Source organism: Drosophila elegans, unplaced genomic scaffold (genome assembly GCF_018152505.1).
Source record: "Drosophila elegans isolate 14027-0461.03 unplaced genomic scaffold, ASM1815250v1 contig_476, whole genome shotgun sequence".
Taxonomy (NCBI): Eukaryota; Metazoa; Arthropoda; class Insecta; order Diptera; family Drosophilidae; genus Drosophila; species Drosophila elegans.
In genome coordinates, this window is record NW_024545863.1 from 1,193,517 (window position 1) to 1,429,287 (window position 235,771).

General features: G+C 37.4%; 22 protein-coding genes and 3 long non-coding RNA genes across 44 annotated transcripts; 12 read left to right on the forward strand and 13 right to left on the reverse strand.

The window, feature by feature from the left end:
- The first annotated feature begins 13,003 nt into the window (after window positions 1-13,003).
- On the forward strand, window positions 13,004-15,068 carry LOC108148981 (succinate-semialdehyde dehydrogenase [NADP(+)] GabD). The gene is made up of 3 exons (XM_017276323.2): window positions 13,004-13,182; window positions 13,274-13,575; window positions 13,706-15,068. The coding sequence occupies exons 2-3, from the start codon at window positions 13,282-13,284 to the stop codon at window positions 14,939-14,941; spliced, it is 1,530 nt and encodes a 509-aa protein (XP_017131812.1). The 5' UTR covers window positions 13,004-13,182; window positions 13,274-13,281; the 3' UTR covers window positions 14,942-15,068.
- Window positions 15,069-16,120: 1,052 nt separating this feature from the next.
- LOC108148798 (nuclear protein localization protein 4 homolog) lies at window positions 16,121-31,931 on the forward strand. 2 transcript variants are annotated; one of them, XM_017276020.1, is made up of 8 exons: window positions 16,121-16,138; window positions 17,202-17,435; window positions 17,496-17,656; window positions 17,950-18,478; window positions 18,543-18,741; window positions 18,806-18,966; window positions 30,437-30,852; window positions 31,486-31,931. In XM_017276020.1, the coding sequence occupies exons 1-8, from the start codon at window positions 16,136-16,138 to the stop codon at window positions 31,643-31,645; spliced, it is 1,863 nt and encodes a 620-aa protein (XP_017131509.1). In that variant the 5' UTR covers window positions 16,121-16,135; the 3' UTR covers window positions 31,646-31,931. The 2 variants fall into 2 exon arrangements, with proteins under 2 accessions (XP_017131509.1, XP_017131507.1); XM_017276018.2 differs by lacking the exon at window positions 16,121-16,138 and adding an exon at window positions 16,856-17,131.
- LOC108148797 lies at window positions 20,083-22,393 on the reverse strand. Its single transcript, XM_017276017.2, has one exon. It carries the CDS (start codon window positions 22,379-22,381, stop codon window positions 20,348-20,350), a length of 2,034 nt encoding a protein of 677 aa, XP_017131506.1. The 5' UTR covers window positions 22,382-22,393; the 3' UTR covers window positions 20,083-20,347.
- LOC108148800 (putative uncharacterized protein DDB_G0291608) lies at window positions 27,535-28,144 on the reverse strand. Its single transcript, XM_017276022.2, has one exon. The coding sequence runs from the start codon at window positions 27,954-27,956 to the stop codon at window positions 27,546-27,548; it is 411 nt and encodes a 136-aa protein (XP_017131511.1). The 5' UTR covers window positions 27,957-28,144; the 3' UTR covers window positions 27,535-27,545.
- A 443-nt stretch (window positions 31,932-32,374) lies between the features above and the next one.
- On the forward strand, window positions 32,375-51,175 carry LOC108148620. Of its 8 annotated transcripts, none has more exons than XM_041709510.1 (8): window positions 32,375-32,491; window positions 32,559-32,598; window positions 32,665-32,735; window positions 48,918-49,082; window positions 49,137-49,215; window positions 49,308-49,342; window positions 49,469-49,692; window positions 49,745-50,049. In XM_041709510.1, coding segments are annotated over exons 1-6 (420 nt in total). In that variant the 5' UTR covers window positions 32,375-32,428; the 3' UTR covers window positions 49,310-49,342; window positions 49,469-49,692; window positions 49,745-50,049. The 8 variants fall into 8 exon arrangements, with proteins under 8 accessions (XP_041565444.1, XP_041565442.1, XP_041565440.1 ...); XM_041709508.1 differs by having other exon boundaries at window positions 49,319-49,342; XM_041709506.1 differs by lacking the exon at window positions 49,745-50,049 and adding an exon at window positions 50,092-50,195 and having other exon boundaries at window positions 49,319-49,692.
- LOC108148619 (poly(U)-binding-splicing factor PUF60-B) lies at window positions 34,815-134,736 on the reverse strand. 7 transcript variants are annotated; one of them, XM_041709504.1, is made up of 7 exons: window positions 134,529-134,736; window positions 130,937-131,406; window positions 82,936-82,983; window positions 70,938-70,976; window positions 46,658-47,198; window positions 41,821-42,527; window positions 34,815-41,523 (listed from the first exon to the last, which is right to left on the reverse strand). In XM_041709504.1, exons 2-7 carry the CDS (start codon window positions 131,041-131,043, stop codon window positions 41,043-41,045), a joined length of 1,923 nt encoding a protein of 640 aa, XP_041565438.1. In that variant the 5' UTR covers window positions 131,044-131,406; window positions 134,529-134,736; the 3' UTR covers window positions 34,815-41,042. The 7 variants fall into 7 exon arrangements, with proteins under 7 accessions (XP_041565438.1, XP_017131203.1, XP_041565437.1 ...); XM_017275714.2 differs by having other exon boundaries at window positions 134,500-134,736; XM_041709503.1 differs by lacking the exon at window positions 134,529-134,736 and adding an exon at window positions 132,251-132,267.
- Window positions 60,733-63,686, forward strand: LOC108148621 (lipoprotein lipase). Its single transcript, XM_017275720.2, has 3 exons — window positions 60,733-60,790; window positions 61,168-61,882; window positions 62,457-63,686. Exons 1-3 carry the CDS (start codon window positions 60,751-60,753, stop codon window positions 63,271-63,273), a joined length of 1,572 nt encoding a protein of 523 aa, XP_017131209.1. The 5' UTR covers window positions 60,733-60,750; the 3' UTR covers window positions 63,274-63,686.
- A 10,795-nt stretch (window positions 134,737-145,531) lies between the features above and the next one.
- On the reverse strand, window positions 145,532-148,138 carry LOC108149006 (NEDD8 ultimate buster 1). Its single transcript, XM_017276350.2, has one exon. The coding sequence runs from the start codon at window positions 147,472-147,474 to the stop codon at window positions 145,627-145,629; it is 1,848 nt and encodes a 615-aa protein (XP_017131839.1). The 5' UTR covers window positions 147,475-148,138; the 3' UTR covers window positions 145,532-145,626.
- A 113-nt stretch (window positions 148,139-148,251) lies between these two features.
- LOC108149007 lies at window positions 148,252-149,008 on the reverse strand. The gene is made up of 2 exons (XM_017276351.2): window positions 148,927-149,008; window positions 148,252-148,870 (listed from the first exon to the last, which is right to left on the reverse strand). The coding sequence occupies exons 1-2, from the start codon at window positions 148,987-148,989 to the stop codon at window positions 148,295-148,297; spliced, it is 639 nt and encodes a 212-aa protein (XP_017131840.1). The 5' UTR covers window positions 148,990-149,008; the 3' UTR covers window positions 148,252-148,294.
- A 2,452-nt stretch (window positions 149,009-151,460) lies between these two features.
- On the forward strand, window positions 151,461-152,007 carry LOC108148595. The gene is made up of 2 exons (XM_017275672.1): window positions 151,461-151,719; window positions 151,774-152,007. Exons 1-2 carry the CDS (start codon window positions 151,522-151,524, stop codon window positions 151,969-151,971), a joined length of 396 nt encoding a protein of 131 aa, XP_017131161.1. The 5' UTR covers window positions 151,461-151,521; the 3' UTR covers window positions 151,972-152,007.
- A 221-nt stretch (window positions 152,008-152,228) lies between these two features.
- Window positions 152,229-152,790, forward strand: LOC108148585. The gene is made up of 2 exons (XM_017275633.2): window positions 152,229-152,449; window positions 152,519-152,790. The coding sequence occupies exons 1-2, from the start codon at window positions 152,258-152,260 to the stop codon at window positions 152,711-152,713; spliced, it is 387 nt and encodes a 128-aa protein (XP_017131122.1). The 5' UTR covers window positions 152,229-152,257; the 3' UTR covers window positions 152,714-152,790.
- Window positions 152,791-160,961: 8,171 nt separating this feature from the next.
- On the forward strand, window positions 160,962-161,814 carry LOC108148556. The gene is made up of 2 exons (XR_001774558.2): window positions 160,962-161,340; window positions 161,424-161,814. It is a non-coding gene; the product is annotated as an uncharacterized LOC108148556 (long non-coding RNA).
- Window positions 161,815-164,123: 2,309 nt separating this feature from the next.
- Window positions 164,124-165,893, reverse strand: LOC108148988 (fatty-acid amide hydrolase 2). Its single transcript, XM_017276329.2, has one exon. The coding sequence runs from the start codon at window positions 165,804-165,806 to the stop codon at window positions 164,235-164,237; it is 1,572 nt and encodes a 523-aa protein (XP_017131818.1). The 5' UTR covers window positions 165,807-165,893; the 3' UTR covers window positions 164,124-164,234.
- A 663-nt stretch (window positions 165,894-166,556) lies between these two features.
- LOC108148850 (dihydroxyacetone phosphate acyltransferase) lies at window positions 166,557-173,922 on the forward strand. The gene is made up of 4 exons (XM_017276137.2): window positions 166,557-166,776; window positions 168,669-169,228; window positions 170,321-171,606; window positions 172,084-173,922. The coding sequence occupies exons 2-4, from the start codon at window positions 168,688-168,690 to the stop codon at window positions 172,414-172,416; spliced, it is 2,160 nt and encodes a 719-aa protein (XP_017131626.1). The 5' UTR covers window positions 166,557-166,776; window positions 168,669-168,687; the 3' UTR covers window positions 172,417-173,922.
- On the reverse strand, window positions 173,743-175,860 carry LOC108148851 (putative GTP-binding protein 6). The gene is made up of 4 exons (XM_017276138.2): window positions 175,622-175,860; window positions 174,959-175,412; window positions 174,462-174,902; window positions 173,743-174,407 (listed from the first exon to the last, which is right to left on the reverse strand). Exons 1-4 carry the CDS (start codon window positions 175,858-175,860, stop codon window positions 173,955-173,957), a joined length of 1,587 nt encoding a protein of 528 aa, XP_017131627.1. The 3' UTR covers window positions 173,743-173,954.
- Window positions 175,861-175,893: 33 nt separating this feature from the next.
- On the reverse strand, window positions 175,894-176,361 carry LOC108148852 (transmembrane protein 141). The gene is made up of 2 exons (XM_017276139.2): window positions 176,149-176,361; window positions 175,894-176,090 (listed from the first exon to the last, which is right to left on the reverse strand). Exons 1-2 carry the CDS (start codon window positions 176,261-176,263, stop codon window positions 175,894-175,896), a joined length of 312 nt encoding a protein of 103 aa, XP_017131628.1. The 5' UTR covers window positions 176,264-176,361.
- A 383-nt stretch (window positions 176,362-176,744) lies between these two features.
- On the forward strand, window positions 176,745-182,138 carry LOC108148790 (transcriptional regulator ATRX homolog). Of its 2 annotated transcripts, none has more exons than XM_041709194.1 (4): window positions 176,745-176,871; window positions 177,133-179,228; window positions 179,303-180,190; window positions 180,599-182,138. In XM_041709194.1, exons 2-4 carry the CDS (start codon window positions 177,221-177,223, stop codon window positions 181,690-181,692), a joined length of 3,990 nt encoding a protein of 1,329 aa, XP_041565128.1. In that variant the 5' UTR covers window positions 176,745-176,871; window positions 177,133-177,220; the 3' UTR covers window positions 181,693-182,138. The 2 variants fall into 2 exon arrangements, with proteins under 2 accessions (XP_041565128.1, XP_017131498.1); XM_017276009.2 differs by having other exon boundaries at window positions 177,177-179,228.
- Window positions 182,139-182,191: 53 nt separating this feature from the next.
- LOC108148791 (mediator of RNA polymerase II transcription subunit 28) lies at window positions 182,192-182,991 on the reverse strand. The gene has a single exon (XM_017276010.2). The coding sequence runs from the start codon at window positions 182,879-182,881 to the stop codon at window positions 182,300-182,302; it is 582 nt and encodes a 193-aa protein (XP_017131499.1). The 5' UTR covers window positions 182,882-182,991; the 3' UTR covers window positions 182,192-182,299.
- A 237-nt stretch (window positions 182,992-183,228) lies between these two features.
- LOC108148495 lies at window positions 183,229-184,457 on the forward strand. The gene has a single exon (XM_017275530.2). The coding sequence runs from the start codon at window positions 183,297-183,299 to the stop codon at window positions 184,395-184,397; it is 1,101 nt and encodes a 366-aa protein (XP_017131019.1). The 5' UTR covers window positions 183,229-183,296; the 3' UTR covers window positions 184,398-184,457.
- Window positions 184,458-184,833: 376 nt separating this feature from the next.
- Window positions 184,834-187,429, reverse strand: LOC108149002 (vacuolar protein sorting-associated protein 33B-like). The gene is made up of 4 exons (XM_017276346.2): window positions 187,132-187,429; window positions 186,974-187,074; window positions 186,600-186,918; window positions 184,834-186,384 (listed from the first exon to the last, which is right to left on the reverse strand). Exons 1-4 carry the CDS (start codon window positions 187,174-187,176, stop codon window positions 184,933-184,935), a joined length of 1,917 nt encoding a protein of 638 aa, XP_017131835.1. The 5' UTR covers window positions 187,177-187,429; the 3' UTR covers window positions 184,834-184,932.
- Window positions 187,430-187,954: 525 nt separating this feature from the next.
- On the forward strand, window positions 187,955-208,257 carry LOC108148801 (serine/threonine-protein kinase Warts). Its single transcript, XM_017276023.2, has 8 exons — window positions 187,955-188,215; window positions 194,840-195,804; window positions 203,048-205,337; window positions 205,399-205,519; window positions 205,855-205,970; window positions 206,035-206,113; window positions 206,175-206,370; window positions 206,521-208,257. The coding sequence occupies exons 2-8, from the start codon at window positions 195,682-195,684 to the stop codon at window positions 206,920-206,922; spliced, it is 3,327 nt and encodes a 1,108-aa protein (XP_017131512.1). The 5' UTR covers window positions 187,955-188,215; window positions 194,840-195,681; the 3' UTR covers window positions 206,923-208,257.
- On the reverse strand, window positions 188,205-189,565 carry LOC121467548. Its single transcript, XR_005977603.1, has 3 exons — window positions 189,467-189,565; window positions 189,256-189,370; window positions 188,205-189,032 (listed from the first exon to the last, which is right to left on the reverse strand). It is a non-coding gene; the product is annotated as an uncharacterized LOC121467548 (long non-coding RNA).
- Window positions 208,258-208,941: 684 nt separating the features above from the next.
- Window positions 208,942-211,584, reverse strand: LOC108148733 (forkhead box protein B2-like). The gene has a single exon (XM_017275912.2). It carries the CDS (start codon window positions 211,582-211,584, stop codon window positions 211,201-211,203), a length of 384 nt encoding a protein of 127 aa, XP_017131401.1. The 3' UTR covers window positions 208,942-211,200.
- A 69-nt stretch (window positions 211,585-211,653) lies between these two features.
- On the reverse strand, window positions 211,654-233,923 carry LOC108148732 (zinc finger protein 1-like). Of its 2 annotated transcripts, XM_017275911.2 has the most exons (5): window positions 233,417-233,923; window positions 225,081-225,241; window positions 224,056-224,808; window positions 211,916-213,881; window positions 211,654-211,847 (listed from the first exon to the last, which is right to left on the reverse strand). In XM_017275911.2, exons 1-5 carry the CDS (start codon window positions 233,508-233,510, stop codon window positions 211,654-211,656), a joined length of 3,168 nt encoding a protein of 1,055 aa, XP_017131400.1. In that variant the 5' UTR covers window positions 233,511-233,923. The 2 variants fall into 2 exon arrangements, with proteins under 2 accessions (XP_017131400.1, XP_041565108.1); XM_041709174.1 differs by lacking the exons at window positions 224,056-224,808; window positions 225,081-225,241; window positions 233,417-233,923 and adding an exon at window positions 214,128-214,206.
- On the forward strand, window positions 214,168-224,049 carry LOC121467558. Of its 4 annotated transcripts, none has more exons than XR_005977607.1 (3): window positions 214,168-214,243; window positions 214,317-217,326; window positions 217,405-224,049. It is a non-coding gene; the product is annotated as an uncharacterized LOC121467558 (long non-coding RNA). The 4 variants fall into 4 exon arrangements; XR_005977608.1 differs by lacking the exon at window positions 214,168-214,243 and having other exon boundaries at window positions 214,272-216,718; window positions 217,152-217,326; XR_005977609.1 differs by lacking the exon at window positions 214,168-214,243 and having other exon boundaries at window positions 214,272-216,397; window positions 216,456-217,326.
- Window positions 233,924-235,771: the final 1,848 nt, after the last annotated feature.

Genomic DNA, 235,771 nt, shown 5'->3' on the forward strand with positions numbered 1-235,771 from the left:
AAAATTACTCATACTACGCCAACTGAATGAAAATAACGTACTTGATCAAAGGCAATGAGAAGGAAAACAAAACAGCCTAAATCAGACCAAAACGTTAATCCATTGATTATTTTTAAATGGAGCAATTATTATGAAGAAATTATATTCATAAAATCAATCCTATCCAATCTCAAGTTGAAAATATTTATATTTTTGTATGCTACATTGACTCTGCTGATCAAGTCCTTAATTATTTTAAGGGATAATCCTGTTACATAAAGACAATATACCCTTGTAATCAGAATTAATGGGCAACACAAAGCGACAGTAGCTACAAGGCGACAACTGTAAGCTACAAAGAGCAGCTCGATCTTAGTTTTTCTCTCTCTCTGCGACGAATCGCTTGATACTCTCTCAGGACAGGACGTAAAGGTTTCCCAATTCGGGGATCTGGAATGTTGTTGAATAGGGGGATGTTATGTCATTCAAAAAGGGGCTGTCTAAATAAGGTTGCGCCGATTGATTTTAAGGGATTTAAGGCCTGCCTATCAAGTCTTAATAAATTTTTTTTACAATTTTTACTTGTATATTTAAAATATAGGTTTTGAAAATATACACAGGTATTTTCAACTGAAATATAACATAATTTTTTAAAGGAAAGTTTTAGGTTACCTAAAAAAATTGTTTCTTTTGAGTACCCAAGACTTAAGATTTTGTAACCTTCCTAAATGACAAGCGAACCCACTAAATACTCGAAATAAAAACAAATTAAAATAAACCAAAAATGTGGTGGGGCGAATGAGGCCTCTGCCAAGTTAATGATCGCCCTGAGCAGGCTGGTAAAAGTTGCGAGCCTTGGGCCCGGGGACAACTCCATTAGGGCGGCCCACATTCGGTGGCCAGTTGGTTTTAGTTTTGGAAGGAGAGCAGGTGCATCGGCGGCAAGCCCTCGATCGAGAGTCGCGAGGAAAGTTGCGGCGCGTGGCTAGAGACCGATGAAAAAATAAACCAGAAGACCGGCTCTGCCCGCATATCGCATCAGGACAATCGGAGAGGCACGAGGCATGTCCGGACACATCTGGAATGGCACATAGTCACACCTTGAACAGAGCTGAGCGTTCGGCTATTACCAGGTATGATCTAGCTTGCTTCGTAAAGCAAGTAGCAATTTTCCCACGATTTATTTCCAAAATTGATTAAACAAAAAACAGCAAACATACATTTTTAATCTAAAGGTTATTTTTAGTTTAGGACAATCCAGAAAAAACATCTGCTTTATTTCAGATGTATATTGTATGTGGTAGAAACTAAAAATGACTGCCTGAAAGCTGGAGATTTCTTGTAACTTTAAACCAAGTAAGGATAATATTTAAATTCGGGGAGTGTAAACCAAATCATTGTTTTAATTATGACTATCCTGAAATGTTAATTTTTATTAGTTTTAAGGTTTCGTATTCTTTATATAGTAAATGGGGCTAATGTTTTGCTTTTGGCAGCACTACCCAAGATTGGAGGCCGCAATTTGGCATAAATGAAAACCGAACTGAGATCGCCGATGGCCAAGGCATCATTAAACACATTAACAGACGGCAGACGATGGCGATGGCAGGTGATGCCAAACAGAGACAGGTTGGCAAACTGACTAAGTGACTAAATGACTGACTGACCAACTGAAGGACTGACTGAACGAGTGACTGAACGATCCCAATGGCAACTGTACACACAGGCTCGAGTAGCTTTGGACTTTTAATGGGCTTAGCCCGTGCCTCGGGGTCCCTTCTCGGCCGACTCCAACTCCATCGCACTCCTTTGATAATTACAAAGGATGCGCCACAGGACAACATCTGCTGAATGCCAATTGATTCCCCCAACCCCAAACTTTTCAACCCTTTGTACTTTATACTAAGTCTAAGGACAAACTGTCGTAACTGTAGCAAATTAATATCATACAAAAATAATTATGTAGCATAAAAAATCAATTAAAAATGATTAAAATAAGGAATGAAAAATGAGTTATTATTTATTAAACATTTTTATGTAAGCAATCAAATTTAAGACTATCAATGTTGATATACTCATGATAGTCATATCTTATATTAGTTTTAAATATGTTTTTATATAGAATTTTATTATAAGTCCAAACTTTAGCGACAATGGAAACCCAGCAACCTTTGTTTAGTGTGTTAAGCTAAGACCTTTCTCGTCGCAGCTGTACCTTCGTGTTCAGATCTTTGTGATCCTTGAGCCTAACGTACTCCACATTTTTTTCCTTTTCTTGTAGTCCTGCTCCTGTTTGCCTGTATTTCTAATTTCCATTGTCATGCCGGCAGAGAAATCGCAGTTTTCAGAGGCAGCGGCAGAAGGCCAACTATCCAGCGGCGAAACTAGTTTACCACCATTTGCGTCTTTGAGAACCGGTAACGGTACAAAGGTGCTGTCCCGCCCCCTTCCCTCTCTCCTCTCCCCTCTCCCGTCTTTCTCCCTTTCTCCTAAGCGTTGGAAATTATGTTTTGATTTTTTCCGTTTTGGCCAAGCAAGCGCAAACCTCCTAACGAACCATACCAAATTGTCTAATCTCGCCGAGCGTCGTCTTCACACCCATTTTGACGAGTGCCTGCCCAAAAGGGGAAAATCGGATGTGTGTAGCATTTTCCTATCCATTACATTATCGTTTACATGCCACCACCACCACCCAGATTCGGTGATATATATTTATCTTTGCCTGCGATCCCAGCGATCCCCTCTTCGGTTTGCCCTCTGGCCCATTAAATCACCGTCGAACAGCTTTATTAATTTGCTGTAATTTGTTTATGTTTTCCTAGCAATTTATTTTCCACATGCGACTGCCGCAGTAGCACCCAAGGGGGAACAAGGGGTTAAGGTTAAGTGTGAGACACAAAAAAAAGGATCTTGGCAACTTATCAACTTTTAAGATATTTGCATATACAAGTATGTAGTTATTGTCCAATAAATGAATATCGATATATTTATACAAAAATAAAATATACATTTGTACAAAAATAGTAAAGTAAGATAGAAAGAATTAAGATTGAAATAGATTGATTATATATACCAAAGTGAACGTAGACACTAAGGCACAATTTATACTTAAAGTCTGAGACAGAAAGATTAATTGATGGAATAAGGAACAATTGCAGATCATTTTATTATTCCTTACTTAACGACAGATCAACCAACTATCTATTTTATAGGCACTTGTTGAACAGAAAAAATAGAATAAACATTTTTACTACAGAATAAGAATGAGTTGGATGGCTTTATGGTAATTTGCCGGGTAAAGGCATTTTCTTGATTAAACTAACATACAATAGAGAAAAGTATTTATGATTTTATTTGAAGCTTTTAAATTAGATTGTATGTCAGTGATCTATAAGACATTCAATACTTGTAAAAAACGGAAAACAACCTCGTTTTTTTTTGCCGTACTTCAACGTGTCAAAGAACATGCACATAAGTGTAGGTTCTCTTGTATGTTTTAATAAAGTTATAAATCTGAAATAAAAACATAAATGTGACATTGATCTACAACTGCTGAAAAGGGCTGTGAACCTTTTCTTATTTCTCACCGAAACTCAAACTGAAAGAAAACAATACCAACAGAAGGAGACTTTACAATATATTTATTTTTTGGCAATCGTTTTCCTTTTGGTTTCGTCCAGGAGGGCAGATAAACTTTACGACCGCAAAGGAGCATCTAAAATAAAAGAAAGCAAATAAAATCGGACAAGAACAGCATGTGAACGATTGCAAATTACAAGTCCAAGCTCGCGATTCTGCTGGGAAGCGTCTTCGTCTTCGTTTTCGTCTTTTGCAGACTGCAGATACAGATACATCGAAAAGTATCTCGGGATCAGGACCATAACCACTGCCACTTCGCTGCTGTTGTCTCTTTTGGCCATGTTTTTTGGACGGCAGCTGCTTCTTCGGCTCTGTCGTCATTACCAAAAGGAAGCTAAAGACAAACGGATATGCGCTGCACATCAAGCAACTGCTTTTTACTGGCCTGTTCCTTTTTTTTTTGTTTTATATTTTTTTCGGTGGTTATTGCATTGCTTTTTTTGCGCTTTTTTGCTTCTTGGGCGAAAAATAAATTGTGCGACAGGTGCGACAACGACAGCAGTCGAAGAAGAAGAACAGAGATGCATTGATGTTGCAGGGCGAAGCACTGAACAAATATATTAAAAAACTCTCAAATAGATGAGTTTCGAAATTATCCACCTCTTCGATATAGATTTTTTCTCCCAAGTCGATAAACCATAGTTCATCTTGGCTTAAATTGTAAGAGTTCCAGAAATATAAAAAAAAATTAAATTAACATAGCTTTAGTTTAAAAAATTAGCATGGATTCTAAGTAGATGATGTCAAAGTAAAGGCAAACAATACAAAATAAATTGAGCATAGAGCATACAACTAATTTTATTTTATTTAATTTAGTTTAATAACAAATATCCTAACGCTTGAAGTGCAGCATATATTTAATGAGTTATTCAAAAATAATACAATAAATTTCAATGGAATACTTAAATATTAACAATATAAAATATATAAAATATTACAAATAAGAAAACAAGTTAGTTTAGAAAGCCTTAGTTAATATAAGCTAGTGATATATAATTTCTGTTCTTTGAGAAAATTAGTCCAAACTTAACTTATTAGTCCAAACTTTTTTCCTGGCATTTACTTCTGCCTAAAAGTAGGAAATTCTTTCAAGTGCAGGGATACGAGTGAAACCGCAGGAAGCTTTTTGTGTGGGAGCGAAGCTTTCGACGTGATTTCGGCTTTATGAGTCTGTTGTTTTTGGGGATTTTACAGCTGCAGCACCGATAATTGCCAACCCGTCTTACAAGGGCCAAAAGGACCGAAAAGATGCAGATCAAGAGCCGGAGAAGCGGCAGCTGTTACTTCCGCCCGAGTGGATTGTTGGATTGGGACTGGAATTGAAGAAGCGAGCCTGTAAGGGCTTCCACTTCAACTGTCGATCGGCCAGATCCTTTGGCGATCCTCCATCGATCCTTTTTCTAACTCTAATCCGGCAGACGAGCCGCAGACAGAGGATTTTTACCTGTTTTGAGCCCGTTTTTGGACTGTTTTCGATATTTATTTTGATCCGCTGCGGTGATCTACATGCATGAGCGAACCCACGATCCTCCTTTTCGTGGCCTATTGAATTAATGTGCGGCATTAGGGGCACCAACAGGTTTGGCTGAAACCTTTTCGGTTTGCTATATGAAGGTATGTGTATGTGTATATGCTGTGGTCTTGAGAATTTCTGATCGAAGATCGCGAGCCGCACTCACGTAGCCTAAATAGTGTCCTAAATAACAGGTGTGGAGCGATTGGTTCCACTATGATCCTGGCTACGATTCCCGGTAGAGCACGTAGCAAATTGATGAGGAATGATCTCCAAAGGTACAGTCGAGTTCAGTGAGTGTGGTATGGAGTGGTCGAAAAAATATCAAGTAAACAGGGCCAAAGGCAGATGTTTGCATATCGCCAAAAGATCGGTCAGCATTTCGTGCCCTCCTCTTCTTGTTCATATTTTGCATTTCGAAATGCAAACAGTAGGGACACAAAATAAAAGCCGAAAGAAAAACAACATTTTGAGCACAAAGGCTGAACCGAAGACAAAAGGACACTAGTCCTGCGCATCCTGCCGTGATTTACGGTCCTAAAAGTGATCGATCTTGAGCGGAAAACAAATTTGCTTGCGGCTTAGGCGAAAAAAGGACAATAGAAAGAGCACCAAAAGAACCATCTTGAACCTTCTCTACCGTGTAATACCATTTTTGGGATTCTTGCGCAAGAGCCACGAATTTCACGATTCATTTGAGCCAAGGTGAAAGTATTTTTGATCGATCTGCAGCAATTTGCGATCATGTCGAATGAAGTTGTTAGCGCGAACAACACTCCTCGGGCTGCTTTTCCATCGATGGTGTGCAAATTTGGCATGATCGCTCATATATGGGTGTAAAACGGCGATCTAAGCACGTAATCTTCCAGTAGTGAGGCACTCAAGCATTAAATCTTGATGGATTTGCATTGTCAGCAGGGGGATAAGCAGGCAGATCAGCGGGAACTTGATCTTGAGTGTGCGGATTAAAAGCAGCAGAAGATCAGTGAGCGATTTGAGGTGTAATAAAACATAGCTATATAAAAATACATAATTTACAACTCGAATGTGGTAAATAATGTCCTAAACTTATGTTGCTGTTCTAGATAGATACTCGGCCTATTATTATCTATTTCAATTAAGATTAGGTTGAGTTAAATCTTTAAAGAGTCGTATTTTTGGCATAAGTAATAAAGTTATTGCATTGTATGAATATTTATGACCAACGTTCTTTCAAGCTTTTCTTTAGAAATAAAATCTTTAATTATATTCCGTAGTTAGTTAAATCAATTTATCTTTAACTTAAACACAAAAGACTATTTGGATTTTGTTTAACACATTTATGAGTAAGTTATTAATAAAGTTGAGAGTCGATGAACTTAACCCAGGCTCGGAGGTGAAATTTTGCAAGTTTAAAAAAAGTATATGCCAAAATTCTTCCTCTGAATTTTACTGATCACCATTGTTTTATGTGTGCTGATTTTGCTGTTTGCAGTGCGTTCGCCTCTGTTTGTTCAACAAAAACAAAGTCCAACTTAAAATTGACAAAAATGTAACAGAAATTGTATTTGCCGAGACTTGAAAACAAATCAAGCGATCGAAGTTCAAGATCGCCGCAGATGAGATTCTTTATTTCTGTTTTATTTTCACTCCACTCTTGCAGTGCATCTTCATTAAAAAAAATGTAAAAATTTATGAAGATTTGCTCTTGCAAATTAAAATAAACAGAAAATGCCGCCAATGATCTGGGGCTTTTGTCTTTTAGAGACAGAGATTTAAAAACTTCCGGTTTTTACAAAATTCGATCGTCGTAACTTGATATGTTTATGCATTTCGGGCGAGATTCGCATAAACTTGGCAAAAATAAGAGACAACAGCTGCCGGGAGCTTTTTGGGATGATCATCGCGATCATCTCGTCCTTCCCGCTTCCTTTTCATTATTTTTCTCTTTTTATTTTCCATTTAGCCTGTTACAATCGCAGACAATTAAGCGGAAATGCGATACGAGAAATGAGAAATGAGAAAAGTTGCACTGCACCGGATTTGAATGAGAATGCAATCGGTATTCGGTGGTTCCAGAACGGAGGCATAATTATGCCCACAAAGGCGCAACTGAGGCCTACCCAAATCAAAAACACAACAAGCTAGTAGGAAAAAAGGAAAGGAAAAAGGACCAGGGATCAGGGACATCAAGGACAAGGACAAGGATAAGGATATGAGTAAGGGCAGGGCCAAGGACAAGAACTGGGAAAATCCAGCGTGAGAATGCCTCAACGACGCAATTGAATCAGGGAGCAGAACTACGCACCAGATTTTTCTGGTATCCACCAGAAACAGCTTCAAACATACACTCAGAAAAATTAATAAACTAAGTTATAAATAATCAATGGATATATGATAATTCGATTCATCAGTAAATTGTTTTACTACTAACTATTTTTTCTTTTACTAAATTATTAAAATGATTTAAAGTTTTAAAACTAAAACTGTTATCCAATTTTGTTTTGTATAGTTATTAAATTAAACCTGACTTTAGGTAAATAATTTATTATTATAGTTTAAATTATTATGATGTAAGATTTTCTATTTTTACTTAAAACTGTGAAAATTAATAGTTATATTTTATTTTGTTGTGTGTACCATCCTGCCACCGAACTACCCCATAATTGGAGATGCTGGAAAAGGGGAGGAAGGCGCAATAGAGCCACCCCATTTCCGTCCTTTCGATGGCATTGTGCGTTGCATAAATTATACAAAACAATGCTTAGCTCATATATATGATTCTGGTAAGGATCAAATTGAAATGCGTAGTTCCTTTGATTGCTTTTCAAACTAAGTTTTACGCGCTTTTAAGCGATTTTGGGTACAGTTTTTGCAAACCTAACAGTTGGTGGAGTACTAAGGTCTTTATGTCTTCCAGTTGATGGTGCTTCGGTAATACACCTAAAAAAATATACTATGTATCTATCTCAATAAATTCAAAGTATAAGATTTATGTTAAACATTTAAGTTAAGTAACAATAATTAAAGTTTTTAATGTTTTGTCAATGTAACTTAACTTAAATTTAAAACTTTAATTATTTGTTGTAAGGATAATATATAAATTTATAAACAAAATCCAATAATTCCAACAAAATCTTATTTTTTGCAGTGTAAAGCACTGATGATTTTCTAGTTCAAAATCCACCCCAAAACTTGTGAATCCAAGAACCAGGTTACGAGATGACTAAGTCGCAATAAATGTACCAAATTTTCACTTTTGCGAGGTTTTGGAAGGAGTAGCGATGGTAGTGCGCCATTTAATATATTCTATCCAGAGACAACAGAAGGTCGTACCATAATCCTTTGGTGCGCAGTCAAGGGAAAATGATTTATATCTATAACAAAATACGCAATTATGATACCTTGATTCATATATGAGGAGTTATAAAATATACAGAGATTCGTAATTTAAGGATAAACCTAATTAATATTTCTTTAAACTGTGTGGTGTACCAAATCTAAACTGAGGTAACCACTTTTACTTTTTTAAGAATAACAAAAGGCCTTTTATTTATTTGCCTATCAAAACACTGCATTTGTTTTTGCTTTGCGGGATTCCTTGATCTTACCAAAAACTTTTTGACTTGTGAAATTCTTAAAAATTTCTTTCTCATAACAATTTGATTTGATTCGCTGGATTCCATCACAAATAAAGGTTGTGATCACAAAAGCACTCGTTAGGCAAGCACTTTTCACTTCATTTCGAAGGGTATTATACTCCTAGGTCTTGGAATATCTTCAATATTTCGGGTGTTCCCTTGTTTGAATTTTTTGGGGTTGGCCAGGCACAATTTCGTGTATCGAGGAACAACAAAGGATAGGGATAAGGGATCGTTTTTGCGGCTCAAGGACAACGGGATCGAGTTCCAGTGCATGCCAGGACATGCCGGGGAAAGTATACCATAGAGATGTATACACAATGGGCGGCGGAATTATGAAATAATAATCAAGTAGGGCATAATCATAATGCCGTAACCTTGATGCGAAGGTAAACAATAATTAAGCCAGGCTGCGGGAATCTTCTATTCCATCAAAAAAAAAATACAAAAAAAAATAGGCTCGTCAAGGGGGAACAGGGTATAGGTATCCTGGATGGGATCTCGATCACACGTGTTGCTTCCACCCGGACGGAGCTAATCTGCTGACGCATTCAGGTCGCTTCGTTCGCATCTGAATGGGACATTCGAAATTAAGAATTACCATCACCGGCAGCTGCCATCCTCGTCCTTATTCGATTTCCTTGCGACTTGACTTGCCAGCAGCTGCCATAGCGATCGGCAAGCACACGTGCCAAGGTGAGTCAGCCAAGGAGCAGGATCGCCAGCAGGATCTCCAGCAGGATCCGAATCTGAACAGGACCAGAGGGACCAAAAACAGGAGCAGCTATTATCCTGCAAGCCGCAGTCGTTTTAAAAGTTAACCCTCCAAAAGTTTTATGTAACATTAATCACCATCATTAATAAGCACTTACAGAACGATGAAATTGCCTTTAATTTTAGGGATCATAAAAAACATTTTATTGGATTTACATTTTGCTTAATGAAACAAAAAACTTTGAAATAATTGCACACTTGGTTTTTTATTTAATAATTTAACATTTTTTTCATTTTTTGTTCTTTTAATTACATTTTATTTTATTTAACTTATGTAATTTTTTTATAAGGAAGTACGCAGTGAAAAAAGAGCTCTAACATTCGGCGTTTTAAATGCAAAAAGAAAAACAAAAATTGTAGTACGAAGTGATTTTGCTTTTAAAAATTTTTCGACTTTTACTAGTTTACACATAATAGGCGTCTACTTTACTAACCGATTTTCCGAACATAGTAATAGTCCTACGTTTTCATTGTACTATTTTCGGTTTATTTTTTCTTTAATAACTGCTAAAAAATAACAAGAAAAAAGTTTATTTCGATTATATTTCATGATCCATCAGTCGATAAAAAATGTTTCCCAACATCAACTGATGAATAGATATTCCAAATAGATACGACAAATGTATAACCTATAAAAGTGTCTTAAGTAGAAATTGATCTTATTGTTGTTTTGAATCTTTGATAAAAAAAATCTCCTTAGCCTGCTCAGCCCTCAATGGGTTAATTTGTAACCCGGCCGGGGAAGGATGGTTAATGTGAATGCCGAGGAGCAGCTGCTGTTGTTGCGTGAGTTGATCACGACATTTATCTGCTCGGCGGCTGTTTTGTTTTCTTGCCACATTGCCAGGACAATTGGTAACCAGTTTGCGCCCTAAGCTTGCGAGTCCTTTGTCCTTTTTCCTTTGCAAGAAAGCTGCCACGCAAGCAGATCAGAGATCCCAAGCGAAAGAAACCCAACCAACAACAGATGTTTTATGTTCGCGTTAAGGAACGTGTTTCCAAACATGATTTATGGCTCGGGCAGCTCCGCGTTAGAGAGTTTGGTTTGTGGATTGGAATGGAATTCTACCGAAAGAGACGGCTATCTTTGGGATGAAAGAGAGGGAGTGCCTCAGCCCCATGTCATTGTTTCCTTTGACCAGCTGCCAGGGCGGCGTCTTGGTCTTGGGCTTCCAGAGGACCACCGCCTCAAAGAAATAGCACCGAACCGGTCCAACGACGATCCCAAAAACCATCCCATCTCTCCAGCTTTGTGTCGTTTTTATGGCGTGTTATGATTTCGTATTACAATTAGCCGGCACAAAAGGCACACGGCTGCCTATTTCTGGGTTGTCAATTGTTTGCATTCTATATTATAAAACGAGGGAAGGCCCCATAAATTCGCAAGACCATGGCAGCGCATTAAAACTGTCAAAATTGTGCAGTTAAGTAGACATTAGATTGGTTGGACTGTCACATGACTGACTACTTCATTAGATTGAAGTTTTTGATAGGCCCTGATAAAATAGCAACACTGGCAAAATGATCTGCGTAATAAAAAGATTTGTAACTAATTGATTTTTGATTGATTTAACTAAATCAAAATAAAGTCAAAAGAGGTATCGCATTTAATTTTTTGAATACAAATTTACTTTGTCTTGAAAACTAACAAAATTAAGTTATACATACACTCTAGTGGTTATGTTGAAATAAGATAAAGTTAAAGTTAAATGGTATCCCATTTAAAACATTATATTTTTCAATGTTGTCTTAAAGAAGAAGTTCGAAATGAGATCAAATTTACGTGTGTATTTCTAAGATATTTTAGTTTATTTATTTTTGTTTAAAGGATACAATTTGAGGAAATACCAATTATTTCCACCTCAATGGATATGAATGAAGAATAACAAACATTCAAAAACCGAAATATATTATAACACATTTAAAAGCAATTCTTTGAGTTAATTTTTTTTATGTGCTCTGCTTATATTTTTATTGTATTTATTAATTTTCTTCAAAGTTATCCTGGTTATCCTTCAGATTTCGCCCAGTGCAGCCTGATCTCGATCATTGTGGAATGGGGCAGGGGCACACACCTCCCGGCAGCACTTAAGACAAATAACTTAAACACCTATCGACAGGAGCCGGCAGCAGCCACGTTTGCTTCCGAGCTAGACGCATTTTCAATTAGTTTTAAATCACAACTAATTGAATTCATTTTGGAGCACGAGTCTTTGGATCGCGATTGCGATCGGCATCTCGGCATCTAGGCATCTAGGCAATCTTATCTTAACAGTTATGATGTCCGCATGGCGGCCGCCTTGTTTTGGCATTCTTAGCCAAAATTTATTGACAAAATTTGCAACACAGATTGCCGGGCTTCTTGACGAAGGGAGGCCAAAACCAGGTGACTGGCAGGAGGCGGAAGCTGTATGACCAGTAGCCCAGTAGGCAGAACCTGCCACTGTCTAATTCTGTTCAACACTCGCGAAAATAATCCAAACTTAAGGAAATTTGTATTTAATTTAAATCGTAATTTAATTAAAAAATACTGCATAGTTTTCTTGGTTTTTCAATCTTTTCTTAGATTAAGTTTTTACCTAAATAATTATTTAAAAAATTTCCGGGCTTATTCCGAAGTTAAAAACAAGGCAAGATTATTTAAAGTGTTTATGATGGGTTGGGAGAACCCACCTTTTGCCAGAACTGCTGCCGGCGTATGTGAAATCTATGGTCGTGATGCCTGGCTGGCTGGAAGGCTGACTGGCTGCAAAGTCATAATAAATGGAGCACACTACTTGCGCTCCACGTTGGCGGCGCATGCAAAAAGATCGGGCAGATCGGGCGAAAGGCACCGATTGTCCAGAGATTGCGGTTGCCAAGACAAGTGGCGCTGCCTTAAAAATCGTTGTAAGGCAACGGCTAAAAATGGGAATCAGAAATCAGGAAGCTTACATGGACTTTCTTTTTTTGCTGCTCCCTTTTCTTTTTGAAAGTCAAACGGTTGCCGCGTATTTCACTGGCAAAAGGTGGCCGCTGCAAAACTCTCTATCGATAGGAAGCTTGATTTCGATAGGTATGAAAGAAGCAATTCAAGAAAGGAAATGGTAAAAGTAATATTGATTTCTAAAATGCACAGGCTTAAGTAAACACTTTAAAAGTTAAATACGTTTTTTTTTGTACTCGAAATTGTGTATCTTCGTATGCCACATTTGAATAATAGATTTAATTTGTTCCGTTTTGTACCAGTTATTATGTGTCTGATACATAATTTATACTCATATTGCAAAAAAACGTCGAGTTTTATGTGAGATCATATTTTAAAAAAGTTTTTCTAAGCAATCTTTAAACGAACTACATTTATTTCATAAAATTATAAATAAATTATAAATTATATATTTGTCATCAACTGATTACATAATTTAAAACAATTATTTTTTCGCGGCTTAACAACAGCTGTATTTGATTAGTAAAAAACGAGTTGGCAGTGCCTGCAAGTTAATGTCTGCCTATCGTCTATCGCTCTGCTGGTTCGGAGCGTAACAAATTAAAATCAATTAAACTCAATCAAAAAGCACCCATAACTAAGCTAGAATATATATATGAGAGCAGCGAATCTTCCCGATAACGTCGCAGATAAGATAAGCCCATAAAACTCCCCTGACAAGTGAAAAATAGGTGAGAAAGTAAGCTCCCAAAGAGCGGCAGTGTCAACAAATCGATTAGTAGCCAATTGTTAATTGCGGTTTTTATTGTTTATTGTTTTTAGCCGGCATAATGTGGCGACAGCTCAGTGGCATCGCACGAACAGGCAGCAACGTCAACTGCTCCAGGATGCGAGGACTTTCGGCTTTGGTCCAGGACAAGGCTTTGGTGGATGGTGCTTGGGTGGAATCGAGCAACTCAAAGGCCACCTTTGAGGTCCGGAATCCTGCGAATGGAGCACTCATCGGTAAAGTTCCCAACATGACGGTGGCGGATGCCCAAAAGGCCATAGATGCCGCCAAGCAGGCCTACGAGTCCAAGGAGTGGCGATCCCTGACGGCCAAAGATCGGTCCAATCTACTTAAGGTAAGTGCCGACCCAATAGCTACCATAGATATACTCTACATAGTAAAGTTCGACTGTAGGTCATTGCCATAATTTCTCTAGTTAGTGGTTAGTCCCTGCTAATCTAATCTTATCTAATCTCGCTTTGCAGAAGTGGCACAAACTGATCGAACAGCACTCCCAGGAGATAGCCGAGATAATGACGGCGGAGTCGGGCAAGCCCATCAACGAGTCGAAGGGGGAAGTGGCCTATGGGAACGCCTTTGTCGAGTGGTTCGCCGAGGAGGCACGTCGCGTCTACGGCGAGATTGTGCCCAGTGCCCTGCCCAACCGGGAGATCATTGTGATGAAGCAGCCCATCGGAGTGGCGGCCCTCATCACGCCCTGGAACTTCCCGATGGCCATGATCACGCGGAAGGCGGGAGCCGCCCTGGCCGCCGGATGTACGGTGGTGGTGAAGCCCTCGGAGGACACTCCTCTGACCGCTCTGGCAGTGGCCAAACTGGCCGTGGATGCGGGCATCCCCAAGGGTGTGATAAATGTGGTCACCACCAACAAGGCAGCCCCCATCGGCGATCTCTTCTGCAAGAGTCCCGATGTGAGGGGCATATCCTTCACTGGCTCCACTGAAGTGGGTAAACTGCTGTTCCGAAATTCCGCTGATGGCATCAAGAGGATTTGCCTGGAACTCGGCGGCAATGCTCCGTTTATTGTTTTCGATTCGGCTAATGTTGAGAAAGCGGTCGATGGAGCCATGGCCTCCAAGTTTAGAAACTGCGGACAGACCTGCGTCTCGGCCAACAGATTCTTTGTCCAGAATGGCGTCTACGATAAGTTTGTGGAGCAGCTGAAAAAACGCGTGGAGGCCTTGAAGATCGGCGATGGCCAGGGATGCGATGTGCAAATCGGACCGTTGATCAACGAAATGCAGTTCAAGAAAGTCAGTGGCTTTGTGGAGGATGCGAGGTCCAAGAAGGCCAACATCATCTTGGGTGGCAAGCCGCTGAGTGACAAGGGTTCCCTGTTCTACGCACCCACAATAGTCACTGAGGTCCCGCCCTCTTGCCAACTGTACACGGAGGAGGTCTTCGGTCCGGTGGTCTCCATCATCCGTTTCGCGGACGAAGAGGAGGCCGTGAGCAAGGCCAACGATACGAGGAGAGGCCTGGCCGGCTACTTCTACAGCGAGAACCTGCAGCAGGTGTTCCGGGTGGCCAAGCGACTGGAGGTGGGCATGGTCGGCGTCAACGAGGGCATCATCTCCGCTGCAGAGGCGCCATTCGGCGGCGTCAAGGAGTCCGGCGTTGGACGCGAGGGTTCCAAGCACGGCATCGACGACTACGTCGACATCAAGTACATCTGCATGGGCAACCTTAAGTACGATTGAAACCATGAACTTCCACTGCTTTCATTTGCTGACTTCCACTAGAATGCGATTTGTTGACTGTTGTATAATTGTTGTATTAAAAAAACACGCCGCTATTTTAATAAATATGCACAATACTTTAATAGAATACTTTGGTAAACTACTATGGGCAAAAGTAAGGTGAATTTGTTGGTAACATTAAAAATCTTTTTTCTTCTAAATCAATTTTATCCCCTTCAAAACAACGTTTGTTCCAATCGTCGTTATCATCGTGATTTCTTTACCAAACGCGATTTGACTTTTCGTAAGCACAAATGGTTATCACAGATCCTTCTGATATTCCGATCTTATCCGTAAAGTCTCTGAAAGTCAGCCGATGATTTTTGTTTTGGACAATCAATCTTGGTTGTTTGGTAAACACAAGAGTAAATATATTACTGATAAGGAACAGTAACAGTCCTGCCAACTTAAAAAAAAGGACTAGCCCGAAATGTTAGGCCCGCTAAGTTTAAATTGAAAATTTACCTTACTTTTTGCCCACATAAGTATATTTAAGCAGATTTCTAGTTTGAAAAGTGAATCTAACAATTTCCAGTAGTTTAAATCTAAAGATTATTTATCAGAATATTGCTGTTCAAATAAATCTATAAAGTCTACAAATCTTTTACAACTTGGAAAAAATTAAATTTTAAATGTTTCAAAGCAATCCCTTAAATTAGCTTTTTCAAATGACCCGCTCAACATATATCGATAACTTATTACCATAAATTATCGCCAGGAACGGCTCGATGAGTCATTTTCCGTTAATCAGAAACGGTCACACCTCGCAATCCCCTCAGCTGTGCGAGAGAGACAGCGACAAAATTACAATAGCCGAAATGTCCGACAAAATTGTAAGTAAATTGTTGATAACAAAATGAAAAGCGCGTTTCAAGTGCTTATCGCATATATCAGGCGATTGTGCAGTGACTGTAGGGCAAATGCCAAGTGTTCGCTTACACGTAGCCCTTAAAAAAGCCGGCAAGCAAAGGCACTCTCCTCATTCGATGACATTTGTTGTTGTTGCTGATATATTGCAAAATATAATTAAAGAACGTTTTCCCATTGGAAAGTGCAGTTGAAAATGTGTGTGACATCTATTTAGAGGAACTCCCCGGAAGTGTAAATCCGTCACAAGTTCCGTAATGCGGCAAAAAGTGCAGGCGGTGAAATTAAATGGTACCATGACTTGTAGATTTTCAGCCAAATGATTGCAGTCTAGGCGAAAAAAGTAGACAGAGGGGATGTGCGGGGGTTTCAGACCCGACCTGAAATACAAATAAATAATTGAAAGTTATTGCAAACTTTATTTCGCCCAGGGAAATATAATTGAGTGTTGCACTGTCAATCAAACATTTTTAATTCAAAAGTGTGCACTCAAAATAAACATCACTATAGTTTTCTGTTTTCCAGCCATTATTTATTCAAACAATAATACTTAAAAATATTAATCTTTGTAAAAAGTATTGCAATGCAACTTAAATCCTTATAAGTTTTATAAAAAAAAGATTTCTTAGTAATGATTGACTTTAAGATTGTATTACTATTATCTTGAATGAAAATTATTATTTTTGAGTAAGTTATTAAAACTAAGTGCATAATTATTTTTTTTTATCAAAAAATGATCAAAATTAACGATTATAACAATTTGTACTATTAAATTAAATTTTATTATCAAAAAACCTTTTCGTACGCCATAATAACTTGTTAAATTACATAAATAGTTTACTTCCAAAGTTTTAAACCAATCTGCAGTGCATCTTATAATGTTTCTCGTAAAAAGGTATATGTATATTTAATTTTATCGGTGTTCGAATGCATCTCTTTTAAGTATGCACTCAATTTGGCAATGAGTTGCATTTGTTTTTATTGCGATGCCAACAAATTTTCACAGTCAAGTTCGCGCCTTCATGACGTACAGTCCGAAACAATAAAGAAAAAAGCCTTTCAGGCTTTGGTAGCTTCATAGCTACACTTGACAAACCCCCACCCACCAAGTCACCCACCACCCACTTAACCACCCGTCCAGTGAACCACCCACCCAGTGACCTATCCAAGAGAATCCAGAAAATGGCCTGTGCACCTTTGCTGCTCGAGCAATTCATCTACAAGAAGCGCAATTTCGCATTCGCCTTTGTGCGCCATCGTCTGTTTGTGTTATGCAAACAATCGGTTGGACCAGAAATTCAATTAATCAGTATCCAAATGCTAACTAATATTAATTTGTATTATTTAATTGCAGCTAATTCGCGTTCAGTCCGCGGAGGGCATCAAACGCATCGAGATCTCGCCCAAGTCGAATTTGAAGCATCTGTACGACAGCGTTCAGAATGCACTGAAGGTGGATGGATTCGGGCTCTTCAAGGAACGCAATTTCCTCACAGAGCTGCAGGCCAGTGGCTCCCAGCTGGTTGGCAATTCCTTGAAGCATGGCGACATGGTCTACTTAAAACAGATGGCTGGCACATCTTCGCGCGTAAGAAGGGCTTTCCTCAAGAATCGATCAGGGAGTAATCAGTATATTTTCCATTTTCAGCGCACTAGCACCACTGTCTTGGAAAGCCAGGCGTTCAAGACCAGCACCAGCACCAGCAACCCAAGCAGCGCACGTCCATCCATCAATGTGGTCGAGGATGACGTGGACCAGGCTCTGAGCAAGGCAGATGGTACCATCAAGCGCGAACGCGATAGCAAACTGTAAGCTTTTGGGGTTTCTTTTAGCGCCTTAAAAAAACCATGTCTTAAATGGAAACAATTTAAATTTTCCTTGAATTTTCAGTTTTCTGTACGTTTTAATTACGCTTTAAAAATAATTACACGCATATTTAATTAGATTTCTAAGTAATTCAGATAGATAATACAAGACATACTATGTTTTACCTGTGATATCAGACCACCTTTTTATAACGTCCACCGACTTTGTACTTACAAACCTGTTTACCATATCAGTTGCCCAATCAGATAACTAATCAAACTATATTGTCTTGCAGGTGCCATCACAATGCCAATGGCCGTTGCGTCCACTGCTCCGCACTGGAGCCATACGATGAGTCCTACCTGAAGGAGCAGAACATCAAACACTTGTCCTTCCACTCGTACATACGCAAGCAGACTTCTGGCATGGATCAGGGTAAGTACTTCGTCTTCGACGACATCAATTGCCGCATCAAGTCCGGATGCCGGGAGCATCCGCCATGGCCCAAGGGCATCTGCTCCAAGTGCCAGCCGTCGGCCATAACGCTAAACCGTCAGACATATCGCCATGTGGACAATGTGATGTTCGAAAACACCAAGATCGTGGAGCGATTCCTCAACTACTGGCGCACGACGGGCCACCAGCGCATGGGCTATCTGTACGGCACATACGAGCAGCACACCGATGTTCCACTGGGCATTCGGGCCAAGGTGGCGGCCATCTACGAGCCGCCACAGGAGTCGACCAGGGACTCGATAAACATCCAGCCGGATGAGGGAGCCGATGATGTGGATGCCGTGGCCAATGCGCTGGGACTGAAGAAGGTTAGCTATTACTCTTTGTTCTAGTTTCATTAACCGTCTGTTACAATTTATGTCAACTTTACAGATTGGTTGGATTTTTACTGATCTCATCACGGAGGATGCGAGCGTCGGCACTGTCAAACAGATCCGTGGCATCGAGTCGCACTTCATTACGGCCCAGGAGTGCATCACAGCCGGCGAGCTGCAGAATCGCCATCCAAATCCTTGTAAATATGCCTCCAACGGCGTCTTTGGCTCAAAGTTTGTGACCATTTGTGTGACGGGTAAGCAGCTCTTCAGGTTGATTCTCCTCAATTTATTTAATGTTATGCTGATTTCACATTTCAGGAGATAAAACCAAACAGGTGCACATGGAGGGCTATGCGGTGTCCGCTCAGTGCATGGCTCTGGTGCGTGATGATTGTCTGATACCCACTAAGGATGCGCCCGAGCTGGGTTACGTGCGCGAGTCCACGGACAAGCAGTATGTCCCAGATGTCTTCTACAAGGTAAGACTCTTCCCGTTCCCGTAAAATTAATTAGTTTTGATCCCCCTTGAAACAAAAAAAAAAACAATTGTTTTGGGCAATCTTTATTGAATTACGTTCACATTTACACAGACAACTTGCATATTTAGACATAAAAAAAAAAAACAATTGTTTTGGGCAATCTTTATTGAATTACGTTCACATTTACACAGACAACTTGCATATTTAGACATCAATTAAAATGGCGTTTTCTCGCTTGGTTACATGCAATGAAAATCTGGATGTTAATACCAATTTGAATTTAACTTGATACATGTAACATCAAAACGATTACATTAGTTTGTGTAATTTAATTTATTCAAGGTTCCTTTCTTCTCTGCGGTTTGTACTTCTCATCATTGCTCTGTGCTCCTCCAGAATTTCATTTTTATTTTATCGTATACCTAGGACACTCATACATATTGGATGTTTAAATGTTAAAGTAAAATATAGCCCTTCATTCTTTAACTTAATTTTTCATCATTTCAATGTTTATTCTATCTTACGCCTTCTTCCCATGCTGGTATCTAAATATTTCGATAAACTTTACAATTTCGTTTGATCTTTCTTAAACTTAAAAATACAATAACCTAATTTAATTTAAAATTTCAAGCAATTTATCGAATATAATTTAATTAAAATTTCGGATTTCGATTTATTAACTATCTGTGTGTTGCTACTTATATTTTACTAACCCGATTTGATTCCCATTATTTGGCTTTTCTTGGTATTCCTTTTCTACATAATCACAAACAGGGCATTAATTATGGTCACACAAAATGCATATGTATGTAGACATCGAAAAACTATTTCGCGCTTAGATACTTTTGGTTTTAAATAATTAAATTGAATATAAATCTTTTTTTTTTTTCTATTCTGATTTCACCTATTTCTTGGTTTGAATTTTGATCTGACTATGTTTGGTTTTCATTTTATTTTATTGTAGCTAATTTACTATGTCCAGGTAACGTCGTAGCGCTTAAACACCAATTAAGTGTGTCTTTCAATCCTTAGGATATATATCAAAAACGTATTAAGGTTTTAATACGATTTCCACCTTGTCTGTGATACTCCATTATTTAAATGTCACTGATAAAGTAGTTTTTTTCTTTTTTATATTTTTTTAAATAACCTCCAAAACGTTTGTTCGATTTGTAAATTGTTTATAAAAATTTCATTAGTCTGTGTGTTACAAAAACAATTGGCTTCCGTCACTGGCTCTCATTGTATGCTTTGTAAAAATAATTCCGAGGGGTGTTCGTTGTTACAAAAATTCGTAGCAAGAGTAGTGCAGGTGGTTAGTGTTTGTGGGCTTTCAAAGGGAATTGAATTTGGCCAGTGGATCAGTCAGTCCCCCTCGTTTTTAATTGTTTAAATGGTATTCGCCACAATCGCGGATGATGCTCCTCAGGGAAGGTCGACCCAAAGCATTGCCACTGGCTGCGATCCTGTCCACCAACTCGATGCCCTGCACAATGTAACCAAAGATGGCTGTGAAGGAACGCATCTCGTTGAGCACCAACCGGAATTGACTGCCCACCAATCCACTTCTGTCCTGTCGCCTCTGTCCCCTTCGCATGCCCACTGTGCCGCGCCGTGCCGGTAATCCTGTCTCATCCGGCATAAAGTATCTATTCTCAAAGGCCGAGTGTCCGCCGCGTCCATTGTGCGTCTCGAAGTCCCCAGTGATGATGCTCTCGCGTCCCCAGGCCTGGAAAACGGCGCATCCCCGGTAGCCATAGCCCCGTTCGTGCCGCACCAGCGCCCCAAAGTTTTCCGCCATCCGGGGAGCGACATCCCATCGCACCTCGATCAGTACGCGTCCGGCCAGTTCGCCTGCTATCTCCATGTCCAAAAAGTAGATGGGATAAAAGTGGGCGGAGGGCTGACCCACAATGCCCACCGGCGGGGATTGGACATGATTGTGGTTCTGGTTCTGGTTCTGGTTCTGCTGCCCGTTCAACCAGGCGTTGTCCGCTTGAAACTGAGGCTGCAACAGTGGTGGTGGTTGTTCCTGCACCTCATATGGCCCTTGCCACATTTGTTCCTGAAATTGTGGCACCATTCCATGCTGACCTGGAACTAAAACATAAGTGTATACTTGCGGTCCCGCGGACAAGCTGCTCTGACTGTCGCTATTGCTGCTGCTCTGCGAGTAGGAGGAGCCAGGTGAATCCTCCTCGGCGGCCGCATTAATTAAGCGATCCTGATCCTGTTCAATCTGCTGCATTTGCTGGCTAAGCTCTGCCTCCTGCAGGCTGTGATTGAAGTGCGGTGGCACCACGGCTCTGCCGGATTGCGGCAACAATTCAGGCTCCGGTGGCAGAGTCCTCACGCGCGGAGGAATCATCTGGCGTTGCACCGCGTTCCAGTAGGCAAACACACAGTAGTTGGTGAGGATCAAAGCCTGAGGTGGCTCCACATTGGCGGGAATGGGGCCGGGACGTGGCTGATTGCGCAGTCGCAGGATCCTGTCGTTTAGATGCTCGAAATCCAGGATCTGCATGCCGTTCTCCTGGACTGCGGCACGCATTCTGCATTGAAAGTGCACCTCCACCAGCTGCACCTCGAATTTGCTGCGTTGTTGGGTCAACTGAGCGAGTACTTGTAGCAAACTGGCTCCAGTGAGATTTCCAACGGATCTATTTAGCTCCTGTTCGGCGCGTCGCTGCCAACCGGTCATTGTGGCCGAAACCAAGCTGGGCTCGTGCTCCAGCATCATGCGCTTCACATGCAGTTGAACGTGAAAGCAGGCCTCGCACATTTGACGCAGCAGATCCATCTCGCGGTTGGCCAATTCGGTGGCCTGCAAAGCAGTTCCCTTGATCTTGGCCAGCTCCGAGTCGAGCAGTTGGCGCAGAAGCTCATGGTAGTCCAACTGGTGGGTCAGTCGATGCTCACGATGAGTGGGGGCATCCGAGCAGGCGCGGCACAGCAAACGCTGGCAATCGTGACACCAAGTGGAGTTGGGCATGGCATGGATGAAACAGTGCTCGGCACTGTTGGCCAAGAAGCTGTCCACACAGATCTCGTCCAGCCAGTTCTCCGACTGCGACTCTGGTTGCTCGCCAGTCACTTCGATGGATTGGCTATTGCCCTCCGAGAAATCCAACATGGCACGGCCCAAAACCAAAGCGGGCAGCTCACGGAGTAGGTACATGATGGCTACCGATTCCGGCAGCTTCTGGCCATATAACTCTGTGCGCATTCCGCACAGTGGACAGATGCACTGCGTCGGGTCGTAGAGGGTGCTTCTGGTCAGGCACTCCTCGCAGTAGCTGTGTCGGCAGATCAGCTCCCTGGGCAGCACGTTAGTGGCCAGATCATAGACACGATTGCACAGGCCGCAGGTCAGCAGCGACTCCAGCTCCTTGGGCACCTGGATGGACGTCTCCATATTTGCTCAACACTAAAAAATATAAAAATCTACCTAAGTTATTTTGTATTTTACAGTCAACTGTATCCTGAGTGTTCCTACTCCTATGAAGTACTGATAATTTTGGGCCTGGGGTTCAAATGACATTTGTGAATACTGTTTGCCTGGAGTACTGTGATTATAAGGTTGTTCCAAATTTGTATAAACACGTTATAGGAAGCTCTTTGCTTAAAATAATTTAAGAATTTTTGTTGGGATTTAGTGATTTTTGCTCATTGGATTTAATGAATATCACTCATACGTACTGTTGCCGTTTACTATAAAAATGTATTCTAACTGACATTACGTGTAGTATGAGTTATTTTTTTCGAAAACTTTAAGACCAAAGGGCAACCATTAAAACTTAAAAAAATGTTTTGGTTTTCGAATGCATTTATTTTATTCTGATATATTCAATAAGTTCTAAATTTAATTTTCTTCTGCAACTTAAAAACTTGAAATTAATAACGCATTGGAAGCAATACAAAAAGCTAAGAGCATCATTGTTTAATTGATATAATTTTCTGACGGTGTCTGAAGCAAAACCAAAATAGTCCGCCATAAACAATTTCAGTTTAATTTGCGGTTTCCCACAAATCATCAACAGATGCCTTCACCTTTGTTTGCACTCAGCTTGAGCCTCTTATAAGCAATAAATAAACAATCAAACTAAACGAAATTGAAAAGTTCTTGGCTTAACCAATTCATTTCCAAAACAAATACCTTACCGACCTTATATTTAAAGCTTTAAATTTCTTCATTTGACTTGGATGTCCTGACCCATTACTCTGTAATTTTCTTGGAATCCCTTTGCTTGTTTTGTGATTTTTAATCCACATCAACTTTGTAAATTTTAAAAATGTGTATGCTTTGTGTTGATTTTGATTTAACCTTTCACTCCCACATTTGAGGAAACTTTTCTCGGGTCTAATTATTTCGGTGTCCTGCGACCCCTTGGAAAAGTTTTCGCCGTGTGGCACTTATTACGACTTTGTTCTAAGCTGTGTTATCAAACTTTGTTTGGCGAGGGACACCCGAGAGTTGAAACCCCAATATAATGTGTAGCAAGTGGTTCCGATTCCGGGTGTCAAGTAAAAGCAGCCATGGCAACGTACAAAAGTCTGGACAAGGGAAATGGCATTGCTTTCGCATTCGGACCTAATGTCGACACGAAGCCAAAAACTTTGTGGGCCAGCATCATGCGTGTTCTATTTATGTTGCTTACTTTGGCTTACGTTTCACTCGCAACTAGCCTTGAACTGGGTTAAACAAATTAATTAATAATCAATCGAAGTAATTGCGAGCCCTTTTTGGCGGGTTTTTGTACGAATTGGTGGCCTGATTGGATCAGGCTGGGAACTTTATTTCAGTCTATTTATAAGTCTTTTGGAAATGGAATATATGTTTTATCGTGTGACTTTAATTTGCACAGAAATAACTTGCACAGACCATTTCTCATAATATAGCTATGAAAACCCTATAATATTTATTAAAATATACATTTTTTAGCTGGCAATTTGCTATTTACAGATTTCAGAAATAACAAGAATGGGCAAAGCATTCCTCTTAAAATAGTTATAAAATTAACCCCATAACAGAAAATCAATTGAACTCTAGTTTAAGTTGAAAATAATTAAAATAATTTCAAACAAACCACATTAAATTTTTTCATAAAGTCATACTTATCCACATCATTTTAACAGACAAAAATCACTAGTCAAAACAAACTCCCTTTTTTTGAGTAATTTTTTTGGCCCACAAAACAAATAAAATCCAGCTAGCAAACATTGTTGAAAATTGAGCTCTGAAGTGACCTTCTATACGTTTTTTCTTCTGCTTGTCATGGTTTTGCAATACACCTGAAGGCTTCAAACGTTTCGGTTATTTTCCACCTTGGATTCTATTTTCTTCCATGCCATTGGGCAGCGAGAAACACGTTTCAGGCATTCCTTACGCTTATTTTGTCTTCTTTATTATTCACATTTTTGTGTATGTTTGTCATTTACTTCCCTTACATTTGCTTTCCCTTTTCGTCTGCAATTATGCAAATTCCCTAAGCTGTCTGCAAATTCAGCTGTGTCCCTCCAGCAATTATAGAAGGGAGTTCCCCTTTTTTGCATATGGCATGCTAAAACATTGCCTACTTTTTACGGCAGTATTTATTTTTCACACTTTTCGCCATCGAAGCAAATGTGTAAATTGAAAATATAAATTCCTTTGCAGGCTGTCATTGTCGCCCTGGCATAAATTCATATTTATGGCAATTGTTTCTTGTCTACCAGGGAAGTTGTGTTTAAAATAAAAAACGCACAAAATGTGCGCGAATTCGTTTCGGTAATTGTTTACAAGTCCTGGAAATTCAGTTGACTATTCGTTGAAATTCATGAGAATTGTTGATGAGCCAGTTGTGTGTCTTTTAAAAGAGAAAAGCAGACAATGACAGATTTTTGTTGTTTACTTGTTCGCACCAATAAATTAACCGTCAGACGTCTGTCAGTGTTATACAGGCTTAACTCATTTAGCCACATTTTGCCACATTTAGCCACATTTACAGCAATAAACCGTCGACACCTACAATGCCATAATTAGTCTTACAAATGTTATCGCTTAATTATATTTGCTGAGGTAAATTTAGCAAACGCAGTAAATTTCCCTTTGTTATTTTTCAGTTGTTGTTGGCTTTCGGTAATTGGATAACTTTTGCAAAAACTTATTTGCTATTGAGTGTCAAATGTGGAATTTGTGAGCAAAGTGATAATTAAACATTATTATCAGGGGGATGGTTTTTGACGCTTAAATGTTATTTAAGAGCTATTTATAAACTAAACGTGGGCTTTATATACAGAAACTTTTCTTGCACTTTGTAATTAAAAAAATGATTTTTAGAATTACTTTGACAAAGCGACGAAAATACTTTTTATTTTTTTTATTTTGCTGTTGACTAGAATATTCAATAGATTTATTACAAAGCAAATTGTCCAATCCCATCATATTTTTAGTTGCTTTTGTAAATTGAGAAGCGCATCATCACAAGACATTATCATCTTTTCCCAGATTTATTTATTTAAATTGCCATTTTGTGTACCCATACATTTTTAAACGGCCTGTTGCACATTTGAATGTTTGTTGGTGTTTGCCCTGGGGATCGTCTCAAAATCACCTTTTTGCCTGAAATAAAATTAGTGTTCGTGCGTGCCTCCTAATTTATAACACACATGTCGAAGCCTTTCGCTTAACACATGCAATTCCCAAATGAAATTAAAAGTTTTCCTTGCCATGACAGGAACAGAAAAAGCAACTGGCTTATGTTTTAGGCAATCGTCTGAACTAATGAATTCGTTTTCATTTTAAATGCAACTGATGTTGAAATCATTATTTAAAGAGTTTCACGAAATTTTTAATAAATAACAAAAATACCGGGAATGCTTTTAAAAATTATATGCACTTCAAAATTCTTTTTTAAGGGAATTTTCCCAAAGTTTCCAATGGGTGCGTGCATTCCGGCATTGTCTGTTCAATCAATTTTCAGAACTGCGTCAGCAAATAGAGGCCAAGCATTTGCTTGCAATCATAAAAAGTGGCGAAGGCAAATCTGCAAATCGATAAGCAATTTGTGGCCTTGTTTGGCCCGGTTTGTGGCCCACTTCCTTCTGCTCCTTGATCTCATTGTCAGTGTCCTTAGGACATTTTCCTGGCTTTCCGTTTTTATGCCGGGCAATAAACATTTATTGCGCGTTTGTGTGTCACCTTCGATGGGCAGAACGACTGGAGGTCTCTACTTCTGGCCGCCCAGTTCCACACCGCAACTGCCCCTTTGCTAATTGCCATAAGCGGACTTCGTCCAGCACAATAATTGGTTCCCCCATTTTAATGGCAGTGCAAACGTGCTGAGAATTTCCCAGCCATATGGTCAAGTGTGCAAATTCATATTTGCAAGCAAAAGAGTCGAAGCATTTCTGGAATTTGTGGTTAGGGAGCTCTGCGGTTAATAGACTTGATTTGAATAACAGGATCAGCCTGGATTCAACACATTTTTACCTTGTTATTTATTTGAACGACACACTATGGCCTTTTGTAATTACATCTACAGTTTTATATAAAATAAAAGGGAATTTAAAGAGACAAAATAGACATTTAAAGAACCAAGGCAATTTCCAACGAATCAATTATGTTTACAAGAAAAGCTTTGCTAGAAGTACTTTATGTAAGTAAAAAACATAACGATGAACAAATCGATTTGATGAAAGTCGTTCAAAATAGATAAAACATTAACAAAAACTGACCTTAAATAAATACTCTTTTTCAAACCATGTATTTTTGTACGGTAAGAAAATAAAAAAAAGTACTTTTCCATCAGAAATTATTATGACAATTTAATAAACGTGTAGATTAGTAATTGGAGCTACACAGTTTTTGCACACTTAACTTGTGAGGGCTGCGATGCGAGTAGAGTTAACAAATAATTAGCATACTTTTGCGGGAAATCAACCTTTTTTGATTGATAGGCATCGTCCTTGGCACCGGCGGCCAAAAGCTTTCCTGCCTAACTTCAATCATGCAAATTAACCTTCACCATGTCAAATCATGTGCTAATCAAAGTAAAACTTTGATGGATGCCAAATGAAATGTGGCGAATCGCAGACAAATAAGTTTGGCTGAAGGTCTGCATCCGTTCAGATATGATAATGACCTTTATTGATTGAAAGTATGTAAGGAAGTAAAACAAGAATTTGTGGCTACAAAATAAATATGTTAATAACTTTACAAAAACTTTAGGTGACTTTCTTAAAAATAACGTATATAACAATTTACAAAATAGTCAGACAAAACAGTCAATTGTTAGTATAAAATTAAATGATTATTCATTTAAAAAACATTATGTTTTATTTATACATAAAAACACTCAAAGCTTACCAAAAAATGAGTGTATTATTCCTCAAAATTTGCAGCCATTAAAAGTATTTAATGTGATTTTGTCGCACTTTAAAATGCACAGGAACTTGATTGTTTTTACGTTTTATTGATGTACCATTAGTTTTTCTTTGTTGTTGTTTCATACTTTCTACCTTGAAAATGCATCAAAAAATATATCGTTTCGTATTATTATTGTTTTGTCATTTGTGCACTTGCACTCGATGATATTCCCCTACTTTTGGGTGCACTTGCAGGAGGTGAAAGCTTTGAATATTCTACTTTCACTCTTTGGACTGATTTTCTTTTTGATGTTCGCTGTCTGTAATTTAGTCTTTTGCCCATTATTTGTCTGCCTTGTCTGCACTTCCTGTTGCGATAAATCGTCGAATTGCTGTTGCGGTTGCTGCTGCTGCTGCTGCTCGTGTTGCTGCTGTATCTGTTGCTGGTGCTGCTGCAGTAGCTGTTGCTGTTGCAGTCGCGATTTGAATGCTGCATTGCTAAGCTGCCAGCTGCTGGAGGAGGCTCTCAGCGGCGATGGCTTCGTATGCTGCTGCTGGTAGCTGGGCGCCGCACTGGCCAATCCCGCCGAGCTCTCGGCGCTGTTCGACGAGAGCGTGGAGGAGGCTACCGCCGTCCAGAACATGATGGCTAACTAGCTGATGGCTATCGAATCTACGCATCGGATAGTGCTCCTCCTGCAGGCCAGGCATGTTAGCCAATAAAAAAACCGGATGGATGTATTCGGGACACACAACAAAAAAACCGAGGATTAAACACACGTGCCGTTTGATTTTCAGCGCGACTAAGTCCTGTCCCTCCTGCGATTCGTTGGCAAATGCAGCCTCGCCATCGTCAGGATGTGCCCTTTTATAGCCCAGCGATAGAGAGAGCTTGCAAAGCTCAGGACATTCGGGCGCTCTCTCATTTTGCCTCTCTCTTCCAATGTCAATGTCAAGCTGTTTTTTCACTCGCTTAACTGTGTTTTCTTGCTCCACGGGGCAAGCAAACATATTTGCCTATTAGAAATTAACCACAATATTCTGATGCAGTTTTAAAAGCTGCATGGTTTTTGAGTGTTTTAGTGAGACATATCTTTATTAAAATATGGCAACTGAAAGCCAGCCGAAAATGCACATTGGTAGCTTATACATTTTAATCTTGTAGTAAATATAATCATTCTTTTGTATGCAATTGCTATTATCTTTTTAAATCCTCAGTTTACTTCTAAATATATTTTGCATTTCTCAGAACTTTTGTGTTTGTTTTATGGGCAACCAGAACGTAGGTTTATACCATATCTATAAATATCATGTGCACTTTGTGTCTACTTGTCGATATTTGCTTGTCAGGCTATTCAAAATGTACTTTTAATTTTTTTCATGGCCCAAGGGATAATAATTCAAGCCTTTGGCCATTTTAATCTGGACAACTTTATGTTAAGAAATTTAAGTGCAAACGCCTTTGATGGTAGATTGATTATGTGCAGACAAAATCCTGATATAAAGGATTAATGTGCAATGTGCCGAAAGTAAATGAAGCTCAAAAATTGGCGAAGGTTAAATCTACCTGTTGAAGCAACCTGTGGATTATCCGCCCAACTTTCTGGTGTACTAATGAATTTCCCTGCAATTCAATTTAAGTTGCCAACTCGATTTTACTAAACTGACGTCAAAGGATGCGGTAAAATGTAATGGAACAAATTTGAAGGTGCTTTTAAATAACAACATGGTTACACAAGAGCTGAGAAGCATCCTGTTCTGCCCACCGCTTATTATGCGCGCTCATTGATTTTGTTTGACCAGTACCAGTTTCTGTTCGACCAGGTTGTTTGCCACCTGCCTTTGATGGCTAATTAACTTAGATGCATCGCCAACTCGCTCCGCTCTCAACCGAGTTGGATTTGTTGACTCGCTGCTGAAGCCTCCGTTCGTGAAACGCTTCCGTTTTTCCGTCTCTGCCTCCCGACACAGTGAGAACTTTATTGCGTTGGTCGCGAAAACTCCAATTAAAAAAGACAGCAGCGTTGGCGTGGTATGTCCTGTGCCTAATCCCTTTTTCCATGTTATTAACGAGATTTGAACCTACTGATGGAAAAAGCGTACGTGGTTTCTGCGAAATTTTACCTGCATCGACCCGTAAACACCGTGAATGCAGTGTGACAGTCGTTCTGAAGTTGGTTGAATTTAGCTCACGATTTGCAGTTAAGTGTCAAAAATATTTTACTGACTCATTTCATTTACTTTTGTATCTTCTGTAATACATTATTTTGTCAGCAATGCAACTTAGTGTTTTTCCTGTTTCTTTTTTGTTTTTACATCCAATCATTATAAAATGCATTATAAAACAATTTCCTTTTAGTCAACAAATAGTCTTGAATGTATGCTTTTAATTCTTTACACCGTATAAGCAAATAAATTTAAAGATAATGGTCAAAACTGTACATTGTTTGGCAGTATATTTAAAAAAGTAATAGTTTTTCGATAGTAATCAATTTACGCTAAAATGTAGAGATTTTATTATTATGAATTTAGACGTAAATTAACAAATTGGCATTAAGTAACTTAAACTAACAGTCTATTTGAAATAAATATATTAAGTAGGTAGGTTTATTTGCTTTTTTAACCTTTTTTATTAACCGCTTCGCCTTTAGTTTCTTAATTTATCATGCTGTCATCCTTAAAAAATATATATTCATATTTTTTGTGACCTTTGCTCAACCATTGCCAATGCGGGGATACCTAACTCTGTGAAAACTATGCTGGCTAGGCCGTCTGTCTCGATCAGCGGATCCGGTGACCCTGAGCGCCTTGCAGTGCCTTTTGGCCAGGTCCAAGACCAATACCAAACACGAGTGCCGTCGGCCTTGATAGATGTGGGCAAGGTCATTGCCGAGCTAACAGGTTGCTCGCCAGCAGCGAGCTTTTATAGACAGAGAGAGAGAGAGAGAGAGATTGAGAGTGAGAGCCAAATGGGGAAAAGTACTGAAGCAATCAGACGTCAGCAAACGGTTTTCCTATTGCTTTTAATGTAGGTCACTGGGCCAAGTCTAGTCTGGCTAATCTTAGTGCCAAGTCATCCATAAATAACCTAGTTTCCATCGTTCTTTCTTTTTTGCTCCCTCAGGAGAAGGACCAGTACGGCAACGAGGTGCAGCGACTGGCTCGTCCACTGCCCGTGGAGTATCTACTGGTGGACGTGCCCGCCTCGACTCCGCTGCAGCCGCAGTATACCTTCACCGAGTACGACAAGCGCCAGCCATTCCCCATCGAGAACCGATACATCGACGGCCACCTGCAGGACTTCAACGCACTCAGCTGTTATCTGGCCAACTGGGGCGACGAGGAGTTCCTCGAGGCCATCTCCGACTTCCACCTGCTGGTCTACCTGTACAAGATGGACATGCTCCCGCTGCGCCAGCACATGGGTCCGCTGCTGGAGGCGGTGCGCACCAAGAACCCCAACCAGGCCGCCCAGTTCAAGGTCGAGGATGTGTGGAAGCTGCTCGAGTCGCTGATCCAGGCCAGTTCCGGTGGCAGTGGGTGAGTTTGACATACCCATGAACCCCTTCTTCATTTACATAAATATTGTCCCATAAATTCAGGCAAAGATTTTTGGCTTTAATAGATATTTATATTTTTATTATTTATTTTTTTTTTATTTTAAAATAAATTAGAAATTAGAAATATTAGGTAAAACTAATATTTTGAAAATATATGTCTATCTTAAATAGTATGCGCGACGCATTGTAGTGAATTTATATATTTGAAATTTACAATTTAGTTCCCACCAGCTTTTGTTAGGCAAGAATATGTCTAACTCCAATCGTAGCTTTAAAGTACATATATTTATGTAGAGAGTTACAAACTCGTAAATCACCGCTGCTTTTGGCTTATTCAAAATTCTGAAAGTGATATTTGCAAATGAAAGATTATTATGTTGCCACATCCCAAAATGTTTGTATTGTTTTTTAACATGTGCATTTACAAATATCAAATATCGATAAAAATAACTGTTTCAAGTGTAAGTTCAACTTTAAAGATATCAGGCTTTTAGTTCGTATATACAATTTTTAATGTCGAGCAAAAATTACTAGTCGAAATTATCTAATTATCTAACTTAATTTAAATAGAAAGAACTTTAAACTTATTACTAATTCGCTCTTTTTGTTGCAGTGGCACCACCAGCTATCCCAGCGGAGGGGCATCGGCTAGTGCCGGAGCTTCGGGATCGGAGGCGATGGACTTGGACGCCAACACCTGGACGTGCAGCCACTGCACCTTCATCAACCGCGGCGAACTCAACTCCTGCGAGATCTGCTCGTTACCCAGATAAGGTTCCATCCCCCCCTCGACACGAAAATTCCACGATTTGCAGCCTAGATGAACCATTCGAAATTCCGGTGTAAAACAAACTAAAGATTCAATCATACTTACTTATAGCAGCGGCTGGAAGACACGGGTGTCCCCCACACACACATACACATGCACACTTAGAGGCGCATTCGTGCGAATGTCGCGCATTATCTCTATGTAATCCTTGTGTAAGAATTTTATAAAATAAAACAAAAAGAAGGAAGGAAAATTTAATTTATTTTTAAATAAATTTCAATTGTTGTGCACATTTTTATGTGGTTTTCTTTTTAAAAATATATTTTTCTTTTCTATCCTTTCTATTTTGTTAAATTGATTTTGTTGGGGTGTTTGTTTGCCAAAAGAAATGACTTCCTGTTATGAACAGTTGCGAATTTACATTTTTCAGCACTTATTTTGTTCTGTTACTTGGTCAAAATAAGACACAGCTAAAGGATAGACTGTTTAATTCAGCTGGCGACCAATAAGTCAAAAAACAAAATAATAGAAGATACATTTATTAGGAAAAAAATACTTTGTGTTTATAATTCAATGACTAAGGTTAAGCTAACTATATGATAATATAGTATTCATTTAACTTTAGGCAACACGAAAGAAAACTACGTCAAAAATATCCAAGTGAAAAATATTAGTCTTCAACAAAATTTCATGTGTATTGGAACTCAGATCCCAATTCGGCAAAGCTGTTCAAAAATTTGTAAACTAAATTCCAAAGTTAATATATTGGGTTTGCGGACTTTATAAAATGGCGCTTCGCCTTACGACTGTTGCCTTCCGCAAACGTGCTCCTCTACTACTCGTGTCAAAGGTAAACTATATTTAAGAAAGAAGAGCCTGTTCAAGTCCATATTAATACATTCTACCCCTATTTGTAGTTACAGCCACCACCGCCAAAGCGAACTTTACTGCTTCGAAGTATGTAGCGAAATTAAGAGCATCCAATTAAGGACGCGGCGATCTAAAATTCCATTTCCTTTGCAGAAAACCTCGTACCGTTTTTAGATGATGATCCTTGTGTGTTCTCCAAAAAAGCCATAATGCACCATTGGGGGGTAAGTGTCTAAAGTACCTGAAATTATACCTGAAAGCCACTAGCCAATACTTACCACATATAAGCAATAACAAAAGAGTTTATTGTTTGTTATTTATCTAAACTATTTTAAAATTGTGGAAAGAGGTGTTAATATACTATCTAGGTCTATAGAAGATTCCGTTATTAGTTAATAAGTGCCAAATTTAAAATGAATTAATATTTGTGTATTTGTTACAAATAAGAGAAAACGAACGAAAGGACAATTTTACCAGACTAGCTACGCGCAAGATTCATTAATACAAAATCATAATGTCTGTGTAGTAGGTTGTGGTAAAATGCAGAGAAATTAAGTTTGTTGAAACTACAGAGCAAATTATTTTATGTGAAACATTTATTGTGGTATATATGTTTATATTATATATATAATTAATTATATTAATACGCTGCAACATTTAAGATGAGTTTGGTTTGAGTTTCGTGTGGGTCAAACAGCAAATTTTTACGCAAATTCAAGATTACACAATACCAACTGATGTCTGTCTTTCTGTGTGAATGAGTGTGCATGTATGTACTACGCTCTAATCAAATCTATAAGTTATCTATAAATACTTTGTATAATATATAAGTTTCAATAATATAGTATTTATACTGCATAAGAAGCTAAGAGCAACCAACTTTGGAAAAAGCATTTCGAGAACTTCTCGAAATCTGACAATTTTTGTCGCTGATTTTGGTATATAATTTTGTATTGCACAAACGCAACGTAAAACATTTAATTTTGCTTGAGATATTAACCGTATATATGTTTTTTAATCTTATAACGGCCAACACAACAACACAGTGTGTTTCAGAGTATCAATAAATTGGTTCATATTTCAATTCGGCGCTTAGGGTCTAATGTTAGCTTCTTGGGTCGTCATTTTAATGCTCAAGATCGTGCATCCGGTAGCACTTCTTTATAATACAAATATATATTTATATGTATCTATTACTTGAGTTTTCCTCAACATTAACACATCGGTATCAAAGTTATATATGCATGTATATATATTGCTTATAAGTTTTCCGTCTAAATTACCTATCATATCTGACTGTTAATTGTTGAATCATATTATTTAATCTCTAATAAACTTTAAGTTCACACAAAAAGGGTATTGTCGCATATGTATTTACTTAAATACAGCTTAGCTTTCTTTGCTTTTTGCTTGCTGATCATTTCTCTTAGTTAAGATATTTCTTGTATATCATAAACCATGCATTGCCTTCTGTGTGTTTAAGCTTAAGATAAAGCAATAAAAATATATATTGAAAAGTAGAATTGGATACCACCCATTAATTTATGTACAAATCAGAATAATGGATATAAAAATGCTGCAATTACTGCACTAAAAGCATGAGTATCATACACTAGAACCAAATAAAAAAAGGTTGTGATCTTTGTATGTCAAATCGTTACAAAAACAAAATCTCTAGTCGGAAAGACCGACAAATTACTGTCCGGCACTCAAATGTTTCAATGGAAAAGTCTAAACTAAATTAAATTTTAGTTAAGCAGTTTCAAAATTGAATAAGTAATCTTAATAAAATGTCTCAGGTATAATTGGAAGTATTTTGGTAAATTTTTTTAACAAATTAAATAATATTTATATATATCTTTATCCAAAAATATACACTGAGCACCGGCTATAAAATAAACAATTAAAAATAATAGTTCAGAGGCTACTGATAATAAAGTGAGTTTTTTATAACCAATATCAATATTACTAAATGAGTCAATTTACAATTACTTTTACGATTACGGTTACGTGGTATCAAGTTTGAAACGGCGAGTACGTTATACGAGTACATTTTACAAAGTCTAATATGACGGTGGTTTCTAATTCAACTATGAACTAAGTACGAGTATATATATTTTTGGTTACAGCTAATCTTACTCTAAACATTAATAATACAATATGTTATACAGACACTTCAGTTTTTTGTGCATTATACAGGAAAAAATTATTTCGTGCAAGCTACTTTCAAATTACAAACATACTTTTCCAGATGTTATTTTTTTACTCGTATTCCATTTATTTGAAATCAAATACAAAGGTTCTATTTGTAAAATTTTCTTTCACATTTCGTTTATTCATTTCAATTCAATTCAAAAAGGGTTTATTCCACGAAGATTTTCAATAGGAAAATTACATAAAGGGTTTACATTTTATTTTTGTCAGCAATTTCTTTAATTTTTCATGGTTTGGAATTTTGGGTTTTTGGGCTAAAAAGAGTAAATACCGTTTTACATGTCCTTTGTATATATCGAAAGAATTATATATTGTGTTTCAGTATATATATATACTGGGTGTCTAAACATCGCTACAAGTATAGAGCGAGAAATAGAGCGACAGCAATTACAAGTTACAGTTACAAGATACAGGGTGTTGTATATAATATATCTGTTTCTCGTTTTATAAGCTAATAAAATAATAACCATTTCGTAAACAAATGTATATAAGGTTGGCTGTTATAATAGAACTTGATACTTTCTGATCTATGGATACGATTCTCAGCCCAAGCCAAACTCAATTCAAAGGGGTTTTCTTACTGGTTTGCTTATGGCCTAAAAGTTATATAATTTTTTATTTATATTTATATATATATATGTATATATATATATGTGAAAACTTATGGCTAGCCTTCAAATTGTTTACCAAATCGTTCAATATAATGCACTTGCTTATCGATTATATAGTTTGTTTTTTATCTTTGCTTGACCCTCATCCCAATCGTTGGAGAAACAAATTTACAACAGGTAGTACGTCTGTGCTTACGTTTTTGTTAGTAACAGGCCAAAGCGATTTTTGTTATTATACCACAATCATAATATTAGCGGGAGAACCTGAAATCCAAATCCAAAACAAGGCTCGGTGCCGTTTACTCTTTAAAAGGTTGTTTTCGTTTAAAATTCCTCGTTGCAAAAATTGTACTGATTGATTACGATTACGTGTAACAAGTATAGCCAAAAGCTGAGCTCGGTATGCCCCATTGAATTTGTTTGTTTCGAAATCATCGGGGGTTTTCGATAAAATATAACTGAATTTTATTTTCCCTAAATTTCATTTCTCCCGTTGTCACTGTTGGTGTAAGACCTTTTTTCATGTCAATTAGTTGCTGGAAGACGAGTCTAAGTTATGTTTTTCGTTTAGGAAAGTCTTAGCAAGGGCTTTCTGCTAAAATTTTACTCACCTCGGTATTTATTCATGATTTTTCTCTTCTTTAGCTTTAATAAAAAATCCTCTGTTGTATCAATTGAACTTGGTGTTGAATCCGTTCGATTCAATTTGCTTTCCCTTTCAAAATATAGCTCAGTATAATTGATATGTTACGAGCCAGTAAAAGTAATTATCTCCTTCCTTGCTATATAAGAAAACATGTTCCTTTTTTTTAATATATATATCATGTTTGTTTTGTTTTTATGAATTTTTTTGTAGTATATTTGAATTTTTCCTGCTTAACACTTAAATTAGGTTTGAATACGACTTGTTGTGTCTTTGATTTTAGCATTTTGTTAAGCATTTGAAATGAGCAAAAGTAGCCTTTCCCTTCATTCTTAGTAGTACATTATGCATTTAAATATAATTTTAGCAATCGATAAATATATAGCTTGTTTGTCAAAGTATCTCTTGAATACCTTGTACGCATTGCTTCAAAATTATTTAACACTTGGTCTTAATTTTAAGCTTATAACCTAATTCTCAATACGATAAATTAAAGGTTTCTTGGAGCATTTTTAATGTGATTTATATGTTTTGTGTTTTGGTTTTTTATATTACCCAGGATTAGTCGAGGGAAATAATTGCTTTTAAATTTTATTGTATAGGTTCGATTTTTTGGTTTTCATTTTATCTTATACATTTATTGTTACTTACCACTTTCTGCATTTGTTTTTCAAAGAATTAGTTTGTGCCTATGCACATCAATTGACTAGCTTGTTGAGAGTGTGTTGGTTGGTGTGTGTTTCATAGCGCTTGATTTGAAAGTAAATTATAAAAACGCCAAACAATAAGCAAGAAGCCAAAAAATGCCAGGTCATCAAATAAAAAAGGTTCTAATTAAACTAGTTTAGTTGGGGTTTCACTTTTATTTGCTTTAGGATCTAGTAACCTGATTTGTGAATTTTGCTAAAAATTTGGTCCTCATTAGTCACTGAAATCATCTTAAACCATATCCAAAATGAAAACTTTATGTCTGCGCTGTTTTCACGTTTTTGGTAAATATTTATGAAGATTTCCAGAAGGGTATTCTTCAGCAAACCTCTTTATACACAAGTTCAGTTTATCTTTTGATTTAGTTTTCTTGGGTAAATTTCAAAGACTCCTGGTTTTGACACCATCAAAGTGATATGCGTGGTTTTTTAACCTTCACAACAACAGTTGATGAAATGTTTTCCTTTCTTTTCTTCCCTGGTTTTTTACTGGGTATACCAAAAATTCTACTCTTAGTATGAAATTTGACACATTTTGAGAGACGCCTCAATATATAATTGATATATACATATAATATATAATTTTTTGTTTTGGTTTTACTAATTGAATATATCACGGTCTTGCTAAATATCATCGTATGTATGTATATATATGTATCTGTATCTATCTGTATATATGCATGTAAATATCTATAAAGTTTACGCCACTTGAGTTGCTCGGGAGAACATATATTTCAAGGCTCTTTCTAAACCAACTATTTAAATTTCTAAAACCGCTTTCCAATCCCAATCCCAACCCGAATTCCAAATCAGATTGGTTTTCTTATTGATCAGATTTTATAGTATAAGTACTTTGCTCAGTTTGATAGGTAATTTGGTTTACGAATACTGACACTTGAATGCTGAAACACAGTTGATCTTATTGTCATATGATGTATGTGTGTATGATGTAGGTATATAGTAAGTTGTTAATGCTAATGCCTTGCTAATTAATGGGGGACTTTTGGGATCTCGGCTGGGGAAAGAACTTTGAAAGATGATATGGGGTTCTTTCTGTACTATCTGGGAGATTGCCGTTGTACATATAAAGGATGTTACTCAATTGACTACTGTACATGTTTCGTCATGCGTTTGGTTTCATAAATGTGTGTATATATGTATCTATTATATAGGAGTAAATAACTATGTTTATCTAAATATGTTGTATGTCAATAAGTTGGTAATCCTACGAGTACAACGAAATAAAAAGTCCAATTCGCAGTGTGTAATGTTGGAATTATATTACAGCAAGTTCTTTATATAGTATTTGGCCCGGTAAATAATGATTTAAAATGAACTATGTAGATTTGCACAGAATAAAAAAACTCTTGACGACGACTCTATACGACACGAAATAAGATGTTTTGGGGGCTGGCTGATAAGTAATAGAATTTTTCGTTGTCGATAATCTTTTAAAACAAATTGAGAAACTTTTTAAAGTTAACATCTTTCGATTTAAGAAAGGATACCTAATTACATATCAACCAGCCTATTGATCAATTCAACTATTAATATTGGCAATTAAAAAATAGATATATGTATATGTATATATTTATAGAGAGGGCGCTATATAAATATGTTCGATCTGGTTACTATATATCAAAATTAGCAAGCTTCTACTTTGGGTATATATCTTTGGTACGAGAATGGAAAACAAAACATTTCATTAGATTTAAAAGGTATATGGTTTCATATCGAATTAAGACTGTTGCAACTGTTACAAGAACAAATAACTAAGTAATTCTAAGACGACTATTTTGTCGCTCTGAATAATTTTTAAAGCATACGGAAAAATAACCATAAATTATAATATGTTCTCAAAGTGTTACAATAAACAAAGGCAACTATGAGAGCATTTTTTGACTTCTTGCGTTATCGGCTAAAATATAAAAAATGGAAAATGCAGTATTTAAATATACATTTTTTTATTTGGTTTGCTTTTTATAAACTATGTCAATAGAACAAAATGAGTGTGTACGGAATCAAAAGGAATTTATCGTATTTTTTTCTTGGACTGGCAGGGAAAAATCAATCTTAAGCTAAAAGCAATTGTTTTGAGATCGAGATCTGGCAGAGGAGTTTAAAAAATTATAAATATTAATATTGATAAGTAAATGGCACCATAGCATGTGTGGAATGTGTTAGAGTCTTAACATAAACAATAAATAAATAAATAAATGAGTTTCTGCATGTATATGGAGATGGTTTTCGAGACTCGAGTTCAACCCAGCAAATGTGAAAATAAATTTGGTTAATATGCAAAATCTTTGGTATACGAAATCGATAATACATCATACTCACCCCTCGAGGCGAAAATCTACAGGAATTAAAAACAATTCTCCACAATCGCACAATCGTTATCTTTTTGGTACTGGCAAATGCATCAAAATGTAATAAAGTCTACACATGGGTGAAAAATAGAGAGAAAGACAGCACAGCACAACAACAGATACAAGAGTGTGTTTTACGAGGTACATCAAATCAAATCAAATCAAATCATACAGTATGTCATCAAATATTTACATTCAAATTAATCAAATCAAATCATAAGAAAACACAAATGTTTGCTCAACTCATAGCAAAAGTTGTTTTTTGTTTTGTTCGTTGGTTTTTATTAAACACAAAAATTACTTCAAATTTTTCATTGCTTTCCATATAATGTGTATATGTGTGTAATGTATATAAACTAAATATTTACATACGCAAAAAATTACTTTCCAAATGATAACTAGTAATTAAAATTAAACTTCAAACATGCAAGCGAATCAAATGAGACAAATACATAACTATCCAGGAAGTATTTTTACCCGGTTTCTTCTTATTTCAAATTTGTTTCTTGGTTTCAATGGGTGAAGTATTTGTCGAATGCAAAATAAAATGCAAATGCTACAGATAAGGGTAATTACAAAATAATATTAAAAACTAAGATTGTGCCATTTTAAACAATAATCTACAGTACAGTAATGTTACCTGGTTCATGAGTTTTTATTTTTATGGTTATGGAAATGAAATACGAATTGGAAAGAGGATGGATAATCTAAGGATTAGTAGTGCCCTAAGGACTTTTTTTCATTTGAATTTCTTAAGAACTTAAAAAGAAACCGATAGTCTTGGCTGTCAAAACTATAGTTTATATAGTATAATAACAATAATAATATGCATATGCCAAAATGTTCAACAAATGTTATTAATTTACTTGCTACAAATGGTTGAGATTGAGTGGAGACTAAACTAGTGCTAAAACTAAATCAAATAAGAGTCGCACATACAGAACACAACAAAAATTTGGTTTGTTCGTTGTGGTTTTTGTATTATTATATAGTATTATTAAGTACAAAGAACAGAGTTAGAAAGATAGAAGAAAGGAGGATGGTAGGGAGATTTGTGTAAGAGAGTTGAGTTGGTGATGTCCGTTGGTGTTTGGTTAAATTAGGTTGTTGTAAACTATGCTGGGTGAATTAAATTCGAACTCAACTAAACTTCTAAAATAATAGTTTCGTTTAGGGATTCTTCGCTTTAGTTGCGTTAGCTTGGTTTAAACATTAATCAAATACTCTCTTTGTCTTGAGCAAATTGTTTTCTTTTGCAGTTTCATTCAGTTAATTAATACTGCCCTTGCAGGGGTTTCTCTTTCGTTTCAGTTGAGATTTTTAGGGCTCCGAAAAAAAATGAAAAGAACTCTTCGATTTTCAATTAGTGAGCGCCTTAATTGGTTAACTTATAAGATTCATTTCTTGCTCTTGCTTTTTATAAATATGTATTTATATTTACTTGTTGTTTTTTATTTATGATTATGTTTATTTTAATTTAGTTTTAGGTTTAATGGTTTTATTTTATGCACTAAAAATTATATATTAACGGCTACATTTAAACGCAATCACAATCGGTGGTTTTTTAATGTGTTTTCCTTCTTTTGCTTCTATATCGCTCCGTAATTTTTGCTTTTTGGTTTTGAATTTTGTTTTTCCTTGATTTCGCTTTGCTTTGCTTCCTTTTTTTGTTTTGTTTGTTTGTTGCTTATATTGCTTATGATTTGTTATATTTATATGTTATTTAGTATTTATTGAACTCGCCCGAGGGCTCCTTAAATATAATACTTAATTTGCCTTTCGTGTTTCGGACAACTAACTAAGCCAAACTCAAAGGAAAACCAACTTCGAATGAGAGTGGGTGTTTCTGTTTCTGTGTGGTTGTTCTATGAATATTAATGGATGTGAGGGCCATTTGGATTTTGTATGGTGCTACAACTAAGGGTGGTGTGTATGGTTGATGAGTGTGTGTGTTCATTCAAAAATTACCAAACATAACCCGCGCGTCTTAGACATACATGCCCATGCCGTACATGGTGCTCCAGTCGACGCCCTGGAAACTGGACATGTCCACATTGGCCAGTGCATAGTTGGAGTAGGCTGCCGCCGGATTGGCAGCAGCGGCGGCGGCGGCAGCAGCGGCATTCAGCGGATTGCCGGCCATCAGTCCCGCCTGCTGGGCGGCAGCGGCCAAGCTGTGGGCTCCGGCTCCAGCTGCTCCATTCGCCGCATTGGCCGCCAAAGCGGCAGCCGCTGCCGCCGAGTGCGCCTGCGAAGCGGAATTCGAGACGGCGTTGTGGTGATTCTGCTGCTGCTGCTGGGCGGCGGCCACATGGGCGTTGTGGGTCTGCTGCTGCTGGTGGTGGTGTTGCTGCTGTTGCTGCTGCTGATGATGATGGGCAGCGGCGGCCACGCTCTGCGCCTGATGGGCCTGCATCAAGGCGGCATTGGCAGTGGCGGCGCTGGCAGGGATCGAATAGGGAGCATACCTATATGAGGGGGATAGCCAGAGATTAGTTGGGTTCTTAAAAGGAAACTATCTATTAGAGCCCTTGGAAATCAGGAACAGCTCAGCTCGAGTAGCTCACAGCAACAAAACTTGTTAAGTCGAGTCTATGAATTCACAAACTTTTGATTTCAATGAGCCTTTTAAAAAGCTAGGGAGCTGAGCTTTTTAATCGAAAATTCTTGTTGTATTGCTCGAGCTGTTTTGGTCAGGAGCGAGTTGAAGAAGGCTCGGCTCTTCGAGTATACTCGTGTTAGGTTCTACTGTCTTATCTACTCACCTCACGCTATGCAGCGCTGTTTGCGGATATGTGGTCAGCAGCTTGCCGAAGCCCGCCTGATTGGCCATCGAGGCGGCCGCGGCGGCGTTTTGTACTTGAAACGGGTTCTGTGATATGAGGGCGGCCTGCTGGGCTGCGGCGGCGGCGGCTGCCGGGGATTGCAGCAGCTGTGTGGGATTCTGCAGCATGGCCAGCGGGTTCATGGTGGCCACGCCAGCGCCACGGGCTCCAATCAGCTGACCCGGAGCGGTGGGCAACTGTACGCCCAGGGTGCCCAGCATAATACGCTTCTGGAGGAGCTGGGCAGCCGGGGTGACTGCCTCCTTGGGCTGGGCCTTCTTGCACTCCACCTTCTTGTTCTTGATGGTGTGAAAGTGGATCTCGCAGACTCGATCAACGACATCCTCGTTCTCGAAGGTGACGAACCCGAAACCACGATGGCGCTTCGTTTGCTGGTCCATCAGCATCACCGTCTCCTCCACGGGTCCAAATTGGCTGAAGTAGGCCTTGACCTCCTCGGCGGAGGTGTCCTGCGAGACGCCGCCCACGAAGATCTTCTTGGTCTTGTTGGCCTGGCGAGGTCGGTTCTTTGGCGTGGCATGCTTGGGATCGATCTTCTTGCCATCGAGTGTGTGGATGGGCACCTTGAGGACCTTCTCCACGGTGCAGGGTTCTTGGAATGTGATGAAACCAAAACCGCGACTGCGCTGTAAGTGTTCAGTTGTGGGAAAGAAAAACAAATAAGCACGAATACATTAGTTGGGAAAAGAGATGAACTTTAAATTACGGTTAGAAAGGCGGCTAAGTCTAAGTTGCAAATATTGTAGTTATAATACTAGGATTAATAATCGTAAAATGTCCTACGGAACGTTAGCAAAAGTCCAACAAAGTAAGAATCAATCATGTCGATCGGAACTCAATCTTCCACAAGTATATAAAAATTATATATATATATATATTGATATATGTAAACACAGATACGGATACAGTTTATATGCATGTATGTAGATGGCATTTATCGACTGAATTGGGCGTGGCCTTCTTACGCTTTTTGCTCATCAAATATGCATTGTTTTTCCTTTTTTTATATTGCGGAGTAAACACAAACAAGTTTTAATTTAAATCCAAAGAACACAAAATATGTTTCAACTAAAAACTAAAATTCTTCTAAGTATACTTTTGCTTTGTTAACAGAATACCAATATTTATACGCAAGTAGATCGATTGTTATATGGTCATTTGCTAAACTGAAACATACATATATCATAGAAAGATTACGAAATATATGCATTCAACGTGTTTTCTTCATACTGATGCGGCACCCCTCTAGACCCCAAATATATGCAGATACTGGAGGCATAGATATATACACGAAAACTGGAGGGTACCAAAAACTTTCGATCAGTTTGCTCTGAATGCGAACTCAACACAAGGATACAAATGTATGTGGCAATTACATATGGTGTACGTGATATTAAGGCTTTAATATATATAGAAAGGAACGTAAAGTGCTTTTTAGAGCTATAAGACAATGATACAAAATTTAAAAATAAATCTACATGGTCAATTAGTTGTCATTATACTCGTATTACGCAATTTTTACATTTCTTTCGTGACTTTTACTATAAAATACTATTAAATTGTCGAATAGTTCTAAAACGCACAGTTTTGTAGACAGGTATATAAGAAAAGGTGGGAATGTTCTAGATATGTGTTCTAAAAATGATCTGAAGCACTTTGTTTTTTCTTTTCAAGTGAAGTTAAACCCGTTTTGCCATACAATTTGTTGTCGCCGGTTAGATTTGCTTAATAATTACTTAATATTTTTACAAAGAATGTGTTTAGAATGTGTGATATTTGTTGCTTAGTCTAAGTATTATTTCTAGTACCATTTACGTATTTTACAATAATGGGGAATACATTTTTTCTTAAGCCTAGGGCAAATTAGAGTCAAAGGGCTCAATACAATTTATCATACATAATTCCAGAGAGAAATAGAGAGAAACTATGAAACTACCTACCTAAAGAGTAAAATATATAATTTCTAGTGTATTAATTAACCCTCAGGTAAAATAATTCTTTAAAGGACGAGCTTCATTTATTTGCGGGGACTGGTGGGAAACAGATCTATCTACTCACAAACACAGGACCTAGGGTTTATCCTATGAGTTTAGATTGACGAAATTATGCCGAATTTGGGGTTCTATTTACTAAGCATAGTGGATTTCTTCAAATTAATATGGGTCCCAAGATAAAAAAAATTGAACAACGCAACACAACTTAAAAATTATTTGCTCGATATATATTCGAACTACACAACTAAAAATACATATGAGGTACTTATTGGTTTGGTTAATTTAAATTATTCGATATGCCAAAGAAAATTAAAAAGCATTAACTAAACACACACAAACAGAATGTTGCATAATGGTTATTTATAAAATGGTCTAGCGTTTACGGGATCTTGTAATATGGTTATAAATTTGTATGTATAGGGTAAATTATGCTAAACTAAGGTTCTTATTATGTTACACAATGAATAGTTCAACAGTTGCCAGGACGATTTTCAGTTCCATCTTACGCTAAAGTGGGAAAGTATTATTTGGGTAAAGCACGCCTCTTAACTATAGTTTCAAAGTGGTGTAAAATATGAAAGACATACTCGTTAGTTTGTTTTGCTTTGAGGCTTGCTTAAAATCAATGCTTGGAATTTTTTTTTATTGTTTAAAACTGTTTTTATTTGTTTGTTTTGTTGGGTGAGAAACGCTAAGATAAACCAAGTACACAATGCGGAGTACGAGTACGGAGAGATACGAGTACAATTATGCAGTTATTATTATTGCTCAGAGTTATACAAAATACGAGAGTTACGATGCGCCAGTTTTTTTTTTTAGTAATTCAAGTACGCTAAACGTCATTTTTATACAATAGTTAAAGTACTTGGCGATTTTTTTTTTGTTTTTTTTGTGGAATTTTTGTTTTTTGTATAAAAAGTACCTAAGCCTTCGTTGCTGGCTCGTCATCCTTTGCTGGCGTTGTGGTTGCTGGCGTCGTGGTTACCTGGGCCAGGTATTCGCATTGGTTCCATTATTGGCTTCCGGCCTTGTCCTTGACTCGAGATTCGTCACTTTAGGTTGTGGTTTTATGTTTATTAAAATTATGTTATGTTTAGTAGTTCGTACATTTAGTTTACTACATCATATGACTAGCTATATAATTGACTGTTCTTAGGTTCTTATGGACTACAGTGCTCCCCCAGCTTATCGCAAGGATCGTCTTTATAAGCGATCCAAAGGTCTGAAGACAGTTGGTAAACCAGTTTTCTTCTCGCTTCTGTTGTTTTTCTTCATTCTTTTGTTTGTTTCTTGTTTTTTGTATACTCTTTTTTTTTGGGTTAAGGGGGGGGAAAAAGGAACAAAAGGTGTTTTGCGTGTGTATATGTTGAGGGGACAGGACAACCCCGTTAGTCGATCGCGGCAAATAATAAAACTGCCCTATCATGCAGTCGTGGCAGTTCAGTCCGACTCATTCCGTAATTGCGCAATTGGCTCGGAAACAACCCCAGGTGTGTACGTATACTACTGCGTATAGAATTTGTCCTGTGCCGAATCTATCTACAACGAACCCTAGTTGCGGAGGTCGCAGGAACAGCTGCGCCGCAGGAACAGGACTCGGAACAATGCGGCAGCTGCTGCTGATGTTTTATGGCCCGAAAGCAGCGCGCGCGCGCTTCTTTTCGTTGGGGAGCCTCACTTTGTATATAATCGAATCGAAATACATACATACATGTGTATGTTCCAACTAATGCAATCCAACAGGATGTGTGGGAAATGTCCGCTTATCAAGCGGACAAATTGCCCAAAACATTAAGCATTTCAAAAAGTCAATTTCCGTGGCAATAACTCTTGTTTTTCGGTACACATGATGTACTCATCATTTGTCAGCATGCCTTTGATGTTTTTTAGAAACAAAGTATTCAAAAAAGTAATTAGGGAATGCATTTCTATGCATTTAAATCAAATAAATAAAAATCTTTCTGCCCTAAACAAAATAAAATACGTTATCAAAGTATTAAATATTTTAAAAAGCCAATTTCCTTTGCAATAAATTTTGTTTTTCGGGGGAAACCACCTACTGCAAGATATCGTTCATGCCCAAAGAGTTTGTCAGCTGTTTTTTATATTTCCAGGAAACATGTTTGCATTTAATCGAATATAAATACATAAGTACTATATGAATCTTTAGTAAAAGAAAACGCGTTTTTACTTTAAGCCAAAGAAAGTGTTTAAAAAGTTATACCAAAAAATAGAACTCTGATAAATTAAACAAATTCCTTGTTTTTTTTTAAGTGAAAGGTGGGCCTTAAAATTCTCGGGAAATGGTGGCCAGCATTTATATAAGAAAATCGATACACCCTGCATACAAATTATGACAAGGAAATTGGTTCTTAAGTTCCTGTCTCAATAAACCATTTCGAGTGGATCAACCCCGAGACAAGCTGATCTACATATAAAACCTAAACCTGATTTATTTAAATTTGGGTTTGGTGGTCCTCCCTTCCTCCTCCATTTTCGTACGCTGTTTCTTTTGTTTTTGGCACGTAATGCCGAAAGAACTGTAATTCTAAACCTCCGCTGGAAGGAAAAAATAAAGAGGATGCAAAGAGGGCGACAAAACCTGCAGTTTTGCAGCTGTGCAAAAGGTAAATCACAAAGAGTAGGGACCGATAGATCAATGGTAGTAGCTGTAAACCCGAAAAACGCAGGGGGATTATGGAGGTACACAGATCACAAACGGAGTAGATATAATAATGGAAATAGAGGATATTTCGGCTTACCTGGGTTACGGGGTCCTTCATGATGAGCACATCGGTCACAGTGCCGAACATGTTAAAGTATTCCTTGAGTTTATCGGATGATGTTTGCCAGCTGAGGCCGCCAACGAATAGTTTTCCTGGTGCGGGATCGGAGCCACTGCCTCCACTCAAACTGGGTGTGGATCTGCCGGAGGAGCCGCTTTTGTTGCTACCCCCCATGGCCGATGGTTGACCATTATTTTGGCCCGCCCCGGCGTTGGCATTGACGTTCTCCTTGAGCAGAGCAAGGGCTGCCTGTTGGGCCTGCTCCTGATTGGAGGGCTGATCCTGCCCAGAAGATACCACCACTGAATTTTGGCTTTGTTGTGCCGCCTGCTGGGACTGCTGGGCGGCACTTTTCAAGACCGCCGCCGCTGTGGTCAATCCACCGCCAATTGTGGCCACTCCACCATTGTTGGCTATCGAGGCCACCAAAGCCTGGTGCAAGTCCCGATTGTGATGCGGATCGATGAGTCCCGCTGCTGCGGCGGCGGCTGCTGCGGCCGCATTCTCCATGGGATTGCTGCGGGCATAGAAGAAACTATCAGCGGTGAGCAGGTGATCCTCGCCAGAAGTGGGTGGCGGCGGTGGCTGGTGGTGCAGCATCGTGGCGCCCTCCTGAAGCGCGTGCATTTCCTGCTTTATCTGAATTTTGAAGGCCGTTTTAAGAACAGTTGGCTTAAACCAAATGGGGTTTTCAACTGAAAGAATTTATGTTTTCCTTTGGGTTTTTTTTGCCAATCAATTTTTCTTTCCTAGAAAATCATGTATTTCGCCACTTGATTTTCTCTTCTGAGTTTTTTTCCTAGAAAATCCTGTATTTCACCAGTTATAAGGTTTCCCAAAAAAAAGTATAGACTTTGTTTCTTCCTTGGTTTTTTCAGACTGCCTTTTGGCTTTGGTTTTTTTTTTTGCCACTTGCTTTGACTACGCTTCCTTTTTTCGGCTTTACTTTGTGCTGTTGCCAATGGCAATGAATAGTGTTTTTTTTTGTTTTTCAGTTGTTCAACAAGCTCGCGAATTAATGCTGAGGGCCAAAGCCATAAATAAATGCCCAAAACGTTTAGGGAAATGTTCTAACAACACGACACTGAATTTTATCCTCTTTTTTACTTTAGTTCGCTCTCTCGGTTGCGACTGCGCAGTTTGAAAATTGAATTGGAAGTGTTGTTGGCTTTTCGTTTTCGCTGTCGACGTCAGGATTCGGAAGCAGCGTGCGCAAGGGAATTCAAAAGAGAGCTGTCACGGGAAGAGGGTTGCCGAGCCGCCGGCGGATAACAGCTGGCGGTAGCTCTGCAAAACTATCGACTAGTGGTAACCGATAAAATAAGGGAAATACCCGAATTAAAAAAGGTATTCCACTTCGCGACTTGGTTGTGCCACATGTATACTTTAAAAGCAAGCGTTACATTAAAATCAAATGCAACAAAACAGTCAATAGTGGCCAAACAACAAAAAGCTATTCTAGCTATTAAAAACCAGCTTTCGGCTCCAAATGTTTCATTAGAAATCATTTTGTTTAATTTTTTTTATCTAAGCCAAGTTCAAGGGAAGTTTAATAAGAATTTAAACTATGTATGTAAGTTTACTTTAATTTACCTAATTAAGTAAATTTAATATAAATTAAAGTTCATTAGTTCGATTATACCCGCGTTTGCTCTTTTAATCAAACCCCTTTATAATTTTCTTTGCGTACGTCTATACAAATTCCCGAAAAGAGAGTGCGTGGGAGAGTGAGAAAAACAGGTGTCAACAAAAAGAGAGTGCAAACTGATGTTGAGAACGTTTTCCTCCACTTGAGAAGTGTTGAGATTTAATGATTTAATGATTTACAATAGAAAGGTGATTCTATTAGCTCATTAATTGGATTAATGATTAATCAGTGTTTTCTTTTAAAAAGCCTTTTAAATTGAGTTTCTTTTGCCTGTTAGAAATATATAATTTTTTCAGACTACTATATCAAGCCCTAACCGCAAAAATACAATAAGCAATTATCAAAAAAATCAAAAAAAAAAACAAAATATTTTAATTTTGAATATTTTATAAAGCAAGTAATTTAACAAAATATATTTCGGTTAGGGCTTGAAAATATTTATATGTCTATTAAAAGTAAGCGGATAGGGGACTGATTTCGAATAAGTCGCTTTCGGTTTTTGCAATTACGGTTTAATATAGTTGTCTGCAAGGATATTTAAATCGTTTAAATCCTAGGCAAGACTATATTTTGTGTTCAATTCCATAGGCTGTACCCATAATAGCGTTTACGGCCGTCGCATTCGCCGTTGAAGTGACATTCTGGATAAAAATAGCTCTGACCAGACACGATGTTTCTTATACTGAAAATTCGGCAGCCTGCGATAATCTCGAGACCCGCAATAGCTTTTATTACCCAGCGCGGTATCTCAAGGTAATTATAAATTTCAATGCCACCCAAGCCGTTTAACACGTTCTCTTCCCACAGTTTTGGAGAATCAATCAAAGGTGCGAGGTTCCGCAAGGTTTAATATGTGCTAAGCAGGGCGACACGGCAGGACCCTCATGTAAGAAAATGAAACTTTTAAATTGCAACATTGACAGCCACTAATCCACATTTGTATTTAAAAAAATATGTTTTAACTCTACCAATTAATAGAATATTTCCAGTTGCGGAGGTCGGTGACAAAAAAGGTGAGAAGAATACAAAATATACCGGTATGCAAGTGGCAGGACATGCTGCCTTGACTGCAGCCGCACTCGGTTTGGCTTCAGCAGCGAATATTTGAACGAGGCGTACTCTAAATGTGATCATTTTAGCCCCCCAACATTGAAAAAGATCCGGAAACAAAAACTATGTTGATGTTTGAATGCTTTGGAGGCCAGACACTCGCGGTTGCTTGGTATGGACTCGTGAGGGTTCGGATCGACTGAGCTTGGTCCGCGGCCTCCAGTCCATATGAATAGCAATTGCAGCGTTTTAGATACCAAAGCAACATTCAACATTGCTGACCGGAAGGAAACCACAAAAGCGAAATATACAGGTTTTTATAATACATAATTTTACGAATTCAGTTACAACGTAAAGTTCCACAGGAAAAGCGAAGTGAGCTAAACAAAAAAATTCATTTCAGCGCAACGGAAAACCAAATTTGTATCGTATAAAAATATATATATAACCTGAATAAAATAATACTACAAAAATATAGTGTTACTTCATTATTAAGGCTGTTTGTGTTCTGTTTTAAGTAACTGTCTAACAGAGACTTTAAAAACTAAATTATAAAAGTCTTAATGAAAATTTATGAATATTAATACTACGTAAAGAGTCCATTGTTTTTTAAAGTACAAATATCAACTGATCTTATCATATTTATATTCATCTCGGAATTCTTTCTACATATTTGGGTGCTAGTCCTTATTTATGCGAATTCCTCCCACAGGTGCTTCCTATTTTATTTATAACGATAGTTGGCGGCATTGTTAAGGTTGGTGCCATGATTCGGCTGGCCTTTGTCAAAGACGATGTCTGGTTCACCAAGGATTCAGCACATTTCGAGCATTGTGAGACGCGCCAAGGTCCATGGTACAGGCTAAAGAGTCGTAAGGTGAATACTTATATCGATTCAATTTTCCTTTATCGGTTTTATATTTACATATATATCTAATATTTTCTACAGTGGGGTGGCCGCGAATATTATGAAATGCCACGTGGGCTGATTTTGGCCAAGCAAGGCGATGTCAATGGTCCTTCATGTAAGTTATAATTTAAAATTTAAATTTAATTGAGATATATTAAGAAAAGGGGGTTGTAGAATAACTAAAATATAAATAATATCATATTTGACTAATTTTGAAATTGAAAATAAGTCAGAAAACTGATTAAAGCTTTGAGCAAGAAAATATATCAAACATTTTGGTGTTAAATTCAAATTTCTTTAGCAAATGACTTATTTTTATTTCAGCGCTTCCCAGAACCTTTCCTTCTCGTTTTTAAATTAATTGTTTTTCTTTTTTGGTCTTTTTTTATTGGTCCTTTATTGTACCGGTCCCTCTTCACGTTTTTTGTCTCCGAGCCTATTTTTTGTACGGGAGGCGATGATAATTTTCAAAATCATAAATAATGAATATTACAATTTTTCATGCATTCCAGATTCGGAAGGCGGTGACAAAAAAGGTGAAGGTCCGAGTATTAAAGGAGTTGTAGGCCATGCACTTGTTACAGGTGTAGCTTTGGGCTTGGCAACATTGCTTTAAAAATAAATAAGACGAAGCATATTGTAGAAAAAATTATGGGACCAAGATCTGTTATATTCACGAAAGGACTAATTTTTATGTTTGATTACGCCGTGTCTCCAACAGTTGAGAAAGATGACAAAAAAAAGAAGTAAAATTCGCCTGGATGGATGGTGGTCAAATAATTATAGACACCATGTACTTCATAAACCTCAACATAAGGTTACCATCTTGCAGTCTTACCCTAAGTTTTCGAATCCGATAGGAAGGATTCCCTATGCTAATGAACGAGTACTCAAACAATATATGATGCCATATCGGAAATCGAATTTAATTTAATTTCATTGTTTTACAGAAAAATGTTTAAAATCTCGCCTGAGTCTGAAGAGCGCAGCTGCTTAAATTGGCAACAAGAAAGTCGTGTTATGCTTTTATAAATTTATACATGAAAAACTATATATTATGTATATAAAAAATCACATTAAAATTCTGAATTTAAATTTTCTACTCAAAAAATTACTGGTTCATTTGTATTTACACCATTTTTACATGCAGCGACACCTATTGCTGGCGCCCTCTTTTGGCAAGTAGCAAATTTAAAATTAGGTGCTAGAGAAATTTAGCAGAATTCTGTTAACTAATAGAATGTAATTATTTTAATTACATTATTTAAATTTATTAATATTTATTATAAGTTGCATAAAATAATGTATTTTCCTGATCTAAAACCAAATTTATTTTATTGTTTTGTTTGAATATATAAATTTGTATTGACATAAATATTTAAATCCGAAAAAACAAAAACCAAATTAATAATAAATAAGGAGAAAAAAGTTGTTGAATGTAACAAATTGTAGGGACACTAAAAGAGACCCTCTGGCATTAGACATATAGATGGGAGCCCAACGACAACCGGCTGTAACTAAGTAAAACAAAATAAATAACTCGCTTAAATATGAATATGTTTTGATAATGCCCTCAGCAAATTGCTGTACCTTTTGTATGGACATCCCCTGCCAGTCCTTCCTTCCTTTTCAAATACAAACTCATTTTCCAGGGCGCCTGCGCCTTTCGCCAAACCCAAAAAGTAGCAAAGTTCGGACGAATAGAAAAATTCCCTAAAAAAAAAGAATGAATTGGTTGCTGCTTGGGACAATTTTCAGTCTTAAATTGGGACCATGTTTTTTTTATGTGCTAAATGGAACGCATGTGTGTGTGAGCAAAAACAAATCGTGGCTGCGTTATGTGCGTTATTGATTTTAATGCCAAAGGATATGAAATTTATTAAATAGATTGCCAAATAATTCTATGAAGATGTTGAATAGCAAGTTTTGATGGTGGGATATTGAGGGTGGGTACTTTGGGGTGGGGTTTTCCTTTGCACGTGTGTGGTTGTGCGGGCTTTCCACCATCGGTTGTTGAACTTTACGAAGTGACGTCGTCGTCTGCAGGATTTTTTGCCGTGTGAAAGACGTCTGTCAATTTTACGGCTACTGACCCAGAAAAATGGAATGTTAAAGAAGCCTTTTAATGGAAGAAGGAGAAGGTATTACAAATACCAACAAGGATTTACTGTAAGTTGTGAGGGAAATACCCAAAAATATGATGACGACGATGACATCAGCAGTCGTCATCGCGATGTGTAATTCGATTAGACGCACTTAACGTCGCCCCCTCTTCATTTAGAAACCCCTACTGTTCTCATCCTACGCACCGCATTTTAATTGCGTCAAATAAACAGCAGGGAAGGTGCTTGGTCACGAGCCATCATCCAACTTTTTATGGCCTCCCCTCCACGGACTGATGGCGTATACTAAACATTAAATGAAGCACTTAAAGGTGACTTGATATATTTGGGGGCAAGGAAAACTTGTTTGATAAGGATAAAATATAATAAATCTTTTTCTTATATATCTCGAAAATCCATATAATAAATAAAAAAAATAGGCATAATATATAAGATGTTCCATATAAAGAATTTTTTAAGAATTGTAAAAAAAATCAATCTCAAATAAAAGCTGAAAACCTTTGCCTTTATGCAGCACCTGAAATCACCAATATATTCCCCAGTTGTCCTTTAACGACTCACTCGTACAAAGCCGGTTGTCAGGACAGAATACTTTATAATCCGCATCGGCGATCCGATGACAAACTGCAATCTGAAAGCAACTCAATCTAAGAGTGGTTGTGCCCTGCGGGTCCAAAAATTGCAATGCAATTTGCCGGATCCGTAGCCAGAAACAACAATAACAATCGGAGGGGGAAAAACATGAAAGGAGGCCTGCTCCAACAAATTCCCACTCTCAAATCACCTGTCGTTTATCCTTTTTGTCCTGCATTTTACACCCACCCAACGGCCACCCTCCCAAGTGCACAAAATTTATGTAGACACAAAATTGTAGCAGCAGCAGCAGCAGCAGCTCAGTTTTAAAACCGAAAGAGAGCACGGTATTTTCATTGAGAAAAATGCCACAAAATGCAACTCTTTTCGGGCTAAAAGCATATGGTGCAACTTTATTGTTTTTACATTTGATTTTTCCAAATGGCGAAGGGGAAGAAAAAAGAAAAGCACTTGCACTGGGCAATGTGCAGAGGGCCAACGGAAAACGCCGCATAAAGTCGGCTCTGGGAAAAGTCTATATATCAAATATGTGCGATTTACTGGGGGGTGGCTTTCGGTTTTCGGTTTTTGAGAACTGGAAGCAGCGAAGCATCGAAGCTGACTGGAAATTAACCACCCCCGAAAAAGAAGCGCCGACGTGCCGCGTACACCGAGCAAAAATCTGCTCTAGTTAAAAAGGCATTTCCACCGGCGGCGGGACATAAATCTTCCACTGTAAGAAAGAGAGAGAGAGGGAAAGAGTGCTGTGTGCAGAAAGAGACGGACGAAACAACCCCCTGAAATCGGGGGAGATGTATTTTGCAATTGGAATGCGCGCGCAACCCTCAACGAAAGCCGACGAAAATCGACGAAAATCGAGACGATGGTGGCCGCTACCCTGGGCTGCCTTTCAGTCAACTTTGGGTATCCGTACGTGCCATTTCTCCCGGACCGCTCACGGATCGCACGGACTTCGAAAGCGGGCCAGAAACACTAACCCAAATCCCTTTTGGATAGCCCCCACTTAACAAAATAGAAAAGAGAGCCCAGCTAGTGTACTAAGTGAATGCTACTGCAAATGGAATTAAATGTATAACGAAAGGATATATTTATATATATATATATATATGTATACACTACGAAATCGGACGCTTGCCATTGATATTGTCCTGTCACAGCAGTATTGTAACACTATATTTTATAGCTTACTGCTGGGTCGGGGCATTAACATTGTTGAGCGTCATTAGCAACGAGGAAAACCCGAGGAAAACGCACTAGAAAGCAAGCTTTCTTTTCCGGCTTTGATGGAAAACACATACGATGCGATTGTGTGTGTATATGAGCAACCGGAAAAATCAATTTTCCATTTTTAATTCAAAGCTCACACACACAGAGGCACACAGGACACTCGCACACACACACACACACGCATGCACACAGAACGCACGTGCATGTATATATACAGCTGTATATGTGTATCGGGCCAAAAAGGGATAAGCAGGATGCTGCAAATTTTGCAGGGCGAGCGAGAGCAAGATAGAGAGTGAAAGGGACAGAGATAACCAATAAGAAAGAGAGAGCGAAAATAGAGAGCGCGTCAGGACACACAGGGACAAGTCACATTTTGTATAGACAAATGCTGGGAAAATTAATCAAAATCAGTTTAGCAAAATTATAGTTGTAGGTTCAGCGAATGGATAAACCAGGGATTAGCCTGTTCTTCAGTTCCCCACCCAGTTTTCTTTAAAGTTCAGTATAAAGAAAATCCAAAAAAAAGAGACAACGACCACTCCCTGATTCTTCTCGCCTTTTTTCGTGGGAGTTCCTCGGTGGGCTGAAGAAAAGCATTAAGGGGGATGCAGAGACGTTTTTTTTCGCCCGCAAAGTTGTTGCCAGCCCGAAAAGCCGGAAAAGTTGCACCATATCATCATCATCAACCCCTAAATGTAATCCCAACGCATTATCCTGCATAAGAATACCAAACTAAACAAAAAAAAATCCAGCAAAGATGACAAAGAAAGATGATGAATTGGGAAGATTGAGGGCAGAACAGCAGCAGAACAGCAGCAGAACAGCAGCAGAACAGCAGGGACAGCTGAAAAATGGCATTTAAATGCAGTTTCAAAAAAAGGATGGGAGCTAAGGGTTGCTCTCTCTCCAAATCTCACGTTTCTGCAGTTTGATGACGATGGTAATGGCCTAGCTATAGGATTATTCCACACAAAAGGGGGAGTGAGATTCGAAATTTGCCGGCCTGCAATGGCACATGCTGTTGCTATTTGCCATTTACCAATGCCATTTTGGGTTTTTGTTTCTGTCAGCAAGGATTTGGGCGTTTCTCGGCAGCTGTATGCGTTAGTGTGTGTGTGTGTGTGTGTGTGTGTGTGTGTATCTGTGTGCATGTGTGTGTGTGTGCTTTGCCTAAATACTTCGAAATTGGCCAAGCGTTTGTTGTGTCCATCAAATTGACATCGCTTAGCTGTGCTTGAGGTAGCCAAATTGATTCTACATGCAAAAGGGGTACTCTGCATCCTTGTGACATGATTAAGGATTGGGGGTTTGCTGTTGCTGCATTTATTATGCACAATGCACCGGCGGAAGTAAATTTCCGTTTCAAAACGAAATTGTCCCAGTTGTCATACAAACATTGAGTTGGAATACCTAATTCGAAGAGAATTTCTCATCTAAATTATACCACATTTCATAGATACTTTGTAGATATTGAAAAAATAAAACAAATATTTTATATGTATTTAAAATAGTGAATACTAGTTTCCTAGTATAAAAACTATTATTCCTAAACTATCATTCCTAACTTTCATTCCTAAAATGTTAGATTAATTTTAATTTTGAATTTTAGAAGTGAAAGGTTACGAAAATAAAATATATAACAAGTTTATACATATATCTTTTAAAAATGTTGAACAATAATTTCTTACTAAAAAATCCGTCATTAAAATTTTGGATTAATTTTGACGGTTTACACATTATAATTCATATGAAATTTTTGTTTGATTTGTAAATATAAACATTTGTTATTCTTATCTTATTTGATGGTTTTCAAGAAATATTTATATATATTAAGCTGTATACGAAAATAATGTAATGGAATGTTAATTTTTTAATCTCTGGAATAGTGGTTTGAGCAATTTACAGCCCTTACAAAATCCGATTTATCATACAATATAGGACAAATTCATTTGCAAACCAGAATAAACATGTCAAAAAGTTGACGCTAACATTTTACCTATAAACAAAGATACCTATGTCGGTCAACAACCTATTTTAAAGGACTCACCATTAACCCTTTTAAATGATTAATTGCCACAACAATACACAAAATAGGGACCAGTCCTTTACAAAAAAAAAAATAGAAAAAAACGGAAGCTGGTTGTAAAAAGTGCGGAAATTACGTTGACCTAAAAATAAAATTGCCAACCAAGTTTGCCGGCATTGCCACCTAGACACACACACAAATAGAAAGAGAAGGGGAAAGAGCAAGAGAAAGAGAGAGAGGGAAAAGGATATAGGGAGAGACAGTAGGATACGCACTTGCACTCGTGCACTTCAAATATGATGAAAAGGTAAACGTTCCAAACACACAAACTCACACAACATCAAGAGACCCGACAACGACGATCTCGCAAGGATAAGAAGGATAAAACATTTACATATATGGTAAATACATATATATATATATATATATTTGTGGGCAAGGGTCCTTTCGTGGCTGGCAGTGCATATAAATGAGTGGAAGAACTGAAGGGTTAAGGTGAGTGGTTCCTCGAAACCACCGACATATTCCCCACCCACAGACGTATGCAAATTGTCGGTGCTTTTGCGAGCTTATTAAGTGCTTGAAAGTGCATTACAAAAAAATACACCCTCTAGGAGTGGGGGGAATGGGGGTGCAAGGACCTGCAGCCGGAAAAACGCTTTTAAGTCAACCCACTCGGAAATGAGAACCCGGCGATTGCTGCTCCCTTTTCTCGCTCTCTTACACAGAATGACAGCATCGAAATGAGCAAATGCACAGAGAGAAATTTTTTTGTTCTATATAAGTAGATTTGTTTTCCCATGTTAGTCTTACTTTTATAAACAATTTTAACATGAAAATAAGTAAATAAAACAAAAATAATAGGGTGGTTATCTGATTTAAATTTAGTTTTCTTTTTTTATAGTTCTTGAACACCTTCTTTATTTGAAATTATGGGAGCAGTCTTAATTTTTACTATGGTAAGCTATATGAGAACTACATCAAAGCAAAAACATAACTTTTTGTTCAAAAGAATTTTATTTAATATAAAAAACACAGAGCAAGGAGACAATTTTTTTGTCAAAATATAAAAGAAATCTATTTTTAAGAATTAAGATTAGAATATTAAAGAGTGGTTTAAAAAAATTAAATATATATATCCGTTTTTTCAACCTAATTTTAAGGATTAAAGCTTTAGTTAACTGTTTTTACGTCAATGCACCAGTCTAAGCCTTTCATACTTAAAACATTATGCAAACAAATGTATTGCTTACACAACTTGTCCTGCTTTTGGGGTTATTATACTAATTAAAAGGTGTGACAGAAGTGGGACCAGCGCCCCATAAAAAGTCTTAAATTACCGAAATCATTATTCAACAAGTATGTGGCAAGGACAGTTGGCCAGGAGTCGCAGACCGCAGCCTAGAAACATGCTTATTTGCATACAATATCGTCGTGGCAGGTGAAAGGCATGAAAGGAAATCCTTTGCGGAGGAGCAAGACTAAAAGGACCTCTGAAGACGCCACTTGAGGTTGTCAGACAAACCAGACATCGCAGGCAAGTGGCCACTTTGTCGTCTGAAGGACTCTGTCGAGCCGGAAATTCCTCTCAGCTTACTGTCCTTTTCAGGGAAATTGACAAACAGGATGCTGGTAAATAGAAACAATAAGCTTAGAGTCACAGAAAAGCTTGTAAAGCGGAAATCTATCAATTGTCATAATTTCAACAGCTTATGTTAAACTTTCTGTTTATATATTAAAAAATATTTATTTTAAAATTTGGAGCAGCTATCGAAAATCAAATATCATAAGCAGTAATCAAAGGGGTAAGGAAGAGAAGGGGTCTCAAAAAGCTCTACAGAAAGCATACATATATCCTTTGAAAATATAAAGCTTGTATTTAGAGCTTTTCACTGTTGGCGAAATAAACTTTATCTAAGCTGGACGTGTATCCAGGACATTGAATCAATCGGAGTTCTGAAGCTTTCTTTAAAGCTTTCGGATAAAGCTTTGCAATACGTCAACGGATAAATGATAAAAAGGGATAGCTTTTAACAGATTATTAACAGAGAGCAATTTTAATTTATAATGTATTAAATTTAAATTTATTTTAAAAAATATAATTATAAACTGTTTTAACATAAAATAATTTGCAAGTTTTTTAATAAAAATTCTGTTTAAAGATGCTTGAACAAATTCTATTCCTTTAAATGTGAAGACTAAACTATCAACTAAATAAGGTGGCATTTCTGATCAGAAATCAAAACAATATACTAAGCTTTAAATGCTAGCAAACGAAATATATTCAAATAGTTTTCACTAAGCTTAAACAGCCACCATAATTAACATTCTAATAAACATTTTGAAGAGATACCTCCTTTGCCTAGGCCATCAAATTTGATGTCAACAATCTTACTCAGCCTTAACTGATGTAACAAATTCGTTTATGCCGCTCATTGTTTGCCCACAACAGCAACAACGCCACAAAGGGCATACAACAGGGCATATATGAGGCACATAAGGCTGAGTCAGCAGCTTTGAGACGACGACGCATCCTGCTTATGTTCACGTTCGCAGGATGCAGTGCGACAAGTGCCACTTGAGAAAATGCTTCTTTTTTAGGGGTACGCCATGCACACTCGACTGGTAAATGCTGACACCAAAGACCGGCTCGGCTGAAGTATTTTGCGGGCAAATAGTCCTGAGAATGGGGCACTACCCACTCCACTACCCGCCATATCCGCACATCCTCAACTGGTCTGAATATCCTCGTAATAAAAGTCACTTGAGTGACATTTTTGAGCTTGCGGCCATAAAGTAAAAGGCAAACAAAGCTCAGACAGCCGGAGTTCTTTTTCCAGTCGCTGTTTTTAATCGATTATTGTCGCGTTATTTTTTTTTTTTTATTTGCTGTACCCCCAACTCTCTTGCATAGAAAACAAATCCTGTCTGAGTGTCGCATTGCAACAACAATGGGGACGTACTGCAAAAAATGCAAATGCATAAATCCAAGCACAAAAGATTGTACATTGAACTTGTGCTGTATCATCATCTCATCTCTGAGGGGAAAAGGAAGTGATTTCGCGGGGGCGAATCGAAATGTCCTCGCATGCCTCGTGACATCATATTCAATATACAAAATCCCGATAAGAGCGGGCTCTGCAGATATGGTTACCTTCGTTTATCTTTCCCTGCCTGAGGGCTTGGTTTTCTGTACCCTGCAACACGCTTTTCTCGTTGTTTTCGTCACGTTTTGCGATCGGCGATAAACCCAAAGGAAAACAGCTATGTCCTACAGCAGCTCCTTCGTCGTCGTCGTTCCTTGTTTTTGAAGGCAAGAAATGCACGCGCCGGATGTCGTTAAAATGGCGACCGCCACTTCCGGTGGGCGGAATTCGCGGAAATATGTGAACTTACCTGCAAAGTAAACAAAAGCACATGTGAAAAATTTCGATTAGTATGTTATGACCTTAGGGATGTGAACATTTTATAGGCGGGAAAAGGCAAATTGGGAGATTGAGATACCTATTGCTTAAAATGTTAAATCAAAATTTATGAAAATATGTAATCTTAACGAATAATATTGAACTTTTGGTCTTTTGATAGTCGATATGTGGCTTAAATTCTAAATTAGAGAATTTGATGTTTAAAATTCTTTTCGTTAAGCTGAACAGTAAGATAGAAACTTTCCAGAATTGAAAATTTAACTTATTATCTGTTAAAAAAAGAGTGCCCAAACATAAAATTGTGCTACTTAATTGTAACGTAGCACTTTACACATTGTAAGAACTGCATATTAAATTAATCTGACAGCTTTTCAGCAACCAAAGTAAACTGCTTAAAATCGCACAATAACGACTCCCCAAAGAGAAAGTTCAATGAGACCACGGTATTTTGGAGTCAGCTTTATATGCCTGTGGTTCCAGTTAAGCTTAAAAAGCTCGAGAGGCAGCTGATTGTGGAAAGCAGTCAATAATGGTTCCTGATAAGGTTTTTACTGGTTTTTAAAAAGAACACTCTATAAAGTTATTTTAAAAATCAAATACTATTTGTATTTAATTTAAAAGATCTAAAAATCTAAATGATTTAATACCATTCCGTATTTCAGTAGTCCTACAAATATTTTAAGCCCGTCTATTGACCTATCCCAAAAAAGATTTAACTTTCAGCTTCGCGTGCTAAATGGCCAAAAACTTGGTCACTAGCACAGATTCCCCGCCAGCTCCCTTTTTTTCCGCATTCACTCACTGTAAGAACTTTTGTTGACCCAACAGATTAGCAGCTAATGGGAGAGCACTCTCACAGCAATTCCCGCCAACTGAGCCATTTACAATTACCTCTTGTTAAGAAGAAATCAATGAAGATGAGAGTGGGAAAAAGTGTGAAGTTCTGCATATTAATAAGCCGAAAAATAAAGTTGAACAAATATGCAGCAAAGTGCTTCGACTTCGCTCAGTTTGGTTCAGTTGTAAATCCCAATTCGTTCAGGAAAGAGCAGATATTCGAACTATGTGGAATGCTGTGCATTTGGTGGTGATTTTGAAGGCAGGTGACTATCATCATCTCCATAAATTGCCGGAGGATAAGTCATGCACACAGTGGAAAAAATTAACAGCAAAATTGGCTAAGAATTTGATAATCAAAGGATTGTTAATAATATTGAGAAAATAATAGTTACCTATAATATTATTTTGACTTTGACTTTATCACAAGTTCAACAATACATTATTTCAAATTAATAACAATATTACATTCAGAACGTAAAAAAAATGTAAAAAATAATTTTAATTTCCGATTTCACTGATTTCAAATTTAACAAAGTACCATTTGTATTGAGGCCTACGTTTTTTCCTGTGTGCTTCGTTTTACGGATTGGTCTAGTTGCACAGTTTCGAGCCTAATGAACTTTCGTTTCGTTGACACCAGTTTGTTTGTGGCTCGCTGCAGCAAAGCTGAAAGCGTCTGATTATAGGGTGGGATTTGGATCTGGAACTGAGCACTATAATGCCGCTGCAGACAACAATCAATTGCAGGAGGCGAAGAAGAAGACGAATCCGAGACCCGCAGTGCAAGTAAAAGTGACAAATGAAGTGGAAAGTGCCCTCAGAATGAGAACGATGATGATGATGCGGATGAGAAATCGGGGTGGTGAGCTGCGACGGTGGCAGACGAACTACCATTTTGACACACAAATGCCACTGCTGTCTGGTTTCGGCCTAATGGGTCCCAACCGGGTGCCAATATTGGATAAGCAGCAGGAGCAGAAGCAGGGGCATAACTTGGCGCAAAGTCCCAGTTCGGTTGAACAGCAATTACTACGCCTGCAGCCGGACTACAAATTGCTGTACAATGCCGAGCACCACACCTATTTCCACCTGCACACTCTCGTCCTCCCGGAGGAGAAAATCAGGATGAAGACCAGGCCAGGACCTGCGAAATCCGAGCAGCAGGCACCGCATCGCAGACTGTTCCAGCAGGTCGTGGGCAACACGCTGACCGCCGCCTTTGGCCTAAATGTGATGGACAGCAAGGGGCAAGTGGAGGTGGAGGGGCAGGCGGGGCAGGTCATTAGCGAACAGGTGAATCTCTACGATGCCGCCTCGCTGCGCCGGTCGCGCTTCAGTCCTTTCAATCCCACGAGGTGAGTGATGCAGGCGGATAGCCATTAGCTACACGACCAATTTTGAATACTTTTGACAGCCATTTGCAAAGCCATTTTCGGGTTTAAAAGCCTCATGGCGATTTAACATTTTCAGTAGGCTTTAAAAACATAAGATGACGAGTAGGGACTGTAAATAACAATATTTATGTGTTTTTGAATCAAAAAATCATAAGCTTAAAATCGCCATGCAATAAAAGTAAAAAAGAAATTTGACAAAAATAATTTATAAAAGCAAATCAAATATACATTAATAAATTAAAAAAATATATATCATGTGGATAAAAACATATTTTTAAAAAGCGGTAAATTAAAAATTTAATTTCTGAGTAAACATTTTCCAGAAAACTTCCTTGATTCCTTGATATTTGTTCGAAGAAATGTAATTGTCTTATTCTTTATAATAAGGATATAAGGTAACAAAGTATTATTTTCAATTCTGTTGCAATGAAAATAATAAAATCAAGCATTACTGCCAACATCCTTCTTCACGTTCAATAGTTTTACAATCAAGCAATTAATCCTCAGTTTTAAATACCCATTTTTAATTTAATAGAATCCTTATTCACGGATGGCTGGGAAATGCAAATGCCAATATGTACAGTGCCCTGTTGCCGGCGTATTTTGATCTGAAAAATGGCAACTACAATATTTTCACCGTGGACTGGGGACGTGGAGCCATAGCGGACTATATAACGGCCAGTTATCGGGTGAAGCCGGTGGGTCAGGTGCTGGCCAAGTTTGTGGACTTCCTGCACGAGGAGGCGGGCCTGCGCTTCGAGGATCTGCAGCTGGTTGGCTTCAGCATGGGAGCCCATGTGGCGGGATTGGCGGGCAAGAATCTGCAGACCGGTCGTCTTCGGATGATTCGGGCTTTGGATCCGGCCCTACCCTTCTTTCGATATGCCAAAGAAAAGGAACGATTAACGCGGCAGGATGCCGACCACGTGGAGGTGCTGCACACCAGTGTGGGCAGCTACGGATTTGATCGACCTCTGGGTCATGCGGATTTCTATGCCAATTGGGGCAGCCAGCAGCCAGGATGTTTTTGGCACGAATGCAGCCATTGGCGGGCTTTTATGCTCTTTGCCGAAAGTCTCTCGAGGAGTCAGGATCAGGACACGGGTGGTTTCTTGTCCCTTGGCTGTCCAGCCAGTGAATGGCAGCAGTTGACCCGTTTCCATCGCTGCCCAAAGGACACTGGCATTATCCAGACCATGGGCGGCGATTTGGCCAACGTTTCTGCGGATTTCTTGGCCCAAAGGCAGGGTGTCTATTATTTCCAAACAAACGACCAGCCGCCCTATGTTTTAGCACAAAATTCCAGCTCGCAAAAGGGTGGTACACAAATAAATAAACAGAGAAATGGCTGAAGAGAACGTAATGAGCAAAATGCAACAGCAGTTCGCGTTTTTATTTCTAATTAGTAAGTGCATGTTGTACTACACACTCACACACACGTGTATGTGTTTGTGCTGTCCCATTTCTAAAAGCCGGCTGGCAAAATTAAAAAATGCTGCCATGTGTAAAATGCTTTTCATGCCAGTAGCAGGCAGCAAAAATAGCAAAAAAAAATAAAGGAGTAAAGCTTGTGAAAACATCCATGCAGGAAATATTAGGACAAACACAGGAACGGAGTGTAGTTCAGTCTGGAAAATCAACTAGAAATGGGTATGCCAAAACAATATATGAAACCAAAATATAAGCCGATTTAACGAGACAAGCTCGCTAATGAAATCTATTTAACCCCTACATATTTTAACCATTTTCTATAACCTAAGTTTATTTATTTCATATAAAATATATGATTATGAAGATTTAATGACAGTTTTCCTTTTAAATGTCATTTTCCCGAATGAAACTTATTCAATTTATACTTTATTTGTATTTAAGATTACTTAGAGAAACTGACAAAACAAAAAGCATTAATAAATAAAAGTAAAGTTAAAGTTGCTTAATTTATAGACCCAAGCGGAGAACAAATTTGGGAAGGAACAAAGAAAAAACTTCTCCTGAGTACCATTAAAAATTTGTGACCGCATACTTGAATCATAAATTAAAAAGTTGGCTTAGCTCGCAAGTCAAGGTTTAATTGGCCAAGGCAAAAACACACTCCCCACGCAAAATATAGCACACTTTGGGGCATTGAGGCTTTGGATCGCACGACTGCCGCTAATGTGATTTTTACGCATCATTTGAGTGAGCAGCCAGCAATTGGCCAACGGGCACAAATAACAATGAAAACTTGGCTGATGCGGATGGATGCCATAGGAAATTACGTGAACAAATATTGGCAAAGCACTACAAATATTGCGAACAACAACCATGAGTTGTTGAAAAAAAGGAAACAGAACATTTTTATAATAGGTCATGTCTATTTGAATTCATTTATCCAAGAAATTGCATATAAAATGTGCTTGATGAAGCTAACAAGCTTGCTTGTACTTTTCCGTTTGTAGGTAAACACTTTTTACTCACAAAGAAAGAAATATGAAAATTTTTAAATAAATTACATAAAGTTGTGTTGTATTGTATTCTATTCTATTTTACAAAAGTTTAGCTTTCAAGCATTTTTAATGTAAATAAAAACTTCGTTATATTTTTAAGGTTTCTTTACAATTCACTATTATTGTTCGTTATTTAATTTGTGTTGTACATATATTGCTTACCACAAAATGGTCTCTAAATAATTCATATCCACAGTATTTAGCAGAGTTTTAATTTAATTATAAACGCTTGCACTGAATTAATTATTTTTCAGTTCACTGGCTATCCAAACCCGATTTTGCAGTCATTCGTTTACACTTTATAACTTGCAGAAGCAATGATTGAATTAGCTTAAGAGACAAGACAAGATGTTCACTTTCAGACTGGAGAGTTAAATTATTTTTTCTTGGATCAATTGCTCTGATGATTTCCTTACGGGGCTGACAAAAGAAGCGAGTGGAAAACGAATCGAATAAAATCCGTCGACTGTTGCCAGTTGTGCACTGCAAAGCAAACTGAAAATGTTCTCAGCCAAATGGAAAGACTGCAAGAAAAAAAGAATGCAGAAAAGATGGCTAATTTGTGTCGCGTCTTCCAGCGAAGGGGTGAGAATCGAAGGGGTTGTGGGTGGAATTGGATGTGGTAGTGGAGGTTACTCTGGGAAGCCTATGAAATGTGCCCCGCACTTGAGCCAAAGAGTTGACGCACAAACTGCAGCAAACACTGAGCTGAAAAACCGAACGGAAAACTGAGCTGAGCCCTCAGACAATGCATTCCTAATTCCCGCCAGGGGGTGAGAAATTGACAGAGGTGGAAAATACTCCGCGACAGTACACGAAAAAAAAATCAATGAATGTCAAACTATAAATAATTATCAATAATATAAGTAGTTTTAAATTGATTAAGTTTTTAAATCTGATTAAAAACGCTTCGCTGTAAATCAAACAAAAGTATAATGCCAAATTACAGACAATTATTAATAATAATTGTATGAACTAGATTTAAATCTGAATAAATACGCTTTGCTCTTAAGTAAATAACTTTAAAAACTCTATTGACGAAAATAATTATGTGAATCATGGCAAAATCAGCAATTTATTTCCAATATCTTGTTTTTTTTTATTAAGAGTTATATTGTAGTATATGAAAATTAAAAAACCAATTACGTATTTAATATAAGTTATAGGTTTGGATAAGAAAAATATTATACTTATTGTATACATCTAATTTATTCACTAGAAAGGGCTTAATGAAATGAAATGCCATTTTGCTGTGTACAAAAGGGTTTGTGCTCGTCTGCCTGGTCTTTTTTTGGACTGGCAGCCCATCAAACCAAACTGAGTGCAAGTCCCTGGGAAGCAGTCATAAAGTGTCGCGTTCCATGCTTCCGTTCCGACCACCTCCTTCGACGCACCAACCACCCACGCCCACACACACCTGTGCGCTGTCCTTTTACCTGCCGCCGCCCATCCATTAACCCTTCAGCCCTCCCTTAACCCGCAATGGCTTCCGGCGCACGAATCCAAACGGACGCATAAGTTTGCCAGCTGTTTGTCTTCGACTGAAAGCGCATATTACTTTGGCCACAAGCAGCTCTTCTTGCAGTAATAAGCACCCGGATTAGCCGTGCTATTCATCTGCTCATCCCTGGGGAGAACCAAAAGCCTTGGGAATCTGACAAGTGTGTTGGCAGTCAGAAAGCGGGAACTTTCTTTGTAAAGATCTCTGGAAAAATCTATAATTTTAATAAAGTTTGGAAGATGTTCTCTGTTACAAATAACATCCAATTGTTATGTTTAAGAAAACATAAGTTATTAATAAATTATTCTTTAGTATAGTATATGCTAAAATACCTATAAGGCTTTTAAGCTTGAATAACGTTACTATTATCATTGGCCTTAACTTATTTTAAAGGGTTGAATAACGTTATTATCATAATTGATCTTTAGGTCAGAAAACGATAACAAAATCAGAACCAAAATTATGTTTTTTTTTCGTGAGTGAATGCGTTTTAAAATCTTAGTTTAGAATTGTGATTTAAGATGTAAGCCTCAAAAAACCAACATGCTTTAATTTGATTTTTTAAATAAAAGTAATCCATTTTATTTCTGGGATTTTTTTTGTTAGATGTGGATATGTAAACCTCAACAATGAAGCTATCTATAACCCAGCACTGCATTAGTAAATCGTTATGCAATTTCGCCCCAGTATTTAGGACACAAATCTGCAGCTGAAACCAAAGAGGAACCTCTAGCTGAATAGAGGCCAACCAATGTTTGACAAGATTGTGGCAAAAAAATAAAAAAACAACGTTGCTTCCATCGGGGTGCGAAAAGATGTCCGTCAGTAGCAACAGCAGGTGGCCTTGGGAGGTGGAAAACTGTGAAAGCGAGTGTGTGGGTGGGGTTCCGTTGTCAACACACACAGTCGGAGGTCCTCTGTTAGGTGACCAACAGAACGTTTATTTAATTGAAAGGTCAGTCTGCAGGATACAGTTGCCTAAACCGTTTTAAGGGTGGCAAAAGGGGAGTGGCACCACAGCAACAAACTGAATGGAACAAAAGGTTGATTAAAGGCAAAATGAAGACTACAATAAAAAGTGGGGGAAAGGATTAGCTGCTAGAAAAGATTTCAATTGCAGTGAAGATAGTTGAACGGGACAATCTCAATGTCCCTTGATATTGTCGGAAAAATGGAAAAATAAGTAAAAATAATGGTCGCCAGTTAATGAAAAGAAAATAGCGAAAGGAATCTTGCTGTTTACTATATTTAGTTTTGCAAAAAACTTTGCTCACAATAGTTTTATGAAAGAAGATAGGTTGTAAAGCAATTGTTAGACTCAGGGATTAAGATTAATTTTTAAATTGCTGTAACTTTTCTTCTACGTCTAAAATTATTTCTTGCCCAAAACAACATTATTTCAATAAAGATATTACCCCTAACCTAAGTGCTTATTCAGTGTGACGTTTCGCTGCCTTAAGTTAAATCCATAAAAAGCCACACCAAAAAAAAAAAGAAAGACCGCCGCACAAACTGAGGTAACTATCAAATCAAACTTGCAGGTAACAATTACATCATTTTACAGACAATACGGAATGGAACAAGGACTTTTGGGTTTTCGAGGGGTTAGGACGCTGCACTTATATCCGAAACTCACTCAAACAATTAGCTCAAAAGGCGAGGTTGAGGTCGTTGGGTGTAAGTCACCGTCGTCATCGTCAACTGAAGCCCTATGAAAAAGTTTCAGTTTTTGCGCAAACAAATTGGATTATTCGATTACGTGTTTGTACAAGCGCATTGGGGAGGGGGGTTTTTGGGGGGCGAAGGTGAGCAAAACCAGGTGAGTTGCAAGTGGGCGGGGTTGAATTGTAAAGCGGCCAAGGGAACAAGTTTTTAAGGGCACCTCTGGGGGTTCGGTTTCTTTTTTCATAGGGGTTGCAGTTCTTCTTGTTTGATTTTGATTTATTTGAAATTTGTTTGCCAATTGGCAAATGTTTGCGAATCTATAGAGAACTGAAATGTAATCTATTATAGATGGACTTCATCTCCATTTCTGTGTTTTATATTATTCTTTAAAGTAAAAACTGAATGTGAAACTTCAGATATTTAATGTATGCTCGCATGGTAAAAAATGTTTGAAAAATGTTTTTTTAAATATTGATTTAAGGATTTAAGGTTATATTTGTAACAATAGTTAAGGATCTCTAGTATATATAATATATATATAGTGGTTTTTAAGGCTTTCATTTTAATAAAATTGTATTTTATTTAAAAATATTTTTACCATTTCTGGATCAGGTCAAGGCATACATTAAAACGTTCACATTACTATTTAGATATCTTAATAGAACCTATTGAATTGAAATCTATCAAAACCTATTTTCAAGGGACTTCTTGTTCCCATGACTGCGTTTTAAACTACTGCATTGTTGCCCTTTAAGGGGGCCTAAAAATAAAACCCAACCAACTGACTGGCGCCCAAATTGAAAGTCAATATAGTGAACAGTTGGCAAACACCTCCTGCAGCCAGCAACTGAAATTTATTGTTACAAACTGGCTTAATTGCTGGCCAACGGTTGGAAGGGGCTTTTAAAATTCTGCCCGACTTTACTCTTTTCTAAGCTTTTATTGAACGAGGAAAAAGAGAGGGTAAATTGTGTGTGTGTGTGTGTGGGATGTCTGGGGCACTTTGATTGCTTGCTTTTAAAATGAATTTTATAAAGTGGTTTTGGTCAGGTGTTTGACATTTGTGCAATATAGTATGCGGGGATAGCGCATTTATTTATTTTGCTTTTTAATTTCTTGTTCGCAATTAGCAGCCCGCAGCTGTCAGTATATTTCTGTCAGATGGTGCGTATGAGTGATTTTTAATTTAAATTTAAACCAAACAAAAGGCAAAAGGGCAGAACAGAAGTAAGAGAACCTCAAGAAAGCCCGCAGCTAGAAAAAGCTCAAAAATCAACAAAATACTTGGCAAACATGGCGAGGAAAGGGCGTTTGAGTAAAGTGTGAAGCGCAAAAGTTTTTGGGCACAGCATGTGCAAGTTATGTACAATCGATAAACTGAGTGCCGAGTATATATTTTGCTGACTGGCTAACAATTAACCCCTTACGTGCCAATTGGTTGATAAATAAATTAACCAGCACACAGCACACACACAGTCATGCATCATTGGCAACAACAAAGTCAGCAGAATTCTTGGCATTTTAATTGGCCCAGCCGACGCCCTGAAGTCGACCATAAAAAAGTTTACTCAAAGTCAACTTAAAAGGCTTTAACGGAAACATGGCCTTAATGCCAAACGCCTCAAATCTTGGTTAAACTTGAATAGCCATTGCAAAGTGACATAATTAAAATAGGCCTTTTGTTTACTTTTGCCACAACTTCCTTCTTCTTGTGCCTTTACTCGCAAGGTGATGAAAATTTATTAAGCATACGCCATGTGTAACTTGGATAAAAGGTTATGAAAGGCTACAAGTGATTAGGCCTTAAAGGAACTGGAGCTGGATTTGTTATTAATCATGGTTTAAGGCGAAAACTAAATTTTAAGAATTAAATCTGTTTAGCCAAAGGTAAACGTTGTTAATCTGCTTTAAAAAAAATATAATTTCTGAAAACAACTATTAATAACTCCGTTAGGTTTATTAAAGAAAGCAATAAATAAAATGCGAATATGGCTTTTTAGAATCATTGGATGAAAATTGATATGGATTATTATTTAAAATTAAAAAAGTACATGACGTTCTTAAAAAATCCACACAAAAAATGGTCAAAGTTACTTTTTTAACCATTGGGTTACCCAGTCATTCCCAAAATGTCTTACATATATGCCAGATTTACTTGACTTTTTCCCCCAAAACAATACGGATTGAACGGTTCTACATTATGATTCATTGAACGAGCAACGCGATTTTTGTCATTCCTTAACTGTGAAGCAATTCCCAGGACACAAAAAAAAGGGGAAACCCCTCGTCTCTTTTAACAATGACATTTGGTGACCCCACTACGTCCCTCACTGAGGGCAAACATTGTGCAAAATGTGCATATGACACAGGGCTGCTGTGAGTTCTGTGCTTCGCAAACTTTCCCCGCCGCAATTTTTGTCCTTTTTTGGCATTTCACTACCCCAGTCGTTCTGTGCCACTTTTTATATTTACTCTGATTTTTTTATATAAGAGTTTAAGTCGTACGCATACAAAACACTTGGGGAAAAAATTAAGCAATTTATAACAAAAATTATTGCTTGTGAAAAAATATGCGCACGAAATAACCAAATAAACTCGTCGATTTACACTAATTGTTTGATTGTTTTCAGCATGCAATCGTAGTTTAATTGTTTGCACTTTATATCTGTGAAATATTTAAAGTGCATTTGCATTCGTCAGCTTTGGTTGTTTCTAGCTGTTTATTACTAAGGCATTTTTAAATCAAATCAAAACTACAAATTTAACGGATGAAAGTCTCTCAAAAGTTTTTAATTTTTTGTTGAATCAAGAATTTAACAAAAAATCAAGACAAAAATAATTATTTCTAAAAAAGTCTTATTACTAACAGGTAAAAAAAGAGGGTTTTTTTTCCATTTTACTTCGCTTGGTCGATAATTACTCTTAAATTCAATAAATAATATTATGGTTATGACCACTCAAACTTAAAGCCAAACTGAACTCAACTTCAATGTTTTACTTTCCCTGGGGAGCTTGGCTAAACTTTGTTTCGGTTTTTTTTGTATGCCAATTAAAAATGCCGCATGAGCTGCCAAAAGCGAAAACCAAGTTCAAGCTGGCTTATACCCATCGCATACATTTTGGAAGCCACTTCATTCCGACGAAAGTTTGATTAAATTTTTATTTAAATTTTTGCTTTTAAAGTTGGCTTTTAAGTTTATTTTTATCCCACGTGATGAACGTTAAACAAATTTAGTCCGGGCAGGTGAAAGGGCATTTTGTGGCAGGGAGTCAGTGAATAATTCGATCGAGGCTTTCAATGGCCCTCCCTCTCCTTACATTTAATAATAAATGGGCATAATAAAGTTAAAGTCCTATGGCTTACCCGGCATATAGAGAAGTGGCGTTCATCTCCGATACTGACCTGCAAAATACAAAGAGCAAAGCGAAAGGGAAAACACGATTACAAAAACGTCAATTATAAGTTTTTAAATCGGGTAAAGTACATTACGGGGAAAAGCTAAAGATAACGATGAAAAACAGGAACACGAGCAACACAACTTCAACTACTTTTAACTAGGAAATTAATTTGTCTGTTTATTTATTTATTTTTCCTATGGGAAAGAAAACAGCTCACGGGGTAAAGTCAATTTTTTTGCTGTAAATTACATTTCCCTTCGAGGACTAGATGATATCCCCGGGCCACAGAGACAAAGAAACAGATAGAGTGAGTGGAAAATCTGCACAGTTGATAGGTAAAGAGAAACAAGAGCAGCTGGATAAGAACGAAGCTAAAAGGATGATTATAAAATGTAAAAGCGAAAGTTTAAGCCAATACTGCCCAACGCTATGGGTCGGAAGTCTGTCTGATGCAGATCAAAATTCGGGATGAAAGGAGCATAGAACCATATCAACTGCCAAGTTGGAGTGGCAGTTTTCGTTGGAATATCATAAGACGGGGGTAATTTATCAAGAGGAAATAATGGCTGGCAAAAGTACTTAAATCAATAAAATAAAAATTATAATCAGATTATAGTGAAGCAAACAGTTTAAATATTTTTATACCAAAATCCATTTTATTTAATAATAATGATCTGCATACAACTAATAAATAAAAGAGAAACAAAATAAATAATATAACCTGCATTTGAAATTAATTAGAACCAAATATCTTAATAAAATGATTTCCATGTTTTTCCTATTCTTTTATGTATAGAAACAGCTTTGAAAACTAACTGCACAAGTAAAGTGACAACTTTTTACATTAAACTTAGCCAGTTTTAGGAAAGATTCCCACTACTAAGAAGTCCATACTTTTCATGACAGAAAGTTGCAAGAGGGCATAGAAATTGTGTTTGAGGTAATCTCTGTACTCTGTCATTCTACCTCCATCTCTTCTTTTCCGTTTCGACCATCAATATCACACTTTGACACAAGTTTCATTAGAGAACATATTGATCCTTGGACAGCAGCAGTTATCCTTCGGCCCAACAAGATGAACAAGAAGCTAGAAAAGGACCATGTGACGAGTTGCACGTGCCAAAAGTCTCAAGTTTAGCTGTTGCTGTGGCTACTCACAAAAAAATTCGCTCAAGGCGCTTGCAGGAAAAGTGAGGGCGGAGAGGGCGGCAAAAAGCAGAGGTGGTATGTGGAAAATTGAGGAAAAACCCGAGTGGGATGACGACAGTTTGGGCCTGTCATGGTAAACGCGACGTGAGCGCTGGCTTGGCCTTTGGCAAGATTCTTATTGCATGCATGTAGCGCACAAAAAGTGGCGAAAGGGAAACTTGGTAGTGGCGAAAAAAATGTGTTGCATATTCATGTGTGCACCAGCCAACGGACCGTTTGAAGGCATTTGTAATTAAAAAAGCAAAAATCTTTACCCCATTCAAGCAACAGTGGTCTTAACTGGAAACCATAAGTTGATATCATAAAATGTTTCATTTTTACAAGTTGGTTGCAACTTTTTAACAAATTCTATACTGAGTTTATTATTAATTTTTAAAGGACAACTGAATTGTTTTAAATGTTAAAATGATATCTAAATGGTTTTTAAACTTTAACAAATTTCTTATTACTTCCATACTTAATTTATTAAATGAAATCAAAAATGCCAATTAAATTACCAGTTCAAATTTCATTAATGTTAGCTTCCAAATTGAAAGAAAATATTGCCAGATTTAGGAGTTTATGATCAACATTTTGCTTAGCATTTTAAAGACTCTACAGAAAATAATTTTTGCCTTTTATGTGGATGAGTTCCCATTTTACGGAGGCGCCATATGGTGGGCGGTAGGCGTGGGTAAAAGATAGAAAAGTCGCAACGCTTAAGGATACTTGTGCAAGATTTATGATGTGTTAGTTTTTTTTGGAGTGGAGTTCTTGCGCTCAACATGCATATGCATATGCTCAAGCATGCAATTTCTGTTTTCCACTGTTTCACCCTGGGATTTTTCCTCCATTTTTCCGCTTTTCCCCTCGCTTTGCATTTGGCAAATGGCGCTCAATTTTTTAATGAGCGTGGCGGAAATGTGGAAAATGTCTGTGCGAGCGTGTGGGTGTGAGCTTGTGGGTGTCACTTTGATTTATGAACATCGGCCTGGCATCCGACAGATTTTGTCATTTTCAGCTGTCGCTCTTTGTGGTGGAAAGTGCGCTTTTCGGCGGGGCGCAAAAGAAAATTATTCTTAATGGTCACAGCACAGTCATGAAGTGTCCTTCTCCGACTCCTTCCACTTTTGGATATTGATACGTAAGCCCTTCGTCGGAGCACTTAAACTGTATTTACGCATGTGCGTCCATTAATCAAACAATTTATCAAAACATGTCATTTGATGTGGCTCGGAGGAGTGGCAGGATGTTCGACTACTTCTGCTATTATCGAGCCCGTCAAACAGGAAGGAATCGACTTGTGGGCTCAGATTGCTGTCAATCATGATGGTCACAATGATCGTTCATTGCCACATTTCCTGCAGCCAATTATCTGCAGCCAAGTGAAAACAAATATAGAGACACTTTGCAAAAAATATACAATATATATATATGCTTAAAGTATATCAGACATTTTTACATACAAAAACAGTTGCCTTTAGTTCAGTTGCCTTTAGTTCACCAAAAGCGGTAAGCAGGACTCAAAAAGTCGAAAGGAGGTTAATAACCAGACGCACATAACATACACACTCACAAACAGGATAGGAAGCGTAGAGGGATTTTTAGTGGGGCCACTCTTGTGTGCTCTCACTTACAACAGGATAATGCAAAGTTTGTGATAATGTTTGAACAAAAAGAGCACGCAAACAAGTCGAGCAAAGGACTTTGGGCATAAAAGAATATGAGAGTGTAAGCAGGCATTTAACCTCTCACAAGTATAACCATCCATCAAGATTGGCTTTCACTTTATTGATGGTCGGGTAAATATTTAAAGTGCATGTAAGTGTGTCAATTATAGTAGTTTAAGGAGAAATGACGCATTAATAAAATGATTTTATAAATCATTTTTGCTTTCTTAAAACTTGTACATTTATAATTAAAAGTATATTCAAGGATTTTATTTCATATCTTAAAATATTAAATGATTAAGTTTGAGATTTAGTTCTTTTTTTCTTCACCCTCACACCCTTTAGAAAACGGAAAACTTTTCCTTTTTAACTTAACTTTTGGCTTCATTTTCATAAGAGTATTCCGAGACTGTTTTCAGTCCTTCTCCATTTCCCGCATTTTCCGCATTTCCCGGTTTCTATTTAGTATACATTTACCCGTCAGCGCAGCCGGATGATGCTTTGCATTTTCGCATTTTCCATCTCTCAGAATCCGCTTTGCATAGTCGGGAAATTTAAAGCGTTCTTTTAGGGGCTGCTCAAGTGGTTTCCTACATTTGGGCAATTCTTGTATCGCATTTGGCATGGTTGAGTGGGTGTGTGCGTGCTCCTTACGTATGCATGTGTGTCAAAGCCAGGCAAAAAAGTAAAAGATGGCATACTTTTCGGGGCGCACTCAGACACACACTCCTTTTAGATCAGCATTCATTCATTTTTACGGTCTCTCAGGTTTTTTTTTTTGTACTTTTTGTGCTAGCACACGCCTCCTTTACATAATTGAATTTTTATGACCTAGGCGACAAGCCGAGGAAAAAGGGGCGATGAAACCGCCGGGAAAAGTAAGAACAATAAACCAAACAGCCATAAAATAACCATAAATCCAAATTTTTGAAAGCGCCTAGGCCGCAGCGTAGCACAATTTTTTTTTATTAGCTGCCATAATCGAAATTCGGTGTTCGAGGCTCAAAGTTATCCATGTGTCCGCTTACTGCGTTTAAGCATGCGACAATTCCTTTATGTAATCGCAATACAAATTGCACATGCCGGTGCAATTCGAGATAGTCTGAGTGAGTGCACACAGAAAAATGTTATTTTGTAGGATTTAATCTGAAGAATATAAATTAATCTCCCAAAAACGAGATAGTTCGGAGTCGAAACTTTCACATACAAAATAGTGGCCTAACATCATTCGACAATTCTAAAAATCAATTGAAATTTAACCAATCTTAATCTTACTATATTATAATATTTATAGCTCAATTTTGTTTGCCAATAAAATATAAATATAATATAAAAGAGAATGGCTGAACAACTTTTGACAATTCTTAAGTTGAAATAAAATTACACCTATCTTAAACTTATTAAAAAAAGTCTAAACTTGTATATTTTCTGTGTGCAAGCTATAGTTATTACGCCTGTTAACTTTTTAGGAGTCGAAACTTTAACCGTCTAGCCCGAAATAGGCATTTCCGGGCAATAAAAGTCCGGCGCGTTGCAATTTCCATTGCACACAGAACAGCACAGGACACAGTGCAATGAACTGGAGGCCCGGAGACAACAGTACGGCAAACTTTTGAACATGGCGTGATTTGCGCCTAAAAGTATGCACCAAACTGCAAGAACAAAGCAGCCCGATAAGCAGGAAAATCAGGAAAAGCAGACAGTCGGTGGGGAAAATAGGTGGAAGGAGGATGATTTGGTCAGAGGAACAGGTCCAGACACCGAGACAGCTGCAAAAAACTGCCGTTGGGAAACAGGCCTTGCTTTGTCCAAAAATGCACAACCAAATGTCTGGTTTATGTTTCATTTTGTAGCATTTCTTTTTACAAAGAAAGTATCATGAATGGGTATTAAAAATTCACAATTAGAATGTATATGTATTTCAGAAGCTATATCATATATTTAAAAACAATGTAAAAGCTGCCGATTCTTAAAAGCGAACTTATACAACTTTTCTTTGATGGATACAAATAGAGCTTCCTATGATACGATTCACTCTACTGTTTCTAACAAATCTTAAAGTGTATCTCTATATCCATTCCATTAATTGCACACACTTTTCTGCTTTGCAGGATCCTTCGTAGTTTATGCTGGACTCCACAACGTTGCGTTTCCGGTTTTGCTTAAAAATTTATTTTCATTTCTCTCAAAGTGGGAAAAATTTATCACGTTGAGTTTTTTGCAGCTTGATGTTGCTTAATGTTCAAGTGTCGACCATCTCGTTTCCTGTCTCTCTCTCTCTTTCTCTCTGTGTCTCTGAAAGCTTTTTCCAGCGAATGTGTGCATATTTGTCTGTTTTTGCAGCATGTTAAATATTAATTTGCCCTTTTGTATGACTTCTTCAACACCAGACGAATGTTAGAGCAAAGGGAATGTAGGATTTGACAGGAATTTTGAACTAATGACATTTTATAACATCTTTAAACGTTCTGAGCAAAAATGTATACTATACCAATGCAATTTTTATTCTAATTTGAAAATTCTCAAATTGTAAAGTTTTAACCTCTTAATAATCTGTGAAAAACAAGGATTTTAAAAACCTTTTACTGATTTTTGATTTCTGTTTCGGTCTTTATACAGTTAAACCTCCAAGCTTCTAAAAAATCATATTTTTGCAAATATAAAATCTTGTACATTTTTATATTTAGTCATAAGGTATTTTTAGTTCGCTTGCATACATGTTTTTTTTTGCCTCTTAATCCTGTTGCTAGTTTGCCACTTTAGGTAAGCTAATGCTGTATTTTTCGTTTTCATGAGTTGTTTTTTAATTAGTTGCAATTAAAAATTGAAGTGGCCCTTTCAACCCAACGAACATGGTCAAAGAGAGTTTAAAGCGCGACTTAAAGCCATAACAGACACATCTGTCTGTGGCTGTGGCCCAGTAATATTTCATAACCTAATTAACTTGGAGGGCTGAACTCCTTGAATTTGGACAAAGAAATTTCCATTTCACCGGCGGACCGGAATGGGAACTTGAAACTTTGGAAAGTTTTTCTCTTTTCTGGCTGTCCATTGGACTCTGCTAATTGCACTTTTTGAGTTTCCAATTATAGTAGGTTAAATATTTATTTAAAGCCAAATTGTGGAGTAAGCTGCAAATGTGAAACGTGGCCAAAGGACCGCCCACAGAAAATGGAATAACGTGACTTGCTGTTTGTGTAACCTGGCCAAGGATCCTCTCCTATTTAATGTTAAACAATGATGCGGGTGGATTTGGGTGGTAAAGGGGGTGGTAAGCAGGCAACAAAAGTTTAATTGAATTTCCTTCACCTGACGAAAGCTGGTTGACGTCAAATGGTCCATCGTTCCGTCCCTATCGTATTTTATATATATGTTTCGTATGTCTTTCAGATAAATTGCTCAAAGTTAAAGGTACTCGTAAAAAAATATAGGTTAAGCCAAGCTTAAGAATATTTAAATAATTATGTGGCCAGCAGTTAATATTTTACATTCCTAGAAAATTTGTATGCAAATTACTTGATACCATAAATTTTCAAACAGAATTTTAATCAAATTTAAGCAAATACTCTATTCCCAAATTATCTTACTGTAAGGCATCAGATAATGGTTTAATCGATTATGCTTAAATCAATTAATACGAAATGATAATATAGTCAGTTTAAACAGCCCCTCATGATGCATAAATTAATATAAGTATAATCGCATTAATCGGAATACTGCACATCACGTCCTCGATGTTAACGTTAAGTTAATTGAGCACCTATTTACTCGCCAACTATTACATAACACTCCCCACAGCAAATGCACATACCAGCCTTTACAAAGCACCAAATTATGCCACCAATACGATATGATATGGTTATAGTTATGGTATATCGGGCATGTGCGCCTCTGGGTCATCGAATCCATCCGCCACGTCCTTGATCGCCGCCTTTTCAACCTTCATCTTCCATAATTTGCCTCCCGTTCTACCCACTTGCAACACTGCCTGCATATTAAGCACTTGACTTGTGAATGCGTGTATCTGTGTTTCATAAATGTATCTATGCCTATGCATTTGTATCTGGATGCGTGGTTTCTGTGTGCGTTCGTGCATTGCGAAATTTATTTATAGCTTTCTCTTTTGGACTCATTTTTATTGACTTGCCTTGCGTATCTTTTAAATATAACCTTTACATTGATTTAAATTTAAAAAGGGGTTTTGCTTTGGAATTACAAAACATTTAAAAAAAGGAAATAATATTCTATAATCTTAGATTTATTATAAATTAAATGCTGTACTTAAGAGCATGTTTCTTTTTATTTTAAGAAAACGACGCTATAGCACTCCGAAAATTGCATCAATATGCACCCTACTTAAGCTTTCTTGATATATTAACGGATTGAAAAATATACTAAATTCTTAAATCATAAAATTTGTTCGCTCATCGTTGCAGTACAGATTTATTTTGCAACTTGGGTCTGTTTGTGGACATTCAAATAGATAAACGCATTTAAATTGCAAGGAAGTGCAAACTTTGCCACCAGTTCATGGCTGCTGGCCGAAAATTTATGTTGACAACGTGCTGGGCCACCACGTCACCGCTGCACTACCCCACCACCCGAAAATCACCCTAAAACCACCCGAACACCATCCCATTTCCCCTTTTATTTTCCACAACGCCCAGCTGTGAGAGTCGAATGAAATGACCTAACCAAACCAAACCAAACCAAAAAGTGCCGTGCGCTTATTAATGGGTCATGTGTGCAGAGCTAAAGTTTTTTAAGCCCTTCTAGACACTCAACAAAACATATTTTTGTCCCACTTTATTTTTTAACGTACAAGTTTATTTTTCTATTACTTTAAAAGGCAAATTTTATTGCAATTAAATATTTTCAATTGTTGTAAGTAAAGTAATTGATACTTTTTAAAATATATAATTTTAAAGAACTAGATTCATAGCAATTTTTGTTGAGTGTTTTAAGAGCATATAGCGGAGCATCGGGAAAGAAGGAGCATCCTATCTTTTACTATTTGGTCCGTAGTCCGAAGAGTTTACTCTGAAAGTTTCACTGCCCTGTGGTGAAAAGTTTTTGGCACCGATCCCCTGAAAATCCCCAGCCTCCTTCAGGTTCTCGTCGTAGTTCATTTTTTGGTAATTTCCCGCCTTTGGCTAAAGCAAATTATGAGCTTCATTTGCATATTCGCATTTCCAACAGTGAGGAGCAACAAAAGGGCTGAAATTGAAAACGCGATTTGCTCGAATTTACAATCGCAATTTACATAGGTCCTTTCCCATCCCGTTTCCAAAGGTGTTGCCAAATGCATAAATCATCAGCCTATACGTACACACACACATACGAACACACGCATCAAGGACTAGGTACAACAGGGCGTATTGTTGATTTGAATTTGAAATTCCATCGGCGAGTGGATCAAAAATGGAAAATGCCAATGTAATTCCAGCAAAGACAGCTGTCGATGCTGCCGTCGATCCACAGCGAGCAATAAATTAACCTTACCATAGAAGGAAATTAAGCCAATATTGCGTATACGCAGAGTAGGAAATTAAGTGGTTTGACTCGACGAAAGGTCAATAAGGTTTGGGTAATAAGCATTGACCAATCTAAGCTTTGAATGCAATCAATTTTTAACATGAACTGTTCTTAGAGTTCTATTTCTGGCATTTTTCGCGTAGCTGATAAAGTCAACAGAGCGTTAAATGCAGCTTGTAATTGTCAATTCTAGCGAATTGGCACAACAAACCAACGCATCTTGACCCAAAACGTAGTCGAGTGCAAACGGAAAACGCAATAAAAAGAGATTTTACTGGAAAAAAAAGATGAAGAAAATCCGATTGGTCCCTGACGTAATTAAAGCCCTTTGAACAAGCTGAAGTTGCTAAACAACAAAAATGGGAAACTCTGACAAAATTTTAGAATGCGTCGCTCTACCGTTACAATACGTTTCCTGTTGCAGGATGGAGAAGCAGGAGCAGCTTGTTCGACTGGGAAATTAAAAGTACCACAGCCACACAGAGACAGAGCCAAAAAACAGAGCCCGAAAAACAAGAAAAAATAAGGTGAAGCGAATCAGGTGAAAGGACGACAATAATTGGAACAGTAGAACGAATACCGTCAATTGTTGTCGCCTCTGTGCAATATCGCTGCAATGTGTGTTGCAACACGGCAACAACATTGCAGCTGCTGCTGCCGTTGTGCCGCCACAATAGCCGACTAGCGATGGCAACAGCCGCAGAGCAATTTTAATTGATTGTGGCTTGGATGGTGAAAGTGTGCCCCATTTGAAAGGCAGCATTAAACGGTGAAAATGTGGTGTAAATAACAACAAATTTGGTCAGCATTAAGTAGGAAATGTAACAAACGCTATGACAGCCTACGCTCGAAGTATTCCTTTCTCTAATGAACAAAATTTCAAAACTGAAAAGTTTCAACGAAAAGATAAGTTGTAACTGACTTTAAATTACTATTAGACTGCTCTACAAATTTAAATCGAAAAAAATCCTCCATAGATAAAACCTTAATTTTCAATGATTCGGAAAATAAAACTCAAAAGTTGTTGTATGGCATCCTTATAAGTTATAACAAATATTACTCAGTGGATTGTTGATTTTAAAAGCTGGATGCCTTCGTTAATTTTTCGATATTAATATTTTGGGGTTCTAGGTAATTTTTTCTTGAATTAGTTTATGATGTAAAAACTTTTGTTTTAACTACTTTACAAACTTTGTCGAGTTTTGGCAACTTATTTGGGAACCGATTTTTATAACATGTAAAAAAAAGGTAAAGAACGTTCTTAGTGTAATAAAATAAGCCATCGAAATCGGTTAAGGGGTAACGGAAAAAAATTTAACAGCCATGAAAACAGGTAAAATGCGTTATCTACACTTTTCTTATGGAAAATATTTATTTTTATTGAATGCCACTTAACAGCAAAGAGTGAATATATAATTGATAGCCTTTAATTCGCCTGATTGAGCACAACAGGCTGTTTAAAAACCGTGTTAATCTTCCATTTAATTAAATCCAATGTTTATGTAGTATACTTTTTCGCGCAGCAGTTGCATTTGCAGCCACAAAGAAAACACGAATGTCCAGTACCGCAGTTTTAATTTCTAAACATAAATTTTCTGCACTTTGTTGTTGTTGCGTGTTTCACGCCATTATATTTTTAATTTTTTCATTGTACTGCACAAACTTTTTATGTCGTGAAATTTTTAGCACCTTTTTCTCTGCGATTTGCTGGCTTGTTTCGCATATCGTTGCATATAGCTTGTCAGTTTTGGAATGTGGCAAATGTGCTGCACTCACGCATTCCGCCAACATATTTGCGAAAATCCTTCTGCCACGCCCCCTCCTGTCAGCCCCTTTTACTTGGGACAATTTTCCGGCGATTGTTATCGCCAGTCGTTTGTTAAAATTGCACCCGCACAGTGTAAAATAATGCTTGCACAATTACACCAACAGACACGGCTTAGGTTTTCCCTGCCGGCAGTCATTTTTCCATTTTCCGTTTTCCACGCTGCACTATTATAAATAACAAACAAGAAAATTGTTTATAATTACACATTAGCAGATAATATATTGCATGTTGCCGATGTTGGCAGCCATTTGGCGCGGGCATGAGTGTGTGTGTGACCAATTTGTTGGCCCGACGTTGGAAACATGGCTTTTTTTTCTGGCCGTTGTAATTGTTGCAGTTCCATTCAAGTCCATTCAATTTTTTTTTTTTTGATTTGTTACATGGCGCTAAAGTGATGTCATTATCGTCGATTACGAATGCGATTATATAATAATCACTTTGAGTTAAGTCAGGTGGGCGCAATAACTATAATTTTCATTCCTATGGATTCTATCTTTGAATTGAAATGTTCATTTGTAATTCAGACATATTTGCAAATGCATTTGTGATATGATTTAACAATGAAATATTTCACAAATAGATAATCATACATTCCTGCTCAAAAGTATGCACTTTTAAACACATTTTTGCTTTGGAAATGACTAAAGTCATATACAGTACATCATTATCGAAGAGGCAGTCGATTGAAAATAATATTTATTGTACCCATACATACATTCCACATACTTACAAAATAATTATCCAAACTTATAAAATTTCAGGTTAATTTTGCTTTAAATTAAAAGCAAAACTAGAACGTTTCGTTCTATAATATATATAGAAAGACAGAGAATAAACACGTACACTCAATTGCTTGCACATTAGAGACATTAAAGGTTCCGGTTCTCCCCATTTAATGTGTAGCAAATTGAGGAGCAAATCTATCCAAACACACATGTATATATATGTGAGCAATAAAATTATAACAATCATGGGCAAGAAAACAGTATAATTGCAGCCCAGAGCACAGCAGGCCCATTCAGGGTCTCTCGGATGGAAAAGACGAAGACTGCCAAATGCAACAGGATTATCCTTCCCCTCCAACTCTCCATTCTCCATTCTCCGAAAAACACCACAGGCCATTGTTTTGTCCATAAATATGTTTCCATAATATGTCTCTATTTGTTGCAAGGTATGAAGAAAACGGAATTGGGGGCTTAAAGACATGAGCTCTATACATTGTAGTTATAGAGAAATGGGTAGCCTACACTTTTTATCATCTTAGTTTATACATTTTAATTTTCTAAGCTACTTTTAAAACCTTTTCCAATTTATTCTAAAAGAGTCTCTAAGAATTACAAAACCATAAATACACTTTTCTAAGCACGTTAAAACTAAAACGTCTACAATACATTTTATTGGACATACACTTTTACTTAATAGCAACACTAAACATAGAAAAAAGAAACAAAAAGTTTTGTTAAATAATAATAATCAATAAAAGCCAATTTAAATGATAATCAGTTGAATACCAGCTATAACATTGCTAATTATAATGTGCACAGTTTGTTTTTACTTTTTGACCAATTAAACAGTTATGGTTTTATGGTTTTTTGGTTGGTTTTAAAAACACACACACAGAATTCAACAACAAACACAATTGAATTAAGCTTTGGGTGGTTTTAAATTTTTGATTGTCGCTATTATATTTGGTTTTATGCTGAGTTATTATGGATGGGATTGATCAGCTGGTTAGAGCTTACCTTGTGGCTGCTGTCAGGCAGGCAAACGCTTTAATGGGTGTCTGAAACCTGCAATGTAAAAGAAAACCGGAAAAGAAAAGAAGAAAAGTTCGCCACTGGTAAAAACACTTTTTCAAATCGATCTCGCTTAAAATGCTCTCACATTATTTTGTATTTTTGCCTTGTTTGGGTTATTCAGTAAACACTGGTTATGGTTTTAGGGTTTGTTTGCTTTTCTGTTACTACAAATGGTTGCATCAAAACTAGGTATGTATATATAGGGATATAAACGAGTTGACAACTGTTTTTATTTTTGTTTTTCGATGGCCGACCACGTGTCGATTAAAATGCATGGATCGTTATTTGGTGGTTTACTCAAAAGGGATGTGGGTCTGGTGTTTAAAAAAATATTTGAATGGCCAGTCACAAGCACTCAGAGATTATTTACATGGGTTTTCAAAAATACTTTTATGGACTGTCTAGTGGAGCATCACGAATTAGATTTAAACAAATTTAAGTTCTTAACTTTTAGCTGATTGCTTACTAATGTCCACTGAAACAGATGAAGCAAACAAAATATAAAATGCAACCTCAAAAATGTTTTCATCTACATCTCCAACAACTACAGGATAAGCTATGGGTAATTAACCAATATGTATGATGTTCAATGAAAATTTATTTCACTTTATGCGGCTAGAAAAATTATTTTACTCTTATATTACACATACCAAAACCATTTAATCAGGAAAGTTATTTGCACAACAACTGAGGACCATGTTAAAATGCATTATACAAAATTACATATATTTATATGCGAATGAAATTAATAAACCAAAGTAAGCCACACTAACAACGACAACAACAACAAGGACAACAGGATATATAGGGGGATGGATGCGTTATACAAATACTCCAATGATGCCTACCAACCAACTCAGATTTTTATAGAATTACCAACTTTATTCATATTATTTTAAATTATTAATGGTCTCGTTTTCGGTTATTTATTTAAGCTGTGACAGGGAAAACAATGTATAAAATATACACCGAGTCGTACAAGTATTTTGCTAGGCATACGACATTTATTACACGGCACTACGACATGCCGGAAGACAAACAATAAAATACCAAAACCAAAATTTATATGTAAACATGTGAATTGTTTATTATTTGTTTGGCAATACGCTTTCGTGTTTATTTGGGACGTGTGTGTGTGCGAAAAAGTTTTAATGTTCAAATTTAATTGGCATAATAATTGAACATTTACGGAGTCCACTTTACATAGTTTTTAAACTAATAGAAAATGTATAACTGAGGAATATGGTTGGAAAAAGCTCATGACAAATTTAAATTCTATTTTAATATAATTCATTTTTCACTCAATATGTGAAACTTTTAAAATGTTTAATTTCTGTAATCAGAAGACTAATATCAATAAGCCCCTCAGTTAGTTTCGACCCCATTTATCTTTCTATAATATACGATGAAAAAGGGACCCACACATGAAACTTTTCCCTAAAAAAAAGGTTTGCCACCTTTTAAATTGAAATAAAGTACCTTTTCACAGGCTTTTCCTCCATCAACTTTTACTTTTTAGTTTTCTGCCCACGAAACTAGGCCAAAATGCAAGTTTCGCTCCTCTAGATGTGACACCAAAATGTCAACAAGTCGACGAGGCGTGGAGGCTCGACTGAAAAGGCTAATGAGAGAACGCATCAGGCGGAATGGCCCGAGGGACGTACTCATTTGTAATTAAGAGCAGTGGCTTCCCACATATACTATATAATACTTAGGATGGAAAATATCCAACGTAATAGAGAGAGAAATATGCAGATTTCAAACTGCTCCTAATTAAGCGACTTTCTGTGGTCGACATTCTGATTAAATAAAATTCAGAGGCAAAGTTAAATGAATATTTGATAGGGCGCCAAAAATTAAGATAAGACCGGTGCAAACACTGGCAGCTAAAAGTCTATATCCAGTGTTCTCTTGCCCTTAAATAGGGATATTCAAAAACAGACAGCGACTATCGGGCGGAAAGAATCTTTGGCAAATTGTCAAAACAACAGAAACGACAAGGAAAACATTTTTAATTTCCTGCTATAAATTGTATGCAAATGGAATAGATTTTTCCCTGATATAAACTTGCAGCCACAAAATATGGTTTTTCAATTTGGATTTTCAGATATGTAAATTTCGTTTTTGTTGGCGCGGTTGGATGGGCGGTTTGAGGTTTGAATGGTTGTTAAAAGCTACTAAGTACTAACACAAAAATGTAGTGAATCGATTACACATTCATAATGTGAAGAGAATGAGGTGTGGGTTAAACTTAGAGAAGGGTTTGCTAGTATTTAAATGAGGAGTACATAGTTACACAATTAGTGGGTCTATACGGGGTTAAGGCTTACACAAACACACAGTATTAACAATGGTCTCTATGGCTATCCCTTTGTCACGTTGTTTTTCAGTTATTTTTATAGATTTGCGCTTACCTGAAAGAAAAGAATAAACGAATATCGGTTAGTTTAGTTTAAAGCTCAATATTGAATTAAGAATATATGGTGTTATATATTTTGTTTATTTTTTAGCAAATGAATGTTTTTATCTTTACTTAAATCTTATTTGTACATATCCTATATTGCATTTACAAACACTTCCTCAACATTTGCATATCCTGAAGCGCTCAACTTCCCGATCCTCTTGCATAAACCCAGTTAATTGGCATTAAAAATGTACACGCAATCCTTTAATCGATTTAACCGAGCACGAAAGGGCTGGGATGGGTTGCAAACCGGAGGCTCTGGAAGCACCATGTGCCTTATAAAGCGTTAGCTAAACGCTTTTGTCGGTTTGTGCATCAAATATGCATATGCAAGTAGCTAAATGCTGAGTAATGAATGAGTTTCCCCGAGATGTCGTGGCTAATTTCATGGTATTTTAACATTTTACTGTGTCAGTGTATTAATTCCCATAAAAAAGTAGCGACACGGCTTTAGGCTCAACTTATTCAACCGATTTGTTTAAGGATTTGTTAAAGCTGAAATCTTAAACCTTTGTTTGTTTCCTATTTTATCGAATATTCTATATTCTGAAATTTGTTTTGATCTGTTTTAAAATTCATTTTTTAATTTTAAATTCCTGAAATGTGTCTATTAATTAATCTTGGCTCTTGTTAAAACCATTTCATTCAGCATTTTGTAGCATATCTGCCAATTAACAATTCCAGTTACCGCAATCTCTTTAAGCCTGTTGGCATGCAGATTTAAACAAAAAAGTCATACAGTTTTTCTAAACTTTTTTTGTATGACACAAATCGGATTTGGTAAATTTTAGAGAACCGCACGTATGGGTATGGGTATCCGCATCTCACTCACTTTCGTTTTAGCCCGCCGCCACACCATATGACAACTCTGATGGTCTATTACAATTTTTCGCTTTCAATTTTTGCGGCATGGCCCAAAGAGCTTAACTCATAAATCTGACACTCGACCAGAGAAATTGGAAGGTAAAGCATTTGGGAACTTTAACATTCATCGATATGACGAATAGTTACTGGCACGAGCTTCGTCCTCTACTTTTTCCTTCCACCATTAACTGCATTTTAATTGCATTTTTTATTTATTATTCTTCATTTTTCAAGTCCACCTCTGGTTCACCTTGGGGTTAAATTTCCCACCAGCTCAGATTGGGTTGAAAAAAAATTTGCATATAAAATAATTTGCTGCCATCGGTCATACACAGTTTATAAATTATATAGTGCACATATATTTTTTTTTCACAAAACGGAAACACATTTATAATTGCACATAAAACCAAAGCCGTTTACAGAGCTTTCTGGGTGTGGATGGGCGTTTGCGTTTCGATTTCCCGCCTGACTTCAATGTTTTAATGATTCACTCACTGTCGGCGGGCTCTACGCATTGAGTCCCGATATGCATACGTAATTTCCTGCTCGATTTTAACGGGGACAGAGGGATTGGACTGATGAAGCTCGGCTGACTGTCCATTTTAATGGTGACATTTAATATGCGTTAATTATGCCATTTATGGCCCGTTTCGTTTGGGTTTCGAGGCATATGCGCTAAATGGTTTGTCGTTAAAAGGTCTCGTCCATTTTTTACCATAAGGCTACCATTAAGTTTCACCCAACTCATCTCAAATTGCTTTGGACAGGGGTTTATTCTTTCGCACATTAGTTTAATAAAAGTGAATAAAACTTTGCCGAAAATGGAGAGCGGCAAATAAAAGTTTAAGATTGTAAACCCCCTAAGAATTATGCAAATTGTTTGGACACGCTGGCGAAGTGTGTATTTCATTCAAATGGGCCAAAAGTTAACAACATTTAAAGCTGAATATATCGTTGACCTTTTTTACTATAAATTTAAGGTCTGTAAAGAAAAAAAATGAAGAACGTAGTTGTTTCTTTTTTTAAGCAATTTATAAATGACTCAAATAAATAAATTCGTAAATAACTGAAAATTTACATGTTTGATTGATGTGTTTTAAATTAAGGGTTAAAGTTTCAATTAGAATAAATCATATTCTGCTTTCTAACAGACAAACTTAATAAATCAGCCTTAAAAGTCCACAGAAAGATTAAAGTTCGAACTTTAAATTTAGATGTATTAAACCCTACCATTGTCATATACCAATTACAATGACAATAGTGGTAAATAATCGAAGACGGAAAAGAAATCGAACGTTTGGGCAACACACAGACATACAAATGAAAACTCTTGCAAAAGTTAGTGTAGTCTATTTCTGGGCAAAGCTTTCACGCCATCGAAGCTCAGCAAATTTTTATCCAATTCTGAGATCTTACAAATACGAAAATAGTTTAATTTTCCCCAAGCGCACACAAAAATATTTTTATACACACATATATATATATATATATACAAAAGTGAAGAGAACGGGAACTGAAGTACAAAAACTTGGGTTTAGGACGGATAAAATAAAAAAAAAGTAAAACGGAAATGGAGGGTGTTTGTCTGTGTATATGTATCCGAGTATCTGTGTGTGGGCCGAGATATGCGAGGCGTAACGAATTGGCGCTGTGCTTTTCTGCTGTTGGTGTTCCCATTGCCATTATATTTGCGGCAGGAGAATAACTGAAATGGCAGTCCCAAGCACAAAACTTGGCAGCAGCAAAAACCGCAGGGGAAGTGGCGAGTGAGACCCGTAAATGTGAAATATAAGTAGAAATAGCCAAATAAAGCAAAAATCATACGAACTTTTGATACTGGGGATTTTCTTTTTTAAGTTTATCATAGAATAGAATGAGACAAGTATAGATTCAGGACACACAATCTAATTTCTTTAAATACGCTGCTTAAAAAAGTAGTAAATCCAAATATCTTGTAATCAATTTAAACATTTTTCCTATTAATTGAAATATTTTTATATTAAATCAAGCATTGTACTATATATATTATAAATTTATAATTTATCCATTCATTTTTAATTTAAATATTATATATACTATTTGGATTTCAATGGTTAGTTATTTTATTATTAATTTTAAATTGTAAAACTTACTAAGAGAGTAATGGCTTATTTTCTTTATGTTATTTATATGAAGGTTGTACCATTTTACTAAGGTATCTTTTACCCTTTTGGGTTCCTTTAAGAACCACACGGTATCCCATTAAAATTAAGGTACATATTTGTCTCGATTTTCTGACAGAACCCCTTCATTAACCTTAAGTTTCCTTCTTTCCATATTCCCCCAGAAACTCGTATCAAATTGCAAAAAGGCAGCAGGCGCAAACTTTTCAGCTAGTAGAGGGTGTCTAAAACACCAAAAAAAGGTTCTTCACACACATGCAGAAGGGCCGCATTTTCGTACACTGTAAATATAATATTTTATTGTACAATAAATACAACAAAAAAAAATAAGAACATAGGAAGGAGCCCAACAAAATACTAAGTAAAATGGTGCGCTACTTTGCCTTGGCCGAAAACGGATTCATAACATGAAATTGCTTTTCATGATGGGGCGCTCACACAAAGAAAGGCCCCAAAACACATGAAGGGATAAAGGGTTGTGTCAATGTTAATGGTTTTATTTCTACTGCATCTACATTTCATAACTATTACAATTCCTGCCCACAACCCCTTCTCTTGAAAAAGAAATCGTGTTTGCATCATTTCAACGCGTCATATTACAACAGAGGTCACGAGTGACTGTATAGTAAACGTGGGATATGCGTGTTTCTATAAACAAAATGAATTTCAAATGCAGCCAACTTTGCTTATTAAAATTCTTTATTACAAAGTTGTGACTTGTTTTCAAATTGAAAAGAAGAACTTGTAAGACATGCAATCTATAACTTGCGCACTATTTTAACACATTTTTTTATGGATATCTTAATACCATTTAAATTGGAAAGTCAAGTGACAAAACAAATTTTATAAATCTGTTTGAGTACTTATTCCCATATTTGAAAAGCCAAAACGCATTGTAAATATAACATTTATATTGCATATATACTTAAATTTTGCAATTTCCCCTGGCTGCTGTTATATTCGGTTAGCTTAGTAAACAAAACATGTGGGAAAACTGTTTTTCTCTTGCGAATAATTGGGCACGCATTGAATAAATATTGGCAAAAGTAATCTAAACAAGAAAGTTTAGCAAACAAATTTTATATCTTTAAAAAATGATAGAACTGAAAACTATTACATATTTTATAAGCACAATTTTTACAAATATTTACTGAAAGCAAGAATGCTTAGCATGAAAAAATGAAGTCAAAAATACCATCAGTAGATAAATTTCTAAGCCAAACTTAATAGTTGGGATTATTTTCTTTGCTCTATAAACTCTAATTAACTTCAAGTACTGATTTTCAGATAGTTGAGCATACTAAACGTTACTTCCTCAATTTTCTTGGTGGCTCTCATTTTTGTTTTCAATAAGCAGCTTGGCAAGCAACATAGATTATAGTTTTTATTCGTTTCTCATCAAGTTGACTGCACTTTGTCAGGCGTTACAGTTGCTTTCATTATTGAGCAAGACAACGCGACAGCAAACACTATCGTGGGTAACAATGTTTCCTCAGTTTACTATGGCCAAACACTTTGCCCACTTAATTGACTATTTGCGGTGGTTTATGGCAGCGTCTCGGACTCGTTTTAAACACTTTTAATTAATATTGTTACACACAACTGCACATCGATGCAGGGCGCGTTGAAAAGTTTAATTGAAATTTAATTATACGTAGCATGTGTGAAGGAAATTGTGTGGGATCCCGATTCCCTACAATACCCATTGGGCGAAGGCGTCCATCCAGAGCATCTTGAACTCAAGCCAATTGAGCGTAAACAACAAATTGTTGATTTGTTTTGTTTGGTTCCCTCGATTCGATTCGATTCGTTGCGATTCAATTCGACCCGTTGCGATACGGCTTATGTTGGTTTTGGCCGTTGCCACTTGAAATTTTATGCCAGTATTTGGCTTTGCGCACGATTGATTGATTTATATGAATGAAGCACAGACATAGACCCACTGACTGAAGGCTCGATTGCCATTTGATTGCATTACTTTCCCATGGATTTTAAATGGAAATGCGGGAGTTATGGATATTAAGATACGTAAATTTTACCCCTCTTTAAATGTAGTAATTCTTTGGTTTTTTACTCGCCGCACAATTGTAACCTTTTTGTGCGCAAAACATTTTTTATGTTAATACGCTTAGGTGAACAACGCTGCGAATCGCTTGACTGAACTCAACTTCAAACTCCAGCCGTCTGCACAGAAAAATTGAGAGATGAGTGGAGAAGAGGTGTGCAGAGTTAGTAGACAAAAGCTTTCGCATTTAAACTTGTGATTTATGGAGCATACTATACCCTTGAAGCCGGGCCACTATGAATGATCTCATATATCTCTTCGCGGCACTATTGCAAACATTGTTGGGACCTATCATCTATGAAGTTAATTTGAAATTTGTTTATACAAAAATGTTGCATTCCGGAGAACTCAGCTGAACTCTTTGAATGATCAAATCGGGCTTTTTTTATTCTGAGAATCACAAATTGTTGCAATAAGATGACTGATGTGAGACATATGAAATGATTCACTTTTGGATAATAATTCATTCGCCAATTAGGATGGAAATGAGTTCATAGAGGGCAAGTCGAATTAATATTTGAAATTTTTCGTTAATGACAGTTTTTATTTTTAAGGAATTTTACTGATCAAATTTTAATCTAATATTTTTAACGTTTATTAACTTGTTTAACGTAAATATTATATATAAAGTTTTATATTCAATAGTCTCATATTTGTTTGTACTAATTCAATTTTTATTTATCAGTGCTTGAACTATGCAACTTGAATTTACTATTTCAGGATTGGTAATTTATTTATGTACATCTCCCAAATAACTTATCTATGCATTAACGTTCAGGAAGACCATTAAATAAAACAGAAAATATCTCCCCTTTTTTTCTGGCTGGAATAAAGCATTAATTATTTTGCATTATTTGTCTCTTGCTTGCAGCAATTTTTCACTCCCCTTCTTATTTGGGTTTTTGTGGAGGACAAGGAGAGCCAGAGTCGTGTAATTATGTGCCACTAAAGACGGCAACGAAGCAAATGGGGCCAGGCACATAAGGAATGAAATAAAAGGAAACCACAGAGACGGGCAAAAGCGGGCCAGAGTGACATACGAAAAAATAATGTAGAATCGGGGGAAACACTACCATGGAGCTGGGCAAAAAAGGGACTGCCTGTGGCCGATTCACCTTGAACTCGAAAAATGAACTTATCGAGACACAAGTCTCCTTCGCAAAGGCCCCAACTCCTTTTTTTCGCTCAGTTCCGCCGTCTTGCTCTGAGAAACTTCACTCTTAGGGGCGTTGGAGCGTTATAACCGGGTGAGCGAAACGGGGATCCAAGCTGGAGGAGCTGGAGGAGCAGGAACTGGTAACCGGTAACAGGTACAGGTAAGGTAACTGAGAGTTCCACACCACACCCGTACATTCGTACATGCCTTTGTACGCGCTTCCCTGACTGACGGACGGACGTCGACTAGCAGCCAGTTCTGCCGTTTCAGCTGGCTTCCTTTTACTCGTTTGTTATACACTTGCAGAAAGGGTACTCCTAGCTAAGGCAGAAGTTGGTAATTGTTATAAATTGACGTTGAATTTTTTTCTCTTTAATTAAATGTTTGATATTCAAAAACCTGATGATGTATTTTGACTACAATTTAAATTAACGGTTCAATAATAGTTAATAGTATTTCTAACTTAATTTTTTAATACAATTTAAAGTAAAGGAGCTTTTTCGAGTTTTTACCAAAGATAATGGGTAATTTAATTCAAGTTCCCAGAATTTGTTTAACGCTTATAAAATACATGTTTTACAATGCTTAGAAAAAATACAAATAGCTTATAAAATTTGTTACTTTAATTATATGTTTCATTTTTAAGACATGTACTACCAGTTACAAATCTTATACATTCTATAAAATTAGTTCCAAGCCATATGAGTTATTAAAAAGTCTAAGAGTATTTTAAGCTTCGGTCTCCACACTACGACTTCCTTTCTAGTTTTTTTTACATTTTTTAACTCAAAGTTTTGTGCGTGGTTCCTTCGGTTTTTTCGCCTTCACAACCGCACCACTTTTCCCTGCCTAGCTGCTTCCTCTTGGCTTTTTTCGTTGCCTTTAACAGGTTTTCATTTAAAGTTGGCAAAAGCCACTTCTGCGGAAATTGTGTATGCATGTGTGTGAGCCTTTAGATTTCACTCGTCAAGGTTAGTCCACAGAAAAATGAGGGCGGGGGCGACCCAGTTAATGTCCTTGGCTCCTTTTCGAGAAAACTCCCATTATTATGTCACAGATTTTTGATTGACTTTATTTTACCTCAACAATAACTAATTTAATTTACTATTATTGCACGCAACGACAGACATTGACTTGCCAATAACGAAAAATTAACCCAAAATAAATATATACTGCACACATTGCAATAATATTTATTGGAGCAGGTTTCGTGTGAGGAGGTGATGACATGTTGACAAAGTCACCCAAAGGGGAAAGACGCTTCAGCGACAATGACACTTTAAATTTGTATTTAAATGTTTTTATGACTTCATCTGCACTTAATTGCAGTTTAATTCGCCATAAAACGATTGCCCAAAAGGGTTTCAGCCAAATTGAAAACGTGCCCAGCATCTTAAAGATGTCGCCCCGGGGCATAAAAAATGTCATCCAGTCTGACTTTTATCCTTCAAGACCTCAATCTATTCCCTGGATACCGAAAATGTTTTACAACAGATGTTACTGAAGTTTGTTGACCTGGTTTCGGGGGAACGCATGCAAAATAAGATTATTTTTTAAACTCGAAAAATTCACGCAACTGCTGTTGCTTTTTTTTCCCCCTTTGAATATTTATTTACGGAATTGGAGTATGAATAATATTTACGAGTTCATAATGGGCAACCTGAACCTGAAGTTCAATAGCCGAACGAGGCAAACTCAAACTGCAATCGCGGCTTGAGTTTAAAAAGATGATAAATGGCGTTGACTGCGAAGGTTTGTTTGTAAAATCTGACTTGCCTTGAGTCGGTGGAGCAAACTCAATCAAGGTTCTTGCATTGCAACTTCGACATGATTTAGAGCCAAGCAAACCCGAAGCCGTAAAACAAGAGCAATAATAATAATAATAATAGTCATCATCATAGTCAATGTTGGAACTGCATTTTGTGGATTTTTCAGTTCCCATCATCGAATATGTATGCCGACAAAAAATGCATTATTTATGAGCGAAGAATTGTAAGACAAACAAACGCCAACAAGTTTTGATCAATTGAAAACGCAAAAGAAATACTTCAAGTATAAATAAAAAAACTGACAAGTGTTAACGATTTTATATGCCCTTGCAATTTTATTTTTTAATCCAAGAAATGTATTTCGGGCTAACTCGTATCGTAAATTGTATTTTAAGAAATAAAAACAAAAAACATAAACATTCTATAAAATGTTAACTAAACAAGATAATTTTTGGTTAAATAAATGGAAGCTTTTCAAAAATTTAACCATATGTCAGGGTATTTGCTGAACATTTAAAAAACTAACAAAAAACCAGTAAATATTGATTGCACAATGCCCAAAACATTATGATGATGGGCCATATATGGCGTCTACCCCTCAATCCACTTGCACATTCATTTTATACAGATATCAAATGTGCAACTGTTGCACGAATGAAAAATCACGAATGAATGTATAGTATGGTTCCGCCTTAAAGCAGACATTTTGCGATGTTTGCTGGCAAATCGTTTTTCGTCTTTTAAGGAAAACACATTGCACAATCGGAATATATTCCATTTCTGTTGCTTATTGCTTGTTGTTGTGCGGCTGCGGGTAATAAACATTTGGCGGCATATTAACCGTGGCAGTTGTAGTCTTTGATTTGGTTTTTTGCATTTTTTCAGCTTTTTGTTTCAACGAATAATAAAAATGGTGGCCAATGGGTTCGGTTTCTTGTTTGCACGCTGTATTCAGCTTTTGTGTTTTTGTGTGTTTGCTGAATGCTGATTTCTGCCTTGGCATTGTTTGTATTGCAATCATAATGCCACATATACACACACCCCAGCTACTTGTCTTGCGTACAATGGAATATGCATGTTTCAATTATTATGGCGCTCAAAAGCCAAAACACCCGCCCCCCGATGAACAATAGACCTATGGCGAGGGGTATTCTACATCTGCAGTGCAAATGGAAATTTATATACATCGAAATGAAAAGCACAAAAGGCGCTACAAAAATGTTTTCCTAATGCATTTTTCCACTTTTCTCTTCTTTATTTCACACAGTTGTGTTTAAAAAAATAGTGAAGTGGTAGAAAACATACGAGTATATTGCAGTTGAAGAAAATAACACTTTCATCTTTATTTAATGTTTTAAATGTGAAAGCAGACTTAAGTATATATAAGAATAAAAAATATGACATTTCTAAAACTTCTGTAGCTCAAAACATACGAGTAAATTGCAGTTTAAAAAAATAACATTTTACTCTTCATTTCATATACATAAAATGTGGAAACAGATTAAATTGTTAGTAGTTGGTAAAATGTTAGTAAGAATATATTAGGTAGCATTTTACTCCCCTTTTACTCCGCAAACAACTGTACAAATTAATTTTAGTACTCTTGAAATGTGAACAGGAAAAATGAGAATAAATGCATGTTGAAGATATTAATGTGTCTGCCAAGTGCTGAACAAAAGAAAGGCTGCAAAGTATGCTATAACAAATCGTTGGCCATCAAGCGAAAAATCGATGCCCAAAACTCAATCGATGGAATATACTTCAATCCCAAGCTGCTTTCGGCACACCTGGCCAACTCCGCCCCCATATCCGCTACAATGAATTGCTTTTTTCCAAATAACTGGCCAAGTAAGTCCATTTACGCACGACCTATACCCGAGGTCCAAAAGAAAGGGTCAGTACAAGCCAACGGAAGTCATTTATTTCGGCTCACGACATAACAATGAAATTGGCATAACAATTATTTGGAAAGGGCGGCCAAAGTGAAAAGAAACCCAAGAAAAGCAAAGGAACTACTGCAGGAGCAACAAACTCGACTAAAATCAGACTTCATTATAAAGACGTGCACTAAAATCTTAATTTCTTCTTTTTTATTGTACTTTTAAATTTGGAAATAATATTATTTAAATTTCAAGGGTTTCATGGGGTTATGCAACACTACAGATTTAAACATGTTTATGTTATGAGGTTTAAATATATAACATATATTACATTTAAATATATTACATTTTTTGTTCAGTGTATGTACATTTATTTCTTTGGCTTGCTTCCTGAACGCAGAGCTCCAGCTAGTTGTTATCTAATTTTGCTTAAAAGCCAAAGTCACTCAAAGCGGCCTGGTTTTCAGCATTCCTTTTTTGTTTTCTGTTAAATATTTCCGACTGCAGCAGCAACCGTCATTGTTTGGGCCACAAAAAACCATAATTGCAATGCGAAAGGAGAAACAGGATGGGATGGGCTGAAATGAGTTTGGTCGCAACTACTATTTCCAGCCATTAATTATGCAAATGTTTTTTAATATTGCTGAAAACCTAAAACTGTCAGATACAAAGAATTGCTGCCTGTCAATTTGTCTAATGGTTGCCGCCAGTAAAATATCGATATTAAGGTCACTCAAGGAAGCGACTTTCGGAAATATTTCCAAATATTTATATTTCAAAATATCAATTAACCTACTTAATTGGAAATAACTCAGGTTACGTATCAGTTGATTCTTTTTGTTTTTGGTGGTACATTAACCTCTAAACCCAGCGAATTTCAAAGCAAAACAAAAGCGAAATCCGTAATATGATTCATGCGGACAATATTCGTAATATCTGTGAGCAAACCGTGGCTTCAGTTTCAGTTTCATATTTATATGCATATGCAATAAATATGTATTGTCTTGTTTCCCCTTTTTTGTTTATATTGTAATTTATGACGGTCGAAATGCGGGTTGAGGGGGAGTTATTCCCATTAATATAATTTTGGCCAAGTGAGCAAACCTGAACCTGAATGGATCGAGTCATGTCTTTTATTTTGTTTTGACTTTTTATATAAACTTATTTTTGATTTACAAAGCATTGACAATGGCAAAAAAAAAACCATTTGATAGCTTTTGACGCGACGTCATCGTCAGTCGAATCATCACTGTCAAGTTTTTGTTGTATTTTTCTGAATTTCTGTATTTTGGTTAGCAAAATATTTAAATTTTATTGTGGACCGCTGACAAGAGGAAATTAAACGTATTGAATTTTAATTAGCGATTACTTGCTTTTGGAAAAGACGTATAAAATGTGGGTGGAGCTTAAAAAAAGCTTGAAAGTTAACATTTAATTGAAAAAATGTATTTTAAAAATCCACTTTAGCGCGATTTTTTAACAATTTAAGTGAATTTATGTGCAAGCCTCAAAAGGCTTCAACCAAATAAGTTGTTATTGTTGCTTATTGGCCTGTTTTCTTATATATTCTCATTTCGGCATTGTCAACTATTTTCCGCTTAAGAAAAATATAAAAAACCGATTGACACATTTTCCCCCAGCCAGCTGTGGAAAGTGCAGCAATAAAAACATGGTTAACAAAACGATTTTCCTAGCTGTAAAAATGTAAGCTTCATTTTCCTACCGTAAATTATTCAGCAAAGCGGGACTTTAAATGCGGAAAACAAGAAAGTGCATTACCATTTGTTAAGATAGCCGGCAATAAATAACGCATTGCGCAAATCTTATGACTTAATCTAAAAGAGCCGTTTTATATAAATGCGCGCAGAGATGATAAATTGTGTGAACAAAACATTAAGTGGAGTTAAAGGGCGGCATGGGAATTGCTTGGCATTTATTAAATGACCTCCGAATTGGACCCTATCTCAACACCAAGTTGTTGGCCAAATACAAATACGAATTATAACTAATAAGCGTGCTTAATGCCATTGTTAGGCAAATTAGCAGCCATAGGGCAGGCGAAGAAAAATATAGTTTTTATTCGATTTGCCTTCATTACGGTCTTTATGCATATTTTGTCTTTCCACGCTGCCATATCACATTTTTCACTCTCGGCATTCCCTTTGTCAAATAAATGAGAAAAGAAATATCGCCAGCTACTTTATACGCCACAGTATCTGCAGGAGAGTGAATGGAAAATAAATTTGAAAATTATGCAAATTAGCGCATTAATATTTGTGACCCAAGCATTTGTTTGGCGCTGTCGCTTTTGCTTAATGATGATTCTCTTTTGGGATAAGCAAACCAAGTCACTTTAATAAGAAAGCCAATTAGGAAGACGAAAGAACCAAAGCACAAAATACAAGTGCTAAAAAGGGAAAGCAATTTATAGCTGATCTATAAACAAAAATCAAAGCACTTCATTCTATAAATCTTAAATAATATGATAATATAATAATTCTGTTTTTAAGGATTTAACTACTCTGACATAAAAATTTTCAGCAGATCTTTAAATAAAGAGCAAAATTCTGTAAGAGAACATACGCATGCCAATAAACTCTACCCAAAATTCCTTTCAATTGGTAATTAAAAGTAAACTTTAAGCGCAGCAGCAACTTTTTTAAGCATTTTCACTGAAATTTAAAAATTTTTTTTGCAAAAGTTCGGTTAGCCAACAAATTAAAAAATACCTTTGTTCTGGGCTGTATATGGTGGCGTCAATTAACCCAATTAACTTGATATATGCATAGCATGCATATTTAATTTTTGGTCCAAAATGTCGACTCCATAACAACAATCGGGCTTAATATTTAATTGCTTTAAAGTTTTTCTTCGAGTTTGAGTTTGTTATTTTTTTCCAATCATTTGCATAAGATTATCATAAATTATGCTATGATTTTGTTTATGACAGGTGCGTGTGTTGTGAATTTTGTTGCCACGATTTTGATGTTTTGGCCTCTGACAAATGTTTTTATTTGGTGTCTGATAGTTTACACTTCTGTCTGGGTTTGTCTTATTTCTGTTGAATCGTTGTGGTTTTTTTTGGTGAGCCGCAGATCTTGGATTGATTAAAAGATTACGCAAATGAATGTCAAGTTGTGAGATGAACTTGTTAGGTCTAATTGGCCTTTTGAAGTGCCATTAAACCCAAACTTGGTGGTAGAAAGTTGCCGTCAATCAAAACTAATTAACTTTGGGCGGAAATAGGGCGGGAAAATTTGTTCTCCGGCAGAGGTTCAAGTTAGTGAAATATGGAGGCCTATATTTGTCTTCCGGCAAATGGTTATTGTTTTAGCTGTCAAAGTTTTCTTGGGGGTGGCGTCAAAATATTAGAGTTTGTCCATTATTGACAATAAGAATTTGAACTGTGATCTATGGGGAATTTTATATTTTATTTTTATTGACGTTTATTGTGGCTGTAAAAGCAAATTAACTAATAAATCTAATCAAAGATTTTATTGATCTTTCAGTAGTTGTTTAGATGGTTAGTTTTTTTAATTAATTTAATAATTATAATAATTTAATAGACTTTAAACTGTTTTTATATAGGATAAAACATTTAAAGACTATAAATTTTACCGTGTGAATAGTCATAAATCGTTATGAATCATAAATGTGTCTCGCGGTTTTATTTTCTAGCAAATAAACAAGAAAAGACGGTTTGGGAACGCAATTAAGTTAAGTTTAAGTTTTTCTTCGAGGCAGTTTATTTACTGAGCTGCAGAAAATTAAGTCTTTATTTTTCAGTCAACTTTCGGAGTAGAGAAATGATTGACCCATAACTCTAATAACACCATCTCTGTTTCTGTCTCTAAGAATGTGATGATGAAACCTGGAATGATGATATTTCAGCTCCCCTGAGTATGTTTGGCATTCACTTTATTGCTTCCACTTCACTTTACCCGCACAGCCAGCCGCTTGACAACATTTTTCCTACCATCTACTCGCTAGGAAAAAAAATCCAGGCTGTTGGCGGTACAAATATTTTATAGTTTTTTGTAGCTCAGTTGTGATGGAAGTTATGCGTGGCATAAGCGCCCTCGGCCTGCTCGGCAACCTGCAACCTGCAGCCGTTGACAAATGCATCCCCTGTGAGTGGAAAACTCGGTGGCAAGTGGGTGGTGGTGCTAAAAACCTGAATGCGGTTTGCGGTGGCTGGGTGGCTGTGACACCGTTGCAGCTTCACTGGCTTACATTTTTTTTTTTTGGGTCAGAGATTGCAATATTTCTGTGTGTTTATTTCCAACTGCATTTGGCAGAGCAGAAGCATTTAAATAATGGTAGTATGGAGTGGAGGTGATGTCATTTTGGCCATTTTTTAAGAACAATCTTGTTATTTAAGAATATAGAAAGATATATTTAACAATTTATAACTTATTAATATACAAATATTGATTGATATTTATTTAATTACACTAAATAAATTCCGACAGAAAAAACAAGATATACAAATAATAAATAACTTTAATTTAAAACTAATATTCTTTCACTTTTAAAACTTGGTTTCAGAAATTGTCAGCACTGATGGTGGATGCAAAAAGTGGGTGGTGTGGCGCCTTTAGGTAATGGTCAATTTGCTTCTAGCTGATTTGAAAATTCCGCAGCACTGATTTATGCCACCTCGAGTGCGACTTTTCCCCATTGCCCCCATTAATTTGTACTAACAAAATGCCCGAAAACAAATTAAAATTCGTGCGTGTTTTCCATATTTTAGAGAGCGGTGGGGAGGAGATGAAAAATTATTTTGCTCGCACTTTTCCAAGATTTATTTCACTTGTCATTAGCAGCGAGGGAGGGGAAAATGGAAAACGGGGCAGCAGAAGATCTTTTGCCCGCTCGGTTAACCATGAAAATTGATTGCGACCAGCAGCTGTGGAGGCTCTTCCTCATTTCCCGCGTTCTTTCTTCTGGTTTTATTTTTTAATGTTTTTTTCATTTTCAATTTTCATGTTTTGCCGGAAGCATTATGTGTATTAATTTATCTTTCGCGTTCAATATTGTTTTGCGTACATGCAGCTTAATATATCAAACGAAGAAAATACAAAAGCAGACAAGATGTTTTTTTTTTCATTCTCTTACAGCAACAACAGTGCATTGATGTATGTCACTCGGGTGCTTAAATTAGTTCGATGTTGTCCAAAAGCTGTCAACTGTCAGCGATTCTTTTCTTTTTCTTTCTCAGAACAGATATAGTGAAAAAAACTTATAAATAGCCGTAGAGCATATTTAAAAAGTCAAAAGTAATGGAACACTTTAATGCTCATTGAGAATTTAATCTCTCAGAAAAATACAACATAGAAAATGCTAAGCTTTTGGTTTTTTCACAAGTCCTTACAGAAAATCTCTGTCTTCTCTCATAAATTTGGCAACCCAAACTAGTTTAATTCCCCCTATTTACAAACATAAAGTCAGGGACTAAAAGGGAGGTTCGGCCAGTTCAAAGTGAATTAGTTACTAATCGCATTTCTGCATTAAGGCAATTAAGAGGATTACTTAATGTTGCTTATTGTATACAATTATTTGTAAACACCATTAAAGTTTTGATTTTAAAGCGTTTGTAGACAAATAATTAAATGCAGTTAAGAGACTGGTTGAACGTACTTTTCTAGACTCTTTCCGGTTCGAGGAAGAAAGCGTCTTAATCATTAGTTTCGTTAATTGAAAAGATTGATCGAATTTATGAAAATAGCTTCCGCATAACGACGGCATTACGTGACTACTGAAAAAATGTTAATAATTAAAAGCGAGCATCTTGGGAGGCAAACCAATTGAATGCAATCGAAACAAACAGCGGCCACTGTGAGCAAAAAATCAAAGCAAAAATGAGCTTGAAACAAAAAATAAACGAGAAAATAAGCTAAAAATTGATTTAAAGCTAAGCATACTCTTTAAAGTGTTATATGTGAATTATAAAATATAAAAAAAAAAAAAGTAATTTCGAAATCATTATATCACTAGATATATGTACTGGATTTTTTGCATTTTTTAGTAAAAGTAAATTTAATGTCTTCCTTAGACTATTCCAAAAGTTGATGATAAAAATATAAACATTTAACTTATTATGTATGATGCCTGTTATCCAGCAATGAATCAAATTGTGGCGCATTAAAATGCACTTCCTCGCGATCCAATTTAAACGGAAAATGAATAGTAAATATATGTCGGGCTGAGCTCATTCTCAATAAAAGCCGACTTTCTCAGCGTTTTTCTTTATTTGTGAATGCACTCTCAAGTGCATGAACTTACATCCACTTGAATTTTTTGAGGGAGGGGTAAATTGACACCGAGGAGGGGTTCCCCCACTCGAAACGAAACATGAAAAACGACAGTCACAGCAACATATACAATTTTTCAAGTTGCTCGGACGGCAAATTAATTTAAATGCGTTGAACAAATTGTTTTTGGGGGCATTTCGACTGAATTTGGTAACGATTTCTAGTAGCTGCTGCGACGTCATTAACAGCCTTCGGAAATCACATTCCCAAATCGAATGGAATCCGCTTAGTGAAGACGGCAGCCCACACTTGCCACCAAAATCACAGACCCTCCATTTAGTCGGTCTGTGTGTTTGATTTGATTTGATTTCGTTCGGTTCGTTTGATTGAAAGTCTGTCAGTCAAATCAATTGAAAAGAAAATAACAGAATCAGCCAAGAGAAAAACAAAAAAAAAAGGGGGCCGACAAATATTTAATTGCTCATAAAAATCATGTCAATCGGGCGGTGAGGAAGCAGAAAAATTCAAAAATCGTTATAAATCTCAGGCAAAATAGCAAATATAAATAGCTTATGAATATGCATGAGCTGCCGACCATATTTGGCCCATAAAACACAGCCACACCAACTGGCTTACCTTGACTATAGCGTGGAGCAGGGAAAACGGGAATCGAATTCGGCTTCGGTTTCTATTTTAATGGTACCAAATTAATCCACACTTTTACTTTTCCCATTCATCAAATCTAATTTGGTTTAAGCTACTTTTTCATTCAAAATTTGCTAAGAAATTATTAAACGGGCTTTATGCAGGTCAAGGTTGGATAGGAAATGAATCGGCAACGTTAGTCTTAGTTAAGAAAATTGATAAAATATTGTTTTCATTAGTTTACCATTTTAAAGACGAATATACTTATTATACAGAAATTCTTTATATTCCCGAGAAGTTGTTATCTAATTCTTCAGCTCATTTTACATTCATCCACATGTCAGTATTTAAATTTGATACTCAATCCAGTCAAACTCGATTCAAGTTTTGATGAATGTAGATCTCTTACCTGAAATAAATAAAAGCAGAAATAGTCTAATAAGTAAAGCGGTCATTAAAACGCCATCAATGAAATGCAAATAAACATTTATAATACACATTAAAATCCAAAGAATTACTATTTTAAGTAGTTATTTGACATTGTTTTCAAGACAAACAAACAGCTAATAACTGAAAAATATTTATTTTACTTATTTATTTTCATTGAAACCGATTGTCTATCAATAAAAATCTGCCCTTGTAGAGTCAAATTTTTGGACTTTAAATTTTTGTATTTCAGTAAACAAACTGCTCATCAAATTTAAGATCTCTGCTTTAAGATTAAAATTAAAGTGGCTTTGTTTTCAAACATTTAAATGTCAAAACTAGACTGCTCAACTTATCATCAGCCATAATTAAATATCAAAATGGAAACCAGTTAATTTAGACAACAAAAAAATGCATAAAAAAGAGTTAGAGAGTCGGCTCTAATTGCACATCAATAAATTCTACATTAATTTTCCTGTGTGGTATTTTCAATTAAAACGTCAACTACAGGGCACCTCATTAATTACAAATTTTGCGCTTATTTTGGCCATATATAAAATGGCTTTTACATAGGTTAACGTAAATATGTGTGAGTGCTAAACGACTGCGCCAATTTGCTCACATAACTCAGTGTCGATATTTATGGGCGGTCCAAACATGCGGTTCGCCTACACTCACGATACAGCAATGGCACTTTAATTAATATATAAGGCAGTTTCCAACATTAAGCACTAGTTGTGGGCGTGGCCTCAGTGGAGAACGCTAGAAGAACGTTCTTAACCACTCACAACCAATTAAAGATACATTAAGAATAAATATTTATAACCAGAAAACTGGGTTACGAAGTTGACGAACCGCTTTTGGTATTGTATAGTTTTTTTTCTTTTGTCTTTTAAATGAGAATTTTTTAAGAGTTTACTGAAGATTATATGCCCTGCTTTTATATATTAAAAATTATTAATTCTAATAATTTAAAAAAGAATTTTTGATTTTTCCTGTGTGACTAATCTCATCTAATATCACTTAAAATAAACTTTAAATATTCTCACGACAGTTTTTTGAAAAATTAAATAGCTTTGATCAGAATGGTTCCATTAATTTTTTGATTATACCAAAGATCTAAATTTGATTTCCTAGATATGCATATTTATGCATTATTATGCATCTGGTCTTATCCACAACAAGTTGATAAACTTTTCGGTTGCGCCATAAAAACTTTACTGATCAGGTATATAAATAATGCATAAACGAGACTAGACTCAGTCGCTAATTTGACTTTTTTGTGACGCAAAAAACCACTCATACGACAAAAAATAAAGGCTTATACCTCAGAGCGGAATAAATTAAGCAATTTAGTTCGTAGCTCAGATTTCAATGATGTTTAATTGAAATAACAAAATATTAATGACACTTAATCGAAAGCAGATTAACATTTAGCGTCCATACACTTATCAGGGACAAAAAAAATATATTCAATTCAATCAAATTTCAATACATATAAACATATTTCAATACTTTTATTCGCGAGCCACAATTGCAATTTGTGTCTCTCGATAATTTCATTTAATTGTTGAAAATACGCTTCCCATCGCCTCACCACCGTTGGATTAAATACGATAAAATGGATTTTCCCTTCCAACCGCATTTCAATTAAACTATCAAACTCAATCAGCCGAATCAAAGTAGATTAAATTTGCATTTAAAATTTCGACAGGATTGCGTTGGTAAGTATTAAAAAAGTAATTTACTTAAAAGACATTTTTAAAAGAAATGACAACTTGACATTGGGACTGGTTTTGGGTATATATGCTGCAAATTCCTGGATGGGTAATGAAATGTTTAAAATAAATGATACATTTGTTAAAACAAGTTGAAATAAAGTTAAGAAATGTCAGTTGCTGAATTATATTTTTGGCAATCTGGATAATCTGCAGTGAAATTTTTAGTGTAGAATTTTAGAGTGCACCTTTTAATCAGAATAGAACGCTTTTCAGCTTTAATCTCCAAACATGATTAGTTGAATACTTATTATCACAGTTATAAATTCAACTACCATCAAAAAGTAAGTTTTTTGTTTTTTTTTTATTGATATTCTGGATAATCTGCAGTGAAATTATAAATATAGAAATTTAAATTGGACCTTTAACCGGGACCTGCATTGCAGTTTAAGTTTATTAATAATACAATCATAAATTCAATTAACAGCAATGCTGTAAATCACACATTCTACACCTCTAATCTACAGTGGCCTACGCACTATTTTACATCGGCTATAAATAGTTATAAACTTATCTCGTTCTGCCTCTGTTTTACTATTTAAAATCTCAGTGAAGTGTTTGCATTATAGCCCCCTCAATAAAGATAAGCCCACCCAAAACTCAGACACTTGATTGACAAACAAAACTTGAAAGACAAAAAGGTGGCAGAAAACAATCCACACTTGGAAGTTTCGGTGATGGGCTTTAAATATTGAGTGCGTAAATAATAAATATTAATCATTAGAGCCCGCACTCGCTCATTGACTTTAATAATTGAAACGAACCGAAACCGGAATAGGCAAAGTGAGACCCGGACCTAACACGCAACTTATTTCTTATATTTTTGTCGGCTCAAAGCTGTCAAAAGTGGTGTCGGATACCTTATAATTTTCAAATTTATAGTTACCTTTTTCACAAGCACATACTCGTGTTTTTGGTTAAATGGTTTGGTAATGTTCTAATTACGTGGGCGCGTGTCTGTTTTATCGCGCCGCCAAATCGGTTGCTATTATTTATGGTGGGGCCTAGGGTTCAGGTTCAGTTTGATGTCAGTTACGCGACAGTTATTGTTGGGCATGACAATGGTTCATGTCCATATCGGATATTAGTAGTTGGAACATGTTTTGTATTTGATTACCAGTCTGTATAAGACATTTATAATTGCTGTTTTTTTTTTTTTTTGCGTAAATGCAGGAAAGATTGCTCAATTGGGGTGATTAATTGAATACACAATTTAATGGAAGTCAATTTCAGATCTTGGAAATAGTCAATAAATAATTATATTAGAGTAAGCTTCTTTGGTAACATGCCAAACGACTTCTAAAAAAATTAAGATAAAACAGTAAAGTACCTTCTTAATATCTTATGTTTTTTAGCCAAATCTGAACAATTAATTTGCTTAACAATAACATAAACAAAATTTCTTCTTGGTTTTAGTGTAATAAAACAATTGTAAAGGAAAGACAGAAAGTTTACCTTTTTTGTACAAACAAAATTTTTTGAAAAACAAATTCTTATTAAAATATAAATTTTGAACCTTAGAGAAATTAAAAAAAGGTAAAAAAAAAAAAATTTAAGCATTAAATTGCTTTTTATTATTTATTTTGTTGTTGTTTATTTGAAAACAAATTCAAATATACAAATTTCTTCCGAGCAGTAATGTATTTAATGCTGAAAACTAAAAGGCACCACTTGTACCTTCTGTATAGTTTCATTTAATTGTATGACATTCAGTAAACCCACTTCTTTTTCATTTATGTTATATCTGAAAGATACATTTTCCCCCACTAGCAAAAAAGCTCTCACGTGGCAAAATCCTCCGTCAAATAAAATGAGAAACTTATAGCAAAAACCTCGGTATTTTACCCACACGCCTCAGACTTATTGTAGCAAATGCTCCAAGACAATGGCGTGCCTTGTCACATATCATAAAACAGTCGAGCCAAACTATTTCCATAAAAATGGCATCGGCAAAAAAAACCAAAAAAAAATAAACAAAGCGAGAAAACAAAAGTGAAATTTAATACGCTGCCATAGTTTACACGCCACAGAACGAGCTACTTTCCACTCGAATTACAAAACAAGAGGTGCAACATCTACTCGGTACCCAAGTGTCGAGCATTGAATTCCCGAATGCCATCTATCAAATGCGTTGAGAATGAATCCAAATTACAGGTTTCAGTGATAAATGTGCAAACAAATTGAATGCAAGCTAAGATTTTCCACTCAATTGCCAGCAAAATGCCAAAGTGCCAGGCCAAGCCTTGATTGCAGCATTCATGGTCTTTGGCGGCTGCCAATCTCTAGTCACAAACAAAAAGTCCAACATAAACGAATACTTCAAACTGTCAACGCCGAAAGCGTATCGAGTGCCATGGGATTTTTATGCATTAATAAATACACTTTGTGTATACAGTATAATTGCGTATGAAAATATTTTCTAATTCAGCTGATTCCTCTACAAATATTTTCTTTCCTTCGCCACCGGATCAAACTATGCAAGTTCGAAAATTATCATTACAAAGCTACCAAAAGTTGATTTATTAATTAGTTTCAAAGTCGCACACTTCTCGACAAATTAAACTCATATTAAAAGATACATAAAATACTACAGAAGTAGAACAAACTGGGGGCAAACAATGATATCAAACAAGCTAAGATACATACGGAACAAACAAAATAACCATTAACCAATGCTGAAGGCAAACTTAAAAAGCTAGTTTATACAAACACGAAAGGAAATAAAAGAAATGCCGACAGCAATGTTTTACAAGTGGCTAAAACACAAAAAACATATTTTGTAAGTAAATAAAAAATATGTCTAAAAAGTAAACAAATTCCGCTAATTGATTGTTGAATTTTTGTTCGAATTCGTACTGGTAAAGAAAGAAACTACAAGCAAACCAATTAGTTGTGTTTTTGGGGTCAAGGGTTCACATCAACCACACACACATCACATGTAAAGGAACACAGTAGCAGTTGAAATTTTTTGAAAACTTTGTGGCCAATCAGGTGAAGTTAAATAAAAAGCAGGTCAAATGTACATATTTTATAATCACGTATACAAAAAACTCATTTAAAACAAGTGTAAATTCATGTAAGTTAAACGTCGCTTTCAAATATATCTGTTTTAATTAAAATGCAAATTGATTATTTTATTTTTCCGGTATTTATTGTTGAATTCACACAACTTCTAGTTAACACAAAATTTGTTACTTCTTTCAGCATTAGCATTATTAATACGGTACCTACAACTTATGTTGTGTTCAAAAAGTAGGTAATATTTGTTATTCTTTTACATTTACATTAACTTATTTTAAACTAAATTGAGACTTTATCTCATTAATGATTTAATAATTTAATTATCTTATTATTTAATTATTTCATAAACAGTATCAAATTTCACTAAACATGCTGTTTACTAAATTTGCATTAGTTGCCACGTTTAAAATTTTGTTGTCATAAGCTAATATTTAATTATCTTTATAAATCTTTAATATTTGCAATTTAGTGCAATTTAATAATGCACACATATTTATCAAAAATAAAGAAAACATAATTTGCATAAACAAATGTCAGACGAGCTGTTTGGTAAAGGAAAAAATGCCAAATTAAATCATATAAAACAAACCAACATGACGGAAGGCACAAATACACATGCTGCATGTAGATATATATATATATATATAGATATGCGAATGAATGCCCGAGGGGTGGTTTCTGGGTTTCTGGGACCCAGATTAAACCGCCAAACTGAACAAAGTGTTGTCAAAAGAGACAACCGACGGAATAAGAACAACAGCCAAATCCTCATAGAAGATAGGTGGATGTGCCAGCATGATGGAGCTCCCGTAGCCCTCTCAAAACCCCATCGAACGCAGCCCATTTCGTGCCGACAGGGCAATAAATATTTATACATATATATCAACATATATATGGGAGGGTTTTTGAAAAGCCGTAAGGCATTGAAATTTAAATGCACAACGCATAGCTGCTAAAAGGAAAACGGAAGGGGATTCTCGCAGAGGTATGGGTAGGTAAAAACACATGCAAAATGAGTGAGCAGAAAACGTAACTCAGGAAGTACGGTAAGAAAGGTAAGCCAACGTGGCGTATTAGCAATGTAATTTAACCCAAGGGCATCGGTATCCATTTCCACATATAAATGTTTCTTTTCGCTAAATGGCAAATGCAAATTGCGTACAATTTGTAAAATTTATGCCAACATTTGTATTTATTTTTAATTTTATAACCGAATCGATCATGCGGAATGGGTGAATGCCTCCAAATGGAATTGCTTCCTGATGTTTAAGTTGTGGCCCACAATATATACGTTATATATATATATTTACAGTACTAAGCTGCCTTGGGACCCACACACGCCCATATGTTTTAATTATAAGCCTGCCAGGATAAATGAAATAAATCCTGATGAAGAAAATCAACGAAACAAAAAGCTGGCAGCTGGAGTCTTGGCTCAGGTAGCACTTGGCAAATCTCTATAAACACATCTTAAGTACTGCATAATACTCGTTATAAACAAGAATGAATATATAAATGCACTAGTAGAAAAAATATGGTCCTTGTATTTTGATAACATTTTAAGTATCATAGTTAACATAAAACTTATTTAAAAACGAAGAATTCGATTAATTAATTACTTAACACTAACAATATAGTAGACTTATTCTTATATTTATATTTCTTAACATTAAGCAATAGAATTAACAAAATATATACATTTGTCCAAAACCCAAGAAAAACAAAAATATATTGTATTTACGGAGAAGATTGGAAATTATGAAAAAATGTTAATTAAATATATAAATTTCTATACATTTTTCCCGCTATGTATATATTTGTATGGTAAGCTTTGCGAAAGTTATCCGTATTTTTTGGTGAGAATTTCCCCAAAGATTCGACCCAAAGGATCAAGTCGGAACATCTGACGTCAGAGCGCCACACAAAAGCCTTCGCGGCGTTCGGCGACTTTGGCAAAAGTTTTTATGCTTCCCCAGACTGAGACAAATAAAAACGCATAAAAGAAGGATAAGAAATACGGGCGAATCAAAAATCTGAAAACTAACAGAAGCCAAAAACGATTCAACAAAAAGCAGAATCATACACAGTTGGCGAAACTAAAATAGCAAACTGACAAACAACTGGAGTTACATTTTACGACTTGTTATGATGCCTAAATATGGCCAACAACTGCGACAACAACTGTTACGAAATTGCGTCGCCAATAAGTCTGGACACTCTCCCTGGGACTTAGATTGTGTCTCAGTCTCATCCGAGTGGACTAAAATTTATTTGCTTTTTGCGTTGTTCTTGCGCTGTTGGCGTTGTTGTCATCAGGACTGAGCTCCTTGAAGAAGGCAAAGAAAATAACCTTGCAAAACGGAAAGTTAATTTACACAATCCACCGACTGGGGAATACCCAACTGTTTTAGTTCGGTTTATATTATGATTGGTATTTTTGTGTTGTATTTTTCATAGTTTCTGTCCCTAGATGGAACAATTACCCATTTTAAAATCATACACAAGCCCTAAAAGTGTACTGAAATTATGTTATTTTTGAAAACATGAAATTTAAGAGAACTTCTTTTCAAAGTGTAATGATAATTTAAATAAAACATTGCTTACTAAATAATACAACAAAATTTTAAATCTTAAATAGTTCCTAACAAAAAAAATATTTTTAAAGTGTACGGATAAATTGAATGCAACTTTTGTTACTTATTTAACTTTTGTGGAAAACCGTTAAAAACTAAAAATAAAAAAAAACAATTTTTAAAAATAAATAAATATACTGTTTAAAATTTTGAATGTATCATAAGTTCCCGAAACATTGTTTTGAATTTGGGTAAGGAATATTACAGGAACATTTTTTCCACAAACTTACTGAGAATGTCGTGTTTCCCAACAAAAAAAGCACTAAGCGGGGTTTTTTGGGCCCAAAAAAAATGAAAATCCCCCAAAAATCAACCCCCTAGCGACGATGCCGATGAAGACTACGACGCCACACGCAATCCCCTCAGCAGGGAGTGCTTCAGCTCCAGCTCCAACCCCAATCGCGAACCATCCCCATCGACCATCCTTGTGCTGATTACCTTGGCGTTCGATGCCGACGTCGCCGTAACAGTTGCCGCTTGGTATTTTGGTATTTTACGAGATTTACGGCGGCGGCGCTGCTGCCTAAATGTATGCTAGCTAATTTTTATTCAAATATACATATATATATGTATGGATGTCTGTGTGAGTATTTTCCGCTTTTGGGAATATTTCGTGTGCGCAATAAAAATTAATGGGCTCGCCTGGCGCTTCTTTTATCCTTCGTTTCGTTTCGGTTCCTTTTCGGCTGTTGACGTTGATTTTGATTTCATTCCCCTGGACCCCTAACTTCCAAATGGACTTTTATGGCCGGCTCATTTAGGTTTAAGTGCAGATAGATAGATGAAAATACATGGTTACCGATTCCCAATAAAAGTTGAACGTTAATTGCTCTGGTTATGCTGTTCCCTAGAGGTTCTGGCCGAAAATCACAGGACATGCTAACAACAGTCTAAAGAAATCTTGGGTGCTTTTGTATCCCATGTTCTGGAAATCAATCAATGCACTAGGGGCTTGGTCTAAACTCCTCTAACTCTAATGCCTTTTTGTGTGCCCGGCCTACCAACAAATGGTTAACAAAGCCCTCGGGCAGGATCTCTTCCTCTGACCGAGAAAACCCAAAATAGTTGAACCTTTTCTCTTCGCTTTTTATGGCCAGTCGAGCAGGTGTGTAGGAAAGCATTTGAACCTGGTTATTATTGAATATTATCCGGTTACCACCACAGGTATCCCGCACGTGATATGGTTTTATGTGCCATAAGACATCGCTGTCATAAATTGTGGTTTGAGTTCGACTTCATATTTAGATTGCACTTGCCCCTCGGGAAATAAAGTGGTTTTAGTTTACGTACACCTTTACTATGGGTATATTGATAATTGTAATTTAAGACTTATAAAATTAATATACCATAAAAAAACTTTCCATTATATTTAATTAATTTCATTGCTGAGCACATTTTTTAAATAATTTAAAAAAAATATGTAAAATAAATTATTACACATTTAAAATTCTTTAAACCTTTTTTAACTTACTCAGATAAAAAGTTATTGTAACAAGAAATAAACTTTCATGACGCTAGAAATACGAGTTCCAAAAAAACTTAAAAAGCGCAAATATTTCTCCCAGTCCACTTTTTCCTTGCTTAAAGTTTTTTTTTTTACATCCATAAAACGTAATGTTTTAATGCTTCCGAAATAGAGTATGTCATAGTTGGACGATAAAATTTCAGCTTTTTTGCTATTTATTTGACATATATAAAGCTGCCAATGCCGCTTTCTAAGCCGAGTGCACACGGCAAACATTTTATGGCTTGTTTATTGTACAGTCAGAGGCCTTGGAATGGGGCGGAAAAAGGGGGAGGACAGAAAAGCTCTGGAGAGGATCAGGCGACTTTTGCATTTATACGCATTTTCTATGTTAAACCAACATCCAAGTACTTATTTGTGGGCTTTTTATGTTTTTGTTGATTCTTTATATATTTTTTTATGTCAAAGGAATTTGTTTATTGTTTACTTCTGGCCCCACCCACAGCCCACGTGTGTTGATTATGTTTTTTTTTTGGTTTTGGTCGGTTTCTAGGCAACACCACTCGGACAAGTCCTTGGAGTAGAAAATCCTTTAGGACTGGCGTCAGAAAATCAAGCGAAAAACACGCCACTCAAGCTAAAGTTTTGACCTGCCACTGCAACGCAGATATGCAGAGTTGAAACTCATTAAAAAGAACTTAGCCAGGGTCTAAGTGGGAAAATAAAAACCAAATCCATTTCAAACTCTCCCGCTACAACAATGAGAAATTGTTGCCAGCCATTTGAGGGCCTTGTAGGCGTGTTCTCTACTTGGCCCGCAGTGCCTTGCCTGCGCCAAAAGCCACTCGAAGGCCCCGACTTTGGGCCACTCGAAAGTTGCTGCTGTTTGCCGCTTAAAAGTCTACTCTAGTGGCCACAAAAGATGCTGCCAAGATATGATTTTAGACCAAGGTGCGGGAAGTATTTTCCAGCTTACTAGGCGATCGAAAATCTCCATTAAAATGTTAAAGGTAACTACTAAAATGGTTAATCAAATATTCCAAAGATCACTTAAGTAATAAATGTTTAAGTTGTATTGCTGGTAGAAGCAGTATATTATATTTGAAGGTGAAGTTTATATAAAAATGTATATTTTTTATACCTGTCGGGGATTTGAAATATATTTAAAATATATTTAAAGCGTTTAAGAAAGATAGTATACCCTAAGTTGTTTAATTCCTGATATCTAAATAATTCACGCCTAGTTTAAGAATGTTTTTATTAGTGTAATTTATATTATTGAAGTCTGAAAAATATGTTACACTTACACCCTTCCCTAACCTTCACATTTACTAAAGTTTTAGTTCTATCCTGACAGCAACTTAGGAAAAGATTTTGTTTTACTTCTAAAGCGTTTCTCATTACATTAATGGCAAAGAGCTAGAAGTTTCCAAGATTTCAAGTGGTTGCCCCGCCAAAAAGCGTGGAACTTGTCGCCGGTCAGGCAGATGTTCCATGTAGAAAATAATAAACTTGCTTGCTAATAAGAAAACTTGGTAGAAACCTTGGAGCAAAGTTTCGCGCAAAAGCAGCCAACGCAATTGCTGCAACCAATTTCAGAAAGTATATAAGAAAGAATTATCATTTATATCAATTCTGACATTTTTGTTTTGGAAACTGACCTTTGTGAAGAGTGTCAACGCCCACACAATGCCTCTCATTAGGGCTCTACTTTATTTGACTATCCATCTCGAATGGGACGACTGGCAAAATATGTTTTCGCCTCTTTTTTTTCCCACTCGTAGTTTCGGCTGCAATTACGCAGCTGGCAAATATTTACGCAGACAGCAGCCAAAAGCTGTTGACAGCTGATGGCCGCCGACGCCTTAATGTCTCCGCTCGAAACAACAAAAATAAATAAAAAAAATAATAACTGGAAAATATCAGACAACTGACAAACCGTCGGAGGTGTTAACCCGCCTCGGCGACCCATCACGGTCCTCCGGCGATCATTAATGGCTGATAAAAACCAAGAGACCCAAAACACAGCCACAACCATATATCATTTTAAACGAGAAAAAAAGCGTTGTTTTTATATTTATGTTTGGGTTTGACAAAGTTAAATGTTTGACTTAAGGTTGGCCATAACTCATTTGGAGAGGTTCAAGTAATGTAATGCAACGAATGAGGAGAAAATGCTCTCAAATATAAATATAAATAACCAATTTAGAAAAGGTTAAAATACCCTTTAGTCATGCAAAAATAAATTTATTTTCTTTAAATTTTTGAACAAATTCGGCAACAGTTAGTGTGAATTTCATTAAATTCCTTATTTCTTTGAAAAATATTATATATGACCAGTAATTAAATAAAATAATTGCTCTCAATATTAAACATAAAACAGTTGTGAGAAAGTTAATGTACCCTTAATCCCTTAAGTATATTAAAAAAAAAAAAACTTTACATTGGAATGAACTAAAATACAAATCTGAATCCTCGTTGCCGCAACACTTCGTATACGTAATGTGACCTTAATCGATAGTTCGCATTCGCTTTTGATTTATGTGAAACATACCTGCAAAGAAAGAGAATAAAACTGTAATTAATTAAAGGATTTCAAAGGTTTGAGTTAAGGTTTTCACGCACTTTGCTAATTAACTAACTGAACACTGCAGCTATCCTTACACAATTCGTTACCCCAAAATAAACCTTTTTGGTTGGCCATTCCTGCTGCTGCCGTTGTGTGCCCATTACGTCAGCTGCCAAAATGCCAAAACTGTACATTTGGAAGAGTTTTGCAACATTCTTGGCCACCAATACCAATTCCAAATGATATGCAAATGAAAATTGACCAATTGACCAGATGCCAGATGGCCAGCTCACCGCATTTCCATTTGGCTTAATTTCGGGGCATCAAAGATGCAAAACTGCAGATGCAGATGCGGCTACTTTACACCGGGCCTGCTGGACAGGATTAGGCCAAGTGTCCAAGTGTCCAAGAGTCTGAGTTTGCAAATGGTAATTGATTCGCTGCTGCTCTTAAATCTGTCAAACCTGCACTGCCTTGCCTGCTTCCAAACTGGCAGCTCGCTTTGGGACAATCTAATTAAGAATTTTGTGTCTCAAGCCTGCAAGAGTAATTAATTTTTTATATTTTTAAATGACCTGCCTAAAAGCCGTCGGGAAGTTTTGCTGGAATAATTTTACGATGCGGGCCAGAAAAGACTTTTTCTCTGTTTAATTTAACTGTATAAAAATGTTATTTTCATTGTTGAAAATGTTTTAAGGCGGACTAACCATATGTAGCTGATTACTGAGTTTAATAAGCAAATAATATTATATTGTTATTCATTTATTTAAATTAAGCATACATTTAAGGGAGAATAGGATGTACCTATTTCTGTGTTAACTAAATGATTTTTGGGAATGTTATTCATTTAAATGTTATTAAAATATTCCAGTTAAACTAAGCATGAATTCAAGAGAAAATCGGATGTATTAAGAAAGATCAACATAAGTAGCTGATTTCTGAGCTTAATATACATATGATATGTGTGCACATTATTCATTTAAAAGCTTTCAAAACAATGCATTTAAATTCAAAGAAGTATCCGATAAATCGCCAGCCGAAAGCCTCTCTTAAAGCAAACATCTCAAAGAGCATTCAATTTTCGTTGGTTTATCCGAAATGCCATTCATATTTAAAAGCCTGCCTTACCCTTTTGTCTTCCTGGGGGAATTTCGCAAGCAGGCGGGCCAAGTGGGCGGCTGATTGTTCTGGTGGGCGTGGCCGTGGCAGGACATTATGAAAAGACGTCACCTGCCTGGGGGACATTTTGCCTGATTGAGTTCCGCTCTCCATTCTGCGCTCCTTTCTCCGTCTTTTTCTGGGACGAGGGCTTTGGCTTTGCATATTTAATTAAAATTGTAATTGATTTTGTGTTATGCACAAAATTGTGGGCCAAAATGCGTCTGTTTTTAATTTGATGCCCAGCCCCAGTGTCCCAGTGTGCCTCATAATTTTTCAGTTTGCTGGCACAGATTTGTTCTTTCGCTCTTCTTTTCCCGCTGTCGTTGTGGCTTTCCTAATTTGACTTTACCAACAGAATTTCATGGCAATCTCAGGTGAGATTGGCCTCGTTGCGGTTGGCTAATGGTGGCCAAAATGCAAAAAGGGAAAAGGGGTAAAGAAAATCGGAGAGGGAAACATTTTGCTCTGTATATTACGTCAATGATTTGCATATGGATGGAAAATGTATGTAACCGTTTACCTTCTCGCCAAAGGTGCAGCTTAGACCGATTTTGATATTGATTTTGTGTGGTCTGTCTGAGGTACTGAGAACTGAGAAATTTACTTTCATTCTCGGATATTACTCATACGTCACCAGGGCCCACGCCAAAAACTTCCTTTTTTTACAACAGCAGCCCTGGCGGCTTTCGTTGGTGGAAATCAATTTTCATGTCGCCTGTCGAAAGCAGGTTTTCCCTTTTTGTTTGTTTGCTTGCGTGGGAAAAGTCGATGGCGCGGAGACTCGGAGGTGTGTGCAAAAATAGCAGTCAAGTTGCTCTTTTTTCTGCCCGTTTTTTTGGTGAGATTCATTTCTGTCACGCCACGATTTGTGAGTTTTCCACTCGAATCCATTTCGTTTATTAATTATTAAAGGAATGGATTCAGTGACAGACCAACGTTAGCCCACTAAAACACAAAACCAATTAGTTTGGCCATAAATTCTGCTAATTAAACCATAAAACATAATTACACATAATCGTTCAGCATCTAAACTCGACAAATATTTCACACGAAAACACACCCAAAACTAAATAACATGGCAAAGATTTTTGACACAATTGACCTTTCCCCAAAACTGAGCAATGATGCATCAAAACGACTAGCTTAACAAAGCAACTAAAATAAAATACAAGACAAATACCACACAAATCTATTTGTTTATATTTTACAAAACTAGAAGAGAAACAACGAAAGCGAAAAACCATAGACAAAAGCAAGCAACATGAACATTATCAACAGATTTGGGTTTTGCTTTTTTGATATGATAAATTGAAAGCCGAAAAAGAGCAACCAACATGTTGATTTTCGTTGATTTTAGTACTTTTAGCAGTAAATTGTTTTTAACCGAAGGTTGACATTGTTTTAATATCAGCTTTTAGTGGGATGTTTTTGTGTGTTGGCTTTAAAGGACGGGTGTGCCAAATAGTTTCTTTAATTGGTTTTAAAAGAGGCTTAACCAACAATCACGAAGGTTATCAAAGATACCACGAAAAAGTCCTTAACCTTTTATTTTTAACTAGAAAACAATATTCGATATTTATATTGTAAAATTGGTACGTGGTATTTCTTCACAAACTATTTGTAAGCGATGTCTTTAAAACTGTTGTATATAAAATAAAAAAATGTCTTGCTCAAATTGATGGTGAAATTAAATTTCCAAATGAATCACTTAAAAGTAAAAACCAGAAACTCCAATCCCATATAAGTTTATTAAGCCATAAACAAATTCTTTCAACTCCCACACACACTGGACGGAAAAAGCTGAAATTCAACTGCACTTATTTTGTTTGGTTTGCAGGAAATGAAAGTCACTTTATGTATGCGAATATGTATACATCGAAAAACCCAACGATGTGAAATAATTTATTTAATGTGACATTATTTTTGCCACCAAATAAAGACAACGCAAACGGCAGCAATAACAATAATAATAATAAACCCCGGCCATTTACGGGCAGCCTCCATTTATATAACTCTGCATGCAGACTCAATTGAACGCGTTTGCGACTGCCCCAGAGTTGTAATGCTTAGATTCGATTCGATCCGATACCCTGGCCATATGCTTTTGGTACTTTTCATGATTCGGCAAACGCAGGAAGAGTTTTGGCCCCGGGCTCCAAGCCCCGACCACGTTTCAAGATCTCCGACTTTAATGCCAGGCCAAGAAACAATAACAACCAGGGCAGTTCGCTGCTCCACTCATTTGGATTTTAATTTTGCGCTCGTAAATCGAAATGAAAACGAAACGAAATGGAGAGCTGAGGACCGAGAGAGACGGAAACCGGTTGAGTCGTGGCCAACAGAGAAACAGAGACCTAAAAGCCAACCCAGGCCAACAATTCAAGTTGCCCACCTAGTACAGTGGTGTTTCCTTAAGTCAGAAACGCCTTAAGGGACTTCTTATAACAGAACATAACTAAGCTTTGTATAGATACTAATAGTTTGGTTGCACATTGTAAATATTTAAACTGCGGACATATTACAACATGGTTACAATTATACAAATTAAGCAAAGCTAAAACATATGATTTTGTGGGATAAAGCAATTATACTTACACTGTTTATACAGACCACCAAATAAACTAAATGAGGAAAATAGGGGTATAAAATATCCTTTCCTTAGGAAAAGCCATACTGTAAAATACGTATGTATATAAAGCCTGAACCAGCGACCGGAGATACAGATAGAGATCAACTCCAACGCTGTGGCAGACAGCCAGCAACAACAACAGCAGCGGACACGTTTTGTGGCACAGCCGGTAAAACAAAAACAAAGCAAAAAAGTCTCAGTGGTAACAAAAACAAAAAAAAAATAAAAAATAGAAGAAGTAAAAAGTAGAAGTAGACTGGCAGCAAAAGCTGAAACCAGAAACCTGAAATTGTAACGCAATCAATGCGAAAAGGGGGCGGCACCACGCCTCCATCGCCCAGTCGTGCTGAAATTGAAAATCAACACAGCTGGCCGCCTGCTCATACACTTAAAAAACTTATTTAACTCAAATAGTTAGAAATAATGTGAAATATGTTGTATTAATTAACAAACTTGTTGAAAAATAATTTATTTTTTCTGTGCAATGGCTTGCTGAGGAAAGTGAAGGGGTGCGGTGTTCGGTGTTCGGGGTCAGTTGGGGCCAGCAGTCTCCTATAAGCTGCAACGGATTTTCACTCTTTTTCCATTTTATCCATTTTCCATGGCGTTTAGTTTTTTGTTAGATCACCACACGCAATCGGCGGATTACATTTTATTCATACTCAATAAAAGGGGGTGAGAAATGGTCGAGTGTCGATGAATAGTGTGATATCGAGGAGGGGTGTTGAATCGGGATTCAGCTGTCGATATGTCGGAAATTGTCAAAGCTCGAAAAACCGACAACGGCGACACGTAATTTCGATCGAACACGATTTTTTATACGGTCAACGCACACAGATACAAAAAATGGCTGTATAATACAGAAAGGTGTTTAGAAAAAAGGATTTACTTTGGGTTAAAACGGAAATTTTCAACGCTTTTAAAACATCCCAACAAATTTTAACAAAAATATATTCTCTCTCTAAATCTTAGCAACCAGAATTAACTACACTACCGGTATATGGCATACATCACGTAAGATATGGTTTCTCACTTGAATGTTAAATTAAAACTATTATTACGCCCTTGAGGCACTGCAATTATAGGCACTTTCTAAGCGTTAGGTTTTCAATTTTAATCGGTTTCATGAAAATGCATTGTTTACAATATTAACAGAAGCTTTTTAATGAGCAGTTTGGAAACCTTTTTATAATTATAATATAATATATAATATAACATATATTCTAGTTTTCCTCTTTCCTTTTCAGGCACCTGGAATTTTTCTTCTTTAAATATTAATGAAATTTTTATGAGTCATAATAATAGGAAACTTTCCTGACCAACTTCAAAAGCAATATATTTCGTCAAAACACATTTTTATCTTGCTACCAATCTAAAGAACTCCCTTACAAACGTAACAACATATTAAAAACCAACATAAAATGGGATTTGACTTGGCGAAAGGAGCCACACCGAAAATACAAAAGCAAACAGGCATTGCCCACTTTTGGAGCCCCTTTGTGTACGTGTGTTTTCGAGTGCTTGTGTGTTTTTCACGCTAGGCCGAGTTTTTTGGCAATTTTTTTTTTGTTTTTCTGCAGCTCTGGCTGCTGCTTTGTTTTGTTTTCTCGTTTGCCATTTACCAATTTCTTTGTTTATGGCCGCAACACGTGTTTTCATTTCAATACACACGCAATGGGGAGGTGGGTGGAATTGGGGGAGTTTTATGTGTATGTTAATGAAATGGTAATGGGGAGCTCTCTTCCCAGGCTCCAGATAATTAAAGCTAGAAGCCGACCGGATGGTTGTCATTGCTTTCCAACTGACCAACCAGCCGAAGGTCGTTGACTGTTCCAACATGGAATTGTTTACAGATGCAGACTAGTATCTCATTCTCAGTCTCAGTATCAGTCTCAAGTCCCCAACGCCTATCGCCGTCGAAGCATCAAATTTTGATTACCACTGGGTAACATTAATCTCTTCCGCAGAAAGAAGCAAGCTGGTCGGAAATTAAACAAATAAATAAAACTTGAGTTGAATCTACGACTGCGTGAAAAGGTTTTCCGTTCCCGCAATTAAGTTTTACATTCCGAAATGGGATCTTGGACCTTTGAGATGAACAGTTTGGTATGGAAGACTCCAGAACAATGAAAAAATAAGGAGTTTTGCGTTTCAACTAGTAGAGGATTTATGCCCATCACAGTTTCAAAATAAAAATTAAATGCCCTCATATATTTATCCCTTAATTAAGGATAACTTTTTAAAATCATTTTCATTTTACCTTAGTTTTTTCTTCCAATTAGAAAAGCAACAAGGCTGTACTGACCAAGTTATGCATTTAAGTCCAGTTCAGCAAACTTTTCACTTTCACATGAATACTTTGGTCCTCGGACATCAAAAACAAGTTATTTGCCGTCTATCTCAACACGAGGCTAAAATTATGTGGCAATTATGTGAAAGTGAAACCCATTGTTGGCTGTTGCAAGTAGAGTTTAATTGGTTTCAATCAAATTTAAACAGAGTAGAGAGTGTATAAGATGCATTGCACTCAAGACAAATAATGTTAAAGTGAAGAACATGAGTTGGATTCATTATAAATAGATTTACATTACACACACACAATTCCAGCACCTGCTGCAAAGCATTCAAATTCAAAGGCCTGTCAATTCTGAATTGGACCCGAACTAATTGCATTTAGCATTTGCTAGTGCCTATTGACATCTTTTGGCCAGTTGTCCGTTGGCCATCGATTTCATATTTCTCGCGCCATTTTACAAGTTTGATTTTAGGCAATATTTATTCCGTTTTGCCAATGGGGCAAGCAATGCAATAAAATGTATTTCGCACTCGTTTGTGTGAGAGGCCTGCAGCTCTCATAAATCTAAATCCGTTCAGGCGAAACAAATAAGACACAAGCCGTAGAGACGGAAAACGCAAAAAAAAAAACAATGCCAAGTAAAGCGTTCAGTATGGGTCTGATTTTGCTTAAGACCAAGTTCTTTGTTTTCGATTTTTTTTTCTTTCATTTTTCAAGCGTGTGTTTCGATTTCGAAGGGAAACGCTACTGCCTAGCACTGAAAACTGGTTTTCTCTGCTCTACTCATTCTGCATTATTCGGTTTAATGGATCAGGGGAGGGCGAAGATTTGCTAACCAGATTTCAGATTTCTTCTATTTTTAAGCTCTTAGGTATCTGTATCTGTAGCTGACACAGTTGAGTGGTGGCTATTGCATAATGCCCGAAAAGAAGATTTCAATTATGATTAGACCATGGTTAAGTGACTCGATTGATTTCCCACGGAGCCGCAAAAGATTCGATTTTATGGCAAGTTGTTGAATATTCTTTGGGTTTGATGGATGTTCAAAGTGTCTTTCGATTGGCTTTCTAACATTTATAAAGCCAACTTAATGATTTGGCAGAAAATAATATTTTTTAATTCAAGCTAAAGATGTGAGGATTTCCATAGATTAATTGGTTTGCGATTTAATAAAATTGACATTTATTTAAGGATTATAAATTAACCGCTTTGTAGTTCTTTGTTTCCATATGTGAACTTGTATTGTATAAGTTTTGGGGTCTTACAAAATATAAATTTGAAAATTTCCTATAGACATTTTCAATGCCGAACTCTATTGAATTTACATACAAACGTTTAAGAAAACCCAAAGCTTTAAAATAAACATATCTATGCTGATAAGCAGACAACTCTGCACGTATTTCTTTTTCTTAAACTGGTGGCGGAAACTCTGCAAAAACAAAGCGCGAATAAACCACTAGCAGCAGCCCCGGGTTTGTCACTTATTTATGCATCCGGTCGCCAGAAAAATATATATACAAAAAAAGATAAACATATGATGTACGCCGGCTATGACAAGATAATTTGGCTGAGCTGTGATTTTCTCAGCATGAGCTGCATGAAAGTTTCACAGGAATGTCAAGGTTAAAGTAAATATTACAAAATTATTGTAATGCAGCAATGCAAATAATTTGAACTGTTTTGAGCTGTCTTTCCAACTCTCCGATTAAACCATTTTCTTAGTACTTTTCTCGGTATTTTCCAGACATAATTATCTGAGAATTCTCCCATAAAGACATGCATCAACCGCAAAAAGGTGGAAAGCGAACGGAATATTTTTCAACTGTCATGCAAATCGACACGACAAGCGGGCGGGCAAAAGTTGATCCATCTCACAGATACATTTCCTATACTTGGCTGCTAGATGGCTTACAAGATCTGGCATTTGTGTGGCTTTTGGGCATCGCATGTTTCACAATTTTACGGCTGTTTAGATACTCAAATTGTGCAAAAATTCTGCACAATGGCAAGTGGCTTGCCTTTCCATTTTGGTCTGCATATTTGTTTGCCCAAGCGAAATTGAGTTCGTCTTTGATAGTTCTGGTGGTATGAGAATGGACACTCTTTGGGTTCGTGATATTTGATTACAAATTATCTATGAAATGGGGAAGAATGCGGCTCAATTCGCTGGTGGTCGGGTCGAGTTCATTGCATTTGACATGCCAAGCCAACTCTTTTGTGTGGCCTAAAAAATAACAAGAAAAGTCAACTTCTGGTTTGCCAAATTCTATCTGAAAATGTTTGTATTGTCATAGATGGTTTGTATTTTGTTTAATGATTTTCTGTCATGGCTAGAGTTATATTATAGAACGACAACTTAACTACTGTTCGGCTAATAACGAATAGGTTGTATTAAGATAACTTAAAGAAAATATTTTTTAGATATATATTTCTTTCAGCTGCAACCAACAAATCAAATCCTTATCCATCTTGATCCATTTCAACATATATTTTTCTTCCCCCGTCAATGGCAAGTCCCAAATCGAAAGCGAACCAAACTGAAATGAAATTTATCATCATCAAAATAATTGCACACGGTCGGCTAGCATCAAAGAGCAAAAAATTAGATTTCTGGGCACAGCAGCCTTCAAGCAATCGGTGTATATAGAAAAAAGGTTATTTACAAAAACTATATACGTTTTATGACAAAATAAATTGCCATAAAATTTGTGGCCATTGCAAAAACATTTTGCACAGCTTTTAGTACGATCAACACGAAAGCCAAAACAGAGATCCAAACAAAACGAAAGCAAAATATATGTACCAGAAGGTGTAGGTGACAAATCGCATTGGCACCAATAAACTGAATAAGAAATGGAAAACTATGTTGCCAAAAAATTTGCAATTTAAATATGCATCATAAATAATGTACAACGATCGATAAAGGGGCAAAATAAATAGAATAGATTTCTACTCACTTTCTGTGTCAACCGCAAAGGTGGAAGGCATACGTAAAGATAAAGCCTCCAATAACCGGTCTTGAAAATTGAGATATTTAAAGCGTAATTATATGTTTTCTCCTACGTGTGTCTAGAATCCAAGCCCAATGCATTCGAATCCGTACACAAACGGGGTCAAAGTATTGCAGCAAATGCCTAACGAAGCACACCCAGATGCCATAATAATGCCCCCCATCCAGTCGTCTCAGAAATGCCAATCAATTGATTTCATTGTCTTCAATTTATAACCTATCGATAATATAAATTCTTCAAGTCAGCCAGAAAGCAGCAACAGCAGCCGTCGAACCCGCTGCGACTTATGATAAATATATATACATATATATACATATGTATATCAATTTATCCGTACGTAGCTTGGCAGTGTGCATATATATGTATAAACTTGAAATATATTTGTGCGCACAAATGTAACTGATAGATACGCATGCCAATAATCAGATACTGTCAAAGCACATACATCAAACTGAGATATACTGGTGCATATCTGAATGGTTTGGTGTGTGCGCTTGCTCTTGACATTAATTATTTCGAATTGTTTTGTCACAGTTACCATTCAAATTGGTTGCAGGAAATACTATTACATGGGGTATATCTTTTGACGGTCGAGGGATGTGTCATTTAGGTCCAAATTGCCTGTGAATGTCATAAGACGTGTGAATATTAAAAATATAACGCATTGCTAAGTTTAATGTTGTAATTTCTTAAAATGAAAGCTGAAATTTAATAACTTGATTGTAATCTGAATCATATTTTTAAATAACATGCTTAAACTTCCACGAACAAAAACTAGTTAATAATATCAAGAAAAGTATGGAGTATTTAATTACAATATAGTTTGACTTAACAAGACGGTTGAGAGCCAGCATAAATAAGGCGAAAAAACATTTTCTTTTCAACGCGATAAACTTGTTACCACCCAAGAAAAACTTCATCCAAACTTGAGTTTTATCAGAAAGATTTTTATGGCCGTTGCCCAGCTACTGGCAGCTAATTTTAAGTAATTGTTCGCTGTAACCTCTAACCAGGCTAACAAAAAGCCAGGCTCCGCACCGAGGGAAAGCACACGCCCCCACACCACAGACTCAAGACCCGAGAGCCGAGAGCTCGACTCGGTCGCACTTTAATTGGCATATCAGGCCATGGGTAGCAAACAATTTTGTACTTTTTATAACCATTTTGTTAGGCCAACTTGCGGCCGGGCAGACAGCTAGCCAGCTAGTCAGCCAGTCAGCTTTCTTGCGCCCCAACAATGAACTCCCCGAGCGAAAAATTTACAACAATTGTAGTTGGAGAGGTTAATGAACTAAATGCGCAATGGGCCAAACTTATTTACCAGCTACCAAGCCAGGCCAACACAAAAGGCCACACAAAAAAATACTCTTAATGAGACGCTCATTACTTGTTTCTTGAGAGTTATGCGGGGGGTATAAGGCCAGAAGATTGATAGAAAATCGGGGAGTAGTGGTAGGTAACGATGGCTTTATTTAGTTCGGCGTGGGCTTTACAATTTGTATGCTCCCAATTTAATTTGCCCGCCGCTCATTTCATTTCTTTGCTATGTAACATTCTCAATTGACATATTAATGGGAAAGTTGTATCGCAAGCTTGAAATACTACCGAAATTTCACTCTCTTTTTGCTATTAACAATATGATTAATTTACACACGCTGGCCAGAAACAACACGAATGTACATCATAAATAAAAATATTTCATACATAAAAATGCCCGTTCAATTTGTTTTGGCACATCTCTAGTAAAAACAAAAATTGCAAATATCTTGTCGCTAAATTCGGTTTTACAAATGCCTCAAAAACATTTAACAAATTGACAGCGACAAGCGGGCCGCAAAATGTTGTAAGATTGACCCAGTTGGAAATAAAATTAAATCTTTGAAAGGGCGATTGGAAAAGGAAATTGATTGTAATTGATTAGGAAAATGTAGGACAAGTTGCTAGTGTAAGTGTGTTTTTAAATTAATGTAAGGTGAAATTAGGTGAGCCATGCTATTTGATCTTAAGGAATTATAAATGTCTTCTGTGATCAATAAATAAAAAATGTCGTACATAATCGAATCAGAATATGTATCTTTCATTTTGTAGTTTAATCCAGAATGACGATGTTTCTTTCTCACTTGAAATTTCGCATTTTTATGACTTCAAAGAACGTTCTTTTTAATGTCATATTTTAATTCATTTCGTTTTCACTTGGATCCGTCTTTCTTTTCTCGGTGCTAAAAATCTTGAGAATGTCATGCCTGGAATTTTTTTGAAATGTTTCATTTCAAAGGGAAAGGCGCCCTTCGTTTGTGCATAATTTAATGTGGCCCTGCACTTGAGAAAATGCAATTTGCCTCCATTCGTATGGCAAATAACAAACGAAAGAGTTTTCCTCCGTATAAATGTATGTAGTTCAGCGTGCATATGCACATATATTCACCCATATACATGAAGTACATATTTGTACCAATTTGCACATAAGCTGACTGCAGCTTACACATAAGAAGAATTTACATAAAAACCTCTTGGAGCTGCATTTGTACTTGTAGTAAAGAAATTGAGTGTTGACTTGAGATGCATAAATCAAAAAGTATATGTGTACTTGCGGAGTATATTGCAAAGGAAGTACGCAAAAACAAATAAATAAATTTGCATGCCACCTAATGATATCATTTGATTTAAAGGCTGAGTAAAATCAAATCAAATTCTTCGTAAATAAACAAAGGTATATTTTCCTTTTCGATTTAATTCAATTTTCAGCTCGAAAGATTTATGACGTTATAAATAAGCCACTGTTCAGGGCAAATGAATTTCAATCAAATCACATGCAACTCATCAGACATTAAAATGTTGATAACGAAAACAAAGAATTCATCGTTATGCGATTCCAAATTCAAATGGAAAAGCTATGCAAGGCACACATTATCTAGATATCTGAATCTGTAATCTTGGGCAAAATATTTGCGCACCATTCGGTTTAAGAGCTTTCAGCTTTGGAGTTGTGCTGTGATGGCATTTCAATTAAAGTGCAAAAACACACGCGTTTTGAACCCAAACCCCATTTTCCCATCCTACACTTTGCAATTCGTGCAAATAATTGAAATACGCCCACATCGTGAAAAACTGGAATGTCGGTGGGGTGTAAAAAATGCTCAAAAGTTGCCGACTGCATAGAGGAAAATTCCATGCAGGCAGCTTGACAGTAAAAGCCGACTTTGCAACTTTTACAATTTTATCTGCAGCAAAGAAAAACAATCATGAAAAAATCATATGTGCATTCAATTCACTTAACAGTTTTAAATGAAATCCGAGCAGATGCTTCTAAACATTCCATGTTGTACATATGTATTCAACTCAATCAAAACTAAGTTAAAATAGAAACTTGGCATTTCAACATGTCTTTGATATCGAATTAACTTCACAATCCAACACTTTCTGAAAATCGGGCAAACTTTTTTGTAGAGCCACTTCAAAACAAATATTTTAATATTTTTGATCTTTGATAAGCCAAACACTATTAAAATTTTTTTTAAAAATTTAATGTTCTATAAACTTTTAACATAAATATAATTTAGTTCTGAAAGTAAGCCATTCTGAAATTCCACTGATTAGAAAATATACTATAAGCTATAATGAATGGAATATATTTTTTCTCTGCAAAAACCGAAGTCGAATATATAAGGCTGATAAGTCAAGGAACTTTAAGCTGCTTTTTGCCCAGAAACTTTTACCCGCACATTTTTCGTTGTCTATGTATTCTTATTTTCATTTCGGCTTGTCATGCTCAATCTAAATGAGAGATATGTTGTCCATTTGTCCGTTTTCTGGCTGGTCAATTTGTTGCGGCCATTTAAAAGGCAAGCATGTGAGAACAATTGAATCGAGACTTACAGTTATAACAGTGCGTGTGGGTAGATAAATTACGATGGCCGGATAATGAGTTTGTTGGACACGTTCGGAGAAACCAAGGAAAAATGAGAAATTAGCAGAATGGTTTGGAAAAAAACTTGCTCAAAACTCATGGGGATTTTATTGATATGTTTAAAAGACAAATGGAAAAATACCCGCCATTTATGTACATGAATTTATTTTAAGACATAAAAAGTAGACTTAAAGGCGCAATACAGTTTTGTAAAGCCTTTTTCGATATTTATAAAAACCTTAAATAATTACAGCCATAACCCTTTCATACCACTTTTTAAATAACATAAGTAAAATAAACACATGTTATACAGAAAACGCAAGGCAGCTCGAATTAGAAAATTCCCTGCCAAAAGTAACCCGTCAGATTTAATCAGATTAAGTAAGTATCCAAAGAGAGCTGTTCGCATACGCAGTTAAATAAATCTCTTATGTGGGTGGTGTGCCACTATCGTCAATGGTGGTGCTGTTTTCGGCAGTGGTGGGGCTGCTACCTTAATAAGAACAGCCGTTGTAGCTGTCAGTCAAACGCCCCGGCACAAATCTCTCGGCGAAGTCTTATGAATAATCACTAGGCGGCAGTGTAAAAACTTGGCAAAGTGCGAGCGCACAAAATAAAGCGAGACCAGAAAAGAAAAATGTATTTCAAATGCGCAAAACTAAAAAAAAAAAAGTGTAAGAAAAAGTGAGGAAAAGTGTCTTTTAGGCAACATCTTAATAACGCTGGGAAATTGAGGGAAGAAAGCGTGAAAGGATTGGGGTGCGGGAAACAATGCTCACATGCCTTCCCCGAAAGATTGAGATTTTTAATTTCAAATTCATGTGGCATTTTACTTTTACACCTCAAAAAAGTGTGGCATTAAATTGTGATACCTCAAGCTGAGCACTTAACTCGATTATATTGAGTGGGAAGGAAGGTCGTCCAAATCACCTGCCGACCACGTATGCCAGCTTATTTCGAGATAAAGATACAAATTACAAGGGGGACTTTGAGGGGGTCGCCTCGATTAATATGCAAGGAGTGCAGCAAATAAAATATATATAATTGCTGTCTGATTCGTATTTACCAGGCTGTCGGTTGCATAAAAAGCGAATAAAATGATCGACTTGGGGCTTGACTAATTAAGGCGGAACTTGAGCGTCGCTTAGCTTCAATGTCAACGACAGTGCGTTCCGAAAGTATTAAATTGTCATTTCTGATTGATTGCCAGGTGGTAGATTAGATAAATGAGGAATATCAATTGACATTATGACACTGAACAAATATAAAATACAATTTTCAAATGTTAAAACAAATTATTTTTAAATATTATATAAAACATTTATGGTTACCTTTTCTTGATTAAAATTCTAATTTATTTAACAGCAAATTACAAACATAATGATTACTTCCACTGATTTATAGCTATGAACCCCACTGTCAGACCCCTAGCTGTATATTATTCACAGCCATTACCGCAGCCAACTATGCGTAAGAAGCCCAAAATAATTAAGTTAACAATTTGGCTAATTACGCCTGCACTAAATGCAGTTAAGCTAACGCACAATTAAACCACAAGAACAAGAAGACGAGAGCCAAGAATTTGAATATTTGAATATTTTTCAATGCCTCATATTACAGTGAGCACTGAATACGGAGAAAACTATTTGCCTGCTCAGGGGAAAAGCAAAACGAGGAATATGATGAGTGGAGGAGCTCGAGTTCTAGTTTTCCCGGGTCCGCTGCCATTTGTTTGGCCTGTCAGCGTGTCAAACCGAAAATGTGGCGACGATGTCTGTTTATTTAGCACGTTCTTTTGGCTTCCCGTCGTCTCCCTCAGATTTTCATCTCATCTAGTGCAAGTTCAGTCAGCCAGCCAAGTTCTATCTTTTTTCCTGGTAGCATATTTTTTCCCAACGAGTATTTATAAATGAAACTTGCCTTTGTTGTCATTTATTACTGTCACTTTAAATCCAATCAACGCTTTGTCTATGCTCTTCGGCCATCGATGACCGTTTTTCCCTCCCTCTTCTATTTATTTTCTTCGATTTTTTGGCTTAGGTTTTGTTCCACGTCAAGTGTCATTGAGATATTTTTAAATTTAATAATTTTTTTTATTTAGCTTTTTTCGCGTATAAAAATAAATAGTTATTTTTGCAAGTAATTCGATCTTGAAAAAATACTAAATACCTTGTTTTTTTTTTAAATAAGATATTCTTTTTAATTTTTAAAGACTTTGTTTGAGTTAAGGCTACATTTTTTCATAACTTAATAATAAATATTATTAATTGTTTATTAAAGATGATTTTGCTTAATTATTAAAAATATTAGCCCATGCGCCTCTCACAATTTTTCTAGTTTCTTAAAGCAAACAAAAGAGTGTGGCACATGTCAGAAGAAATAATTATGAAATAATAAACAAAATGATAATTGGTACGGCAAATATTGAGGAAGATAACAACAAAAACTTTAAGCTCTTAATTGCCTGGCGCCAGACGATTGATTTTTTATACCAAAAGCAAGTCCCAATGACGTTGACAAACTTGAATAGTGTTTTTCGCTTCTGCCACATACATAGGTTCCCCTTAAAGCATATTACCCTCGCTTTTGGTGGCCCGAAATGGTTCATTACGAGCATCACTTAAGGCAAGGGCAGGGCATTAATAATTCCGCCGTAGTCTACAATCATTTATTACCGGTCTCAGAAAAATTACGAAAAAATACTTTACACCGACTAAGAAAGGGAGAATATTGTGGACACTTTGAACGGGAGGACAATTCATTAACTTTATTTTCTTTTTAAATCTTGAAAAAAAAGGTTTGCAAGCACTTCTAAAATATGGATAAGCAATATTTTATTGTTTCGATTATTTAATCATCCTTTCAATGTATTACTATAATTCCAATTGAATTCATCAAATTTCTTTGAAGTACACAAAAAAAAACTTATTTCCAAAGTCCCCTGTCCAGTGCCGGCCAAAATGATGTTGTATTAATACAACTCGCACGTAAACCTCGCCCTCGATCTCCTATAACAAATGAATGCAATTTACGGACAGCAACTTAGTGAAATTATAGGTTGGAAAATTTGCCCGCGACTCAAACTGAGCTGAGTGCCTGATAAAAAATTTAAAAACAAGCAAAGAGCAAAACAATTTTCATAAATATGCCACTGAGGCAAAAGTTGGGCGAAAGCTGTGAGAAAAAAGAGAGAGTAAAAACCTCAAAGCGCATTAACGCCTTTAATGGCCTTGAGACGGGCAGAGTTCTTACATTTTTGAGGGGCGGTGGGTGGTAAGCTACACATAGAACATTTTATTTGAAATTTATAAGGTTTCATATTAAGTTAATGCATTTAAAATACATTTCCCTTGCATTAGATGTGAAATGTTTATAGTGGTGTAATAAGACATAAGTCTTGGGAAATATTTTCCTAAAAATCTATTTTGGACTTTCTACAGTTCTACAATTCATAATCTAATAAGCTGGTTCAATAATTAATAGTAAAATAGATAAGATTTGTTTTTTATTTTATTGATTATACAAATCTGTTGCTGGGGATATAGCTGTTATATAACAAAATTTCAAATAAATAAGATACGAATTGTTTGACTAAAGTTCCGATAATGCTCTTGAAGTTGTAGCAACTAATTAAGTAATGAAAAACGCGTTACTGTAAACAAAATAATTGTAATTCGGTCGTTTAAAGAATTATACAAATAAATAATATTATTTATTAATTATTAATTATAATAAAAATTATTTCCTTAATAATTTTTACCGGAATGTAAAGGAAAATGGAAAACTCACCTTAGATTTGGGACAGCCGCTGCTGCTGCCGCCGCCGCTTGCAGAGGCGGAGGCACATTGTACGGGAAGGGCAACTTTGCCGCAACCGCCGGATTCTCGAACAGCATTCTCGCACTGTTTTGGGGGTGGAGCTGGTGGTGCAGAATCTGGAGGTGGGTGTTGTTGCCGCTGGGGGGGTTGATGGTGCTGCCGGTGTTGGTGTTTATGTTGAAATCGGAGTTCCCAAAGCAGTAAATTTTGCTGGTTTTCGCTTATCCCGCAGACACACGCTGAGGAAATCACTTTAAGGTGTTCGCACCAAAAACTTTTGTTTTACTGGGTTTTGTTTTAATTTTTCTTGCACTTTTCAAATGACTTTCTTTAACTATTTTGTTAAAGATGTCTTATTAAATAACCGCACTTATTAATTCTGGTTTTGTTTTAGGTAATACTCATTTTTAAAATACCAAGAAGGCAACGTTTTTGATTTTCTGGAATAAAAAATTGAGTTTAATAAGACTTAGGTAAAACATTTATGTTATTTAATAAACACATATAAATTATTAAAATTGTTAGCAGTTTTAAGTATTTTAATGTCCTTGGCATCCCAGTTCGGTAATTCGTCACTCAAGTCAATTTCAATAAATTCTGACATCTTATTAAAATAAATATCTTTCGACTGTTACATGAAAATGTATTAAGTTGGAGTACACTGCTGTTTCATCTTTAATTTAGGAAAAGATATTACCAAATATTTTACAATGCACTTGTAAGCATTGTTTTAAGCGCGTTTTACATTATTTTGTGTTTAGTGTTATAGCATTATTTGTTGGTCTTCTTTGGCATTTCTTTGTTTTTGCTTTTGTGCTTTTACTTTCGTTTTTTGGCATTGCCTTTTGCTTCTTGCTTTTCAATGCTGAATTCCGAGTTCTCTTTTGCCAATGCCGGCTTTTTCAACACATACACACACGACGGCACACACATATAAACAGCACTCATACACGTGCGTACCGCTCTCAAAATGGTGATAAAATATTGTTGTTTTTGCAGTTGCGGTTTGATAAAATTTCACACACGACTTTTAATTAAAATCGCTTGAGTTTCATAGTTTTTTGTAGTTCTGTGCCGGTTTTTGTATTAATTTTTCATAAATTAAATCGATTTGCTTGAACAAAAACACACGCATACATCAACATAAATTCACGACACAACAACAAATTTCTGCGACGTCATTGAATTCGCCGCAAAAGAATATGCGAAAACGTGAAATAAAAAAAAAACTTAAGAAGCGTCCCTCAAAAAAAAACAAAAATGTCTTCAAGTTGAGTCACTTACATACACACAAACCACTAAGTAGTGCCGCACATATGCACAAATAAACGACGCGTGACGAAAATTACATGAGAAGCACTCGCAAAAACCCAGGAAATTCGACAATCCGTCCGCTCCGTACAACGATTTTTTTCGAATAACGGATGAGTTGGGAAAAATTTAAGGCGAGCTCAGCGTGTTCGCCGCATCTACAATAACAAAGCTGCGCTGAAGCACTCGCACTCTCTCCGGGTTGTTCGCTTCCGCTCTCTCGTTCTCTGACTCTCTCCTGCAGGACTTGAAAAGTCTTAAAAAAAGGAAAAAAAAATTGGATGCAACATGCGGCTGAGTCAGTTAATGACGTACCACTCTTGCGCCCGTCTCTTTTATCCCCCTTTCGCTATACTATGCTTTACGCCGCTCTCCCCCATAATCATTTCCGATGTGCAGTTCCATGCAGTTTCCCCAGACAATAGGCCTATATAGTTGCATATAGCCATATAGCCAGCAGACGAGCGTCTTTATATCTTGCTTTGTTCTCCCCGATTTACAGTGGTTCCTGGCTGCTGGAAAACCATCTATAATCCATCTAAAGAACTTCTGGATAAGTTATTTTCTCTACCAAAATATGTACCTAGAAATTTGCAAACCTTTTATACAAATATATTTTAAAAAATATTTATATAAAATACATCTTCTGTAGAAATATCTAATGAATAAAAATAAATATCAAGGAACTGCAAACCTCTTAAACGATGCACAATCATAACAATTGTTACAAAGTATAACTCATTGTTTGTTCATTACTTTAAACTAAAATTTAGATAAACTGCTTGTTTCTTATTTACCGAAAAAGTTGATTGACTTTGTGACTTATTTGCGCGCATGTAAATTTAAAACACCAGTTTAGCCGAAGTTTAATAAATACTTCGCCCTAAGTACTTAAGGTTTGATGTTTTTTTTTATAATTTATGGACCTTCTGTGAAAGCAATTTCATGTGGAAAACCCGAAATACATTTAAACGGGTTACAAAATCGGAGCAAAGACTGTACTTGACTTTCTGTGTTTATCTTATTTTGTTTGCTCAGCTCGTATTTCTTTAAAAGCTCGGCTCGCAGCTGACGCATTTTGTTGATTTTGATTGCTTAAAGCTGAGAAACAAAGAGTAATTGTTTAATTCAGTTGAAGGGAAGGATTGCCAGCTATTTCGCTTTGATTTATGTGAAATTTACAAATCAAATTTATTTCGGTTGCGAAGTGTCAAGTAATCTTATCTTTTATTTTAAGCCATATTAATTTAATTGTCACATTTGAGTATTTGTTTCCTCGGGGTATTAAACTCTAGATTTAGGTTAAGAAATTCTCAGTTTTAAGTTTTGTCATAATTTTATTCAGATTTTTTTGCATTCCTAGGCTATGTTTATACACAGTTTCATAACTATTGTAAGGGGAACCCAACTCACGTCCCCTGATAATATCCAATTACGAACATAACAATTTTTGGTTTCCTTCAAGTGTTTTGTCGCCTTCTTTTTCTTATCGAAAACAACTCGTTGGGAAATACACAAAACCGAAACACAAAATTATAATTGATAAAACTGAGCTAGTCACCAACAACAATAACAATAAACAATAACCACAGCTTTGAATATTGAAAGTTGTTCTATTCGTAATGCGGTTTTATTTTTTTAATATTGTATGATTTTCCAAGTGCAAAAATATAGAGTGAACTTGATGAATAATTTTGTTCAAGTTAAATTGTATATTGTAGAAATTTGTTAGCAGATCGCTTATTTAAGTACACATGTCTTATTTAGTCAATTTACTGGACTTCTTATTGAGCTGCAAGTTTATTGCTTTAATTTTTTTAATCACACATTTAATTTATATACTTATTTCATTATTTTGAGCTCGAGCTTTTCTTGATTAGGGGTTTTTTAGTCATCGCTAGTCAAATTCGCTTTTTGCATTAGGATTCATTAGTTAAACATATCATTAGTTAATAAACCATGAAAGTTGATATTAGATTTAATGATAAATTTTGTTTATGATCTTAATAGCCATGAAATACATATTTTATTCAGTTGCTCAAGTCACTGATTTAAATAAAGCGTGATGTGTTTTGCATGCATTTTCAGATTTCGAATCTTATTTTTAATTAATTTGCTTGCACTCTGTTTTTGTTCATTTTGCTTAACAATTTAACACTTAATTAATTTCAGTCATGCAATATCACAAAAAAAGATTTTCTTATATTTTCTAGTAGAATTACTTTTAATGCGCGGCAAACAAAATTCGTACTTTGTTTGTTTGTTTATTTTTCATTAGCCAACTTCGGTTTCGGTTTCGATTTTAGGCCCAGTCGAGAATCAAGTCAAGTCAAGACCTGGCTTTATCTGAATGCACAAACGGAAATCAACGACAAAACGACGACGACACCACGAATCGGTCCGCTTCGAATCGCTCGAATCAACTGGCTGTTGTAACGGTCGCAAGCAACTGAATCCGAAAGATACTGCTGAGCCGTACCGAAAGATACAGATACAAAACACAAGCGAAGGTTCTCTCGTCCGCCTCTCGCCTTTTATATCTCTCTCTTTCTCTCGGCTATTTGACGTTTGCGGCAAGCGTAATAAAATAAAACAAGTGGTCGAGTTTTCCGACGCCAAGATACCCGGTATCAAGATACATTGATGAAAAGATACGAAAATTAAAAAAAAATTAAAAATATTCTTAAAATAAAAACAAGGCAAAAAAAAAGAACAAAAAATTATAAATGGGTTTTAGTAAATATGTAATTTAAATGGTTAATGTTTTTTTTATTTATTAAAATTGCTAAAGTGTTTTTTTTAGGTTTAATTGAAGACTTATAATTGACAAGCTTTTAAAAATTATTTTTCTATTATCTATTATAAATCAACTTAAATACAAGACACCCTGAAAACTCTATAAATGTAGGGTAATCTCCATCTGCTCTCTCGGTTGACATTTGCCGCTCTCCCTTTCTTTTTCTCTCAACAACCACCCACAACATAAACGGGCCCCTCGCCCCACTCCCTCACACCGATAAAAACAAAGCGAAATGTTTGCTCGCTCTCCCCCAGAGAAAGAGAGAGAGAGAGAATACCAAATAGGATGAATTTGTTGTTTTGCGGCGAAGTCGCTCAAAAAACGCCATTTGGGGAGACAGCAACAACTTTTGGGGCTACTATTGTTGTCCCTTTCGTTCACACGCCTTCGCTCACTTCCGGTCTTGAATGCTGCGACTTCTTGTTGTTGTTTTTGGTTTAAATTCTGCTTCTTGTTATTTCTTCTTGTGGTGTGGATAAAAATGAGCATCTTCTGGTATTTCTTTTTGGTATTTTTATGGTATTTTAAAGATAATTAAGAGACAACAATTTTAAAAAACTAAAACCAAAGGTTTTGATTCCAATCAAAGAATAAGAACTTAAAACCAAAAACTTAAAATTCGTAATATAAGTAAACGTAAAAATAACTTTCAACTAAAAATGTTTTTATATTAAATTAAGTGGAGTTTTATATAATTGCAGTCCATTTTTATTGTGTTTTATATAATATTATTAAAAATAGCATTTATTTAATTGCTAATATTTAATTTATTTAATTTACTTGACAATTTAGAAGCTAACATATATTTTTTTTATCATTTTAAAATATGTATACTTTAAATTTAGTTATTTCGTAAGGGTTTTGGAATTTACATCGCTTTAATCCAGTTCCACAGCATAAATTCCTACATATATATGTATTTATTATTTCTGTCGCCTGTTGCACCCACCTCAATAACCAATTTGCATTACACCCCCGCCAAAAACGAATTTTACACAAATTAATTTATTTTGCAAAATCGCATGCCGTGTCTGGAGGCTTGGCGCTCCCTAATCAGCAAAAAAATTAAAACAATAACTTTAACGGCTTATTAGGCGGCATAAAAACATCAAAGGCAGACCCATTCCTAAGCAACATTTTATGTAATTTTCTTTTCATTTTATTTCTTTATAACTTACAACAAAACGCGCAACAAGCGCAACGAGTTTTCTGCAGTCGAGCAGCTGACGCGAAAAGAGTTTTTTTCTGTAATGATTTGTTCCTTTATTTTGTTTGGTAAATTTTTTGTTGGTTCCTTTTTTTGTCGGGACGCAAGAAACTTGTTTGCTGAGCTTCAGGCGATAAAGAAGGAGAAATATATAACAATAGCTACAAACAGCGACTGAGGCAGACAGGTCAAAGGAGCAGTTGTTCCCCATGCCACGCCACCCTCCTCCTCCCCCTCCGTCTATATCTTAGCCGCCCCCCTGCCACGCCCCGACAGCAGCAGCAACAGCAATAAATTCAACCAGCAAGCGTCTTCGATTAGTTCGGAAATGGCGGGAGAAGTGAGTGAAACGAATAAAAAGAAAATGATCTGGGAAAAGACACTCATCGAGTTTCCCGACTATGAGATACCAATCTTTTTTCACATTTCTACATTTTACTAAAAAAAAACAAAAAAAAAAATGTTTCCTTGAAAAATACCAAAATTTAGATGAATAGAAAAACTAAATTTGTACTAATTGCTCTTAAAAACGTATGAAACTGGTCAAATATTACTTTTGAAACATATACATATATATCGGCTCCACGACAAAAGGTAACAAAAGATAAGTAGGATAGTTGAATTAGTACTTTTATTATTGATATTGATTAAATATAACTGTCTAAATATTTTCATTGAAGTTAACTTTCTTCCAGACTTGTTCATAAGCGCCAAAAGAAATGCAGGGTATTTAGCAAAAGCAGAACGAAGAGCAGCCATTGATGGCAATATTTAGTCTGCAACTGATGTTCGCCGGGTTTATTACTGTTCAAGGTAAGAATTTATAGCAAACTGCGCATTCAGCAAATTTGGGTCATAAAAGTAATTAGTGAAATCTGTTCCACTACAGATTGGTATTGTGGGTGGATTTTAATTACCGACCAGAAGTTCATGAAAGTGCCAAGAAGTTTCCCAGTCCTCCGCCAGTGGCTAATTGATTTAGTTCGCATTTTATTGATCAGCCGAAAGGAGTGAAATCGACTACGTGGGCCACGGTGGGGTTAAGGGACGGTTGGGTGTTAACCAGCAATGGCCAGTTGGGGCAACATTGGTTATTGACCTATTAATGAAACAGCCATAAAATTAAATAGCCATTTATTAGTGTCTGTTAGGGTTTCCAAGATTAAAGGTTTTATAGAAGATATATATGCATCTTTGTTCAGATTTATAAATAATATTTATTACGTTTTTAATATTAGGCACCATTTATAATTCAACTTTTAGCGATCTCATGGGAAAATTATAAATTAAGTAATGTTATTAAATTTAAAAACAAATCTTGATTTACAAACTCTTAAATTAATAAATACTTAAAAAAAACTGTCTTAAATTTAAATAGCCTTTAGAACATCGTTTTCCTTCTTCCATAATCAGAATTTTAAATTCAATTTTCCCATTAACATAACATGTCATGGAATTGTTTATAATTAAAAACATATTTTCCACTCTCCATTATAGTGCTTAGTCATACAAGGATTTCTACAATATCATTAATGCTTACGTAAGCAAATTTTACTAAGAAAGTGTCCTTTCTTGATTCCTCACAGAGATTAATGTCCTTGGCAAGCCCTTAAGTCCAATTTGGGTCGTTAAAACTACTTGTAGATGAAAATTTTATGACTCTGCCATGGTCTTTGGTACTACTATATGGTCCTATATGTTCTTACACGAGTATATAGGTCTGCAAATCACAGTGCTGTTGCGAATTGTGCGCATAACAATTAGGCTGAGGCAGCTTACCAAGAGAATCTGAGGCCCAGACTGCATGTATCCAATGTCATAAAAATATCAGGAACACATGTTGCCTGCCGCTGATTTTCTGCAGATTTAAGGGGGGGCGATGGGGGATTTTGGGGGGACGAATTGTGTAGTTTTTGGAAGGAGGGAGTAGGTCGGGCGATATGCTGTCGTCTGCCAGGCCTGCCACGTCTGGTTAATGAGCACGTTTGCATTCGTGGGAAAGAGGCATAATGAAGGGATATACTAGTGAATGGACCTCCTACACAGGAGTTTTGTTTAATCAACTGATTGTTCGTTACAGGATACTCGTATGTTTCCCAAAAACTTTTCCAAATAATCCGATTATATTCGAATTTGTTCCTTAATTTTATTTATACAGCTTAAAGTCATGATTAAGAGTTATATACATATGTTGCTGATCACCATCATCTGCCATTTTATATATATTATATATTTTAGAACAGAAAATTTTTTTAAAAAGGCTTGATTTTTGTTATACAGTTTATACAGAACAAAACTGTTGACTTTTATGATGTAAGCTTAAAACCAATAAAACTTAAACATTCTCCTAATCCTTGTTAAACCCAATTCATTTAATAAAATTGTATCTTCTTGAATTTAAGTCTTAGTGATTAATTAATAATATTAAATTTTGTATAGCTTCATAAGAACAATAAGTTAAGATAAATTCACTTCTTTAAAAACCAAAACTTTATTGTTACGTTTAAAAGCAGCTCCCCAGATTACCAAAACTTGCTTCATTAAACTCTAAATGCAATAAAATAAAATTAAAACTTTCGCCTGAAACGAAACAAGAAAAAATTATCTTTTCCAGGCTGCCGCAAAGTATGCAACACTTGCCTGAAGTTTTCATCCCACCTCTTTGGAATTCATTTGCCATATGAGAGGCCATGAAAATGGAAGTGGAAAGTAGTTGGGGGACTTTGGCAAAGTGTGGGGAGTTGACCTTAACAAGCGTAATATCATCAATCAGTGCACAAATTTGCATTTCATTTTAGCCTATTTCTGCCGGGTAACATGCTGCCCCTTGCCCCGACTTTTGTCTATATCTCCGTTGTCGCCGTTGTCGGCGCATCAACGCGCTTCATCAGCGCGAACTGATATGTAAATCTCATAAATCATGCACACCTGTCGTCGATGGCAGCGACAGTTCAGCTCGGTTTTGCTCAGGTCAGTCAGGACAACAAGGACGACAAGGACATTGTCAGCAAACCGACAGAGGATGGGTTGAGGTGTAGTTGTCCTCGTGTATGTCCAGATTTCGTGGTGGTCAATCCTTTCAGAAGGGGCAATCGTCGAATTCCTGGCTTTTAAGGCTCATACGCAGCTGTTGTTTTCAACAAAGGGAACAATATAATATTTTAAATTTATTTTAATTAGATTTTTAATTCTTGACAGTTATATTTTAATCTTAAAGCTAGTTTTAATAATAAGTAATCCAAATTATAAATAATAATTTACAATTATTCAGTTAGTTTTTAATATTTAACACTTTTATTTTAATCTAAAAATGGTTTCTAATAATAAGACTCTGAAAATCCAATATCAATCCACTTCTCACACTATTTTTAAAATTATTATGTGCTTAATTGTGTGAATTATTAAAATATTTTTGGGGAAATTTGTTAATTTCCTGACTTTTAAAGCCCATAAGCAGTGATTATTTTTAATAATGGGAGAACATTTTTTATCTCATTTCCTTAAATTTTTAAAGTAATTATAAATAATTTTTTTGGGGTGTTCTTTAATTTTTTTATCTTATTTTCTCTCAACTACTTCGTATAAGTCCTGGCCTACAGCAGGAGTATAAAAAGGAAAGAAAAGAGAACGTATCACATCCATGTCGTTGTTAAGGATATGTGCTGGAAATTGATTAGCCACGTGCAGCCATATGTTTCCTTCTTTTGGCCAAGTCAAGAGCGGTGGCTTGCTGAATAGCAAATGCTTCAATTTGGACTTGATGGAAATTAAGCTGGGGTTTTTCTTATTTTTTCCAAGGCTAAGAAGTGGAATTTAGGTAACATTACTTTTTTAGATAATCTTTAGGAAATAAATAAATTTTTTAATTTACATAAAATATTTATAAAAGATTTCCATGTCTCACTCTTTTGTTATTTAGTTTGAAGATACATTTTTATATTATTTAAATATGGTAAAATATATTGTGTATAAGTGTTTACGATAATAATGTATAATTTTTAATTAATGTACCTCTTAATAAAACTATATTTTAGAGGAGTTCGATAAATTTTAAATTAAAGAAAGTATTTTAATTAAGCCCCTAAGCTTCAGGATCCCCAATTCTTAAGGTGGCCATCATGGAAGTGATTCCGTTAGCCGCATTCACTAATTGCTCGGCCACAACACCTGCTGCCGGCTGTTTTAAGGGGGGCAGTTTATACCCGCTCTGGAGAGATGTTCCACCGACAACGGAGAAAAACCACAAATTTACATAAATATGCCACAAATCATAGAGCTCGCCGCTGGCCCCAGCAACTTGTGGTCCATGTGACAGTGTCTCTGGTTATTATGAATGCATAAAAAGCGTTCATGAGTTCATTTTTTCCAACCACACTTTCATTGCAATTAAAATACCAAAAAGGATAAAACAAAAAAGCAAACTGCTAAAAATATATACCTAGACCATAAAAAATACCAAGGAAAATTTATGTGCAGCACATGCCACGCCTGAAACTAAAGGGTTTTCCCTTAAATTCTGCTTAATTTTTTTTTGTTTTTGCGAATTTTTGCGGTGTGAAACGCACGTTGCATAATAATAAAAGTTGGGATGGAGTGGAAGTTGTGGGAGCGGCACTTGAATGCTCTGGGTTTTCGCCCCCACCAACGTTGTAAACGGCTGCAATTGTTTGTCATTAGCAAATGTTGCCCTTTTTGGGAACTTTACGAGTACATTCCCACACCAAAAATGCTCTTGTTGTAGGCCTGTTGTCCTACAGCAGACAAAATTTGTGACTGCGACAGTTTGTCCACCCACCCACCGAAAATTCAACACCCTCCAAATCGAGGGACTCCTCTCATTTTTAACGCATCATTTGACCATTTTATGTAGGTGCAACATTGCAGCACAAAACACGACTAAACATAATCTCAGGCTGTTGCCTAAACAAATGGGGACTCAAATGAATAAGACCGCAAAATCACAAAATTACCACTGGTATGAGTTAAATTTTAAGATTAGAGACTGAGCTGAAAGCTATTATTTTTACAGTTAAAAAAGAATTAAGTATTCAAACAAGAGAACAAAAAAAAAACTGTATTTCATATTTATATTTTATTTTACTTCTCAACGACAAAAAATGTGGTTGGTAATAATAAGATGAGAAAATAAACTATCAAACTATATTATGTGTTTTACAAATCAAAAAAAACTTATAAAAGCAAACTAAAGCTTAAAACATAAAATATAATTAAATAAGAAAGCTTAAACATATATAATTTAACTATTTTGGGTAATTAGACTTAAAATAATTAAATTAAAAAAAAACGACATGAGAAATGAGGTTGGTGCAAATAATTTATAGGTTTTTGTTACTTATTTTCAATAATTATATATTGTGTTCAATAAAATTACTGACATTATAGGATATTATAGTAAAAACCAAAAGTCCACCCAAAAAAAATCACTTTAGCTAACTTTTCCGCTTAATGCAATTTCATTAAAAGTAAGTTTAACTTCTCACTTTGAACAAATTGTGAACTCACATCAAATTAAATCAGCAGTTCCGAAATAAAACCAAGCCCCTTTTTCCCAACCCCTTGACACAAGCAGCTTTTTATTTGACAAAATAACGAACTCTGTTAATGAGCATATCCAACAAACTGTATTTTTTTTCGCCAGTTGGCACCAAATTAATTTTAGCTGTCTGAAGGGTAAATACTTAATGCACCAGAGGCGACAAAATAAAAGGTAGATGGTTTTCAATCTATCTATCCAACAGGACTGTCTATAATGTGCGGCACGCGTTTAATTTGTGTATTTTTTTGCTCTCTACGCTGTGCTAAACGGTTGATATAATGAAAATGTAAATTACAGAGAGGTTATGGGACTCATTTCGCAGCTCCAATACGGGACACGAATGGAGATGGAACTTGACTTTATGAGCACATAAAGTTCGCCTGTTGCCACATGAGACTTCGGTCTCATCTCATTAGAGAAACTTTTTGCCGGCATCCAACTAAACGTAAATTGATTTCAATCCAAATTGCATAGGCCTAAAGTACAGCTGAGCTTTGTGGAATGCCATGAGTTTGGGAAAACGAAATGGGATACCTACAATGAATTAGACTATAAAATACCCTAAGCTGAGATTAAATAAAAAAACTTTAAGGGAAACACTTCTAAGTAAAAATCCTTTTTAATTTGTTTTTACATTGGAAAGCATTTTGTAGTCATTAAAAAATAAAAAGTCAATGCTTCCTAATTTTATTTTTTTCCTATGCACTAAATACACACACAAACATAAGATAATATAAAATGTAGTTTTCCATCGTATAAGTATTTTAATATTAATGTATTTTTTATAAATGTTTGTATAAAATTTTTTAATCATTATTAATCGAGCTTTGCAAATTGATTATCTGAAACCATAACTTTTGTTCAACCCAACTACACACACCCTTGAATAAAAGAAATGAGACCGAAAAAATATAAGGCGAGTATTTTTGGCAGCGATTATTTGTCGTTTGCTTATCAACGCACTTCCGCATCATTAAATAATTTTATCATTTGCATTATTTTCACTTTCCTAAGCACAGTTAATAACGATGGCAATAAGGATGATGATGAAGCTGGTTGGTGGTAGAAGGTTTCAAAGTTCCTTCGAAAAGTGATAAGGATTGGGGGTTGGTCACAGGCTGGTTTAACTAATTTGTAATTTATGCGACACTTCTGCGGTTAAGTTGTGGAAAAAGTTGATGAGAAATATTTTTTTTAATTAACTCTGGCAAAATGCTAAACAATTGGTATTTTTCCAATTGGGAAAGTTTTTTGTTTCCCGCAGGAAACTTAAGATATTTAATTTAAGCGGTGGCTCACAGTTAAGTACAGTTCTTAAGTCTTTTTAAAAGATTCCAATCTAAGGCATACTTATACATTTGACAAAAGAAGCAGCAGGCTTGAGTTCACTTCACTTGCATTACAAACACATTAAAGTTGCCCAGGGAACATGGAAAAAAAAGAAAATTATTTTACAGGCACGGCGGTATGGAAATGCAAATGCCAAAAGACATGAGAAGAGCATGGGACAAACGATAATGAGGACAAACAGCAGAAGCAGCAACAACTGCCACTTGCAGCTACAATGATAATGTTGCTGGCTGTTGATGACAACAACATCTAGCAACAGCAACAACTGCTAGCAACAACTAGTAAAAGCACATACACTGGCTAAAAAATATTTCACAAAATCGTTGGGAAAAGTGTAATCTGTCCTCCAGTAATACAGAAAATATAAAAAAAAATGTTTACATATTTTTTAAATATGTAAAAATGTATGTATGTATTTAAATATGTAAAAACTACGAACTACGTTTATATACAATTAAATTAAAGTAAATTTGTTTTTATTTCATTTTAATATAATTATCACTCGAAAAATAATTTTTTTTAGTAAAAGAAATTCATATAACTTGTATTTTTAGACACTCATACACCTGTATATAAAATAAATTACAACAATGACAAATGTGATTGATAAACAATAAAGGAAATTCAATTTAGAATATCTGTTACTTATTTTCAATAATTAATAAATAGCTACTGCCATAAAAAAGTGGCTGTTTTAGCGGATTAGCAAATAAAATATTTTTTAAATTAATTTTTACGACATTTCAAAATAATTATTAGTGTGGTTGCAACCACTACTAACAAACAAACTACCAACGGAAATCAGCCAAAGAATGCGCGCCCCAGTGAAGCATTTTTCCTCCATCTTTTTTCGCTTTTCCCCCCTTTAAGTCCTTGGGAAAAAACGAAATCTAAACGCTGTCTGTGCCTGCCACTCCCCCTTCTCTTTCTTTCCTAAAAAGGATATGCCTGCCGCTGCTCATTTTCGCTACTAAATAAGACAGGCGGCCGCGTCCTCGAACAACATTTTGACATTTTTTTTTTGTGATTTGCCTCACAAATTTTTGCATTTTCGTGCCATAACGCGAGGTCTCAAGAGGAAAAGAAAATGGAAAGAAATGCATAAAACGAACTGCAAGCAACCCTTTACTAAGAACCTTTTTTTTTGACAATTTATGGAGGCAACCTATTTAACAATCATTTTTATCAGATGATTTTCTTATGAAAATTATAACATTATCGATCTGCTAAAATGTATTTAATATTTTGCTGAATTTAAAGTTGAAAACTATATATTTATTTTATTTTATTTTTTATTAATTTTCCTAAGCCAAAAACGTATTACTTTTTAGACAATTAATCAAAAAATTCGTAAAACCCCTGGGTATCCAACTAAGTATACTTTAATTTTTAATATTTGCCAGCTGCTCAGCAAACTTAAAAGCCTCTCGTCTATTAAAATAGAAAACAATCTGCGAAATGGCTTTTCTGTAAAAATATTTTTTTTTGCATGCTCGATTTAGCAGACGAGAAGCGAAAGAATTCGTAGTCAAGTGAAAATGTCAGCCACTCAAAATGCGAGCGCCATTTCGCATGTATAATAAATCTAACTAAACCAAACAAACACGAAATGAAGAAAAGAGCAAGAAAGAAGCTAAGCTGAGTTCATTTTAGGTTTAACGATTTGGAAATAACTCCACAAAACAGGACGACAAATTATTTGGCCATCATCTGCAGAAGTTTCGCATGGCATTGGCAGATTGGCGAGGGTCTGAAAACTTATTAATTTCCAAAAAGTCAGCCACACGCAAAAAGTACACAACCAAAAATTGTGAAAAACTGTGACGTTATGCACATGAGTGAGCAAATAACAGCAGCAGCAACAGCCACATCAACAACTCGCAGCAGCAACACTAAAAACCTAACAGCAACAGCAGCAACCGAAATGCATAGCATACTTCGCCGGGCATTATTTGAGTTTTTGGGAGGGCGATTGGGTGGCTATGAGATGGAATTAAATGGGTCGGGGGATGGAAGGTGGGAGCAAAGCCAACAAATTATGAGTAATTGTTGTGATGCCAGCGCATTTTAAGTGGGAAATATATATACGAACTATAAGTAAAGGCGAAGAACGGATGAGCAATCATTTTAATACAATTATTATAGATATATAGTATATAGACAATAACACTTAATATTACAGCTAATGACTTCCAATTCATGCCTTACTAATGTAAAATTTTTCAACGACATATTCACCTATAATCTATTAATTTTAAAATACTTTTCAAAAAAAAACTATCTGAAAAATGTATCACCCCACAAATAAAAACAAATGTATTTATAGATCCTTTTTGATTAAGAGATACGGCTCACGGCGTTTAATGTCTTACTATTTAAAAATATCTCAGTGACAGCGTTTCAGTTAATCTTTTGATTTTAAAATATTTTTAAAACTATCGTTCCAGCAAATGCCTGTACTCGTTGAGAATTTGCTCTTCCTGCACCAACGGCAGATCCAAGTAGTTGGAACTATTGTCAGAGAGGTTTTCATTGAATCTCTTGAAGGCATTGTACGATTCCATTTCCGATTTGGCCATACCAATAGCCGATTCGATAAAGTTCAACTTGCTGACGGATAAGTTTAAGAAAGGGGTAGAGCTATTGCTAGTAGCTCTATTTGAGCCCGATGGACGATGATCTTCCAGTAACTTTGTCATGGCTTCAACAACTGCCAATAACTCCGATTCGTTGACAAAACTTTTCAATAGAAATTCCACTGATTTTCGGAAATTATTTTCGGTTGTTTCTAAGGCAGCTCGAGCGGAAGGGGCCTGAAAGCCCAGTTGTAGTAGTGTGGATAATAACGATTCATCGATGGGCGGTACGGCTGGCAGATTGGCCCTAAGTTCATCTGAATGGCGCTGCAGTAGGTCAACACTTCGTTCTAGATTATTTTTGGTCCTCTTGAGAGCTTCTACCACCAAACATCTTTCGTATCCCATTTCCATGAGCCTGAAAACACTACGGGGATCCACCCACTCTCTTCCTGAATTTGCCTCCCTCATCTCTTGATTTACTTTCCTTAAAGGAGCTGAGTTTCTGCGTTCTTCACCGACTTTCTCCCTGCGTTCTTGGATAAATTGTAAAGCTCTATCCACGTTGCCTGCACTGGATCTTAAGGCCAATCTGGCATCCGATTCCTCAAAACCCATTTCCACTAGAGTTAAAAGGGCATTGTCATCGACTTTTAATTCATCCAAGGCTTTGGCTGCCTCCTCCAATCTTTCATATGACTCATCTCTGCGATTTTGGTGAAAGAAGAGCACACCTTGGAGCAGGTGTAGCCTCATAATCAGAGCTCTTTCGGGGCAACTTGTACCCCTAATGGCATATAAACGATTAAACTGCTCTCCATAACTCTTGTGAAAACTTCTTTCGCAAATATCCAAACGTCGCTGGGCATCTGGTAATTGTGTGATATTCTTCAGACAAAGATAGCACCACACTATGTCCAGATTTAACAAAGCATAATTATCCACCGCTTCCAAAAACTTGGAGTTGCATTGGCTAAAAAGTTCATCGGCTTCGAGTAGCAAAAGTAAAGCCTCATCGTAGTTTTCTTTTCGCATGGCTGCCCTGGCTATTTCGTACATACCCAAGGCCATTAGCAAAGATCGGTTTTCATCGGGTGGCAGGAAAATCGGACGTCCATCTTGATCCTCCATTTTCATAAAGCGATGATCGGCATTTGCAACTATCTCCACATCCGCGCGAATCCTTTGAATGCGTTCATGCAACTCCTGTCCCTTGTTTTCTCCGCCCACCACCACCATTAATTGTTGATTGGTTTTCAGACCCTGTGAGGCCAAAGTTCTCAGTCCATTGATAATGCGTCCACCGGAAATGCACTTTACATGACTGGCATCACTCAAATTCAGTTTCTTAGCCACCTCCTTTTGCAGATCTGAGCCAAGGCCGCTCAATGAACACTTTATTTCCATCATTTGCCAAGTTCCGCATTTGCTGTCCACACAACGCACATTGAAAGTGGCCAAACCCGTGTCATTAAACTCCCTGCGAGCAGCCAATTTCCTCAGCGCACTATCTTGCAATTCGGCCAGAGCACACCTGCAATCGGATGTGCTAATGCCCAGTTCTCCACTCAAATCCCTCGCCAGATGATCCATCTCCGATTCGATACTGCCCACGCCATCGAAATAGTACGGCTCCTCCCACAACTTGATATCACGCTCCCGCAAACGAGCTCGCAATTTGATAAATGTATTGTCTATTTGGGACATGATCTGATCAGTACTGAATAATTTTCAAATTATTACGGAAACTTCTGATATATGTTGCTTGACTTAAAATCAAAGGCCTCCTCTTTACAAAAGTACGTAATGTGTTTTTAAAATAATATAAAAAATACATGTTTACATAATAATGATGAATTATTATTTTTTTTTGTTGGCTTTGTTAATCTTCCATCTTTAAGATAAAGCGATAAAATAAATTAAGGTTTCTTGGTTTTTTTTTTAAAAGATGAAATTTACTCTTAAAAGTTTTATAAATTTTGCCTTAAATCAATGATGTCCTTATGTTCATGGGTATTTGAATTACTTTACAAACGTATTCAAATTGTTTTCTGTTTTTGGTTTATATTTTAAAAATTGAAAAGAACTGTTGTTTTGGGGTTACTGTGGTTTGTTGAGTCTAAAAGCTTGATGACTTCGTTAATTTTGATTTTTCAAGATAAAGCAATAAAATCATACAGACAATTAAAGTGAAATACAACTGTATTGGGAAACTAAACTTTTTGTAAAATTTTGTTATCTGCAACTAAAACTGAATTAGACAACATTTTAAAAGTATTATCAGGTACTGAATCAGATACAATTATCAGTGGTTAAAGAACACTTTTTAATGCTATCTATACGATTGCTTTTTAAGTACCACTAACTAAGCAAAAAACAACAAGTCTAAGAAGTTATCTTATCTTTCTCTTGGAACTCAATTTCATTTAATTAATATAAAAGTAAAAAAGCTGAGCCTGATCACAAATGTGAGAAACTATTATATAATTTGAATTCATAGTTTTAATACTCCTGTTACATTATGAATTTACATAGACTCAATGCAGACGTTGATATTGGGCAAAAAGGACTTAAAAGAGAAAGTGACCTTATTGGTGGCATTCACAAAGCAAGAGCTTGTATCTGCTGGCAATTTGGCGATCAGTTTCAGGGTCCTGTTGATTTTCCTGGTCAGTTTCATGGAAGCCTTGAACAAATTCCAAAAGCATTTGAATGAGTTTTTGATGACCGAGCCAGCGGACTTGTCCTTAGCGCACAGTTTTGACTGCAGGTGGATAATATCATTGCAGATTTGTATAATCTGCTTAACAGATTCCACAATCTTGGCCACATCCTTGGGAATTTCAGTGCCGCAGGCATCGATGGCATCCACAAAGTTGGTGCAGGAACTCAGAATGTTTACCACCTCCTTGATAATGCAATTGGTGCCACGGACTGTCTTCAAAGCTTTGCGAAGGATTTTTCTGCAAGTTCGAATAAAGCCCTGCTCGTCAAAATCCATGTAATCGTTGTCATTATCCAATTCGTCCAGCAGCTGTTCGAGCTCCAATTCAAAATCGAATTCATTGTCACTGTTTTCTTCACGCAATTCAATTGAATTGGCCTGAAACCAAAAGTATTTAATTATATGTGTTGATTAAATTGTAATGCCTAACTTACTTGAGTAGTTAGCAGACAAGTGGCCGAAACCAGCACCAAAAGGCAAAGAGTAATAGCTTTCATTTTACTGTCCAATTAGCGAGTGTTTGAGGCCCGCAATCGATGATCAGTTTATATACAGGCACCGAATTGCGCATTATCACAAAATAATCAATTTTTTAAGTGTCCACTCAATCTATCTTTGTCTATTAGACCAAATCTTTCTGTTTGTATTAGATTTATTGATACTTTCTTGCATAGAACATTTGAATCAAATTTACTTTTATCTGAAAAGCAAAATATTGTTTGCTTTCCTAACACCAATTTGATTAGCCATACTTACCTTTTATAGTTATAAACTATATAAATATGAATGTTCATTAAGGTAGCTTTGAATTTAATTAGAATAAGTTGGGCAAGTATAAAAAAATGTTGTGCTATTTACAATAATAACTCTTTTTTTTGTATTTTCTTAAAAGAAAAAATAACCTCTTAAAGATGGTCAAACTTAATAACTCACCATTAATATTATTGGCTTTACACTCTATAAGAAAGGTATTTGATTTGGATTTAACTAAAAAAATATGGCAAATTAAAAAAAATCTATGTATTATATATTTTTAAAAAGTGATTTTTTACCTTCCATAACTAAATTTGCTTCATCGATTTTTTCCCAAGACCCGAAATTTTTCCCAAAATATGTCGAATTTCCGCTTGTAATTAGCACGCCATGTAAAGTCTACCGTGAAATCCACTTGGGCACCCTAAAGAGTCAGAGCTCAGGACGAATTAAAAGCCGTAAACCACAGACAAAGAGGAAAAGAACCACAATCGAATGGTGGCAGAGCCAACAGATTCCGGACACAATAGATACGACAAAAGAAAAAAAATGTGTTGCCATTGTCAGCTTAACGCGCTCGGCTCACTTTGTCCTTTGGTTATAAATGGTAACGTGTGGTTAAGGGTTAATAACTCCCACTAAATGGGGTGGGGGTGGTGACGAAATAAAAGACCAAGACATTTTATAGATACAAAAGAAAAGAAAAAGTTGGCACCCCGTGACAACAAGTGTGGCTGCTAATGAAAAGCGCCGTGAATAACTGCCGTACTTTGGTTTGGGATGGCGAATGGATTGGTCTGCGTGTTCTGTCATTAAGTTAGCTTGGGGTCTTTCCTCTTCGATGGGGTGAACTATGTACGTCTCTCAGGGTGATAAACTAGCTGACTGAGTTGTTAGGGGTATCATTTCGCCCTAATTTTTGTTCCGTGATTGCTTTTTTGATTGGGAATGATATTGGCAAAGGATGGCTCTTAAAGTATAAATATTGGCACAGTCATGAAAATACATAACTAAAAGAATATTTGATCATTTTACTATTTTTGGCCTAAGCGGAAAATTTGTTTTGTTTTTTTACATCAACATTAGCCCGTTTTCAAGCATTTTATGATCTCCTTCCTTGCATTCAGCTCTCCATCTTTTGGCTTTCTCCATACCATCTGCACTTGGCATAAGTTAAATGTCGAGTAAATGTGGCTGACAACCATGATGATGCATCGCTGCCTGCATACGACACTTCTTAAGGTCCTTGTGCTGTCCTTCCTTGTCATTTTTGCCTTCGTCCTGGGCATGCAGCGTGTACGAAATCAATGACATGTTGTCGGCAAAGTTTTCTCGGCACTAAGTGAGTTTTATCCCTCCTCGGGCATTAGACTAATATGAACTGATTTACCCCCCGAAATGAGTTTTTCACCCAAAAGTTGACAAGTGACAAGTCACATTGTTGTACATTAAATTAATGAAATCATTCCGCAACTTTTACAGGTCATGGCCCGTACTTCATTGCTCTTCTTCGATTGCGGGAAACTTGAAGTGTCTGTCCGGATCTCCGGCTCATAAATATTGAGCGCATTATGTCAGGAGCAGCAAAAAGGGGGTTGAAGGATACGGAAGGATACGGGCCTGCAGTCAATTGTTGGTCATCAATCTTATAAACAAATGCGGTTCAATGCCAGTGACAGCGGTTTCAGCAAAGAGGGGTGGAATAAAATTAAAAAAGGGTGAGAAACACCGTTGCTGAAAAGCTGACAAAAGACCAAGAGCAGTTAAACATGACTGGGTGCATATGTAAGTTGAGCTGAACTAAGGCAACACCCTCATCTTTGATTTAATCTAAATTTTTTTTAAAGCCGACTTAATTTTTTTATTTTTTTAAATTTTTTATTATTTTGTTAAAAATAAACGTTTTATACATGGGTTTTAAACTTAAAACATTTTTTAAATATCTTATATGCAAATTGCTAGAAAAAATCTTTTAATATTGAATATCTTTTAATATTGAACCGTACCCTCAACCTCAGGGTTAACGAAAAGTAGGTTTTAAACTTTATATTTCCACATTATTTCTCAGTTTATAATCTACTTTTAGCTTACCATGAAGGCAAGAAAAGTAAATAAGGCTCTAAATCAAATTTTAAATGGTTCAGCTCGAAATCAAATTGAATTAGTGGAAACAACTTAAATAATATATTAGTAATACAATTCCAATTTACTTAGTCAGTGTTGCAAATTTATTTCTGTTTTGATTTATTTATAAATTTTAACTACGTCAGTTAGGAATGATGTTTCCTAAGTTTTTGTGGCCATATATAGCTCTGGTTTTTCTGGTCTTAATGACACACCATTTGGCATTTGCCAATCACATTGCCATTATTGGTAATTACCTGCCAACGGATACTCTTCTCCTTAGCCAGGATGTCTTTGTCAAAGGGAGAAAGAAGGGAAGAATAGCACACAAGTTTTATTATACACAAAAGGTTTCCTCCAGTCAGTTAATTTTCTATACAATTTTTAATTACGTTTTTGTTTAGACCGACCCGAAAGTGATCAGCGCCATTATACTAAAGAACTGCCATAAGTCTCCGTTTGGATCCGACGGAGTTCTCCTTGAAGGTGGGCCAAACAATATCTACACTGCCATTCGATTGTCGGCAAGAAAAAACTTCAATATCGACTACAACATTAAAATTTATAGCAATAATAGAGATCTTGAAAAACATGGAAGATAAAAAGAAGATATAAAATAAATTTAAAATAAAACTCTACATCATTTAAGCAAATTTGTCTTATAAAGTTAGCTGAGGGTTCTACAAAAAATGTTTTCTAAAGATTTTATATACTATTTTTTATATATTGAAGTTTTCCATTACCAAGTCTAATGAATTTAAAAACAAAAATATTTTAAGCGTAACCGTGACAAATCGTGTCTAAAATATTTATTATATATTTATATTTGTAACATTAGTTTACGTAGGATCTTCTCTTGTTCATTTTAAAAGCAGCTTCTGGAAGAACATGTTACATTTGGTGAAGGGTGTTGTTTTATCGATTGCCGTCGTGACAATTGCAAATAGGGTTTGCGCCAATGAAGGAGATACAATTTTTGGAGCAGTGCAAATAGGTGCCAAAATAATCCATGAAGAGCACATTGTGGAGCCTAAGAAGTTTCTGCGAGTGGTCACAAGAAAATTTATTCTTAACCCTCAGGTAAAAGTTAATTAATAGATTAGGCACTTATATAACCTAACTAAATAATAATTGTTGCTTTATCAACAGCCCCGACCAATCAGTGCAATTGTAATCTTTGACAACAGTCCAACTAAAGGTGGACATGCTTATTTGCTCGAGGGAGGGCCTCCCGCAAACTTTGCGGTGATCGAGTTCAAATCAAAACGTAACCAGGGACTTGACTTTACATTGACTATATACGACACTCCGTCATCTTGCACTAGATGTCTTACATTTGGGTAATAATATAGATCATTCAGTGATCAAAAATGCAATTTAATGCAAGCTAAAAATTAAATAAACTTATTCAGTAAAAATTATATTTTATTCCTCATTTTTACATTTTTTTCGGAGTTTATTTTATTTTATATATTTTAAAAATTTCAGCTTAACGTAATTTATCTTTGCGTAGATAACTAATTATGTGTTTATATTTTGCTCTTCGGAGTTTTGTAAATTTTTCGGCTTTTAAAAAAGATTTTTTGTTTCCTTCAAATTAAAATAAAGCGAACAAAGTTTTCCCCTTAACTCTAATAAATATTAGCTACAAAAAAAAGAGAATTTGTAAACAGAAATTATATTTTAATTTTTAGAAAAATATTCTTCATACTAAAATTTTTAAATTGAAATAAACTTAACGCAAATTTGCGAATAATATTAATGACACTTCAAAATATGACTAACATAAAAATAATTGAAGTATAAGAGTTAATTAACATATTTTTAGCTGTGTACTTGATTTCGTCGATTCAGTCCCCATCTTAACAAAAAAAAACAGTAGAAACTCCCAGACCAGGACGAGTCCAATGAAGGACAAACCCTCGTCTGGATTTGATGGCCATGGCGGCGACATATTACTTCCTTATTTGTGGGCCGTGCTCGCGACCTTTCACCTTTTTCCCGTCACGCTTCGGAAAGTGAAACATTAGGGCCAGAATCGCATTGTGTTCGAAGTGTGTGTGTGTGTTTCGCATTAAAACAATGACGAGGCGCAAACATTTTTAGCGCTGACAGCGAGCCAAACATCCGCCAGATAAAAATGTCCGCGAACAAGCACACAAATTTGATTCAATCAACGGCGGCGATGAGTCCTGTGTCCTGTGTGTCTGGTGTGTATCCCCCTTCCAACGAGTCCTGGCCATTTGCTTGTCGCCCTGCCAGGCTCGCCGCTGGGATGATAATGATAAGCGCATAAAACCATTAAGTGATTCCACTCAAATGAGCACGTTAGAATGACTGTGAAGCTTGTTTGGGCCGAATCGCTAGATTGTTGAACTATCATCACACTACAGTCAGAAAAAGGTAATAAGGGTAATTTGGAAAAATAAAATTATTCTGACTATTTACTAATTTTATAAAAGTATTATAAATACTATTTCTGCCAAATGAATGTTGGTAGAATAAATTCCAGTTTGATTTTTTCAGATAACTTTAGATAACTTTAATTGAAACTGTAAAAGGTTTATGCCGACCTTATCCTAATGTTCTTATTAAATCTGTTAAAAAGACTCTGTCTTTTAATTGAATTAATTTATTTTTCACTTAATCTAGAATTTATTTAAAATGTCCGTTATTTCTGCCTAAAATGTTAATCTTGTAAAAGGGTATATTTATGTTTATTAAAGGTATATTATGTGTATTAAGTCTAGTGAAAATTAAATTAAATAAATAAATTATCAACATTTTCTATCTATGATTTCTGCTAAGTAAATCTGAGCTCACTTCAGTTCCATCGACTAATTGAATCGTTCACAGGGGCAAAATCCTCGCTCTGATCCAACGGAAAGTGAATCTATCAAAAAAAGAAACAAAAGGAACCTTTTTTGCACTCCTAGCGTAAAAACACAACATGGGAGGTCGAAAAAGGTGGGGTGTTTGCCTGCAACAGTAACGATGACAGCGATGTCCTTAAACCCCCGGCAAAGGGAATACGGCTTGCAAAGATAAGGGGGCCGATAAGGGGATGGGGATGGGCCAGGTGGGCGGATCCAGGATCCTCGATTCAGGAAAAGGACGCCCCGTTCATGTTAAATGGCCAACAAGGTGACAATGCAGATATAATAAGCAGGCGGCATAAAGCGACAAACGTGATTCGACCAGCGAGGACCATTATGTCGATGATTCGCAGGACGTTTCGCGATTGATAATGCTCACTTACTGGTATTCGAAATGACGCACACACAGACGACGGCTATGGGCGGTAAAAAATCGCTTATCGGTTGACTTAACGCACTATATAACAGACAGATGTCAGTAGATTGCTCAACGATGTTCTTTAATGCGAATCAATGACAAATGGAGAATTTTAATAATGTGAATGTGCATTATCCTCTAAAGAAGGATACCAGGCTAAACAATTTAAATAAAACAAATATTGATTGCGTTTTATTAAATAATTTGAACATAGTGATTTTAGTTTAATTTCACAAAGTAAAATATTATTGACAAATATTAATTTAATTTTAGAATTCAGTTAATGCGAATCAATGACAAATTAATCATGTTAATAAAGTGATTTAAGTAATTTAAATAAAACAAAAGTTTACTTTATTACGTTAACAATGTTTAATTAGTTGTAGTTTATTAAGTAAAATAAGTTTGAGATGTATGGAATCATAAAAAATTGGCAAACCTTCTTAATACTTTAATGTTTAAAATGGAATTTAGAACTAAAACTATCAAATTTACTTTACCTAGGAGGGAAATGTTATCTAATTCTTTAAAAAAAAAAACAATTTTATATGTTACTTTTTGTTCTCCGTTGTATCCAGAGTCATAAGTTCAAAAGCCACCCACATCGCCAAGCGAAACTTTGTGCCGCTGACATTAGTTAATTGTCAGCCGCTTCAGTTTGCAAACATGCATTTGGCCAAAAGCCAACATGGCCAACAAAAAATAAAAAAAATGCCAGCCGCAACGGAAAAAATAGAGAAATGGTAACAATTTAATTAAGTTCTTGGTACGTAATTTGCGCCAACACTTAAAGTTGTTCCCTTGACTTGTTTTCGGTGGCTTTTTTTTTTGCTTTTTTGCTATAGTTTTATGGTGTTGCACCTTCGGGGTTTTGCCACCAACGGCAAAAGTCTACTGCTAATTACGCAAATGTTTCAACTTTAAAACGGCGATGCCATTTCACGCGCCCTGCGTGTGAAATTTATAAATGTCAACTGCAAGAGCCACCCGCCTTCACTTTGCACTTTGTTTTGTCTGTTTAACTTTTGTTCATAGCTGGCTGACTTTTGCTGATTGTGCAGAGGTTGCAAACTGGTGGCAGAAAATCCACTCGAAGTTCCTGAAAAAACTCCATCTCTCTGTCTCTTTTTTTTTTCGCTCAGCACTTGCAATTTGTTATTTTTGCTAGTTTTAAAAATTAAAAAATTCTCCAAGTGAGTGGGGGGGGGACTGCAGATAATACTGAAATGGAAACATTATATTTTATGCAAGTGCAACAGTGCGAATGCGTGTTAAAAATTGTTGTACTCCACTGTTGCAAAGTCATTTGCAGTTATGAAAGAACGTGTAAATACATGGAATATAAAAATGGTATTCACAGCATAAAGTACTTGAGGACTTTGGTCTTTAAAATTTATTTTAAATATATTTTAAAATACGGGGCTTAAACGACAAAGTGATAGTATGAATTTTGTAAATATTTTACAACTTAGACCTTTAAGAAACAGCTATTTATATATAACTTGTATACTGAAAAAAGAAAAATCAATGCATAAAATACAACTTACTCAAGATTTTCTCACAACTTCAACTTTCAATTCAAAACTCACTGCAATTCCTTTTCAAACCAAACAAAAAACACCTTAGAGACAGACTTAGATTTACGGAAAAATAAACCCACACATACGAGCTAATGTATAAAACAGCAGTACGAATAAAATTGCATTACACACACGATTACAAGGACGAACACGTATGTACATATATAAATCCCCGGAACATATTGGCAGCTACTGTCAGTCAATCTCCATTAAGTCCATCCCCAACACCTTATTGAATTTTATTGTAAATTGGAAAGAAAAAATTGCACCGACTGCAAAAGGCCAGATGGAAACAAGGGAAAACCCAGGAAAACCGGAAAACCGGAAAACGAGTAGCAAATGTCAGACAAAGATTTGAGAAAAAACACAAAATGAAAAAGAAAATAAAACGGCAGGAGATAGAGATGGTAAACATAAATGGAGGGCGAAGCTTTCAATTTATTTGCATAAACGGCCAAACGATTATGTAATTTGTATTTGCCACATAAATTATCACACAGTGGAATAGTTTTCAAATATGCACCCCAGACAGAATGGAATGAAGTGGTTTGGGGACTTGCGAAGAGGGGTCAGCTTATTAAAAGCGAATGAAACGGGCAACTATCAATAAATTACGAACTGGGGCGTGGCAACTGGAGTGTCCCAAAACCACAAAAAGCACAAACATTAGAGTGGTTTTGAGTGCCCTTCGCCAGAGAACTCGACTGGTTCAAATGAACGTGGATTACTTGAATTATTTATAATTTTTTATATATTTTTAAGTTGTCAAAGAGTTTTAAATATTGAAAAATTAACGATTCAAACAATGTTTAAATAAAACTTTAAGAATTTGGAAGTATAATTTCCAAATAAATGATGATAAAATATTCTATATCATAATGTCAAGTATTTAAAGTAAAGTACTTAATTAGTTAGTATTAGTATTTTTAAAATAAAGTGTTTTAATTGGAAAATTGTGCACTTACCATTGCCCGCAAAGACTTGAAAAAAACTTACCTTGAATTGTGTAAGTAAAACTCCAAGCCCGCTTGATTAGTCAATCACAAATAAGAAAAATCTGTACAATCAATTTATTTACTATTTATTTATATTTACAAAAAAAATTATAATTAAATGAATACAATGATGATGCAAATTATTTCCAATCGGGTACTTATCTAAATTTAGAGTTACGTTTACAAGCATTATTAATACATGCAACCAGTATCTTGAATAATATATTTATGTCATTATAAATATATTGATTATCAATAGCTGCAATGTATACCTTTAGAATTATTGCCCATGACTTGCAATACATAAACTTCCCTTGGATTGCTATATAACTAATAATATTAACTTCAATCCGCTGAGTTAATCAATGACGAACCGAACTAGATCCTCTGGAGGGCACATCTCCGTTCGAAATGCCTTTTGACAAATTTTTGGGGGTCTGGCTATGTGGGACATGCTAATGTTAGGTGCTTGCCAGGGACCGCAAATTTTATGCACGTTATAAATCACGGCCAAACAACGACGACAGCGTCGAGGACGACTGCAAAACTGTTCACATTAATTGTTGCAACGTCATTTTCGGGCCTATTGTGTTTTTGGCCCGCACCACGAACCCTGGCAAACCTACCCAAAGCCCAAACCACGAGGCGAAAAGCAAAACCAACCCAACAAAAAACCCCACCACATTCGCTGGAGCAGGCCAATAAAAGGCACTTTCTGTGTGTGCTCCAGACGCCTTTGTGTCACGTGGCAATTTTCGCTAAAGGAATTCCAACAATGTAGACGTTTCTCCTACAGCAAATGATCACGATAAAAAAAAAGAAAAAAACAATGTAGAAAGTCCAACCAACTACTTTTTTTTGTTATTTAAACATAGGCAAATGGCTGGAGTCCATAAAAAAATGCTGTTTAGTAGCTGGGATTTGTGGATTTGTCAAAGGCCCTACGACGACGAAGCGCGGATACTGAAAATCTACCACGTTTTTTCTGCCCATTTTCATAATTTCACATTTGAGACACAAAAGGCCAAAGGAAATAACATCGAGTTTTTGTTGTCAGCAAAGGAATGTCTAAGTTTATTGAACAGATGGGAGTTCCCCTTGACAAACTGCAAAATGGAACTTAAAGTCTTATTATTTCCTCAATAAAATATATACAGGAAAAGATAAAAAAAAAGTCAATTTAAATGAGTATTTTTTTTAAATTAGAATTTAAATATATTTTGAAATAAAACGTATGTTTCATATTTTTTGATTCTGAGAACCAAATTTCTATATTAATTGTTTTCTTGATTAGGAATCTTAGTTTAGGACTAAAAATAAAAACTTATAAAAAATGAAATATAAGGCCTAATATTATATTTATTCAGATAAGACATAATTTTAAATTGATCGAAATAAAAGGAAAAAGAAGGAATGTACTTAGACAGGATTATTTTCTTGACTATAATTTAAGTAAGCATCTTAAAATATTAAAATTTAGAAGTTATTATATGGTTTTAGTTGAAAAAGATATGTAAATAGTTGTGTTTTCGATATACAAATTTCCGCGATGAAATGCTAGCCTATTCTTAACGCTGTCTTTTACAACCACGAATATGTCCATATTTACATACGAAATTCTATATGGAATGGCAGCCACTCCATCGTGAAAAGATAATCCCGGCAAATACATAAACTGCAGGCAAAAACACTTGAAAGCAAAGTTATGAACGGAGACAATGAAGGACCAGTGTGGAGATGGGGCCCAAAAAAAACAGCAAAAGGGCGTCGTTAATATTTCAAAAACAGAAACACAACCGAAACGATTCGAAACGGAACGAAACGAAAACAAGGCAAAACACATAAACAGAAGCGACAAACAACAAAAGCAGAAATAGCCGTAATACTTGGACAATTGCACACGCACCCACACTTGACTTTTCCGGGTCCATTCGAAATATTAAGGCATATTTGCCGCTTGGTCAGCGAAACCGAAACCGGACGGTAAGGAAAGGTAAATGAGACAAAGCCAACCAGACGAGACAGGGTGAAAAGTCACCTTCGTGTTGCACAAAATTTATGGCCAGCAAGGACAAAGCACTGGATAATAAGCCTAGGATACTCTCAGAGTCTTATTATTCTAATGGTGGTAACCTGATATATGGACCACCTTAACATACTACATTTTATAAAATTTTACTTAAGTCTTCTTGAAAATTCATTTTTTACATTACCACCTATCGTTTGAAGCTATAAAGGTTTTTTATGGATGTGATTTTTAATTAAAAATAAAGTTATTAAGTTATTTTCTTTTATCTTATAATCATTTATTATTAAAACAATATCCAAGACAGGTACAATGCGTAATCATGGACAAAATTTTCTTCGAAAGACATTTTCGATTTAAAATAATATGTGACGTTTTTCTTAAATTAATTAATTTTTGAGGTAATCAAATTTTAAGGTATTTCCTTTTATTTTTTGGAAATTAAAATTTTTGACTAATAGCAATTTATTATTAAAACAATATTTAATGCTCCTGAAAAATGTATTACTCACTGTACTTTTTCATGCTTTTCAATAAAACCAATTGCATACATACATAAGACACCTAATTGATTCTTGTACAGTTTTACAAAGAAGACGATCTGAAAAATGGAAAGTAATACATTGTGCTAAAAAAATCATTTTCAACCAAATTCCAACTGTTAGGTTTTAAGTTAAAACTTAGTTGTAAGAGATTCGGTCGGCTATTACCCATTCAGTGCGATGCAAACTGTTGGTGCAAATGGCAATACCCTTTGGCCAGCATATATTAAAGGGGAGTTGGTACATGGGATTGAATGACACCCCCATTGCACATATTCGCCTTGCAAGTCCCAGAAAAGGGACTCCACACTGTTGTCAATTTGCGTTGTGTGTGTGAGGACAAATTAATTGTTGACAGCGCGACATCTTCGAACCTACAACCAAACTCCCAGGCTACAGGAAGTCTTGGGTTAAGTGTTTCCTGACACCAGATCCATTTATCACTGCCGACCAACAAGGTTAGAAGTTATACATGTCTTTGTGGAATATTATTTCAGATATATAATCAATATGAAAAATTAGAACCACTAATTTAAAGATAGCTTAAGTGCAAGCTAAAGCCGCATCTCTTATATATTTAAAAACAGCTTTTTTGTATTTTTGTAGCTTTGAATTGTCATGCCAAACATGCCGTTAAGCATTCTAAAGACAAGTCATTAGGTCAATCGCTCAAATTGTACGCGTCGTTGTGACTTCTTTGTATGCCTTCAACTATTGAAAAGCGCTGATAACGATTAAAACTTTTACACCCAGAGAAGAACATGGCAAATCCAAATATTTGCATTTTGCAATAACTATGATTGGTACTGATTTAGCCCGGAGGTGTGTTTTGTTTAGACCAAAGTGTGTTACTTTTTAATTTTTAATTTAAATTTTAATTTGGGTTCATAATGAAAAAAATTGAAATTGAATTGAAATGTTTTTCGTTTTTTTATGTACGATTATATTTTGAAAAACAATATTACGTTAAAACATTTTAACGTTTTATTTTTATTATTCCGTGTTTCTCTGGGTGTATATAGAGAAATTAATATAATTTTTTTTATTTAAGAAACAATATGCAAAATACAGAAATGTACAATACCATAAAAATTTTGAGAAAGTAAAAGCTTAATATAACCGCTCATTATTGATTGTATTTTCTGATCCTCTCTTTTGAACTTTTTATTCCTAACATTGATAAGAGCATTTCTGAAGCTTGCATTGTAGCCGTAAACTTGCTTTTAAACACTCCATTTTGACAGTAGCATTTAGTAAATCACTCAAGATGCACGCGTTGTCGCTCCTGACATTTGGGATCGGAATCGTATTCCTGCTGTTCCTGGGAAGCCTCGCGGGGCAAGAGTTGGGACCACCAGAGGAACCCTATTACAAAATCGCTGCTGGTCCTAATACACGAACAACACTTAACACGCCCACATCATGGAGCGATAGAGTCTTTAGATCAAACTCAACCGGACGCCCTCGCAGAAAGTATAAAGGAAAAATATATAAAAACACAAGAAGTTAACTGGATTTTATTTTTTTTTTTCTCGTAAGTTTATGAATTTGTTTGAAAGGTACAACGTGCCTTCCTGAAAACAAGGAAAAAAATACAAATACTTTTATATGTTTCAGAATCGCACCGACGGAAGAATAAAATCGAAAAACTTAATCGATTTTTGCTGCACTTATAAAGGATTTTTTTACAAAAATTTGGTTTAGAGTTTCTTTTTATTTGTCCTCCGTTTTGAAATGCTATATTTTGTATTTTAATTCAAAACCATATCGAATGAGTTTTAGTGGTTGAAAATTGTCTCTGATTCAGAGAACAACAAAACTCAAAGCAGAAAATACCACTACCAACTCACTGGATGACTAACGAATAAGGAATACATACCACTTAAGTTCCATTATTTCGTAATGTATATAACAAATGCGTATTTGATGTAAAGCCATACTGTTTATCCTTAATAATCAAAAATAAAATAATAAAATTCTACAAAATCAAAAAAGAGATAAAAGAAAATATTTGAATCTTTAATTTTACATATCTCTCTAATAAGATCTAATCTATCTATCTAAAATGTTAAATCAATGACATTTTCACATTGGGCCAGTCTAATTATTGCGATGTTTTGTGTCGTTAGTTTTATTTCAATAAATGAAACACACCCAGTTTTCAGGCAGTACCTCAAAAAGCACACTTTGGGTATTCCCAAAACGAATAAATCTCTGAATTTCTGAAATTCGGTCAGCTGTTCCATACAAATTTAAAAGTCTGAAATTTAAGCATAGTTTTTAAGGTAATACTTTTTGGTATGCCATGCCCTGTTTAAAACTTGTAAATTTTTATTTGTAACTCATTGTTTTTCACAATTACTGTTGCAACATTTTACCCTAAAATGTGACAAAAAATGCAACGAATGAGCATTTTTAAGTTTTAACAAAATACAGTTTTATTTACATATATGTTGAGAAAAATAAATCAAGGATTGACTGAACTATTAACCCATGGGACGGAACAATTTTGTGCTGCGTGTGATCTTTTATTACTAAAAGCTTTTAGCTAAGATGGGAGTATAATGCTAATAACATTGCTATGTTAAATGTTCAAAGCTTCAAAGAAAACTTATATTAAGTATTTAAATCCATATATGGACTTCAGTTTAATGTTCTACTTAGGAATTTGCATTTGTTCAATACACAATATTTGAAATACTATTTAACTTCAATACGTTATTAATTTATTTTACGTAATCTAATATTTCGAATCCTCGCTCAGTTTTGTTTGACTCATTTGTTTGTTTACTCACTAAAACGTATAAAAGAGAGCAATTTGTGTACCCCCAAATATGTTTTTAAATAAGCTGGTCAGTTGGTTTTCATCATTCAGAATGAACACTACACACTTTCTGATCGTCGCAGCTTTATTACTGCTATTCCTGGGACAATCCTCCACGATGCCGAATATCGAATCAAAAATGGACCTTACTCCTGTGAACATCACAGCAAAACACTTTGTTATTCAATATAATGATATTCCACCTACATGGCTTAACAGAGCCAGAAAATCATCGACCGGGACGACAAATCGAAGAACTCCCCGCAAACTTGCACGTAAAAATAAAACTACTTATTCAGATTATAGTGGTAATTTACTGGTTTAAGTGTTTTGTGAAATTACTAAATGCTTAAACCCATTTCGGGGAAGCCGAAAAGCTTTTCTGGCTTCAAGTTCACAAAACAGGAAATGGCCTTATCAATTGAGTGGATGACTAACTCCTTAATACCCATCATAAGTTTCAATGTTCATGCGTTCGTACAAGATGAAAAGAAATTTAAGTAAAAGAGAAACAAAAAGTACGATTGGTATATTAATAATAAATCTAAACTAACTAATATACCCTTAATATCATTATGTGTCTCAGGGAGAAGTCCCTCAGCTAGGATGAGTTGTTTTAAAAAATGCTATCTTAATCTAAGGCAGAAAGTTCCCCGCAACGATTGCCAGCCATGTGCGTATAAACTGGAACCCATGGAACCAGTTACCGAGAACCAGACCGACACCGATACCTTCAGAATTCTGGGCGTTCCCTGCATCCGCATGACACACTCAGGCTGCCTACAAATTTAAAAAATAAATGTCTTAAAATAAAATGAATTAGTAATTTATAAATTTCAATGAAGTCAAAATTAATTATACCATTTGGTTCTGAAATTCAAAATAATTTGTTTAACCTATTATGTTATATTATATATTATTTCTGTAAACAAGCGTTAATAATACAAAATAATTCAAAATAAATGTGTTTGAATTTTGAAATCTTTAAAACGAAAAATAAATAAAGTAAGGCACTGGGACCATCGCTGTTTTTTTGCAGAATTCAACTAAAGACTAAATGAAAACTTATTACAATAAAAAACTAGCCCTCTGTCTTTGAATTGCTGAGCTGGTGTATATAATATTTCGATTTACTAAAAAACTTTTTACTTCTACAGAGAGACCTAATTTATTTTCATAATTAGTTTGCATATTTTCAGGAGGCATATGTAACATATATAGTCGTGGCTCTTGACTATAGCGTTTCTTGCTTAAGTTAAAAATCTTATAGGCTATTGTATCATACTTTCGAAGTTACGATTGATGATTTGCCCTTGCGTTGCTAAAAAATATATAAATGAGAATCAAATTACATTTAACCAAAAAACGGACTTCATAATGGCAAATTTTAGTTAAATTAATTAAATTTCTACCAGTGCTTATCAAGCCCTAAATAGAACAATTAGGTTAAAAAAAAATATTTTATCCCCAAAAAAATTTTAACAAAATTCAAAAACTTTTAAAAAGAGGGTACAATTTATTAAATTCCTGTAACAAAGGCCACAAGCGACAGTCTTACCGACACCTAAAGTAGTTTAACAATTATTTGATCATATCGAAAGGATCTACTGTTTTAAGGGAAATGGAGGCACCCATCCGCCAAACGTGCGCTCCAGTTCCTCGGCAACCGCCAGACATAGGCGATCATTGTTAGGATTGGAGACCACTTGGATGCCCAAAGGCATTCCCTTCGAGTCCAGGCCCATGGGAACCTGAGTGGCCGGCAAATGGAGCACATTGAAGAGGCTAAAGTAGGCGAAGTCATTGAACTTGATCAGCGGGTAAAAGTGGTAGGGAGCTGTCCTCGGAGAACTATGAAAGAATAGTACTCCATCATCGCCGAGTAATTCCTGCACTGACTTTTTACATTTTGCCGTGGCTTCCCTTATTAGTTTCTCCTTTTCCTGCGGCAGAACACTATCAATTAGTCCATAAATTGCGGCCATGCTATAATCACTTTGTCCCAGGATTTTCTTAAAGAGCTCTATAAAGGGATTGAGCTCGGCACCGTTGCCCAATAAAAGATTAAAGTTGGCCGGTTCCTGGGTCATCCAATAGCGCCACATTTTGCCGGTCATCTTGGTATTGGGTATATCAGCATGACGCACATCTTTGCCAGTTAGGTTCTCGAAATGTTTACGTATTTTGTACATAACTCGTTCCGTTTCCTTGTTTATGGGATTGCACTGAGCCATGCCATTGGAGGATACATAGAAGTAACGCAACCGCTTCAGGTCCACCTGCTCCTCCAGCTTAAGCTTGCTTTTCAGTGAGGGTTCCATGAGCACCTGCATCATGGGCAATAAGTCGCGAGCGGAACGGCTCATGGGACCGGCACAAACCATGGTATCCTTTTCCTTACCGGTCCTGAAAGTACACCCCGACATGTTGACTGCACCGGAAGTAGGTTTGTGTCCGAAGATTCCGCAATTGAAGGCTGGTATACGTATAGAGCCACCTATATCTGTGCCCAGGCCAAAACCAGTACAACAGGCGGCTATTAGAGCAGCTTCTCCACCGGAAGATCCACCCACAGATCGTCGCAGATCGTAGGGATTGTTGGTGCCACCAATAAGCATATTTCTGGACTCGATCCACTTGTTCACCTCCGGAACATTGCTGGTGGCTATGATAATGGCGCCACTTTCCTTCATCAGGCGAACGCATTCGGCATCCGTAGACGAACGTTCCGATTTCCGGGCTAGTAGACCCAAGGTATGCAGTTTTCCAGCCACAGCGGTACTATCTTTGGTGGTGAAGGGCACTCCCAGGAAGGGCTGATGCCGGAAATCCTCATCGGTGTACTCTTTTTTGGCCAATCTCCTATCAATCTCACGTGCCTGATCCAAGGCCTCCGGAAATGGACCATCCACCACGGCATTTAGATCCCTATTCACACTCTCGATTCGTTCACAGTAGGCCTTAACTATGTCGTAACTCCGGATCTTACGTTCCCGTATCTGTTTCGCCAAGTCCACGGCGCTTTTGGTGAGCAGCAATTGTTGTTCCGTACTCGGTGGACCCGGCACCCGCTTGTGATCGCCCAGATACCATCCTAGCACAAACTCCAGGAGTCGATCGGTGACGATGTGGACCAGTGCCAACAGGGCATCCAGTACGTGGCTCCAAAACGTCATGATATAAACTGCTTTTTCTGCTGAGATTTGCACTTTGCGCAATGAAAATGCAAACTAAAACCAATGACTACTTAGGTTGCGATAAACCCAGACGTCGTTGCCACCCGATACGGTGCTCCAAAAAGCTGGCGAGAAAAGCTTTCCCAAAAAACCAGTTTCAGCACCAAGTACAGTGGAACCCACATAACTTCTCTACCCAAAAAAAAACATTTATCGCTGCAACCAAACTTTTTCATATTAATATGTTGGCAATTAAAGATGATTCAGAATAAGTTTTATTACGCTTAAACATATCACCTTTTTTGAAAATAAATTTATAAATTTGTTATATTCACATTTATATTTTAAATTTATTTCATTTTGATTAAACATTAAAAAAAAGAAATATTTTTAATTTAGCTATTATGCAACTGAGAATAATTAATTAATTAGTTTAATTTAGAAATTCTTTTATATAAAAAGGGCAATGTAGTTATAAATAGCATTTATATTATTTTATGGTATATAAAATAAGTGATAAAATGGAAATGAAATTGAGAATTGTAAATAAATACCTAAATACTTAAAGAGTTAAATTACAGAATGTTAAATAAAAATGAAACTGGATATTTGGCATTAATAAACGTTGAAATAGCTAGAGTACCATGAATATTTTCACTATTTGGTCATCATGCATGAACAGCTGAGCAGGGAGTCCCCTTAACACATTGGTCGCATCGTGCAGAGACCGCCGCGCGTTAACCCACACCATCGAACCTTCAAATATCGACCCGCAGCTGCTAGATGTTTTTTCGTCAACAAAACAAAACAGCCGCCGCTGCCGCAGAAAAAACTAAAAAGTCGGTCAAAGATCCGAAATAAATATTGCAAATTGTAAATTAAATGCATTAAAGGCGGAGGCTGCGTGCAGTGCAAAAATAAAGTTATTTGAATTTCTGCCAAGGCAGCTTGTATCGAATTTTAAACCCCAGTACGTTGACCGGTAAAACGAATTGCAGATACCCTGTAAACCCCTTCGCAGTTCGATCACCCCGATAAAAACGACATTAGTAATCAAAGTATTTGGCCCCTTATCGCTGTAGTGAATCATTATTTAATGGCTTTTTCTAATAACAAACTCTTATCTCGGAGGAAAATTTGATAATTCGATAGTGTGTGACATACGTAACAAATTAGTCAGCATGCTTTTTCTATACCCCAAAGGTATATAAATAGAAAGTTTGCAAAAAAAAAGTGCATTTACCCAGTAAATGCGAGAGTTTTTGTTGCACTCACTGCGTATTTAAAGGGAAAAACAAACATAAAATCCATTTACAACCCGTGTTAAATTGCAATTACCGTTTAAAAGGCAAAGCCAAGTGTTAAATGCTACCTGAAAAAATGTGGAGTGTGTGTTCGTTTGCCTGGGAGCTGTCACAACTGTTAATACTAAATACTAGATTTATTATTAAATTTTAATCATGTATAGTTGCCATGCCGTAGGTTTTCGCCGATTTAATTCGCTATCAGGTGCGCTTTCTTGGCACTATCTTTTGCGAATGGAGGGGGTATGTGGCTAAGCCGATTGTGTTTTTTGTCACTCTTTTATTAAAACAACACCTGGGCGGGAGGTGTTGTTGCCTCACCTGATGAGTGACGTTATCAACAGAAATGCGAACGTGTCGTGACACGAATTAATTCAATTATGTCACTTATTACCTCCACGCTTGACTAAATCGGCACAAAATTTGGCATAGGTCAGCGATTGCTATAAATGTTTTTTTTTAAGTCACCTTGACTTCTCAGACTACCAAATTAAGAAGTCCTTACGAAAATTATAAATGTTCCCTTTACAATTACATAAAAAAGCGGTGTTTAAAAGATTTCAAAATAGGTTAAAAGTAATTTAAAAAAACTTGCTTCACTTTAAAAACTGTGGAGGTTTATGCACTTAAAGTTAGCGATGAAATTTAAGAGAATTTCAGAATTAATTTTAAGTTAAGCGAGATTTCGAGATATAACGACAACATTTTGAGGGAAAACACACCTTTAACACGCAATGGCTAGAGTATTCGTCTCTCGTCGCAGGTCGTTGATTACCTCAACTGCTTCGAATCTGTCAGATAATAAACCTGCAATGCACTCACCCAAAAAATACAACTTTAAGGAACCACTCAATCTATTGTTGAAATATATAATCCTTTCCTTTTGCAATATAATATTCAAAAATGTTAAGTGCTCAAACAATTGTCATAAAACCTTTTGCTCACTGTTTTTTTTATTTTATTTTTCAATAAATACTTAAACATATTTGTTATTCAAAGTTAGAACCAGAGACTGTCGAAACAAGATTTACTGAGAAAAAGTCAACCCTACAATGTATTCCTATTATTATAATAATAAGCTGTTAAAACTTTAAACTTTTCGTATCTAGATTCTTAAAAGATTTTTAAAGATAGGGTTTTAACAAATCATTTCATAATATTTTGCTTATTTAAACCTATTGACATTTAATAAAATACATTTCTAAAAGTTTAAAAACATTGTTTTCATATGATTTTTTATAAAATTATGCTTTGAGTGCCTATTTATTTATTTATTTTTTAATTTTCATGAAATACCTACCCATATTTGTTTTTTAAAAGTCAGAACCTTTTGTTTTTTTTTTGGTAATTAATAGGTAAATATTTTTTTGCGAGTGCAAGCGATATCTCAGCAAACAGCGAGTTTATGGCAGTGTGTCTGTGTGTCATGTCTGTTAAGTGGGGCCGACTTGCTTGACAGTTGATTCGTCAAATAGCCCCGCACTCGACACTGTTTTTCTTTTATTTTTGTTCAGTTACCTCCAGAGAGATTCACGCACGTTGTTTTCCATTTTCACAGGTGAAGCACACTCAGTGCGATGGAGCGGCATCCAGGAGGTGGTGAATCCAGTGATCAGGAGGAGAAAAAAAGCCCCAGTGCTGCGGCAGATTACATGAAGAATTTCAAGAACATCATAGCACCGGGAAATGAGGCCTCCATGACCAGGGAATTCAATCCGCAGGTGGCCTACGAGTTCGAGAAATATCTCAATCCCCAGAAGCTCAAGCAGCATGTGCTCAAGAGTGACAAACTGCGATCCATTATGGAGCACTATGCCAAGGAATCGGGACAGCCCATAAAGCAGCTGGAACGTCAGGCCAGGGCGATCATCGATGAAATCGGTCTGGAGCGGAATATGGCCATCATACGATGGTGCGGCATCGCCATCACAGCGATCGGCAAAAGGATCTGCGATGGATTCTATGTCAATTCGGCCAGCATGGCCAATGTCCGCAAGGATATGGGCAAGTGCCCGGTGCTCTACCTCCCCAGTCATCGAAGCTACATGGACTTTATCCTAATGTCGTACATCTGCTACTACTACGACATTGAGATACCAGGAATTGCGGCCGGAATGGGTACGTTTGAAGCCATATTTATCTGCCATTTCTCATATAAAATGTGATTAAAAAGTACAAACAATTTAGTGAGCAATATTCTTTTTAGAGTAGATCAAAGGTTACATGCGGCTAGTAATTAGTGTTTATTCATTTATGGTTTCAGAATCTGTATTTTATTAGCATGTTTGTTACTCGTTGGTTATACAACAACCAACATTCTAGAACAGCTGTCTTAAATTAGATATAATTTAGTCAGTAAAGGATTTTACTACTATAAATAAATAAATAAAATTAAAATTTTTCTAGCTTTAATTTAGCTAAATTTAATCTAAGGTAAATTTAGCTAAATAAATAACATTTATATGTTATTATTGTAGTTTAAACGTTTTCTGCAGAATTTGCTCATATATGAAAAAATTTTGTAGATGTTTTTCATAAAAAGAAACACATATTAAAGAAATTCTAAAATTGCTGCCTGGATAAGATTTTTGAAAAGCCTATAGACTATAGTTCATATAAAGCCCATTTTCCGCATACTCTTACAACTTTTTTAGCAAAATCTTGCTAAAAATGTAGATGTTTGCTTTTCATTTAACATATTGTCATTATATTGTTATCGTTTTTTAACGCTTAAATATTTATTACTAATGACATGCTACATTTTCAATCTGTTTGCATTTCAATTAGTACGAATTAGCAAATCAAAATGTCAACTTTTCGTTGAGCTAGAGTTAGCTTGTTATTTAAAGGTGTTAAAATTCCATATTTGCTCAAGTATAGCTCAAGTATTTAATATGTATTTTCTTCATTTAAAAGTAGTTATATTATTATTATTAAAAATAAAAATAATTAAAAATGACACCATGAGCACACAGAGTAAAAAACAATTAAAAATAATAATCTAATCTAAATTATCTTGTAATGTTAATATTTCCTTAATTTGTTTCAGATCAGAATTAAGATAATCATTTAGATTAACTGCAAAATGTATTATTAATTATAATTTTTTGTTCATTCACTTTAACTGTTTCATTATATGATGAACCTTACCTTATTGAATACCTTACGTGAAATGTTTCTAATAAAAATATTTTCTTAATTTGTTTTTAGATTTCCACTCGATGTTTGGCATGGGCACCATGTTGAGAAAAACGGGTGCCTTCTTCATGCGGCGCAGCTTTTCGAATGATGAGCTCTACTGGGACATTTTCCGGGAATACATGTACGCACTGGTGGCTAATTACCACATCGGCGTGGAGTTCTTCATTGAGGGCACTCGCTCAAGGAATTTCAAAGCCCTGGTGCCCAAAATAGGACTCCTATCGATGGCTCTGCTACCGTATTTCACTGGTGAAGTGCCGGATGTGATGATTGTGCCCGTAAGTGTGGCCTACGAACGAGTTCTGGAGGAGCAATTGTTCGTTTATGAACTGCTGGGAGTGCCCAAACCCAAGGAGTCGACAAAGGGTTTCTTTAAGGCATTAAAAATCATTGACGAGCGATTTGGCAAGATGTTCCTGGATTTTGGAGAACCGATTTCGGTGAAGGAGTTCTTCGGACACGACAGTGGACAGAGGATGCAAAGAGCAGGAGTTGGTGGTCACCTGCAGAAGCTCAATCGACAGGAGGTGGAACTGGTCAAGCAGCTGGCCAATGAGATTATTTACCAACAGCAGCGTCGCATTGTGATCAGCACTTTTAACCTGTTGAGCTTGTACTACGCCAGTCAATTGTATGCCCAAAAGAATGTAAATATCGATGAGTTATCCCGTGGAGTTTTGCATCTGAAGCGTATTTTCGAGCAACTTGGAGCCCATGTTAGCACTACGCCCAGTAGCATCAAGACGGATATTATAGATGCCGTAGAGATACACTCGAATATCCTGCATTTTGTCGCAGCCAAATTGCAGTTTACGCCAATGGCAGCCAAACAATTGGCGGAAAAGATCGATGTGAGGCGCATGAAGGCCCATGCTCTTTGTCCACAAACCATGGCCGTGGCTGTACCCATGTTGGCCCTGCAGCTCTACATCAACCCCTGCATGTTTTGGCTGGCCAGGCCAGCTTACCTTCTTCTGGCAGCTCTCAAGGAGCAGAGAAATCAGGAAAATCAGCTATCAACAGCAGACACCATCTCATACGATGCCAGTTTGAGTGCGCTGCACTCGCATGTGACCACCATGGATGCACTGTTCCAGCACGAGTTCATCATTGAATCGAATCGCGAGGCGGCGGAGTTTGAAACGCATCTGCAGCTGCTCCTGGACGAACGAGTGGTGGAGGTGGAGAAGAGCGGCAGGATCAGGGTGCAAAATAATGAGTGCTCACATGTTATACTGGCCGCCCTGGCGCCATTCCTGTGCCTCTACTACCAGCTGGTGGTCACGTTAAGAAAGGTGGGTGTAGTCTTTAATTTTAGCAAAGTTATATAAAAACAAGGTGTTACCCTACTATTAGACACCAATTACTTGGCGCCATCAGCCGAGCTATAGGATCAAAACTAGAAACTAAGTGAAAACAGCGCTCTTTTAAGCACAAAGTGACGTCATAATTAAAACTTTCCTAATAACTCCTACAATTATAGTTCGATTTAGAAAATTTTTGGTATGTCAACATATACTGACTTTTTTTTTTAAATAAACTGCGCTGCATAGACATAACTTAAATCATCATTTTAGATTTCAAATCTCTGGCTGTTATAGTTTTTGAGATCTCCATGTTCATACGGATGGATTTATCCTGATCAAGTATATATACCTTATAAATTTGAGAAAGCTTTCTTTTAACTGCTAAATACTTTTCAACAAATAGAATATATATATACAAGTATATACATATATATAAAACTTCTAATTTACAATTTTCACTTGCAGATTCCCCTGGATTTTGAGTTCAGTAACAAGGATCTGCTTGTTCGCGTCCAGCAACATGTGGAGCAGCTGCTGCAGCAACCCGGAGGATCTGCCTCACATGTCCATCCATATTGCCTGGCGCTGGACAATCTCAACATAGCCATCTACGCCCTGATCCAGCGGGGCTACATCCTCAAGTGTAAGGACTCGGGACAGATGAAGATCGCTGGGACTCCAGGAAAGTGCTTGCAAGAGCTGGAACTTCAACTTCTCGAGTACTGCCAACTAATGCCATTCGCCCAATACTCGACGGCGGCCAACCAGCAGGCCCAGTTTCACATAGCCAAGTTATAACTGGCAAATGGCAAGAGGTCGACGGCGACGGAAGAATCCGATCCAAATCCCGATTCCGGATCGAGTCCCATACAGTGTAGTACAATTAACATTTCATTACCCATGCAGTTCATCCAGTTTGTTGTCGGCCTGCTCAAGAATTGTCGCATCATCTGCATTCTGTTTTTCATTGTGGTGGTGGCTCCACTCTGGCAGCTGCTCCACTGGATCATCGTTTCCTCCCATTCATTCACGTAGGTTTAGGGGTGTCTGGTTAGGTTGGATCGATTTTGTAAGTCAAAAAGAAAACATACCCTATATATCAGAGTTACCTACGAACAAATTTAAACTTTTTTTCCTATTACCTTAAAGATTTATTTATTTAAGTATTGTATATTAAGATTAGAATATGATTTTATAACCAATAGCTAAATTTGACATTCCCCATATATAGTTTTTGCAACTCGAAAAACAATTTTAAAAGGTATTAAAACAATTCATCTATTTTTCGTTTCGACTATCTTGATTTCCCCATTCTTGACATACAAAAAAAGTCGATCCATCCTAGAAAGTGCGTGTGTGTGAGTGCTAAGAGTATTTTTAAGCCTAAAAACTGATATTTTATATCCAGTTTGCCATGAAAAACAAATGAAATTCACTGAAACGCCAAAACACACAAATTGCAAGAAATCGAATTTTGATCAAAAACATTTTTGTATAGATAAAGCGGTTACTGGTAGATCCCATCGAAATATATATTCCATATATTTTTTGCCGAGGAATTCTAGAAATGTTTCCCAACAGAAAACACATGACACAAAAATGCACAATTTCAAGATTTTTAAAGCGCAGTTAGCTAAGCTCTTGCAAAGGTTTGAAAGTTTTAAAACTAGCAAGATGCATTTTAAATACTTAGTTGGGTAGTTTTTTTATTCCAAGTGAGTGATAGTGTAACTTGTAAATCCTTTTTAATTTACAATCGTTTAGAACAATGGCAACCAATTATGTAAACTATTCTTTCGATAGCGTGATGGATGATGCATTTTTGTAAATGTTTAAGGAAAAGTTTTTGTTAATTTAATCTGGTGTTAAGTTTTGTGTTTTATTTCATAATCTTAAGTTGGTTATGTTCGTCATCCGGGGATTATTTTTTAATATTCTATTGTGCCAATACAAAAGTCAGCACCTCAAACAAAATAAATAAAGGCAAGCCACAAAACTTGCCCCTAGATATATATAAAAACGGTTAAATCAGACGTAAACCCATTTGAGTTGGGGTCCGCTTATTCCTAAAGGAAACCACAGCACAAAAATGTCCGAAGAGTGCAATACAAATATTCTATATAATGATATTTTTAGATTGTTTTGTTTTTATTTTTGTGGTAGATAATTTTATATTTATACAGAATTAAAAATGAGAAATCAACACCGATCCTAACTTCACCCTCTAACAACTAAACCAAATAAAACTAAAACCAGAGCAATAATAAAAATTTAGTAGGTGCCAGTTGCGCCCAAGAAACTTGATACATCTGACTTTAAGTTCAAGAGTTTGAGGCTCACCGACAAAACTGACGTTTGAACTGGTCCAAAGTGCGTTGGCTTATGACCACATGCATCATCAGGCGCTCGGGATTTTCCTCATCCGCTATCGTTTCCACCACCGCTGCGTTTTTATATAGCCAGGCCATTTCAGGTCCACCACTGGGCACCCTCATCTGGAGTTTTCTGCGCCCAGTGGCGTTCAAAATTTGTTGCTCAATGTCGTCTAGAAGTGGTTCCAAACCAGTCTGTGCTCGGGCTGAAATATGATGCACCGGATCGGAAGAAGACTGAGCCTTTGAGGCTACCAAATCACATTTGTTGTATACATTTATAATCGGTGGCAATTGGCTGGTCGTCGAATCTCCATTAGCAACATTAAAGGCCAAAGAACGAAGTGTGGCCTCCACATGATTGCGTTGGGCGGCGTGACATGGATGTGAAAGGTCCTGGACGTGCACTATGACATCCTGCGAACAGAGAACATTAAAATAATGGAAAACTTACTAAAGCAGTTCACTTACCGCCAGCATGGCATCCTCCAAAGTAGCCACAAAGCATTCAAACAGACCCGTTGGTAAGTCAGACATAAAGCCCACGGTGTCCATGTAAATCACCTGTAGATTGCAAGGTAAACAACCCGCATGTGCTGTCACATCGAGGGTGGCAAACAGTTGATTCCTTGGCTGCAATGCATCTTCGACAGTTAGAGCCTTGATCAAAGAGGTCTTGCCAGCATTTGTGTAGCCCACCACGGCCACAATGGGATAATTTTGTTGTTTCCGTTTCTGGCGAAGCAACTGCCTTTGCCGACGCACTCGATCCAATTCCGCTCGCAATTTTCGCTCCCTGGTGCGCAGGATCTCCTTTTGCAGATCAGTCAAGGCATATCCTTGGCGTCGCGTCTGTGTGACACTGGCATCCTTGGCCTGGGCCCAAATGTAGGGAAGCTCAGCCATGGCCACCTGAAAAATATCCCATATTTAGTTTACATTACCATTAAATTATCATTTAAACCCACCTGTAACTTTGCTTCCGCACTTGTAGCGTGCAGCCTTAAAATCTGTATAACCACAGAGTAACGATCCATCACTGGCAATCGAAACTCCGCCTCCAGGAAGCGTTTCTGAGCAAAGGACAGCGTGCCCTTGCTGACAAACACACAAGTGAGCTGCCTTTCCTGCCGCAATTCGGCCACCAATTCCTTGAGTTCCACCAGCTTTCCGCTGCCAAAGAGTGTCTTCTTCTCGAGACTCTCTAGAGGAACTTTCAGAGCCCTGGCCACCTGCCAATTGGGCAGGGAGTGAATCAGCGCACTGGCCTCCTCCAGCTGATCCTCTGGCCGGACATCGATGGATGTGCTGCTCTGGCGTTTGGCTGCCCACTTCACGTAGGGTTGTAGGATGAGAACTTGCTGGGAACTGGCTATGTCTCGAGTGATTCGCATAGCTCCACCTGCCACCTCGTCGTAGGCTCTGTGAGAAAAAAAATATTAAGGTATCAATTAAAAGTTTAAGTCAATACGTTCTACAAAACGTTCTACATACAGCTACGGTTTATAATAATGTTAGTTTTTTTTTAGTTTATGGAAACAGCAATCAAATATATTTAGGGAAAGCTCGTACTGTAAACTAAATATGCTCTAAATATGTTTTAAACTTATTTAGTAATTTTTTATACATACCGATCATCAAGGAACCTCATATCCGCCTGGTTTCCACTGGATGCCCGCTCCTCGTGCTCCAAGTCCTCATTATCCTCGCTCCTTTGACCAGCCTGCATTTGGGCTTCAAAGAAGCTTTTCCTGTTGCGAATACCCTTGACTCCTTGATGTTGTGTGTATTTCCATCGTTCGGGTATCCTTACAACCGGGCGGAGCGGAAGACTCCTGGCCAACCGACCAAATAACCGTAGACCGGACATGACTAAAGCTAATTAGGGATTAATTTGCTACAACTAAAAGGTTTTCTCGTTCAGCACGGAATGCTTATCCTCAAAAGCCATCCACGCCGCTTGACAGGACTTCGTGCGCGAAGAAGTCGTTTGATAGGATACTCCGGTGGCCACCAGAGATGAAATCAGTATGTTGTACTTGACAGGATATCGAATACGGGATTGTATGATCTTTTGGGCGAAATAAGTGCCGGAAAAACCTGTCATTTGTGTGTAATTATTATGCAATTACCGACAAAACAGAAGACTAAAACGAACCCAAACAAAATGTGGCGAGTCCTGTGAAAAGCGAGCGGGTCATGCAGTCGATGTAACCATCGAATCCTGGGTGCTTCTCGCGCTGTTGATCCTTCAAACGCTTAATATCGTTCATAATAGTCGCTTGATAAAACGTTTTACGTTATTTTTATTGGCTTGTTGCCGGCGCGCATGAAAAAACAGCTGCTAGCTAGAGGTGGGATAATTAAAAATAGTATCGGTTTGGCCAAGATGTATTTGTTATCCTATAGTGTAAAATAAATGAATCACTTTTGGCGCCACAAAGTTTTAATTTACACTAAAAAATTCGTTTTAATTTTCGAAACTCCATTTATAAAGAACACCTAAAGTTTGCGTATTATTATTTATATATAAACCAACTTGGGTTAAAATTTCTGCACAGCTTTATATAAACGTGTTAAACTAAAAATATTCCCGCCAAAAAAATTATTACAAGACAATTTTTTTTGGGAGAGGAGCTGTTACTATTATTATTGTTCTATTTATTTATTAAGTTATTATTATTGGCTTCAACCACCGACAAACGGTACTATCGATAGCCCCTTAAATCGATAGACCGCCCAAGGGCCTGGCAACCCTAGAATAGTTTGGTATACCAATTGCAATTGCGGCTTTTCGCTGAAAAATAACAATTATTTCGTCGCGAAAAGGTGTTAAACCGAGTGGGTGGTCACAATGAAGCGCCTACACAGCCAGTAGCAGGTGAAAACTAAAAAATGAACCAAACCAGTAGCCTTTTCGATTCCAAGATCTAATGGAATTTGGATAAATAATAGATGTACAAGTAGTGCCGACGCCACACACAAAAAAAAAAAGAGACAGACGCAGATTGCAAAAAAAAGCGAAGAGAGGCGGAAAGAGGAAGAGCGATAGAATAAAAGAAGAAGAAGCGAAGCGAACAACGCGCGGCAAATGCTGACAATAAAAAAAAAAACTATATAAAAAATTCATTACTTTTTGCAGGGCAAAGCAAAACCAGTAAAGCCAACAAATCGCATTTCTTGCAGATCCACATCTTTGACGTGCTGGGCGGACAAACAGCCGGTTACCCATGGGAAAGAAAAGCCCCAACACCCGACACACAGATGCCGCTACACCTTTGACCACCACAGAGGACTCCAACTTGTCATCCAAATCTGGAAGTGAACCTGTATCTGTATCTGAATCAGAATCCTCAAACCCAAAAACAAAATCGAAGCAGTCCAGATCACACAAAGATGTCAAGGCATCCAGGAAGTCATCTAGCAGCTCCAGTGATTCCGAGCAGGCAGTAGCAGCAGCCGAGGCAGCAGGAAATAGTTCAACAAACGGGGATCACGAGGAGGAGGAGCCCGTCTGCAAGATACGCATTGTGCCACTGGAGAAGCTGCTGGCCAGTCCCAAAGTCAAAGAGAGGCCTTCCCGGCGTAGTTTCAACAAGAGTATTACCACCATCGATTCCAGCGACAGCGAGGAGCCTCTAAAAAGGAGCACATCTGACCTGCCGCCAAGGAGAAGCCGCACCCAGAACGCTTCTATAATCGAACTGAGCGACAGCGAGGACGATAACGACGACGAGAATCTACTAGTGCCGTTGGAGACCAGGTCGTCTAGCAAAGCCAAGGAAGACGAAGCGGAAGGACAGGAAGAGAGAGAGAGCACCAGGAAATCTAAGAAAACTAGCAATAACCAAGAAGAGAAACAGAAAAAAGCCACCTCATCCAGCAGGGCTCCCACCAAAAACGGAACGGGCAGTCGCAGGGGTTCCCTGACCAGCGAGAGATCCTCCAAAGCCAGCTCCCCGCGAGCAGATTCACCGCCCAGGCCCAAGCGCTGTGTGGTGCGTTTGAAGCGTGTCAGTCTGCCCAAGCCAAAGCCCGCCCAAAAGTCCAAGACAATGAGCACGGACTCCGAGGAGGCGGCCACCACCTCCAAGAAGAGTAGACAGAGCAGGCGCTCCAAAAGCGAAAGCGAGGCGGACTCGGACTACGAAGTTCCAACGGCCGAGGAAGAGGACAGAAAGTCATCCGAGGCTGAGCAGGAGGAGGAAGAGGAGGATGCGGCGGAAAACAGCAGCGACAGCGAGGTGATGCCGCAGCGGAAGCGGCGCCGGAAGAAGAGCGACTCCGATAAGGGCTCTTCCGACTTTGAGCCAGACGAGAAGCAGAACAAGAAAAAGCGCAAGCGTATCAAGAAAACATCCAGCGCTGAAAGCGATGGTGATGGTGATGGTGACGATGACAAGCAGAAGAACAAGCGCAAGCACATACGCAAGATCATCAAGACCAAGGACTTGGATCTGACGACCAAGGAGGCGGCCAAGGAGGAGGATGATCGACGGAAGCGCATCGAGGACCGCCAAAAGCTGTACAATCGCATCTTTGTGAAGTCCGAGAGCGTGGAGATTAACGAACTGGTGCTAGACTTCGATGAGGATTCCAAAAAGGCCCTGCTGCAGGTGGACAAGGGTCTGCTGAAGAAGCTAAAGCCGCATCAAGTGGCTGGGGTGAAGTTCATGTGGGACGCCTGCTTTGAGACGCTCAAGGAGTGCGTGGAGAAGCCCGGCTCCGGCTGCATTCTGGCCCATTGCATGGGTCTGGGCAAGACCCTTCAAGTGGTCACCCTCTCCCACACGCTGCTGATCAACACAAGACGCACAAGTGTGGAGCGCGTCCTGGTAATCTCACCCCTCAGTACGGTGAACAACTGGGCGCGGGAATTCACCACCTGGATGAAGTTCGCCAATCGCAACGACATCGAGGTGTACGACATCTCGCGCTACAAGGACAAGCCCACGCGGATCTTCAAGCTCAACGAATGGTTTAACGAGGGCGGCGTCTGCATCCTCGGCTACGACATGTACCGCATCCTGGCCAACGAAAAGGCCAAAGGGCTGCGCAAGAAGCAGCGCGAGCAACTCATGCAGGCCCTGGTCGACCCCGGCCCGGATCTGGTCGTCTGCGATGAGGGACATCTGCTCAAGAACGAGAAGACCTCCATCAGCAAGGCAGTCACACGAATGCGCACCAAACGCCGAATCGTCCTCACCGGCACACCACTTCAAAATAATCTCAGAGAATGTAAGTTTGCCGCCCTTTCAAAGACAAATTTAAGGACTTTATTAACGTATATATATATATTAATTATTTCGTAGATTACTGCATGATTCAGTTTGTTAAGCCCAATCTGCTGGGTACGTACAAGGAGTATATGAATCGCTTCGTTAACCCCATCACCAATGGTCAGTACACGGACTCCACGGAGCGGGATCTGCGTCTGATGAAACACCGGTCGCACATTCTGCACAAGCTGCTCGAGGGCTGCATCCAGCGGCGCGACTACTCGGTACTGGCACCTTATCTGCCGCCCAAGCACGAGTACGTTGTGTACACCACACTGTCGGAGCTGCAGCAGAAGCTATATAGCTACTACATGACCACGCATCGGGAGCAGAGCGGTTCGGATGTTTGCGGCAAGGGGGCGCGACTGTTCCAGGACTTTCAGGACCTGCGGCGCATCTGGACGCATCCCATGAACCTGCGCGTTAACAGTGACAACGTGATTGCCAAACGGCTACTCAGCAATGACGATTCCGACATTGAGGGCTTCATCTGCGACGAAACTGACGAGGAGGAGGCTGCTTCCAACTCATCGGACAGCTGCGAGTCCTTTAAATCGGACGCCAGTATGTCGGGATTGGCAGCCAGTTCGGGAAAGCAGAAAAAGCGCAAGACACGTAATGGAACGGCTGCTGCTGCCGGTGGCGATAGTGATTCCGATCTGGAGTTGCTGGGCGGATTGAGTAGTGGACCCAGTGTCCAGAAGGATGACCCCTCGGAATGGTGGAAGCCCTTCGTCGAGGAGCGAGAGTTGAATAACGTGCACCATTCCCCAAAGCTGTTGATCCTGTTGCGGCTTCTCCAACAGTGCGAGGCCATTGGTGACAAGCTGCTCGTCTTCTCGCAGTCCTTGCAATCGTTGGACGTCATCGAGCACTTCCTCTCGCTGGTGGACAGCAACACCAAGAACTACGAGTTTGAAGGTGAGTTTATTCAGGGGATATTAAAGGTTCAAGTAGTTACATTTTGTTTGTACATTCTTCATACAATTTTCTTTATTACAAGTTCATATTAATACAAAATTTTAAAAAAACATTTTAAAGGATCAAATTAGATGAATTTTTGACATCAAAAATAGTTTACTTTAGAATAACAAAAATATTCGAAACAAATTATTGAGAAATTATACAATATATCATCATTTTCATATCATAACAGTTAAAAAATAGGAACTAGATAAATTTAAATTTAAATTAATGTAATTGATTTACTTTTTACATCGATTAACCATTTTATGTTTATGGAAGGTAACTTATAATAAGTTCATTTACTTCATCTGCAATTCATCATTATATTTGATAAATCAATACTAAGTTTGGCTTGTTTACCAGGTGATGTGGGCGACTTCAAGGGCTGCTGGACGAACGGCAAGGACTACTTCCGATTGGACGGCAGCTGCAGCGTGGAGCAGCGCGAGGCGATGTGCAAGCAGTTCAACAACGTGACTAACCTGCGAGCCCGCCTATTTCTCATTTCCACGCGGGCCGGCGGCCTGGGCATCAATCTGGTGGCGGCCAATCGTGTGGTGATCTTTGATGTCTCGTGGAATCCGTCGCACGACACCCAGAGCATATTCCGGGTGTATCGCTTTGGGCAGATTAAGCCGTGCTACATTTACCGCCTGATTGCCATGGGCACCATGGAGCAGAAGGTTTACGAGCGCCAAGTGGCGAAGCAGGCTACGGCCAAGCGGGTGATCGATGAGCAGCAAATCTCGCGCCACTACAACCAGACGGACCTAATGGAGTTGTACTCGTATGAGCTTAAGCCCAGCTCCGAGCGAGAGATGCCCATTCTGCCCAAGGATCGACTGTTTGCCGAGATACTCACCGAGCACGACAAGCTGATCTTCAAGTATCACGAGCACGATTCGCTGCTGGAGCAGGAGGAGCACGAGAATCTGACGGAGGAGGAGCGGAAATCGGCCTGGGCCGAGTACGAGGCGGAGAAGACGCGAACGGTACAGGCATCGCAGTACATGAGCTACGATCGGAATGCTTTTGGCAACCAGGTGATGGGCCAGTTTGGCAATGCCTCCGGCAGTGTGACCTCCAACAAGATCTTCGGCTTCCGGTCGGACATACTGCTGCAGCTGCTGAACATGAAGATATCGAAGGACCATCAGGAGCTTAACCAGAATCAGGTTATCCAGCTGGTGCCCACCTATCTGCAGCAGCTGTACAATGAGATGAACAACGGCGATCCGACCATGTACAAGGATCTCCTTAGCCTGCACTCAAACATTGTCCATCCCAGCGGGATGTACATGAATCCGCTGCTCTACGCCAACCAGCACCCGAATGCGGCTGGCTACAATCAGGGCACCGGTGGTCCGCCGGGAGCAGCTGGATCGGCGGCCAATGCGCTGCCAAGTGCCACACCTGCTCCGGGCTTCGAACCGGACAAGGTGTACGAGATCGACTAAGAATATATACCCGAATCGAAACGGAAACCGAAACCGAAACTGAACCCAACCCGAATTGTGGGTTACACTCTTTAATTTAATCGTAGGTAATTCGTCGTCGTCGACCTTGTCGATATTTCCTTTTGGACTAAAGATACAAATGTGGTTTATCCTATCTAATTACCATTTACCAATCTACCCATAACCGCGAGTGCATAAGATTATACTTTCTATCAATTCATTTAAGTTCAAAACTGTCCTAATTCATGTGTAGACTTTAAATTAGATACAAGCTATAAAACAAACAAAAAATACAGCGTATGATTTAAACACATATTTTACACAATATAGACCATGGCTATATACGAGTATATACATAGTGCTAATCCGGCTAGGAGACGCAGGAAGAAAGTTATTTAACACGCAACAAGATAACAAAAATAAATGGCACAGATATTATGAATAAATGCGTAACACATTTTTCTCCTCCACTTGAATGTTTGCAGACGTGGGGGCGGTGTCGGATTTGGTATCACATATTTGTGAATGTTTATTTCACTACACGAGATACAGGTAGACTAAGGGATCTATAAAAAATTACATGCTAAAAGAATAGGCTGCCCGATCATCATTTTGGCGGCAGTTTGCCCATCATCCGGAGTTGCTGCATTTGCTGGGCCTGCAGCATGTGCTGTGGACTGGGTTGCATGGGTCCGCCCGGCTGCATGGCACCCGGTGGCATTCCGGGCATCATTCCCGGCCGTGGGGGTGCTCCGCCCATGCCGGCCATTCCGCCGCCCACGCCCCCGGGGCCCTGAAGCATCCCGACTCCGCCAATTGGTGGCGTGGGACGACTGTGGACACCTTGTTGGATGTCCGAGAGACAGGCCTTCCACTCCTCCAGCCGATTGTAGTGCTTCTGCAGCAGCGCCTCCTTGCGCTGGATCTCGATGCTCAGGTCCTGGTTCTCGTCCTTGATCAGCATGTAGGGCTTCAGCGTGGAGACGAGGAAGCGCTTCTGCAGAAAGAACGCCTCCATTTGGCGGGCCACGTCTATGAACCGATTGGTAGTCTTCTGCACCTCCAGCTCGATCTCCTCCTTGCTGGTCCCCGTATTCGGCTCCTGTTTGGTCAGCGTCAGCAGGCACGACTGGAAGGCCTCCTCGAACTCGTCCATCAGATTCCCGCCGCCGGGCTCGTTGCTGGCCATGAGTCCGTTATTGTTTAAACGATTAATCAACAATTAACAATTTAGCCGGTCCAGCGAAATCAACAAAAACGCAGAGCAACAGAGTAATCGCAGCAGGGTTGTCACGTCCTGCAAGTTTGATGACAATCGGAAACCGTTTATCGATAGCTTGCAAACAAATAGAACAAAATCGAAAAGTGAACATTTTAATTACTTTTAAAAATTGTAATTATATTTATAGTAAGCAATATGAAAACTTATTTTTAGAGCCTTGTAACATTTCAATATATGCTTATATGGGGTACTCCGGGGATTGTTTTGATAGATATCGATAATAAAGATTGACAAGATAAAATCGATAAGAAATATTACCGCTGCCAGCTGTTTATGTAAACAAAAAGATTCTTAAACCAAATGCTGACGGATTTTTAAGGAGATGACCGCCCGAATCATCCAGCGCACTCTACACACGGCTCGCTCCTGTCTCCTGGCCAGAGTTCCACGCCGCGCTAATCCCGGCCTGGGTTACCAACTGCAGCAGCTGCAGGAGCACCCGGCCAAACCCAGCGAGGCTAGCGAGGATTACGCCGATCTGGAGTCGGATTTCATGGGCGTGCAAAAGAGCCATCGGCAGTACGAAAAGGAGCAATTGCAGCAGCGTGATCGCATCCGTCAGTTTATGATTAAGCACAAGTATTTCCGCGATGCCAAGTTGCCCAATCTTTTGCTCCATGCGGAAAAGGAGCAGATGCGTCTGCTCCACGAACGTGATTCCGAGGAGTGGAGTGTGGAACGCCTGGCGGAGAGTTTTCCCGCCACTCCCGAAATTGTGCAGAAAATTCTGCGGGCCAAGTGGAGACCAAGAACTGTGCAACGGATACGTTCTCATGATGAAACAGTCATCCAAAATTGGCAGTTACTTAGGACAGGAAAAGGTGACTTCAATCTACCGCCTGCGCTGCTTCAGCATCTCCAGAAATTTGCCGAGCGCCGGCGACAGGATCTGCGGGAATTAAAGGCACAGGATTGGCCCACAAAATCACAATTACCAACTCCACAAGGCAACGAATTCCGCCAGCTACTGGGCAATAGTAACTCAAATCCGGAGATGGAGGTGCCTCCACCACCACAACTCCCCTCTGGCTATGAGCCACCTCCCTCTTCAGCCGCCGAAGATGAAACCTATCTACTGGATAAAATCCGGATCAAAAAAAAGATGAGACTGCAGGAACTCAAGCAATCGCAGCTAGTGGAATCCGTACCAAAGGTTCCGGAGCATCTGCAGCGACCTCTCGAGAATCCCAGTGGCACTGGATTCCTGCCCAGCTTTGTGCCCAAATTCGCCAGCAGTGAGATTGTGATCAGTGCTGCGGATCAGCGAAAGTACGAGATAACCCAGGTGAAAACCCGCATTGTTATTCCCCGGAAACTGCGGCGCCAGGGAGCCACCTACCGCGTGGAGGATGCCTACTACGATGACGATGGTGAGCTGCTCTACCGCGTGCCTGGAATGACCGGAACTGGAGGTGGTCAATAATATAATAATACACCTTTACACTTTTGTTTAACAAATAAAAAGTTGTGTTAATAATTTAAATATGCTTGTGAAGCTTTTTCTGTTCCATAACGTAAATGTTTTTACGGGTTTTTTAAATATACCTAAACTTAAATGATTATAAATAGTTCAAATTGATATTACAATTTAATGTGATAGGTTGGCCTTTGAAACCTAAGAAAATATTAGTATTATCCGTCATACAGTTTCAAAGTTCATTAATCAAGATTTTAACTTTATTTCTAAAAGGTTAACGGATAAATTCAAGGTACCCTTATTTAAATGATTTTAAAAGGTCTCAAATTGATTCGAAAACGAAGACATATGTATACATATACACGCCTTTACAACGTTGTCGCTCATCATTTTCCATTCCAGAAAACCACCACTTCTAAGTCCATATATTTTTGTTATTCGTCATAAAATTTCAAAATTTATTAATCACAAGCTCTTACATTTTTGTTTTATATAAAAATATATAAAACATTTTGCGCACAGATTCGTAGTTGAGTCATGGTCAGTGAGTAAAGGCGGTGGCTATCAGATCGCTGCCCGCCATTAGAGAGTCGGATGCCACGGTTATTTGGGCGCCCGTGAGCTTGGCCACAAAATCGCAGGCGGCAATTTCCGCATAGCTGGCACCGCCCACAACAAAAACAAAGAGATTCCTCAGGCGTAATGGAAAGACATCCTGATCGGCGATTCCATTTACCTTAATTTGGTTAGCATAGGACTTGGGCGTGATTTTTCCACCATCCATATGCAGATGCAAACCCTCAATCATGGCCAGCTTCGAGGATAACTCCTCGGCATTATTGGTTTTCAATAGAATCGAACAGAGTTGTGCCACCAAAGGTATGTAGGTGCCATTAAAGACATAACTCGGACAGGATTGCATGCCAGCAGCTTGGTTTTTTGTGGACAAACCGGCACCATCCTGACCATCTCCGCAGGAAGTAAGAAGCTTTAGCCGATTGGCGTTGGCCTGAAATTCGGTTTGCTGGAACTTGGGCAGCGGTAGTTGGGAAAGCAACTTCGTTGCTGGCACCTTCTTCTCGGCCACAAGTGGTGGTAGCAGTGCCGCCTGCGACAACTGCTGGAAAACACCCAAGTTCTGGTGGCCAAACAGATTGCAATAGTTTCTCGCAAAGATCTGCAGCTCCTCGGGAGCCACACCGGCACAATGATGCAAAAGGCACATCAATCGTAGGGTGTTGAATCTCTGGCCATCCGTAGTCATTAGCTCATCAATCTCGGCCAGCAATCGTTTCCTTGAAACATTGTTCAAGATGTCCTCTTCGAGGGTTTGTAATCTTCTAAAATTAACCATCATCTGGATCACTATCTCGCTGGCATTCAAGTGCCTTAGGACTTTGGTCTTAAGCTCCGTGAGTTTGGGCAACTTCCTGGCCACATAGTCGTGCATCTCCTCCAATTGCATGTCATTTAGTTTCTGTAGCTCCAAACCCAAGGCTTTGACTTGTGCATGAATCAAACTGCTGACCTGGGCAAAACGCTTGTAGCGATTATCCCCGTAAATCTCGTCTGCGGTGGAGTTAAGTCGAATGCAGCAGGGTTTACTGGTTGGATTTGGGCCAACTTTCGGTTTCTTTCCCTGCAACAACTCCAATCGTTGGCTGCTGATCTTGTTCTTGAGATTATCCACCACAATCTCGCCGGAACGCTGGTCGAAGACCTCCAAAAGTAGACCCGCATAAATGGCGGGAGTTAGCAAACTGGCCGGGTAATCCTTGTCCCGATCGATGATCAGCCAGCCGCCGTATTCTGGAGGATTCGTGGCTTCTGGCAGCTTGCCCAGTGCCCTTAGAATTTGAATTAGCTGCGCCGAGTGGTGGCCAAAGGTCATGATCAAAGCAGGTTGGCCGCAAATCATCTGCAGCAATCGCAGACTTTGCGCCACCGACGGCAAAGGAGATGTGTTTCCCTGAAGGTAGAGGCTCTCGAACAGCTGCGTTTAAAAAAGATTCATTATAAAACCACTTCTCTATGCAGTTGCGATCAAAATAATATAAAAGAGCTCAAAAATATCTTTTTAGCTTAGTGGCCTATGCAAAATTTCTGAACGATAATAAATAATAATAATAAAAGTTCTTTTTAGTGGCTGCCAAACTAAAAAACTGCTATTATTTTGACCGCAATATACCATACAGCAAGTCCACTCACATTAGGCAGCTCTAGGCTTAGAACTCCTTGATCCAAATAGATGAAATCCCAGTTAAAGTGATGCAGTTGCACCAGTCCCCAAAGTCCGGATTGTTCGAGGAGAGTTTGAAAATAGGAATAGCAACAGGGCACACAAATTATGTGATACATTTTCAAGGATATGTCCGGCATTTCCTCCAAGGCCACGGATTCAAGTTGCTTGAGTAGGGTTTGAAATGTAGCCAAAACACTGCGGATCATATAGATGTGAACCTGATCTGAAGATCGCGGTAAGGACTGTGCCGCATCATGTTTGTATATCCTTTGAATGCCCTTTAGTCTGGGAAAAAAGCATATAATTGGTTAACATCCTTTAGTTACAATTAAAACCTTACTTCAACCAGGAGGCAGTGAAAACATGTTCCAGTGGCTTTATCAAAGCTGGCTCCAATATTAACTCCTTTTTTCCGGGTATGGAGCCCAGAATAGAGCAAAGCTGGCGGCGATTAACAAATGGTTAGTGTTTTTGCACTCATGACTCCTTTTTTTTTACCTTTTCCTGGGCCACCAGTTGAAATCCCTGCAACTTTTTGTCCATCTTGGCCGAACAACAGAAATCAGCTGATAAGCAGGGCTACAAAATAAAAGGTGGCAGGGTAACCAGATGGCTCACATACTGAATTCTGCATCAGCATCATGCCATTAACGCCGCAAGGATTCACATTCACTCCCAGAACTGCAGGCGGAAGGACTGGAAGCAGGACCACTCGATCGTACTTGCTTTGGGTGCTGGCGAATATATATCGATATATATCGATCTCAGCTCTTTTCCACACCACCTGTTGATGTAGAGCCGAAGGCGCGTTTTTTTAAAGTGTTTATCCCCAGTAGGCCTAGTCCACATATACTTATAACTTTATATACTTAAATTACTACTAACTTAACATACACATATAAGAAAATACAACTATAAAAAAACCTATATCTAATCCCTCGTTGGCGATAGCTCCTTGAATTCAGTCCGTTGCACAATTTTATTTTTAAAATTTTCTTTTTTTTCTCTTAAAACGCTACCAAATATATAACTACACTGCTTTAAAGCAGTTGATTCAGAATTTCTTTGTTTTTTCTTAAAACGTTGCCTACTTTTGGCCGAGGCAAAAAAAGAAAAAAGATTTTGGCTCCACCTACAGGAAAATTCAGAAACTTATAATTCCCTCCAGTTTCGCTAACGAGTACAAGAACCATACCTATTTAGTATTTAGCACGGACATGTACCACAATAAACAAACACATGTGGTATTTAAGTTGGTATTTATTGTCAGCCGGATGGTGTTTTAATCGTTATCGGCCACGGGCACACTGAACACGACGGCAGCAACAAACCACGAATTAATTTTTACTAAATTTAAGCAAAACACGCATCGAAAATGCCCGGAAAATGGGACTAAATCAACGGGAAAAGTGAAAATGAGCGAACGCGAGTGAAATAAGTGTTCAAATATCGGCGATTTGCAAGCAATAAGAAAGAAAAAAGAGAGGAGCAAAAAGAAGAAAAGTGTGTGGAAAACGCGAAAAAGGCGAGAACAAAGAGGCGAAAAGCCAGGAAATTGCGTGGAAAACCCAAAGGAGCGAAGGTAAATGTGGAAAATGCCTGGTGAAAATGCAACGTTTGCAGCTGGAATTTGCGTATCTTTCAGTCCAAAAAGAAAATGCAATACTTCATGCAAACTGTGTGCGAGTGCGTGCGTTTGTGTGTGTTTCGAGTGTGCTGGTGTGTATTTCCAATTGCCTGTGTGGAAAAGTGAGGAAAACTGCACGGAAAAACGCACTAAAAGCAATCAAAAATGTGCGGAAAAGTGCCTGAAAACGAAATGCGAAATACACACACAAATGCAACAGGCTGTATTTACATATTTCGCTCTCGCTCTCTCGTAGAATATATGTATGTGTGTGCGTGTATTTGTGTGGGGGAGAGCGAAGGAAAGAAAGAGAAAGAGCGAGAGGTTGCTACACAAATCGGATTAAATTCTTCTATCTTCCCTCCCTTTCCCCCATGGTGTAGCTGTGTTGTTGAAAAACTATTAATCTCAAATAATATTTAACTTAATTCCAGTGTAAATTGAATTTCCTTTCGTATTTTTTGTTATGTTTCCATCGACTTTAGGCAAGGTCACTTAATGCTTTTCCAGGTTTTGATTTAACATTTTGCCAACTGAAATAGCATCTAATTGGCGTTATAGTTCAAGTATTATAAAACATCAACAAGAAAGCAATATTTAACGTTAAAAACCTTAAGCGCGACAATTACAATAGCAATAACAACCATAATAATAATAGTAATTGCGGGATTACAAAAAAAAACAATGCTTAAACAGAGCAATCGTCGCCTACAGTAAAAACCCGCATATACAAACTACAGTGTGAACCTTTGTTTTCAATGTTGTATATTAGCTGCAATGAAAATAAAATAATAAATTAGAAAACAAATATATAAATAATTAAATATATTTTTAAAAATTAAAATCTCCTTTTAACGTTATTTTAAACTCCCGTGCAAATTTTAAGCAATTATTAATTGAATTACATTAAATCACATCAAAGTATATCTTCGTTTGGCTATTATATTAAAATCAGGGTTCTGCAATTTTGTATGGCATATATGTAGGTATTGTACCTTTTTAATTCTGATTAAAAAACATGTGAAACGGATTTTTTATTTATTCCTTTTGTTACTTAAGTCCGAGTTTTGCACTGGTTACTATAGGGCAGTCCCCACTGTAACTGAGAAACTGCAAGATAATGTATATGTGACAATATACGTGGTGTTGATGCAACCGTGGGCAGCAGCTGCCTCCGATTTACATATGAAATCAAAGCACACAAACCGATATGAGGAAAAAACCACGAGAGCAGCAGTGTAAATGTAAATACGAAAGATGCAAAATGTGGCACAAGTAACTGCAATGCAACCCATTGTAATTAGAGGCAGCGCCGCCACTTCAATGTCAGTGCGACAATAATTTCTCAGGCGGCCTTATATATGCTTCGCAAAAAGCACAAAGCAAGCGGGGAAGGCGAAGGGGATTTAAGACCTCCTCCTTGTTTTGTGAAGTCAGCGTGTGTCGGTATGCCATCCAAAATTCATAAAGTAAATTGCTGCTTTGCTTGTCGGTAATCTTAAAAAATGTCTGTGTCATAGGTTACTAAAACTTGTATAGTTTTTCTTGCCCAAACCTTGTTGTTTTTTAATGCTTCAAGCACTCTTTAGTTGCTAAATTGTTTTTTATTTTTTCTTCGAGTTTTAGAATGCATTTTACGTGCTTTCTTTATAAAACTGTATTCCATTTTAGTTTACCACTGGATATCAACAATCTCTAAGAAAAATTCGATATATTTTTTTTAAAAAGTTTAAAATCTCAATAAAAAGTTACAACCAAGTTTAACCAATCCAATCTCGGTAAATAAAAACCCACAAATCTCCTCCCAAAAGTGCAAAAAATGTTTGGTTTTGCTATTTCTACTACTATTGATGTTGTTGTAGTTGTTACTGCTAATGTTGTAATTGTTGTTTTTGTTGAACCAGCGAACAGCGGCGTCATCGTCAGCGACGCTGGAAATCTTTGGGATTCCATTCACATTCCAGCATGCAATTCGCAGTGGATTATGTGAATGTGTTGTTGTTGGTGCTCTGTACTCTTGGCTCTGCCGACGTCGAAGTTAACTGCGGCAGAATGGAACAGGTGAGGTTCCATTGGCGTTGATCGTGTGCATTCCACAACACACACAGATACACACACACATAAGAAGCTCAGAGAGCAGGGCAATAAATACGAATACAGTGGGCTGTTTGCTGTTGTTGTCGCTTTTAAAAGTAAATGAACGATAAAACAAGAAAGTAAGGAGGGTCAATAAGATAATTGTGGCGGTTACTCTGCAAAAGGATATTAACCAATCGAAACTAGGATCTTAGAAGTATTAAAGACACACCAGCTTTAGGTTTATTGGCTATTTACTAAGTTTGATTATTGATTTGATTGTGTAGTTTTACAGATTAAATTTTCCAGGATTTATTTAACCTACACCAAATTATTTAAATAAATAGTGGTATACTTAACAAACCATTTGTGATTTCCTTTTTTTTTTAATTTATTTTAGTTTATCCGCAGTTTTCGCAAATCTGTAAACGACTGACCAGCTAGGCTTTACTTGAATTTTTCTATAACTTAAATTTTAATTTGTTGCAACTCAATATTTTGTAATTAAATAACCTTGACTTTTGATGAATATTCTAAGTATATTTGCAAATTATTAAACGAGTATTTTAATCTGTTTTACAAACACAGCTAAAGATAGAGTTAGAAAATTTCAATTGTAAACCTATTGCTTTTTTGTACAATGATCTAATTTTTCCAAGGATTTCAAAACAATTTTTTTGGGATATCAATCTTTTTTAGTTTTCAAGGGGAATAAGAGGGTGGGGTGGGGTGTCTGCTTACTACCAGCTTCGCATGGCCTCCTCCTAAAGCCCCCCTGGAATTTTCCCCTCCCCCTCCTTGGCCACTGGACTGCAATTCAAGTCGAGCGTCGTCGACGACGAAAATGCAATTTAGCTTGTTTTTCTTGCTTGCTTCGATTCCCCTCCCCTTATCGCCCCCTTCTCCACACACATTTTGAAACACGCCTTTGTGTGTGTGAGAGTGGATGAAAAAAGGGAAAACGAAACGAAAACAGAGAGAGCGCGTAGAGTGGAGCAAAAGCAACAACAGAGCAGTTGCCACCCCGCCCCCTTTTTTTCGCCTGCTGCCTCCCCTTTTCTCCTTCTCTCTTCGCTGTGGAATGCGCATTTTTGCAATAATAATCAGCAACTAATACTATTTTTATCTTCTGCCCTGACGCGTCGCACACTTCTGCGTTTGTATGTGTACTAAATGTTTGTGTGTGTGTAGCCGAGTGTTTGCCCCCTGCAGCGTGTTTCGGCTCTCTTGCCGCCCCTTTATCCACTTCCCTTGGGCCTCCCTTTGTACGCTTCTCTTTGGTCGATCACTCTCTTTGGAGGCCCTGTAATTGCTTTGGGATTTCTGGATCTCTGGTCTTGTCCGGTCTGTTTGGTGATAACAAGATATCGAGCTTTAGAATGCGTCTATTTAATGGAAAAATAAAATTTAAAAAAATCTACATATTTGGAAATAGATAGAAATAAATCTTAATTTATCTATTTTAAAAATTTTTGATTTTTTAAACTATCAACAAAAATAAAAAATAATATCATAGTTCCCTTTCTGAATTTAACGGTCTTTGGATATCTATTATATTATAGGCAGGCTATCCTTAAAAAATTGACTGTATAATATAATAATACGCAGCTTCATGTTTATACAATGAATAATAAGAAATAAGTGTACTTTTAAGGGTTAATCTCACAGATAGATACAACTTGTATTAAGTTCTTTGCTTACACAGTGTAATTGTAGACACCTCTGTACAAGTGTCAAAATAAACACAATCTTGACAATATAAATAATACCAGTTAGTTTACGAAAGTGATAAGACGTACTACTTAGAATACATTCGAAAGCGTTACCCAACCTTTGAATTAGGTAACCAATTAAGTCTTAAATTCCGGTTAGGTAAAAGTAATAACTTTACTGAGGAATTTCTGGAAGAAACGAAAAAAAGATATTGTTTTTACAGCCCTTTATTATAAAGATAACTCTGGCATTCTCTTATCCAGGAAACCTACAATCCACATAGCCTAAGTTCAATGAGTATAATTGGCAATAATATGTCTCAATTAATGCTAAATACGAAATTCTGCCTAAGCACTGACGAAAATAAGAAATAAAAGTCATTTAGATAGCTTTAGATATTAAGCGGCGGGATGTCTTTTATGTGGAGGCACAACTTTGGACGCAATTAAACAATTAAAAATTCCAATAGCGTCGTCGTTTAATAACGCATCAAAATCAAAATAAACCCACAGCGTGGGAGTGAGATGGAGGAAGGAGCGAGAGGGAGATAGCATTGCAAGTGAATTAGTTATTTGTATTGTTAATTACTTATTGGGTACATACACACAATCACGTTTATTTGCGCAAAAATACTGGGCGGTATGCGTGGAATGTGAAAATTTCCCAACTTGGCACCAAAACAAAAATAATGCGGGAGGCTACACATAGCTACATATAGTATATCCGCCAGGGCCGATCTCTGTTGACATTCGGATTTGGCGCGTGGGGCCGAGAGATGTTTACCCACCCAAGATCTATATGCTCCCCCGGCCTGTTATCATCTATGTCTCGTGTACACAACCCCGGCAAAATTCACATTCCTTTGCAAAACGAATAGAATTAAAGTAAAGAAAACAACTTTTGTCAACAGAATAATTAAAACTCACATTTTGCCGTGCTGTTTTGTTGCTGTGCTGCCTTTTATGTTCGACTAAATTTACAGGGCAATCAAAATGTTGTTTGCAGATCAAGGCACAGAGTCATGTTTAAATGTTGACAGATGTCTATGGTTCATTATCTTTAGATATATGTATGTATGCGAGTGCTGGGAGCAGAGCGGAATGCGAACTGTTTTGTAAGCCAACATTATATATTAATTACGGAGGCATCCATATGGCAGGAATGCATCTATAAACCCATCTCGATTTTTGAAAATCATTTTTTTTAAATTAAAAATGATCTACAAAAATCTAGAAATGAAACAAAGTATTTTTTTAAGGATAGCGGGGAACCTAGTCTTATAACAGGATTCAGCTTGCCCAATATATTTTTCTATGAAATATTAAATATAGCATCAGCTGACTATATTAAATATCTCCCTTATTAACCATTGCTTTATTGATGAGTCACTTCAGAATACAAACTTTCTGTTTTCTAATCTAGGATAATTTATAATTTATAAGCTAAATATTTTTTAAATTTTAAATTACAAGCTTCATTAAACTTTTGATTTAATCACATTTAGAATCCTTAAATATTTTGTAGCCCTAGTTTGGTTCTATTTGAGAACTTTTTCGGATATCATAAAATATATATATAAAATAATATTTTCCAAATTATATTGATCCTCTGATTGTTTAACCAGGGTATTAAAAACTTCGATCAGCTAAATTAAACCCTATGTTCGTTGCGTTTCCTTCCTCATTTGCACTTGGCACAAATTCGGCGAAATTCCGTGTTTGTTTACATATCTATCTGTCGATGGCTATTTCATAGTCAGGTGCGCACGCCACTCCCTCCGCCCCCCGATCCCCTCTATATGGTGTGAACTTAATGGTTCGTCATAAAAATGGGTTTGTATTTTCGTTGCTGCTTTTTTTGGTGTGGGGTTTTTTTTTCATTTCCCCAGAATTCGAAACATGACATAAGATCATAATTTATGTGCACCCCTTCCACCTGAATTCCCCACTTTTTTTTTTGCCCTCGATCAGTTGCAGCTTGGGAAGTGTGAATCCGAAAAACACCGGCAAAAGGCGTGAATATCATGCAGAAGAAAGCATTTCCTTCGCAAGTTGCGATGGTCATTATATCATTACGAACAATGAGTGTGGATTTTCCGGCACCTCTATAAGCCCCCCGTAATTCAATGACTCACGTCGCTGGCATTCAAATGGGCCAACAACCCATCAACATGGCGAGATAGTGCTGGTTATTTGAACTTTTTGACTGGCAAAATAACCATGTTTCAGTAGAGTCAACAACGGATATTTGCTTCGCGAAGATTAAGTCACAAAAACATTTTAGAAACTAAAACAAAACCTTTTAAGAGGAGACAAGTAAAAAATGTATCAAGGGTTTTACTTATTTTTAAAAATATAAAAAATATTTTCCCCTTTTTTTGCAATAAAAATGTTGGCCTAGTTTTCTCTGTTAAAGGTTTAGTTTGGCTTTTGTTTAATATCACTTCTTATTTTAAAGTTGTATTTGTTTTTGTTTTTAATATTTAGCTCATATGATCAAGGGATTTTATAAAAAGAAAAGGTGTTTTTTGGTTTCATAAATAGAGGAAGAACCAATTAATTAATTTAACTTAGTAATTTTGTCTTTTTGTTTGTATCTTTTAAATTTGCGATGAAGACCAATTTTCTTAAGTTCGTTGTGAATTGACCCTCAGCTATTTGTGTGAATGAGTTGGCCACTTTAAAGGCGTCTAAAAACGCGACCGAAACCTCGTTTTCGCATAGCGTGTGACAATTTTCGTTTGATCAATTTTCTCATCCAAATCCCCTCTGTCTTTTCGTATGTTTTCAGCTCCAAGTTGGCCGCCATCGATTCGTGCGTAGGATCAATTAAAATTCCGTGAGGCCGAGAATCACATCAAATTAAAAATCAACTAATATTTTGATATTCAAATATTCAAATGAAATTCATTCATCGCCTGGGACTTTGTTTGGATTCGGAATCTGCCAACTATTTTCAAATTTGAACTGTGTCTGCTTGCGGCCAGCGCAGAATCTGTGATAAAGCAGAAAAATACAAAGAATACGAAATATCGAAAAAAAAAAACAAAAAATAAAAATAAAAAATAAAATGTGAGGAGAAATATTTACATGCAAAATGAATGCTGGGCGAGAGAAGTTTTTGTTATAATGCAAATGTGAAGTGGAAGAATTCCCGGCGCGAGTGATAAATAATCCGACGACAAACAAAAGCAGAAGCCTACACAGCGAAAAAGAGCAATGCAAACACATTTATCTTTATTGAGAGCAACAATATCAAGATCAAGATAATAAAGCATCGTAAACCTTCGCATGCCCGAGACTAAGTAGTTCATTATAAAGTCTCCACACAAATAATCAAATGCAAAAAAGTGCCTGCTGATGAAATACGACGAATTCAACAAAGCAAAACAAACAATTCACAAATCGAGTAGTATAATCTATCTATTTACGTGTATTTTATACAAAACATCAAATTAAATAATAATAACAAGAGAAACGAAGAAGCCTCAGAAATATTTATTTAAATTGCAATTTGTGGCCGCCGATGTGCCCCAGTGTGTGTGTGCTGTGCGTGTGTGTGTGTGAGCGGCGGTCGTCGAGCATTTTTTTGTGATATGAGTACTAAATATCACAGGGCGAAGAAGCAGCATCATGCATCCAGCGGGCGAAAAAAGGGGCGGTCGCCCCAATGACAAATACACGGCGGAAGCCCTCGAGAGCATCAAGCAGGACCTAACCCGATTTGAAGTACAAAATAACCATAGGAATAATCAGGTAAGTCAACTTAACACTTTAAGTTGGTCTAATACTAGTACTAAGTGTAATGACTTTAAAAATCTATATGTCTTGAATACATGAAAAGGAACTGCGGCAATCCTAAGGTTCCAGCGATGGCTTTTTCTTAACGCGAATTCTTCAGCATTATTTAATATCGCGGATTTCTACAAAGATCTACAAACCGAATTCTTAAATAACAGCGAACATTTTTTCTTTTCAAAGATTTGTATACACATAGCGAAAAGGAAATAAAAAAGTATAAATTTGCATGAATTTGTTAGTTCGCCTTATGAATCAGATCGTGGATTTGATAAATGATGAGTGGGTTGATTAAAGAAGATCTTCATTCAACTTTAAAAGTAATTTATATGGTAAACAGAAAAAATGCTATGCAAACTTTGATTAATGAACTAAGATTTTAGCTATTATAAAATAGTTTGATCTTATATTGGGGCTTAAAACGTTTTATGAGATTTGCTTGAAACCGTTTTTCAAAGTTCCTTAAGAGGAAAATTTAATTTAGGTACTTTTTAAAACATCTTGTTAGGACTCATCTTAAAAGCTTTTATCCGAACAATAGGCGAATAATCAGAACATTTTACCATTCAATTTATTTTGTTATTAATGTCAGCTTTTCTTTGTTTCTCCCTAAAATTCATAACATTATTCATGGGTCGAAGTTTTCACCTCTGACTCACTCAAAGTGTTTAATTCGAGCTGTAGAACAGGCTTCAAGAATTTCAGTAAACCGTTTAGCTCCATGCCACTCAACTCATCTTATTAAAGCTTGGCTTAGCCCCGGTTCATTCCACCTAAGATCGTCTTAGCTCTCGCGTGGCAGTTATGCCATTAAAAACGCTTATCACAACTTTTTATAGTCGCTGGACAAATGATGCGACAGCCAAGACACAAAAGGAGAAGACACGACAACTAATAAAAAACTAACAACCAGATAAAATGCAAGCCACAAAAGCGCTAACAAAGAAACGATATGTTTTTGAAGCGTGGGTGATTTTTGAGGCGAGACTAGGAAAGTTAAATAATAAAGGTGAATGGGTGAACGCTCTTAATTTGTTTGACATTTATGCGTGATCATTAAATATTTTCTAATATTTTTAATTTGTATTTATATCATATATATTTTCCATAAATAAAATTAATAATACTTTAGAAATGTGTTGTAAAGTAATATTAATATTCGTAATCATGTTTTAAAATAAGATTTAATTATTTAGCTGTTAATAATGTAAAACAAAAAACTATTTAATTCAATATTCCTAAAATCAAATTAAAAATTAAAACTCATTTTCTCTTAACAGTTCTATTTTCTTCTAAAAAAAATAACTAATTTTACGTGAAGCACCAAACTGTCGAACTTTATCCGACAATCGAAATGCCCTTTTGCCAAGAATAACGTCAGAGTTTAATTTTAGAAACTGGCACGAGACGTGGATATTTCACCTGCGCGCGCCAGTTTGAACAATGTCAGGAGGTGGGTGGTTCCTTGGTTGGTCAGCTGTAGCAACAACAGCAACAGGAGTTGGCAATTGGCCTGGTCAAAAGGAAAAGACTGAAAGAGAGCAACTGCCACACGGACTATATTTAAACTTAAGCAGAGTCGTCAAAAGAGGGGGTGAAATTAATGAACTGGCAAGCGAAATGCAATTGACCTTCTGCCTGCCAAGTGGGTGGGTGGCGACGGGCTGGCAGACAAAGTGTCCAGCGGAAGAGGGACAGAAAATAGGCTACACACAGAAAAAGAAAAAAAGTATTGAAATCTCGTCAAATCAGAAAAGAATCGATATCCTCGTTCGTATCCAAGTGATAAAATAAAATAATTTTTATAATTTTAAAATATTTTTAGATTAACAAATAAAATCTGATAGTGTCGGTTGCAAATTGTGTGGTAAAATCCTCGAAATGATACTTGTATCGTATGGATTTTTATTTACTGTGTAAAAAGACAGAGAAATGGGAGCACACACACGAGTCATTTTTTCTGTGTGCGTACACGCGATCGCCCTGGATTCTTCGCATTGACGTCACACTCAGAACTCAACCGATCAGATCGGAATATATATTCCAATCCAACTGATGAGTGGGTTGCTATTGATTTCAATGAATGCCGAAAATTCCCCCAATACGATTGTTGAGGGTAAGGGGGAAAATGACTAATGGTCGAGTAGGTCTTGCACGATCGACTAAAGATTTCAGCACCATCTCCACAATTAGCTTAGCAACTGGCCATAATCATTTATTAACTGGTTACTCTCCTCATTATCAGAAATCTCAAAAACAGGAGTTAGGTACAGTGCGTGACAAGAGTGTTAAGCTTACAGCTTACGGACAAACAGCATTTTTTGGTTAAAGAGCGGGGAAAGCACAGCACATTTTTTGCTCAACTGCACAAATACTGCATTTAACACTCAATAATAACTCTTCTTAAAACTACTCTATTAAAAAGATAATATTGCTCTAGGGCATAACATTCTCAAATCACTTGTTTATGGTCATTTATATGATCTTTGAAAGCTTGAATTCCACTTTAATAATTCACCACATCCTTTAACTACCCACTTCTGATGACTAACCCGTTTCGATGAGTGCTCTCCTGTCAGCAATTCTGTTTTAAGCCACTATTAAAGATTTCAATCGTCGAAATGCCTAAAGTTCTGAAACGGGCCTTTAAAAAATATGCGAAAGAGTCGCAAAAAGGAGTTTTGAAAGAGGAGGAGGACATAAAAATTCTTAAATATTATCTGACGGGTCATCAATTTAAAGTTTTACGATCTCCACTTGCCAGCTACTGTTTGCTGCGACTGTAAATTATGTTCAGGCTCTTTGGCTTCGGATTCGAGGATCAGCTAAAGAAATTCCTGAGTTTCAGGGGGACACTGAGGGGGGATTTCTCTTAATCCATGCAATGGGCGCGCTCAGGTTTTTGGCCATAAAATATATGCTTTGGAGTTGGCTAATTGTTATGACTGCGGCCAGTTTGGACAGGCCAATTTAATGCTGCAATTGCTGCTGCCATTGGCATTGGCACATAGGCTCTTGGCTTTTCGGTTGGTGGGGTTTTCGGGTCTCGGTTTTCGGCTTATGGTTTTCTGTTTTGGCCAACTTTCGCCTGACATTTCGGCCTACGCCTGCGCCGCCGGCTGAAGCACAATGGTCCGGCTAATTGGTCATGCTGCGCGCTAAATACCAGAAACCCATAATCTGCTCATATATGGCGCATATGTTTGTCAGACTGGATGGTGAGGGGGGTTGCGTCCATATGTGGGCAGTGCATGTCAGAGCGATAAACGATAGACGATACATAAATACGAAATTTATGCACGGCCCGATCAACACTTTCAGCGACCATGTTCACGCCCACACAAACGTTTTCCACTCGGTCAACTACCCATCGTTTTGATACCCATTAAAATACAAAGGGTGCTCTTTTGGTCTTGAGCACAAAAACCTATAAAAAAAAACTAACTTTATTAAACATTCTGGAAAATATTAATATTATTTTCTTACCAAATCTTTATATAACTTTTAAATCTCAAAAAATAATTTTTCTAAAAATACCTAAAAACTTGTAAAAAAAATGAGTATCTAAATTCCATACTAAAGTAGAAAATCTTTTTTAAGCGGCATTTTAGCTGCCTAGCTTCCAACAAAACTGCTTCTTAACAAATTAATTTTGCTTCTGCTATAAATATCCATATCTCAATGGCGAGACTCGGTATGCGCAGAAATTAATTTAAATAACAAACACTGATAATAAATAAAAATCCAAACGCCAAAAAGGCAGCGAAAACCGAATGAACAAGCCGCGACGCCAACGCATTTAACAGTAAGCCAAATGCCATTACAATAAAAATTAAAATAATCCATAAATAAATTAGTAAACAAAACTAAGCCATCGATTTGTGGGAGGGGAGGTCCAAACCTGTGACAATTTCAATTCAGGGTCTACTCCATCCATCTGATCTGTGACTTTTTTGGTGGGGCTATGGTGGCGTACACATGTAATCCCAATTTTAGATTTGGTGCGAATTCAGTCATTTATACAAAAACTTGACACACTGTGTGTGAAAAGTGCGAGTTAAGTTTGAAAATATGGAAATGATATTTAAAAATAAGGAATGACATAAATATCATCTAATTAACTGGATAATGTATAAGGATTACTGTAAACTTAAACTTAAAATCCTTTAGGGACTTAAATTATAACGAATATTTTGTTAAGGTTACAGGTAAAACAATTTCCGTTACTAGTATACATAAAAAAATAATGATTATGTTTAATTTAATTTATCTTCAAAGAGGAAAAAATTATAAATACATTTTTTTTATTGTAAGTTTCTTTTAAAATGTAATATTTTAATGCTTTTTAGGCAAGATCTCATTTTACTTGCCAATACATTTAATTTTCGTTTTCACTGTTGCTGTCTGTAAACATTTTATGGGGGACACATTTCATTTCGAGCGAAATGGAATTCCTTGGGGTGCAATTTTCAACTAATTTGCGCGATTTTCGTGCGAAAAATTTGTTAAACCTGTCGGTGGGTTGCTTTCACTTGATTTTCTTTATTCTCGCTTAGCTATTTTCTCAGGAATTTTCACCTCAATATATGTGTGTGTGTATATCATATATAGTACAGCTATCCAACACATATCAGCAGCAGCAATCGCCGAAAAAAGAATGTGTGTTGCCTCTAATAATAACAAAAGACAAACAGACACACGCAGATCAGCCCCGCAACTACAAACACAAACAAAAGTAGGAGTGCGGCGGAATGTTTGGCTATATCCATAGTGCTTCTATGGTCTGATCGGTATGAGGTATTCCCAGTACCTAGTGCCAGCAGCCCGCAGTGGGAAATTTGGATAAATAGTTCACTTTTCTATTTAATATATTCTAGGAAGAATTACATTTTGTATGTGGCTGGGACTTAAACTTTAGTTTCACGTTAATAATAAATTTAAGAAACCAATTTTTAATATTAAAAAAATCAATATATTGATTAAAAATGATATTTGTCATCTTAGCTAGTCCTCCCCGTGCCAACATTTTTACACAAATATTTGTCAGTTGCCAAGAATTTAAAAGTTTGATGTATTCAGTTGACGATTGCCCCATGCACATTTTTGAGAAAATTCAAACAAATTCATATTTTTTCAACCTTAATATTTTAATATATGTAGCTTTGATACCAGGTTAGATAGTCTCAGGTTCAAGGGTATACAGATTGTAAATGGTGAATAAGGTGATTTAAACTACATACTACATACAAAAATGGGTGTTTAAATAAAATTGTATTTTTTATACAGAACTTCTTTAGCCAATTATGATTGAAACTTTGATGTGTGTATCTACGTTTTTTTTTAATCCAAACCTTCCATTGACCTTGCTTAAAGCTTAATCACTTTGCAAATTGCATTGACGACCGCAAAGCAAAGAAGCTTAAGTGGATTAGCGAAAGTGTTTCGGCAATTCTACGTTGTATAGTCCCCCCTGGTAAATCCAATTTATTTTATTTGAAAATTCAGCAATGCCAATTTGCGTGGGCGACACTTTTTTCTTGGTCTTTTTGCACTTGCTGATTTAGTGAGCCCATTGGCTTTCGCTAATTTGCCGTAAATTGGCTTTCATGTAAGACGGCGTGGAAGAATTGAGGAAATGGGGATTCGGGGGTCCCCAAATCTTCTTCTTCCCCCTCAAAGAGCGACGAACAGTCTGCTGGGGGTCTTTGTCGGGTTTCGCTGGCTTCGCGTCCTTGGTTTTAATTTGATGCCCATCAAAATACTTGTGACATATAGAATGGGTGAAATTCCCCACAATGGTTCTCAAAAAGAGTGCCATAAAGTTTGTGACCAATTTAGCATCATAAAAATTATATTAAACCAGATATTTTTTTGATTTGGTTACACTAGACTGTTAAGTAAATTTAAAAAATGTAGAAATTACACTTTTATTTTACAAATAAACGGAATCAAGTTAAAAGCACCAAAACACTTGCCAAATGATTTATGTATGCAAATTTATAAGCGATTGTTATCTTATTATGAGCCAAAAGTAATTAATTATATTAATTGCAATAAAGTACAAGTTAATTTATTCCTAACTTTGGGGGACAAGTGTAACATTTTTGAATAATTATTCAGAAAATGGGGTTATTAACACCTCTTAAATATACACATCCCCTTAATGTTTCCTGTACAAACAAGAGGCCTTTTCGATTAAGAAAAATATTCAACGATATTGTCCGCTCTGAAGATCATGTATATGTACAGATTTATGTCAAGAAATTAATTTAAAATAAAATACAAAAGTAATATCGCATAAACATTCCCATCGTGTTGCCATCTCTAAAAGAAAGAGAGCGAAGAGAGTCGTGCATTCAAAGTCATAAAATCGAGGATCAGTCACAAAAGGGCAAACGATTGGTGGTGGGAGGCAGACGGAAGACGCAGGAGAGGCATCAAAAGAACGCGTAAAACGGGTAGCTGGCGAGGAGAGAAAGAGAGGCAAAAAGAACAAGGCGAGACATACAATTATGTGGGAGCGAGATGGGAGCAAGGGCAACCTTTGCTGCAAGTGTATTTGTTTTTATGTTTTGGAGCGCATCTGGCAGCCGGCTCTTCTTCTTCTCCTATCTCCCACTCTCTTCCTTCTGCTCCCCTAATTCTATCCATCTCGCTCGCACCCATTGCCTGCGCTTGACTTTTAGGAATTTCACGACGATGGCAAGAATTTTATTTCGTTGCTTTGGTCGCCTAATTTCTTTGGTCTTTTGTTTTAGCCTCTGATTCTTCTTTTGTTGCTCTTTGTTTTTGTTTTTGTTTTTTTTTTGTATGCACGCCTTTTGTTTAGTTTTTGATGCAAACACTCGATCACAAACATTGACATGCAGGGGAGTTTTTTCCAGTGCAGGAATTTCGATTACTCATGGGCGTAGTGGAAAGCTGGTGATCGGATTTTAAGGGGACGGTGCTTAAGTGGGGGTGTTGGGTTCTCTGAACGACTTTCTGAGTACCGATTTTGAATTGTTGTCTGTAAAATATGTACAAACATTTCAGTGCAAAGTGTACTTAAACTTCTTTAGTAGGTTAAACAATTAATAACAAATAATCCAGGGTTTCATTTTAACGACTGTTTTTATATCATTTTGAATCCAATAAAACACATCCCATTGTTAAGAATCACCATTTATTTACACTTACTAATAAACTTCATATTTTCCAGAATTACACACCTCTGCGATATACGGCGGCCAACGGACGCAATGATGCACTTACTCCGGATTATCACCACGCCAAGCCGCCGATGGAACCACCGCCCTCCGCGTCTCCGTCGCCGGACGTGGTCATCCCGCCGCCCCCCGCCATTGTAGGTCAGCCAGGATCAGGCTCCATTTCCGTATCCGGAGTGGGCGTAGGCGTGGGAGTGGGCGTGTGCGTGGCGAATGGACGGATGATGACGGCTCTGATGCCGAACAAGCTGATCCGGAAGCCGAGCATCGAGCGGGACACGGCGAGCAGTCACTACCTGCGCTGCAGTCCGGCCCTGGATTCCGGAGCCGGAAGTTCCCGTTCCGACAGCCCGCATTCGCACCACACCCACCAGCCGAGCTCGCGGACGGTTGGAAATCCAGGGGGAAATGGTGGATTTTCACCATCCCCCAGTGGTTTCAGTGAGGTGGCACCACCGGCGCCGCCCCCACGGAATCCCACCGCATCCAGTGCGGCCACGCCACCGCCGCCAGTGCCGCCCACCAGCCAGGCGTATGTGAAACGCCGATCGCCGGCCTTGAACCGCCCGCCGGCGATAGCGCCACCCAATCAGCGTGGGAACTCGCCGGTTATAACCCAGAATGGGTTGAAGAGCCAACAGCAGCAGCAGCAGCTGTCGCAGCAATTGAAATCCCTGAATCTGTATCCTGGAGGTGGAAGTGGCGCAGTGGTTGAGCCACCACCACCATACTTAATACAGTCGGGAGCAGGAGCACCACCGCCACCACCGCCCAGTTACACGGCCTCCATGCAATCGCGGCAATCGCCCACGCAATCGCAGCAATCGGATTACAGGAAATCACCAAGTAGTGGGATATATTCGGCCACCTCGGCAGGATCACCGAGCCCCATCACCGTGTCCCTGCCACCAGCACCACTGGCCAAGCCACAGCCACGCGTTTACCAAGCCCGAAGTCAGCAGCCCATCATAATGCAGAGTGTGAAGAGCACGCAGGTGCAAAAGCCCGTGCTCCAAACGGCAGTGGCACCACAATCTCCTTCGAGTGCCTCCGCCAGCAACTCACCTGTTCATGTCATGGCGGCACCACCCTCGTATCCCCAAAAGTCCGCAGCAGTGGTGCAGCAGCAGCAGCAGGCGGCAGCGGCGGCGCAACACCACCAGCATCAGCACCAGCAATCAAAGCCGCCCACGCCCACAACACCACCTTTGGTGGGTCTGAGTAGCAAGCCGCCAAACTGTTTGGAGCCGCCCTCCTATGCCAAGAGCATGCAGGCCAAGGCGGCCACGGTGGGGCAACAGCAACAAGTGCAACAGCAACAGCAGCAGCAACAAGTGCAACAGCAACAGCAGCACCACCACCAGCAGCAGCAGCAGCAGCAACACCAGCAGCAACAGCAGCAACTTCAGGCTTTGAGGGTGCTCCAAGCACAGGCTCAAAGAGAAAGGGATCAAAGGGAGCGGGAACGAGATCAACAAAAGCTAACCAATGGAAATCCCAGTAGGCAACTGCCACCACCACCGCCCTATCAAAGTAATAACAACAATGGCGAAATGAAACCACCCACCAGCTGCAATAACAACAACATACAAATAAGCAATAGCAATTTGGCCACCACGCCACCCATACCGCCAGCCAAATATAATAATGCCTCCGCGAACACGGGAGCAAATAGTTCGGGGGGCAGCAATGGATCCACCAGCACTACGGCCTCCTCATCGAACACCTGCAAGAAGATCAAACACGCGTCACCCATCCCGGAGCGAAAGAAAATCTCGAAGGAAAAGGAGGAGGAACGCAAGGAGTTCCGCATCAGGCAGTATTCCCCGCAAGCCTTCAAGTTCTTCATGGAACAGCACATAGAGAACGTGATCAAGTCCTATCGCCAGCGAACCTATCGCAAAAATCAGTTGGAAAAGGAAATGCTTAAGGTGGGGCTGCCCGATCAAACGCAGATTGAGATGAGGAAAATGCTGAATCAAAAGGAGAGCAACTACATCCGATTGAAGCGCGCCAAAATGGACAAGAGCATGTTCATGAAACTGAAAACCATTGGAGTGGGTGCCTTCGGTGAGGTGACTCTAGTGCGCAAAATCGACACATCCAATCATTTGTATGCGATGAAAACCCTGCGAAAAGCCGATGTCCTTAAGCGCAACCAAGTGGCTCATGTCAAGGCAGAAAGAGATATTCTCGCTGAGGCCGACAACAATTGGGTGGTGAAGTTGTACTACAGTTTTCAGGATAAGGATAACCTATACTTTGTGATGGACTACATACCGGGTGAGTATTGCAATCATTGTGAATATAGGGAGATTTATAATGATTTTCATTTATTCTGCAGGTGGCGATCTGATGTCACTGCTCATCAAGCTGGGCATTTTCGAGGAGGAGCTGGCTAGATTCTACATTGCCGAGGTCACTTGCGCCGTGGACAGCGTCCATAAAATGGGCTTTATTCACAGGTAGTGGAGCTTTTAAAATCACTGAGTTGATCATCCAGTTTGTCACCAGATAAAACAGAGATTTTCTAACAAATTTTGAGCAAAAGTTGTGGGTTTAAGGTATCTAGAAAATCATTTCAGGCTTGTTTCACTCACAGATTCAGACAATTTTCTTATATGCAGTGGGTCACAATAATATGTTCAAATGCTTAAACTTACTCATTATTATTCAAAAAAAAACTACAATTTACATAAGTTAATGGTTTTAAAATTGCTAAAGAAAAGTAAAATATACAACTTTATTTCAAAATGTATATAAAACCAAAACACTTAAGATAATCTTTATCCTTTCGCAGAGACATCAAGCCTGACAACATACTCATCGACAGAGACGGGCACATAAAACTCACCGATTTTGGTCTGTGCACGGGATTCCGATGGACGCACAACTCAAAGTACTACCAGGAGAATGGTGCGTCTTAGCTAAAAAAACCAAACTATAAACTCTTCTAATTAAAGCCTTCTACAAATGACAGGTAACCACTCGCGTCAGGATTCGATGGAACCGTGGGAGGAATACTCGGAGAACGGACCCAAGCCCACAGTGCTGGAGAGGTGAGTTTCGTACGCTTAATTAATAAATGAAGCAATTAATAAAAGTATGCCGAACTCGCAGGCGACGGATGCGCGATCACCAAAGAGTCCTGGCCCACTCGCTGGTGGGCACACCCAACTACATTGCACCCGAGGTTTTGGAAAGGAGTGGATATACGCAGCTGTGTGATTACTGGAGCGTTGGCGTCATCCTCTACGAGATGCTGGTGGGTCAGCCGCCCTTCCTGGCCAACAGTCCGCTGGAAACGCAACAAAAGGTGTGATATTAATTACTAGATATCTGGTTTCTGGGCAGTAACTTTAAAATTTAAAAAGACAAAAAACCCGAATTCTTCAGATCTAAATTAACAATTACTTTTCTCCCTAAGTTGTAATGAATATTTATAATAATTTTTTGTTTCTTGTAGGTAATTAACTGGGAGAAAACTCTACACATACCGCCACAAGCCGAATTATCACGGGATGCCACCGATTTGATACGGAGACTTTGCGCGGCTGCGGACAAGCGGCTGGGGAAAAGCGTGGATGAGGTCAAGGGTCATGACTTCTTCAAGGGCATCGACTTTGCGGACATGCGAAAGCAGAAGGCGCCCTACATACCGGAAATCAAACACCCGACGGACACGTCCAACTTCGATCCCGTGGATCCCGAAAAGCTGCGCTCAAATGACTCAAACATGAGCAGCGGCGATGATATCGATCTGAACGATCGTCCTTTCCACGGATTTTTCGAATTTACCTTCAGACGATTCTTTGACGATAAGCAGCAACCGGATATGACGGACGATCAGGCGCCGGTTTACGTCTGAATACGCCTGAAAATCACCTACCCCACCCCCAACATCCATCCCACCCCCCAAAATCATCGTTAGTCAAATAGTCACAAAGGGGAGAGAAATTGTCGAGTGGGTTTTTGTAAAGAGTGCGTGACTATAAAATGAAACTATATATATTATATAAATTATAGGAGAAAGTAGCGAAGGCAACTATACATAAACATACAAATATATATACATAGATGCCCGCGGGCATGAACTGAATAAATTTAAAACGAAACAGAATAGATGAAAACAAGCAAAGCGAGTCGGAACTTGGACTTTTAAATGAATATATTAATATCCTTCTATACTACTCCAAATCGACCGCTTTAAACATAAAATGTTAGGAAGCAAAGGGACCAACTGGAAAATCGAGCATTTCTGGTGCTCAAAGCAAATGCAAAATGCCTTAAACGAGACGAGAACGCGAATTTACCCAAGCCCCCAAAAAATCACTCCTTTCCCTTTTCCCACCTCCAATCGATGGCCGGATTTCAATTCAGCAGGCTGGTTAATGCCGGCCATCCCACGACTTCCCATTCAGAGACGAGATTGCGAGGTGTGCGATGGAGAAACGGAGACCAAAAGTCGCACGGCAGCGATATAAGCGGGTCTTATAAGCATATTCTATATCTAATCTTGAGGACTACAGCACTCAACTCTGTGCCTTTCTATCTATCCATATATCACTGCTCATCGCAAAAGTCTTCAAACGTGTGTCCTCCCTCCAAAAAAGAACAAACTTAGAGATACCTACATATGTGAAAACTATCTAGCAAAGTTAGACCAACTTGTTGAATGCCAAATCAAATTGTTTAGTCCCATACAAAAAATGGGAGAAATATTCAACACATATTCTCTGATAGCAAACATAAACCACAAAAACATTACGAAGGAGAGCTAAGAAAATTGTAATCTTTTTAAATGTAATATTGTAAAGAAAAACGTTAATTGTAATTTATGCTAAAGTTGTGTAGCGCCCTAAGATGTTTTTTAGTTTATAGACACCGCTAACCGTAATCTAGTTTAATGCCTAACACTAAAGCGAGAATACATCAATATTTTTGTTTTCCGTAGGTTCGTTGGAAAATGCTAAAAAGGGAAAACGTTTTGTTTTTCTATTTAATTAGCTTCAGTTTGTATGTGTGTGTGTTTTTATTATGAATATATATATATATAACTATCTAAATATATATAAATGGAACCTATTTTAAATGTGAGAAGAGATCGAGCTAATTAAAGGAAAATACAAACAAACTCTGTGTGCCTTGGCCAATTAGTTTACTAAAGCAAATTAATAAATGGAAAAGAAAATTTATACAAAAAGACGTTCAGAATTTTAATTTTGGGAATTGGTGTGGAAGACGTAAAAACAAACTACAAAAATGAACGGACTTTTAATTGCCATCAACATTTTACAATTTTAAAAACGGATTTTAGTAAAATTTAAGATATTTTACTTGTATATGTAAATTTAAATATTATTTTATTTTCTTTAATATACATTGGCAATCTCCAAAGAACAAAGAAAACATTTGTTTCTTGATTTGCTTGATATTATTTGTATTTAAAATAGCGCGGCTAGAGGTGGCAGGAAATCGAAAACTTATTCGATAAGGCATTATAGTAATATCGATTGGTATCGTCATAACTATCGATTACTCTTTCTCACTCTACTAAAACGTGGTCACACTTTTTTTATATTTCAAATGCGGAAAAATTTGAAAATAATTTAATAATTTGATTCATCAAATTTGTATGTACGCGCCGTGTAGTCTTTTAAATCTATATTTATACTTTTTTTTTACTTTCCCAAAACCGGTCACTCTAATAAAAAATGTATTTAAATTTTAATAATTTTTTTGTTTTATTATTTTCACATTGTAAATTTAATAATTATAATAATTGTTTTGTAAATTTATCAAGACAAAAAGGTTTTATTCATTTATATGAATGCGTTTTTATCCATTGAATCGTTTGGCTTACTTTGATTAAAATACGTTTATGCGTAATATTTGAAATATAAGTTACTTGAATCATCTCTCAATATTTTTTGGTTATTTGTTTTGGATGTTTTTAGCGGATTTTTGGTGTTCTCTGTCGAGCAATAAAATTAACATTCGATGCCGTTTCAACGAGGTTCTTAACTTAGGATCGCTATTGTTGGACATAAAAAATTAAACAAATAATACAAGTATACTGTACTTCCTGCTCCGCATATTTACACATAAAGTGAGGTGAACAACTTTAACAGAGAGTTTGGGGGTAGGACAATAGAAAAGATGGAGTTTCGGAGTTTGGAACACATTAAAACGATCGTCCTCCAATTAAGTGTGTATCGTATTTAAATAACTAACAATTGTTTATGTTTATGTACGTGAGTGTTATGTAGTGTAGTGTATTTCATATAAGGCCCTAGAGTGCAAATTTGCGCTTAAAAATAAGTTTTTCTTTTTTTAGTGTTTAAGTTAACATTCTGTTGTTGTTAAGGGTTTTTTTTTTTAACTAGGCTAAGTATTTATGGATGTAATAGTAATTATTGTTAAATTTATGCTAACGTGTGCTGGCTGTATTTGAAATCTGAAGAATTTCAACTCGAGTATAACAGTTTGCGTTTGTTTTGCTTTTGGTTTTGGATTCTCTAGCTTTTGTTCTTGCGAAATAATTTACAAAAAATATATGTATTTACACATATATACTTATGATCGACATCGACCATGCACTCCGTTCTCTACTTCATTAAAAATACAAATATATAAAAATTAATTAAGTATTAAATGCATTTTTTTGTGAGTTGTTGTTCTCGTTTTTGTTTTTGTGTCTGGAAAAGCAAAAAAAAAATCATGGGCGAAAATTCCTTGGACAAGTTAAACATCAAAAAAGAAATGTTCGTTGTTCTGGAAACCTTGTTGTTTGTTCTTTAACTAATTATAGTTTGTGGCTGAGTAAGAAACGATTATAATTGAAAGTTGATTTGATTCTTTGGTTTTTTGGCTAGCTCAGAAATCGAAAGCATTATCAATTATTTAGTCATAAATTTATTGTCATGGCAAACATTTCGATAGTTAATAGGGTCTTTTGGTTTTCCGTTTTCCGTTTTTGATTTTTACATTTAATACGCACATGGAATTTTGCTAATAGATTTTTCGTGAGACTTTTCCAAAGGTTTTCTTTTCATTATTACATGCTAGTATTTTTTTTGAATATTCTGAAACGTTTTTTAATCGTTAAATAATCTTTAATAAGGCCAAATTAAGTTTTTGTATTCGTTTCGTATATATTAAATATTAGTTAGCATTATTTTTAGTTTAGCATTAGATTTAGATTTTAGATTTAGTGGGTTGTCGAGTGGCAAGCGGCAGCCGGAGGCCTTAAATGCATGAGTTGCACCTTTTTTTTGGGGCGCGGCTCTGGCCAAATGGAATGATCTTGTAGGTGTTTTGTGCTCATTTCGCGAATGGGTTTTTAAGAGGGAAATTTAAAGCGTAGTTCGAGAAAGATTTTTTTCCTTAAGTAAGAGAGCTTGAAACGCGCGGCAAGCGGTGGGTTTTCCATTTAACATAAACTATATACGAATGGGGGCGGTGTGGGCGTGGACTTTACAATGTGGTGGCTTTAATACAGTTTCGCTGCTTAATACTTTTGTATCTCTGGTCTTGTCTCGGTATTGTCTGCTAGTACTTTCTTTGTTTTCTTTGCTTTTCAGTTTGGTCCGGAGGTTGTGGGTGGAAAATTCCTTTCAAGCGGCTTTGCATTGGCTTTAAACGCTTAACCGAAACTAAAAGTTACAACTTAAAAGAATACATAATCGTATAAAATATACATTTATTCCATTTAGGAGTGGGCTCTTAACGATTTGAGTTTTGAGTATTCTGCAGTACTTGGTACTGGTATCTCCAGCTCCTAAAACTAAAACATTAATGCATAAAAAAATAGATAAAACGATATCTTTAAACGAGTCGGGGCCAAGCAAAAATATTTAGCCCTTATCTCGAACTTAGGCGGTAAGGTAAATTAATAAAATACTAAAAACAAAGTGGTTTCAACATTGTAAAAATAATAAATTCGCTCATACGAAAGGTTTTTTTTAACTACGTTTTCTCATTTTTCTGGTTAAATGGCTATAAAAAATATTTCTCTCTTCGTTTTTGACACTGACTCTGTCTAAAGTGCAATTTTTTTTGGGGGTGTTGTTCTGTGTGTTCCTGCACATTTTGAGATTTTCTGTTCGTCTGTTTTTTAAGTACAGCCTGTAAGTGCTGGCTTAGCTTAATTTGGAAACATTTTGGCATTAAAGAAGTCGAAGGCGGGCGTGGACGTGGGCGTGGTCTGCGGCAAAGGCGGCGGCGGTGGAGGCAGCAATCCCGCATGATGGTGAAAGTACTGCGCCGACGGAGGCTGACCAAATCCCGCTCCCGAAAGTAATGGAGGTGGATGTGGAGCTGGCGGACGATGTTGCTGTTGATTGGGTGGCGGCAGCATCACACCAGCTCCGTTCCACGGTAGTCTATGATGCTGCTGCTGTTGCTGGTGCTGCTGTTGAAAGGCGGCCATGGCCGCCAAATGTTGATGGTGGGGATGCTGATGATGCGGCGGATAAGTGGGATTCCCCGCCTGAACCTGAGCCCGACGACGCCCACGATTGTTGGCCATCGTCGCCGGCGGTTGGGAGGGAACTGTTGCTCCTGGTTGGCAGGTGGGCGGCACTGAGGTGTCGCTTACCTATTCCCTGTAGGGCTTGCAGTAGGAATACCGGTGGTTCATGTGCTGGCTGTAGCTGCCCGAGTGTGAGAATCGTTTCAGGCACTTGGAGCACTGGAAGGGCTTTTCCCCGCTGTGCAGACGCTTGTGCTCCGTGAGGTGATGTTTGTGCTTGAAGGCCTTGGGGCAGTCCATGCACTGGTAGGGTCGTTGACCTGTTGAAACGGAGGAGAATACTATAGTTAGTAAAGGCTTCAACAGTATACGATCTAAGTTTACTCACCGGAATGCTCGTACTTATGACGCGCCAAGGAGCTCTGCTTGGCGAAGGCCTTGTCGCACTGATCGCACACGTAGGGCAGATCGGGATCGCCCGCATGGCCGTGGGTTTCCGCCTTGCCCCTCCTGGGCTTTGGTGGCATTAAGCCACCTCCTCCAAACTCATCCTCGTGCGAGATGCGCGAGTCATCGTCCCGCCACGATCGCTTCTCCGATCCACCGGGACTCAGACTGGTGCCCCGGTAATCGGGCAGCTTAATACTGTTCATCAGGGGATGGTTAGGGGCGTACTCTCCACCCGGACGCATTTTAAACAGCGCCTCCATGGGCAACGGCATGGGCAGCATGTAGGGTAATCCCGGAAAGGCCTGACCACTGCGAGGAGTGGCCTCCAGTTGGCTATTTGGAGGCGAAGGCGGCGGAACAGCTCCGAAGTACATGGCTGCCGCGGATGAGGGTGAAATCGAGGCTGGGGACATCGATGCGGATGTGGAGAACTTCCTGCTCAGATTGATGGCTTCGGGGTTTGCTGGTTCTCCCGAGCCAGGAGCTATGTAAGGAGGTGAACTTTTGGGTGTTAAAGGATCCCGTTTCACAGACAAATCCAGTGGTTGATCTTCCCGGGTTTGAGATGTCTGCGACTCATTGGCCACTGGTGTGGCGGCTTGATTGCTCTGGAAACTTTGCATCTTTCGCTCCCTGGAGCGATTGTTCTGGAACCAGACTTGGACCACACGGGGATCCAGCTGAAGGCGGGCGGCAATCATACGGAACTCTTCTCGACTCGGTCGCGAATTTAGGGAGTAGTGCTGCTTCAAATGCTGCTGCTGCTCTTCATTGATGGCCGTTCGCACACGGACTTTCCTTTCGCCACTTTCCTGCCGAGGCTCCTCTTCCATTTCCTCGTCTTCCTCATCTTCCTCGCTGGCAGAGGCCAGGGCAAAGGAATTGCCTTGTTGTTGTTGCTGCTGCTGGAAATGCTGTTCCATCTCCTCCTTAATCAAGCCACAAAGGACCTTCTCGTGTTGCACTAACTCCGTGGGGTGATTAAACTGTTTGGAGCAGCGACTGCAACGTAGATCAGCGGGTTGTTCTACTTGTGGCGCTTCTTCCACGGGAGATTGAACTTCTTGTACCACACTTAGAGGCTCCTGTTCCTGTTTGATCGCTTGGGGGGATGACTGGTAACTTTCTGGAGCTGGCGAGGCTTCCCTGCTGGCTTCCCGCTTGATGGGAGCTGCTTCTTCTGCGACTTCAGGTGTGGGAACTCTTTGCTTTACCTCGGGCTCGTCGATGTCCATTACCAGTTTGGGTTCATCGGGGGTCTCCTCCTCCTCCTGCTGCTGCTGCTCTCGCTCCTCCTCCCTATGCTGGTGACCAGCAGCCGACAGTTGCAGCAATCTCTGGATGCTATACGGATGAACTCCTGCCGCAGCAGCCATAAAGTTATGGGGGAAGGCCAGAAGAGCGGCATTCATGTAGTTGGTGGGGTTGAAAGGCTGGAAGGGCGCAGGCGCCGAATTTCCACCTTGTCCCTGGGCATCGCTGGCGAAATAGATCATTGGATTGGGCAGTCCCGGCAGCGATGGCTGCTGTTCCGACAACTTTCCTTTTCCATGGTCAGAGGGAGATCGGCGCGATCCCGTCGATCCAGAGCCGGGACTTTTTTCTAGTCTCTTCAGTAAAGCACGATTGTTGTTCAACTTCAGACCCATACTGATGCACTTCTTCGAGGTCATGTGCGAGGAAAAGCTGCCCGAGTGCGAGAATCTTTTGCCGCAATTATCGCATCCGAAGGGCTTCTCGCCGGAATGGATCCTCACGTGCTCCTTAAGGTGGTGCTTGAATTTGAAGGCCTTATCGCACTCCTTGCACTTAAATTTCCGCAGGAGCGCACTCTCGTCGTGACTGATCATGTGCCTCTGAAGGCGGTAGACATTCGCAAACGCCTTGTGGCAAATTCGGCAGGTCTATAAAAGAACAGATAGGATATAAATATAGTAGGTACTTAATTTAAATAAGAGTTATTGGTAATTTACAAATTGCCTTGTTTAAAAAAAGGGGGATGCCAATTAAGTAATTTTGAATATGCTAATGTTAGTAGTTTTTTTTAGAGTGTAATATATCGATAGTATTGTTATCCACACAACCATCTTTAGATTTACAGCTTTTGCTGTCCCGTCTCTCATTCTACGATCTTTTGTTTTCCCGGTTACCTTTTCCAACGAAGACGTAGAAAGGAGAAAAGCAGCAGCTGACATTGTTGTCTTAGTTGTTGCTGTATTATGGGGCCACGCAAAGTGAGAAAAAAAAACGGAACACCAACGCACAGGTAATAAAAACTGTTTAAAACAACACGCGTATTTATTTGTTTTAAATTTAATGGCTTTCTAATTTGTTTCAAGGCAAGAAAGGCGACCACAAAGCGGGCCAAATCAAAAGCGACCGCCGAAAACGAGCCATTTTTTTCTTTCTTGTGTGTTTCCGAATCGTAAAAACGGGTATTTGTGATATTTTGATATTTGGTGAATTGTGCAAACGATTTCGAATAAAAATACTCAGTAACTTTAATTGAAAACTAGAATTAAAAGATGCGCGAAGCGAAACGCGCACAGCACGAACAAACGCAAAGAATAAAGTGAAAAAGAGGACCAAAGAGAGACGCGGTATGCGAGAAAGAGATGGCGCGGTTTCCAGTGATGGTGGAGTGACAGTAAATAGCAACAACAAAAGGTGAGAGAAGCACACAAAATGACCCCACAGCAAGGGAGAGGAAGAAGAGCAAGCTGCACTCAGCTGTGCGCCTTCCAATAAAATTTAACTTCAATTGGAAAATTGCGATACAAAAACAAATCAACAAAACGACCTGAAATAAACAAAACAAAGTGCAACAGGGCGCATCACATCAATATGTTTCAACAGCTGATGCTAATCAAATTTTGGGGGGGCGCTTTTGTCTGTGCTTTGATTTGTTTGGCAACAAATTGAACACATCAAATGCAGGCGCTTTTTGTTTTTGGTTAAAGGTGGAAATGGAATTGAAAACGAAAGTGCAGCGCCGCTTCTCCCGCTTTCCCGTCTCCTACTATTCCACTTAGCGGCTGCGTTGAAAGATTTGCGGTACTTTGGCGGACAGATGGCAACACGTGTTGTTGTGCCCCTCCCACCCCGCCCAATTACTTTCTATCGAGTGGGTTGTTTACCGTTCAGCCGTTGAACTTTCCATTTATTGCTGTTTCACCTTCGCTTCCAGCATTTTCCATTTATTATTGTTTCTTCATAAGTTCATGACATTCCAGATCGTTATCACTGTACTTGGAAAACAGACATTTACCATAGCAATTTAAATGATTCATCGAAAATGGTAACTGTTTATTAGTTCCACTGTACTTTTTTTTGACTTTGACTCCTCATTTAAGGTTACAGTTACTCATGAGTTTCAATTAACGCGCTTTGCGCCATTAGTCATTATCATCAACGCATAACCAATTTACCGACTCTCGAGATGAGATCACTCCAAAACTATTATAATGTATTGTAATTAGTTTGTTCGCCAACGTGACACGGTGTTTATTGTTTTAAGCGTGTTGTGGAAAAATAATACATTTATAGCGCGGGCCTCCTAATGTGTTTGTGCTGCTGCTGCTGCTGGTAAAAAACAAACGGAAAATGCTTTTCTCCTGCTTCGTTTTTTATTTCGACAGCAATAACAATTTCCGTTTCCGTTGTTATTCCACCTGTGACGTCATCCCCGAACTACCGTTGTTGAGAGAAACCCCATTTTCTGGCGGCCATTTGTTCGTCAGGTGAGTGAGTGCGATAAATACATACATAGCTGCATAATGGCCACCTGCTGGCTCACTCCCACACGCACACACTCACACGAAAAACCCGTTATCTCTGAAGCCATCGTGAAGTCAGGCTATCTCCGTTCCTCTCTAACGCTCTTAATCAGGTTGTTTGGTTGTAAACCGCAATACGCCTACCTAGAAATCGTAGAACCACAGAACCTAGAAATGGAACAGTAGTAATGCGTTTCGATGAAAAATTTTTGTAAGCCGATCTAACCGAAAAACCTATTCGTATTGTATCCAAAACTAGTACTTTAAAAAGCGTTGGTAAAATTAATAGATATTGGGAAAATGTTCTTTAGATTTTATATTTATAATCACAAAATCTCTATACTCTTAAGCATAAACAACCTTAACACAATAAATGAAAATCTTAAGTAATTTATAAATCGAATAACCAGATCCAACTATCGAAGACCCACTGTACACACCTCCCAGAGCGGACATTAAACCGCAGCTCCACAATGAACGCGCTTTGTTGTCGTCGGCGTTATCAATTAAATGTAAAACGAGGCGCAGCGCAAACGAAATGGAAATGAAAATGGCAGCCGTGAGATACTACACCACTCACACAGATACTATGTACAGATACTTTATATATATGTATGTACCTATAGTGCACACGTTTACAAAAGGTAAGTTCCATTTGTGATGCGTCAGCCGGATTCTTCTTATGCGCTTTTGTTGTTACAGTTTGCTATTATTATATTTGCGATGAGCGGAAATGCCAATTGAAGCTACCTTTAACAAAGCCCCATGAAGATGCCCGCCCCCGGGGGTTAACTGATGGACTGATGGATGGATGGGTGAACTTATGGACAAACGGAGGGACTGTGTGCATGACTCAAGTGTATTTCAGGGGAGCCACTCGAGCCAAAGTTGAAAATTGATTGATTCCACTAAGCGAATGGGCCGCGCACATGGAAATGGAAGCTAAAACCACTCGAGTGTTCAAGGTACAGTCTAACCTCGGTGGCATTATTGTCGATAAGCCACGCGTACGTGCGTACTACGTCCGTCCGTACCGCTCGTTTCCCTCCTTCACCACATGTTGCTAGCTGCTTAATTAATTAAATTTCATCTGAACTGTTCGAAATGTAAGAGGATGAAGCGATTGAGAAGAGTACACGCGAAAAAAGTATACGACTTATGGAATTCTTAAACAAGATTTGACCTTAGGCAGCACCATTTGGTCCTTCAAGCCGAAACCCCAGCAAAAGTTACGCATCTAGTTTCAATTGTTCGATTGCATGGGAACAACAATTTTGAGTATTTAATTCATTAACGCTTGTAACGAACTTATTTGTATATTTATAATCTAGTCCTATTTTTCCTCCGTGTACTTTCACTATTCACCTTAAAGTTCCACTAATATTCGTGGTATTTCAGAGCGCTGATAAGAACGCACTATCTGCTTACTCAATCGATTCCTAAAAGGCGCGTGTGCTCGTAAACAAAGCAGATCAGGGTCGAGAACTAGGATGGAAAGTACGGATTAGTCAGCGAACACAATAACTAACCCCTGCCCTGCCTATCTCTAGTGTTTGCAGATAACCTCGATCAGGTGAGTACAAAAATAAATATTACAAATATTGAAGACAGCGGGAGGCTGGCTGCTTATCAACCAACTTATCGGTCTCAGAGTTCCCAAAAATCGAACCGGAAACTAGCGACCACACACAGCGGCATCTTGTCTTCAAAGCGCTCGTCAAGTTTAATTGTACCGAGCATCTCATGTGCGGATGGTCCAGCGGTTGCATTTCAGCCTGGCTAATTGCAGGCGACAAGCCTTTTGGCTATAATTATAACGCAACGTAGGTGGGCGCCTGTTTGGACCAGGCCAAAAATGCCCAAACCCCAAGCCCCAAAATCGTAGACAAATCAAACGAACGAGATCAGCAAAGATAATGTCTTGTCGCAGACAGAGAGCTAATTTGTGAACGTATTTCACGATTGCTCGCTGAACAAATGCTTTATGCAGTGAGTGACATGGGAATTTGGCCATAATAGCGCGCATAATTGGCCGTAAAAGATGATCGACCAAAGGGAGATCGTTCGGCTTTCAAAGTGTCAACCCCAAAGGCAAGCAAACAATGCTGACAAAATACCATGCGATGTCGAGGTGGGAGAATATTATGTATGGATACAGTGGTGCTCGAGGATGTATAGATTTTGTGGAAATATGTTATAGTTTAGAGCAGAATACTTCAGTTTGGGATTTAAAAATAAAATTAAAATCTTGCCAATTTAGTTTTGAAAACGTTATCAAAATATCAACAAATCGGTAGATTCATTTTTAAACTAAACTTTGTATTGCAAGTAAAAGACCAAATATTTTAGAAATATATATAAGAACCTTTAAGTTTCGAAACGCACTGTATTTTGTTTGTCCACACAGACTTGTCTATATTGTATCTGATAGATATAGTGGCGCACCTGTCGCCTGACGAAATGCGTAAACAAAAATAACAACAAGCGACAAGCTCAAAGTTTTCTGCTTCTGTTTTTGTTTTATTCTATGTGATTCTTTTTGAGGTCAGGCGAAAAAAAAAAAAACAAAAATTATTAACGACGCCACAAAGAAATGTTTAGCGCAAAAAGATGAAACGAAAGAGAGGATGCGAGTGAAAAATACGACGAACATAATGATGTCTGATCTCTAACTGCCTTATAGCGAAATACGCGACCCAATTTTTGTCGCTTATCGCATCGCAGCTGCCGACGCACAGGAAAATAGAGCTGAAAGAATGTGGACTACGAGTGATTAGGGTTTTCAAATGAATGAATCCCCAAGTCGGGCCATTGACGTACCTTTTAAGCGGAGACGGAGAGAGAACTAATTGTAGTACCTCGTGGAATCAAAAAGGTTAGTGGGGGTTATCGTTATCGCCACAAATCGCGCCTGGGAATGAAAAACCTGATAATACGGAGGTTCAGCTTCGGCCTGGACTTCAGATCGGTTAATTTGTTATTAATATTGCGCTAGAACAATGAGTGATTTTATTACGTATTGCTGGGCGGGTTCATTAACTTTCCTCGGCGCGATCATCTCTGCATTAATTCCATTGGGAAATTGATTAACACGCGCCGTTAACAGGGAAATACTTTTAGCCATTGCGGTCACTTTGCTGCCGCATTTCTCAATATTTTATGGCCAGTTGGCTTTGTGCAGACTACAAAAAATATCTGCAGCAGCGTTGGGATTTAAAATTATTAATTTTCCATAAATCATCTCGAGTTCATCGCGGGCTCTGGGAAAACTTTTTGAACTGAAATTCTGTTTCTGTTTCGGTTTCGTTTTCGATTTTCATTCGCCAACGCAGCGACAAATCAAATTTAATTGTTTATAAATAAAACGTTTTTCTCAATGATGATGATGCCCTGAATTTTCCCGCCGACAAGAGACCTGCGAAATTAGTTGCGTATTAGGAAAACATAAATTAGACGATGCCGCGGAATAAATTAAATTTATCACTCTTTATAAAGGCCCGAGTCTTGGGAAATTAAGAAACGTGTCGTGGATAATTAAGATTTTTAAATCTGGCAGCTGCTACGCTTACTTTTGTATATTCAAAACATCTTTATCAAACTTGTTTCAGTGCAACTTGAGCTTTTTAATAGTTATCTTTTCAGAGAAATATATATTTTTTTTTAATTTTGTCTGTTTTTTTTTTTTTTAAGACCTTCGTGACAGTTTAAGTCGTTATCACTTTTAGCTGGAATTGTTTTTAATATACGAGTGTCTCAGGAATTGAATTTGATTCACTATTTCCTTTTAATTATTTGCGCAATAGTTTTTAATAATTGATCTTAAGTCTTTTAGGTTTTATAAAAACAAAAAAATCTTGAAAATGTTTAATCATTAAATGTCCATTTAAGAATTTCCATTGAAATCATTTACAACTGCAATTTGTTAGTTATCTAGAAACTTTTCTCAGGAGTCATCTTCAAGTGCAATCTCTTCTCACAATCAGACTGCCCAATGAAATGTCAAGTGCTCAAGTACTATAGTACCATATACTTTACCGCCAACTTTTCAATTCCCTTTCTCCCTTCGCAGCAGAGCATTTCTCATTAAACATATCAAGTAACAACCGCACAATAAACGTCACAAGTGAAAAAACCCACGGGACTTGCAGCGAGGAAAATTCAGAGCAGTCGAGGGAGATATCGTCTGAGGAATTTCCATGTGAGAATCTGCGCCACAAGCGGAGCCACATAATTTATGGCCCTCACGGTGAAAGTTGATATAAATCAGGAGTAACTTAAAAATGAAAGAATGAACCAAGAAAACCGAAAGTAAGGGACAAGAAGTTTAAATTATAGTCGACCGGCTGACATGTGGAAAAGTGCAGGTGAAAACTGGGAAAACCAGGAGGGGATATCCTTAAGGAAACAGGAACTCCCAATGATGATGATGATGATGATGTGTTAAGGGGAATGGGAAACATAAGAAATGATCTTAAGACAGGGGTTTTCTTTTAAGAACCTAAAGTGGAAATGGAGATGCTTCAATATTGTGAGCAGAAATTATTTTTTTGTCAACTAATTACAGTCATTGAAAAATAATTCAAAAGGCATTAGTTTGCTTTTATGTTTACTCTTACTTATTATCGTCATATAGTGAAATATTTTCCAATTAATTATGATACTTTATATGTTATTTAAAACCCACTGACAATAAATTGTAACTTCGTTTTGTTTAAATCGCCGCATTGAGAAAGTTTTTTAATTTGTTTGCTTTAATTGCGAATAATTTTGAAACTTTCAACAGCAGTAAATACCCGTTCCCCTTCACCTTTGACCTTACAGTGTCCGCAGAAATACATAAAAAAACCTATTTAAAAGTGGGTAGACAAACAAGTAAAAGGGTTGAGCGAAAGGGGCTTGAAATAAATTGCTATTAATTTTTCACTCGCTCGGTTCGTCAAGCGGCGCCGAAAAGACGACGACCCATGTGGTTGTGAACTCGCAGGACTCGCAGGATTCGCAGGACTACACCTAAAGTGCATATAATTTTTCAATTTGAATTGTCTGCCCTGCTCCATTTTGTGGCGGCCAAAAAGGTGGCAACCGGAAGTGGAAAAGCAGCAAACCAACCCACCAAATGAGTTGTGGCCAAAAAGTTGCAGCCATGTGCGTTTGCAGTTAAGCAAATATTTAATTGCTGCACTTTTTCTGTTGAAAGTTGGCCAGGACCTCCGTGCTTTTTTTTGTTTTTTTTTCTGTTTTGCTTTTGCCCATAATTTATGGCCTGCCATTTGCTCGACCGTCTGCCCCTTTTTTGACTCTTTCCCTGGTTAATGATGTTGACCTTAACAACAAATGTTAAATGTTGCATCAACAATGTTGGCCACCAATACGGATTGATATCCCCTGTCCCCCCGTTTTAATGCTTTTTCAATAAAACGGGGGGAAAAAGGCATTTTGTTGCCTACTTTTGTGAGTCGACAGCCTGATTTCCATAATGAGCCATTTGTCTCACTGGCGACGGCGGCATTATTGTTATTTCTGGCACTGTTTTTGTTTGCTGCATAATTAATTGTTTTCACACATAATAATTTAATACGGCGAACACGTGTAAAGCCATTGGCCAACAATATTAAATAAATGCAATGTGCCACATCAATTATAATTGGTCTGTGTTCGTACGGAGTTTCGGGGCGAGTAGTTTGCCTATTTGGCCATGTGTCAATGCGGTTGTTGCCATTTTGGCCTTTTCGCATGTGTTTAAATGTTTAAATGTCATTAACAAAGCCGTAAATTATATGCACCCGAAACCGGGCACCCGCCCAAAAGGTATAAAAAAGGAGTTGCAACTCATAAACCTGCTACTCAGCGTTCGAGTTTGGCCAACTTTATTAGCTTTTTGCCAGGCTGGCAATCATCGCAGCTTAGGTAAATATTAATAACCGACAGGCAGTCCTAAAAAAAGCCAAAAACAAGTAAAGGAAGCGAGATTGTACAGTGGCTGTCAATGTGGAAATGGTCAAGGAAAATTGTTTAATTTTTGTGGAACACCATATGAAGTTATATAATATATTCGATGCTTGAATGGATAACATAATAAATTAATCAAGTTAAAAGAAAATAAGTAAACGTTAAAGCTATCTTCATAACGATTGATTTTTTTTGAATATAATACATATTTTTATGTTTCAGTATCAAGTCTTTTGAAAATGTTCCACTGTTTCCCGAAAAAATCAGAAATCTCATCTCATATTTTTTCGGGGTGGTGTCAAACTTTTTCATTTCACTTGTGCTCACATATAGGGAAGGTAAAAGATGAGCCCCCGCCCCAAAAAAAAGAACACCATACACGAAAAACAACAACAAACTAGCCATATGAATTTATGACCAACGGAGGGGGTTGGACCAAAAGTTTTGGTCGGGGGCGCTTTTCTGTATTTGTGTACTGGGGGAGTGCAACAAAATTATAATTTATGTGGCTTTAATAGCCGCTGGGTAGCTCCAAGGTGAACCAGTCTGTGGATACTGTTGTCCCTCACTTTTCTCTTAGACCCCTGACCCCTGACCCCTGACCCATCCCCTGACTTTCTCCTTATCGCGTGTGTGACGTCTGAAACAGGCTTGGGTTCTCCGTTTTTTTTTTTTTTTACAGCCTACCATATATGGCAAAAGATGGCGACGAAGGACAAGAGAAAAAACGAAGGCATAAAGAAAAAAAAAACAAGTGGGCGGAGGCGTGTGGTTAGGTGTTATCAGGTTCCACTTGCCTGTAGCAACATTTATTTTAATGCCTTATCACAATAGCAGGCCTTAGAAAAAAAATATAAGAAACAACAACTGCACAATTGGGAGTTATGAGCGTGTGACTGACAGTATCCCCCATATTTTTATATACGTTTTTTTTTTACATATACATTTATGCCCCCTTCTGATAACACCCCCAATTGTTTTTCTCCGTCGTCGTCATTGGGGAATTTTCGTTTTTACTATTTTTTCCTTTAGTTCGGTGAACGCCTACGTTTTATTTTTATGCCTCTTATCATAGTTGTACCGCTGTTGTTGTTGTTGTTGCTTCAGACCGATAAAACAAAAGTTGAATGCAGGCAGGCAGGCGCTAGGCGATAAAAATAAGGTTCGTTTCTTAAACGTTTCTTTAGCAGTATTGTAATGCTTGCACAGAAAAAAAATGTATAAAAAAGTAATGAACGATATGATATTTGTTACATAAAACTATTCAACTTGATGAAATATATTTATTCTCAAATGAAATAAAATTAATGAGCTCTGAGTCAGTCTCGCAGTCGCTTTCAAAACAAAATTAATGTTGTTATTAAATTAAAATTTATCTGCATTTTTTTTTTTGGTTAGGGGATTTACACGATTTGTCAACAGGAAATATGCATAAGGTTTGCCTGGGGATCTCGAGACTCTCGAATGGGATAGGATTGAATTGGATTCTGTACTTGGCACCGCTGTCCCGTTATCGGTTAGCTCATTTCCCGTTAGCCGAGAACAAAGCCCACGCATTGTACGCGCCGTGATGTGTTCAAAGATCAAGTGCCCCCCAAGTACCGACCCCTCCCCCTCCCTCTCCCAACCTTATTTTTTACATTTTTTGTTCCAAGTCGGAGTCTGATTATGCATGAGTAACAGTCCACGAACCTTAACACGTAAGACTTAAAAGAAGAACAAGTAACTCTGCTATCAGCTCTTCCAAGAACTCATATCCTCTCACAGCATTATTCAGGTTTAGTCACTGGTGACAGGGGTTTTTGTTCTGATTATCTTCGAGGGAGTAGTTTTAAAGAGGGGTTTTCATAAATATTATTATTATAGCAATAGCAATTTTTCTGGCATGTAGATATTTCTTAGAAATATTTGGAAACACGCCTTTTAAATAAATGTATTTTATGTTTATAAATTGAAAGAACATAATTCAAGAATTGGTTAATGTAAATTTTACTATAATCAATTTAAGAATTAGTTAATAAATCATTTAATGTAAAAGTATTTTTATTTTCTTTTGGTTTCTTTAATTTGTTTGCTTTACTTTTCTCATAAAAAGAAGTTTGCAAACTTGATGTAATTAATTTATATGGAGACTAAAAATAAGTATTTAATCTTTAAATAAAAAATATAGCGGGTTTTGTCTATTTGTTGAAATTATTAATTTAGGCATTTGCTTCGAATAATATGACTTTTAAAATATTTTAGGACAGCTAAAGCTTAAAAGTTGTAGTTCTTGACTATTATTTTTTTACCAAAAACTGACTAAAACACATAGTTTTTCATGGGAACTTTACTAATATAAATTCAAACTCACCTGTGAGACATTAGTAATCGCGGTTTGTCCGCAGGGCGAGTGCAGTTGCTCGTGCTGTTCGAGCTGCTCCCGATTTGCAAAGGATGCGGTGCACTGCATGCAGGGATAGGCGCCACTCAGATCACCAGTTGTGGAGCCCGGACTTGAGGTGGATCGCGGGGCACTCAGATCCAGATCGTAGGCAGAGTTACTGCCCACACTGCTGTTGCTGCCGGGCAATTGAGGTGGCAGCAATTGCAGGCCCATCTGTTGTTGCTGCTGCTGCTGCTGCTGCTGGTGGTGGTGGTGTTGCAGTTGCTGATGTTGCTGCTGCAATTGTTGCTGATGCTGCTGCTGCTGCTGCTGCTGGCTAGGGGAACTGGCGGATCGGGCGGATTGCATGGCCAGAGAGGCGGCGGCCGCCATGAATTGGGCGTGCAGGTGAGCGGGCAGATGGGCTGGTGGGTGTGGCAGTTGGGCGAAAAGGTCACCAGGTGTCAGCGATACAGGTGAGCACATTGGCGACATTTTAATCGTACTATTGTGATTCTTGGCCAGCTCACTGTTGTTGTTATTACTCGACTGAGTATTGCTGTTGGCATTGGTGTTGCTGCTAATGTTATTGTTGTTATTGCTGGTAGCCGGCGATTTCGCGTACCGCCTACTGCTACCGCTCAGGTTGCTCTGCTCATCCTCGGCATCGCTTTCAGGTTGAGCAGCTCCGCAATTCAGTTTGTCATGGGGATGTTCGCTGGCAATGTGCTCGCTAAGAGACTATATACAAAATAATAATAAAAATATATTAACTGGGATTTATTATATAATTTTTATACACTTGGTTTGAAAATTCATATTTCAAATATATGATTAAGCTATCTGATTTTTTGATAAGCTTGCCTTAACCTTTAATAGGAATTTCTTGGTAATATTCTTAACAGATTACGTTCATCTGAATTAGTAATTACCTTCAAGATTTTATAAGTTATATAAAATAATTTCTTGGCAAACTCTTTATAAAACTACATTAACTATGTTAGAAAATTCACCTGAAACTCTGTGAAGCGCTTGTGACACTGGGTGCAGTTGACCAAAAAGGCATCTGCAGCTGCACCTGGCTGGTTGGGATGGGCACCCTGGATCCCGCTGGATCCCGGACTGCTGTGCTTCGGCGACTGGTTGTGGAGCAAAGTGGAGGCCAGCGAGGGAACTGTGAAGAAAAAATGGGGGAAGAAAACAAATTAACTGCCAGATCGTTTAAGAACCATAAAATATGCGAAAGAAACTTGAAAACCAAATGAGAAGTATGGACTGTGAGCCCCACTCACAAAAGGAATGGTTGAGGTGCTGCAGAGTCCACATAGAGAAATTCGGGGGTTTTAATAAGAATTTAAGATAATCTTTTTTAAAGCAAAATTTTTTTTACAATCAAAGAATAATTATTTGTAAATTATTTGTAAAAAAAATACACTAAAATTCTGGAAAATTTCTTTTCTCACAATTAATCTTGTGTTATTTTTTGGGTAAAATTATATGAAAACGTAACTACTTAATTATAACTCTCAATATTTTTGTTCTGTGCTTTGAGGGACTCTGGTGGATCGACTTAATTTCGTGGCAAATCAACTTCGCAGGCCTTCACGCAAGGCTGAAATCCGGAGAGACGATGATCTCATGGTTTCTTTCGATCCGCCAAAGAAACCGAAAGAAAACAGAAACGGAAAAAAGAACCGGAGGAGAACAAGAAGTGGAAGAATTAAAGAACACACGCACACTTGAAAGAGAAGAGTTGACTTAATCAGTTGAAAAAAGCGTTCAACCATGGCAGCCAAGAAAGCGACGGGCAACAAAGGGGAGAAAGAGAGGGAAGAGGCCCCAGAAGATTGCTTTGTTCCCCCGAGGGTCACTCAATTGCCCTCTCACTCTCACTCTTACGCTGACTCTTGCTCTGAAACTTTGTATCTGTATCTGAGAAGGTAGAATACTTCACAAAATGGAGTTTTTCTGTTCTCTGGACTGGCTGTTTGTTTTTTCTTATATAGTAGAGTGCCCAACAAAGCGAGTCTTTGTTCTCTGTTGCCATTTGATCGCTACCTTAATTTAAGCCAATTAACTGGCGGCAGACGAAGACAGATACCCAGATACTCAGATACTCAGATACTCACATACGGGCAGCGGAATGAATGAACCCTGTTTTATCGCCACCTTTCTGCCAGAAGTATCTGTATCTGAGGGATGTGTCGGGGCAATCAAGCGCAATCTACGAAAGTTCATTGCACGTTTTCACTTTCAATAGTTGCAATCTTAATTGACTTCGATGCGGGCTCCGATCAAAAAAGAATTATAAATGATGATCATTAGATGATATTGTCGATGCCTCCCACCTTATCACTTAAGAAGCCATTAAAAGCCATTAAGGGACCAACAGATGACACACGTAGATATATGTATATCTCTAAATATATATAGTTAACAGATCGCAGAGTTAATAATTCCGTGTCCAAGAATTTATTTCGCTCGCCCTGCCTAATGACATTTTTTATTGAAAGTTGTAAAACGACAACACTTTTTTATGGCCCAACATTTTGTTTCATCAACATAATGCCCCAAAGGAAAATGCTCATGGGGAAAAACGTGAAGCTCAACAAGTGTGTCACCAGCTCATTTAGCCCAATCAATTCTTCATAACCGACTCGTCTCGACTCGACTCGATTCGACTCGAGTGAGGAATTATTAACGCAATCGCTTTTACACTTTTATTTTTTCACCCCGTCGCCGTAACGGTATTGAAATATTGAAAGTGTCCCGCAAATTAATTTCAATTTATGCGCTGCGAAACGAAATGAAAAGGAATTTCTTGTATTTGTTTCTGCGGAACTCGAGCGTTTATTTGTGTATTTTTATATGTTGGTCTCATCTTTCAGTTCAGTTCTTCCCAGGGCTTTCAACTATTTTGCGCTTAACGCGAACCAATTGAAGTTGATTGATAGTGTGTTAGGTGTGGGGCAAAAAAAAATCGGAAGAGAGAGTCCCAAACATTTGACTTGTTCAAAGGAGAAGGTATTTTTAATCTATAAAACAAAAATTGGCTAGGAACTGAAAGCTGAGGGGTAAAATATGCAGGAAAAACAATAGGTTATGAAATCCAACTGAATAAATTTCAGGTTTAAGCAAATTTCTATTAGTTTCCTAGATTACTGGGGCACCTCTATATTTATATAACAAAATAAAAGATTTATATTCAAAATGTGGATAAAATTTGATTACCTTGATTAGTATATAGTAAATTAAATATTTCCCAAAAGCTTAACAAAGTAAAGATATTAAAATAAAATCAAAGAATCTGCTGCTTTGACAGTTGCCAAATTTTTTATTGGGAGCACTATAATTTTTTTATTTTTTTGGATTTAGGAGAAAATTTATGGGTGGCCACAGGTTTGCCAAAAACAAAACAAAACGCCGGCAAACACAATCTGCTGGGAGGAAATCTGCTGGAACGATGTCAAGTGTTTGCTGTTGCTTGTGCTATTGGTTCACCTGTGCGGCGGTATAAGACGAGCAACCGAAAATAGGCGAAAATTGGGGGCGGATGTGGGCAAAGGGGGAGGTCGAAATATTATAAATAATACGTAGATGGGCAGGCGACGTAAATCAATGGCAAAATATCCGAGGCAGTGCCGAAAGATACATTTGTATCTGCGGCAAAGACACCCAAGATACACCCACTAATTTTATGTGTTTTTTTTATTGCCAACTTTTATTAGCCAGACATATTTCGACTAAGCCCGGCTAATGCAAATTTATTTATTTCTCTTTCCACATTTTCTTGCTTTTTAAAATTATATTTTCATTATTTAATTTATGCGCTCAGCGAGCGCCTTTCCCATTTTCCACCTGACTTTCCTCACTGTCCTCATGTTTCCATCCCCCGCCCCTCCGTTTTCAGTCGGCCAAAGTGTTTTTTAATATTTCACTGACAGCCGATTGTCACGACAATTTTCCGCGTGGCCGTCAGGTGAGGAAAATTCTTGGGGTCCGGAAAATTGTTTAGCGATTGCTGACGCAGTTGCAGACAAATGGACGACAGGTGGCGCCTGCTGGTGGTGTGGTGGGTGTGGCGTGGAGAGGGAGGGGGAGGGGGGGGCTGCTCGGCTCGATGATATTTAATGCAAATAAACATAAATTTTAGCACTTAATTATAAACAGACCTCCGAGGCCTGCACTCATTTGCAGTCAATGAACGTGGTTAGCATATTTATGATATAAATTCCCCATCGAAAACTGGCTGCAAATGAGCGAGTGCAAAAACACTTAGTACAGAGCTAGCTAATTGCCAGTTGAAAAACGACACTATCAGACAGTCGCAATTAATTTGTAAATGAAAACCTGTGGGAAGGCTCAGGTCCCAGCTGTTGTTTTGGATCTGTTTCGTGTTTCAGACGTGCGAAAGTTTACTATATGGTCGCAAAACGAGTGGAAACCCCTCTATCGACAAATGGAATTCTACGGAGGGTCCGATCTCAAGTGGCAATCGGTTTTAAACACACATGTGAGCGGCATATGGAGTTGTCCCGATAATCGCTCTAAATTTGGAATACTCTTTCGCAGTCCTACCTACCTAGAGATTAATGCACTGAAAACAAATTGGAATAAACTTAACAAAATCATTCTGTGCTAATTTTAGTCATGAAAATGGTTGTACTTTTAAAGTAATGGTAATAATATAAGGTTAATTTTTAATTATTATATAACTTTTGTTTTTAAAAAATACTTTCATCGATGAAATGAAGAAATTATCTGCAACAAGGACATGGTTTTAAAAGAATTAAAGGAGCAACCCCTATCATACTCATTGTGATAGGGAAATTAGTTAAACACCTTTGAAAAGTATGACCCAAAATTATAATATTTTTTCTCTGTGTAGCACCTTTGCCCTGGTCTACACTCCACTTTTGGAATGGGCACAAAGGTGCCCACGTTGTGCCCCTTCAAGTGGCAAATGCAAAGGTGCAGATTCGGAGCCAGACGAGATCCTATAAATAGAGTTCTCCTTTCTGCCCTTTTGCTTTTATTTGTTTGTTCAGCAAGCTGATGCTGTGTGCTGCTGCTGCATGCTGCATGTTGCACGTTGCACGTTGCTAGTTGCTGCGGCCACGTTTATTTTATTTGTAGCATTTTGCTTTGCTGAGTGTGAAATTTTAATAGCCAAGCGAGCCGTGTCCGTGTTCGTGTCCCTGTCCTTTTTTTCCCCCTATACCCTGTGTATATATATATATATATATGTATATAGAGGAGGTGTATCTGCAGGGAATGGAAAAACATATGTGTCCCGGGGCGAAGTATTTCTGCGATTTACCTTGAAAAAATATGCAGAAATGCGTGTGATGTCGGGATGTGGGCGTTTTACGTTTTGAAATTGGAGTTGCAATGCGTTGGCGAGCGGAATGCAATTAGAGAAATATGCCAAAGAGGTGTTCAAAGTGTGGAGGAAATGTGGAAAAGAAACCTAGCCAACCATAAGATATTTTAGCATCTTATCACTCAAAGAAAGCAGAAGATACATTTTCAAAGTTAATTAAAATGTCAATATATTTCTGCGAACTGCAAAACAAAAGTTTTATTTCCAGTATTTGTGTGACAAAAACTTAAACAAACTTTTCCAAAATAACGAAATTTAATAGTTCGAATTTCCCAGAAACATAGGAAATTCATTTACTTATGGGGCACCATAATTTGCATTTTTTTTACAGGAGTCGATAAATAATATGATACTTTTTCTCTTGAAGTATATTTACAAGTATTTTCTTGGAATTGCAATTCATCAATATTTGTAGACTTTGTTTTAATAACTTTCGAGTGTTCATGAAGTTTCAGTAAACAAATTATGAATATGCTTTGTTTTGTTCGTCAAATAACTTTATCGTATTGTTCATAAAATTCTTTAGTACTTAATAAGCAAAACTAAAAAAAAATTATATTTTAACCATGTGAAAAACACTTCTTTATTTCGGAAAATATAACCAAAGTTCAGCTTAACTTGGCTAATTGATATTCACTTCGTCCGCGGTACGTGTATAAATTGTACACCCCATCGTTGAGGTCTCGAAAAAAACTCCGAAATAAAGCCCATCGAATGCAATTGAAACTTTTTCTGCTGCTGTTTCCACAATAGAGCTGTTGACTATTTTTGCTTATTTAAAACTTTTAACAATTATTGTGCAATTGTGCGAAATTTATTGCAATTGAACGCCAATCAGAAGGGAAGTGGGAAGTGCCTCTCAGGCCCTATTTTCCCCCCTTTTCACTGGCTTTTTCACTCCAGTTTTTCCCAATGCCAGTTACCCGTTAACCAAAATCGTTTACATGTTAAATTGTGCCTGCTGAGGCCTCACTCCACTTCTTTATTTTAGAGCCTCCTTTTTGGCGCTGCAATTTTGCCTGCCCTTTGGCAACACCTTTTTTTCGGAGGGGTAGAAGGGTTTGGGGCCAACCGGCACCCTTTTGTTTGCGCCGATTTTTTGGCACTTTTTTTTTCAGTACGGGGGTAGCACGGGAATTGTTGTCTCGTGGTGCGCGGCTGGCATTAAATAAATAAGAAAAAATATTCACAAAAAATGCAGAAAGCCCAAGGAGGCGGGCGCATTCCGTGCAATTTTCACTTTACAACTGTTTCAAAGTTATCTTTGTTTCAATTGTGTGCACAACAGCAGTAGCAGGAAAAAAAGGGAGCAACAAAAAATATTGGCAAACAATTTACTTTTTGGGCAAAATGCGAAATAAAAGTAAAATGTGGCAAATAATTTGCCCAAAGCTGCGGCAGGTTGAACACAGTATAAAGGGAATCTGCAGCAGGATATCAAAGAGGACTTTCCCCTCATTGATTTATTGTCTTTTTGTGTTTGTCGAGGATCCCTTTTTTGTTTTCTGCCCAACGCCTTTCCCTTCGCTCAATTGCAATTTAAAGGCAAAGGCAATGTCTGAAATGTGTTGATTTTGGGGAAAGTCAAAGCAAGTACCTCGAACTCCACTTGAGATAGGCATCGGCAAAATTAATCATCTTTGCATGCCAGTTGCCAGATAGTTTGGGGCCAAGTTTGTTTAATTTCGATTACCAGCTGGCGTGGAGAGCGGAGAAAGTCCTGTCGGCGGTGAAAGATGCAGGATGAGCCAGGAGTTATAAATGGCAGCACCGACAGCACCAGCATATAAAACTGACATCCACTGACAGGGCCCAAAATGATTAATTAGACCGGAGGAAATCCCATTTCAGGGGAATACTATGCATCCCAAGGACCAATCAAAGATGCAAAAGTCAGATAAAATGTTTAATTTTCGGGCTAAACAAAATTCAATTCTAAACAACTTTGATGGGTGGAAATTAGCGCTGATTTAGTGGCCTCGAGTCTATAGATAAATATATTGTATATATAGTATAAAAGGGGCGTAACCGTAGGTGATAACGGGCGACAGGTTTTCGCCAGGGCAAAATGTTTGATTTATGGCATTTTGGAGCCATTTCGAAATGCGACATAACACACGCCGAGGCAGCCGGAAAATTAGTACAAGTTGCTGGCGTTTTTCCCCCGCCGACTTTTCCAAAAAGCCAAGAGAACAGAATTTCGTATGTAGCCGGCGATTAATATCCATCGCAGACACAGCTGCCCAGCGCCATCAAGTTGGCCAGGGAAATACAGCCGGAAAGTATATAGATACATTCGTATTTGTATCTGCAAAGTAAGTGGGCCAACCTGTGCTCCGGCGTCTGATCGATTAGCCGAACTATCTTGTTCGAGGGCTTTTAGTTCCACCCACAAGAAACGAGGCTGCTTAAATAGCAATAAATTATAATTTATGGCTGCGGTGTTGCCGCTTTTTCTTTCTCTTCCAAACATGTGCAATTAATCCGTCTCTTTAGCTGGCTTATCAATTGTCAGTTGGAGAATAAAACAAAACGTGGGCGTCGACATTATCCCGCCCTCCTCCCACAAAAGAACTTGCGCCATCCCCAGTTTTCCTCGCTAAACATTTTCAATTAATTTCCAGTCTTTCACACCTTCCATTTAAACCGATGAGCTCTGGCCACTGACAGTTTTATGCTTTGTTTACACTCGATTAAGATCTTTGAGGTCCGAACCAGCAATATGGCCATAAAACAGGTTCTTCAATGGAGGCGATACCTCAAAAGGTGGCCAAGCAGTATTCTACCTGTTTGCCTGCGCATGCGGTTTTCTGCGTTAGGGGTAGCTACCTGTGTTCTCGGGTGGGTGGAGATTATTGCCAAGGCAGCGGTTCTGTTTCGGCGGTGCCAACAAATCAAATTGAAATGTGGCTGCAATTGGTTGGCAAATAGGAGAAAAAGAGAGGTGGCTATATATCTCTCGTAAGCGTTGAAAAATATAATGCTATTATTCAAGATCGATTGGATGCTTTCATGTCTAAATTATGTGATTTTGCTAAAAATCTCTTATTATAAATTCTCATTTAGAACATTTTATAAGTCAAAACATTTCAAGTGGCAATGGAGGTTGGAAATTGGGTTGCTGAAACTTTATAGCTCAAACTTTCTTGAAAAAAGTGAAATATTGACTAAGTAATGAAATTTTTTGATTAAATTGATTATAAATATAAGTTTAAAGTGTACCATTTTAAATGAAAATATATAAATTAAAAATGTCATATTAAAATCCGAGTAATTTTAATATTGAAGGGTTTTTAAATTTCTTTCGGTGTCCTGAACTCTATCCTTTTAAGGAACGAGAATCCATTTTCTATATATCATTATAATACCAACATTTTTAAGGTGAATGCTAGTTTAAAGTTCCACTAAGTTTATACAAATTTTTTAATCATTAAAGATAAATAGATTTAAATAAAAATTTTGGTGTTAAAATACAAGTAATTTTAATATTAAAAGGTTTTTAAATTTCTTTCGGTGTGCAGATCGCTCTCCTTTTTAAAGAACGAGAACCCATTCTCTGCGTAGGAGTAGGTAACTTGAAACCTGCTACGATCCTTACTCGTTTTTTATGTGTATTTTGTTTTTCTACAGTTTCATTTTTTTTCTTGCTTTTGTGATCCCCTGAGGTAAAGACCACACATATTGGTACCGCTCAAGATGGCGCTGTTTCTGGGAAACTGCTAAGCTTGCATTCGGATCTGGATCTTTGGATCGGGGCTCCCGATTCTTTGGCGCGCAAATCACTTGAGCAAACACACACACACACACACACACACCGCCCAGTTTAAACAAAGTTCAATTGCATTGCCTAGCTGATAGTGAAATCGAATTCTGGATGAATCATCATGAATCGGGATCGAGATGAATGATGGTGATTGGGGGAAGATGATGAACTATCTCTGATCTCGTCGACTGGAGATCACTTACACTGCATGGTGAAGGCTGTGGATGGCATGCTCTGCTGATTGATGGTATCCTCTGGGCCGAAACGTGAAGAAGACGGCGCCAAACAGGACAACATTTGGAATGCTTATTGTAACACTTTTGCTTTACTTTTGATTCGGATAGTTTTGTGTTGAGAGGTTTCGGGTTTGGGTTCTTCTGGGTTTTTGTTTTGTATTATTATTTCTTTCTTATAGAGCACACACGTGTGGCGGCCATTTGGGCAAACGGCAAAGGGCCTTGGGTTTATTATCTTTATCTTTTAAACATTTGAAGCACTTTATTTTGTTTTTGGCAACGCTGCGAGTTTCGCGTTTGTTTGTTATTTTTTGGGATAATTTTTCAGATTTACAATCGCTATATGCGTTCTCTGCGTGGTTTTCTACTGTATGTTCATCGAGTTTTCTCTGTGGGGGAGCGACGCGTGTGCTGCCGTCGCGACGTCTGAGATGCAACTGAATTTCAGAAATACAACTTTCGCAGCATCAAGCCCCGACGTCCTCGTCCGTACGTATCCGTCGGATGCGAACTGAACGTTTTGCTTTCGGGGTTCTACGGGTTCCATGGACGGAGAGAAGAAGACGCAGCTAGCCGGAGAGGGAGAGAGAAAGACAGAGAGAGCGAGCGCGCGTTGCGAGGGTGTTGGTGTGCCTGCGATATAGCCACCACCAGCATAATATAACGGTGTAACGGTTCACCGTTGCGATATACGAGGTGATATGGACACGAAGTGGGGTGTGTGTTGGTGTACTAATGTGGGGTGGTGGTGGTGGTGCTGGTGGCACAGAACTCTCTCTTTTCTAACATAACATCAGACTGTTATTCCGATATCGTAAATGTTAAGGGTACAAATGCCTCTCCTCACGTAAGTCCCACAACGTAAGCACACTACGTAAGGGTGTTCTCTTACTCGTAAACATATGGCCGGGATACGGGTTTTTGGGACAGGGATTTGACTATATTAACATTTGCTCGTATTTTCATTTTATTGACCAAGCGACTTATGAGTCTATCCATTAACTTTTTCGACAACAACACATTTATAATTCGCTTTTATTTGGGTATTAGAAATTTCATTAAACATTTTAATATTTGGGGTTTTATTATTTTCATGCTTAGTTTAGATTTCTAAGTATTAAACACAGTCGATGGCATTGCTGTAAATGGATTCCAAAAATATTTGTAAGACGCATTTATAATTATTAATTTGTTCTAAATGTTATTTAAAAATAATCAATATGATTTACCTTTTTGAAGGGATTTTAAGAACAACCAATATAAAATAATGCCAACAAAATTATACACTTAAAATGTATTTCCAATGAGCTCTTCACTTGTAACTCAAGTGATTGTGTAAAAATTATTAATATCTATCGTCATTTGCACTCAAGTTTCTTTAATCAATCAAAGTTCTTACGAAATATCCCCTGTGTGGGAGTTATTTGATAAAGCCCCTCACATAAGAAAACTTTCGATCGTTTTTCTTCTGGGGAATTTTTGCGGTAGAAGATGAAGGGAACTTTTTTCCAGGGAATCCCTTAACCCTTTCCTGGCCATATCGTTGCGTTAACGGACAAACTCATTTGCACTTGCGATTGCAAAATTTTCTCTGCTGTGATTTCTGAGTAATAAGTACCGAATTCATTCCGCGATTGCCACACATTAATGACATCGTTTGCTGATGGGCGATTTCTTGAGAATGTCCATCAATGGACACGTCTACAAAATGACGGAAGAGCAGAAATCTCCAAAGAAACGAATAATTTCTTTTATGGAGCTGAGAATGTGAATGGTTTTATTCGTTGGATACATCAACAAGTTTCGGGGCCTCAAATAGCATTAAATTAAATTTATATTTCAAACAACTCCATTTTAAAAAGAATCTAAAATATAAATATATATTTTTAAGAAAAGTGTTAGAACTAAATTTATTTAATATTTCTAATTATCGAATCTTTCCTTGGTGCAGTCAAAACTAACGTCAAAAAAACACAAACTCACAGATACAAAAAACACAAATATTCTCCAAAAATCTACTCACACAGATGAATGCTCTTTGAAAAAGAGCAAAAACAAAAAGCAGACTCAACAACATAATAAACAATTTGTACATTAATTTTTAATGCGGTTAACATGTGTCCCCCCTCTCCCTCGCACACCCACACACTTAGTTGGCTACGTGTGTATAAGTGTAAAATAGGTGGAGCTTCATAATTTTCTCACTTGAAATGAACGCTCGTGAGAAAGAGAGAGAGAGAGCGAAAGCAATGAGTGTGAACGAGAAAGTGATATCGAGGGAGAGGCCGTTTTTTTGTTGTTTTGTTTCATTCATTTTGTATG

What these genes read in the sequence shown, in the direction of transcription:
- LOC108148981 (XM_017276323.2), top strand. Translation starts at nt 13,282, where the DNA reads ATGTGGCGACAGCTCAGTGGCATCGCACGAACAGGCAGCAACGTCAAC. An exon ending in ATCGGTCCAATCTACTTAAG is followed by an intron (nt 13,576 to 13,705) that starts GTAAGTGCCGAC and finishes CTCGCTTTGCAG; the next exon opens with AAGTGGCACAAACTGATCGA.
- LOC108148798 (XM_017276018.2), top strand. Translation starts at nt 17,030, where the DNA reads ATGGCCTGTGCACCTTTGCTGCTCGAGCAATTCATCTACAAGAAGCGC. An exon ending in TGGCTGGCACATCTTCGCGC is followed by an intron (nt 17,436 to 17,495) that starts GTAAGAAGGGCT and finishes TTCCATTTTCAG; the next exon opens with CGCACTAGCACCACTGTCTT. An exon ending in TGTGACCATTTGTGTGACGG is followed by an intron (nt 18,742 to 18,805) that starts GTAAGCAGCTCT and finishes TTCACATTTCAG; the next exon opens with GAGATAAAACCAAACAGGTG.
- LOC108148797 (XM_017276017.2), bottom strand. Translation starts at nt 22,381, where the DNA reads ATGGAGACGTCCATCCAGGTGCCCAAGGAGCTGGAGTCGCTGCTGACC.
- LOC108148800 (XM_017276022.2), bottom strand. Translation starts at nt 27,956, where the DNA reads ATGTTCTGGACGGCGGTAGCCTCCTCCACGCTCTCGTCGAACAGCGCC.
- LOC108148620 (XM_041709506.1), top strand. Translation starts at nt 32,429, where the DNA reads ATGGCGCTTCGCCTTACGACTGTTGCCTTCCGCAAACGTGCTCCTCTA. An exon ending in GCGAACTTTACTGCTTCGAA is followed by an intron (nt 32,599 to 32,664) that starts GTATGTAGCGAA and finishes TTTCCTTTGCAG; the next exon opens with AAAACCTCGTACCGTTTTTA. An exon ending in CGACACGGCAGGACCCTCAT is followed by an intron (nt 49,216 to 49,318) that starts GTAAGAAAATGA and finishes GAATATTTCCAG; the next exon opens with TTGCGGAGGTCGGTGACAAA.
- LOC108148621 (XM_017275720.2), top strand. Translation starts at nt 60,751, where the DNA reads ATGTGGAATGCTGTGCATTTGGTGGTGATTTTGAAGGCAG. An exon ending in GGTGGTGATTTTGAAGGCAG is followed by an intron (nt 60,791 to 61,167) that starts GTGACTATCATC and finishes CGTTGACACCAG; the next exon opens with TTTGTTTGTGGCTCGCTGCA. An exon ending in AGTCCTTTCAATCCCACGAG is followed by an intron (nt 61,883 to 62,456) that starts GTGAGTGATGCA and finishes TTAATTTAATAG; the next exon opens with AATCCTTATTCACGGATGGC.
- LOC108148619 (XM_041709504.1), bottom strand. Translation starts at nt 131,043, where the DNA reads ATGCTGTTCGAGAATCCGGCGGTTGCGGCAAAGTTGCCCTTCCCGTAC. An exon ending in GCCACTTCTCTATATGCCGG is followed by an intron (nt 47,199 to 70,937) that starts GTAAGCCATAGG and finishes CTATGCCCGCAG; the next exon opens with CAATCCCATGGAGAATGCGG. An exon ending in ACAGCGCTGCATAGCGTGAG is followed by an intron (nt 41,524 to 41,820) that starts GTGAGTAGATAA and finishes CCCCTCATATAG; the next exon opens with GTATGCTCCCTATTCGATCC.
- LOC108149006 (XM_017276350.2), bottom strand. Translation starts at nt 147,474, where the DNA reads ATGTCCCAAATAGACAATACATTTATCAAATTGCGAGCTCGTTTGCGG.
- LOC108149007 (XM_017276351.2), bottom strand. Translation starts at nt 148,989, where the DNA reads ATGAAAGCTATTACTCTTTGCCTTTTGGTGCTGGTTTCGGCCACTTGT. An exon ending in CTTGTCTGCTAACTACTCAA is followed by an intron (nt 148,871 to 148,926) that starts GTAAGTTAGGCA and finishes TTTTGGTTTCAG; the next exon opens with GCCAATTCAATTGAATTGCG.
- LOC108148595 (XM_017275672.1), top strand. Translation starts at nt 151,522, where the DNA reads ATGATGTTTCCTAAGTTTTTGTGGCCATATATAGCTCTGGTTTTTCTG. An exon ending in AGTTTTATTATACACAAAAG is followed by an intron (nt 151,720 to 151,773) that starts GTTTCCTCCAGT and finishes GTTTTTGTTTAG; the next exon opens with ACCGACCCGAAAGTGATCAG.
- LOC108148585 (XM_017275633.2), top strand. Translation starts at nt 152,258, where the DNA reads ATGTTACATTTGGTGAAGGGTGTTGTTTTATCGATTGCCGTCGTGACA. An exon ending in AATTTATTCTTAACCCTCAG is followed by an intron (nt 152,450 to 152,518) that starts GTAAAAGTTAAT and finishes CTTTATCAACAG; the next exon opens with CCCCGACCAATCAGTGCAAT.
- LOC108148988 (XM_017276329.2), bottom strand. Translation starts at nt 165,806, where the DNA reads ATGACGTTTTGGAGCCACGTACTGGATGCCCTGTTGGCACTGGTCCAC.
- LOC108148850 (XM_017276137.2), top strand. Translation starts at nt 168,688, where the DNA reads ATGGAGCGGCATCCAGGAGGTGGTGAATCCAGTGATCAGGAGGAGAAA. An exon ending in AGGAATTGCGGCCGGAATGG is followed by an intron (nt 169,229 to 170,320) that starts GTACGTTTGAAG and finishes ATTTGTTTTTAG; the next exon opens with ATTTCCACTCGATGTTTGGC. An exon ending in TGGTGGTCACGTTAAGAAAG is followed by an intron (nt 171,607 to 172,083) that starts GTGGGTGTAGTC and finishes TTTCACTTGCAG; the next exon opens with ATTCCCCTGGATTTTGAGTT.
- LOC108148851 (XM_017276138.2), bottom strand. Translation starts at nt 175,860, where the DNA reads ATGTCCGGTCTACGGTTATTTGGTCGGTTGGCCAGGAGTCTTCCGCTC. An exon ending in GTGCGGAAGCAAAGTTACAG is followed by an intron (nt 174,903 to 174,958) that starts GTGGGTTTAAAT and finishes GATATTTTTCAG; the next exon opens with GTGGCCATGGCTGAGCTTCC. An exon ending in TGGAGGATGCCATGCTGGCG is followed by an intron (nt 174,408 to 174,461) that starts GTAAGTGAACTG and finishes CTCTGTTCGCAG; the next exon opens with GATGTCATAGTGCACGTCCA.
- LOC108148852 (XM_017276139.2), bottom strand. Translation starts at nt 176,263, where the DNA reads ATGAACGATATTAAGCGTTTGAAGGATCAACAGCGCGAGAAGCACCCA. An exon ending in ACTCGCCACATTTTGTTTGG is followed by an intron (nt 176,091 to 176,148) that starts GTTCGTTTTAGT and finishes CACAAATGACAG; the next exon opens with GTTTTTCCGGCACTTATTTC.
- LOC108148790 (XM_041709194.1), top strand. Translation starts at nt 177,221, where the DNA reads ATGGGAAAGAAAAGCCCCAACACCCGACACACAGATGCCGCTACACCT. An exon ending in TCAAAATAATCTCAGAGAAT is followed by an intron (nt 179,229 to 179,302) that starts GTAAGTTTGCCG and finishes ATTATTTCGTAG; the next exon opens with ATTACTGCATGATTCAGTTT. An exon ending in CAAGAACTACGAGTTTGAAG is followed by an intron (nt 180,191 to 180,598) that starts GTGAGTTTATTC and finishes CTTGTTTACCAG; the next exon opens with GTGATGTGGGCGACTTCAAG.
- LOC108148791 (XM_017276010.2), bottom strand. Translation starts at nt 182,881, where the DNA reads ATGGCCAGCAACGAGCCCGGCGGCGGGAATCTGATGGACGAGTTCGAG.
- LOC108148495 (XM_017275530.2), top strand. Translation starts at nt 183,297, where the DNA reads ATGACCGCCCGAATCATCCAGCGCACTCTACACACGGCTCGCTCCTGT.
- LOC108149002 (XM_017276346.2), bottom strand. Translation starts at nt 187,176, where the DNA reads ATGGACAAAAAGTTGCAGGGATTTCAACTGGTGGCCCAGGAAAAG. An exon ending in AACTGGTGGCCCAGGAAAAG is followed by an intron (nt 187,075 to 187,131) that starts GTAAAAAAAAAG and finishes AATCGCCGCCAG; the next exon opens with CTTTGCTCTATTCTGGGCTC. An exon ending in TTCACTGCCTCCTGGTTGAA is followed by an intron (nt 186,919 to 186,973) that starts GTAAGGTTTTAA and finishes CTTTTTTCCCAG; the next exon opens with ACTAAAGGGCATTCAAAGGA.
- LOC108148801 (XM_017276023.2), top strand. Translation starts at nt 195,682, where the DNA reads ATGCATCCAGCGGGCGAAAAAAGGGGCGGTCGCCCCAATGACAAATAC. An exon ending in TGTGATGGACTACATACCGG is followed by an intron (nt 205,338 to 205,398) that starts GTGAGTATTGCA and finishes TTTATTCTGCAG; the next exon opens with GTGGCGATCTGATGTCACTG. An exon ending in AAGCCCACAGTGCTGGAGAG is followed by an intron (nt 206,114 to 206,174) that starts GTGAGTTTCGTA and finishes CCGAACTCGCAG; the next exon opens with GCGACGGATGCGCGATCACC.
- LOC108148733 (XM_017275912.2), bottom strand. Translation starts at nt 211,584, where the DNA reads ATGGCCAACAATCGTGGGCGTCGTCGGGCTCAGGTTCAGGCGGGGAAT.
- LOC108148732 (XM_017275911.2), bottom strand. Translation starts at nt 233,510, where the DNA reads ATGTTGTCCTGTTTGGCGCCGTCTTCTTCACGTTTCGGCCCAGAGGAT. An exon ending in CACAGCCTTCACCATGCAGT is followed by an intron (nt 225,242 to 233,416) that starts GTAAGTGATCTC and finishes TTTTCTTCACAG; the next exon opens with TTCCCTCGCTGGCCTCCACT. An exon ending in CGATTACTAATGTCTCACAG is followed by an intron (nt 213,882 to 224,055) that starts GTGAGTTTGAAT and finishes GTTCTTTTATAG; the next exon opens with ACCTGCCGAATTTGCCACAA.